The sequence below is a fragment of the Serinus canaria genome, chromosome 5 (assembly GCF_022539315.1).
Source record: "Serinus canaria isolate serCan28SL12 chromosome 5, serCan2020, whole genome shotgun sequence".
NCBI lineage: Eukaryota > Metazoa > Chordata > Aves > Passeriformes > Fringillidae > Serinus > Serinus canaria.
The window spans coordinates 58,873,474-59,157,217 of record NC_066319.1 but is presented as its reverse complement, the minus strand read 5'-3'; the positions used below and the strand labels follow the sequence as shown (position 1 = coordinate 59,157,217).

General features: G+C 46.7%; 8 protein-coding genes across 16 annotated transcripts; 4 read left to right on the top strand and 4 right to left on the bottom strand.

Annotated features, from left to right (window-relative positions):
• The first annotated feature begins 24,115 nt into the window (after window positions 1-24,115).
• CDKN3 (cyclin dependent kinase inhibitor 3) lies at window positions 24,116-33,914 on the top strand. Of its 3 annotated transcripts, none has more exons than XM_018907065.3 (7): window positions 24,116-24,365; window positions 25,034-25,089; window positions 25,718-25,762; window positions 26,552-26,774; window positions 27,827-27,858; window positions 28,399-28,502; window positions 29,200-29,490. In XM_018907065.3, exons 1-7 carry the CDS (start codon window positions 24,172-24,174, stop codon window positions 29,281-29,283), a joined length of 738 nt encoding a protein of 245 aa, XP_018762610.1. In that variant the 5' UTR covers window positions 24,116-24,171; the 3' UTR covers window positions 29,284-29,490. The 3 variants fall into 3 exon arrangements, with proteins under 3 accessions (XP_018762610.1, XP_050831288.1, XP_009099867.1); XM_050975331.1 differs by lacking the exon at window positions 29,200-29,490 and adding an exon at window positions 33,199-33,914 and having other exon boundaries at window positions 24,117-24,365; XM_009101619.4 differs by having other exon boundaries at window positions 24,117-24,365; window positions 29,197-29,490.
• On the bottom strand, window positions 32,223-39,469 carry CNIH1 (cornichon family AMPA receptor auxiliary protein 1). Of its 2 annotated transcripts, none has more exons than XM_009101618.3 (5): window positions 39,322-39,469; window positions 38,083-38,151; window positions 34,490-34,602; window positions 33,921-34,064; window positions 32,223-33,130 (listed from the first exon to the last, which is right to left on the bottom strand). In XM_009101618.3, exons 1-5 carry the CDS (start codon window positions 39,400-39,402, stop codon window positions 33,103-33,105), a joined length of 435 nt encoding a protein of 144 aa, XP_009099866.2. In that variant the 5' UTR covers window positions 39,403-39,469; the 3' UTR covers window positions 32,223-33,102. The 2 variants fall into 2 exon arrangements, with proteins under 2 accessions (XP_009099866.2, XP_050831289.1); XM_050975332.1 differs by lacking the exon at window positions 39,322-39,469 and adding an exon at window positions 39,015-39,171.
• A 9,740-nt stretch (window positions 39,470-49,209) lies between these two features.
• Window positions 49,210-61,812, bottom strand: GMFB (glia maturation factor beta). 2 transcript variants are annotated; one of them, XM_009101617.4, is made up of 7 exons: window positions 61,710-61,812; window positions 59,122-59,218; window positions 58,679-58,728; window positions 57,699-57,748; window positions 56,594-56,676; window positions 55,298-55,371; window positions 49,210-53,031 (listed from the first exon to the last, which is right to left on the bottom strand). In XM_009101617.4, the coding sequence occupies exons 1-7, from the start codon at window positions 61,710-61,712 to the stop codon at window positions 52,960-52,962; spliced, it is 429 nt and encodes a 142-aa protein (XP_009099865.1). In that variant the 5' UTR covers window positions 61,713-61,812; the 3' UTR covers window positions 49,210-52,959. The 2 variants fall into 2 exon arrangements, with proteins under 2 accessions (XP_009099865.1, XP_018762609.1); XM_018907064.3 differs by having other exon boundaries at window positions 61,727-61,790.
• A 12,375-nt stretch (window positions 61,813-74,187) lies between these two features.
• Window positions 74,188-84,170, top strand: CGRRF1 (cell growth regulator with ring finger domain 1). Its single transcript, XM_009101623.4, has 6 exons — window positions 74,188-74,438; window positions 77,289-77,428; window positions 79,208-79,385; window positions 79,579-79,726; window positions 82,387-82,494; window positions 83,356-84,170. Exons 1-6 carry the CDS (start codon window positions 74,335-74,337, stop codon window positions 83,704-83,706), a joined length of 1,029 nt encoding a protein of 342 aa, XP_009099871.1. The 5' UTR covers window positions 74,188-74,334; the 3' UTR covers window positions 83,707-84,170.
• Window positions 84,171-94,697: 10,527 nt separating this feature from the next.
• On the top strand, window positions 94,698-193,696 carry SAMD4A (sterile alpha motif domain containing 4A). 4 transcript variants are annotated; one of them, XR_007777661.1, is made up of 13 exons: window positions 94,700-94,859; window positions 95,120-95,704; window positions 155,726-156,271; window positions 172,445-172,708; window positions 177,173-177,282; window positions 177,921-178,007; window positions 180,322-180,634; window positions 182,102-182,187; window positions 183,701-183,819; window positions 185,854-186,055; window positions 186,655-186,781; window positions 188,281-189,353; window positions 190,368-193,696. XR_007777661.1 is itself a non-coding variant. In XM_050974983.1 (13 exons), the coding sequence occupies exons 2-13, from the start codon at window positions 95,509-95,511 to the stop codon at window positions 190,394-190,396; spliced, it is 2,163 nt and encodes a 720-aa protein (XP_050830940.1). In that variant the 5' UTR covers window positions 94,701-94,859; window positions 95,120-95,508; the 3' UTR covers window positions 190,397-193,696. The 4 variants fall into 4 exon arrangements, 2 of the variants coding, with proteins under 2 accessions (XP_050830941.1, XP_050830940.1); XM_050974983.1 differs by having other exon boundaries at window positions 94,701-94,859; window positions 188,281-188,364; XR_007777662.1 differs by lacking the exon at window positions 172,445-172,708 and having other exon boundaries at window positions 94,698-94,859.
• A 6,342-nt stretch (window positions 193,697-200,038) lies between these two features.
• Window positions 200,039-220,749, bottom strand: GCH1 (GTP cyclohydrolase 1). Its single transcript, XM_018907069.3, has 6 exons — window positions 220,378-220,749; window positions 209,479-209,588; window positions 207,278-207,333; window positions 204,285-204,316; window positions 203,308-203,392; window positions 200,039-202,316 (listed from the first exon to the last, which is right to left on the bottom strand). Exons 1-6 carry the CDS (start codon window positions 220,691-220,693, stop codon window positions 202,190-202,192), a joined length of 726 nt encoding a protein of 241 aa, XP_018762614.2. The 5' UTR covers window positions 220,694-220,749; the 3' UTR covers window positions 200,039-202,189.
• Window positions 220,750-228,742: 7,993 nt separating this feature from the next.
• On the bottom strand, window positions 228,743-256,229 carry WDHD1 (WD repeat and HMG-box DNA binding protein 1). The gene is made up of 26 exons (XM_030240793.2): window positions 256,179-256,229; window positions 255,228-255,320; window positions 254,160-254,271; window positions 252,010-252,161; window positions 249,965-250,076; window positions 249,382-249,432; window positions 248,185-248,280; window positions 246,698-246,790; window positions 245,700-245,806; window positions 244,596-244,731; window positions 244,249-244,441; window positions 243,869-244,059; window positions 243,073-243,257; window positions 241,019-241,260; window positions 240,386-240,523; window positions 239,303-239,459; window positions 237,539-237,653; window positions 236,060-236,191; window positions 235,364-235,584; window positions 233,674-233,804; window positions 232,987-233,046; window positions 232,179-232,222; window positions 231,885-232,043; window positions 231,360-231,499; window positions 230,219-230,354; window positions 228,743-229,631 (listed from the first exon to the last, which is right to left on the bottom strand). Exons 2-26 carry the CDS (start codon window positions 255,302-255,304, stop codon window positions 229,434-229,436), a joined length of 3,378 nt encoding a protein of 1,125 aa, XP_030096653.2. The 5' UTR covers window positions 255,305-255,320; window positions 256,179-256,229; the 3' UTR covers window positions 228,743-229,433.
• Window positions 256,230-256,287: 58 nt separating this feature from the next.
• Window positions 256,288-264,525, top strand: SOCS4 (suppressor of cytokine signaling 4). Of its 2 annotated transcripts, none has more exons than XM_030240812.2 (2): window positions 256,288-256,434; window positions 262,689-264,525. In XM_030240812.2, exon 2 carries the CDS (start codon window positions 262,788-262,790, stop codon window positions 264,096-264,098), a length of 1,311 nt encoding a protein of 436 aa, XP_030096672.1. In that variant the 5' UTR covers window positions 256,288-256,434; window positions 262,689-262,787; the 3' UTR covers window positions 264,099-264,525. The 2 variants fall into 2 exon arrangements, with proteins under 2 accessions (XP_030096672.1, XP_050831589.1); XM_050975632.1 differs by lacking the exon at window positions 256,288-256,434 and adding an exon at window positions 262,313-262,471.
• Window positions 264,526-283,744: the final 19,219 nt, after the last annotated feature.

Below are 283,744 nucleotides of genomic sequence, written 5' to 3'. Positions count from 1 at the left end.
CAGCATCTGGCTTGTTCCCTGGCTCGTTTGTCCTAAGACACCTGACATAACAGAGCCAGTATCACTCCCATTTTACAGATGGTTAAAGAAAGGCACAGCGGTGAAATAAATTCCTCAATATTACATATCAGATTTCTTTCAAAACCCAGGAAAAGAACCAAGTTTTCTCCTTGTTTTAGTAACCTCTGCTGTACAAAAACCAGATTTTAATCTTTTTCATTTTAAGGGTAAAAAGGCTCAATATGACCCAGGAGTTGAAATAACTCATCTGCTTCACAAAAGCCCTGGTTAAGTACAGAAGTGAAGAGCAAATTCTGAGATCACAGAAATTATTTTCTTCACAAAAATCTCGAGTTTTACACAAAGAGAGGAAGTTTGAACAAAAGAACAGTCTTTTTCTGCTAACATCATCAATGACTCTGACCGTCCCTCCCTGCTATCACCCTTTTCTGACATCCACCAGCTCCCCCAACGGGGAACCATTCTCCTAAAAACATTATTCTATATTCTCTGCATCAAAAGAAGGAAAACCAGTGGCTGTAACTACTCAAGCTGCTTTACTGATCCTTCTGCCACTATTCCTCTGCCTTTGTCCAACACACGTGTCTGAGCCTCGTCTGTGCTCAGGATATTTGGCAGACTGAGCACCCTTTGTCCCCCTCGCATGCCGAGCACTCCACAGAACTGCTCCCAACAGTGCACAGTGCTCACGCCACTGTTTGGATTGCAGAGCCTGGAGAGGACACGCGGCTCTGCCTATTGTTTACAGCCCAGGATAACACAACAGACACTCAGTTGTCCTAGTGTCTCGCCAAGATTAGCACGTGGAAGAGCAGGAGCTGGCCAGGGCTAAGGCTCAGCAGGACAGAGGTTAGGCTTGTGGGTAGAGGGAAAGGCTCCAAGGAGTGTTGCAGTTCCTTCAGAGTGAGGACACATGCTCACGGATTATCAGGAGAATCTGTGTCCTGGAAGGTTTCTTTCTCCTTACTGATACTGAGCTCTCTCACAGCAACATCTGAGAGCAGCACTTGCTATTATCTCTGATAAGCCAAAAGGCTGTGTTACATCCACGTGATGACCCAGCCTCAGAGATAAATGCTCTGCTCACTTCCCAGCTGCCTATGGCATTGTAGCCCATTTGGACTTGGAGCCTTGGCAACAAAGAACCTCCAGATGGTACCGAGGGCTGTAGCACAACTTCTTTCCCACAGCCAATGTGGGCAGGTTGTTTCCTTGCTATCACACCAGCTATCCACAAAATACTGTCTTAAATTCATGGAATCACAGACTGGTCTGGGTTGGAAGGGACCTTAAATACCATCTTGTTCCAAACCTTTGCCACAGGCAAGGACACCTTCCACTAGCTCAGGTTGCTCTAAGCCCCATCCAGCCTGGCTTTGAACACTTCCAGGTATCCAGGAGCAGCCACAGCTTCCCTGTGCAACCTGTGCCAGGGCATCACCAGCCTCACAGCCAATAATTCCTTCCCAGTATCTCATCTAACCCTGCCTTCTGTCAATAGGAAGCTATTCCCCCCTTAGCTCTGTCACCCCAGGCCCTTGTCCAAACTCTCTTTCCAGACCTTTCTTAAGTCTTCTTTATGTTCTGAAAGGGTGTAAAGGAGTTCTGGACTGGAAGAAAGCTCTCATCCTTATTTTCAAAGGACCAAACAGACTAAAGAAAACTGGTCCAGAAGCCTACTGCCACCTCCATAGTTCGTGTGTCAAGGATACTGCCACAGCTGATATTAAAATGAGGATAATTGCCCTGAAATAGAGCTGCCAAGCAGGTCTAGAACATTTTTGACTGTACCCAAGCCAACCACAAGCACTTTCACCTTCCTATTCAAGCCCATCTTAAACATTCCTTTCCATAGGAAAAATGCACTGCTCAACCCATCCAATGAACAGCAAACCAAAGGCAGTGCTGCCTCTTTTTCTTCCCACAGTTACACAATCCATGCACTGCCATGCTTTGAAACTGGAAACAAGTGTAGGGTTTTTGCAAATAATCACCAGAAGTGAAGCACTGAAGCAGCCAACAGAGTGTTAACCTGGCAGCTGACTGCACTAGGGAATGGCAAGTGGATGACTATTCCCAGAAGGAAAACTTAGCTCAGTAATCCCCAGCCTTCCTGGCACTGCCTGAAGAAGGTTGGCATCTCGGAGCTTGATAATATGGTATTAATCATGTTCTTGTCCTGTACAGTCATCATCAAAATCAAACAGCAAAACCAAGAGGAACAGGAAATGCTGAATTAAGGTAACACTTCCCCCACATAAACCACCACTCCAACCTAATCCTGTTCCTCAGCCATGCCAATCCCAGTAAATTAGACTTCTCAAGCTGTTTGAAGTCCTGAGCAGCCAGCTCCAAAGTGAGGAGTAAGTACATGGCTTCCAGCCACATTTGCGTTGCCTCCCTGCCAATTTCATCCTCCCCAGATGCAGGTTCATGAGCCATGACAAAATTTGGGGGCAAAGTGGAACAGATGCAGGGAATTGTTTCTCCTGGTTTGAGGTTTCAACAGGAATGCTCCAGACAGCTTTGGTGAGGGTTGAAGGGAACAGGCAGAGCTCAGCACCTGCCCTCACCCCACTCCACACTCTGTGGTTTCACTGTGTCATGGTGAGAAGGACAAACTTTCACTTGTGCAGCCTTGGGTCTTAAAGTTACAGAACTCCTTCTAAGTGATTCATAATATTGTAAAGTGGTTTGAATTAGTCAAAAATAGAGAGGCTAGATTTTTTTTTTTTTTTTTTTTTAGTGCTTCAATTGGTTTGGTTATTTGTTTCATTATAGGACATCAAAAACAATCTTGGTGTTCACAATGAGCAGTAAAGGCCATTCAAATATGTTGGAATAAGTTTAAAAGCAGGTGGTTACCTTATTAAGTGTTAAATATTCAGAGGTGAAATATGAGTCTGTTTCCATCTAGGGCATACAGTAAATGGCTTCCACATATGCATAACAGCCCATTAGCACAATAAAAAAAATTAGTTATCCAGCTGAAATTAGACCAAATATGTACTAAATGCAAGAATTTCAAAGGATCCATTTTATTTTAAGAGCCCTTGTTCAGCTGGATAACCCTGGGTCTCCTAATCTAAACAAATACAGCAGAATAGAAATTATTCTTTGGAATTATTTTACCAACAAAGTATTTGTGGGAGGGTAGGTGGGTGGACAGAGTGGTTTGAACTCATCAGGTACATGACAAAGAACCTTCAGATTTTCATTTCCTAAAGGGATTGGGAATTCCATGGGCAGGAAAGCAGTTTTTCAGGACAAGATACTTCCTTGAGTCTGCAACATCAATAAAATTCACTGCTGAAACTCAGCTTAGTGAAGCAAATTATGATTGCTCTCAACATTTTGATGGCATTTTTGCAGGTCTCATCACTGCATGACTTACCCACTACAAAATTAACTTGTTGAACTTTAACTGACTCTTTTGGAGCAAAATATTCTCTGGCAGGTGGGCTCCAAGGGGACAAGTATCCAAGCTTAATAAACATGCAGTCTATCAGCTTGTGTGTGTTTTAATAACCACAACAATTTTGTAGGTATTCAAAAAACCCAAAATAATTTTATTTTTACAACAACCTGTGGCAAGTCAAATCGGGAATAGGGCAGACTAAAGCCTAAATAAATGCCCATAAACTTTTACCCATATATGCAAAAAATAAAATTCTACAATAAAAGCTGTTTAGCAGTCCCCATGCCCACGTTTCAGCTGAAGGGAACTGTTTCAGTCACATGTGCTTTTTCTCTGGAGAGTTATGTTTGGTATTTTACACTCAACTCTGGCACTATTTTTCACTTGTTAATTGGAAACCACAATCACTTCTGCAGTGTTTTGCTCTGCTTTCTGTACTTGTGATCTGCACTCAACTGTCAAATATTTAAAGTCCAAAGCTGTCCTGACAAGGGAACAACATCTGTCCCAGCTCTCCTTGGAGCTGACCTTCCACAAAGTGAGTCCTGGCTTCCATCTGCAGCAAACGGGTTGTTACTGGTAAGACAAAAGCCAATTCTACAACCTGCATGAGAATGAGACTCCAGCATGTGTCTGTTCACCCCAGGGTGGAGTTCAGCAGTCAGAATCACCAAAATGTGTGCCTTTTGTACTGAAAGGGAGAAATTTTAGAAATAGATGCAAATCTTCTTCAACATTAGCTTTCCAGTTAATGAGGGGCTACTCATAGTCATGTCACACTATGTAAAATCTGCTGTATGATACAAATCTTTATTGTTGAGATTGTTGTCATGGACATTTTTAAAACAAACATCAGCCCCACTGATGGCAGGGTGTAGGTATATATCTCTCAGATATATACACATACACACACATACCTGTGTGTATATATATATATATATATATATATATATGTATGTATATTGTAGTTATTCTGATGTCTTAGCAATTAAACTCCAATTTTAAATAGCATTTTATGGTTACAGTAAAAATACTTTGCATTTTTTAATCACTGGGGAGGAGATTGAGTCACCAAGGCTTTGCCAAGCCAAGCTTGATTGCTTCAACCATTCCAGTAAGTAGCTCCTCAAAAGTTTTCATGAACAAATCTAATTTCATCCTGTATCTCCAGTAAAAATACATTCCAGCACTACATCTCCTACCATTTAAGTGTACAAAAAGATTAAAAATATCCCTAAACAGGACAGCTGCCAAAACCTGGGGACAGGGGTTAGTGGGGTCTTTGGACATGCTGGGTTAATTGCTGGACTCAATGATTTTAGAGGGCTTTTCCAGCCTAAATGATCCATGATTCCACACCCGCAAGGACTCTGCCCAGCCTTGGTTTCAGCTTCACCTGTTTCGTTTCCCAGGTACCTCACCCCTGGTTCCTCCCAGCGGGCAGGGACATCTAGCGACTAAAAAAGGACATTGCAAATAAACAATCACCTCTATTTCCTACACTGTTTTGTTAAAATCAAATCGATTTTGTTGCTGTGGCTGATGAGATATTTTCAGCACAGTAAATTATCCAATAACATGTCCACTCACCCATAATCTTTACCTGGTTTAACTCTTATCAGAGAAAATCAGAGGGTAAATAATTTACTTTTTAATTCCATTCTAGAAAAATACATTTTGTTGCAGTAATAGCTCAACAGGAAAAGCTGCCAAACAAAAATAATTTTCTTCTTTGCACAGATCACTAGAATCCTGAACTTCTTAAGAGGACATTCACAAGTTTTTTTTCATTATATGTATCTTATGCTTCAAATAAGACATAAAGAAACATTCTACATCACTATTATCTTTCTTTCTCCTCACATCTATAAATGCTCTCATGGAAAAGGCCCTGGTAAGTAAACCCATATTTCTGACCTGCTGCATGTCTAACATTTCTTCTTTAATAACTCCATGAGCATGGCAGGCTCTTCCTATTAACTACATTACATCATCATTATCAAAGACGAAAGGAAATTAATTTTGTTTTCCAAAGACTTGGCAATAAGTTGAGTCTTTACTTCATCAGACATCTGCTGTTTTTCTACGTATGTCATTTGTGAAGCAGAGTTTTCCTTATGACTTTATTCTCCTCACAGTTTATCATGCCACACTGTTTACCAGGGAAGTAAAGCGGAGCAGGATTTCTCATTTGCCCTCCAAAAGTGTAAAGCTAACTTAAAGCCAATATTACAATCTTTATTTCAGTTTCACATGCTTTTTCTGGTTTAAAATAAAGCTCAGCAAAGACTGTCATGCAAATATAACCTCTCATGGTCTTTGCCTGAAATTTATTACTTGTGCTGCAGGACTTTGTTTTAACAGATGGGACTTTATCAGCAAATTATATGGGCAGGCCACCAACTTCCCTCAGGAATGGAGGAGTGCTAGTATTTACTTGGGCTCTTATCTATGCACTTAGAGCCATATTCTAACCACAAACTTCTATTTCCATTGATTGATAGAAAAGACAAAACACAGAGAATCTTCTCTTCTAAACACTGCATCTCCAGCCCTTGTGTTCCCCATGTACGGCATCAGTAGCTGCTGTCAGATATTTCACATGAGGAAAACTTCTCTTTAAAACTTCTCCTCTTCCTTTTTAAAGTTGAAGAGATTTCCCAATGTGTTTTCACCTTCCCCATGTAACCCCATTAATGCTTAACAAAAGGGAACAATTGAGATCACTTTTCCAAATATTTATTTTGCTAAATAATTTGCTGTGGTTTGCTTGGAGTTTTTCTCCACTCAACAGCATCGTAATTTACGCCACAAATAATATTCTGTAAGAGAATTTTGCTTGTGGAAAGTCCTGAAGTACAGCCACCAGTGCATCAGGAACTGGATGGATACATTAGTGAATATATCCAGGGAGGAGTGACCCCAATTTCATCTCTTTACTACCTTAGCAGCACAGAAGGGCTCAAAAAAGTCATCCTGTTCTGAGCATCAGGAGAGGGTGCAGGACCACCAGGAGGAGAGGGAGGGAATCTGAGCCCCTAGGGCAGCCTGGCTCCCACCTGCTCCGTGGTGTAACCTGTGTGGGATATTGTGGGCGGAGTAAGAGGCAGGTGAGGGAGGAAAACTGAATAAATAATAACTCCAGGGAGAGAAAGAAATAGTGATAAGCACTGAGTGTCATGCTAGCTGCCAGCTGCTATGTCCCATTACAGAACCTGATATTTATGCTTACTGCTAATCAAGATCTAAAGATGTAATTTATAATTTATCTCTGAATTGCACACATCATCCTCAAACAAACACTTTTGGAAGGAATTTTGAAAATATGCATTCTACATCTAATGACTCCACTCATCAATGTGCTCTGAAAGAGAAGGAATTCTGAAAAATATGGCACATGGCTTATTTTAAGATTTTCCTACTGAAGCACAGTTTCAAAGCAATTTGGACTAGTAAAAAGGATGCCAGGTAAATTCTTTCAAATGGGAAAGAAAATCTTAATACAAAACCATGTAAAAACTTGCAAAAAACCACTGAAACATTTGAAGTGTTTTGTTCCAAATCATTGAAAATAGCATTAAAACTAAACTACGCTTTCCTGTTCAATGTAATTCTTTCAATATAGTTTCATTTGTATGTGTGTGATAGGATCCATACTACAGGACCCAGTCCTGTAACAACCCCCCTGGAATTCTCTCATGAAACCCATCTGGGAATATTTGAGCAATGCATTTAAGATTTGACATTCTGTCAGAAAAGATTCTTTGTTAGCAGAAAGATTCCAAATAAATTGTAAACTATAAAGTTCAGAACCCATCACAGAAACCACCTACATCATTGTGAGACACAGTTAAATGAACTGTTCAACTACAGCTAAATGCAAGTTGTCTTAATTTTTACTCTTGATGACTTGATTATCCTGTTCTTCAACCACATATAGAGCCCTGCTAAGCCATGAGATACCTCCATTGTACTCCATGAGTCTTGGATGAGACTTTGATGGCCAAAGTTGTCCTGTTTTATTCCCAGAATGAACAATTCCCAGTCCAAAAATGTGGTGTTACTACAAGAAAATGTATCAGAAACTGGACCTCAGAGGAAAGCTGTAATACAGAGTAAGTAATACAGAGAAAGTTTGAAAATTCATTACAAAAGTAAGAGGATTGTAAAGCAAACCTGTGAAAATCTGGCCATGGTTCTGGGCCAACAATCCATATCTGGATTTCAAATGTTTCAACCTTTACAGATAAGATATAAACCAAATGGTGTGATATGAACCACCACAAAGATAAGAGTTATTTTCTAAATAATCACCAAAGTCATGCTTAGAGGCAATAAACAATTGCCAGAGCTGTAACTCATGTGAGAGCAGTTAAGCAGAGGCAAATTCCAAGGTATTTTAGCTGAATATGGTGTTCAAATTCTGACATACAAGGATAGGAACTCATGTGAAATGGGGACCTGGATTTCAATTTTAAACTTCATGCCATTAAAGTTCAGGGTATGTTTGGGTCACACAGCTCAATATGGGTTTAGATCTCTACAGGATATCGGGATTTTTAAAGATACTTTTCATTTTCAGATGTGACAGTTAAAAAATCCTGGGTACAATAAACCATTTGACTTGGGGAAAAAAAGCTGAGCTATAAACTGAAACCAAAGTAGCTCAACTTGGGAGTGTCCCAGCTGCAGAAAACTCTTAATTTTAAAACATTTTGATTGATCCCCAATCTCTTAGAATTACACTGCAGAAAGAGCTGTGCACCCTTCTGAAATCAGGCTATGCCTCAATTACTTCATCTGTGGATAAATTTCATTGTTATTTGAAACATGTGCAAAAGGCAGATACCAGTATACCCTAAAATTGATTAAATATCTACCTCATTAAAATACAAGCCCTACAGTATAAGAGGCCCTGCTAGGAGGGTTCACTTTGCATTAAGAATGCTAAACCTTGCCAGGGAAATACCATTCTGGATCTGGATCACTCCAGTTTAGTTGGATAACATCTGTATTTTAGCAGCTGGACACTTACAGCACCAACAGCCTCATTAGGGCTTTCACAGAGTTTGTACTGACAGTAAACACAAACTGGCTCACCTGGTTGTCTCCAGCAATCCAAAGGAGAAAGGTAAACAGGAATCCTCCTCATATAAAACCTGGAGTGAAAAGCGTCATCCCACATGAATCTGACATTTTTGAGCACCAAGTTTGGATCAGAGTATTTCAGAGTGTTTTATGAATTCAAAAGTGACTCAAGGAAACGTGAAACCTGACAGGCTATTAGTCCATTCTGGGGGACTATTACCTTCCAGACAATTATTTTCAACATAAAATTCTGAGGTTTGGAGAACCCTTGTGCCACTTCCCGTGAGGATTCACAGTCTGCTGGCCAAATGTGTCTGTGCTTTGTGATACAGCACACACAGTAACACTGTGCTTGCTGTCCTTGGATTAACAGACAGGAGAAAAATTTCATACCTTTGTTCTGAGACACTATTTTAAAAGGACAATAATTATTTTAAAATTATTCAAAAAACTTACATAAACACAAAACTGACAGGAAAAAAGCCAGTCCCATCATGACAAGGAAGTAAACTAAGTGAATGGTATTCAGACTTTCTGGCGGGATGGATAATTTTTCCTGAAATTCCCCTATAAGATTTGGGATGCACAAATAGCAGGAATGGCACTTCCTGGAGTCTCTCAGTTTTCCATGCATGCAGAAAAGCCTCTAAGAATCACAGCATTACCTTGGGAGAAAAAAAAAAAAAAAAAGAGAAATCACAAATGTGTGCTGGATCTGTTTGATGAGATTGTCCTCAGTTGTTGCCTTGTTTTTAGGGAGAGTTGGGAAGATGCAGACTGCAAGCCAGAGGAACTGCCCCAGAGATGGTACCTACACCTTGCTGATATTCTTCTCTGGAGCTCACACCTGGCAGCATGCACCTCATGGAGTGCAGCTGCAGGAACCCCACAAGGATAGCAGGAATTCTGATCTTGGGTTTTCACTATCCTAACAACTCTGGCAGCCAACACTGCACACTTTCTGTGCTCCTGAGCTGCTACCTGAAAAGAAGGAGTAGGTTGCAAACTGGTTTAATCCTCTGGGTGAGCACTACTGCAGCCTGTGGATCACAGCTGAGCACCCTGGTGATCAAGAACCTCTGCAGGTGTTTTTTCAGCCATATTCTGCTACTACAGCTCTGGGAGAAGCAATTCAGCTCCACATTGCTGCTGCTCAAAGCCATGTCCACAAGGTGTACACCCACCCTGTAGTTAAGCAAGGAATTTGAAGGGGTGCTTGGTGAACAGGATGAGTTACAGAGTTGTATCAGGTTTAAATCAATCCCTTTTCAGCAGAGCACTTATGTATGTGATTACCTCTAAGGCTGTATGTTCCTCATTAAGTCGGTGGGGTTAAGTACGCCCTTAATGATATAACAACGATCAGAATATGCTTAACTCTTTTACAGATGGCAGCCCTGAGCCAGGACCCTCATTAGTGCTCCCTCTACACTGACAAAGGGACTGGGCCCTTTTACTACAAGGGAAATGGGATGTGGTCTTTCATAAGAGTTCAAGCATTAAATCCAAATGCAGTTTCCAGAAGAAAGCCACTCAAATCCACACGGACATCCCAGCTATGTTACTGTACATCTCACCTCCTGAGTTCTGCATGGAAATGTCTTCTGAATGTGGAAGCGACTGTCCCAAGCTCTTGGAGGATCATTTGTAAACTTGGCATGAGGTTTGTTTTCTAAAATGCTGCTGTGAACAATTTGTCACTGACTGCAAGTCTGACAAACAAGCCCCTCTAGGCTAATTCAGACAGTGATTAGGAATGCTTCTCTGAAGCTAAGGATGGAATAGAGGCTTTGAAAGTATTGCTTTTACTTATGACATCCAAACACTGCCTTAAAATAAAAATAACAAAGGCAATACAATGCCAAGAATCCAAAAGTTAGGAAATGCCACAAGCTTCATTCAGCCCTTTTTTGAGTCAGGTGTTCATTGCATGATCATGCACAATTCTTTTCCACCAGCCCACCACTTCATTCACTGTGAGGGAAGAATTAGGGCTGTCCAGGAGAGAACTGTCTGTAGAGATGCTCACTGATTTCAAAACTGTTATTCAACTTCTTTCTATTCTTCGATTCTACATACAGCCCCAGGCTTTATCCTGTACATGGCCTTAAACTCCACATTTAATATAGAATTATCCATTTCCTCACAGGCATTCCTAGGGTTCTTTTGACAAAACATCCAAGTACATCACAGTGGATAAAAAGTTTGTCTTCACAATAAATATGGGAGAACAGAATTAACAACTTCCATTCAGATCATTTGTTGTTTCCTGATACCTACACTTCCTACTTCCCTCCCATTTTCTCCATTGGAATTCCCATCAAGGGCTTCTTCCTACTATTTATCCTGAGTATGTACTTGAGAGACAGCACTAGAAGCAAAAAAAAAGAATTATGAAATGAAAACTTCAGAGAATTTGGCTGCCAGACCCTAAAAACCCCTATTAAACACCTGTGAACTAAAATCTTTTGAGAGCCATAGAGCTTGGCCAGATTTGGGAAAAATTCTATAGGGATGCCAAAAGATCTCAATTTGATATCAGAATAACTTTCATGCCAGATTTCAGGTGTTTGACCAAAGCCTGCTTGGGCTCACAATGAGAATGGACAAACCTTTGGTTTGCTTGTGGGCAATTTGTTTGTTTGTTTGACTTATACAGTGTCTTTTTCATTAAAGCATTTCTAGTAGATTGAAAGGAGTGTTGCTAATCAAAAACAGTTAAAAAGTTGTAGCAGAGATCAGTGCAATATGCACTCAAAGCATCTCAGTTCTTCTGGGGGATACCAATTGAGATTTAAAATTTTAAAAAAAAAATAGGAATAAGGTTCCTTGATTTTAAGGATAAGTAATACAGATTAGTACGCAAAGGTATGTTAGATCTTGCAGTGACTCCTGGTGGCCAGTTGTCCTGGAAAAGGAAGGGAATATCAGTGTAAAACCTATGGCACAAGGGTGCTGTTCACAGGCTGGCAGGATCCTGTGAGCTGCAGGCACTGCCCAGAAAGTTTCTTCCCACTGGGCATCTTCCAGGCCTGCTGTTTCTCTGGAGCACCAATGACATTCCTGGCTGCTGGGATTCAACTCCAGTCAGCAAGGGAAGCTTCCCAAAGGAAATCTTAAGAATGCTTTTTTTCCTGTTCTCTTCCCGCTATTTGAGTAACTAGCTCTCCCCTCATCCCCCAAATTCTGGGTCACAATGAAAATATAAAAGCCAAAAAGTACTGAATAGCAGGAAAATACTGGAAGTTTATTCAAGACGACAAAATAGTGTTTTTCCCCTTGCTGAAAATGTCAAGGAAAGGTAGATATTTCTGACAAATTTCTAGTAGAAAGTAATAAATTTCAACCAATAAAATCCTAAGAATATAAAAAAATAAATTTTCAGCATAAAACGTCTTTTGTGATTTAGTCAAAAATTTCCACAAATATAGATATTTTCAACATAAAACCCCAAAATCTACATGTTTTATAAGAAAAGAGTCAACAGCAAATTCTGATCACGAATACTCTGATGCATTTTAAGTTTCCTTATTGTTGTTTTTCTGAGTAAATCCTTGTGGGCTACAAAGAACAGCACCTTTGTGATTTCTTTCATAGAAACACAGAATGATCACAGAGGGCAGCCAGTGGGATCTAGGAAAGATGCTGTAATTCCTCCAGGCTCTGTGGCTTTATTTGTGGGGATTTAACTGGCCTCCAAAGGCTCTTCTTAAGTGTGACTCCTCCACCCAGGATGTGAAAACCTAATGCTTTAGGACAGATATGTGCAAAGGAAAAAAGGAAATCTGTTTTAAATGCAAAGGAAGACAAAGCAGATAAAGGAGTGATTTTAAGTTAAGCTAATGAGAAATCCATTTAAAAATTAATATATTTATTTCTTATAAATAATATAGAAATTACCTTTTAGAAATGAGCATTTTTGTGGAGGATGATGGCTAAGACACATGCAGTCAGTGAAGGCAGATGCTGCTACCTAAACATGTAAACCACTAAGTTGTACAAAGTGCCTCCCCACTTCTAAATTGACTGAAATGAATTTGGTTTTAATTTATAAGTCAGCTCAAGTAAGCACAAGATTCCTCCTTTTCTTCACGTTCACTACTCTAGGCAGGAATAAGGTCACCCCTGGCCACATGTGGGGAAGGATTTTCACTGAAGGCCCCAGCAGTGATCTGTGGAAGAGGCTTTGAGCAGCAGGAACAGCATCCAGGCTCTTGGCTTGCTCCTCACACAGTTGTACTGACAGGTCTGGAGCTGCCCTTCAGACTGTCACAGTCAGGCTGCTCATGTCCCCTTGTCCCCTCCTTGTCATTTTAATTCTTTGACTCATATTTAACAAAGCTCCACACCTCCATCCCTATGGACTGAAGGCCCCTATTCCTTCCCTGCATTCCCAGCAAGCTCAGCCAAACTTCCACGCTGAGGCAGCACCCAGGCATCCCCATATGGGATTTCCTTGAGCGGGTTCTGGGGCTCATCCAAAGCCCAACCCCATGGAGCAATGGGCTTTCCCCAACACTGTCCTATCAGAGGACTTCAGCTCCAGCCCAGTGTCACTGCCACCTCATCAAGCTGACAGGGGGGCGCCAAGAAAGTGCTGTCCTACCCTAGAACTCCAACTTGTCACCACCTCTATGTGAGCCAGTGACATTTCCTATTATTTCCACAGATCTCCAGGGTGTGAATCTGGGATATGGGCTGTAAACATAATTCACAAAGCAAGCTGAGGCTGCACTGATAAATAGTATTTCTTACCTCTTTAAACACTCAACACACCAAATACTGAATAAATCTTATTTATTAACTTCTTCCTGCATGGACAGACCCACTCCAGAGAATCAGGTGATTTTCTTTATGTCACATGAATGAAAATCAACATTGGATGACAATCTACTGTGGACCCATTTACGGTGATTTATTGAAGCTTTAGACACTGCTTTCTAAAACTATTTTGTGTAACCCACCTGAGAGTCTGACCATCTGGTTAAATAAGATTTTCTAATAGATTTCAAAATGTTGCTGCACTTGGCCTGAAGATACTAATGTTAAAAACCTCAGCAGTAAGGAAAATAGTCAAATTACACAAAGAATTCCTGATCAAAACTCTGCAGCAAATCCTGAACTGCTGCAAATTGGCATAAAACCACTTACAGGGGGCAGGAATCTGGTGAGCTATTTAGGCATGAATGGCTGCAATGAGGATCTCAAATTCTTTTTCTGGAAGAACTCAGGCAATCGGGGTTCACCAGATTGAAATGAGTATCTTACAGGCATGATGCTGTGAGATAAAATGCATGCTGGATGTTTTCCAGCAAGGAACTTTAGCATGTCCTTATCTTTAAGCTTATGAGCAGTCACACTGAAGTCTCATACTTTGGGCCTGAAATTAAACATTAACTCAAGGATTTGGGCCAATGCCAATAAAATTTTAAAAGTGAAAACTCCAAAATCCAGGATTGTTTTGGGAACAGTTACTCAGGTGTATCTGGTCTGAGCTCAGCTGACAGTCTCAGGGAGGGATGAAAGTGCTGTTGCCTTTCTGCTTTCCAGGTATTTCAGGCCCAACAGTCTCCCATTTAACCATAGGGAAATGTTTTCAAGTTAGTAAATAGCTATGGAGATAACTGAGAGGATTTAAAATAAACTTATATAATGCATTGCAAAATGTAGCACACAGATACCTCCTTCTCAGTCATCCAAAATACAAATAGAGGAAAATTTAAAATCCGTCACAAAGCTTTGAATTAACAGTTTTATCAATAGCTGAGTATTCTGCAGCATTAACCTGCAACTTCAGCTATTAAAGTAAGTCAAGGAGACAGGAAGTGAAGATGGAAATCAGAAAGAATAAAAGCTGCAAAATTAAGCTGTTCTCTTTCACATGTGAAATTCCATATAAAATACTTCCCTATAAATAGTTGTCAATAAACACAACTGCTGCAAATGTATTTGGTAAATGTTGAGGTCAAAGGCCTCAACTGTTTATTGCCTTGTAAACTCAAAGGCAAGTAAATTTATTGCCTGAACGAGTTTCAGAGTATTGGCCATCATAAAAACTCTGCATCCAAGGTACAAACCAGCCCATGGGCTGTATCACATCTATTCCACACACAACTCAGGACCACCACATGCAGCATAATTCCAAGTATCAGAAATACATCCGGAATATATTGCTGCCATGATGGATGTACACTGCACTTCACAGCTGAAGGAATGGATCTCACCATTTATGTGATCTAGGCCTCACAGAGAGAAGATTATTATTTTATAGAGCCTCTTTCTCCAATTTTAAAAAGACTGAATTTGTTCTAAATCTTTCTATAAACTGATTAGAACCAAGGTTAGTGTTTGGTGACAAATCCTATCCTTAGATCCATTATTCATGACCATACGTCCACCATTACTGTTTTGAGAACCTTGTTATCTTCCAGCTCCAAACATAAAAGGGCCACTTCAGAAAAAAAGTACATATATAAGTGTGTGTGTGTGTGTGTGTATACACATATATAATGTATGTACATATATGCTTTCTTGACCAGGGTTCTATTTAAGGAACATTATATTTCTGTCCTCTGAAGTCACAGCTCTAGAATTAAATGTGCTCGGTGCCTTTCTTCACGTGATCCTCTCTCAAGTATTGGATGATTATTAATTATTGTAAATTAGGAGAGAACAATCTGCACAAATTGGATCAAGAGAAAATTCTAGGCTCAAGCTAATATGGCATTTGGTATAAAATACTACAGTTAGTAATCTAGCCTGTAAACTCCTCAGGGATTTTCCCTCTAATGTTTTTCTCTGTACCATGGAATATGCAGTCAGTGCTAGGAACTTTGGGGTAATTCCAATTCTGGGGTAATTCCAATGTTTAATCCCCTTCAGTTATGTGATCAAAAGGAGCTGTCTGGCTGCCCAAACTGTGCTTTCCAATTTAACTGGAACTGCATCCTGCCTCCACTCTGTGAGTCCATTTGTGAGTAGCTGATGATATCTGCAGATAAAGCTTTGCAGGGTGTTATTTGAGAGTGAAGCTGCTGTCAGGGGATGGAGCAACTGAGTGCATCTGCCAGTCAGCAGCTCCAGCATCCCCACTTCAGCTGAGCACACACACATGTACACAGGCACAAGACAGTGCATGCACACAGACGGTGCCCCATAAGGACAGGAAATACATCAAACAACAAACAAAAAGCAGCAGATTTTAAAATCCACTTCCACAGATCTGCAAGCTCAAATAAGTCAGAGATCTAAATACAAAACACCCAGGAACAGGCATGGGTACTCCTCATTCCCTAGACAACTATGGCACAGGTACAGAATGTAGATTTTTGGTTTTACTCCAGACACATCTAACTGTTTTCTGATAGTTCCCATCAAAGAAAACTCAGCTTTCCTCCCACCCTTTCTTGGAAATGTTAAATGGTAAACATTGCTCCATCTGAGAAACTGCCCCAGCAAATTCCATGCACAAACACTTTGTCGATGTCAACAAAACAACATTTAAACTGAAAGGTGCTGTCATGCTGACCCTCCTTCTTCTATTTGCACCTTCTAAAAAACCACCATTAATCTAAACCACATATAGCATGTGACAAGCATAATACCAAAACACTGTGATGTATGAATGGGCAAATCAGAAAATTTAACACTTTTTCCCATGTTTCCAGAACAGCTTTATCCTGGGATGATAATACACAAATGCAGAACACTTGTGACTGAAGACTTCATTGGAGCAATGGACAGTATTTCCATCCAGGAAATTCAGCTCCTGCTTCTTTCCACACCAGAACCACTTAACACACCCACTGATGAGGATTTATCACTTATAGGCACTGACTGCTTGGGGGAAAGGCTAAGAAAGCAGTACCTCCTCCCTAGCCTGTGTTACCTGACACAGCATTACTCATGGTAGTAATACCACTGGGCTTAATGGGACTAATCAGTAGAATGGTTAAGGTGAAAGAGAAATAGACTCCAAATTAACACAGGGAGAAAATAAGCCAAATAATAACAATGCACAATATTAAACATCAAATCCTTCAGGTACTTCTGTCCTATAAGTCTGTTTAGCACAATTAATGGAATAACAAGTAAGTGTTGAACATTACCCACCCATTACACTGTCACTCAACAAACAACACAGCCATGAACTTTTCTTGGCATAACGTGGGATATAAATGGGGCACTGTTGCTTAATCATTCTCCATGATGTTTATAGGAGGGAAATAAGAGCTCAGTATAACTAGAGGCCACAGGAGGGACACTTTAAAGGCTGCACTGCCATGTGTGTCAATACCAAGAGCTCAGCACATCTGGCTTAATTCATTTTTTAGCTGTTTGCTAACTGGAGACCAGGTGTTATTTCCTCTTTGAGATGGGAAATGCCTTTAATTGCTGCCAGGGTATCTCCCTTGTGCCAAATGGGCACTCAGCAGACCCTGTGAAAACCAGTGGAGTTGTGGGAGAAGCTGGGGCTGGGATTTGCCCATGGTGCCTCTGCAGACCACAGGTCCTTGGAACAGAAGCTGTGTCTGACTGTGCTTTTAGTCTGACAGAGCCTGAGCCCGTGCAAAGCTTCTCAGTGTTTTTGAAACTGAAATGTAGAAGAAGATGGCTAATTCCAAAATCCCTGCCCTGCTCCAAACAAAGGAAGTGTATCTCTTTAGCATTATGCCTTCCAAGATTTCTTCCAGAACAAGTTACAGCCTTTAAGGGACTCTACCCAGCAATCCTTTCTAGAAAGGCAGTTTTTAAAAACAATCACCTGTTGCTACAGTCTTTTGGGGAGACCTTTTGACCAGTTGGACTCAGTTTGTCTTTCAAAACTCAGTTAAACATTACCAAAGCTGCTCATGAATAATTTTTCATAAGAAGCTTTTTTTTTTCACATCCATGTTTGGCAGAAAGCAGGAACAATTTGAGGCTGTTAGAGAAAAATCAAACTTGCCTCAGATGATCTGTATCCCCAAACAAGTTTAGAGCACAGCTGCAGATAGGTTTTGGAGATATGAGCTTTGTGCACTCACACAAACATCAAACCACATTACCGGCCACAGGAACATGCCAGAGAAATTCATTTGAAAATCATTATGCATTCATTTCTACAAGTAACACCTTGTGGTCCCTGCTGTGAGTGTGGTTGGGCTGCAGCTATTTCCCTTTTATGTCAGAAATGTTTTTTGGAAGTTTGGCAAGAGAAACACACTAATACTTTTGTTAAAAAAATTTTTGGGTTCCGCAGCAGGTCCTTGAGAACAGCAGCATAATGGAAGTACTCAGATTTTTATCATTTGTAACTCAATTTCAGCTTTGCCTTACATCAGAATGAAATTCCTTCAAAGCTAATTTCAGCCCTGCCCCAAGAGAGCATTTGTCCATATCATGAAAACAGGGATTTTATTTAACACGATTACATGCACATGCTGGTGCAGTCAGATGCCTGACTGGAATAGCGGAGTTAAGACAGGTCAGGATGAAGGTGCACTGGTGGAGCTTGGCAGGGAACCTGCTTTTAGTGTTTCTGGCTCTAACTGAGAACATCAGTTTCTCATTGGTGAGTTCTGAAAACAAAATTCTTTCCAAAGAAAAAAGAAAAGAAATAAATCCCTTCACAAATTCTACTTTGGGCAATTGTGTATTGGTGTCGTAACTTAAAATCAACAAACCATACAAAGGAGGTGAATCAAAGTTAAACACATCTGTGGACATGACATTCTTTGATTCTTTCTTACACCCACTTTTGAAAGCAGCCTTCTGATGCATCAGGCTCAGCTGGCAGAGGCATTTTATTCAAGTTCTCCCAGCCAGTGCTCCTCCACAGGTATTAAATCCCTCTGGGGAATGCAGGCACAGAGGTAATAAACATATTCATTTCATTACAACATCTTAAAAAATGTAAAAATTCTAAAAAACCAACTGTAAACTGACCTGCAGCCAAAGTACACATTAATTATACAGCTTAAGTCAGGCGGATGCTCAAGGAAAAGAGATATAATGTTACACCCAGCTGGATACTTTGTAGTTAGCACAAATGTAATATAAAGCGTACCAGAGTTTGTCAAGTGTCTGTCTGGATTTTCAGTTTTCATTAGTACTATAATTAAAACCACATTTTCAGCTATATTACCTATAACAAGAAAGGAATGAGAAATGAGGTTGTCAAGGTCAGTCTCTTTCTGCTCTTTATCCTGAGTATCTGCAGGCCACAAGCTGTTGAATTTGGTGTAAACCAGAGTAATAGGATGGAATGTCACGCTACAACCAAACCTTTGTGGTTGCAAAGACAAACTGATGAGGTCACTTCCTTTTAATCACCAGCGGAGGGTATTTATCAACAGCCACATAAGTCAGGGGGACAGGGAGGCAGATGACAGACAGACTGACAGATATATGGAAATACAAACACCCCAAACACAGATACCACAGAGCTGATGCACAGAACGTTCCTTTGCAGAGAGCTGCACTTGATCTTGTGCTGTCACGGTCCTTCCCATCTATAAAGGCACATAAATGCTTTTTATGCCCTTTCTATGGTTTGTCACAGAGGGCACAGCAAAGACTTGGAAAACAGCAACAATAGATGACCTGCACAAGAACAAGTTCAGAAGATTTAGACCCAGATTCATATTTTTAAAACTTTCAGAGAATTTAAAATTTTGCTTAAAGCCTCTAAGGCAAAGTGAGCAGATAGCGGAGAGCAGAATTCCCAGGAGAGGAACATGGTCTTACAATCACTATAGTGGATGCCTTAATAAGAGATGGGTGGTCAAAAGCAGCACAGCTTCATTAAACTCAGTAGAGCTCAACATTTACCAGGGATCTGACCCACAAATTCCAGTACCAAAAATGCAAATTTTTTTCATATTCAAGTGCAGGTAAGTACTTGAGGCAACTAAGGCACCAGTGAACGCAAATGGAATTCCCTAGCTGTGGTCTAGAAGGTAAATACGGGTTTAGCTTTCATGAAACTCAGAAAAAAAAAAGAATAAAAAAGCAAAGCAGCTGATCAGTCATGTTAAATATAAATGACAGTTTACTTGTGATACTAAAAGGGGATTTTAGCTTCATTAAAAACAAAAGTTAACTACTCTGAAGGAGATGAGTGAACTATTACAACACTGAAAGACTTAAAAATGATATCCCAGGAGATAACATTCTGAGAATAAAGTGAAAGAGCTCATATAAAATACAAAAGGTGTGTTGTAAAGAAGGATCAGAAGGGCAGACTTTGAGCTTCATCCAGTCATAAATCAAAAGCTTGTTCTCCATCATTCTTGTCTATGAGGTCAGCTTTGATTCCCAAGCCACAATTCCCAAAGGATGGAGGTATTTCTATTGGCAAGTGTGTGTCTTTCTTCCCCCCGGCTGGCTCTGCCAGCCCTGCTGTCACCATGGACTGTCATTATCTCAATCTCTTTACTGCCCAGGATTGTTCCATCCCGGAGCCATGGGAAACTATCACAGGGCTGCGAGAGGAAAACCCATTCAGAAGACTGAGGGCATTTGCAAAAGATTAATTGACAAAGAAGTTTATCAAGCCAGGCCATCTGCAATAGTTCAGTGATTCTCCCTCATGGGGACCAAATGCTTTAGCACTCCAGGTGACATGTCAGGGATACAAGCTGTTACACAAAATAAAAGTGTAAAAAAACAGTTCAAAAACTTTAACTCACCAAAGAATATAATATCACTTCTCTACCCAGACACGTGCTTCATATCTTTTGCATTTGAGTAACTGAAGCAATCTGTGAGCTTTAGCTCAGGCAGACTGTCCACACTCACAAGAAGAGTCTGTGTAAACAGGGCTTCTCACCTGAGCATTGGAGACTGCTTCAGCACCTCCATTTGCAGTCAGGCATCTCCATGTGTGCAGATGAAGGGCAGACACTTCCCAGACTGAAATAAACACAGAATACATTTAGTATGCTGTTTCCTCAACCTTCATGAAACATACTAAACCAGACAATTATTTTCTTAAATCTAAAAAAAAAAGATAATGTCAGAAGATTTCTTGAATATTAGTCAACACACCAGATTTCTACAGTGTTCTTGCACAGCGAGTTCTATTATTTTGTTCATTAGTATCATAAAGGTTTTACTTCAGTAATTCTCACTTACTATAGAGCAACGTTGCTGTGTGGTGTAAAACCTGATAGTTACTGCGAGTATCTCTAACAGAGATAACATTTACACAGAATAATACAGACACCTGATCCCGTATGTTTCTAGAGATAAAAACCTTCATTCTTTTGACAACAATTCGTAAGGGAAAGGCTTCGATGGGGCTGAAACCTAAATTTTTAATACAAGATCGCCCTCTACTGTTTAGAGAAGAGGAAAATGAGTGAGGATCGCAGAGCCTGGTTTGGCTGGAAGGGACCTTTAAGCCCATCTAGTTCCAACCCCTCTCACGGCAGGGACACCTCCCACTACGCTAGAGTGCTCCAAGCCCTGTCCAGCCTGGCTTTGAGCACTTCCAGGGATCTGTTCCACCTATTTTTGACCCTCCATAAACAACAACCTGGAAAAGTAAAATGATTCCTTGTGGGTTGGTGTCGTGCTTTGTCTGGGGGAGGACTCCCAAAAAGACCACATGAATTATTTAGGCTTACTAAAACTTGCAGAAACTGAGATATGAAATGAGAAGTGACATGTCTTTGGCATCACAAATGATTGTCTGGAGTTATCAGTAATCAATGTTCTTCAAATTATTTTGATGATTTGGACATTTCAGATCTGATTTTATATCTCCTTGCAGGGAAAGATCACAACTATAGAGTTTGTTTATTCAAGGTTTATCTTTACCTAAGAGGATGTACCTTCAATCTCCTCCGCTCCTTGTTTCACACCACTTCCCTGGCTCTCTCTGCCACACATTCACGTTCATTCCAAGCTTTTACCTAAGGTAAATCAATTATTTATTTTGTCCATGAAACCTGAGTGCTGAATGGCAGATAGAAGATGTCACATGTGTGCTGCCACCATTGTCCCCAGAGATTTGAGCTCGTCCCATGACCCAGGGACAGCAAAACCAGGTTAGGCTTAGCTGTACTTGTCTGGAATTTCAACACTTTACCAGTATGAAAAGTTATGAACTTGGGATATAAAGCTCTTCCCTTTGGTTGGTGCAGGCAGACACCAGAGCCAGGTGTACCCAGAGGAATATCTGCCTGCAGTTGCTGGCCCAACTCAATTAAAATTCTGATTACATCATACCTTTCACCAACTAAATCCTCCAAATTACATATTTCAACCTATGTCTGAGATTATTTTATCCACTTCACATGTCCCCAGTCCATAAACTGACAAAGACTTCCAGAATGTAAAGCCTTGTTGATGCTCTCCTTTTTATATGTCAAAAGGACACTTTCTGGCAGGAAACTAATCTTTCCTGCAAAATACACAACCAACATTTTGATGTGCTGGGCAACAGCTCAATTTAAGAAATAAACAGACCACCCTGACAGGTAATCAGCCAATAAACACAATATTTGTCATTTAATTCTGAAAGATGCCAAGGGTAATAAGGAAATTCACAGAACTTCCCCAAGTCTGGATTTGGGGTTCTTTTTCCCAACCTTTTTCCTAGATCTAGTTCAAATTTCACACCTACTAACCCTATTTATTTCTGCCACAGCCATTATCACCATTTTCTGTGCAATACCATTTTGATTTCCAACATGAAGGCATCCAAATTCCTGAGAATTCTTTTGATCTTTTCAAAGAACAACCAGGAGCATTACCATTGCTGCTCTTTTCATATTTATTTATCAGCCTCATGCTGCTGCTTCCATAAAGCTGCAATCCCCAGACTTCAAGTCTGCAATGACTTTCTCCTGAATAGGAAAAAATCAATTACAGGGGGGGAAAAAATACAGCAAATTTCACATTTTGATCAGAGTATAAGTGTTGCACATAATATCTAATGGGATCAGAGCTAAAAACAAAAGCAAACAACACACCTGCTCCTTTTTGCCTTTTTCTGAGTTATTAAAATCATGTTTGCAGCTACAGAGACTTGCTGTCCTCACGTTGCCTCAATCCTTAGGATGTATTTCTTCTCATAGTTCATCGTAGTCTGCAACATCTGGATTGTTTTAATTCCCCATTATGCTCAGTAATGTAATTTTTGTACCTCTGCTATCATATTCTGAGTTTTAATAAACTCGTCTTCTCCTTGATCCTCTCATCATCTGTTTCTTCATTCCCTGCACCCATACTAAATCCTGCCATTTGAAGCAATTTGCTCCTACAATCCTTCTCAGGCAGGTTTCAATAAAACTTCCAGCTGTGGAACCAAAGTTACTAATGTAGGACTAAAATTTAAAATCTCCACACCTGGAGATCTTGCACTGGTCCTACTGGGAATCCTACCAAGCTCAAACCACTTGTGCCCAGCCATTCCTTAGACTTGGAACATTTTTGGAAGCCTCCATGGCATTACACTCCAAACTGATGCCAAAACTCACTGTTTGTGTCTGGATCCTTCACAGTATATCTCCTATGTGTCTAAACACAGGCTGTAGAAATGCCTTAATACAATTTTAATAAACAAAATCCCACATTGGTAATTGATGTATTTCTTCTTCTTGATTAATGGCCAGAGTTACTCACAGAATAAACCAGAAATTCTGCAAAAAAAATATCTACTGGAATGCCCTAAGCACAGGCAGCAGCCCTGCTCTTAAAAAGAGGGAACCAAAAATATTTTTTCCTCCCTGGAGCAATCCTTCATGCTAGTTATGTTCAGATAAAAACTCCACACAAGACCCTTAAAAAACTGTTTTTACAGCACGATTGAAAGCAGTACCATGACAAGAATATTGGACTTCACACTGCTACACAAGTTCATGGCTTAAAAGAGCAGAAACAGCTCATTTTCTGCTACTGGAAAGTCTTATGGTCTCTGCATGTGGAATTGACCACCCAAAACCTCCACAAAGCACCCACTCAAGACTATCCCTGCTCTTGCATATTCTGTGAGTGAAGGCTCACATCCATCTCCATGTTTTATCATGGAATCACAGAATGTTTTGGATTGAAAGGGAATTTAAAGCCCATCCAGTTCCACCCTCTGCCATCAGCAGGCACCTTCCACTAGACCAGGTTGCTCCAAGCCGATCTTAGAACATTGCCAGGGATGGGGCAGCCACAGATTCTCTGGGTGCCAGGGCCTCACCACCCTCACAAGGGAGAGTTTTCTCTCTAATATCCCATCCCTGCTATATATGTGAATTCATTCCACCTTACCCTATCACTGTAAAGAACCACTAGGACTACCAGGAATAGGACAGTTATAAACACACCCCCAAGAGGGATTTTAAATTTAATTAGGGGCGGGGAATCTGCCCACGCCCCTCCCTCCATCCCTCACGGAGCTCGGAGCCCTCACGGAGCCCCGCCCCCGGCGCTCGAGACCGCCCTTTCCCGCCTCGCCCCCCACCCAATCAGCGCAGAGATCACCATACTATTTGCATATTAAAGCCCGCCCTCCTCTCTACTCACTAATCAGAGCGCTCCTCTCATGAAGTCGCGGGGAGAGTCCTGCTCGACTTTCCACGCCCACGCTGAGCCGCAGCTTCCCATTGGGCAATGGGCCCGGTGGGCGGGGCCAATTTGAACGGGCGGCGGCGGAGAGCGGCGCCATGGTGAAACCGCTGAGGGATCGGGATCTGGATCCGGATCGAGATCGGGATCCTGGTCCTGATGTCGTCGAGGGTCCCGGCCCCACGATGAGCCCCCCGCTCTCCTCGCAGCCCGCTGCGGCACCAGCTGACGGCTTCGCTTCCTCAGACGATGAGGCCGCCGAGGAGGACCCGAGCCCACTCCACATCTCCTGGTGAGACGGCACCCGCGAGGTCCTTCTCTGAGGAAATTGTATTAAATCGCTACCCTGAGAAACAAGAGGGTTTTCTCTCTGCAAGGAAAGCCCGAGCCGGGCTCTGGTGACCTTCCAGGCTGGGGATGGCCCGGTGGTGCTGGGGAAGTGTCAGTGGGCTGGGGTTGGAAGAGGCCTCTGGGGACCAGCTGGTCCAAGAGCCCTGCCCAAGGGCTCAGCCACAGCAGGGGCCAAGGATCACATCTAGATGGGTTTTAATGTTTCCAGGGAAGGAGACTGCACAGCTTCCCTGGCAGCCCGTTCCAGGCCTCTGTTCTTTACTCACAGGGTGGGGAGGCCCTGGCACAGAGAAGCTGTGGCTGCCCCTGGATCCCTGGAAGTGTCCCAGGCCAGGTTGGACAGGACTTGGAGCAGCCTGGGCTAGTGGAAATTGTCCCTGCCCATGGCAGGGGATTGGGACAAGATGATCTTTAAGGTCCCTTCCAACCCAAACGCTTTGTCACCTTCAAAGTAACATTTTTCCTCACTTCCCTTGTTTCATTTTGTGCCTGTTTGTCCTCATCAAAGGTCCCACCCTCTTGACACCCCCTCTCAAGACATTTATACATTTAAATAATTGAAATCTTCCCTTCTGGTTTTTATTTGTTTTACTTTTTATTTTCCAATAGGTTATCTTTGTCTCCTCTCTACTCTTCAGAGTTCCTGGGATTATGTTCCCTTCCAGGTAAGAAGCATTCACTGAAATTTGCAGGCAAATTTGAGAGCAGAAGAGGGGTAACACCTTGTACCCCAAATTTCTGTGTTGTGGGTGACTTCTTTTGTAATCTACCCCTGGAATAAGTGTTTTGGAAACACTACAGCTGATCTAGAGAATACCTTAATGCAAGATCACGTTTTTTAAATCAAAAATGTAAACATATAAACTTTGTATGCATTTTTAACTACCAAAACTGCAGCCATGGTGAATCTCCACTCAACTCTTAAGTGATATTTATTCAGCCCTTTTATTTGTTGGATGATTTTTTTTGTGTTTTGTGGGGGGATTTTATGCTGTATCCTGATTTAAAATATCCAAAACTTTTCATCTGGAAAATACAAAGCACCTTAAAACCTTGGGTAGATTTCTTTGGTTAATCCTATTACATTACAGTATTAAGCAGATAATGGTGTTTAAACTGTCTTCTGCACCAGGGATCTACTTGCAAAAACAAGAACTCTGTTTTATTCAGTGTGTGGCTTTGTTCCTTGCTTTGATTTTGGGGGGAGGCTGTCTGTGCTCTGTTCTGCTGCAGCAGCCATCCCATAAATGTCACTTACCTGCAGTGATAATTGTTGTTCATAACTTGTTCCAGGTTGCAAGTTTAAGGATATCAGAAGAAATCTTCAGAAAGATGTAGGTGAGTGTTCTTTGTGTCAAGGGCAATTCCATGAATATTCCATGACTTTGGAATAAATAGTCAGGATATTTCCAAGCAGGAGCTGCACAGTACCCAAGAGGCATCTTCAGAGCAGCTGGGATCAAGATGAATTACAAGCTTGTAGTCTTCCTTTTTCCCAGAGAAAAGTGAAATTGGGATAGGAAAGATGGAATTGTGTAAAGATTTGTGCTGAGTATTCAGCTGTAAGCACTAAAGAGCAGAGACTAATAGCAAATCCTCTCAGTGTTTGGGTAAGTCAAGCTTAGGTAGGAACTCCTGACTGCGAGGGTGGGAAGGCCCTGGCATAGAGAAGCTGTGGCTGCCCCTGGAAGTGTCCAAGGCCAGGCTGGATGGGGTTTGGAGCAGCCTGGGATAGTGGAAGGTGTCCCTGCCTGCCATGGCAGGGGTGGAATGAGATGAGCTTTAAGGTCCCTCCCAACCCAAACCATCCTGGGATTCTGTGATTTTAACTGGAGGTGGGACAGAAACATACTTAAGTGGATAGCAGGCTGTCCTGAGTGCTGCTGTGTTCTCCAGTGAGACTTCCCTCAAGAATCCCTCTGAACTGAGAAAATTCCTCTTCTGGATTACCTGAAAGGAAATGTGGGGGAGACTGAGGGGAAGAAAGAATGCTCAAACCAAAATTGCTCACTCCTATTGTCTTAGCTCCAAAGATTAAACTAGAGACTCAGGTCCAAGGTGCTTATCTGTTTATTCTTAAGCTTGATAGGCTTTTGTTTATCTGCAAGTGTCTTAATCCATTGGCAGGAGAACTAAAGAGCTGTGGGATCCAGGATGTCTTTGTGCTTTGTACCAGAGGAGAGCTCTCAAAATACCGAGTACCAAACCTGATTGACACCTACCAACAGCATGGGATGTGTGTGCACCACCACCCCATTCCTGATGGGAATGCTCCTGACATTGCCACCTGCTGCAAGATCCTGGAAGAGCTCAGAACCTGCCTGGAAAACAAGCAGAAAACAATGATACAGTAGGTTCTGCCTCCCTGTCACCCCACATTCCTGTAAAGGATGCCAGCTTCTCTCCAGGTGTATGAGCAGGGAAAATAACATGGTGTGAAAAGGCAGTTGCACTCTTTAGGGTTAGTTCATGCTGTGAAGTCTGCTTGTTCCTCCTCCTGCAGCTATTTGGAGAGATTTTCTCCTTTCAGAAGATCAAAATGTCCTGTTTCAAGATTAGACTGTCCCATTTCCCCTTGCTCTGTCCAGCAAGAGGTTTAAAGTGTGTTTTGAGTGGCACCACAGGGCTCCTTGCTCCCAACCTACCTGGACATCAGGTGTACAGAATGAGTTGGGAGCTAAAACACTTCTTTGTCAGAGGTTGTGTCTGCTGGGGCTTGGAACAACCTGATCCAGTGGATCATGCCCATGGCAGGGGGTGGAATTAAGTGACTCTGAGGTCCCTTCTAACCCAAACCACTCTATGAGTCTATAACACTTCCCTGGACTATTTATCAGGGACTCAGTGGGTTCCAGCAGTGTAAAATTCACTCCTAATTTCCATGAAGGAGTTTAAAGGAATTTATTTAGCTGAGCTCAGAAGAGAGGGGAAGAGCTTTCCAAATTCCATGTTCCCTGAGTGATCCCACTGACAGCTTCCTGTACAGAAATCCACTGAGTCCTTGGTCTTCCTGCTGACAGAGAACCCTGCTCTTCTCCTCACAACTGTCCTCAAACCCTTGATCCGGAGGAGGATTTAAAGAAATTTGAAATTGTCCATCCTCTTGCTGTTTCCTGCCCTCCTGTGCCTTTGGGACTATCAGCAGGAATGAAGGGAACTTTTTAAAATTGAAGTTTCCATTGAAAGACACAGAAGGTCTGGAGAATAAATAGGATAGATCACTGTAGGTATAGAAATAGAATATAGAAAATATGTAGAAATTTTTGTTCTTTTTTTTTGTACCACTGCTCCTCTTGATTATATTAAGTCAAGAACTGTGTCCATCTATTTATGTGCTGGGGGGTCCCTGGGTGCTGCAGTTTGCTACAGCTCATTCCAACCAGATGTTTTCTTTTCTCCCAGCTGTTATGGTGGCCTTGGACGCTCATGTCTTGGTAAGCATTTGTCTCCATGCCTGACTAACCCAACCCACAAACCCACAGAGCCAAATTCTGCTGGAAGCTTCTCTGTGGATGCAATTCAAACTGCCACTACCAGGAGCAGCCTGGTTAATAGAAAGGACATGAACCAATTCCTCTGTGTCTGATTCATCCCAGGGTTGCTCCTTAAAGCTTTCAGGAGCATTGCTTACTGTGTGTTCCCAGAAGGAAGGGGGGGATATGGCCAGAAGACACAAAGGGGAATTAACTGGGTGTACTGGCACTCATTCCTGAAAAGCCTAGGAACTGCATCCAGATGCTGCTGGGAAGGCAGGGGGAACATAGTGGGAGGGTTTTCACCTATTTCTAAAGCCCATAGGCTTAGGCAGGAGTGGCAGGGAGATGGGCCAGTGCCCAGAAATAGGATTCTGCAAGAGATCCAAGAGCTCTGGGACAATCCCAGATAGGTTTGCCAGGGTGGTTTTCATGGTACAAACCAGTGCCTGCAGTTAGAGGTGCTCAGCAGCAATCAGGTGTAAATACTTTCCCTTGCAGTGGCTGCCTGTCTCCTGCTCCAGCTTTCAGACACCCTGGCACCTCAGCAGGTGATAGAGAGCCTCAGGAATCTGAGAGGATCAGGGGCCATACAGACCATCAAGGTAATGGGGCTGCAGTAAGTAATACATGGGTTCAAACACCAGTGAGAGCTCAGCCAGTCCCCTCCTTCACTTCCCAGAGATACCTCTGCCTTTCCAACAGCTGCTCTCTGGGGTTTGAGCTGTTTCCTGCTTTCAAGAAACAGCTTCTCCCAAGGAAAAGGCCTCAAGTTGTGCTAGAAAAGGTTTAAGCTGGATAACAGAGAAAATTTCTTCACTGAAAGGATTGTCCAGCCCTGACACAGCTGCCCATGGCAGGGGTGGAGTCCCATCCCTGGAGGGATTTAAAAGCCATGTGGATGCACTCAGGGATGTGGGGTAGTGGTGGCCTTAGAGTGCTGGGTGAATGGTTGGGCTCAAAGACCTTAGAGAGATTTTCCAATCTAAATGAGTCCATGATTCAAGATTAAGCAACTATGAATTCTGACAACTCCCACCTCTGAGGACCACATTTTGCATTACCTTGGGGTAATGCATCACCTGTGGCCATTATGGGGAACCACAGGATCCAAGTCAACATACATGGAATCTGTGTCTGACAGTGAAAAATCCCAGAGGATGTGGAGTAAGCACATGAAGAACAAATGGACCAGAGGGTGCAGTTTTCATCCAGGGGTATCAAACAGCTTTTTAACACAGGTGGTGCCTCTTGCTAAAGCACAGAGCACTCACTGCAGACCTGGTTGTGCACTTCCAGCAGTACAATTTCCTCCATGACTTCCGGGAGAACCTGGCTGCACACCTGGCCACAAAGGACCCGGTGCTGAGATCGGCATCACGGTAGCTGATCCTGCCATGGCTATCTGTGCCTGTGTGGAAAACTCCTGGACAAGACACTTCTCTCCTGACCTTTCCTCAGTGCTACTGCCTGTGTGACAGAGCTGCTGCCTTCCAAATCTGTGTGTGAAGTATTGGGACGAGGAAGAAAGCCTAGAGAACATGTGGCATCTTCCCCTCTTTGGTGATTTTAATACTCACTGCCTGAAAAATACGTGTACAAGTGTGTTTGTGTCCTCTGTTCTGCTGGGAGAATGGAGCTGGATAGAAATTCCATCTCTGGAGCTATTTAAAACACTCTCACACCGTCAGCTCTGCTGAGCTCTCACCCCTTGTGAGCTTGTAACAACTCGTTCTAAAATGTCAGGGTTCTGCTCAATGTGTTGAGGGCTATTTGGGAAGGAGTCTCCTCATTCCAAAAGCAGGAGGTGTTGTACCACAAATCTGTGACAAACCCAGCAGGGGGGTTGTAGGTGACTGTGGCAGGAAGACACTGCTGCAGCTACGTGGGTGAGCTGGCACAGCCCTTCTGCCTGCTGCCACCACTGAGTAAACAAAGAATCAGCTGTGGGCTGCAGGATCTCACAGGAACAGTCCTCTAACAGTCCCCAGCTCTCCTGTTTCACTATATCCATTCAAAGCAAGATGAAACAGCTCCTGGCTTTTGCTCAAGTTCAGGATTTTGAGTAAGTTCAAGACCATCTCAAGTCCAAAGTTAGGACAAGATTCCACACAGCATCAGGGGAGTTGAACAAGTCCCTGCTTTGTGAACTTCAGAATTTATCTTTTAACATTTGAACTTTGAACACAGGTGATTTCTGCAGATTAATTAGTGTTTACTGCCATTCCCTTCCCCACTTACAGCAAACAGGAACTTTTCCAGTTTCCACAGCACAGAATAATTTACAGCAAGTACCCTGCCCCAAATGTGCTTCAGTACTTAATCCTTGCAACTAATGATTTTCAGATATTAAATATTTATCACATGACTCAGCAGGAAGCTTGCTGAGGGCAAGAGAAATGTTATCTTCTCCATACTCATTTTGCCTCCTAGAACTCCAAAACCAATGATCAGGTCCACATTTTGAATGCCAAAGGCCTGGTACTCCAGCAAGGCATCACACAAGGGCTACTCCAACACTCCTGGGACACGAGGCTGATGTTGCTGGACATGGATGGTGTTACCTACACCCCTGGGCAGCTGGGAATACTCATCTGCACCCCATGTCCACTTAAAGCTGCTCAGCAGCAGGACAGTGCAAACACTTTGGTAAATATTGCTGGGCCCTTGCAGCTGAAGGGGCTGCAGGAGCAGCAGTTGGGCTCAGTCAGGCCTGCATTGTTTATTCCAGTGTGGAATTTGGCTCAAACCAGCCCAAATGCCAAGGGAACAAGAGATTTGTTTAGAAGGTTGAGGAGAGCCAGGGGCTACGTCTTGTTTCCATAATGGAATAATAAATATACAAATATAAGAAAGGTTGAATGAGCTTTGCTTCTACAGGCTGAAGTCAGCTCTTACATCTTTGGAAGAGCCACGCAGCAGAAAAATAAAAATGGTCCAATAGGAACAATATTAATGAGTTTCCAAAAAAGCCTTTCAAAAATTCTTCTGTGAAAAGCTAAAAATTATGGTTGCACAAGGAAAAAAACAATCATGGAATTCTGAAGGCTTGAGCAGTAGGGGCATGGGAAATGCTCAATCAGTGCAAGGAAACACGAGAAAAACAATTTTATGTATAAAGCAATAAACTGTCAGGACTATTATTTCTTAAGGAAAGAGAATTTGAAATTATCACAGCCTGAATTCTCTTACCCCCACTATATTTATAAAAACTAGAAACTACCACTCTCCATCCCCTGGGAACCCAAACTTTGTGTGATAATAGCCTAGAGAAGGGGACGGTTGTGGGGGAGAAAGGACAGTCCCAAACCTGTGGAAGGACTTCCAACCAGAGCCCAAACAAATTTAGCCCCTGTGACAGGTGACCTGAGTAAAGTCTGTTCATTCCCACCCAGCACAAATAAGGGGGAAAGGGGGACATTTTCACCACATCCTAAAAAATAAAGAGTGTAGGGTCACTGAGTGAAGTCTGGCAGAACTGTTAAATGCCTGGTTTTTGCACACAGCAATTCCACTCCAGAACTCACTGCCAGGATTGCCCAGAGCTGCTGTGGCTGCTCCATTCCTGGAGTGTCCAAGGCCAGGCTGGACAGGGCTTGGAGCAGCCTGGGACAGAGGAAGGGGTCCCTGCCATGGCAGGGGCTGGAATGAGATGGGATTTAATTTAATGTCCCTTCCAACACAAACAACTCTGGGATTCTGTGGTCTTCCAGACCAGGCTACAAAAGTGCTCTAAAAGCAGCTGAACTGATGGCACCAAAGCCATTCAGAGCTTTTTAAAATGCCAAAGCCCACATCTGTAACACAGAAATTTCCACATTTCTCACTCTTCAGGCAGATACTCAACACCTGCCCTGTTTCATATTCCTTTCCTCAGCCGCTGCCACTGCCCAACAGACCAGTGTTGATTCCTGGTGGAACCCAGTGCAGCCATTCATACAATTTTTACTGCCCCTAATACCCAAGAGACCCAAAGTGAACCAATACACGGTTTATGCAAAAAAAAAGTTTTACTAGATGGGGAAACTGCATTGTTCTCCAGCACAGGTAAATGAAAAAGATCCCTAATTATTACTTGTAAATTAAGCAGCTGTTCACAGTCACAATTTTCAATGCAATATTTATCTGAAACATCTTCCCCTGCCCCATCTGCTATTTAACTTCAGGAAAAAAAGCAGGAAATCAGAGCTTCCCTTTTCCAGAGGTAATTTAATTCTGTGTTCTATTTTTAAAGGGAATACAATAATCCACTGTAGAACAACTGATGAACACAGTGAGGATCTGTTTAATTTATAAACAAAACAAAAGGCACCACATAAAAGAAATGTTGCTGAATTTGAGATTTGTTTTTTTTATTATCATTTATTGCACTAAGGAACAGCGGGGCAGTTTCACAATCTCACCTTCTGCTTTGAAAAAGTCTGTAGTATTTACTACTCTTAAACCCAAGAGTGTTTTCACCATTGGACTTGATAAACTTTGGAGGTTTGTCCATTTGTTAATCAGCACAGACATTAAAAAAAATAAATTTAAATTCATTCCTTCATGGACAATTCAGCTTCTCCTACCACAATGGCACAGGCTCAAGATTAAAGCAGGGTTAATGTCTGGAGAAGATACAGAAGGCTCTGGACCTACGGATGCACATACAGGGGAAGATTAACCAGATAATAAAAAAATTAAACCAAAATAGAACTATTTTTGCTTTTGTGTCCATGAAGTAATATCCTAAGACCAGCATCACCTATGGGCAAAACATAGAGCATTCCAGTTGTTCCCAAGCACTTGGAGCCAGGGCTGGTTTAGAGTAAAGAGTGGGATACACAAGTCCAAGTGAGCCACTACAAAGCCCATCCTACAGCAAATCCCTAGAGTACTAAGGCTAGTAGTAACCAACACCTACTTGAAGGTTATGGCTGTTCCTTATGGAGTGCAAAGTCAAAACTTTTCAAACCCCAGTCATCTTTATATTAATTTACACATAATTCATTAATTTCAGCGTCCCAGTAAAATATAAGAAAACAGTCTTTCCACAAGTATAAAATGTGGAAATATTTTAAAAATAGGGGAGTCATTGTTTTCTAACTCAATTGTGAACATCAGGTTCCGGATTTAATCTTGGTCAGAGGTTCTTGTTGTAAAGAATCCACGTTTTTTGTGGCTTTTGCATGCACTTAACTGGAACAAAGCTTGTTGAATGTCTTCTTAAGAGCTCACCAGAACATAAATCATGCTGTAGAAGGAAAAAAAAAATATTAAGATGCATCATTTTGATTAGTGTTACATATTTAATTATCACAGGGTCTAGCATAAGGAACAAGTCCACGTGGGATACATGGATTGTGACTGAAGATCTGCCAAAATTACTCTTCTACTTTTGACTTCAACAAAATCACATTTACATCAAACACTTACCTCTGAAAACAATGTTTTAGCTTCTTAATTAAAATACCCTGGGATTTATTGCATTATGCTTAACAGAACAAAAGTTTGGGGCTTTTTAGTTTACAGTCATGGAACAGAGATTCAAAATAGTAATTCTGACCAAATTAGGATTTGTGTTTTCAAGCAGAATCAGTGGTACATGTGGATTCTTTTGCAGGAAAGCTGGCACTGTAGATGATCATACAGATTCCCAGCATGTTTTGAGTTGGAAGGACTTTATAGATCATCTCACTCCAACCCCTGCAATGGGTTGGGAGACCTTTGGCTAGGCCAGAATACTCCAAGTCCCCTCCAACCTGGCCTGGAACACTTCCAAGGATCCAGGGGCAGCCACAGCTTCTCTGGGTACCCAGTGTCAGGGCCTCCCCACCCTCCCAGGGAACAATTCCCTCCCAATATCCCATCTAACCCTGCACTCTGGCAGTGGGAAGCCATTCCCTGTGTCCTGTTACTACACACCCTTGTCCAAAGTCCCTGTCCAGCTCTCACAAGCTCCCTACCAGCACAAGAAGGATCATATTCCTATGGACAGTATTTCTGCAATGAGCCATAGCTTCAGACTGAAGAGGAAAACTTACCCATATAGGTAGTAAAAAAAAGATAGAAGGTAGAATGCTAATTTGCACCATCCTTCTTTCTGGCAATAGGCTAAAATATCTGCATTCATGATGGTCGTAGGATCGTAGAGCCCCGGGCCGCTCATCACGGGTCTGCTCATGTACCTGGAACGAGGCACAGGCAGTGTGGGGTGACAGCCACAGGGAACCTGAGTCCTGCCCCCACCCACCAGGGAATGCCACAGCTGAGACACAAGTAACACCCTTCACAGAGAAGCAATTCAATTCCCATGTCTTAAGGAATGGCAGAGGAAATTGCAATTGCTGCTTCGACTGCCATTCCACACTGGGAATTGTCTCAGTGCACCTCTGGCATGTCAGCGACTTTAACACACACAACTCAATTCTCACACAGCACAAGAGAATAAAAACCACCCAAGAAAGCCAGCTGATGGTTCTTATTGTACAGCCATGACCTGAACTTTCCCAGAAAGCATCTGGGTTTTCCCAAGACACAGAACACTGGACAGAAGACAGCAACAGGAGAATGAGTAACAATTCACTGAGCACAAGAGACTCGCCAAAATTACCTCCAAATATGATAAGCCAACAAGGGCATATTGAGACCCAGTGTGAGCCACTCTGCTGCACAGAGAAACATGACACAGAAGAATGCATGGATGAGGTACTCTGGAAGTACAAGCTGGAAAAGAAAAAGGTGAGTTAGAAGTTTTGATTTCACAGAGCAAAACGTGGCATTTCAGCTACTTTGGAGACACATATTTGCTTTAAAATCTTATTCAAAACCAACACTAACAAGAACAAGACTTGGAATGTGAAGGCAGCAGCCAGCACTACGTGCCTTGCTGTTTTCACATGCTGTTCATGAACCAAGGAGAAAAATTTATCAGATTTAATGGTCAGATCAATATTCTTTTATTGCTTCTATTAAATTAACAGATTTCACGCTTTATGCATGACACTCAGAAGAGGTCACTGAGATATTTCTATTCATGCAACAGAGAAATATCAGTAGAAAACATGCTCTGCAGAACGGTTTATAGGCAAAAAGATGTTTGTGTTTTCCTGTTTTACAGCTCTGTTTTGGTCTTCACAGATCCAGAACTTTCCAAAGTTGAATTATTCCCCAAATGTAACACCCCAGGCAGAGCGTTACCCAACCAAACCAGCGGTGACGTGGTGGCACACAGGGGTCTGCACAGAGGAGCTGCTCTGCACAGACAGTTCTCCCTCACAGGTTCCCACCGTGCATGCTTTACAGCATCATGCTTCCAGCAGAAGCCCACAGAGCTCAGTACCAGGTACTATGGAGTCACAGGAAGCATGGAATGCTGCATAGATTAGTGTTGTTAATAGGAACAACATGGAGAGGTACAGAGAGTAAAGACATGCAAAGAGCTGCAAAATCTCACACCCAACACGAGTTAAGCTTTATACAAGTCACCCCAAAGTGTTGCTGTTTACTGCTTTATTACCAGGTTCAGAAGGAATCATACAAATCAGACTGGTTTGGGTTGGGAGGGACCTGAAAGTCCATCCAGTTCCACACCTCCTACTATCCCAGGCTGCTCCAAGCCCTGTCCAGCCTGGCCTTATACACTTCCAGGGATCCAGGGACAGCCACAGCTTCTCTGGGCACCCTGTGCCAGGGTCTCAGCACTCTCCTTATGAAGAATTCCTTCCCAATACCCTATCTATCCCTGCCCTATCTATCCCTGCCCTCTGGTAGTGGGAAACCATTCCCTGTGTCCTGTCACTCCAGACCCCTGTACCCCAATTCCTCTCCTGGAGCCCCTTCAGGCCCTGCAAGGGGCTCTGAGCTCTTCCTGGAGCCTTCCCTTCTCTAGTGAAGACCCCCAGCTCTCCCAGCCTAGCTCCAGAGCAGAAGCAGCAGATCTGTAAAGCTTTTGCCTTCTCAACTCAGGGCCTGCAAAACTCCTCATGGAAAACACCCCATTTTTACCCAAAAGTTTAAATTGTCTACATGTGTGTGCATGTACACACACAACACACTCTGCCCCCTTTCTGTGCAATATGATGAACATTGCATGGGATGATAACATCAAAGTTTCAGTGCTTTCCAATTTTTTTCTTCTTTTAAAACCCCAAAATATCTTCCTAGAAACCTAAAAGCTAGCAACAAACACACTCACCACCTACTTTGCTGACATTCTAATCTCTAAATGAAGAATATCAAACAAAGCAAACTTGCATCAACACCACCAAAATTCAACTGTTCTACACAAAATGTTTCAAGTAAATATTTTCATCCAGATCCTTTTTTGCATACTTACCATTTACACATGGAATTATTTATAGCAGAACAACCACCCTGTCCAACACACGATGCATTTGGCAGCCTGCTCAGACAGATTCACCAGGCCTGAAAAATCTGTATTTATTTACCTACATAGCTCAATATATGTTTTTCTTTTCTCTTGTTTATTATACGCTATTCCCACACCAGGATCCCTGCCTCTTTCTCATCTCCCCCACTTGATCCTCCCTGCCTGTCCTAAAGAAAAATGAATTACATCAGATCCTACCATATTTATCACAGAAGTGAGGGAGGATGGATCTGGTTGCTGAGAAAAGACACGACTATATCAGGAGCAGGGAAGAGAAGGAATCAGCAGTGTACTAAGGAGTTACTATTTTAGGCTAATCTTTCAACTGAGGTGTCTCAATTCCTACCTAGATCTTTGGTTCTTTGTACAGGAAAACAACACACCCGTGTGTTTGTAAAGCATCATGTACCAGATCCCCTCAAGAGCCTAAACTTCACTTTTGGGGACTAGCCTGCTTCCACAGGAACAGCAAATATGAGATTATTTCAGACTTTCAGTTGCAAAGCTGCCATGTAGGGACACTCCATGCACATGGGGCAGCAGAAGGTTAATATTCAGTTAAACATGCACATTTTTACACTACAAAGGTTGCAGTAAGGTCATAATGCATCAATGTAATGAGAGTTGGCCTCTCCCACACTGCAGCAGAGATGACTGGAACAGACCAAGCAAGGGAAACTGTTAGATGCACAGCTCTCCTAGCAGCAAACCTCCTCTCCTCCTCCCCTCCTCACACTGAAATATTCACTTTCATTTGTGTGCTGTACATATAACACACTCTCTGCCCCCTCTTCCACCCCCAATTACAGCAAATTTATTTTTTGTTGTGTATTTTACTTAAAACACACTAAAGCTACAGTTCAGGCCAGGCTGCTGTGCTGCCCCTGCATCCTCCCTCAGCCTGGGCACACACAAAGGAAAAGCCACAAGAAAGGCACAAAATGCTGCAGGATCAACCTCTGTGTTCTTTAACAAGCCCCCCTGATGTTGCTGGCCTGTCAGAGATGCAGGGAAATAGTTTGCCTCAAATTCTTTTCCTAAGCCAAGGAGTGTCTGAGTTGCATTCAAGAGAGGACACTGGGGCACACCCCTGATCCTGGAACACAGAACAGAGAAGTGAGGAGAGCACCTATCACCTTCCACTCATCCAAATCCTCAAAAAAAGATCAGAACTGACTTGATCAATGCTTAAAAAAAACCCCAAGTATTCTCCTCTAATCTGAATTCGGTAAATCTGACTTAAAAAACACAATTTATTTCTGCCTGAAGTTATTTTCTGACACCTAACAGGCATGTAACAGTTTTCCCCAAGTTGCTGGGTAAGCAAGCAGAATTGGTTTGGCACAAAATATGGAAATCCATGAGGTTGTTATAAACCCCAACGAACAAATAACGAGCAGATGAACAGGCAGACTTAACAAAACAGCTAAATAGTACTACAAATGTTCCTAACAAAATGAAAGGGAAGTTCAAAAACATGAAACTGAAAAGCAGTACACACCTTTAATGCAATTTTGACTCTTTTAATCTTTTTGACCTTTTCAACTGTCTTTGAGCCGAAAATGTGGAAAGCAGATTGAAAGAATGTTAGTATGACAGCTGACAAGATCACCATCAGATTAATAACAGTCAGAATATTCAACTTGAAACTAAAGAATCAGACAAAGAATTTCCCTACAACTTCTACCAACAGCAAGAGCTTCTCAACCCAGATGCAATTCTATTGCCCAGGCTGATTGCATCAAGATAACACCAAAAATAAGCATTTTACATAGATTTATTTAGCAAAACAAAATGTTTGGTGTGCTACTTACAGGATTGAGTGTATTACACTGGTCTATGGGGTTCTTGTAATCAGTCTTCAGTTCATCAAATGCTATAATCTAGAGGGAAAAAAATGAAAAGAGGTTTGATTCCCCAGGAGCAATTTTGGTTTTTTATCCATTAAAAGTAGCATTTTGGCACAGAGCTGCTACCTTTGTTCTCAGTAACATTTCACTTAAGTTCTGCCTACATCAACTCACAGGTAAGACAGATGTGGAACAGGTTTTACAAATACGAAAGTAGTCATTTCATCAGATATTCAAAAGCCTCTGACTACTCTCCAACTTTTTATGGTCTTACCTGCAATGAATTTCCTACATCCCCTCTATCAGTTTTCAGCCCCACTCACTGTGCAGACCCCAGCCTCACCCAGGACTCTCTTGGTGGCCAGCAAGAATCTGGCATGGGGTTCCTTACTCCAGAAAAGACAAGAGCAAGCTTAAAAGCCAACAGATATTTCTCCCCATTGTCACAGTAAATGCTGAACCCACCCACACACATCCCAGAATCACAGAGCTGTTAGGACTAGAAAGGAGCTCTGGAGACCATCCAGTCCAACTTCCCTGCCAAAGCAGGATCACACAGAGCAGGTTATATGTCCAAAAGGTGTTTCAATTAAAAAAAATAAAAAAAGTATGCTGGTCTTTTTCTTGTCATAAAACTAAATACAAAGATGCAGCATGAAGTGCAAGAGGCACTTGTACACCACAAATGTCCTGCTAAGCATCACATCCTCCCTCAGAGCAGCTCATCTCAGGCAGGGTCCTGTTGGCTGCTCTCCCAGTGCCAGCCTCGAGAAGCAAATCACAGAATCACGGAATGGTTTCGGCTGGAAAGGACCTGAAAGATTATCCAATTCCAAACCCCTCCCAAGGGCAGGGACACTTTCCATTGTCCCAGGCTGCTCCTAGCCCCATCCAACCTGGCCTTGGGCACTTTCAGGAATCCAGGGGCAGCCACAGCTTCTCTGGGCACCCTGTGCCAGGGCTTCATCACCCTCACAGAGAATTCCTTCCCAATATCCCATCTATCCCTGCCTTCTGTCAGCGGGAAGCCACTGCCCCATGCCCGTACAAAAACCCATTTTATCCGCAGAGAGGCCGATTCCCGCTCCTAGGGCGGTTCCGGATGCGGTTCCCCCGCTCCCTCGGCGGCCGTCCGGGGACGCCCTGGGGGCTCTCCGGGGCCGTTCCCCGGGCGGTCCCCACATCCACACTGCCCGTACTCACATGCCAGATGGCGAAGAAGATGAGCGCGGCCGTGAGCAGCAGCGCCAACATATAGCAGAAGGCGGCGAACGTGAAGGCCATGGCGGCGGGGCCGCGCGGGGGCTGCCGGGCGCCTCAGCAGCCGCCGCGCAGCCGCCATGGCCGCGCCCGCAGCGCCCCCTGCCGGCCCCGCCCGCCGCCGCCATTTCGTGAGGGGGGGCGTGAGGGGATGGAACAAAAAACCGGAGTTTTCACCTTAAAGTGTGGGAGGAGGGAGTGCGATCGCGCTATGCGGAGCGCGGTGTGAGAGAGGGTTGGCGTAGAATCATAGAATCACAGAGTCTAGTTTAGAAAAACCTACAAGAGCATCGACTCCAATGACTCCTGTGACTGTCAACACACCAGAGCCCTGAGTGTCATTTCCAGTCATTCCTTGAACACCGCAAGGGATGGGGACTCCAGACCTCCTTGGGCAGCCTTTTCCCAATGACTGACCAGCGTTTCCATGGACAATTTTTCCATAATATCCAATCCAAACCACCTCTGAGGTTTTCTGAGGCCATTCCCTCTCCTCCTGTCCCTGTTCCCTGGTAGCACAGCCCGACCCTCCGGCTGTCCCCTCCTGGCAGGAGCTGTGCAGAGCCACAAGGTCCCCCTGAGCCTCCTTTGCTCCAGGCTTGAGCCCCTTCCCAGCTCCCTCAGCCTCTCCTGGGGCTCCAGACCCTTCCCCAGCTTTATTCCCTTCTCTGGACATGCTCCAGCCCCTCAATGTCCTTCCTGAATTGAGGAGCCCAGAACTGGGCACAGCACATGGTGGCCTCACTGGAGCCCAGCACAGGGGGACAGTCACTGCCCTGGTCCTGCTGCCACACTATTGCTGCCACAGGCCAAGGGCCACCGACATGTTGCCCACCTGGCCAAACCTGGGCTCGCGTCCAGCCACTGTCAAACAGCATCCCCAGGTGCTTTCCTACTTTCAGACCCTCTGCCCCAGCCTGGAACGCTCCATGGCATTGTTGTGACCCAAGTGCAGGACCTGACACTTGGTCTTACTCAACCTTGGACTCTTGGTCTCAGTCCATTGATCCAGCCTGTCCATGGACTGTCCAGAAGGACTGTCCAGGTCATTCTCTAGGGCCTTCCTGCCCTCCAGCAGATCCATACTCCCACAGCTTGGCATTATCTGCAAATTTGTAGACTGAATCCCCTCAGTCAGATAATCAGTAAAGACATTAAACATGACTGGGCCCTACACTGACCCCTGGGGGACACCACCAGTGTGCAGCATCATTCCCCACTACTGTCTGGGCCCAGCCATCCAGCCAGTTCTTAACCCAGCCTAGGGTAAGCCTGTGCAAGCCATGGACTGACAGCTTTTCCAGGAGTTTGGGTTGAAAGGGAACTTAAAAACCATCGATTTTCAACCCAGTGCCATGGCCAGGTACACCTTCCACTAGACCAGTCCAACCTGGCCTTGAACACCTCCTGGGATGAGGCGGCCACAGCTTTTCTGTGCAAGTCATGCCAGGGCCTCACCACCCTCAAAAGGGAAGAATTTTTTCCTAATAGCTCATCTAAATCTTTCCTCTTTTAGTTTACATCCATTCCCCCGTGTCCTATCCCTTCCTGATCATGTAAAATTCCCTGCTCAGCACAAGCTACATCTGGAGAAAAGGGAGACGGCAAATTAAGGGAGAAATGCTGAAGAAGGCTGTGCTGTGAGAGCCCTGGAGAAGGGAGGGCTGCTCATACAATCCCCAATCAATACAAATTGGAGCCTGCCCAAAGGAAACAGCAAGATGAGAAAACACTTTGAGAAGATCACCCCACTCTCCTTTCAAAAGCTAATGTAAAAGTTGTTTCAGTATAAGCAGTGACACCTTGCAGTAAAGGCAAGCTGGGGTGACATTGCTGCAATCATTTCCTCCAGAGCAGAGTGAGGGATGATTTCCATAAAACCAACAGCTGCCAAACTAAATCATATTTTCCAGTGTTATCTGCTGGAAAGCTTTATACACAATTAATGGAGTGTCACAATGAGAGATGAGCAGAAACTTTATTTCCTTCACTAAAATACAGGAAAAGCTGTAGCAAATGAGCTGTCTTTAGGAAATAGCTGTTGCAAAGATAAAGTCGATGTTTCAGTATAAAATCACTCATCTCATCCACAAACTACTCCCAATAAAAGTACTCTGGCATCATTATGACCCATGAAACTTTGATGTGAAACCCAGAAAACAGATTTTAAAATAAATTTTAGTGAAGATGAGCCCTGAAAAATCTGTTCTAGTGGAAGGTGTCCCTACCTGTGGCAGGGGGTTGGAGCGAGATGGGGTTTGACGACCCCCAACCCAAACCAGTCTATGATTCTGTGACTCTGAGATTAATCAGAAGGTGAGAGAACACAATGCCAGGAAGTGTGAGGTGGGTACTGCAGCCCAGGCAGCTGCTCTGAGCCATTCCCAGCTCTGTCCCAGCAGCCTTCCCATCACCTTGCAAGAAGGATAGACAAGAAGACCACCGGGCAGTGAGAACATCAGGAAGGGCTGAGCCTGTTGTGGTTTCCTTCTAGCTCAGGGTGACAGGATGGGTTAGGAAGAGAGGCCCTGGCAGTGCATCACAGCCACCTTCCAACCATTCCTCATCCCTCACTCCTGAGGAGCCAGAAACAACAATTTCTGCAATCTCTCTGCAATAACAGCTTTCTCAATATCACTTGGTGCTTCTTTAGCCTTATTTATTTGCAAATTGTTTATTTCTTATTTGAAATACCCTTGAGCTGCACAGGCACACTTATTCCTACAGACATTGGACTGGCCTGGGCTGGAAAACTCCCTGGTGTAGGCTTTTCCAAAGCCACCCAAAGGCAGTTTGCCTCAGAAGAGCCGTGGGAGGTAGAGAAACAGGATGTGTGCAGAGATCCTGTTATACCTTGGGGCTGGGGAATGCAGGTTTTCCACTGCAGTTTGATCCATTCAAGGTAGATAATTCTGTATTTGATGGTTTCTTGTACCTGAAAATGTTGTGCAACAGGGATGTGCAGTCTCAGAAGTAAAAAGGTGTGTCAGCCACATACTTGCATTTGCAATTAATCCTGGTTCTGCCTCAAGGAATGCAATGTTTTATTCCCTTAGGTGCTGGCATACCATCCAACTGCAATTATCCTGTCAGGAAAAGAGGAAGGCAGCTGTAATCTTGCACAACAAAGATTTCTGCATTGAAAAATTTCTTTATCATAGGTTTGTTTTTTTTTTTTAAGATAACACAAAAGGAAATGAAAAGCAAATTCTGTAGAAAATGGTCTAATCAATTCTCATTTCACATCCATTTGGTATCTCAAATCAAACAATGACTGAGTATCTTCTCTGATTAAACTTTGAAAACAATGCCAGGAAGCCACAGAGGAGCTCTGGAGATGGCCCACAGCTCTTAATGCACTTTCCTGTTAGTCTGGACACACTGAGTTTAATCCTGATTGGAATCCCCAGGGAAAATGTCAGTGTCTGTTCCCTTCATCTTAAATCCCTCTCAAGTACTTGTCCCTATTGGAAAACAGCCGTATAATCAGTCATTATTCAGTGTGTCACAGGCTGTTCATGAGGAAGATTTTGGCAGAGAACTGTGAGGAAAGATTATGAAGCAATTTCTCTGAATTATGTGCAGGTTAACCACATCCTTCAACATTAAAAATTGTCATTTCAGTTATAGATATCAAGGAGAAATCTAATACTATTGAACCTGGTAATAAAAATCCCGCTGAGTTTAATAGACTTCACTTACTGGGTTTTCAGGAGAGGAAAAACTGAGTATATATCTACAATGTAAGGGGCTCATAAAAAGGAGTGGGAGGGACTTTTAATATAGGCATGGAGTGACAGGACAAGGAGGAACAGCTTCCAATTGATAGAGGGCAGGGTTGGATGGGATATTGGGAAGGAATTGTTCCCTGTGAGGGTGGTAAGGCCCTGGCACAGAGAAGCTGTGGCTGCCCCTGGATACCTGGAAGTGTTCCAGGCCAGGTTGGACAGGGCTTGGAGCAGCCTGGGATAGTGGAAGGTGTCACTGCCATGGCAGGGGTGGAATGAGGTGAGCTTTAAGGTCCTTCCCAACCCAAACAATCCTGTGATTCTGTGAATTTAGCAGAAACTCTCTGAGTATCTCTAACAGAGTCTAGCCAAGGTCACTTTCCTGCACCCCTATAAATAAATACACATTAGGAGTGGCCAGAGCACAGAACTCCTCACCCACTTACCCCCTTCATCCACTAACAGACATTGGTTCAGTCTTTCATCATCAGGGTAAACAGATCCCTGCACTTGCAAGTGCCCCAATTCCCCTTCCTCACTGGCAAATACCCTTTCCTATTGCACTAATTAACTCACTTCCAGAATCCCTGCTTAGGCTCTCCCATTTAGTAGTGATCACATAAACAAATTAAGATGATAAATTCCGTTGCACATGAAAGCCAGTCTCAAGAGAAACAATCACATTTAAAACCCAATTTCAGAACACGGGTGCTGTCAGGCATCTCACCAGGACTCATTACAGAATCCACCCGTGGCCTCAATCCCTCTAACATTCATGGTCAGATGGCAACAGTTTTCATTTAATAGGCTAAATACTGAATACTCAACCTGTCCTCATAAATAACAGGGTTTGTTTTTCTCATGCTGGGTAGAGCTCCTGCTATTGGCTTTCCGCACAATTCTGAGCATGATAACAGTGTGTGAACAGGAAAAGGGGCCAAGAGTTGTATTTTTTTAAAAAAAATAATAATGCATTTCAGGATTTGGCTGCTCATCAACAATGGAGGGGATTTTCCAAAACATTCGGCATTAGCCTGGCTGTAGCAGTGGTGGCTCCAAAAATGTCACCCTTAGTCCTTACCTCTTAGAATCCCAGAATGGCTTGGGTTGGAAGGAACCTTAAAATTGTCCAGTTCCACCCCCTGCCACTGGCAGGGACACTCTCCACTAGACCAGGTTGCTCCAAGTCCCATCCAGCCTGGCCTGGGACACTTCCAGGGATTAACAGCCTTTTTGTTTCTGCTCAAAAGGAGGCAAGATACACACAACTTCAGCTTTGTATCAGAAAAAAATAAGCTGTGGAGGGCTCTGACTTTAGTCTTCCTGCTCTCCCACAGACATTCCTTGTGGCTCTGAGTATGGCACCTTCAGGCCCAATGTGTATTTATACACTTAAATCACACTAAATAGGATTTCAAAAGCCTCCATCCACATCTAAATTCCTTCACAAAGCTTGCTTTTGATCTCTCCAGCTACATCCATATTACCAAATCAGCTCAAAGCTGGACCAGTGCTAGAAATCCACCCCACTGGTTGTTCTTCATATTTAAAGTCCAGCTCTGCTCTGGCTGCAGCTCCCACCAGTAACCTCAGGCACAGGGAGCTGGGTGGAGTGGCTGACTCACACTCCACATCCACAGCCCGTGTGCATGAGGGCACAGAGCCAGTACCTCCAAAGTTTTAGGACTAAACCACAGGAATGAGGCAGCAGCAGTAAAGATGCAAAAGTTCTCTGTAGATGAGAAAAGCTTTGTTCACCTCCCAGACAGGGAACTGGCTTGTATTAAACTGTACTTACAGACCTTGGAATGGGGCCATCCAAGGAAAGAAGGGCTCGTGAGTGGATGCTTCTATTTTTCTATTCTCCCAGTAATACAGCTATACAATTTGTTTTGTACTCCTGAACCAAACAATTGCACATTCACAGTTGGAGGTAGGGTATAAATATTGTCTCTGGCTGATCCCTTGATCCTGTCGTCCTAGCTGAATTAATCACACTCGCAGATCAATCCAGGATTTGTTGCTGGCAGAGCAGATGGCCAGGCAGAGTGCAGTTGTGAGCAAGGCAGGCACGTTCTCCTTCCAATTATCCAGCAGCATTTTCCAATAGTGGATATTTAAAATTAGACATTATTTTGAACAAATGTTAGATTTCTCTTGTTCCTTCTTCAGCTCCATAGGGACAATGATCACTGATTTTTGCTCTGCTTCCATGCTCTAAGGCTCAGCAAAACTACAGGATGGCTGGTGGCCCTTCCCCTTTCAACTGAATGTTTCCTGCCCCATTTTCTTCTGCTGTCTTCCCATTTTCCACAGCAATGAGGTGACAACACCAGCTGCTGTTTGGCACAGGGATTTCAAGGGTGCATTATATTACTTGCTGAGCCAAGGGCTCCAGGAGAGGGAAGAGAAGCTGCATTCATGGGGCTCATGGCATGGAACAGCAGGAATGGGGGTGACAGCGTGTGCCTTTCAGACAGCCTGGGCAGGACTTCCCTGTCACAGGAGTAAATTTGCCGTGAAAGACAGACGTGCTGTTCTCCCAGTGTTTACGTCTGTTCTGCATTCAGAGTCCCTCTGGATGATAATTGCTCCTGTCTCCCCTCTGTCCCCTGCTGAGGAGCTGTGAGAGCTGTCAGGGGAGTTTCAGCCCAGCTCCATCAGTTCTGTAGGAGACACCTCACGTTGCTCCAGAGGTGAACAGGGTTAACCCAGAGCATGTTTGCAGTCCCTGAAGGAATGAAACACGACAGGACAGTCCAGAGGAGACGATCCCCCCATGCTGGGACACAATGGGTCACTCTGATTAACCACATATCTGCAAAGGCATCAAAATAATCCCCTTGGTTCCATGGCTAGAGAAGAGACAGGGGGTTGCCCAGAGCACAGCGAGGCTGCACAGGATGCTGCACACACACACTGCATCAGACAGCCTCTTATCCACACAGGATCACAGCATCCAACAGCACCCAAAGGAACAGCAGACATGGAAAAAAGCCAGCAAAACCTGGGAGGGGAACAGTGCCCAAGTTTACATTGATGTGAACTCAGAACCATGGAACCCCTGAATGGGTTGGGTTGGAAGGGACCTTAAAGATCATCTGGTCCTAATCCCCCTGCCCTAGGTAGGAACTCCTTCCACTATATCCCAGGTTGCTCCAAGCCCAGTCCAACCTGGCTTTAAAACTTCCAAGGATGGGACATTCACAGCTTCTCTGGATAATCTGTGCCAGTGCCTCACCACCCTCACAGTCAAAAAGTTTTTCAGATATTCAATCTAAACATACTCTTTCAGTTTGAAGCCATTCTCCCTTGTCCTGGTACTCCAGGCTGTCGTAAATATTCCCTCTCCATCTTTCTTGTAGGCTCCTTTCAGGTGCTGTAAGCCTTCTCTTCACCAGGCTGAACAATCCCAATTCTCTCAGTCTTTCCTCACAGCAGAGATGCTCTATTCCTCTGATCAACTTGGTGGCTTCCTGAGGAGTCACTCCAACAGGTTCATGACATGCCAGCACTGTTCTAACCATCTACAGAGGATATTCACTTTAGTATTTCACCCTTTGCTACTTCCCACAAAATGAAAATAGAAAACTTGAGGTATGCAATTGCTCAGCCTTATGTTCAACCTTTCAATATAGAAACCAGATACAAATGTGTATTTATTTGAAAAGTTAAAAGCTAAAGCCAGGGGTCCTTGTACTTCAGAACTGTATTTATTAAAACCATGCTAGAATTGACATTTCCAATGCCTTGAACACAGCACAAACCAAGCCAGTGCACTCCCTTACTCTGCAGCCCAGAGAGAGGATGCCAATTCCCCAAGAGGTTGATCCCAGATACATACTTTGAGAACTACAACTCCTTTTCCCTGCTGTACTGTAGGAACCTACATGCCTGCATGTCTGGCAGTTCAAGGCTGCTCTTCAAGAACACCAGGGCTGCCTCTCAGATCCCAGAAAATCTCTCTCTTCCCTAGCAGTTATCATTTAAACTGTGTTCCCAGACCAGCCTCAAGGCCAGCTCAGCACACAGGGCCAATTCACTGGGATCAGTTCCCTTCTGGAGGAGGTGGGAACAAATGACACCATCTCCACAGCTCTGCTTTGCTGGCAGAGAGAAGCAGTTACCTACCCTAAGGGAAGCCCTGCAGAGGATGTAACCAAACTGGAGTTACACAGGTAGAAGCCAAATCCAACACCTCCAGCATTTATAAGTCCCTCTGTGCAGGCTTTCCCACAGGAAGCTGAGCTTAATTTCTTTAGACCTTGTAGTACATCACCAAAACTGCAGCTGACACAACTGTGCCAACTAACAAGTGCAGGAGATGACCCACCTGCTACATCTTCAGTTTTGCTCCAAGGGGTGAGGCCCACCTTAAATCCTCAGCCCTGCCATACAGGAGTGCAGCTGAACAAATTCCAGCCACTCTTACACCTACAGAGTACCTCATGTGCTTCCCACAGCCCCACCAGCCCTCCCATGTCAGTTCTGCCTCTCAGTGGCACTGTGTCAGAATTTCACTGCCTGTGCCTGGCTTCCCACCCTCACCTGCACCTAAACAGGAAATTGCAAGAACTTCACTGTGAGGAGCTTGGGAGAGCCAGCTTGTATTCCAGTCAATTCAACAACCCATGGAACAGCAGGCACAGGCATACTCACACACTGTCACACACAGACAGCAACTGCCCCAGCTTCCATCCCTGGAAGTGCCCAAGGCCAGGTTGGACAAGGCTTGGAGCAGCCTGGGATAGTGGAAGGTGTCCCTGCTCATGGCAGGAGTGGAACTGGGTGGGATTTAAGGTCCCTTCCAAACCATCCTGTGATTCTTCTTCCAGGTCCTCCAGAACAAACCTCATTTCTCCTCTTCTCTATATTATTCCCAGACACCTTGCCAAGCCACAGATCTCCTTAGCAAATTCCCAGCCCTGGGCAAGCTGTCTCCACACCCCTGGAAGGGAAAGCACCACTGTGAGATGCTCAGGCTGCAGGTACACTGCAGGCTGGTCCTGCTCTGCAGAGGTTTCCCATTTTGATTCCTACTCCCCCTTTGCTTTGACTTTAATCACCACTCAATTGACCTTTTCATCATAACTATTAGAAGCCAATGACCTTTCCTGAATGGAAGCAGCTGCCCTTCGTATCCCTGATCTCCTGGCAATTCTCTTTACTCTGCTGTTGTTTTTATGGCCTGTGATGTGGCAGTACCAATGAACTACTGCCCATTTCCTAGTGAAGCACACTCAGTGATGAGCAGAGAATGCCACAGAATAAATAAATGCTATTTATTCCTTTACATTTCAGTGACTGAGATGCCACCCAGGAGCCAGATGTGCTGAAGCAGCTGTGCATTTTCTTCTTCACAGAGTCCTCTCACCTGGGAGCAAAGGGGTTTATTTCTGTCATGTCTAATCAATGGCCTAGTAATGCTGTTCTTTGGTGTTCACAGAAACAATTATGTCAGGTACTGAAGCTGAATTCCTTGGGTTATACTTGGCAGTTTTTTCAACAAAAGAGGAACCAAAGTCTCCAAAGATCACAACAGGATGAAACAACAAGAATGCAGAAAAAAAGGGCTTAAATCAAATTAATGCAGGGGTCTCTTGGCAGGAAAGAGATGAGCCAATGACTGTGGGAAGGTAAAAAAACAAAGTTCCTTTGTCTCCTTCAAGCTTTGGTTTCCTTGACAGCTACTCTGACACTGTTCAGGGGGCACCTGCACTCTGTATTGTATTCCACAGCTCCAGGTTCTGCCAGGAGCCTCATGGGAGAGGTGGAACAGGGAAGTTTGTGTGACATTTCAGGCTGACACTAAGCCCCACGCTGCCTTGCACCTCATCTGGAGGCAGTGGGAGGTCTGTGACACAAAGGTGGAAAGCAGCAGAGCACAGGAGTTCCCTGTAATATTCCAACAGCTCCTCTCCTCCCCATCACAGCAGATGGAAACAGGAATTATTTTAGGTACAACAGCAAATGAGGGAGCAGTTGAGACTGAAGACACCTTACAAGTCCAACACAAACTCCAGGAAACTGAGAAAAGGAAGAATCACCAGATTTTCCCTGTCACACAGGGACTACTTTGCAATTAAAACAGGCCAACACAACCTCTTAATGAAACATTTTATTTAAACCAATACAAGCACCATGCTTAGCAAAAAAAGATTTGGTTTAAAGTAAACATGCAATGTGAAGTAGCAGAGACTAAACAGCATATGGAAGTTGTACTGGTTACTGGTATTTTCATGGAACTGCCAAATTCTCAAATCTGGCCGTGAACCTCTCACACCTTTTAAGACAAGTCTGGACCACAGAACAAACACAAGAGTTTCACTGAGCCCCTTCTCATGTTCCACCATAGCTCCACTTCACAGTCACTACATGTATGTATAAAAACAATGTTCATGATGTTTATTTTTGGAATGCTCTGAAGTAAGGAATTGAATTCTCTTGCTTCTGCCTGTTTGAGTCAGACCCATCATCAGTTTAACATTGCTTCTGGACCAGCTATGTTACAGTTAAAGATACAAAAATGGAATCCTGGTACAAATGCAAAGATTCTCCTTTGGAGACGTGAAAAAGGTATCAAGACCTACATTATTGCCTCCTTTAATAGATCAGAACAGTATTCATTAAACTAGAAATACACTTAAACCATCAAATACCAGCATTTACATTTTTTTGTTAAAAATATTCAGAACACTACAAGTCTATTTCATGGGCTGACATGCAAATTCATGCTTTAATTCAGCTTACCCTCAGTGAATAGGATTACAAGAGCTGTATCCCAGCCATCTAGTCAATATTTAAAGTAAACCTGATTAATTGTGGCAGAAGTCTCCCTTGGAGAGACCTTTAACTCCAGACCAAGGATTTTATGGCCAACTTACCAACTCCTGAAAAATAGGAGCTCCCAGTGGAAAATGCTGACTCTCAGACCTTTAGCTACAAAGGCTCCCCTAGGCTAATTTATGCTGTCCTTTAGATGTCTCTTTAGAGGTCTGAAAATTCAAGAGAAATGTGTGATTACAGATGGGCAACTCACCAGCAAAGCCCAGCAGGAACATACTGGCCTGAACATGGACTCATCTGCCTCCCACTGAGCCTAAGGGGGCAGCAGCACAGAACACACAGTTCTACAGATAAGGTGGGGAAAGATGTTATGAAAACAAGGATTATTTGTGCAGGAAAGACCTGGACATAATGATGTCTTTGTTTAATCAAGTGTTAGCACTACCTGCATCTCAAGAGCCCAGGACAATTAGCAGCAGCCAGTTGTGTCAAAACACTGCATTAAGACCAAAGAGAACACAAACAAGGCTGAACAGCAAACACCCTCTGCACACTCATCTTCCCAGAACCTGCAGCTGCTTCCACAGCTCAGCCAGGGAAGAAGGAACAGCTGCCAGGCAGGGCTGGCTGAAGAGCAATACTGGTGGGCTGAGCAGCATCAACAGCACCTTTCAGGAGAAACTGGGCTTTAACACTCTCATGAGGATCTGTCTGCTCCCTGCAAGGCTGGAGGGGCAGCACCCAAGGCAGAAAGTGCTTAAGTGAGGCACGAGAACATGTGAAGTGGAAGAACTCGGCTGAAGATTCAGCTCTAAGGAGAAATGATTTCTTGGCAGAAGGGGGAGCAATCCAGAGATGAAAGGTCAAATTTCATCATTTCATGCAGCAGCTCCTCCCTTCCCTCCTGATGCAGGCCTCTTGTACAGTTATTTTTTTGCAGACCTGCGCAGGCAGCAGTTGGCTGCTGGCAGCCCACCAGTGTACAAAGTACAACAGACATGATTAATCCAGTTTTTCCCCACTGCAAATCAAGCTGAACATTCCAAGCAGCAGCTTCCCTCTCGCCCACACTGTACTTTGACATGTCTCACCTTTAGTACAATCCCAAAAAAAACCTCAAAAGAGAGTCTTATTGTTTCCAGACTGATGCTTGGAATGACACTACCCTTTAAGCCGAAGTCTTATTTATACAATGTTTGTCACAAAAGACATGGTTTTTATTGATCTGCAGTACAGAATGATAAAGCAACAGTTTCATAATCAACATTTTTCGTCCAGGGAAATGAAATTGTTTTTCCAGTTCAGTACGTTAACACAGAAATTTAATTACAAGCACTTCTTTCCCACACCAAAAGATCAATTTAATTGGATCATTCCAACCTGTATTTTGAAAAGCTCCTCTCAAGTCAGATTTATATACAAATAAATGAGCAATAACATCAAAATAGGAAGAGATTTACCAAAACTGAAGACCTCTGCAAATGAATTCCTTTTGATCTTGCAGGAGTTAGTGTTTTAACACTAACACAACCTAAGTTGACAAATGAAAAATAACCCCACTTTCAGCAAAGGTTTCACAGCATGAAATACTGGCCTCCAAATTTAACACTGCATTCCTTCCCAGCGAGCAGATTGGTTGGGGCAGCTGTATTTTAAGGTATGTTATCAACAGGAAGCTGCTCTTACGCAGACACTTCTTCAGAAGCACAACAAACACTCACGAGCAAGATAGGGAGAGACTGTCCCATGAGTGCTCCTTCTGCCACAGCACGTGCTGAACGTGTCCCACATCACACAACTACTCTATTCAATATAAAACAGACCTGTAAAAAGACTGGTCATTTATAAAAGTTAAATACTATTTTCACATTAGATTTGCTGTTTCAAAGAGATGAACCGTTAAGTAGATGAAAATCAAATATCACTTATGCAAAAGCTTCATCTGGAATGTAATTTTGACCAAAAAGACATTAAGAAAGTTAGAGGTTGTAATAATTAAAGTACTCAAAAGCTATGTGTGGCCAACTTTTATAACAAAAGAGATATAAATCGTTCATTATCATGAAAAACTTTAACCTCCTGACTCCTACAAATGGAGCAGATGATTAGAATTTCAAAGAAAATGAGGTTGGCTTTTTGTTTTAACAGATGTCAACTGCAGCACGAGGCACTAGGAACAAATATTACTTGGATTCTTTAACAAAGTTTTTACCAAATTTGTAAGAAGTGGCAGTGTAAAATTCTCAAGTCCTTTTAAAGCTAACAAATGAAAGGCACACAGTATTCACCAGGTGTTCAGATAACAGGAAATGAGCAGAGGTAAACTTCTCAACAGTGTCAGAACAGAGATGCAAGAAGAAATCTGGTACAAGAGGAACCAGAGTTGTAGTTCAGCCCTTAGTTATCAGCTAGTTCCTGTGAGACTGTATTAGCATGAGAACTGGACAGTCAAAGCTTTGCCCTGAAATTTAAGAAGATTGACTCAGGCAACTGAGGAATTCCTGGAATGACAAAAATTAGTTCCAAGAATTTGAGACAGTTCACATGGACTCGATGGAAAGATAAATGGATGGATTTGCAGTACAAGGATTTTGACTTTTTAATACCAAACAAGTGCTTCCAGGGAGCTCCCAACATATGCCTCAAAATTGAGAAGACATTAAGTCAAAAAATCTGGTAAGTGACAGTACATAAATTCTGCATATAAATGGCTAATGTGTGTCATAAGGATGCATTTGTAGCTCAGAAAAAGTTAGCGTCAGCTTCCAAATGATGTTTGTACACGGTTATAAATCCAGAACTGAACTATTTTAGTTACAGAAATATTAGTCACAGGAGTGCAAAAGGAGTCCCTGCAGAGGAGTATTCCCTTTTAGCAGGTACAAATAAGGAAACACCTGCAAAGATTTGTTACTTCAAGGAGACAGACCTGCTATTCTTTGCACAAACTCTGCACAAGAGAGATACTGCAGGAGACAGCTGTGAATACAGTGCATTGCTTGGATGTAAGTATTCATGTCTGGTTCCAGTATCACCAGGATGGTACATAAATACTTAGAGATTTTCCTTAGTGGAAAAAGCCCAGTTTCTCACGCAGCCATTCTTCAGTTAGGTCTTCTGTATTTCTGATTTCGAATACCTAAACAAAATGGCATTGATCAATGAGGGATGGGACTGGAAAGGGACATGCACGCTATGCAGGCAGCACCTTTCCACACACATTGTCTGAGCTGCAATAAACCACTCGCCAACTACAATTTTCAGGTGCTTTCTTGAAAGCATCAGATCAGAGAAAAATACACAAGACTAAGTGGCAAAAAGCATCACTAACATGAACAAGAATCTTGTAATTGCTATTTCTAGGCTTTACTCTTATCCCTTAAGAATATGAGAAAAGCACATGTACTGCATTTTAAAATAACCCTGAAGTGGCCCCTTCTCACATGCATTATCTCAGCAAGATGGTATTTTGAAGAATACAAATAATTTAATATCTGGGTTGATCTAAGACCAAAGTTCAGCAATTTTACTCAGTCCAACACAGTTATTTTTCTTTCAACTGAAATAAATTCATAGTAGCCAGTAGCATATTGTTTTACCTGTAAAATATCTCAAAATAGAAAACTTGGGGGGAAAAACCAACAAAATCCTAAAAGCACAGAATGGTTTGGGTTGGAAGGGACCTTAAAGACCACCTAGTTCCAATCCCCTGCCATGGGCAAGAACACCTTCCACTATCCCAAGTTGCTCCAAGCCCCATCCAACCTGGCCTTGGGCACTTGCAGAGAGGGGGCAGCCACAGCATTTCTGGGCAAAACCCCCAAAACAATCTAAAAACTACTAACCCAAAGCTTTGTGAAGTCTTTAATGAAGCCTTGAATCAGAAAAACAAGGTCCAAAACACCAGTATACTCTTTACATTCCATCTGGGCAAGTAACTGGTTAGGGTTTGGGTTTTGTTTTTAATAGCCTGAAGAGAAACAGAGTTAATTATGCACTGATGACTGGAGTCCATAAGATGCCCAAAGACAAAAGTCAGGTAATTTTACAAAATCACAGGCCTTCAAAATGGAGAAACCCCAAAAATCAGTGTTACAAGAACAGAACAGCTTAACAGGAACCAAGCTAATATGCAAGTCTCTGGAGACTGACAAGAGAACTCAGCTGAGTCATGAGCAAAAATCACACCAGGAGGAAGTCACAGCAGGAGTTAAAATGAAACACAGCTCAGCAAGTGGCAAGAATAAAGTACATTTGAAGAGCAAGCAGGCAATCCCAACTGGAGACAGCCTGTGTTCTCTGCCTTCAGGAAAGATGAATGAACCCAGTCCTGGACTTGCATTCAAAAGCCATTCAGGCTGAATTTCTCCCATTTCAGAAGTGATAGGAACTCCAACTGAGCTACTTTGCAGGCTTTCACATTCTTCTCACCAGCCCCTTCTTCTTGCTTACTGAAAACTGTCTTTCTCCTTTCTATCACAGTTATCAGGCCTCCAACATGCAGTCTCAAGAAATGTAAAAAAAGATTTCTTGAGGCTGTGCTGATTGTTTCTGCCATCTTCTGCTGCCTTCCTATTGACTCCTGTCAACCTGAAGTCTAATTTAGAACAGAGGTGTCTTCTCTTACAAGGCACAGCTGGAAAAGGCTCAAGTTGGACAGAGCTTGGAGCAACCTGCTCTAGTGGGAAGTGTTTGAACAAGTGAACATTAAGGTCCCTTCCAACTCAAGCCACTCTGTGATTCATAGACATTTTTACTGGGATGTTAAAGGACTCAGCAGGATAAGGAAGACCTAAAGGGAACAGTGCAGTGGGAAGTGCCGAAGTCATTTCACATGGTATGAAAAACCTGAAGCAGCTACTGACTCTATTAAGCTTTACTGCTTGAGGCAAAAAGGAGTCTACGTGCCAATTAGGCAAAGATTTCAGAGATCTCCAAACTGAAAAACAGGTGACATTTCTTTTCTAAAACATACAGACAGCCAGACCTAGTGAATGCAGTGATTTCTTCTGGTGTCAGTACTGGAAGAACCCAACACAGGAAGAAAGTGTTCATCCCTTGGCACATGCTACTTACTCTGCAGGCTGTTCTGCAAGCATGCAGCCCCAGGAACCAGCTAAACTGATCTGTTCCACACCACACTGAGGCTTCAGTCTATTCTTCCCATCAGTAAATTCCTCCCCCACAGCAAAGATGTCCATCCTACTGAGGGATATTTTTGTTTTAGAGAACACTGTTCCTCCCAGTGTTTTAGGGTACAGAAATCTCCACACATTCTCCTCCTTCAGCTTCCCTAAACCAGACTCTGTTCACTGTAATCACAAACTCTCACAAAACCCTTCTTGCCATTGGTTCAAGCAAGACACAAAACAACAACCTGCAGTTATTTCAAAAGCCAGTTATACCTTAGTGAGTTCAGCTGTCTGTACAAGCTTATTCTTGCTTCCAGCATACATCATCTGCTGCTCAGGCTTACATCCTGAAATTATTGGGGGAAAAAAAAAAAAAGAGAGATTTTGTTTAATTATTTTGACTGCAACAATTCAAAAATAAGTTTGGGGGTTTTTTTAAGAATTCAACTGAAAGCTAAAGACATTCACAGGAAGAGTCTCAGGTAACTACAGAAGAATATGCTCAGTAGTTGCTAAACTCTTTTATATACAATGAAGGGTAAAACAATGCAATCAGTTTATCTTCTTCCAGGGGATAACAAAGATAATCCAGTAATACCAGCAAGATACACTACTACAACTCAGAACACAGATGGAAGCCCAGAAGCAGTTCAGCTCTGTAAGCCCAAACCAAGACCCAGGTTATTTGGCTTCTATTAAAATGACACAGTGCCCTGTGCAGGTAAGTTGATGGTGAGGGTTGCTGTGACAAGCAGAGAATGCTCTATACTGCTCTCTACAAACCTGGGATGATCCAGGATTAGAATCTATTTCTCCTGGAACAGTCTGTTCCCCCAGCACTTTCACATGCTCAGATCTGAGTTAGGGAGCCCTCTCTTCCTCCTTTTCCCCTACAGCTGTGACAGCTCTTTAGACTGTCCCCTCACAGTATCCTCTACTGCTGCCCATTACACCCAGGTCCCCTGAAAACTCCTCTCAAATGCCATCCTAACCTTCTTAAAGTCCTATTCCTTTCATGGTTAGAATGAAAGGAATAGCATTCCAAGATCCTCAGAAAGAAATGGGTTCCCATGTCCTTCTGAGATGAGAGGAATTTGCTCCCTCCCAGTCACTTATGGCTGAATAGCAAGAGACAGCTGAGCAGAATCACTCAGGAACACAGGCAGTGTCTTCCAGCCCTCTCTCCACTCACTTCCTGAGCCTTACAGGGTCATGTTTTGAGGCTTCCCCAAGATCTGAGGAGTAAACAGGTTAAATTAGGTTAAACCTCCAGGAGTAGATGCAGAGTGCTCCAGGCTCTGCCCTTCAAAGGAGAGCTGCTGAGCACACTGAGAACAGTCACATTTAGGCAGACACACCTTTTGGCCAGCTAAGCAGGAAACCAACACTCTAGTTCAGCCTTCAGAAGTGGAAAAAAGAGAATCTCTTCTATCACACATCTGAAGTGCCCTAAATGTGAACCTCAAAGGCAGGAAAACCTCATTGAGAGCACTAAGTACTCAGTTTTATCTTCCCTAGAAAAGAATATTCCCAAATTTACAACACACAGTAGCCTCAGAGTTCACTCACCAACTGGACTGGAGAAGATAAAGCACAATGGATAGGAAACTCTTCCATCTTCATGCTGGTACTTGTAACTATACACAATAAATGTTTTTTCTGAGGTTAAAGAAACTAAGAAATCAATTATTTTAGTAGGATATAATCCTCAGTTATCAGAGCCTGATGCAGGCAGAATTCAGTGTTGCATTTTAGATGATGTTTTAATTTGGCAATAAAAACCTCACTGTTTTGTTTTCACTTCCACATCTGACTTTCAGTACTGGCCCTGCCTCAATGTGAGGGCTGTCTCTGTAGCAATGTTTCACATCAGAGCTAAAAATCACCCTCTCATCATAAATATTCCTCTTCCAGCTTCATAAAAAGACCTCACACACCCACCAGTGTGGTTTTGGCTTTTAATGAAAGCCAAATTCTTTCTTTGCTGACCAAGAACTTCGTTGTTTCAGGTGTTCTACTCAATTTGAACTGCAGTTTTAGCCAGGACTTTTGTTTTACAACCTCCCACTGCACTGTAGGCATAAAAGGCAAGATTCAGAACAGCACAGGGAATGGTGCCAGCCAGCTCTTGAGGCTAATAGGGCAGGTATTTTCTTCACATGTAACTCAAGTACCCCTTTATTTCACTAGTTAGAGTAATTTACTTGACCCTCTTTTGTTCCTTTTTTTTTCAAAACAGGGATTCCTCCCTGGATCACATGCCCACAGCAATCCCAGAATCAGTAACTGCAGCAAAACAACAACAGCCACATCCTGAGAAAGTATCAAAACAGATCCAGTTACACAGGCAGAATCCTGTATTTAGAAATAGCCACTGACTGGTACATTTTACTCACTTCTTTACATTACCAGCAGCGTGGCTTTGCTTTACTTCCCCAAACATTATATAGTGTAAAAGGAAATAAAATGTCAGGAAAGGCTTAAATGAGTCATTGTTTCAGCAAGTGGTACAACAGTTCAGCGCAGCCTGAGAACTGATCCCTGGGTTATTTCACAAATAAAGGATCAGCAAGATCACACTACAGCAATTATTGGCCTAAAAAGGTGAAGTCCAACATTTTGAACAGCTTCCAGGAGTGAGTAAGTCCAAATGGCAGCAGCATAGGAAGGATATCGAGGTTGTCTCTCGGGCAGCTCATCCTTTAGCTCATCAGGAGAAATACCCTGGTGACATTAAACACAAGCAATATTTGAGCATGTACCTCACACTGGAAGGTTTAAGCAGGGTAATGGACACTGAAACACCTGTAGGGCAGATGCTGATCTACAGGTGAACTGATAAGAACCTCCCAAATTACTACAGCAGTTTAGGAACATCTGTGTGCCAATAGACTCCTATGACTAAACACAGAATTAATGTTAGCATGAATAATCACCCCTATTTTAGGCATAATAAGCGGAGCAAACATTTTTGGCTTTAGTTGGCTATGCTGGCAGTTACCATGCTTTGCCAACCCTAGTGCTAAGCTCAAATAAGTAAGCACACGCTATAAAGTAAGTTAAAATCAGCTACATAAATCAAAAGTTTGAAAAATTCAGTCCTTCCTTCTTCAACAAAGATTCCCCATTACATTTGAGTGTTACATTAACATCTACATTCTAGGGAACAGAGCTCTGGTTAATGCTCAAATCCCTGGGAAGGATTTAATTTTGCCCTATGGACCGTTAAGAAACACCACACACTGGGCTGACCTTATTATGCCACCCATCAAATTTAGAGTCTGCAGGGGATTAGCAATCCTGCTTCTAATTGATGGCAGACCAGTTCAGAGACAAATGTGCAGATCTACGTGGAAACGCAGCAGAAATCTCTTCAAAAAGCCAGCAGGTGCCAAAGATGCTTTTTACATCATTAAAACAGCTTTAAAATAACTTTTTTTTTTTGGTGCAATTAATTAGTCAACTCAATTGCTTCTGCATAGTTTCACTATTAATGGTGCTGTGCTTTACATGCAGAGTGACCATGCATTTAAATAAGCTCATGACCCAAATTAGATTAAGAGTTTGATAACAATTTGAAACTAAGGCAGTACCTTAGAGACAACAATACATTGCAGGCTGAAGATACTCTTATTTACAATTCATTTAACAAACCTCATGCTCCTCATCCAGCACCACCAACTGCTTATCCTTGTCGATTTTCACTATAAATCAAAATAAAACACAGATCAATGTTTTTTTCAATCGATTTACACAATGGATGCATGAAGCTTTTTAGCACTCAACAATTACAGTCCTTGTGATTCTGTTTTTCTTCTTCAGTGTATCCCATGACTTCCCAAAATCATTTTACAAACAGTGGTAGACTCTGAGCCATAATTAAATATAAATACTCTGCTAAGAGCAGATGGAGACTCGAATCCTAGGAACAGCACTGTTTCATTGTTAAAATTACAGGCAGAATTGAAAGTGCTGCAGCTCAGAGAACAAACACTGCCCTGGCTCATGTTTACCTGATACAGCAGCAATCTTACACAGGGAAGGAAAGAGGAGAGAGGATTTTCTGACAATTTTTGTCAGGCACATTTGGAACTTACTTATAATGGCAGCATTGTTGGTCTCTTTGCGAAATCGGAATTTTCTCAGTTTCTCCACCAGGTCTTCAGCAACATCACAAACCACCAGAGATTCACTCTGCAAAAAGGAAATGGCACAGGGGAGGGAGAGATAAATCCTTCCACAAAGTGAAACAGAAAAAAAAATCCCTGTGTCACACATCTGTGCATAAATACCGAAGAGGGCCTGCATGTAGCTTGTCCAAAGCTTCAGAGCATCACATAAAACAGAAAAAACATGGGTGAAAGGAAATAGTTTTTTTTTAAACCCACATTAACAGAACATTTATCCGTTTTAATTTCCCTCTTCAAAGCCACACAGTTAACTAGGAGTATTTAATAACTACTCCTGAAGTGGGATTATTCTCAAGCTCTCAGAAGTCAACTTTATACTTCAGAAGTGGATTTTACACTTTTACACTTAAAAAGTAAATTTTACACTTCATTTTCCAAGCCCTGAAATAAGGGAGTCCCTTAGAGCAACATCAAATGGGATCAAGTAATTTAAGCATTTAACATAGTAAGAGCTACTATTGGTATTTAAGAACAACATTGTCCTTGTTTATTTTTACCCACAAAAATACTGAATTCACACACACAGAAAGAGTTTCAGATGTTTTAACCCAAAAACATGCAGCCATTTCCCCCTGTGCACACCAAGCTCTCAGAGATGCTCAAGCAACATATTAGTCATCCCACTGAAGATGAGGAAGGAAATTATTGTTTCACAAGCAGCCATGCAGGTTATCTTCCCTTACACAAGCAATTTCTGAACTGCACCAAGTCAACCACTGCCATTTCCTGAGCAACATTTTATACACACAACTTCCATCACCAAGGGGTTCATACCAGCTTGATAAAGAAGTTACTTAAAATCTGCAGCTTGAACTGTATTTGTGAATTCCCAAGGCATCAAGAACTTTGTACCAAAGTAACTGTATTTCAAGGTTTCCTTAAAAAAATTCCTCAGATAAAAAAATTGTGCAAGATTACCAATCAAAAGCTCTAATAAAGAGCTCTTGCATTGACACAAATCACTGCTTTTAAACCAGAATGTCACCATTTAAGCTCCTAGTTCAGTCTCCTCATGTTCAACATTGTGAGATTTCCCCTAAAAAGCAGATGGGTGGCTCTGCTTCCCCACTTCCAATACCCCACGTTTGTTGTTGCACCTAAAAAGATTTCCACCTGGATCAGATTCTGGCACAAAGTTTCATCCCTGTGCTTCCCCTGGACAGCTGGAGAGGAAATCAGGCTCTGCTGTGACAGCAGAGCTCAGGCACTGCCTGTACAGTGTCCCTGATTTTGCTTGTTTCCCCTAAACGTCAAAGATCACCCTTGGCTCCCTCTGATCTGTGAGTGGGTCCCTCCGACCCAAACAGGCTGAACTCGATGATCTCAGAGGTCTTTTTCAACCCAACTCATTCTGGATTCTGTGAAACATCCCTATTATCCACTCTCACTCATACAGGGAAAAAACCTTTAAAACACAACAGAATTCTGGGCTGCATTCCATAGTTGAACTTGTATTTTGTATAAAATGTCACTTACACCCACTCTCATTCACCCAGGAGGTCTCAATTTAAAAATCCAACAGGACTCAGGGCTGCATTTCAAAGCTGAGGTTATATTTTATATAAAATACTCTTTTGTGAGGGAAGCTTTTCTCCCAGTCCTCTGGGCTCACCAGCTTCATCCAGCAGACAAGCCATGCTCCTGCTCACACCTGTGCAGCCACACAAACACAAATCCCTGAGGGGATCTGAAGGAAAACACTCGGTAACATCAGATTCAGACTGTTTATCGGGGCTAAGCCGGCTCACCAACGCTTGGCTTAACAAAAACTGAAGAAAGCCAAGGCAGGACTGCTGCACAGACACGGGCACACCTGCCAGCACCACCGAGGAGGTGCTGCTGCTCCTGGACCCTCCTGTGCAGATCCCCCTCGGGACACCCCCTCCCCTCACCATCAGACTGACAAGTAAACATCAATCTCCCAAAGTGCCTCAAGCACGGCTCTCACCAGAGAGGCAAACAGCAAAACAGCCCAAGATTTGATCAAATTTGCTTTGCAACTGCTCCTTCCACAGGAGGTTTACCTTCCCAAACCTTTACTAAAAGCAGCATGCATGACTCCTCATTTCTCCACAACCATTACTTTATCCATTAACCAATATTAATGCAAAGCACCCACAGCATTCATCCTCCAGTCCTTGTTTCTCTTGGTCTGTTCCAACCAGCAATCACAGCTCAAGTTCAAATTCACCACTCGGGCAAATGAGTTCAATGAGCAACAATCAGACGTTTGTCAGTGAATTAGCTCGAAACATTACAAGACAACCAACAACCAGGTGCGATCAAGCCCTTAGTCGTTTCACAGACATATAATCAGTTCCTCAGAGGTCAGATCACGCGTTTTTCCTGCTGATTATTCTATCATTTCCCTATCGTATCTTTCTCAATCAGCGAACAATCACTATTTCAGCGGGGTGAGCCCCCTCCCGGCCGGACCCCCCCTCACGATCCCCACGGGTCCCCCCCTGAGGGAGCGGCGCGCGCTCCCCCCTCACCATCTTGGCGCGCGCACCGACCACAGCCGCTCGCGCGCCGCCGCCGCCTCCTCCTCACTGGGTTGCGCCCCCTCCCTCACTGCGCCTGCGCAGTACAAGCCCCGCCCCCTCCCTCGCCCTCCGACCAACCAACTGCGCTCCCCCCGGGCGGGCGGGGCGGTATCACGAGCCTACGGGCAGCGGGGAGGTTCAAGGCCGCCGGGGGCGGGAAAACGCAAGATCACGTGATCCCGCAACACGAGGCCCCTCCCCGCTGCTCTGCAGCTCAGACCCCGCCCCCTCACTGTTGCCATGGCAACTCGCGGGCTCGCCCTCGAGCGCCATTTCGCTCTGAGGGGATCTGGGGGAAGCGGGATGGGATGGGGTGGGTTCGGCTTTACACCTGTTAATGTGCCTTCAAAAGGGCAAGGACTGAAGGTTTAAACCCTGGAATTGAAGCATGACATGAATAAGTTGTTGTGCTTGCTGTGCTTGTGTGTAGAAGTGGAGTTTAATTCTGGAAGTCATGCGGGGTCTCCAGCACACAAGGCACAAATAGGAGCAGCCACAGCTGGGCACACCCTGCTTGTCCATAATGGGGCCTTGGTGTGAAGCTCTCCTGATGCTGGAGTGAATATTTGGCCTTTTCTGTGCCGCTCACAATTTTAGATGCTGTTTGAGCAGAGAAAAATGCACTTCAAGGGATTCCATAACAGATTTAAGAATATAATTGCTTTCCTTAGAATGAAAGGACAGATGCGGCCTTTAGATCTCAGACACAGCTTCTAGTGAATTTTACTAATGATTTAAACACCAAATTTATAAGATAAAACTGCAGATTTTCACCAAGGGCTTAGCAAACACCACAGAAATGCGAGATTGCTGACCAGCTATTGAAGCCTCAGACAAAATCACAGAATATCCTGAGGTGGAAGGGACCCACAGGGATCATCAAGCCCAACTCCTGGCCCTGTACAGGAAAACCCCAAAAATCCCACACTGTGCCTGAGAGCATTGACCAAATGCTCATTGAGATCTGTCAGCCTTGGGGCCCTGACCGTTCCCTCAGGAGCCTGTTCAGTGCCTGACAGTCCTCTGGGGGAAGAACCTTTTCCTGATCACCTAATCACAGAATCACAGTCTGGTTCGAATGCACTCCAAAGATGAGCCAGTTCTTACCCCACTGCTCTGCGCTGGAACACCTTCCACTAGGCCAAGATGCTCCAAATCCCATCTAACTTGTCCTTGAACACTTGCAGGGGATGGGGCAGCCTCAGCTTTTCAGGGCAGCCTGTGCCAGGGCCTCACAGCCCTCACAGGCAGCAATTCCTTGCCAACAGCCCACCTAACTCCCATTCCAGCACAAGGAGGAAGCAAAGCACAGCTATGTGCTGCCGGGAACGCAGCTTTGGTCACCTCACAGCCACTGCCACCGCAGCTGTGACTGGCAATTGCCAGGGCCAAAGCTGAGGCACACTGAGCTTTCCAGCTTCCAGCAGGGTGGCAAAGCTGAATCCTGCCCTGAGTGCCACCACTGTGGCTCCAAGAGCTCTCTGTGCAAGCACACAACAGCAACAGCTCTCCTGGTGCTCTACAGACCTGGAAGGGCACCTGGAGCCCTAGCGCACTGCCAGGAGCCAGCACCTCTGCCAAGAACACAGGAGTGACAAGGGCCGATTTCCTCCAGAGGCATAAAGGCTCTGCATAGGGAGCAGGGCTGTGGGCTAGCAGGGCTGAGGGGAGAGGGGACTGGAATCGCAGTCCAGCTGCCCTGGGACAGGCCTGACAGATAGACAGGATGCAGGGCAGGCATGAGTCCCCTTCCTCTCTGTGCCCACCTGAACACAGGGACTTAAGGCACAGGTGTGGTATTTACTGGGTCCCCAAGACGAAGGAGGAATTGAGAATCTGACTCCATGTTCTTAGAAAGATAATTTATTGTTTAATGATATTATATTAAAGAATACTATACTAAAGAATAGGGAAAGGATACTTACAGAAGGCTTCACAAGATACTAATGAAAAACCCGTGACTCTCTCCAGAGTCCCGACACAGGTGGACCGGGATTGGTCATTAAATAAAAACAATTAATATGTTGGATAAACAATCTCCAACCACATTCCAAAGCAGCAAAACACAGGAGAAGCAAATCGGATAATTATTACTTTCATTTATCTCTGAGGCTTCTCAGCTTCCCAGGAGAAGAAATCCTCAAGAAGAAATTTTTCAGAAAATATGACAGTGACATACAGGGGGAGTGGTGGCAGAGCAGGCCCCTCTCCTCTAGGTTTCACAGAGTTCTCGGAAGGGTTAGGATGCAGAAAAGGTAGTTTGGGACTGGAGAATGAGAGGACATAGGGACAATAATCCTTCTCTTGCTTACTAAAGCCTTATCCAGTCCCCACAGCTGGAGGAAGGTGGTTGGTATGGATGCCACATTTCAGTGCATGGAGCAGCACTTTGATTACCTGGAGCAGAGGTGACTCAGCTGGTGCAGCACAGCTTGGGGAGAGTGCCAGGGCGTGGGGAGCCCTGCTCAGGACTGACTCGTAACAGTGGCACTTGTGGGCTGCTGCTGAAGTGCTGCTCCTGCTCTTGGGGTGGTAGCCACATCAGAAGGAGCTGTGAGGCACAGAGCAGTGACCAGATAGAGATCTCCAACAGCAGCTTGGAGAAGGAGGAGGAGACTGTTGTGATGCACCTCCTGAACACCCCTGCCACGGTGGCTCAGGAGGGATTTCCTGCTAGATATCTTCAAGAGCCTGTGCCGCTGCCTGGAGAAGACAGACGTTGACCACTTTGTTGTAGGCAACAAGAGGCTTCCTGTGGAGATTGGCTTGGGGCCAGATTTTGGAGTGGTTGAACCACCAAGGCTTTTCTGGCACCTGGTGCATGATCCAGGTGCCTGCACTGAGGCCATCCATGATTATGCTGGGCTGCAACATAGGTTCAATCAGCTCCTGTTCTGCAGCGCTTGAAAGGGATGCTGAGGCACAGGGCTGTCTGATGGCAGCTGAGCTGCCTGACTATAGTGTATATATGAATTGTATATAAATTACCTGTATCTATCTTTAACCAGCTTCATTATACATAAAAAGTTTTCATATGTATATATGTAAATCTTTAGTTTATATATATATATATATATATATATATATATATATATAGTTTTGCAATATTAGGTAAAAATCTCATATAAAGATTGGCTGAGGTTGTGTGGCAGCAGCATGTGGAGGACCTGGAGCTGGGCACCTATGAGCCAATTGACCCTGGCTGGGGAGCTCAACTCACAGTTTCCTTGGGGCAGCCCCTTCTGGGCTATTGCTGAACTGCTGCTCCTGCGTTTGGGGCTGTGGTTCAGGTGCAGAAGAGCAGCCATGAGCCAGAGAGCATCAGCATGCAGAGCTGAAGCAGAGACGAGAAGGCGCAAGATGGGAATCGAGCAGAGAAGTCTTCGCTTAAAGAAGTGATTCAAAGAGATAAAGGAAATATAGAGGACAATGAAAGTAATGCAGAAGCAAATGTCCAGTGAAGTTTAAATCAGCAAATATAACATTTCAAAGTCTGACGCATGCCGAGCTCAGCGTGTCCTGAGACAACGCTGTGGCAGAGACTGAGTTCTTCAGGCACATGGCAGGGCAGGCGCAGCAGCACAGAGCTGGCACTGCCAATGCAGGAGCTTCTCACCCACATCCTGGTGGGTGTAGGCTTTTCCACCTCAACCTTAAAGATGGTTGTGATGCACCTCCTGAATACCCCTGCCACGGTGGCTCAGGAGGGATATCCTGCTGGATATCTTGGAGCACCTGCAACTCTGCCTGGAGAAGACAGACCTTGACCACTTTGTTGTAGGCAACAAGAGGCTTCCTGTGGAGATCAGCTTGGGGCAGCCCTTTCTGGGCTGTTGCTGAACCGCTTCTCCTGACTTTGGGGCTGTGGTTCAAGCGCTGAAGAGCTGCCATGAGGCAGACAGCAGCAGCCTGCAGAGCTCAAAAAGAGGCTTTGAGGTGCAGGATGGAAATTGAACAGAGAAGGCTTCACTTAAAAAGCTTCAAGAAGGTGAAGGGAATGTGGAGGACAGCAAAAGTAATGCAGAAGCAAATGTCCAGTGAAGTTTAAATCAGCAAATATAACATTTCAAAGTCTGACCCATGCCAAGCACAGAGTGTCCTGAGACAACACTGTGGAAGAGACTGAGTTCTTCAGGCACATGGAAGAGCAGGCACAGCAGCACAGCCGGCACTGCCAATGCAGGAGCTCCTCACCCACATGCTAGTGGGTGTAGGCTTTTCCACCTCAACCTTAAAGATGGTTGTGATGCACCTCCTGAACACCCCTGCCACGGTGGCTCAGGAGGGATTTCCTGCTAGATATCTTCAAGAGCCTGTGCCGCTGCCTGGAGAAGACAGACATTGACCACTTTGTTGTAGGCAACAAGAGGCTTCCTGTGGAGATTGGCTTGGGGCCAGATTTTGGAGTGGTTGAACCACCAAGGCTTTTCTGGCACCTGGTGCATGATCCAGGTGCCTGCACTGAGGCCATCCATGATTATGCTGGGCTGCAACATAGGTTCAATCAGCTCCTGTTCTGCAGTGCTTGAAAGGGATGCTGAGGCACAGGGCTGTCTGATGGCAGCTGAGCTGCCTGACTATAGTGTATATATGAATTGTATATAAATTACCTGTATCTATCTTTAACCAGCTTCATTATACATAAAAAGTTTATATATATATTTATATATAGATAAATCTATGTGTATATTATAAATGTGTATATTTATAAAATATGTATATATGTAAATCTTTGTATAATATATATTTGCAATATTAGGTAAAAATCTCATATAAAGATTGGCTGAGGTTGTGTGGCAGCAGCTTGTGGAGGACCTGGAGCTGGGCACCCATGAGCCAATTGACCCTGGCTGGGGAGCTCAACTCACAGCTTCCTTGGGGCAGCCCCTTCTGGGCTGCTCCTGCCTTTGGGACTGTGGTTCAGGCACAGAAGAGCTGCCATGAGGCAGACAGCAGCAGCCTGCAGAGCTCAAAAAGAGGCTTTGAGGTGCAGGATGGAAATCAAGCAGGCTTTGCTTAAAGAAGAGCTTCAAGGAGATGAAGGAATTGTGGAGGACAGCAAAAGTAATGCAGAAGCAAATGTCCAGTGAAGTTTAAATCAGCAAATATAACATTTCAAAGTCTGACGCATGCCGAGCTCAGCGTGTCCTGAGACAACGCTGTGGCAGAGACTGAGTTCTTCAGGCACATGGCAGGGCAGGCGCAGCAGCACACAGCTGGCACTGCCAATGCAGGAGCTCCTCACCCACATCCTGGTGGGTGAAGGCTTTTCCACCTCGACCTTAAAGATGGTTGTGATGCACCTCCTGAACACCCCTGCCACGGTGGCTCAGGAGGGCACAGAGCTGTCTGATGACAGTATCTATCAATATGTATGAACTGTACATAAATTTAACTGCATTGAGATTTAATTGTATATAGGTAGCTATATATATTAACACTGCATTTAGGAAATTTATACTTCAGTATAATTTCCCTACTGTTCCAAAATCTATATTGTTCCAGTTCTTCATGCACCCAACACACCGGAGGAAGCTGTGGCCAGGAGGAGAGCTCCAGATGCAACTTGGAGGAAGAGGAGGAGAAGAAGGAGGAAGAAGAAATGAGGCAATGTTGCAAAGGAAGGAGTGAAATGTGACGGTGCAAATGTGGAGGAAAACAACATTGCTGGAAATGAAGAAGACAGTAGCAATATTGCTGCAAACAAGGAAGACTGATTTTGGAAATGAAGAAAAAGAAGGCAATGAGAACGCAAGTGAAGGCGTAAAGCATGATGTGACTGTGGAGGAATACAACAGCAATGTTGGAAATGAAGAAGAAAGTGGCAGAGTTGTTTCAAATGAAGAAGATGATGTTGGAAATTAAGGAAAGGACGGCAGTGATGATGCAAATGAAGAAGATGAAGAAGACACTGATGTTGAAAGTAAGCTCAGAAGACTTTTAGAGCAGGACATGTTTGTCTAAAAGACTGGCCTGTTCTGCAGTTGGACAGAGAATGGTCCATGATAATTGACCTGATGGACAACTTGTCACATGTATTTGGACTCAGCATGTAAAACAGTTTCTGTCCTCTGCTAAACAAGCCATTGGGGTGGGCAGTGACCTCCAAAGTTGGAGTCCATGTGGGGAGGATGTTGTGTGCTGTGTGCTCCTCCCCCTGAATCATCTGCCAGGGCACACCTTCTTCCTGGAAGCTGGACACTGCAGGGCAGATGGCTGGGAGGAAGTTCTGCATCTGTGTGGAAAGGGCTCATGTGGAGGGAACAGCTCAGGGGAGAATGTGCTGTGCTCCCTCCACCACTCTAATCTCCACTAATCTTGCAGGCAAAGGGGTCAGGGTCTTGGGAAGGAGAACATGAACTGAATGGTTGAATGCCTAGCTACTCAGGGGATACTCAAGGTTTTGCATTCCATATCTGTGCATTTACCAAGGAGCAGCTGAATTGGCAGCAGATGATATCCACCTGACCTCAGACCACAAAAAGACCTCAGACCAGGCAAAAAGATGGGCAGATGTGAGACTCAGCAGGGCAAGGGACACCCCTGCACAGCAGCACTCTGAAGAGAGCAGCAGTGGCCTCCTCTCACTGCCCTCCCCGGTGCAGCAGCTGCTGAAGACCATGGTGGCTACACAGATGCTTTTTGCTCTGCAATCCCTTTGTACTCAAAGGCCATGCTGGGCATTTCAGCTGGGCTGGAAGGTCTGGCTGGGCAGGGAGCAGGCAAGAGGCAATGCTCTTGGGACCTCCATGTGTTCACTGGGGATGCAATGAAGAATGAATGAATGAATTCATCCCAGACACTGCCCAGGGCCTTGGCACTGTGAACCTGAACATGTTGGACATGCAGGAGACTCTCTGTTGGCAGAGGGAATTGCCCACAGGGAAATTACCATGTGCAGATGTCTGAAAATGGGAAGATTTGTGAGAGGTCTTAGAGGGGCTGGATCTGGGAAGAGTTGAGCAGGAAAAACAGAGCCACCCTCACCCACTCCAGCTGTAGAAAAGCCAGTGCCATCCCAACAGAATCTCCGGTGCTTCTATAGAAAATATTATTGATTATAATCAGTAGGATTGATGATGTTTGTTTCCCCTTAACAAGAGCTTGGGGGTGCTTCTGCCTGCTTAATGAAGGGAGCCCCTGGGGCCCATTCCCTCCCAGAGGGGCTGCACTTGCTGGGTGCCGGGGCTTTTATTGCTGGGCCCACTCAGAGCCCCTGAGCTGGGGTGGGGACCAAGGGCAGGACTGGCCCAGCTGTGATGCCTCTGGCCCGTGTGACATCAGGGCGAGCGTGTCACAATGGGGGCAGCTGGAAAAGGCCCCCGCAGGTGACGCTGGCCCAGCACAGCCTGGGCAAGCGGTGAGTGCGCACGTGGCGGGGCTGGGCTGGGCCAGAGCTCGGGCACAAGTGCTGCAGCCAGGCCTGCATTGTCCCCCTGCATCCAGGGCCAGCCCCTCGGTCCGGCTCTTTGGCCAGGGCACGAGGCTGCTGCAGGCCCACTGGGACAGGCCCTGCTGCCTGCCAGCTGCCTGGGGCCCTCTGCTTCCTGCCCTTCCATCCCTGAGCCTCTGGGCCTCACTTCAGCCCCCACAAGCTCCCTGGGTAGCCCCAGTGAAACCCTTGTCTCTCTCCTCCTGCAGACCATGGCAGACAGACTGCTCCTGGCTGTGCTTGTGCTGCTCATCTTCCCATTCCCACAATGTGTGGTGAACAGATTTCGTGGGGATGTGCAGCACAGTGCAGAGGAGGTGACACCGGCCCTCCCAGAGCCACCTGAGCCCCCGCAGAGTCCCCCTGGCTGGGGACACTGGCTCCTGGCTGCCTTGCAGCAGCTGAAGATATTCTGGGAAATTGCTCAGCCACTGATCCCAGCTTTGGGTGGTGGCTGAGGCGCAGAAGGGCAGCCAGGAGGCAAAGAGCAGCAGCCCTGAGAGCTAAAGAAAAGGCCAGAAGGAGGATGACGGTTATTGTGCGGAGAAGGCGGCTCCTTTTAAAGAGATACCAGGAAATGGAGCAAATGCGCCGGACCATGAAAGAACTGGAAAAGCAAATGGCCTGGCTGGTTCGAATGAATAGGGATACAAACAGGGTGCTGAAGGTAGGCTGGGCAGGCTTTTGGAGGAGCACAGGCAGTGGCCTGGGTGAAGAAAAGCTTCCTGCTGGAGATGCTCCTTGGGCTGGCCAAGGCGAGCCGCACATCTTTGTGCGCTTGCTGCCCAGCACAGCCCTGCACTGGGGCAGAGGCTCAGGGCTCCTGCCACACCCTGCCCCTCTTCCCCCTGCCTCTAAACTGTACCTATATTAACTGTATCTAGATTAATGTCTCTCTTTCCTCTTTTCCATGCAGAAACTTTGCATTTACTCGAGGACACAGCCATTCGAAGGAGGATCCAGCTGAATGCCTCGAGATTGATTCAAATTGTTAAATAGTTTAGAAATATTTAGAATGTTTTATTTAAAAATATTTTTCAAAGTTTTAATAACTTTAATGTAGAATAATTTTAGATTAATATTGTAATAATAAGTAATAAGTAATGGCACTTATACTTTATATTATATAATTTCTGTCATTTATCAAAATTAGTACGAATTATAGGAATTAAACAAAATTTAATTATGCTGTATTTTTATCTTAAGCAGTGAATTTTACATCATCTTCATAATTAAAATACTTAAGTATTTTATTAATATTAATATATAACAGTATATAAAGTAGTTGCTTAGATAAGACTGAATATAATCACAAGTTGTTAATTTCAATGTTTAAAATATATTATTGGATTTGAAAATGACACTGACTGCCCTCCTGTCTTGGGAGAGTGACTTCCCTCTGGGAGCTGCAGTCAGTGCAAAGATCCAATAAAGGCAATGCCTGAACAAACACAGTGTCTGTGAGTGTCCACGTTGGACTCAGGTGTCAGCTGTGGGGAATTCCTGACAGAGGGGTACCACAGCACCCCTTGGCCATGCAGAGGCTCCTTTCCTCCCCTCCGGCAGCTGTTCCTTTGCTCCTGGGATCCACCCTCTGCTCTGTGGGATGCAAGAAAACCAGGAGTGCCACCACTCAGACTGTCACTTAGGTCCCTGCAGAGCTCAGGAGCCACCATGGCAGTGTAGGGTGTGGAACGCTGCAGCAGGCCATGACAGCAGGGACAGCGGGGACAGGGGGACACAGGACAGGAATCACAGCCTGGCTGCCCTGGGACAGGCCTGACTGGCAGACAGGACGCGGGGCAGGCAGGAGTCCCCATCCTCTCTGTGCCCTCCTGGACACAGGGACATAAGGGACAGGGGGAATGGGGACACAGCTGGCCCCTCTCCTCTGGGAATATCCCACCTGCCCAGGGGCCCTGACAGAACGCAGGGGCTGAGGCTCTGCAAGGGAAACCCAAGGATGAGGAGGATGATGCTGAGCTAATATCGGCCCACACTCTGCATGCAAACTGCTCCGTGGAGGAGAAAACCAAACCAGAGGGGTCCTTGCCACAGCAGATCCCTTCTGAGGGAAGTTGTTCTGTATTCCTGCACACAAATCCTGCACACGGAGCATACGAATGCACATGGAGCATACGAATGCACTTTGACACCAGATTCCTACCCCTGCTCGAGCGTTCTGGCCAAAGAGGAGCGGGCATTCCCTTATAACACATGGGTGCAACTCTTCTGCAAAGCAACTCGGATTGCCTGCCAGAACTGCTCCTCTGCTGCTGCTTGATCTGAACGAGGCAGGAGGTGGTGTGGCTAAAGTTCCTTATCTCTTTTGTCTGATAATGGGAAGGTTTCACAGAGGTCTTGGAGGGGCTGGATCCAGGAATAGTCAAGCAAGAAAAAACTGAGCAAGCCCAACTGTATCTCAGAGAAGCACCATGAGAAAAGGACCATATGAAACATTTTCAACATTATTGGTTATATTCTTTTCTCTTTGAGAATATGTCAGCAGGGGCTTCTTCCTTCTTTTTGAAGGGAGACCCTGGGGCCCATTCCCTCCCAGAGGGTCAGCACTTGCACCCATCTGGCTGGCGGGGCTTTTATTGCTGGGCCCACTCAGAGCCCCTGAGCTGGGGTGGGGACCAAGGGTGGGGCTGGCCTGGATGTGATGCCTCTGGCCCGTGTGACATCAGGGGGAGCGTGTCACAATGGGGGCAGCTGGAAAAGGCCCCCGCAGGTGACGCTGGCCCAGCACAGCCTGGGCAAGCAGTGAGTGCGCACGTGGCGGGGAGGGGCTGGGCCAGGGATGGGGCACAAGCGCCGCAGACGGGCCTGCATTGTCCCCTTGCATCCAGGGCCAGCCCCTCGGACTGGCGCCCTTGCCAGGGCATGGGGCTGCTGCTGGCCCACTGGGACAGGCCCTGCTGCCTGCCAGCTCTCTTGGGCCCTCTGCTTCCTGCCCACCCTTCCCTGCGCCTCTAGGCCTCACTTCAGTCCCCACCAGCTCCCTTGGTAGCCCCACTGAAACCCTTGTCTCTTTCCTGCAGACCATGGTGTTCAAATCAGTCCTTGCCCTGCTTGTGCTGCTCCTCTTTCTCTTCCCATGGCCCGTGGTGATCGGTTCAGATAAGAATGCAGAGCTGAGCGAAGAGGACCTGGAGCAGGCTACCCCAGAGCCACCCGAGCCTGGCTGGGGACCCCTGCTTTCGGCAGCTGTGCAGCAGGGGCCCTACTGGGCTGCTGCTGAGCTGCTGTTCCTGCCTTTCTTCCTCTGGCTCGGGCGCAGAATGGCGGCCATGAAGCAGAGAGCAGCGGCCCAGAGAGCAGCGGCCCAGAGAGCAGCGGCCCGGAGAGCTGAAGAAGAAGCCAGAAGGCGCAGGATGGAAATCGAGCAGAGAAGGCTTCGGTTCAAGAGGACATGCAGAGACTTGAAGGAGATGTGGAGGACCTTGAAAATGATCAAGAAGAAAATGACCAGGCTGATTTGAATGAGCAGGAAGGTGAGCGGGATGCTCTTTGGCTGGCCAAGGCGAGCCGCACATCTTTGTGAGCAGCCAGCGCACAGAGCTGCGCTTGCTGCCCTGCACAGCCCTGCGCTGGGGCAGAGGCTCTGGGCTCCTGCCACACCCTGCCCCAATTCACTCCATCTCTTTATTGTATTTCCAGTAACTGCGTCTGTTAATGCTTTTCCCTGCCATAACATTGCACTTGCTCCTGGATGGAGGTGTTTGAAGGAGAATTGCATCAGACTGATGTTCCTGGATTGCAACAGGGGAAAGTTTAGAAATAACTATATATATTTATTATATCTGGATAATTTTTTTTTGTTGAATAGTACAGTTGTACAATATATTAACTGTTATTATTTATAATAGTATTAAATTATAATATGTAAAATCTAGAAAAAATGTAGTACTAGAGTTTTGCTGGAGGGGAATGTAAATTTATTAGTCAGGAATGACACCTTTTTTTTATTTGTATTGCAAAAACATTACATCGCAGTGTATTATATGAAATATATTATATGTATTTTATATGTCCATTATATAAAATATGTATATGTATATCATATATAATATGGTAGAATTTAACAGTAATACATAAGAGTATATTTGAACCTGTATTTTATATATTGTAAATGGCATATTTCATGTAATAGATGTGACAGAATGTATAATGGCTATAAATATAGGAATTGATAGAAACGATCGATACAAATGATATGGATACAAATGATATTTTGATTTTTGTCATGAATTTCAATAAAGTTGTCATCAGCATATTATTTCATTTGTGACGTTTCATGTGTCTGTGCCAACCCTGGAACCCTGTAGCCGCCATGGTCCTGCCCCATCCCTGCCAGGCTGAGGGCAGCGCCTTCGCTCGGTTCCGCCATGGCTCCACCCCGTCCCTGGCACATTGAGGGCAGTGGCTACACTGGCAGGGTGAGGGCAGCGCCTTCACTCCGTGCCGCCATGGCCCCACCCCGTCCCGAGGGCAGTGGCTACACTCGGTGCCGCCATGGCCCCACCCCGTCCCTGGCAGGGTGAGGGCAGCGGCTTCACTCGATGTTGCCATGGCTCCACCCCGTCCCTGGCACACTGAGGGCAGTGACTACACTCGGTGCCGCCATGGCTCCACCCCGTTCCTGGCAGGGTGAGGGCAGTGGCTTCACTTGATGTTGCAATGGCTCCACCCCATCCCTGGCACATTGATGGCAGCGGCTTCACTCCGTGCCGCCATGGCTCCACCCCGTCCCTGGCAGGGTGAGGGCAGTGGCTACACTCGGTGCCGCCATGGCTCCACCCCGTCCCTGGCGCGTTGAGGGCAGCGGCTTCACTCGATGTTGCCATGGCTCCACCCCGTCCCTGGCGCGTTGAGGGCAGCGGCTTCACTCGATGTTGCCATGGCTCCACCCCGTCCCTGGCAGGGTGAGGGCAGTGGCTTCACTCGGTGCCGCCATGGCTCCACCCCGTCCCTGGCAGGGTGAGGGCAGTGGCTTCACTCGGTGCCGCCATGGCTCCACCCCGTCCTTGGCACATTGATGGCAGCGGCTTCACTCGATGTTGCCATGGCTCCACCCCGTCCCTGGCAGGGTGAAGGCAGCGGCTTCAGTCGCAGGCTGAGGGCGGCGCGGCCAGCCCGATGGCCGCCGTGTTCCTGGTTACGCTGTACGAGTATTCGCCGCTGTTTTACATCGCCCTGGTGTCCGTCTGCTTCCTCGTCACCAGCGCGCTCGTCCTCGGCTGGTCAGTGCTCGGGGGCCGGTGGGGCTCGGCCGAGGGGGCCTGGGCTGTGCTGAGCGGGGGCAAGGCCAGGCCCACGGTAGGGGCTTGAACGGTCCCTTCCAACCCAAACGCTCCTAGGCTTCTAAACGAGCAATAAAAATAATTTTTAAAATAAATTATACGTATTTCTGTTAAGCTCGTTTCTGTTTTAGTAACACTGAAGTGTTTTCTTAATGGTTTTCGTAATATCATTCATAATACTGGCAAACAATGCGTTTGTATGTACTGAGCTATGTGTGTGTGTCGAGGCAAGGGAGCAGAGCTGGGGAAGGTCTGGAGCGCCAGGAGCAGCTGAGGGAGCTGGAGGGGCTCAGCCTGGAGAAAAGGAGGCTCGGGGGAACCTTCTGGCTCTGCACAGCTCCCTGGGTGCAACCAGGGTTTTTTCCAACCTACATGATTCTGTGAATCTGTGTACTGATCTCCTGAAATGTCTCGAGGAGTGGTGAGTGAAAGGGCTTCTGCTTGTGTTTGAGAGGATGACGCAAAAACGCCGCTGTTGCGTTTTTCAGAAACAGCTCCTTGAATGTCCCTAACTCTCAGGAGTGGCTGTGTATGTAAATACTGATACTTGTCCAGAGCAGATCATTGATTGGCAATCAAAATCTTTCGTGTAGAAATTGTGGCTATGGCAGACTTGTGGGGCTTGTGGTAAAAATAAAACTGGAGTTGTTGAATTTCCTCTCATTGGTTCCACATTAATATCTGCAAAGTATCTTTTAAAAAATTATCATACTGAACCATGACTTAGATGAATCTTCATCATGTCTATCCCTATCCACTGATCCTTTCGCCAATTTAATCATTATTTACTACTTGTAGTAAATTCTGGCAGTCCCCTGCTCGAAAAGGTCTGAAACAGATGTGTGCTACAAGATCCTAACATGTATGCACTGGTGTCTTTTGGGTACAGGGTGTACAGAGTACTGTCCAAAGGCTTTTTTTTCCCCAGGATCAGAGATTCCAGTTGCACCTGCACTAGGTGTTATTGCAGTTTATGGAAATACATGCTTTTTTTTCTTTCAACCTGAAGTATTAAGGGCCTGTTAATCAAGGAGGAGCTGTAGCCAGGAGCTCAGCACATACCAGCAGGTGAATGTGTGGGCAGCTGCTCAGAGGTATTTGCTGCTCCCTTGGAATTCTCCTGTGCCATGGCCATATCCAGGAGCCTCCAAGGGATTTTCCCGTGCCTGCAGCTGCAGTTACAGCTCAAGTGCTCCTGAACTTGCTCAGGAAAACAACTCAAATCCTTCATTTGCCACACAGAGCACTGTAAATGCAAATGTTGTCACCAGAGCACAGAATACCCGATCTATTGCTGCAGTGGCATTTGGGCTCCCCCATAATTTTCAGCATTAATTTCTTTAATGATGTGTTTGTGTTGGTGTCAGTCAGCCTGAAAAACACCAACTGTTCAGGAATGTCCATGTTCTCATTTGTCAGGCCTTGCAGTGATGGGAGGAGCATCTGTTCCTGTGGCCAGCTCTGCATACCTGTGGCTCTGCTCACAGTCCAAGTAGGTTAATGCACAGGCAGCTTCCAGAGCCAGTCCCACAGGTGCCCTGGGCACAGGGGTGAAGTGGAATTTACATCACTTGATTACCTGGGCATTGTATTTTTAGCTGGAGGGGAATTCTCCTGTTTGGTGGAGCTGAAGGCTCAGCACCTGTTGGAAGTCTGCCTCTGCAGAAACTCTCATTCATTAACTAAACCCTTGGAAATTCCTGCTTTTCCTCAGCTAGCACTGTTCTGAAGAAATTAATGTTCTCTTCTACCAGCTAATGATCTGGATTGTTAGATCATAAAATAAAAACTGTATCTTTATTCATCCTTCCTACACTTCCTACACTTAAAATTTACAGAAAACCACAGCTGACTGTGGAAGAGAAAGGCCTCCATGCCTTCAGCTGCTCCTAAAACTGTGCCAGAGGCTATCTTGCTGTTTTTCATGAGGATAATCCTGTTGCTTTCATCCAGTGAAAAAAATTTCCAAGGAACGGGGATTTTTTGCCACAATCAGGCAGATTCTGGTATAAAACAGGACTGAAGAGATGGGCTCTGCTAAGGTTAGGGTATTGAAGAAGAGAAACAGCTGCTGCCTCTGGTTTCTTTGTGAGATGTTTAACTGGGATATTCTCTCCTCTATAGCCCCAGGGATGTCACTGTGGGTGTTTTCCCTCGTGGCAGAGAGAGCTGATTTGAGCTGTGCTCAAATCAAGGATGGCCAAGAGCCTTGGATGATGCCACTGATGAAGTGCAAATGTTTCCATGAAAGGAATGGCTTTAAATGGACAGAGAGCAGTTTGAGGTTGGATATTAGGAAGGAATTCTTGGCTGTGATGGAGATGAGGCCGTGGCATAGGGTGCCCAGAGAAGCTGTGGCTGTCCCATCCCTGGCATTGTTCAAGGCCACGTCGGATGGGGCTTGAAGCAATCTGGGCTAGTGCAGAGTGTCCCTGCTCAGGGGAGGAGGCCGGAATGGTGCTCAGTTCTGCGGGACTCAGATGGGAGGAAATTCTCGCCTAACCCTTTACCACTAGAGGGCATTGACAACTCTCATTAATTTTATTCCCTTTGTGGAAATCCAGAGTAAAATAAAGATTCCCTGCATTACTATGCAGACTCCTGCCTTCTGACAAAAAGCTGAAGTCCAAATGGCAGGATATATTATCAAAGTATCCTAGCAGATACTCTGGAAAGCCAAACTACCTCTGTTTGTTCTGCTGCTTGCTATTTAGAGCTGACAAAAAAAAAAATCAAATGTTTCAACACTATCACTGAACCCACTCGTTCTTCTTGTTCTGTGTCTCCTAGGTTTGGTTTGGGTGTTCCTGTTATTCTGAGGAACTCAGAAGAGACAGAATCCAGCACAAGGGTGTTGAAAAAGCGCATGAGACAAGTGAAGAATCCTTTTGGGTTGGAGATCACTAATCCTGCTGCAGCTTCAGTAACAAGTCAGTGGATTTCTTACGTGGGTTTTGTCAGTTTGCATTGCTGAACTTGGCACTTTCCATTTTCTGCCTAGAATCAAAGGATGGTTTGGGTTGGAAGGGACCTTAAAGATCATCTTTTTGCTCTCATCCTCTTTCTCTATCATAACTTCTCCGAAATACACTTCCATTCCAACAGAAATAAGCTTTTACACAGTTTATAAATGTGGTGTTTTGAAAAGTGAAATGTTTGGATATGGAGGGACAGTTTAATTCTCATTAATGGAACATTTCCTGCTATTACAGATCTTTAAGTAACTAAAACATTTGCAAATTATCAACCACTGTGGGCGTTTCTATAAGTTTCATGGAATTGTAGAATTGTACAGAATTCATTATGGAACATGTGCCACCCACTTAAATCTAAGCCCAGATCTTCAGCAGTGTTTGGAAGTGCACTGCTTTTAATAAATAGATAAATAAATCACCACTCTCTTTTTCTCTCTGTTCTCCAATGGAAACTGAATTTAAGTATCTGTTTGGATCAGAGTTCAAGCCACCCCTATCATTCCTGAAATCACCCACAGAAGAAGTGAGTTCATGGCCTTCTGCATCACTGGGGAGCAGTGAGCAAGGCTGAGCCTCTTCCACCCACACAGATGTGGGGCCTTCCAATGCATGAGGAAAGGCTGCAGCAGATTTTCCCCCTCCCTCAACATAACCCCCCAACACAACAAATCCAGCAATTCAGGTAACTGGGATTTTTCAGGAGCTTTGAGCACTCCTGCTCCTGTTTGTGCAGGAAGTGTTTAGAAGTAGACAGGTTTTTGAAAAAAGAATGGAGATCATAGAGGCCCTTTTACTCCTCCCTCTGCATGATCAAGAGCCTTGTTCTTTGAGAGCACAGAGAGTTTTGTAGATGAGTGATCTAATTGCTGCCATTATCTCAGGAGGGGATGGACTTTGGGCTAAGGTTGTGCTCTTGGATCTGCCAATGAGTGTGTAAAGTGTTACCAGAAGTTAAAATTTACCGTTCATAAAATGCATGTGATATTTTTGTGAGCTTAATCAGCCCTTTTATCTCCTCACACCCACCTCCTCATCCCCACTGACTTCCATAAACACTAAGCTGAATCTAAATCATCAGAAGATTTGTTTATAATGATAAATAGGTTTTGTTATTTTATAATGTTGTCATTTTAGGGGTGGCCTAATTGCAGCCTTTCAGTACCTGAAGGGAGCCTGGAAGAGACTTCAAGGGTCTGGAGGGACAGGACAAGGAGGAATGGCTTCCCACTGCCAGAGGGCAGGGATAGATGGGATAGTGGGAAGAAATCCTTCCCTGTGAGGGTGGTGAAACCCAAGCATTGGTTGCACAGAGAGGGACTTTGGGCAAGGGATGGTGGGACAGGACACAGGGAATGGCTCCCACTGCCAGAGGGCAGGGATGGATGGGAGTTTGGGAAGGGATTCCTGGCTGAGAGGGTGGGGAAGCCCTGGCACAGGTTGCCAGAGAAGCTGTGGCTGCCCCTGGATCCCTGGAAGTGTCCCAGGCCAGGTTGGACAGGGCTTGGAGCAACCTGGGCTAGTAGAAGGTGTCCCTGCCATGGCAGGGTGTAGAACAAGGTGAGATTTAAGGTCCCTTCCAGCCCAAACCATTCCATGATTTTATGGTTCTATGATAAAAATCTGAAGTGATACTGAAGTTGTATTCTGCTTGTAGCTCTTCAAGCATCTAGACTTAGCAATTCCAGGATTTCTGCACGTGATAAGTTAATGAAATCCCTCTCCTCTTTCTCCAAGGGGGTATAACACTGACACCTGACTGCCTGGAGGACTGTGTCCTTACCTGCTACTGGGGCTGCAATGTCCAGAAACTCCACGAAGCGCTGCAGAAACACGTCTACTGCTTCAGAATAAAAACTCCTCAGGCATTAGAGGATGCTCTCTACAACGAATACCTCTACAAACAGCAGTACTTGTATCCTTTTTTTGAATTGTTTTGACAAAATATGTTGATTTTTTTTGGCACGGGGAGCATTGAGGATGGTAAACGTGCTGCAGATTTTGGCACAACTCATTTACGAGCAAACACGATGAGAAATGTTCTTTATGCAAACGTCATGTTTGTCTGCAATTGCAGCCACTGATTGTTTTCCTTGACACAGACAAAGCATTAAAAGAAATGACAAGGCGGAGAAGTATTGTCAGTTACCAGAAGATGCTCAAGTTGTGGATTTTGGCCCCGTGCCTAGAGCTCGCTATCCCTTGGTAGCGCTGCTGACATTAGCAGATGAAGAAGACAGAGAAATATATGATATTGTAAGTAATATCAGAGTATATTTCAGGACCACTGTGTTTAAGGTCTGAATGTTTCAGGACAAAGGCTTGAAAAAAAGCAGCTTCACTTTCCTATTCCCTAGAATTTGGTCCCTCACTTTCTTATTTTCTAAAACAAAGCAGTTCAAAGCTTTAACTTCCAAACCTCAGTCTTTGAAGAGGCAGTGGAGAAACATTGCTTACTCTTTACTTCTTCACTACAGCATTTAAAAGATGGTTGTGATTTCCCCAAAGCTTCTGCCTGCCAGTGTCCTTGAAGAATGAGGATTGGGGCAGGTTAGAAACCTGTTGCTCTCATTTCTGGGCACAGGCATGTGGTGGAGCTCTTGCACTTAAACAGATTCTTGGATTCTGTTGGCAAGGCTGGAGGGTTTTTTTAATAAGTGTCTGGCACAGATATAGAGCTGATTGCTGACTTGGATATTAGAAACCTAGAAATTACCTTTCTGCCCCAGGTCTGTGTCATGGTTGTGTCTCACAGGAGCCAACTCCAGGGCACTTATAGGAAGGGGTGAAAGTCTAGCTTGAGGCTGATAGGAGATATTCAGCTCCTCAAAAAGAGTCTCCTCCTAATCTCTTGCTATTAAAGCACCTGCAGCCTGGCCACATGCTGTTCTATACTCTTTATAAACTCTAAATTGGTGAACTCTGAATGATTTGACACTTTTATCTCCCATCTTTTCATTGGATTGATAATCTGCTTGCACTATCTCCTTGAAAAGTAGCACAGCTGAATTCAGAAGCAAATTGCCTAAATCCACTGAACACTTTTCCATGCATTCTCCTGCAAGCTGTAATCACACCAGTGCCTAAGAAATCTGTCCCCTTTCCAGGTGATGGCTGTCCTTTGCTTCTTGTCACCTGACTTTAGGACAGCCCTCCTCCCTCCTGTCCCCACTTGAGATGTTTTAATGTTTTAATACCTTTTTATAGAGACTCTAAATGTAATATTTGAATGAATTTGACATTAGCACGGGCATGAATTTGTAACACCTCTCTTTTGAGCCCTAACATAGAAGAAAGGGATGGAAGGAGAGTGGTGGAGGTATTTTTCCTCTGATTTTGGAGGAAAGGAACACATCTGTAAATCCAGTCAGGAGTAACTCCACCTGAACTCCTTGCCAGACAAATGTCAGAATTGCGTCTGGTTTGTTGAAACAAACTTGTAAAATAGAAATGGAATGTGGAAATGGATCCTTGCCAGTGTGATATTACCATTTGGAATTATATTTGGGGGGTCTGTGTGGGTGTCCATCACTATGGATGGTGTTTCAGTGATTCTTTCCTGGAGGAGGTTTGTCTGATTTTTATCCTAATTGGTTTTGTGGCAAGATCATCCCTACTTGGTTTTGTGCCATCATTTTCCTCTAGATCCAGAAAATTAGCATGACCATATATAAAATGTACAGAAATTACTGGAAGACTGTCAGGGCTAAAGTGGAAGCTTAGATCTCAGGCACTGTGATTTAGAAAAAAAAGGACCCTTTTGCCAAGGAATAGTGAAATCAGTTCTTATAAATCCATATGTGTAGGTACATACACATTTGAACTCTGTATTTAATTAGCCATGTGTGGATTTTGAAGTGCAAGTCTAATTTGCCTTTAAATTTCTTTTAAAAGCAAAACAGCTTCTATATTTCATTTCTCTTTTGACAGCTTCTGGGAACTACAATAATATTGAATTTCACTTTCTTTTTTCCCAGCTTTTTAGAGGCTATTACATCATTTGGGCAGGGTGGGGGTTGTTAGGCACAGCATGCAAGCTTGGAGTGCTTGTATTTCCAGAGGAATTATCTGAAGTCAGCCCGTGGGGGTTCAGAATCCTTTCCAGTGAAATTTGTCTTTTGCCTGCTCAGATTACAAGCCAATCACTTCTTAGTGATTTTTGGAGTCTAAAAACTGCAGTCTGTGTGTTTCTGAGGGAAGGGGGAGAAAGTAGAGAAGATTGCACAGGTGCCTTTGCAGTGTGGGGTGTAATTCCATGAGGTGGGAGCAGCCAGGGCAGGTCTCTGCTATAAACTGGCCACAGAAGAGCTCCATGGGGAAGCAGGGTGGGAAGCTGAAGGAGCTCCAAGGGCTCTGTTATGCCACATCCTGTTTATACCTTGTCCACTGTCATTTTTTTTTTTTAAATCAGTGCTTCAAGTCAACATTGTTGAATTCCTGATTGTCTAAGGAATTAAGCAGGTCAGAAGCTGTATCAAAGCAGAGAATCAGGGAATAATATGGGTTGGAAGGGACCTTAAAGATCATATTTCACCCCCTGCCTGGGGCAGGGACACTTTCCACTAGCCCAGGTTGCTCCAAGCCCTGTCCAACCTGGCCTGGGACACTTCCAGGGATCCAGGGGCAGCCACAGCTTCTCTGGGCACCCTGTGCCAGGGCCTCCCCACCCTCCCAGCCAGGAATTCCTTCCCAATCTCCCATCTATCCCTGCCCTCTGGCAGTGGGAGCCATTCCATGTGTCCTGTCCCTCCATCCCTTGTCCCCAGTCCCTCTCCAGCTCTCCTGGAGCCCCTTTAGGCACTGGAGGGGGCTCTGAGGTTTCCCTGGAACCTTCTCTTCTCTGGGGTGAACGCCCCCAGTTCTCTCAGCCTGAGTGATAAGGTTATTAAACATAGAATTTTTTTTTTTGCTTGTAGATTGCAATGGCAGCTGTAATTCACATTCCTGATGAAAGCTACAGACTTTCCTGCCGAATTCTGTATCAGTATCTCCTCCTAGCTCAAGGTCAATACCATGACCTGAAGGTAAGCCACGCACGGAGTCTGGTTTCATGTGTACGACAGTATTAACTTTAGCTTGTGTAGGCTTTCAGGAGCCTAAATTAGTACAAGACTTCTATTGTCATGCAAAGAACTGGATGGTAGTTTAAATTATTTTATCAGTTAAGTAGTGCCACAGGAACTTATTGTACAGAAATATTTTCCATTGAAATATTCAAGATTTCCCAGAGAAATTAACTGCTTCTAATCTAGGAGTCCTAGTGTCCACTTAGTAAAGCAGTAGGAAAAAAATCACTGTTGAATGCTTCTTCTTTCCAGAATTGTTATTTCCTTTCTTCAAAATTTCCTTTTAATCAGGAAAGCCTTTGAAGAAACTTACTTTTTTAAAATTCCTTTTTCTTGTACTGTGCTCAGGAATCATGCCCAGAAGAATTTGCGTTTCACGTAAAATAAGACAAAAAAAGGAGTAGGGGATTGGAATATGAGCAAGAGCAGAATGGGTTGAGTGAAGCAGATTTGACAGCATGGTGGATATAATTTTGGTAGGAACAGATAGAGGATCCCTCTAGGCACAGAGACTGATGGACCAGAAACAAACCCGAGCTGCTCAAAACCTGAGCAGTTCTGTTAAATTTCATGCATGACATTGATTTGATAGAACCAAGGTCTGAGCACTTATCTTTAATATTTTCCCACTGTTTTATGTAATTTCATGTTTCTGAAATGCCTTTAACTGGAAGCCAGGCAGCTGCCAGGACCCACACAGAGTCTGGCACTGTTTGACCCAGTGAATGATCCAGTGGAACTTCCATTGCACCTGTGCATGTGCAGAGATTGGGGAAGAGTTTGTTCTCTCCTAAATATTTGTGTTTATGTGTATTTTAGCAACTCTTCATGTCTGCAAATAGTCCTGCACCCTCCTCCAGTGATACCTTCCCTGGAGAGAGCAGCCCTGACAGAGGGCTGCTGGAAAAGGCTGGGCTGGCTGGAGATGAACCAGAATTGCAGGAAGAAAACAGCAAAGACTGCGTTGTGTGCCAGAATGGCCCTGTGAACTGGGTCCTCCTGCCCTGCAGACACACGTGCCTGTGTGATGGCTGCATCAGGTATTTTCAGCAGTGCCCAATGTGCAGGCAGTTTGTGCAGGAGTCTTTTCCACTCTGCAGCAAAAAGGAGCAAGATGAGGATGAATCGACCCGTGTCTTGCAAGATGTTCTTCCTGGAAGAGTTTTTTAACAGGAGTTAAAAATAAAGACTTGGGTTATGTGCACTAAGATTAAATGTGGAAGCCAGACTATTTATGGGAGGATATGTAGTGTTAACTTGTAGGATTTTGCTTTTTTTTGTTGGGTAATTTTCAGCTTCCTTATTTTTCCTCGCTCCATATGCTCACAGGAGCTCTGCTTCCCTGTGCAATGTGGACAGGAGAAGTGCGTAGGATAGCTCTGAAGGATGTGAATTTATTTATAACTGCTTCCTAGATTTTCTTGGAGCACTATTGGAGGCTATTTTGACTACTAAATTTAGGCTGTCTACTAAAAAAAGAATAAAACTTGCAAGTGCAGTTGCCCAAGGCTCATTCTATATTTATTGTGTTTAAAATACTAGAGCTGTATATCATTTTAACTCGGTATAATTTAGGAACTTAGCACTTTACAGAATGTACCATATGAAGGAAAGTAAATATTCTTCATCGTTAATCCTGTGTGTGTTTATTTTGTAGCTGAAGGTTGGGCTGTGGCAGGAGCTGGGGGTTGAAGGTGGGGCTCAGGACACTGTTTCTGGCTGGTTTGAAGGATTTGTGTGTGAGGGACTTAAGCCAAAGCCCTTTGGAAAGATTTTGGTTGATTATTCTTGAACTGCATGTTGATGACACTTTCAAGCCTGAGCCCCTGCAATGACATCTTGTGACACAGACTTTCAGTCTGTAAGAACTTGTTCTCCATGCAAATGTTGGTTAATCACTCTCCAGAGTAGTGGCAGCTTTGTGGCGCTTTGAGGGATTTCCAACTCTTTTCACTTGCATGGTCAGCTTGGATGACCAGTAACAAGTTAACCAGTTACCCTTATCAATAGTCCCAGGAAATGTACCTGCTCTAACAAAGGAAGAAGCTAAAGAATAGCAAAAAATTATTTCCTTTCACTCCAGTGGTGTGTTGTCAAAAGCAATAAAAATGCCTGTTGAGAAAAGAAAGTGTTTTGTTTCTTTAAATAAAGACAAATTCTCCTAAGGACAAATGGGCTGAGTCTCACATCTGCTCATGTAAGGGAAAATGCTCCTTAGAACCTGTAGAAATGGGGAGTAGCTGCTTTCTGTCCTCCCTTTTGTTCCCTTGCAGCTTTTCTCCACATCCACTTCCAGGACAGCTGCTCAGGCTCAGGCAGGGAAAGCTATGCTCCACGATCCTCAGCTCTGCTCTCCTGCAGCTCCAGGGTACACACAAGGTGCTGCACATCTCCAAACCAGGGAAGGAATCTTCCCCCGCTCAAAGGTATTCCAAGCTCACCTTTCCATCCTTCTTTTTTATATTGTTTGCTGTGACCCTGCTTCTGAACTCCTGGCAATTACCTCTGAGGAAAAGATTTAGGTGGTGCTGTTGGGAAGAGTAATGGTTAGTTGTAAGGACAGATGGAAGTGGGGAATTGATGCCCATAGCCACAGATTTCCAGCCAGTGATCAGCAGGCTGGTTGTAAGATAATTTATCTGCTCTGCTCTAAGTGACCATCCTGGCCAGGGACAACTTGGGAATAAACTTCTGGACAAACCAGGCCGTTGTTTGCACTGTGTATCAACCAGGAATGTCTGTGGGGATGGAGCCGTGCCTGATGCATGGCAGCAGCTGCTTCCACACCAGCAGCTCACCCAGCATGTGGGACAGTGCTTGTTATTCCAGAGGAGCAGGTTAATGCTGTGCTGGTTCCAGCCTGGAGCTGGGCACTGATAATTAGCAGGCACTTGTTTGCCCACAGAGATGATGAAGGAGGTGTTGTTTACTGCTCGACTGCAGTAGTCACCGATATTTAATCAATTAATTAAAATCTCCCATCAAACAGCATGATCCAAACCTGTGGGCCTATTTAATCTCACATGAAATGGTATTCAAGTAACCCCACAGAGAGTTGCCTGGTCTGCCTCATCTTTCAATCGATGCCAGTATTAAATAATGGCAAGCAGGATGTAGCTGTGCTGAGCTGCCAGGCCATGTATTTACCATTAAGTCTGTCCCAGCTTTTCATTTGTTACTTGTTCTTTTAATAGCATTTTCCAGAGATGCTTAGTTGCTTTCTCTGCTCTAACAAGCTTCCTTGCTGGCCCAAATGAAAGACCTGATGAGAGTTATAAAAAGTACAGTAGCTGCCTCATTACATTTGCCCTTCTTCTGAGAAGCCATGCCAAAATACAGATCAGGTGAGAAGGAAAAGGAGCAGCTCTAAAGCTGCCCAGCGTGTCCCTTGGTTGTCTTAAAGCAGGGATGCAAGGCTGTAAGAGAGAAATAAAACCTTCCTGTGACCCACAAAAACACAGTGTATTGACAGAGGCTGTTCTGCTCTGTCACCCTGTTGTAATAGAGGTGATATAATATTCCTTTTCTGCTCATTATAGATGATGTTTACGGTTTTGGTGACATAAGGAACATTGGAAGACTTCTGGCAATGGGACTGGGTTCTTTTAAGCAGCACTGGGGTGTTTCAGATTCACAATGTTTTTTGCTGCAGGAGAGGTTGGTTTGCTTTGATTCATCAACCCTAATCAGAGCTGAGGTTTCCAAGTGGGTTGGTCAGACAAAATGGTGCTATTTAGGGATGTCCCAAGGTGTCTTTCCAAGTGCCAATGGACTGTGACATGGGCATCTTCCTTCTGTAGGGAAAGTTGCTGTGTTAGGATCTTCCTTCCTCCTTATCTACCTCCTAAGTAGAGGGGAAAATGGTTGTAGGGAAAATCCATGTCAGCTCAGGTGGCTGCTCCAGAACTCCCTGACAGGAGGGTGTAGCCAGCTGAGTGTTGGTTCTTCTCCCAAGAAACAAGGAATAGGACAAGAGAAAACAGCCTCAGGTTGCAGCAGGGGAGGTTTAGATTGGATATCAGGGAAAGTTTCTTCACTGAAAGGGTGGTGAGACTGTCCACAGGCTGCCCAGGTACATGTTTTGTTCAGCTTTAAGATGAGCTTCTGTGTGAATCTGATTTAAATGCCTCATTTACATGCTAACATCAAACTTCAGGTATGGTAACAGCAGACAGGAATTGGGTGAGTTTCTCCTGCTGATTTGCACCTTTCTGGGGCTCCCTGTGCCCTGAGGAAACTCTGCCAGGTGAGGGAGGTCTGGGGCTGACATTTGTAACTGGAGGTCTCTGCAGGCACCAGTCACCACTTGCTCAGCTGTCCTCACATCCAGAGTAAACAAGGACTGGCCTCTGTCACTGCAGCAGACGTGCAGCCCCTGCAGAGGCTGTCCCTGGTGTCCTGTGTGTGTGTAGCTGATGTAATTAATGCCAGGGAAAGCTGAATTCCATCTGCTACAGCAGAAGTCCTCTGAAGTGAGCTGGTAGAAAGGCTTGGTGTTGCCTTGCTGGAATATGCTGGGCAGGAAAAAAGAGAAAATTGGATTAGGGGTTCATTTCTGGGTAACTTTGGTATTACCACCATTTCTGATGGCACACAAGGATGCAGGTGCAAACCTGAGCACAGCTATGAGGCCACAGCTGAGCACTAGAGAGCCCCAGGTTTTGCAGGGTCTGCCACAACAGCCCCCAATACCACAGAGGGGGCCAGAAAGTGTCCTGAACACTTCAGAGTCACTTGAGGCAGCTCTGCAAATTGTTTCTGTGTTGCTTTTACCCACTCTGTGTGAGCAATGTGTGTAGAGAGACAAGAGCTTGTAGTGCAGTGTGGATATAGCTGTAAAAAGGGCCTGACACGGGTTGGGTTCCATAAATTACTGGGAATGTGCAACACCAACATAAAGGCACCTTTGTGTGGGTGCTGCTGCAGCTGAGCTGGAGAGGTCCTGCCTTAATTACCCCATCTCATAATGGGAACGATTTAAAAGAGTAAAATACTATATGTAGACACAGTCTTAAGACTAAATGAATCCATCAGCAGAGTCTGATGTCCAAAGTGAGGAGACTTTGTGTTTCTCCCACAGAATTTTGGAGATCAGTGACATTATAAATTCATGCTGAGGTTACTGAGCCTTCATCAGGCTTGGGAAACCCAAAAAACTCCTTTTGTTCCTTCTCCCTGCACATGCAGTCCTCAGGCATGGAAAGGGCAACACTGGGATGTTTGTCACAGTTGTGACATGAGGATTTGCATTTCTGTCACACCTCTGGAAGTGTTCAAGGCCAGACTGGGTGGAACTTGGAGCAACCTGCTCATGTGGAAGATGTCCCTGCCCATGGCAGGGTTGGAATGAGTTGATTTTTAAGGTCTCTTCCAACCCAAACCATTCTGGGATTCTCTGATTTCCATTCTTTAGAAAATACCTGCATTACCTGGATCCTCCTGTGATTTGACTGAATCCCAGAACTGCTTCTGTGGGACCAGCAGTAATTATCAGGACAATTAGTTGTTACCTGTGTTTTCTGTCCTCAGTCTGCAGTGACCTTTTATCAGCAGACTTGTACTTAAAAAGCTTTTCTAGGTTTTTAATGCTTCCTCCAGCTTTTTGTCTTCATCAGCTGAGGGGTTTTGGCAGTTCCTAATAATTTTTCCTCTCCCATTGCATAGCCACTTCACATCTAATATTTCCTGGCAGGTTTCTCAGTAGTAGCTGCAGTCAGGGGACTGGTGAGAGGTCTAATGCATCACTTCTCTCTCTCCACATGCTGTTAATTCCAGTGTCTATCAGCTCCTCGTGAACAATACTTTGACAAGCAGGCTGGAAGAGAGGATTGCTAACTTGTGAATTATTTTGATAATTACCCTCTTCTTTTTTTCCCTGTAACTCTGCAGATGCTGTTGAGTTTGGAGGCAGAACAGAGTTCTACCAGGGGTTATCAGGCATCAGTCTCCTGCCAGCAGAGCTGTGAGATACAGATGTTGTGTCTTCCCTGCTCACGTGCAGCACAGACACCACATTTGGTTTGTTCACTCCAATTCCTGAGGGTCCTCAATTTTAAGGATTTTCCCTGTAGGGAAAGACTGCCAGTTTGAAAAGCACCAGCTTGGAGAAGCCTGGGGTGGGATCTTGCTGGCAGCAAGGTTGGGGATGATTATGGCAAGTGAGGAGCCCTGAGGAAGTCAGACATGGCATTGTCTCAGCTTGCCAGGGTAAGCAGAGCCCTGTGGGCAGCACATTCCATTGATCCAAGTAAGAGCAGGGCAGTGATTTATGGCACAGCACAGCTTGAAAAGCAGTGATTTTCACTCACCAGATGCTGTCATACATGAGACAGGGTTGGTGACCCAGCTGCTGCCTTTCTTCTCCCAGGTGCTCTGTACCAAACCCTGGCTGGAGTGGCTGCAATATCATCCAAACCCTCCTCTACTGAGACAGCTTGAATGACACAAGAATTTACCTATACATTTTGCTATAGGACCATATAGGAGTATTTGCCAAGAGCTGGTGAAGTCCCATTAAAGAATGACTACAACTTTCCCAGTCTTTCCATCTCTAAGTGTCTTCCCAGAGACACAAAAACGTGTGAATGAGTCTGCCAGCTCCAGTTTTCCCTTTTGGCACCAACTTCTTAATGAAAAAGTCTCCATCAAATTTCACAGCATTCAACACTCTGTCATTAGGAGGGCTTGGGTAAGATGCAGAACAGCCCTCAGAGGTCTCAGTGGATCATCTCCATTTACATCTATTCCAGCTGTGCCCACACATGCTTGTTAGTCCATGCAGCCCTAGATGGCACTTCCCTGGATTTTGCTGAAGTTGTTTGGAGCCAAGAGCAGGAGGATCAATGAGGGTTGTTTTCTTCTGTGTTTATTTTTCACATTTGGATCCCTTTCCATTCCAGCAAGTATGAGCATTGAGGCTTTCCTCCAGCCCAGCATCCTGGCTAATCTAAACCCTCACCCAGCCTGGAAACTCCTCCTCTCTCCTCTAACGATTTTCTTAAATTACCCTAATTTTGTCAGCTGCTCCATTATTAATAACTAACGAGGGAAACTGCCACAGTGTCAGTGCTGCTGACACGTGTCTCAGGCTGGAACCAGGCTTTCAAAGAGAGTTGCTTGAGAGGGGTGGTTAGGGAAGCAATTTCCTCGATGGTGCGTGCTAATGCACATATCCAAGGCTGCCTTGGAGCTGCTGGAGCCGGGGAGTCGAGCAGCTCCGTTGCACGGTGCCTCCTTGGGGATCAGTGTCTTGTTTCATCAGGGCCATCTGCTTGCAACACAGCCTCAGTCAGCTCCAAGTCCTATAACAAGCTGCTCTCAGTGCTGGCTGGAAATGGTTGGAAAAATCCAAGTGTTGTAGGTAAACATGAGGCTGGCTACGGGATACAGCCATGCAGGGAGTTATTGTGCTGGCAGGCATTTAGGGGTGTTGGTGTGCATGAAGAGGGGCCCAGAGCTACTCAGGGGTGCAGATCCATGCCAGGTGTGAGTGGAGCTGTTCTCCATGCCAGTGGCTGGAAAGGATGGAATGGGACATGTCACGTGTGCCCCACAATCCAGCACTGATAACCAGGCTGCCCTGAAGGCCAACACACACAGAGATCTCAGTCCTGCAAAGGCACATTCTGCAAATACTCACTTGCTGTTGATCAGATGTTGCAATGTTTATATTCAAGGGGTTGTTTGAAACTGGCAGAGCCCAGTGAAACTTACGGGAAATCCTTCACAATGCTTTTTGCATCCCCTTCTCCCTCAGCTTCTCTTCATCACCGTTCTGTTGGCATCTCCAGGCACGAGAGCAGCCTGTGATACATTTGCCAGGGGTGGTTTTTTGAGCACCATTAGTTAAGCTGATTTATTTTGTTGGCTCTGTGTCCCTGGGGTCCCTGTGAGCCAGCTCATCAAGCGTGCAGGGCAGAGCTGACACTGCTAGAGAGGCAATGTCCGTGCACTCCCAGCATTTCAGAGAGGACATGGCATCATCTCACAGCACCCCCTTGACAATGGCTGAACAAATACAATGTGAGCAGCCTTTCCATGCTAACCAGTATTTCCCAGTGTTCCTTTCCCCAGGTGTTTGCACCCAGATGCTGCCACTCCTCTTTCCCTTTCGGATCAGCTCAATTTAACCCTCACATTTAACCAGAGGGTTAAATGTGCTTTTCCTGCAGCCCTCATCCTCCAGCAGCCAGTGATCACTGCCTCCAGCATCAGAGGAGTCAGCCCGTGCTGCTTTCACCAGGATTTGGGCTGTGAAACACTTCATTTGCTACTAACAGGGCTTAAGAAGCAGTGGTTGTACATCCACACTGAGAGCTGATCCATGTGGAAGGTCATGTTAGGGCTGGAAGATGGTCTTTAAGGTCCTTTCCAACCCAAATTCTTCAAGGATTCTGTGATTTTTTAATATGTGCCTCATCCAGTTTGGAAATACAGACCCACATAGGTTTTATTGCTTACTTTTTATTTTTAACTTTATTCTCTTTCTTTTTGGTGTGAGTTTGCTTTAGAAGGGTGTTTTTTGCTGTGAATTTTACAGCTCCACTTCACTACCCAAGGTAAGAGAAATGCTGCCATTCCAATGGCCAATTCCCACACTGTGTTTAGGAACAAATGGAAGTGATGTTGTGTTTAATTATCTCAGCCTGCTTACCATGGTATTTTCACTAATATTTGGGTTTAATGAGCTAGGAAATCTGGGCCATTGTGTGCTGGTGGATACACTCATCCTTTCTTCAGCTAAATATGCTATCAGATAGCTTCCACAGAGATGAGCAACTGCTTCCTTTGAACTCGGGAATCGTCAGGATTCACTAATTTGCTTAGACCACCTGCTTGGCTGATATTACCACAGGCCTCTTGTTTTCCCTCTGAAATGGTAAACACAAATCTAAATGTTGCTGTACTGACCCTGGAGAAGAGAAGGCTGAGGGGAGACCTCATGGAGGGTGCAGCTTGGATCTCTGCTCTCAGTGGCAGTGACAGGGAATGGCTGGAGCTGTCAGGGCAGGTTTAGGTTGGATATCAGGAAAAGTTCTTCCCCCAGAGGGTGGTGGGGCACTGAACAGGCTTCCCAGGGAATGGTCACAGCCCCAAGGCTGCCAGAGCTCCAGGATCATTTGGACAACGCCCTCAGGCACAGGGTGGGATTGTTGGGGTGTCTGTTGATTGTTGGGGTGATTGTTGCAGGGCCAGGAGTTGCACTGGATGATCCCTGGGGGTCCCTTCCAGCTCAGGATATTCTGGGATTCCATGACCCACCCCAGCCCAGCATCTGCTCTGCCCCAGCCCACAACAACATGCACAGCCCCACTAACAGCCTCTGCTTCCTACCCAGGCACTTGCAGCCCTGCAGAAATGCTCCAGCTGGATCCCTATGGTCCTACAGGAATTACCACAGAAAAAAGAATTACCCTGCTTCTCCACTCAATCTACATTGTGTTTTGCATGGGGTGTCTTTGCTCCCAGGACACGTGGTCTGCACTTTGGATTCTCCATCTGCAGGGAAGAGAGGTGGCCACGGGGGTGTTGGTGAGTGCCCCCACTGCAGTCAGGGAAGGAGATTGCTCCCAGCCAGCTTGAGGATCCTTCCATCACACGGATCTGCACGGGCACCCGCCCTGCAGAGCACGGAATGCAGCAAGGAATTTCTTCCACGGGTCACAGATCTGTTTTTTAATTACCATAGAAACCTCCAAACATCAGGCGTGTGCTGTTACGTCAGGGTCTCACTTCTCCACAGCTGCCTCCTTGGGACACTCTGGGGAACAGGAACTGGGGGGTCCTAAATGGTGGGTGATTATTTTTGGGTTAATTAGTAAGCATGGACTTGGTGTCTCCTGGAGCACAGGATAGAAACCGTGGCTTTGGTCCTTTTACTCCTTTCCTCCACAGCTTGCTGGAGTGGGGGGACACCATTTCCCACCACCCTTCCCAGCCTCACCGCGGGATGCATTTGCTGCTTCAGCCCTAAATATCCTTCCCATCGCCGCTATTCCCACTTTAGACATGCAAAATGCAAAACCTGGGAGGCGTTCTTGGCACAGCCAGCTTGGCAATCCTTAAATTAGCGGGGTGTGAGCGTTCCCACCCGGAGCTCCCGGTGCCGCCGGAGCCTCGCTCCGCGCTCCCGCGCCAGACGCGCACCCGGCGCGGCAGATGGTGCATCCTCACGGCTCCACGGCCATCCCAGAGCACACCCCGACAGCAGGAGGGCTCTCAGCACTTAGGTGAGGGGAAAGGGGCTCCTTGGTGGAGCATTGATTGGGATGGAGCTGGAGGGTTAGGCAGATGGCCGGGGTTTGTTGGTAGGGAAGTCCTGTTTGTTTAATTAGTCACTAGATAGACTGAGAGCTAAAAGCAAACTCCAAGTGTGGTGAGATGGACCATTTGCACTTGATGTCCACCTGGTGATCCTCATCTCGTCATCCTGCACTGGGACTGATGCTTCAGCACAGGGCACCAGGTGTTGCTGGTGATTTTGGGTGGCCTTTGTTTCCCCACTGCTGTTTTCCTCCCAAAAGGGTCAGATTCAGACACGTGCTGCTTTAAAGGCAACCAAAGGATGCACAAACATGGAGTTTTCCTTTCTCTAGCCCCCACCAGAGCACACAGGCACCTGTAGGGGATGGATTTCTAAAGGGGCTCCAAGAGAGCTGAAGAGGGACTTGGGACAAGGGCCTGGAGTGACCGGACAAGGGGGAATGGGTTCCACTGTCCGAGGGCAGGGTCAGATGGGATATTGGGAAGGAATTCTTCCCTGGGAGGGAGGGGAGGCCCTGGCACAGGGTGCCCAGAGAAGCTGGGGCTGCCCCTGGATCCCTGGAAGTGTCCAAGGCCAGGTTGGATGGGGTTTGGATCATCCTGGGATGGTGGAAGGTGTCCCTGCCCATGGTAGGTGTTTGGAATGAAATGAGCTTTAAGATCTGTGATTCTGTGGCTCACTGGTGGAGGGGTTCAGCCCCCCCATTTGCCATGATGCCATCATGTCTCCCTCCCAGACCATGTCCTGACTACCTGGGCATGTCTCTCAACTCTGAGCTTCCCTGTCTTCAAAGTGATGAGGAACAGGAGATGCTGCAAAGGTAGAATCCTGGAATCATAGAATTGTAAAGGTTGGAAAAGCCCTCTAAGATCATTGAGCCCAACCATTCCCCCAGCACTGCCAAGGCCACCACTGACCCCTGTCCCCAAGTGCCACATCCACACAACTTTTAAATCCCTCCAGGGATGGGGACTCCATCACTGTCCTGGGCAGAGGTACCAGTGTCACTGGTTCCTGAGCATGGATCAGGTATTTTGGGGACTCCTAAAGGGGCTCTGAGAGAGCTGGAGACACACTTTGGACAACAGCCTGGAGTGACAAGACAAGAAGAAATGGCTTAAAACTGACAGATACTCCCACAAATGAAAAGCCCACAGATAAAAGCACTTTACACCTTTATTTTTGCTTTATAAAATGTTTGATTATGTTCAGTATTTGATGCCTTCTTGCAAACACTTATGCTTAGGGTTTTTTCTCCCCCATTTCCGTTCTTGTATATACCTGTATCACTCACCCCTTGAAATGGGATGGAAATAAATTAAAAAAAAAAAAAGGAAAAAAAGAAAAGAAATAAATGAGAAATGGGAAAGGGAAATAAAATCTGCACAGGAAATGATAACCCAAACACAAATCCTGTCCCTGCACACTTGGCGCTTGACAGGGTTAAATCCATGTATATTTAACACGTATATCTAATATGCAAAACTACGGAAAAAAAAAAAAAGTTTTAAAAATGACCATTAGGGGACGAGGCCACATTTACCAGAGCCCAAAGCGGCGCTTTTTCCCCCCAAAACATCCCCCGCTGCCATTACCCCGCAGCCCACTAGAGGGTGGTTTCCTCCAGCGGGAGCTCCGCGGACCGGCAGCGACGCGGGGAGGGGATCCGGACTGTGTTTGCCAGCATTCCCCGGGCAGGAGGAGCGCCCAAAATTCCCGGGGGGAGTGGCAGAGAGGAGGGGGGGACAGAGGGGACACACGGGGGACGCGCGTCCCCCTCGGGCTCCCCCCTCCGGCGCGCGGCTCGGCCCCGCCCACCCTCCGATGACGTCACCCGTATGCAAATGAGCGACATGGGAGAGCGGGGGCCCGGCGCGCGGCCGGGCTCAGTCTCGCGCCGCGGAGCGCGCGCTCGCCCCCCCCCCTTCCCCTTTCCCTTTTCCCTTTTCCCGCCTCCTTCCCTCATTTCCCCCCCCTTCATCCCATGGACATGGCACGGCCACCTTAAAGCGCCGCGCCGCCCCCTCCTCCCCCGATCGCCGGGGCCGCTATGAGTCAGGTGAGTGTGTTTTTATACGGAGTGTGTGTGCGGGGGAGAACTTTTGGGGGGGGAGACTGTACTGCAGTTGTGGGGGGATTGTGCTGGGTGCTCCCCCCATCCCAAATGGCGGTGCTGGATGTGGGGGGATCGCGGTGACGGGGGGGGAATGCGCGGTGGGTGAGGAGTGGGAGGAAGGCAGCGGGTGACTGCGAGCCTTCCTCTCCATCCTCCTCGTCCTCCTGCAGCCCCCCTGACGCCCCCTCCTCTCTCTGTTCCAGGTGTGAAGCCCCCGCCGGGAGGAGGTCGTTCCCCTCTCTGGCTGCAGCCCTGACGCTGGGATTTTCCTTTTTTTGGCTTTTTTTTTTTTTTTTTTTTCCGGCCCCACCACCTCCCTCCTTCCCTCCCTCGCTCCCTCCCTCCAGGAATCCAGCGCTGCACCGAAGCCAGAAGAGAGGGAGCAAAACCCAGCCCAGGCCGAGAGCTGCGTCCAGAAACCAAACCCGCCCTTCGCGTCGCAAAGGAGGAATTTTTTTTTTAATCATTATTATTATTATTATTTTTATTTTTAATACCCCTGACCCGAGCACGGTGGCGGCAGCGGCGCCGGGGCAGGGAGGCTGTCCCGGTTATTTATTCTCTCCCCGCAGAGCTGTCCCTCCGGCTCACCATGATGTTCCGAGACCAGGTTGGCGTGCTGGCCGGGTGGTTCAAGGGCTGGAACGAGTGCGAGCAGACTGTTGCGCTGCTCTCCCTGCTCAAACGCGTCAGCCGGACCCAGGCTCGCTTCCTCCAGCTCTGCCTCGAGCATTCCCTGGCAGACTGCACCGAGCTCCACATCCTCGAAGGGGAGGCCAACAATCCCGGTGAGTGCTGGCGTTTGCTGCGAGCCTTCTCGGGCGGTGCTCTAATGCCGTCGAAATTAAAAAAAAAAATGCACCCGACAAACGGGTGCGGTTTGGGAGCCGGGGGGCTCCTCCAACTCGGTTGCGGGAACGGCTTCTCTGCTCGCGTTTTATTTTCCAAACGGGGTTTGGCTTATTTCAGTTTGGTTTTTCACAGCAAACTACTCCGCTCCATGGCGTGGTGTAACTACGGTAGCATGAATGATTGGTGGTTTTTTTTTTTCCTTTCCCCCCCGTGCCCCCCCCCTTCCTCCTTCCATGCAGTTTCCTGTGAAATAAGTAAGTCAGGTCACGTAGAGTCTGGATTTTCTAGGCTTCTTTTGGGCAACGTGGCTTGCTTTGCTCTCTGCAACATGCAGAAGCAGCCCATCGCTACCTCAGACGAACTGTTATTGTATAAAGGTCTGAGCAACTGGGTTATCCTATTTTTTTATTTTTTTTCCTGTTAAATGTGGCAATTCCTATTTCATCATTCAGATCCTGTTTGGACGCATTTTTTTCCTGCGGCTCTGAATACCCCCTTGTGTTTCAGCAGAGCTCTGAGAAAATATGAGTGGACTGTTTCATGTTACTGAGCGTGCAGGGTGCAGGACAGCAAATGTGCGTGGCTACCGAAAGTGTATTTTTCCTCTATTTATTTGCCATTACAAGTTGCTCAACTACCTCCAAAGTAAATGGGAGTTGGAGCAGGATGGGAATGGCACTGTGTGAATTGTGCCGTGTGTTCCCGTATTTATTTATGGGGGGTGTGTTACAGATGTGTGTATTCCTAAGTGTGGATGTACACAGGGATGCAAGTTGCTTAAAGTATAGAGTTTTTGTGACACAGAGGGTCAGCAGGGAAGGCAAATGTCATTTAGCTGCGCAGTTCTGTTTCTCCAAAACCTCTCAAAAAAAAAAAAAAAAAAATCCCAAACCAAAAAAATCCCGCAACCCATAAAAAGCAAAGCAAACCCCCCATTCCTAAGCACCAAAATCGCAGGGGGCTGGAAGCCCTTGGGTGTTGGGCTGTGCGTGGCAGAGCAGTGCCGGGGAGCGGCCGGCTGCGTTCCGTGATGGATGGAAATCCTGCGGCCGGATCCCGAACAGAGCCCCCGGTGTGGACGGGGCGGGAGGAATGCAGGGTCCTTCTCCAGCTGTTCCCTATTAAAGCACCGAGCCGGCAGGATTTGGCAGCTGCCTGTGCTGCCATTTGATGACAAGGTCCAGCGCAGCGCCGTGCTCCACCGAGGACGGATTTAAGTCCTTCTGCAGGAAACCGAGCCCGGAGCTGCTCCGGCGCAGAGGGATCGGGGCTGGCTACGGGGGAGCGAGGCTGGAATTGGCCGTTCCCTTATATAGCTCGCAGGAATGAGAGGGAGGAATGCTGCTGAGTGCGTCTGGGCGCAATACTGCTGCTTTTATAAACAGCTGAAGGGATGAACCTCATCCATCCCTTTGGGTGGGGAGGCCCCGGGGGGGCCGGGAGGGAACACATTCTCCAAACTCGGCTGCTGCTGGATAAATCTGCAGCTTCCAGTGCCAGCCTCAGCGCAGCTTTGCTGTGATTCCCTCTGCGAGTTGGTGTGAGCTATATATTTTTAATTTTAATTTTTTTATCAGCATCTCAGCTTTTCATTCTGGCTGTGGGTTTGGCAGTAGCCGTGTCCCCTCGCTCGGCCAGGGAATTGGAGGGGTTTGATTTGCCTCCTGCCATCAGGAAAGGCTAATTGTGAAGGAAAACAGGGCTCTGAAGTGGTCCTGGACACAGAGTCACGTAGGGCCGCCTGTGTGGTGGCATTTTCTCAGTGTAAGCCTGGGTGCAGACCAGGGTTGGGCCCTTCCCATCTCCACTCGTGCGAGCAATCCCTGCTTGCCCCTGTAATCCCGTTGACCTTGCTTGGCGCGAGGATTTCTCCTGCGTGCAGGGCTTGGCACCCAGCCTCCTGCCTGGCCCTTGCTGCGTTGGTGGAGCTGCCTGAGCTCTCCCTGGCCTGCCTTCCAAAAATGATCTCTTCCTCCAGGGCATTCACAGGTCTGATGCCAAAACCTGGATCTGTTGAGTTCCTCTTTCTCACGGAGCATCCCCTCTATATGGCTTTCCCATGGGATGGACGTATCCATGCATCCTGCAGAGCAGGACATGTACTCTTCCAGGCAATCCTGTTGCAGTGCAGGGAAGGTTAGCTGAGATTTGTAACCAGGCTCCGTTAGGAAATACCTTTTAGTCTCCTGTGTTAGTGCTGCTTTCCTAAAACCACCTGTATTCCTTAAATCACTCCTGTTCCACGCCTGTTTGGCAGTCTGGCACTTGTCACTTCCCTGGCAATGGAATCACACCAAGTCCTGAACAGCAGCATCGTCATCAAACCTTGCATTACTCGTTACTCTTCGAATCCTGGTGTTTGCATTACTGATTTGGGCTCAGTTCTTTCCCGGGCTGGGGCCTGAGGTGGCTCCTGGTACATTTTCCTGGTGTTTGCTGACTTGGAAATAGTGGCTCCCTGCCTGTAGGTGTCCCATTGGTATCCCTGGTGGGAGCTGTAGGGCAGGGGATATTCCCTTCCATGAAATCCACTGTCTGGGAAGGGGTGTCACCAGCTTAATGTAACTGCTGGGCTAATGTCTTGGAGCAGGTGTTGGAATTACACTGGGCCTTGTGAGAATTGAGTTGTTTTGTAAGTGCAGGATGTGTTGGTTGTCCCAACCCTTTGGGGAGGTGGGAAAACTGGAATGTTACTCCTAGGTGTGATGCTCCTTAGGAAGAGGTGGCAGCCCTTCTGTGGTCCGTGGTGGATGGGCACCATCCTTGGAAATGTTATCACCAAGAGCAGAAATCAGGAGGGTCCCAAAGGGAGACCAGAGCTCAGAGATCCCCTCTCACTGGTGGTGCTTGGCTCAGAGCCTTCAGGTGTGTGCACCAGGCCTGGAGGAAAACCCATTTCAGCAAAGGTGTCCAGGTTGTTTCTTGCCTGGTAGACTCAAGATGAGAGGTCTGATGAATGGCAACTGTGATGGGAAAACTCAAGGAAGAACATTTTTAAACTGGTTAATTGCCACAGAGAAGCAAGTATATTTAGTTTGGAGGACTTCTATCTTGGTGGGATTTTTTTTCCCAAGTGTGAGGGTATTTTCATAATGACAGCCAAGCTGTCCTCATCAGTACTGCAAACCCCACGTGGCTCTGCTGTGTACAGCTGTGTATGACCCTCAGGAAGCCCTGAGGATCCTCCTGATTCCATGGTTCCCTGTCTAAGCCTGGAGGGGTGGATATAACCTTGTTGCCAACCTCAGATGTCTTGCAGGAATCTGCATTGGTGTCTGGGCGCACACGGAGGTGTGGGGGCTGCAAGACCACCTGCAATCCATTGCTTGCTTATAAAGGGAAAATAGGAGTGGGAAGCAAACGTGGAAGGACATCTATAGATTCTTCATTAGGTGAAATGTACAGCTTGGGACTGTCCTACACAGTGGCTTCACTGAGCTTTAATGGTTTAAACTGGTGAGGAGTGTGGGTTGTTGTTAATTCAACTGGAGTGTGAGTGGCTTGGTCTGCTGAGAAGGAGGAGAAAATGGAAACCATATTATCTGTGCACAGAAATAGAAGTTTCAGGTATTGCACAGCACTATTTAAAAGCCTGCTATAACTTCCTTCCTTCCTTCCAGCCTGGCCTTGCTGGGCAGCTTCAGTCCCAGCTGCTCGGAGCTGTCAGGATGCAGCAACCTCCTCTAAGCTTCCAGGAAAGGTCAGGCAGGAGTGGGGTGGGAATGGGCCCTGTGCTCCTCCTGGGGCACCCAGGGATGCTGGGTATGGCTGCTCTGTGGGCTGCAGACCCAGTGAGGAGATGTGGGGGCTGTGTCCATGGAACATGGTCTGCAGGCTTGGAGCATTGAGTGCAGAATCTGCTTTCATCCACTCCAGCATCCCTCTGCAGTTTGTTCCCAAAGCAGTCCCAACATCCCATCACACCAGCCCTGGCTTCCTCATTCCTGCAAGATTGACACAAGTGCCCAAAGACTCCTGTAGGTGTTCCAGGTGTCCAAACAGCCACGTGCACTGGTGGAAGCAGTGACAGCTTTAAGCTCTTGGCCTTAAAGGACAACAAGCTTTCTTTGGCCTATGCACAAGACATTATCTGCTCCATGTGTTAGGGCCAAAATCTTCATTTCAGCAGGCTGTCAGGTATCACAAGGGGAGCATCAGGATGACCTAGATTCCTCATCCTGGGAAGGACTGGCCAAAGGAAGAGACAAGGGTTACAGGGAGCTGTAATGTCTTTTAATAGACCAAGTGATGCAGCTGGAAAAAATGGCCAGGCATGAAGGTGCACCAGCTCAAAGGAGGGCTTGTGTGCTTGTGGGTTTTTTTCCCAACTGTACCAGCTGGTCTATTAAAAGGTATTACATATTCCTGCAGACCTTGCTGCTTATATCCTTAGCTCCCTGTGACTCCAGCCCTGCATCTGTTGCTGCCACCCCAGCCACAAACAGTCTCCCATCAGGAAGCTGCTACCCCTGCACTGTGCAAATTCTGTAGTTCATCCTCAGTGACCCCCACTGATGGCAAATCATCCAGTGCCCAGTTGGAGGGTGTTTCCCATTAAAAAAAAAAAAAAAAATTCTTGGCTTGCAGTTGCATTGCAATGCTGAGCTCTGGCTTAAATGTCCTTGGGCTGTGTGAGGGCATTGCTGGGCTGTCACACAGTGGGACTGGAGGAGCTCAGGAGGAGGATGGGGGGGGGAGCTTAGCCTGTGCTTCCTGGATGTGATGGGGAATTCTAAGTGCAGGGCTGGACATTGGCATTGTGTGGTCATTCCACACACTTGTCTATGCCTGGAGAGGCGTGTGAGCAGCCCTGCTGGCTCTGCTCATTAAAAATTAGGAGCTGGGACTCCTAAATGGAGAGATCACAGAGGGGAGTCAAAGAAGGGTTGGAAGGGACCTGAAAGATCATCTTGGTGAAACCCCTCAGACAGGGACAGCTTCCACCAGACCAGGCTGCTCAGAGTTCCATCCAGCCTGGCCTTGAACACTCCCAGGGATGGGACAGCCCCATCTTCTCTGGGTGACCTGGCCAAGCCTCAGATCTGCTGAGCTGACACTTGCTTTTAACCTGCCTGCAGGTGCTTGACCTGCTGCCACACATCTTTTCCGGGTTTTGTTGGCAAACTTGAGTGCTAAAAGCTATCAGTGCTGGGATTTTGGGAAATACCAAGGGTAGGGGTACAGAAGTACAGAGTGCTGTTAGCCAGGGGCTTTGAGCCAGGCTACACACCCAGTGTTCTCTTGTGATTCAAAGCTATTTTTATTTTTAGGGATGCTTTCCAGAGTGGCTGTGGGAAGCATTGCAGGCTGCAGGAAGGTCTGTGGTGTGGCATTACAAAGGTTCCCCTTTGCTGTCCCCCTCACCCTGTGCTGGGACCTACAGGAGACCCTTCTGGGTTTGCACTTTGCTCTTCTGTATTTTGTTCTATTTGTTTAAAACCTCCCTCCCCTGTCGTTCCTGGCATGTGTCCCTTGCAGTAAGAGGAGTAAGGAGATACTCCTGTGCCTGCTCCCAGAATTTTGCCAGCATGAATGACAAAGTCTCCTCCACTGGCAGAGCTAATGAGGGCCAGGTATTCTGGAGGGAGGGTGACAGAGCTTGCCAGGGTGATAATTTTTAGGCAGTAATGCTTGAAATGGGAAGGAAAAAGTTAACTAATGGTAACAGCCTGTTTTGCTGCCTGGAGCACGGTGTGGTGCAAGAGGGTTGCTCATGGGTGGCCTGCTTTTCCCAGAGACCTTTCCATACTTTGCAGTGTCCTTTTAACCATTTTCTCAGGTAGTTCAGGGAGGGGCCTGATGCCAGGGTTAATTTCTTCACTGACTTCATTTGGGAAGAGTCCCACTGTTGAAGTGCATGTGAAAGAGGCAGGGAAGCATTTCCTGCATCATCAGGGACCTGAGCTGGAATTCTCTGCCCGGACCAGCTTGTTTCTTGATTCCTTCTATGTACATATCTTGTGTTTGTGCTTGGAAAAGCAGCAGAGCTGGAGTTCTTTTTCTCCTACCAGAGTGGGTGCAGGGAGGATGTTGGTGAAGGAGAGGAAGCACACAGAGCATCACTATCAGGATATAGATTGATGGGAGAGGTCGAGGACAGCTTTAGATCAAGAGCTGAATAGGAACCAGCTGTAGAGCCATCAATTAAAATAATCTAGTTTGTGAATACACTTATCTGCAAACGAGATTAAATGGATGAGTGGGGAAAGCGCTCTGCTCGCAGCTCACACTGCTGCTGCTGCATGATCCTCTGCACATTGCATCTTTTGGAGTGTTAGACCTCAAAATCTGAGCAAAGCTGCATGTCTATATCACCAATTATATATTTGCAATTAGGCCAGTTGATTTTAAAGCAGTTGATGCTCCAGTCAGCTGAATTTTCCCACAGAGTTCCCCTGAAGCAGTTGAAGGTTGTGGATCACGGTGGAAATTCCCATCTCCCTACAATTTCTCAAGCTTTGCCCTTTCTTTTTCTCATGCTCCATCAAAAAAGACCACCTTGGTTTCATTTGTGGCCTGTGAAAGCCACTTCTCTCTGAGCTGGGAGTTATGTTTGCAATCAGTGTAACTGAAATAGTAATTAGTGTGAGCTCCAGCTTTATTTTGGGATGCATCCATCAGTGCTTCAGCGCTCCAGTGTCGAGCTGGTGTCTAGTGTTACCACAGGTAACTGCTGGGGGAAAGGGCACCCCTGGCCCTGCCACTGCCCCCCAGCCCTGGGTTGGGCTCATCAGAGAGGGGACAAGCTGCTGTATTGCAGTGCTGTGTTTTGGGGCTCCCACCTGATGGCCCCAGTTTCCTCCTCACTCTTTGCAGGAGTGCAGGAGCCCACACAAGCACAGGTCGTTGTGTTTGAAGCCCTTTTTGCCTGCAGAAAGGCCCCAAGGGTGGTGGGATGAGCCCTCACGTGAACTGTGTGTGTGTGCAAATCTGCCTCTGAGTGTGCAGGTGCCCTTTGTATTTCCTATTTTCACCAAACAAACAAGACCATTACTATTTTACTAACTCCTGCTTACGTAAGAGCTGCTGAGGGATCTAAAAAGAGGCTGCAGGTCTGATGCAAGGGATCCCCAGGCTTGCATGTTCATCCCTTTTCCCTTCAAAAATGGTGTGTATATCTTTCCAGTGCTCTGGTCCTAGGAAGAGACACAGAGATTTGCAGAAGTCATCATGGAGTGCGAGTTGGGCAATGGCAAACAGCCAAGGCAGTGGCTTTCCATCTTGGCCCAGTAATTACAAATAAAGTTGAGGTTGGAGTGAGCAGATCCGTTCCCAGCTTCCTCTTCCGCAGCAGATGCATTAAGTGGAAGGGCAGGATCTCATCAAAACAGGCTGGGATTCTCTGGTGGAGAAGGTGTTGTTGGCTGTTCTCTGGGAGGGGTTTTGTGGGCAGAGGGAGTTGTGTTTCTGGCACTGGGGGATTGCAAGCTGGATTTTCCCTGATGGAGCAGACCATGGGATGGTCTCATCCATAGCAGGACAGCCCTGAAACTTGGTTTGCTCTGGTTTTAGGTGCTGAGTAGAAAATGAGCCTGGTCAGGGTGACTGGGCCAGCTGCAGAGACAGAAACCCAGTGTCACAGAATTCACAGAATCACTGGGTTGGAAGAGACTTTAAATAGATCATCGAGTCCAGCCCAGCCCCAGCACCTCAACTCAACCCTGGCACCCAGTGCCACATCCAGACTTTGTTAAATACAGCCAGGGATGGGGACTCCACCACCTTCCTGGGCAGAACATTCCAGAACTTTATCACTCTTTCTAGAAAAAGCTTTTTCCTGATATCTAATCTGTATTTCCCTTGATGCAGCTGGAGACAGTACTTTATTTTGTACCTGGCAGGAGCTGGCTGTGTTTGGAAGTGCATGGGCTTCTCCTGGCTCTCCATGCAGGAGGCAAGCACACCTGGCTAAAGCAGGAGGAGCTGTAGGTGAAGGTTTTTCCAGCACAGGCTCATCCATCACACCCCTTTCACAGTAAGGAGTTTTACTGATGTGTTTTTACACAGTGACTCCAGGGCCTGGCTCTATCAGGGCTTTTGGTGAAGGTGTCTGAATTTCAGCCTGGTTTCTCTGATGTGCTCTGTGCAGGTGTGTGCTGCAGCACCTCAGCTGAGGCTTCCTGGGCTCAGCACTCCTGTCTGGAGCTTGCTGGGGATGCCTGTAGAGTTCTGCTCTCTGAGTTGAACCCAGGGTGTAAATCATGAATTTCTCTACCATTAACCCTGGTTGCTGCCCTTGGCAGACTTCTCAGGGTGTTTGCAGTGCTTGAGCTGCAGTGCAAACACTTTCTTGTATTCTGTCTGAATAATCCACAGGGCAGAGAAAGGTGCTACCACAAATTCAGGGTCATTTTATGTTGTGGGCAAGGGACTGTCCAAGGCGGAAAACACAGATGGATGATACTGTGATAGCTCTGTTGCACAAGGACTGAGCCAGTTCCTGCCTCAACCCCTGCAAGCCTTCCCTGTTACTTGCAGGAGCTGGATGTGGCCCAGCTTGTTGAGCTATCATGCCTGGAGATGTTATTTTACTTAAAATAATGTTAATATTGTGACTGTCCTCTGCAGGATTCAGCAGCTCTGCTCCACTCTTTGCTCTCAACCAAGGCTGCCCTGCTTTAGAAGCATGGGGTGCTTCAAAAAGCTTCTCTTCTGTTACTGATCCTCACAAATAATTAATTCCAGATTGCCTTTTTTTTTTTTTTTTAAATACAACTTGTTTCAGGCAAGCCACAAACCTGCCTTTCTTTTAACCAGTTAGTTCTCCTGCTCCTTGGCTGTGCTGTTGCCTGGTGGGGAATGGGCATGTGCTGTGTTTGGAGTTTTAATTGTTGCTACAAGAAGAAATTGAGTGGGTGGATAAAACAGGGTTTAACCTGGTTTAGCCTGGAGCATCTTGAAACCCACTTTCCATGCTGCTTGCTGCATTTCATTTTTTTTTTTTTTTTTTTTTTCCCTGTGGTTTTAACCCTGAACATCACAGATCATTTCTTCTTGTCATTGGGTTTTTCCTGTTGTCCCCTTTTCTCTGTCCCCCATCAGCAATGGGAATTGAAGAAGGAAGAAATTGGGGAGAGAAATGTGGAGGGAAAACCCCACAACTTTTATTGTGGTGAAATTTGGCTGGTCTGACATTTACAGGCAGAACATGTGTGTTTCTGCAGCAGCTGCAGTCTGTGTCCATACATTTTCCTGCCTTTCAGTTTTCCTGTTGGGATATTCCTCTTGTTGCTCATGCAGAAAGCATCAATGTGATTTTTCTACCTTTTTTCTGGCTGTTCCCCAGCGTGCTCAAGTTGCCACAGGGTCAGCTTGGTTCTGGGTAGGGTTTTTCTAAAATCTTACAGTTGCAAAGAAGTGGATTATTAAAAAAAATACAAAGTCCCCTGGCTGTTTCCCTCCAGATAATGCAAACATAGATGAAATGTTGAGTTATAACTACCTGAGTGACCTTTTAAGATAAGAATTGTTATTGACTGGTGGTATTATGTTAAACTGATAAGAATTCTTTTTAGAAGAGGAGGGAAAAAAGCCCAACAAACCCTTCAGTAACCATAACAACTTACTCTGCAGTGCAGGGACAGCACACAGCTCCTTCCTGACACTGCTGCTGGGGGCTTGAGGGTGGCACCACAGGGATCCCATCCAGCAGCTCCTTGGGGAAACCTGCCAGAGCTCCAGGTTGTGCTGTGAGGGATGCCCGAGGTCACTTGGCTGCTCCTGCTGCTCTCAGCTCTCTACTTTTCATCATCTGTAGGGAATTTTAGCTGGGAAGTTGTGCTGAGGCTCAGTCTGGTGCTGGGGTTTGGCTGCAGTGGGAGGGAGGGATGGGTGCTGGGAGCAGGAAGGATCACAGACTTCCAGAATGGTTTGGGCTGGAAAGGATCCTTAATGATCATCTCATTCCACCCCCTGCCATGGGCAGGGACACCTTCCACTGTCCCAGGCTGCTCCAAGCCCTGTCCAGCCTGGCCTTGGACACTTCCAGGGATCCAGGGGCAGCCACAGCTTCTCTGGGCACCTCTCACCACCCTCACAGCCAGGCATTCCTTCCCAAAATCCCATCCATCCCTGCCCTCTGGCAGTGGGAAGCCATTGTCCTGTCACTTCATCCCTTGTCCCTCCTTGTCCTGTCACTTCATCCCTTAGCAAGGGATCCAAAACCCCTCTCCAGCTCTCTCATAACTTTTGTAGGCACTGGAAAGGTCCCTGAGGTCTCCCTGGAGCCTTCTCTTCTCCAGCTGAACAAGGATGCTTTTGGAAGTGAAAGGAGGATGCTTTCAATGGTTCTTGCTTAAGAAATGAGGAATGAGGCAAGGAAATCCCTTCTTAGCAGTGGCTGTGCTGGCAGGGTCAGGGCAGCCCTTGGAGCCCTGTTGGGAACTGGACCCAATCTCTGTGTCCTGGCAGAGGTGCCAGCTCCTGTTTCAGGTTATTGCAGTGGATCCAGGAGTGTGATGGGTACTTTGAGCCTTCCTTGGCCCAGCTGTACCCCCTGGGCTGTGTTTGCATGTGCTGCTCCTGGGAATTCTGTCAGTTTAAAGCAGAATTCACACTTTGGTCATCTTCTGCTATCAGGGGTTGTTAGTGAGACTGTTAGAGCTAAAGAAAATGTGCCAAGAGCAACTGGGATTTTTTTTATCACCTTCTTCCTTCTCATCTCCTTGCCTTTGTATTACCTGTCAAGGTTCCCAGTTTTCATGGAAAATGAGCTCACAGCTCAAAGGTGAGGGTGAGCCCAAAGGTGAACAAACAACAAACAGCATCTTGGAAAGTGCAGAGACCCTAAAAAAGAGAGAGGATAGGCCTGATAAAATACCCCAAATATTTTAGAATTAGGGATGAGGGGAAAACAATGCATTTAAATCCATAGCAGAAAAGGCAAAGGTGTGCAACTTTGTGTGTCTGCTCAGGAAATCAATTACTTAAACCTGCTGGGTTAGGAGTCATGGCAGCAGCAGGGAAGCTGTGCAAAGGTGTCTGCTTAGCCCCTGCTTGCCAACCTCTCCTCACATTCTTCTGGAGCAGCCAGTTGGATGCTGAGTGCTTTTTGTAGCCGATGTCAAATCTCGGTCAGCCGAAGAGCCTTTATAAATAAAGGTGTCTGCTGGTATTCAGGCATATGTGGATAATAGCTGCTGTAATTCAGCTGTCCAGCCTGGCTTCCCAGCTTTTATAAATGACTGATCAGAGATTCCACTGAGAATGAGGATTTAAAGGGATGGAGCTGCTGGAAGTGGTCTCTGCTGATAAGTTTAGTGAGTCTCTACCCCCGGGACAGGTGGCCAACATTGCACTCCCTCCACTGATGTCCCGGGTTTATATTTCACACAAAGCAAATGTTGTATTAATAAAACTTGTGTTGTGGTTAGATGGCAGGGCTCTGCAGTCCTTTTTTTGCAAGCTGCACTCGAATCTTTGAGTTTGTAATTTTTTTCTATTTTTTTTTCCCCTGTTATTTATGGGAGCCGGTAAACACTCAGAGATCTCTCTGGACAAGCCACAGCAGCTGGAGGATACTGGTTTCTCTATGGAGTGGAGGAGTTTCATCAGAGGAGCTATTGTTCCTCTGTGTTCTCAGCATTTTGGCAACTGTTCTTTAGATTAACCCTTCAGAAAGGGGAGGGTGCTCTCTGCTGGGTCTGAAATAATTACAAAAATGTGCACAGATGCTTTTGCATTGTTAGGAATGGATCCTGCTTGGTAGTGGGGAATGGTGTGGGATTAGGGAATGAAGAAGCCCGAGTTCTTTAAATCCCTCCTGAAGCCACACTGGATGTCAGCATTGATGTTCAGTTGGTTTCTGATTTTAAAGTGGGAGTAGTTGGTGTCTTCAGCCACTGCCCTGAGCAGTCAGTAATCTCAGTGTGTGATAGCTGGGGTCCATCCCACACCCTACTGAGCTACAGCAGAATCCTCACTGGCTGGAACATCCATTTCCCTGGGCTGTGTTGGGTTTGCCTGGCAAGGTTTTGGTAGCAGAGTGGCTTCTGTGAGAAGATACCTGAAAGGCATCCTCAGCTTCTCCGGGAAATCTGTGCCAGGGCCTCATCACCCTCACAGCCAAGAATTTATTCCCAATATTCCATCTAACCTGCTGATAGCAAAGAGCCCGTGTAATGAGTTACAGGGGTGGCTTGAGACAGCCAGAGCAGTGTCAGTTTGGAGGGATGAGCAACCTGGATGGAGCTTGGAGCTCCCTGGGATAGTGGAAGGTGTCCTTGCCTTTGGCAGTGGGTGGATCTGGATGGTCTTTAAGGACCCTTCCAACCCAAACCATGCTGTGGTTGCTCATCCAGGAGCTGGTGTTGTCCCTGCATGGAACCCAGAGGAGAAACAAGCCCATGACTTATGGTCAAGGGATGATGAAGCTCCTCACTCACCCTGCAGCAGCTTTTCCCTCTGCCAGTGCCTGCAGGGCTGATTCAGCTCCCAGCTCTGTTAGTTGCCAGATCTGCAAAACATAACCAAATTCAGGGGTTTTTTAATCTTATGTGCCTGTTTTGATTCAGTTTACCCATACAATCACACTAATTTGCTTTATTACACACAAAAAGATTAAAAATACATCTGGCAGAGAGGATTAAAAGCTGGTAATCTGGCTGCTAAGAAGCACAGGATGCTTTAGGATTTCCTTTCGAGGTGTGTGGAGCTCTGGAACAAGAGCAAATGTGATCCTTTGTAGTTGGAGTTTTCATAGGGAGAGCTCATTAAAGCTGGTGTGATTGTTTGAGTGAACGAGAAATGAATGAATTTAAAATATAATACTAAATCCTACCACATTAAAGGGGTAGTTGTGATTTAAGAGCTCGTTTTTGGTTTGGGTTTGAGTTTTTTGTGTGTGTAAACCTGGAGCAATAGGGTTGTTTTACCTTTTAAGGGATTTAACAAGTCTCTCTTAATTTTCTTTTAATGTTGCAGAGCTTAAAAATAATGCAAGGTCAGGCTGAGCGTAACTAATTCCAGTGTGAAAGCAGAGGAAAGCCTGTTTCTCCAGAGACTTACAATTAGTGCAGCAATCCTCCTCAGTACAGCCTTTGAGAGGGATGTAGCAGGAAAAGAGGCTGCTGGAATCTTGATAAATAAAAATAATGTGCTTGGGAATTTTTTATTTTTCCTTTCTTTGTCCAAGGAGAAGGGGAAGCCCTATACAAGCCAAGGTTTAATTTAGTTTTGCTTGCTTTCATGTGTGCCCCAAGAGGGCTTGTGGCAGGTCAAGGTGTGGTGAAGGTGCCCTTGGATCTTTTGGGGGCCGGCAAAACCCTCTGGGGGTTTTGAATCCCTATCAGTTGGTTTATCTGAGTTTACCCATGGCAGGGTCCCAAGGATGCAGAGAGCTTTTCTCTGAGCTCTGCTGATTGGTCCCAGTTTGGTGCTGGGATTTTGGGGGGGTGCCCTTAGTGCTTCACAAAATCTTTTTGTTGCACTATTAAGACTTGCTGTGGCAAGTGTTATCTTCATCTTCTTGATGTCAAAATCCCCAGAGTTGGCTATTTTCACACAGCTCTGGGTGTGCTGCCTGTTCTGGCCTCCTGTGTAACAAGAAGCCCAAAGCATTTTCCTGCTTTTCCTGCAGCAAGCCCACAGCATTCATGTGACAAAAACACACCTGGCTTTGGTCAGGCCACCCTTGGGGACCCACAGTGTGTCCTGGCAGCTGTGCTGCTGTGACAACAGCAAAGAGGTATCACTGTGTCACCTCAGTGCTGCAGGGGATGCCCTGGGCCCCACTGCCATCACCAGAGAGCTGTTTCCCTCCTTGTCCTTTCCCACATGTGTTAATTTTGCTTTCCAAGTCTGGACTGCTGCCACAGCCTGTGTGTGTCCCTTCTTTCCGTACATTGTGGTCTCCTGCTGCTGCTGGGGGTGCCTGGGAGCTGGTGACACTGCCAGGACACGTGGGGGAAGGGGAGTTCCCATGTCCTTGCTCCCATTTCCCTTCCCTTGGCCACAGTCTGTGTGCGTGGTGCTGAGGTCAGTGGTGGTGACATCAGTGTTTTATGCTGGGAGCCCCCCAGGACACTGAGGTCCCATTTCGTGCCAGCCTTTGGCTCTCAGGGAGTCCTGGGCTTGCCCCATCAGTGCCAGGGATGCAGGTGCTGGTCCCTGTGAGTGTTCCTGTGTGGGATGCAGCCAGCAGCCTCCCATGCCCTCAGTGCCAGCTGGAGCCCTGCCCGCAGCACCAGCCCTCCCTGGGCATCACCTTCCCGCTGGCACAGCCACAGCCAAATAAAAAGGGTTTTCCTCTCTCCATCTCCTACCTGCTGCACCCCTGCCTGGCCCTGGGCAGGGCCATGGGGCTCTGGGGATCTCTCCAGAGCCATGATTTGGGCTGTTTTCCTCTCCCTCAAAATATCTACACCCCCTGGTTTCCAAACACTGCCTCGCTCCATTGAGGTTTGGGGTTTTTTGTTAACTCCTCATGTGCCCCTGGTTGATAAAATTTGGCCTGTTATAGTAGAAATCCCAGCATGTGCTGCCTTTTTTTTTTCTTTCTTTCCCCCAACAGAATCCATATGTTGCAACTTTCAGGAGAGAGGAAAGCAGCATTAACTTTTCATGTCTAGCATCGCTAATTTAAGGGGTGAGAAATTGGCCTGGGTCTGTTTTTTAAAGAACTGAGCATACACTGATAGTACCAGTGTTGGTACTGAATAACTTGCTAAGCTGAAGAGTGCAGCAATATCTAAAATTAAATCTGTTCTTAATTGCTGGGTTATAAATGGCAGCTTTTTTTTCCAAATGGAATTAATTTATTATTTTTCATTTGCCATCACGAGTCTCGGCAGCACAAACCCAACATTTTGCATTAATACAATAATAAGGCACTTCCAAAAGGTGTGTTTGGCATTTGTAGCACACAGCACAATCTAACAAACCATAAACTATGTCAAAATACTCCTAAAGTGGTAATTAAAACTTTTTTTAAAATGTAGAATAGATTAATACATTCCAAATTGTGACTTTTCAATGAAGCTCTTTCATAAAAAACATTGTTTCTTGCCAAAACAAATTCAAAGGCATTTTTGTAATTTCTGCTGGGGAAAGGAGGAGTGTTTATCCAGCCTTTCATGTTGGCTGGGCTTTTTGACTTTTATTTAAAACTTTAAAAAAGGCAGTGTAAAAAAAGAAGTATTTTTGTCTGAATGTGCATTAAGAAGTCTCACTCCTGTCCTCTCTGGAGCAACATGCAATGAAGGCTGGAGTAGAGTGTGCCTTGGGGTGCAAGGCTGTCTGTAGCATCCCATCTGGAATTCAGTGGTGATGGGACCCCATGGTACATTGTATTTGGGGCAGACACAGATCCCAAAGTGGTTCCTGAGCTTGGGGATTCCATCAGGCTCTGCCTTTGGAGGGTGGAACCCCTGTGGGTGCTGGGCATGGGAATGGGGTTCCCCTGGCATCCAACCAGTGCACAAAGCAAAACTGCTGGAGGTATTTATAGCTTTTCCTCCTGATTTTTATTTTATAATTTGAACTTTGGATGTGTTTTTGACAGCTTTTACCTGCTGAGTCACCATTCATCCTCATGCACGGGAGCTGCTCCTGATGTACTGAATCCCCGAGTAGGTTTGAGCAGCCATCATTTAAAAATAAATCCTCTCAAGGAACTGGGCTTTTTTCCCCTCTTTTTTCCCCTCATGTCACCAGCTGCTTTTCCCACTGTGTTTGCTCTGTTACACGAGGCTGGTGTTTTATAGATGTGATGCCTTCACGTTGCTAAGGATGGCTTTACCATTTATCACATCCCACCACCAGGTATCCTATGGGGGAGCTGTGTGTGCACCCAGATAACAGTGCAGCTTGTGGAGGTAACTGCATCTGATCCTGCCCTGAGCACTCTGCTGCTCCTGAGATGGGTCCTTTTGGTGGTGAACCACAACTTGAGCACAAACTCATTCTTGTAGCTTGACTTTATAGATACAAAGCCTTGCTTGTGCTGCAGCATGTTGCTGTTACTTCTGGTGGATGGGAAGGGACGGTTGGTCTTTCCAAGAGTAATCTCAATATCCAGGTCAGTTTTCTTTCCCATTTACCAGGTTCATGTGGCAAGTGTATTTGTAGCTGGTTTTGCAGTGCTGCTGAGTGCTTGATCTGCATCACTTGCTTGCAGACAGCCAGACTGCAGCAGCCACCTCTCCAGAAACTGCTTGGGAAGACTTTGGATGTGTGCAAGGACACTCATTTAGGGTATTGAAGCACCTGCCTTCTGGTCCCTTCTGTCCCAAAAATGCATCTCAGATTTGCTTTGCTTTATTATCTCTAATTTTGTGCATTGGGTGATAAATGACAAGAACATTGTTAGCTCCTTCCTGTTTCTGTATCCTCACGCTCCTCCAGCGTTGTTGCTGCAGATGGAGAATCTCAGGAATGGTTTAGTGGAAGGGACCTGAAAAATCATCTCATTCCCACCCTCTGCCATAGGCAGGGACACCTTCCACCATCCCAGGTTGCTCCAAGCCCTATCCAGTCTGGCCTGGAACACTGCCAGGGATCCAGGGGCAGCCACAGCCTCTCTGGGCACCCTGTGCCAGGGCCTCCCCACCCTCACACAGAGGAATTTCTTCCTGATGCTTCATGGTGTGCACAGCTGTTCTGCCTGGATGGTGTATTCCTTATTTTGTGGGTGCTCCCACCTTCCTTCTTCCTGGGGAATTTGCTGCAGAAATGAAGTGTTCAGTCTATTTATAAATTTCAGTCTCTGTATTAATCCATCTGTATATTTATTAACCCTCCAGGTGGTTGCATTTCACTGTAATACAGCTGCTAGTGGGACATTAATCTTAGTGAGAGTCTATTTTAGTTTTCTCCTGGTAGTTCAGCCTGCTGTCATCCTGTGGGGTAAATCCTCCCCTAGGAAGGAGGAATGGAGACTATTTAAGGAGGAGCAATTTGTGAGGGAACAGCTGGAGCTGAAACTGAAGCCAGGTTTGGGAGGAGGAGGCTGGGAAGGAGCTATTTCAGGGGATGGTTTGTCTGGCCACGTTTTCTTGGGCATGGAGGTGTCCACCCACTCCTTTGTGTTTGATCAGCACTAGTTTTGGCAGTTGTTTAATATGTGGCCCATTTTTTCCATAATTAAGCTTCTCCTGCCCTGGGGATATGCTGTATTGGTCAGCCAGTAAATCCACATTCAGCAGGGCAGCCCAGGTTCCTGTGGAACCCATCCCTGGAGGTTTTCAACATCCCTGGGAGGTGCTCACCATCCTTGGAAGTGTTCATTCCCATCATGACTGGATGGGGGCTCAGTGCTGTGCTCTGCTTGAGAAGGAGGTGACAGTCACAGGTGGGGCTCAGTAATCTCAGAGGTCTTTTCCAACCATTCTGTGATTCTGGGAGTGAATCCCATGGGAAATATTTGCCTCTTGTCCTTCCCCCTGTAGTTTGTCAAGAGGACACGGAAGATGAGGAGCTTTGTACTTGTGCTGCTGTTAAATCTGAATGAGTAATTCAATAATGAGTAGCTATCAGTTTATTGCTTTCATATTAGGGAGAAATCCTGTGCTTTTAAAGCCTTTTTATAAAGATTGGGTTGTGAGGTAATTTCTGATCTTGCACCACTAACGGGTACTTGAACATAAGGCTTCCTTTTATCATTGCAGTCTCTTTTGTTAGAGCAATCATCAGCATATGGTTTTGGAGGATTTAACATCTCAGACACATGGTGACACTCTCCTAGTCTTCTCTGCACATGCAAGTCTAAAAATGGCCTTTTTTTTTTTTTTTTTTTTTTTTTTTTTGTAAGTCTCCAGGATGCTTGTGAGTACTTGGAACTGGAAAAGAAAACAAAAGGCCCACCAACACCAGCAGGTTTTGCAAAAGAAGGTTTCTAAAAATGCAACTTATTGAGGAGAACACGTGTGTCTGGGCTATAGCATAGAACTTGTTGACATGTTTTGCTAAATTTGCTCAGGGCTTTTTTATTTTAGCAGTTAGGAAAAGCTTGTAAAACTGGGGAATGTGTGCAGTGGTTTTCCCTCCTTTCTTAGCACTGCTGCTTCTTGTTGTGTCCTCCTGAGGCTGACTTGTGGGTGGGTCCCCAGTCATCTTCTTGGCATCTTGTGGGGTTCCTGTGCACCCAGCCTGGGCACAGCCTCTTCCATCCTCCATCTCTCTGCTTGTTTAGGGTGGAGATTTGGTAACTGTGGATTTTCCTTTGCTCCCTGTCAACCAGAGGACAAGTGGCTTGCTGTGTCCTGCATGCCAGGGAGGGAGCAGAGAGGCTGCAGCCCCTCTTCTCTCAGGCCTTAGGTGCTTTTGGTAGGGTGGAAACACAAAATCTCATTAGGGGTGTGTTTAGGGAAATAAGGGCTATGGTGGCATGGGCTGTGCATCCTCACTCCTGAGCAAAAAGGGTTTGTGGTTTTAGGAAAAACCTTCAGGGTTGTGGGATGGAAGTGGACAGCTGGAGCTGGAGCTGCTGCAGTTCTTCTCTCTCTGTCCAAAGGATTTTGGTTTCCTCTTAACTCTCAAATAAAGGATGAATTGGGCTGTGTGATATTCCAACTGCTTTTGAAATAACAGCTTTTTTACAAAAAAAAAAAGGCTGGGTTTTTTTGTAAAAAAAAAAAAAAAAATTTAAAAAATGTGGCTTCCTCTCAGATGTTCCTGTGGCTGGTGATGTCTGGAAATGAGGAAAAAGGAGAGGAAATCCTACTTGGGGCTGAAGGACAGTGTTGTGTCCCTAGTGCCAGAGCCAGGCAGTGGAGCATGGCAAGGGCTCACTCAGGGCTCACTGTGGCCACTCATTTCTCAGCTCTGGCCATTTTCCCATCAAGGTAGAAGCCACAGCAATATCTCATTTTATTGTGTTGCCATGAGAGAGGAAGCATTTTCTGTCTGAAATAACAGCTGGAGCTTGGACTTGGAGCAACCTGGTGTAGAGAAAGGTGTCCCCTGCCCAAGGCAGGGGAATTGGAGATGGTCATGCCAGTGTTGGGTCTCAGGTCTTTCCCAAGCTAATCTGTTGCATAGTTCCAGTCTGGAAGTGGGATGGGTGGGAATTGTGGGTGTGTTGGGTGAGAAGGTGCCTGCCCACCCAGGCTTGCTGTGAGATGGCTCCAAGGGGACCCTTTGCTCATTGTGGGATCCCTCATACCCCAGACTAGGAGCTGATGCCCCTAATCCAGACCTCTTGGAGCTGCTGCTGTGCTGTTTTCAGCAGGAAAATGGGAATGTAGGCACTGTGGTGGAAAATGGGAATCCAGGACTGTGAGAGAAACTGAAGGAAAGAGTGGGGATGTGTTCCCTTCCTCCTCTGGCACACACATATCCCAGAGGCTTGGCTGTTGTTTCAAAGCTGCTCTCTGGCTGTTTTAAATTTAGGAGCTGGCTCCTGCAGGCACAGGAGAAGTGGCTGTGCCCTGGGGCAGGAATGGCACAGGGCATGTGCAGCGACTGGAGCTCCTCTTGCTCCTCTTCCCACCATATCTGCTGCTCTGTGTATTTCCACCTCACCTGTGACATCTCTGCTCCTGCTTCTGAGTCAAGTCATCAGGAATTGCAGGACCTGGGGGGAGATATTCTGATACTGGAGGAGGAGAAAAAGTGGTGAGAGCAGCTCTTGCAGGGTCTCAAGATCTGTGACCCACATCTCTGCATCCCAGATACCCAACCTTGTCCGGTACTTGCATTCAGATGGTAAAACCTGATATTCTGGGCTCAGAAATCACATTGCTATGGGCTTGGACAGCACCCAGCCCCTGCCTGGGCAGGCACAGGTTGAAGTCAGAGCATCAGCATCTGACTTGATGTTTGACCTTTTGTGTGCTCCCTGTTGCAAACACGCTTCTCTGCAGGTCTGGGGGAAAGAAACTGAAAAGTACAGAGGGTCTGTGCTGAAGGCAGTCCTACTGGGATGGTTTCATCTTTAGCCCAGGGTTGCTTCTTGGTCCTCTCCTCCCTCTGTAAGAGGAGCTGGGAGGATGAATGGATTCACTCTGAGGTCTTTGGATGGAAAATGCTGCAGTAAGCACAAAACATGGTGTGAGCACAGTGCTGCACAGCATTGGGATGGTGCCTCTTGACCTGCATGGAGAAATGTGCTGGTGTCTTTCAGTGTGGCTTTAAAAGACACCTGTACAGCTGGGGGGGGGGGGGGTAAATGTAGGAAAGAGATTCAATCTCCAGCTTTCAAAGCAAAGCCTTGTCTTTTCCATCCTTCTGTATCAGAGTCCTTATCATGGACTAGACCATCCAGTCATTTTAAACTGACTGGGCAGGTTTCAGTGAGATGTTAGGAGTAAATTCTTTGCTCAGAGGGTGGTGAGGCCCTGGCACAGGGTGCCCAGAGAAGCTGTGGCTGCCCTTGGATCCCTGAAAGTGCCCAAGGCCAGGTTGTGCAAGGCTTGGAGCAGCCTGGGATGGTGGAAGATGTCCCTGCCCATGGCAGGAGCTGGAATGAGATGATCATTAAGGTCCCTTCCAACCCAAAGCACCCTGGGGTTCTGTGGTCACACATTACAGATCCCTGCTCAGGAAATGCATTTGAAGACTCTTTATTTTTCCTTATCTGACTGTCAGAGAGGATTGCAGCTCTTCATCAGGAGCCCTGACTCCCCTCCTGTCATCAGGCAGGTTTAAGTAGAAGGAAAGTTTCTTTGGTTAGAAAAAAAATCAATAAAGCTCCACCTGAATTTTTATGAGTTATTTTCTTTTTGGTCAAGAATAGCTTGGAAACAAGAGCTGAGGTGTCTGAACTGAGTACAGTAATTTATTTGGACTGACTGTAATAATTTATTTTGAGCACACTGCAGAAGCAGGAGGCTGCAGTGGCTTTGCCCCCCTTCATGTGAGTAAGGGAGGGAGAGATGGGAGTGGGGTTTCTGCTTTGGGGGATGCCTGGACATGGCCATCTTGGCCAAAAACTGTGAGCCCCCCATTCATCCTGCATGCAGGGAGCATTTGCCTCACCCATGCAAATGTGGGTAAAGGGGGAGATGCTCTGCAGACCCCTCTGCCCTGAGGTTTCATTGCAAAAGGCTTGGAACAGCTTTTTGGCAGAGGTGGGAATTTGTTCCTGTAGGAACAGGGCTCTCCTTAACAGGAGATCTTTGAAAATAAATGTGTATGTTTTGGGTCTGGAAAATACTTTTGTATCCTTAGATCCTCCAGCCAGAAGGGAGCATGCTGATTCTCTGCTCTGGCCAGACAATTACTCTCCCTCATTCTTGTAGCTGAGCTCCTGCTTTCTGGGTGAGCTGGATTTGATTTTGGCATTTTCCATCAACTCCCTGAAATGGGGTCAGCTCTTGCCTGCTGCTCTTTCCAGTGGGTGATGTGCTCCCATGGCTGGAAATCCTCTCTCCCGTGCCTAACCTGATGCATGTCAGTGTCATTGCTGGGATTTTATGCACAGGTGAAGGCAGATGCTCAGCCCTGAGTGGGAGGATGCTTCCAACAGGTTTTGCTCTTACCTTCCCTTCTCCACTCCCATGAAGGGACAGTGATGGGTGGCAGCATCCCCTCTCCCTGCCTGTTTCCAGTGGGTCCCATCTGCATCACGAGGAAGGAGAATCAGTGGCTGGAGCTGGGGGTATCCCCAGCCTGCAGCCCATGGAAAACACCAGTGGCCCGGACTCCAGTGCCAGGTTGAGTGATAAAGGCCCCCTTGTTAATGCACATTGCCTTGAGCTGTGTTTCCACAGCTTTGCCTCTGTTTACTGAGAGTTTTCAGACGTGTAATTCCACCGGATCTGGCTGCTTACGGAGAAGGCTGGATTATTTGTGTTTCACAAATAAGGCCAGAAAACACAAGGGCTGGAGCACTGAAAGGCAGCTCTGCATCACTCCTGGTCGAGTTTCTTTTTCAGTCCCACTCTCCTGCCTTTTCCTGTTTAAAATTTATTTCTAGCCACAGACCCCCTTTTCTCTGGCTTACACGTTCCCTGCTATCCATGTTCTCTCCTGTTCCTTTAAACTGTTCATGTCTCTATAGCTGGATTATTTTCTTCTGGAAGAGAGTCTTACCTGGACTCCCTACTCCCCTTTCACCTGGAGGGTCCTTTTTCCTAGTGCTTTTTTTAAATTATTTTTTTCTTTCATATGGCAAAACTTTATTTTTAAAGAAGAGCTGGGATTATATATAATGAGACCTGCCCTTGAGGAAAGAAGTGATCTGTTGTGAGCCTGGTATGCAGGAGCATCCTTTGGCAAACCCTTTCTTGGTGTGGTTGTGAGATTGGTAAACCTGTTCTTGTCTTAGTAGACTTCTGTGTTCTCAACTCTCCTTTTTGTCCTGCTGGCCATAAAACCACTGGAGGGGCTGGCACCTGTGTGAGCTGAGAGCTCTGCATCCATCTGTCCTCACAGGGCCCAGCATCTCTCCCTCATCTCCAGTGGAGCCCTTGGGAAAAGCAGCTCTGTAGGTAAACAAGCAGTTTAGTTAATTAGAGCTCTCTGGACCTTTTCCAGCTGGATTCCCAGGGAAGCAGGGGACAGCTTGTGTCCTCAAGCCAGGCACCTGGACCACAGCTCCAAGGCTCATACCCAGACACTGCAGGGATGGTCAGGCTCTGCAGGGGGATAAAAAATAAACACTAGAGGCTATTTTTTCATAAAGAGGTTTGTAATGATCCCCTTGTGGTCCAGCCTGTCCTTAAAGCACCTTGCAGGAACAATTAAAGCAGTGCTGTTACAGCCATATGTTCATGTGAACACGGAGGTGTCATTTCCATCAGCAGAAGTGTTTGGAGGAACATCTGTGAAGGGGTGGGAGGGATTTCCCAGACCATCAGCACAGCAAGTCCTGTTCCTGTCAGACCCATTCCTGGTCTGCAGAGCTCCTCCCATGGGACCACCTCAGTGAGGTGCTGCTCCAAAGGATTTAAAAAAGAGATTTTTGCCATCTGCACGGCTGCTCGGGGCAGTCTGCAGGACAGCCAGCGTGCACAAAGCAGCAGGGCCTGTCCCTCAGCCAGGGAGCCTTGGTTTTCCTGAGCTGGAAAGAATTGCTCTGGATAAACTCTGTAAAGTCTGGGTTTGTGTTGTGCTGGAGTTGGTGAACAGATGCCCGTTGTTTTATGGAGCTGTGGATGAAAACCTGACAGCTTCCCTTTGGTTCTACTGGATGGGGCTGATGGCAGGGGATGCCCCAGGGATGTGGGCAGCATGGAGCTGGTGTTATTTTAGGGACAGGAAGGTGATAAAAGGGCTGGAGAACATCTCCTGATAGGAAAGACAGAGGTTTAGGACTGTTCAGCCTGGAGAAGAAAAGATTCCAGGCAGACCTTGGAGCCCCTTCCAGAGCCTAAAGGGGCTCCAGGAGAGCTGGAGAGGGACTTTGGAAAAGGGCCTGGAGTGACAGAACACAGGGAATGGCTTCCCACTGCCAGAGGGCAGGGATAGATGGGATATTGGGAAGGAATTCCTGGCTGTGTGGGTGGGAAGGCCCTGGCACAGGGTGCCCAGAGCGGCTGTGGCTGCCCCTGGATCCCTGGAAGTGCCCAAGGCCGGGCTGGATGGGGTTTGGAACACCTGGGACTGTGGAAGGTGTCCATGCCCGTGGCAGGAGTAGAATGAGAAAGCATCAGGTCCCTTCCAACCCAAACCATTCCAGGATCCTCTGATTGTATTTGCCTGCTCTGTGTCCTGAGTCTCTGGGACACTGGGTGCTAAAATTGGGGAGCTAAAGGTGGGCTCGGTGTGTGCCTCGTCCAACTGCTCCCATTCCCATGTGCTTGCTGTATCCCTTAACCTACAGGATGGCACGTCCTCAGCCTGATAGAGAATTTGTGCTGGGATCATTGCAAGGGGATGTGTGGGAAATCCTCTCAGCAACAAGGCCTAAAAGTGATGCTTCATAAACTCATTTCCCAAAAGCCCAGCATTTTTGGGGACTTCCTTGAGTTCCATCCAGACCCACTGTGCTGAGATGTAAGTTTGGGAAACTGACCCCAGAAAGCAGGAGAACAATGGGAATCTCTTTGGGCTACTTCTTTTCTAATGGAAAACAGACTTAAGGACTTTGTGTCTTGTTCTGGGGGAATTAAATAAATCTTTGAAGCTGTGCTTGCTCTCTGTCTGACTTTTCAGCAGAGCAATTAATATCACCCCCCATTTTAAATGTATCCTTGGAGAAGAGCATCCACAGTGCTGAACTGTGGATTTAGGGATGGTGGATCATCACAGCCATGGTGCTTTGAGTTGATGCACTTGGCAACTCTGCCTTTGTTGGTCAGGGTTGAGGCAGGGTGGGGATAGGACTGATCCCACAAAATAAAGAGTTCTGAGCTTTGTATTGTCAAACCATCACACAGCTGTGAACTGGTCAGTGCCAGACTTTTATCTGCTGGGTCACAAAATTGTCAGAAAATTGTGGGCCAAATTGAGAACCACGAGAGAGGAGCACAAACCCCAAACCTTGCCCTGGCTTGCTCCTGCCCTGGCTGGATGCACAGCTGGATGTCAGATCACATCCCAAATGCATGGAAATGTTCAAGTCCATAAAATGTTTGGCACCAGAGATGTGTTCAGGGAGATGTGAACCCCCAGGTGAAGGTTTGGTGCTGGTTTAAATCGTGTAGAGCAGCACATGAGCTGTGTAACCAGCACAATCTTCAAGCTGCTTACATCCAAGAGACTCCAGATGCTGATAATAAGCAAATGAGACTCTTAGAGTGTTTTTTTTTAATGGCCCATGGTGTTTCCAATGGCATTTTGTGTTTCAGACTTCCTTGGTAGGGCAGTGGTAGGATCTAGAAATATCTGAGGCATCAACAGTGTCTCTGTCTGTCTCCCTTTTCCCATCCAAAGATAATAAGAGCTGCAGGGCTGGCCCTTCCCCCAAAGCTGCAGGGCTTGTGTTGCTTTTCCTTGCATATTTTGGCAGGGAAAAAATAGCCTTGAAGTGTTGTAAAAGACAGAAATATGCTGGAGCATCAGGAATCCAACCAGCCTCTTTGAGGATGGAGAAAAAGAACAGAAAGATTTTTTTTTTCTTCCTTTCTAAAGGCGTTACGAGCAAAGCTGTTGGGTTTGGGGATGGAGGATCATAAAGCACTTTCCTGATCCGGAAAAATGATTCAAACTGACAGATTTCAAGAGGAAAACAAAACTGGAGAAAAGCTGATTTTTTTTTTTTTTTTAAACTGCTGCTTGCACAGCTTAAAAACAAAAACCTGCATTTGCTTTGCAGTTTTGCTGACATTATTTCTCAGGCTGTGCATGAGAGATCTGAAGGAAGTGCTAACTTCTTGACTATTTCACTGGTTTTTAGACCTGTTTTTGCTGCATGGGATGGTTGGATTTTTTTCCCTTTTGTGACCATTTACAGCAGGGTGGTTGCTGTGCTGATGGGGAGAACTGGCTGTGCCCTAAGGGAGGGGGACCAGGAGCCTGGTTTTTGGCTGTCAGGGTGTCCCAGGAGTTGAAAAGCCCTTGGGGGCAAGAAATGCAGGATTGTGGCATGTGCTGGTGCCAGGAATCTTTCAGCTTCTTGCACTGAAGGTAGAGGCAAATCTAAACTCTGTGTAAGCGATTCTGGAGCTGATAGTGTCACTCAGCTGTGCTCAGGGAGGGTGTGGAGACACCATTCATTCCCTGAGGTGGCTGCTCCTGGTGTGCCTGGTTTGGGCTCAGTGTGGGTGTTTTACTGGCTGTCTGCAGCCTCCAGTGCCCCTGCCTGCTCCTGGGTAAGTCACTGATGCTCTGCCCCGGCTCCTGCAGCTCCCTGTGAGCCTGGCTCAGCTCCAGCAGGAGCCCTGGGCTCCAGCCTGGTGCAGCAGCACAGAGCTCAGCCTGGGGCAATATGGAATGGACTGGCATGGTGGAGTCACTTGGTGTTGTTTATTGGATATTCTGGAGTTTTTTCTACAACTGCATCTGTCCCTGTGGCCCGGAGTGGCTCCACTCAAGCAGTGAGTGCAGGGATGGACGTCAGATCTTGTGACCAGGAACTCCCTGTTCTCAACAGAAGCAGCTCTGATGTAAACCAGTGCTCTGTTGGGGGTTTATTTTTGGGGGGGGAAAGAGGCAGAGGAGGAATACACAATGTGTCAGTGATGTGTTAATGGGAAAAAAATCATTTCCAATTGCAAAGTGGAAGGAATGCTGTGCAGAGTGTTCTGGGGCACTTCTTGCCCCTTCTCTCTCTCTCTCTCTTAGTTTCCCTGCAAATATTCCTGGTCCAGGTTTTCTCCCAGGCAGCCCTGAATTGCGCCTGTCTGCCATTTGTCTTTCTGCACAGGGATGTTTTTGCCAATTTTAAACCAGATCTTCAGTCTCTCAAAGCTGAGGTGGCTTCAGACGCCCACAGGTTTTGTTGGATTCTTTTTTTTCCCCCCTGGCATGCATGCTTCCAAAAATGAGTGGGAATCCTTCCAGAGATGAGCACTGTAACTCCAACTTTTGGAGAGCTTTTTTTTTCCTACTTTTATACATATTTTCTCTCATTAGTGGTGGCAGAGAGCCTACAGGTATTTATCACAGCATCAGCCATCAGCTTTCTCTGCAGCAGCTCCCAGCCTTTGCACAATGCTGGGAAACTCAGGCAAAGTGTAGGATGTAAATACAGAACAGGGTAGATTAAATAAATCAAAATTAAGAAATCCCTATTGTTTAAGCTTTTTTTTTTTTTTTTTTTTTGGTAAGAAAAGAATGAAAATGAGACTTCACATGATGACAACCTGTGTTAGTATAAAAACATATCACGATGAGTTGCTTTGCTTCATATTAAATATTCAGGTGCTGCTTGTTTGCTGCCAGAGTGTTCAGGTCATGCTCTTGGGGGATGGAGTTTATAGCAAAGTATCTGTAAAGAGTTATTGAAGTGCTAAGTTTTCCTCCTTTTGGGTTGAGTTGACCAGTTCTGTTCCATGGCTGATCCCTTAAAAACAGAGAAAGTCATCAGGGCTGAGACAGGGACAGGGATCCCCCCCAGGCTGCTTCTAAACTCAATTATAACCAGAAAATAATAATAATAATAAAATTAATAAATTTAAAAATTAAAAAGCACAATACAAGCAAAATAAGCTTTGATCCCCTTTTTTTCCTCCATAAATATTCCACAGTGCTGAAGCCACCTTGTCATTCCACTCTTCAGTTTCCACTTGAGCAAAGTTTAACACGTTGCTGCAGAAAATGAGCCTGTAGTAAATATAATGATTCATCATTCCTACTATAGTGGAAAAAGGAGGTGGGGAATGTCTGTCAAGTTCTCCTGAAGTCCTTGAATCAAATGTGTAGGGATTTTTGAATAACCTCGGAGTTACCAAATAAAAACATTAATTTGTGTGTCAAGATGATATTTAATTGAAAAGCAACCAAAGGGACAGATTCATTTTAGGCAACTAGCAAAAAAAAAAAAAAAAAAGAAGTATAAATACAAAATAAGTTTAAACTAAAGTAATTGGAAATTAATTGAAATTTAATTTTAATTAGGTGCCTGAAATTGGATCGTCTGGATCCCTGGGGTTCCTATCTCTGTCTCTTCCCTTTTTTTTCCCCTCTGTAAGGCAAATGTCAATTAATATTTTAAAAGTGCTTTAAATAACTTCATGTCTGCAAAATACTGCAAGTCAGTGAGACTCAGGGGCTGAAAGGTGTGGGAACCAGTGGGCAGTTGTAGTTACAGAATAGCTGCATGGGGAGGAAGCACTCAGGCTTTTGTGTGTCTGTGATGTCTGGTTTTTCTTAAAAGCAGAAGGGAAAAGATCCTGATTTTGCCATTCTGCTTTGAAATATCACCTGGGCTGGTTCTCTCCTGGCTGCAGAGAAGAGGATACGGGTCAGACCTCTTAGAGAAGATCTTGTGTGTTTTTCTCTGAAGCTCTGGATGTCTGGAGCTCCCATGGCTCACTTTCCCTGACATCTCCAGCTGCTATAGCACCTTCAGGCTGGGCAGTGGTGCAGGATCCATCCTTTGCTCTTGGGGGCTTGGTTTATTGGAGTCACAGACTGATTTGGGTGGGAAGGGACCCTAAAGACCATCTCATCCCACCCCCTGCCACGGGCAGGGGCAATTTCCACTAGACCATGTCACTCAAAGCCCCATCCAGCCTTGCCTTGAGCACTTCCAGGGATGTTTCCACCCTAGCAAGGGTCCTCTTGGGCACCTTGACAGGCTTTGGCTCTCTCAGGTGTTTTGTCAGGTGCTGCCTCTCCATGAAGAGCTCCTGGGGCTGGAGGAGATGCCTGAGTATTCTATTGAATCCTTCCTGGTCCAGGGAATCCAGGTGCCAAAACACCTCTTGAGGTGTTGTTGACTTTCCTGGGAGGATGAGGATTCTGCCCTGGGGGATTTCACCATGGATCCTGCCCCTGACAAGTGAGGACACAGCTCATACCAGGCACTGGGCTGAAGGAGGGCTGAGGAATGTCCTCAGTCTAGACAGATGGCTCTGGCTCAGGAAGGAGGAGGTTTTTGGGAACAGCTCCCTCGGGGCAGGGCTCAGGTGCACCCAACCTCTGCTGTTTTCACACCCACACCTGTGGGAGGCTCGTGGCTCCTTCAGGCAGCCCAGCAGCAAGATGGACCAAGATGCTCCAAAAACAAGAGGACCCAGGAAAGGACCTGCACCTTTCCCACCCTCTGTTGCATCCTTCCTGCTTGGGAATGCTGGCAGCAAATCCTGGCTGCTGGCCGAGGATGTGTCTTGGTGCTTTTTGACTCCAAGGTGCCTTTGCTGTGCTCGGCCAGAGGAGCGGTGCCTCAAAGATGCATCTTTAATGTGAGGAGCTGTCACTGGATGCCTTGAGCTGCAAACCTTCTTGTTGTGGCATAAAAAGCAGGAAGGGGTCAGGAAAGAAGGAAAACAAGTTTTTTTGTCTGTGGGGTGCTCTGCGTGGCAGCTGTGTGTGTGTCACACGTGCTGGCTGGGGCACGTGTGGCACACAGAGGGACGGGAACAGCGTGTGGAGGAGCTGGTCTGTGATCCCCTCCCATGAATTCTGTGGAGTTCCTCCTCCTGCCACGAGCTCCCAAGCTGATGCCATTTCCTTCCACCTCCGGGAGCTCCAGAGGAGAAGGGTTTTGCTCAGGAAGTCAGAGCAGCCGTGTTATTTATAGCAGAATTATTTGTTTGGACGTGAATAACCTCGGCGTTCGCTGGCAGCGAGCTGGAGGTCAGCTTCCCTGCCTGCTGCATTCCTGCACCTTTGCTGCCTGGGGAGACCCTCTTGGATCCCAGGGTGTTTTCCTGGGCTGGATCCCTTGCTCCCCATACCTCTGCCCATCCTGGGGCACCCCTGCACCCTCCTGGGGGTGTCTCCTCCATTCTGGCTGTCTCACACACTTCATCCCTGATGATCCCTGATGCTGGTGCATTAGCTGGCACACAGCTCAGAAATCCTCTTTAAAAGCATCTCTCATTTGTGTTTTGGGTATTTTGTACCCTTAAAAACATGGATAAACCCCCATTTTTCAGCACAGGCTTATGACAAAGACCCCAGCATACATTTAGTCACATCTTACTCATTTTGCTGGTTTCCCCATTTCAGCTCTGAAGTGAAATCATCCCTCAGCCTTTCACTAATGGAAACTTGGTTTTGGTGCCAAGATAGAGGCAGCAGAACCTGAAACTATTTTTCCAAAGCGCTGGAAACATTGTGCAGCTCCAGCCACTGCAGGGGAGGCAGGATGGAAACAGCCACATCAGGTTGGTTACCTCTGATCCTGGTTTTCCAGAGATAAGGTTTGAGTTCCCTGCATTATTCTGCAACAAAACAGGTTTGGTTGTCTCTTTGCTATAAGGATTTTTGTGTTTAAGCTGAAACATCTTATTTTGGCTGACTGAAGGACCCTCAAAAGATGAATGGGTTTCTTCTGCACACTTCCCCACACTCTTTTTCATTGTCAGAGCAATGTAAAGACTCCTTGGAGTAATGAGGAATCTAACTCTTCATTTTCCTTTTTTTTTTGTTTTTCCTTTTAAAATCAGGAGAGAGGGCTCATTCCTCCTATTCAGCTGAGAGTCCAGTGAAATAAAATCTCCCAGAGTGCAGTGTGGGGTTGGGTAATGTCACGTGTAACACGGACTTAAGCATCCTCTAACAGGCAAATGGAGAACAAAACATTTTTTTTTTGTCTTTTTTCTTTAAGAGATGTGTGGTTTGTTTGTGGAGGTTTTGGAAAACCCTCTGGAGCTGCTTTGCATGTATATGCAATCCTCAGGCATACTTGTCTGACTGTCCTAGCTGCTCAGTTAAAGGTCAAACTCTTGGAGGTTTCCCAGCGTATATCGTCTACCGCGATTATTTTTTCCATATTAAAAAAATACAAAATTTCTCAGTAATGTTTAATTATTTTCCAGTTTGTTTAAGCTCTTGTGGAAAGATCTGTGTTTGCACTGGTGAGCCAAAGCAGCGTGTCCCACTGGAGCTGCCTCCAGCACTGGGGAAGGGCTATTTTTTTTTTTTTTTTTTGAAATTCCTTAAACACGATTTGAATCTCAAGTGTGACGGTCTGACGAGGGGAAATACTGCACCAGAACATTTGCTTGTGGTTTTTGCTCTGCTCTCCCTCCCTTTCCCTGTGCGTGCCTGCAAGAGAGGGTTTGTGTGGAGGGAGGGGGAGGCACCAACCAAAATTTTCCAGCGGGGAGCTGCTGGGGCTTGGCACGCCCGATGTGCTGGCTCTGTGTTGGATGTTTAGAGGGAGGTGGAATAGCTCAAACTGGGTTAATTGGGGATTCTCAACAGCAACAGCTCTCTCTGCTTCTCTTTCTGTGGCTTTTCCTCTGACCCTCTCTCCCCCCATCACCTCCAGCCAATGTAGAGCTTTCCTTGATCCCGAGTGTGTTTGGGACAGATGGTGAGGAAAAGGGTTGTCACTGTGGGATGGGGATGGAGGTTCCTGTAGGGAAGGGGAGCACCAGCTCTGGGTGACCACCCCAAGGTGGATGGTACCACATGCAGTTTGGCTTGGGCAAGATTAAAGGAAGGGCTGCTGATCTCATCATCCCAAAGATTAATTAGAGCAAGGAGCAGAAGTTGAAGGAATGAACTTTCTAGGACTGACTCATCCACTTTGCTCCTCTCTGGCAGGGCAGGGTGGGTGGGGATGTCCCCAGAGATGCTCCCAGAGCGTGACGGTGTCCTTGGACATGCAGCAGTGGCTTCACCCCAGCTGTTTGGGTTTCCAGAGCTACGGGATCTGTAGTCAAGCACTCTGCCCTTTGGCTCCAGCAAATTTTGAGGGGCACAGCACTTATGCTGGGCTGTGTTTGTGATTGGAATTGATGATCTCAAAGGTCTTTTTCAACCTGAATAATTCTGTGACTCTTGTTGTACAGATCTAGGAGAATCCAGGAAAGTTCTGTTCTGCTTTGAGACATCAGTTTGGGTTTGGTGTCCAAGGAGAGGTAGAGTTTGCTGTCATGACCCTTTGGGTAGTGCAGGGTCACACATCTCCCCTTGGCAGTTCCATGCCTGCTGCCTGCTCGAATTGGGCCATCTGTACCTAATTAGGGCAGGGTATTCTTCCAAGAAGCTCATTCTTGAATGAATGCTGTTGAAAAGTGTGTTCCTTATAGAAGTACTCACTGTAGGTCCTCCCAGGCCATTCCTGGGAAGAGCCTCCAATGAGAGATACCCCATCACCCATCTATTTATTTAATCCTCATTTTCATTCACTTACCCACTGGCCTACCCCAGCTCTCCCAGCCCCCCTCCTTAAATACCAAAAGAATGAAAACCTCAGCTCTCCCCCCTGCCCACCCCAGCCTGATTTCCGTGGCTGTGCTGTGTAACAGGACAGCAGTGATGTACCCGCCAAGGAATGCCGGGAACCGCTGCCGTCCGTCCGTCCGTTCGGGATCTTCTCCCGGCCCACGGAAACTCCGCATTCTTGGGCCAGCTTGCGGCACGCCAGCGCATTCCTGCTCCATGAGGTGGAAGCAATACTGGTAGTGTGAGCTGTGATTTCTGCGGCTGGGGTGGGGAAGCGCCGCTTTAAAAAGCCTCTTAATTATATTCTTTCTCGGCAACGCAGCAGCGCCGTTTTTAGCCCATTACGAACGCCGCGATTTCTCTCTTAAATCAGCCCGTTTGCTGATTGACCCAGTTCTGCTTCTTTACTTCTTTTGCCATTACAAAATGTTCTATTTTCAGGCACTTGAAGGAGAAGGAGGGGGGGAGAAGGAGCCCAGCCCTGCTTCATCCCCGTCTCCTCGCTCGCCTGTGGATGGCGGCGTTCAGTTTTTCACCTGTAAACTCAGATCCAAAGCAAGTCCCTGCACAGCCTGGTTGTAGCTGCTGCTTTGGACTTCTCCCTGATTCCCTAATTCCCTGTGCTGGCAGGACATGCCCTAAACTGTTCTGGTGCTGCATCCATCCCTTGCTAGCACCCAGGGTCACAACTGAAGGGTTGTGGTGGTTTTGCATGGGAGGCAAAACCTCACCCACTGGGCAGGACAAAACAGGGAGCCCGGGATGGGGAGGAGATTTGGGGGTGCTCGTGAGGCCACGAGGGACTATGCAAAACCCTCCATCAAAGGAGAGGAGATAAATTGAATTTGCCACATGGGTGTGGAGGTGGGAGCGAGGTTTTCACCTCTCTTTGTGAATTTCTCTGCAAACATTTTTTATTGGCAAGTATTTGAATGGGCTGCCCATGGCAGTGGTGGAGTCCCCATCCCTGGAGGGATTTAAAAGCTGTGTAGATGTGGCACTTGGGGACATGGGTGAGTGGTGGGCTTGGCAATTCGAGGGGAATGGTTTCCCTCAGTCTTAGAGGGCTTTTCCAAACTAAATGATTCTGTTAATCATCATGCCCTCAGCAGGGAAGGATGGGAGTGCTCTTCCTTCCACATCTTGTAATAAATCCCCCTGCAGCAAACCCAGGCTTAGGAAAGATGTGGCTGCAAGTTAGGAGAGGACCAGCTGCTGGAGAGAGTAATCTGGAGAGTGACAGACCTGCTGGGTTTATGATCAATACGATGGGTGTTATCATAATTCCTCCCCTTACCCTTAGACCTGTGAGTCCCAGCCCTGCTGTGCACAGCAGCTACTCACCCTCATTTAAATGCTGATGAATTTGAATGGGAAGTTGCTTGGTCTGGTTTGCATATCAAGCAGCAGTTCCTTGGAGGAAGATGTAAGATGTGGCCTTTACCAAAGATGTGGGAGGTCCAGGTCTCTTTGGACAGGGATAACACAGTGAATAAAAGATGTGCTGTCTGGGGGATAAATCTCTGTTAGTCCCTGTCAGCAGGTAGTGCTCTGGGAGAAGTGCTTGTGGCAGCCTGTGTTCAGAGGAATGATTAAGGAAACTCAGTCATTTGGTTTATCCAGGAGGACACAAGGAATTGATCCATCCATGTATAAATAACCACATGGGCGCTCTCAGCACGGGGTGGTAGCTGGTTTTGGAAACTCAGAGGGCTGGAAATGGATGCTGGAGGTGTTCAGGCTGGAGATGGGGTTTGGGTTTTTAGTTTGTGGTGTGATTAACCCTTGCAGCAGCTTATGAGGGACTCGGGTGAACTCTGCATGGGGTTTAATTTGGGAAGTCAGCTTCCACAGGGTCCCTGGTGGAGATGCTGCAGGCCAGGGTACAGGGCTCCCCAAATGTAAAATTCTCTTTCCTCCTCTTATTCAGTCAGTCAGAGTAAATGTCCACAGTCCAGCCCCTCCTGAGCCTGGCACTGATGGATCTGTGAATAGTCTCCTAGTGGGGGTTTTGGTGGGTTTATTTTCATATCTCTGTCTCTCCCCACACCTGCTGTGTTTCTTCCCTGGGCTCCAGCCTTGTCCCAGAATGCACATTCTGAAAATACCGATCCATTTTCAGGGGGAAGACAGGATGTTCCAACCTCCTGGCAGGCCCTTGGGTTACCTGGCAGTGGCTGTGATCTCTCTTCACTTCCTCCCTATGAAGTTCCCTTTATGCAGAGCCTGAGGGACCTTTCTTGGCTCTCTGAACTCAGCTGTGTGTGTTCCAGACAGGTCACACTGTTTACCCAAGCAGATCAATAACTGGGCTTCCAATAGGGGTTTTGATCCCTTCAGCCAGGGAAGACACTCAGAGTAAAAAAAGTGTCACGAGAATCATCAAATCACTGAATTGTTTAGTTTGGAAAAACCCTCAAAGATCATCAAGTCCAACCATTCCCTCAGCACTGCCAACACCACCACTAAATCTTGTCCCCAACTGCCACAGCCACACAGCAGTGATGCCCAAGGAGCCTGTTCCAGTGATGGTCCTGGCAGAAGCAGGCTCACCTGGTGCTGCTGGCACCACCATCATTCCCCTGGGATTGCCATTCCCTAGGGATTGCCCCATGTGGGTGATGGTTGGAGCCAAGCACACAGACTCCTCTCACAGGGTTAATCTTTCAAAGTTGCAGCCTTTGGGAGGTGTGATAAGATAAAACAAAGAAAATCCTGTCAGGATGGCTCCATCCATCCCCCCTTCCTGGGCTATTCCTGGCCTTGTGATACCAGGGTGTATTTTTAGGGCTGTGGTCATGTGTTTGCTGTATCTGATGTGCTCCTGTCCCTCCTGCCTGCCTGGGCACAGGGGTGTGGGCTTCACTGGCAGGTTCCTGTCCCTGGTCGTGCATGGCTGGTTTAAAGAAAGTTTGGAAATAAAACCTTAAAGGCCTCTTAGCATCCTGTTGGGTTTTTGAGTGGCCTATGAAGACAGAAAAATCCCATTTGTAGTAATGCATCCTGCAGTAATATCATGTAACCGTACAGTGCAATACCTCTTCTTGGTCTTCAGAACAATCTTTTCCTCCAAAACCAGTGTATTTATTCAAATACATACCTGTAGATTCATAGTTTAGGTTGGAAAAGACCTTAAAGATCATCAAGTCCAACTGGTGCCTTAGGCAACCAACACTCTGTAAAATACTCACCTTGAGGTCACAAGTTGTCAACTATTTCCTGTGCATATGTGGGTTTAGAAAACTGGAAAATGGGTCTTTCAGCTATTGAGAGGAATCTAAACAGTTCAGCTTTCCCAGTTCAGAAAGTATCTTGGTACCTGAGTTTGAATAGGCCAATTATCCAAAAGGATAACATTCTAAAATATTATATATATATAAATATATATATGTATGTGTATGTGTATGTATATGTGCATATATGTATGCCCTGATTCTTCTCTTATGGAATGCTTTTAATCACTGGCATGGACACCCTTTTTTCTCCATTCAGAGTCTTACCTGTGCACACATGAAGATCTTTAGGGCCAGGGCAGTGAGATACAGTGAGCATGTCTATCCAATGGCTATAAACCAGAATAAATCTACTCAGAGTGAGGGAAAATCATTCTCAAATCACTTGGGGGATCATACATTGCTGCCCTAGACAGGCTTCCTATGTGACAGACAGACAGGAGTAGGACATTTGCTCAGGAATAAGAAATGGACAGACAGCACCCCAGCCTTTGAGTTCTAGCTCCTCTAAATCACATTCATATTGACTTGTTTAAAATATGATGCAGGCAAAATCTGTTTCTCAAGAGTGACTTATGCTGGAGTTAAAAAACAGAAAGCAAATTTTGTCTGCCAGCCAAGGAAAACTTGGATTGGCTATTAAACCCAGGATTTTGTTGGCTAGAATTGGATCTGGTTATATGAAAGTGAGGGAGCTAATGCTTTTTAAAGCTATTTTTCCAGCCTTTCAGGTGCTCAGTTGTGTCACCTACTGTAGCTGTTGAGCAAGACTCCTCTCCCCACCAGCCCTGCCCCTTCCAGTCAAACCCTCGTGCCTTGAGGAGCTCAGGAAAAGCACTTTTTGTCCTACTTGTTTGTTTTTAAGTAAATATTGCTGTCTGTGTTGTTCTAGACAAAAGCTCTTTAAAACAATTTCACTGAACTGCAGAGCAGGGGGAGAAGCCTGTTGACTGTAAACTTCCAACTGGCTTCATCTGCCAGAGGTGAGAAAGTGTCCCAGCAGGTGGGAATGATCCTGGTTTTGTTAAACAATAGGGAGCTGGAGTCACAGTCCAGCTCAGCCAAGGAGGATCTCTGCACCTCTGTGTGGAGTGGAGCTCCACAGAGAAAATCCATGGGAAGGTGATCAGGGATTGCTTTGCTTGGAGAAGAAAAGGTTCCAGGGAGACCTTGGGGCCACTTGCAATGCCTAAAGAAGCTCCAAGAGAGCTGGAAAGGGACTTGGGACAAGGAGTGGAGTGACAGGACAAGAGGGAATGGCTTCCCACTGACAGATGGCAGGAATAGATGGGATTTTGGGAAGAAATTCTTCCCTGTGAGGATGGGGAGGCCCTGGCACAGGGTGGCCAGAGAAGCTGCTCCATCCCTGGAACTGTTTCAAGCCAGGTTGAACAGTGCTTGGAGCACCCTGGGCTGGTGGAAGGTGTCCCTGCCATGGCAGGGGTTGGAATGAAATGCTCTTTAAGATCCCTTCCATCCAAGCCCTTCTGTGATTCTGTGGTACAGCCCTTCCCTGCTTTGGAGGGGCAGCATGAGTTGTGTGCAGGAGCCTCAGGAAGAATAAATGATGGATATATCGCTTGGACTGGTTAACTCTCAGTTTTCTGAATGAGTGTTTTTATCTTTATATTGTTTATAAAGGTACTGAAAATATCTCCTATAGAGACCCCTGCAAGGAGCATTGAGGTGACCTCTCTCTTTCTGCACTGGTGGTGTTGGGCCTGTCTGGACACATTTGTCTTCTCTGCTCTTAAACTTGTCCTCTGAAAAAAATTGTCCTGCCTCCCTGGTCCAGAGCTTTGGTGCCCTTGTTGCAAATAAATTTCCCCTGATGTATAAAAATCATGCTCCTTCCACCACTTTGCCCTCATTTTCTGGAATCCAACTTGCCACTGCAAGAGCAGGGAAATCCCTGAGAGCCCTGGATTGTGCAGGACACCTGGGACTGTGGGTGGGAGAGTGAGGGAGCTGCACTTCCCTGCCTGAATTGGAAATAATTCTGTGGGAGCTCTGAATTTCACTCCCATAGTGAAACAGCTGCCTTGCTCTCCTGTGTGACAACACACCTGGCATCAGGGCGGTCTGGGCTGAAGCACAGCTTTTGTTTTGCTGCAGTCTTGCAGGGATGATGATGAAGATCAGTGACACACTCTGCTGGAAGTCACCAGTGTTCAGGTGGCTGAGATGGTGATAGCTGGGAGGATTAGCAAAGTTTGGGTTGATACTATGAACATGCTGTTTATTTTGGGAAATTCAGCAACAAGCTGAAATGTTTGATTATCTAGTTTATCCCCTGGGCTAGGCTTTGTTGATGGAATACAGGTTTCATCAAGGAGATGCTACAGGCAAAACCTGAGATCAAAAGTGAGTTCCTGAATGCTGTTTGCTGAGCATCTGTGTTTTCATACAATGACAGAGGTATTTGCTGCCTTCTTCCCTGCCTGTCCTCTGCCAGCACTGAGGTTTCCTGGAGTTCTGAGTGTGCAGGTGATGAGATTCTCTGAGATGGAGTGGGGCTGGTGGTGGGTTTCTCTTGGTATGGTGTGTGTGGCCAGTGTTGAACCAGAGTCTGGTTTTGGGCAATGCAAGGCAGCGTTGGCCAGCTCCAGATCTCCAGAGCTCTGTGATCAGGAGGGATCTGGGTGTTCTGCCCAGCTCCAGAGCTCTGTGATCAGGAGGGATCTGGGTGTTCTGCCCAGCTCCAGATCTCTGGAGCTCTGTGTTCAGGGTGGAGTTTGTGTGTTCTGCCCAGCTTCAGAGCTCTGTGATCAGGATGGGAGTCTCTGCCCAGCTCCAGATCTCCAGACCTCTGTGATCAGGGTGGAGTTTGTGTGTTCTGCCCAGCTTCAGAGCTCTGTGATCAGGATGGGGGTTTCTTCCCAGCTCCAGATCTCCAGAGCTCTCTGGTCAGGGTGGGGTTTATGTGTTCTGCACTGAGAGGGAAGCACTGACCTGGTGGTCTTGGCTTGGCCATTCCTAAAACAATGGTCAGTCACATGGGTCCTGCCTCCCCACCTCAGCTCAAAGGGCACCACACTATCAAAAAATAAATGGTTTTTAGGGTGTAGAGGATTGAGGCTCTGATTCAAATGTGCAGTGAGGTTTTCTTTCCTGTTTTTGACTGTTGGGTGAGGTCTGGATGCTTCTTGGTGTTGCAGTTTCGTGGGAGTTGTTGCCCACAGCTTTGATCCCTGAACCCAGCTGCAGTCACCTCCCCAGAGCTTGGGGTTTTTTTCCTTTCCCTTTAAGGCCTCACCCCATGTACTGTGAAGGTGCCTGGGGCATGACAGTAGCCACAAAGCTTGTGAAACAGGCCAAGGAGAAATGACAAACATGTCCTTACTCAGCATCACACGTTGGCTGATCAGATGCTACTGCTCGTGTCAGCAACCTCAGCTTCTCATAGAACTTTGGGGAAATTTGCCTGGCAAGATACCCAGAGAGTCCCCAGCATCAGACTGGAGCAAAGGTCAGACATTGGAATAGGATGCCCAGGGAAGTGGTAGAGTCCCCATCCCTGGAGGGATTTGAAAGATGTGTGGATGTGGCACTTGAGGACAGGGTTTAATGGTGGCCTTGTCAGTGCTGGGTTAATGGCTGAACTGAATCTTAAGGATCTTTTCTAATCTAAATGATCCTTTAGGAGGAGGCTGGAAGATAAACCCTAATGTGAAAGGCTGGGAGGCTTCTGGGGAGAAACAGTGTGCAGAAGTCACAACCCCATTCATCTGAATAATCCTAGAGGTTTATTCAAATATTATTAAACTGCCCTGTTTAGGAAAAGGTGAGTCTGGGTCTCCTCATCCCACCTGGAGCAGCGCACTTTGGAGGGCACTGCTATGGGAAAGGCACTGCAAGAGTGCTCTGATGTTACCAATGAATAATGCAGGAATGCTGAGCAAGCAGCACATGTATGGGAAGGATTTGGAAAGATGTTTTATCTTTAGAAGCAAGGACACTTCATTAATCTCCCTGAATAATGCCAAGCCATAAATTATATTGATGATAGACACATCTATGTAATGAAAAGTACCTTCACTTGGACTTTACATGAAAAGAGGTTGGAAGCAGCTGTGGTTTCAGGCAGCCCCATCATCTGTTAGGAACTGCTTGCTGAGAGTCAGGGATGGAAGGACCCAGCTGTGTCCAGAGCCACCTTTGTGTCCTGCCACATCATGGCTTGTGTGTCTTCCACAGCATCATGGAAAAGGAAAACCAAAGCAAAAAAAGGTTAAGAAAATGGCTGGGGTTTGCAGGGAACTTGCCTTGCTTCCAGCATCCAAAAATATTAAAACCAGCAGGCTGTGAAGTCCAGACCACAACAGAATTTAGAGGCTGTGGTGCAAGTATCCAGGAAACTGGGTTTGTATGGAAAGGCCATGGGTCTGTAACCCAGTAATCCCCAGCACTGGGAGAGCTGGGAGTGGGTTTGCACTGCAGTGTGGTGAAGTGGCTTGGCCAGGCTGGAGAAACAGACTTTTTATTTTAAGAGCTGGGGAGAAGAAAAACCTCCTTGAATGCAAGTTTTGCACAGGACACAGCAGCTGCTGGGGCTTTGGGTACTTCTGATTCAATGGATTTACCCAGAAAGTGCCTCAAACAAAATAAAAGGAGCAGTGTTTTCAGAGGTTGTTTTGTTTTCATCCAACATTTGAATGTTGTTTTCCTCTCTCAAATCCCAAACCACGCTGCTTTTGCATTCTTCTCCTCGGGTAGGTGGTTTTTGGTCATGGCTGGAAGGCATGAGTTGCTGCAGGAGCAATTTTGGCTGATGAGCACCTGTGTTAACCTGAGCAGGGAGGCTCCCAATCCCATCAGCAGTGAATTCCAGTGAAACAGCAATCCAGGGGAACTCCTGGATGTCACCCACCTGGAGGCAGCTGAGTCACATGGAGATGATTCTGCACTGCCTCATTCCTTGCACTAGTGATAGTTGGGCTGATTTGGGGTCAGGGATGGTTTTTTAAACCCAATTCTAATTTGTTTGGTGCAGTAGAAAATCACTGGGATATGGAGCAGTGGGAGATGTCACCTTGATGTCAAGGAGGACAGCAGGGCTGGATGAGCTCTGACTTTGCCACTCTTCTTCCACTAACAAGGTGTCCTGCCACACCCCCTAAAGGTGCAGGAAGCTTTAAACTCCTGTCAAAATCACTTGAAAGAGAGGAAAGGCCAGGCTGAGGATGAAGGGAAGGCTGGTGAGCTCCAGCCTTGCAGCTCCATGGCTTTTCCAATGGGATTTATCTCTCTGTCTATCTCAAGGAGGAATCCTCACTGCTTGTGCTGAGCTCTTGGTGTGGTGCAGGAGAAAAGACACTTGGAAGTCATGCAGGGAGGGAGTGAAAGTCCTCTGGGAGAAAATAAATTCTATTCTGTTGTGTTCTGCTTCCCTCTGTCTCGTGTTCAGCACCAGCCTGATCCCATCCAGGTCGGTGACAGTGGCACAGTCAGGCACAGTGTGACACAGAGGGGCAGGAGAGGGACAGCAGGGAGTGCCAGCACTGAGGTTCAGGCAGCTCCCTGGCAGCTGCAGCCCAGGGAGAGCAGTGAGATGCTTCTCCCAGCCTTTGTGCTGCTGCCCTGGGAGCTGATCAGGTTTCACCCCAAAATAATTTCCTTCTGCAAACAGTGGTGGCTGTTATAAGGCCTGAAAGCTGAGCATGGCCACACATTGGTTGCTTTATCAAGCCAGGAATTTTCTGCATCTCTGATCTCTCCCCAAAAACTGTTTTCCAAGTTTTTCCCAGGGGTATGTGGTGTGAGTGGGAAGCCAGGGCTTCTCACCACCTTTGCCAGCTCCTCCCTGTGCTGCTGGGAGCTGGTCCTGCTGAAGCTGGGACACTTTCATGCTCTGAACCAGTTGTCAGCTTCTGATGGAGAAGTGTTATTCTCTGGAAATAACACTCCTTCCTGCTGTGTTTCCCTATAAACCCCTCAGTGTTTACTTTGCAGCTTTCCTTGTCACACACTGAGAGCTGCAGTTGCTGTCCTTTGTCTGTGTGTGCATATTCCACAGCAGCAAAAGGGCTGTGCAGGGTGGCAGGGCAGGGAATTTGTTCATGGTACCCAATTTTCTGCCTTTAACAAGTCCCTTGCTGTGTTGCTGCTTGTGAAGTGGCCCAGAAGAGGAGCAGAGGCTTTGCAAGCATTGCCTGTGTGAGTGCCTGTCTTTAACAGATTGCCACAGAGCTGCAGCCTCAAATTCCCCTCTGCTTGAGACATTTCCCTTCCAAATACCAGGAGGAGACACAGTGGGGAAGTGGAGGTGGCAGAGGATAACTCAGAGTTGTGTAAAACCCCAAATCCTGAATTTTCCCTTCACACCACACAAAGAGAGTTGGAAACCTGGAGTGTTTGAGGAGTTGCAGGAATCCCTTGAGGTGGGGGTTTCACTTTTCCTGGGGGGAGCTGGGATGTAAACCTCCCCCTGCCACAGAGCTTGCAGATGTAGTGTTGAGAGGGATGGATGATGCTGTTGCTGCAACAAGACATAGAAAAGCCTTGCCCAGGCTCTGCACTGTTGGGTGGGTGCAGCCTGCACCTCTCCAGACAGGGTCTGAATTGCTGGAGGTATTCAGCAATCAGGTCTTTCTGCAGGATTTGCTGCAGCAGAGCCCAGCTGCATGGAATTGCATGGGGATGGGATGGAGTGGAGTGGAATGGAATGGAATGGAATATTTCACTTGGAAGGACAAGAAGTAATGGCTTTAAAGTAAAAGGGGTTTGGATTAGATATTAGGAAGAATTTCCTTCTAGTGAGGGTGATGAGGCAATGGGACAGCTTGAGAAGCTGTGGCTGCCCTGTCCCTGCAAGTGTTCCAGGCCAGGTTGGACAGGGCTTGGAGCACCCTGGGCTGGTGGAAGGTGTCCCTGCCCATGGCAGGGGTGGAACTGGATGTCATTAATGTTCCTTCCAACCCAAACCAGTCTGTGGATCTGTGATTTCTTTACCAAGTCTGTGGTCAAACACTGGGACAGCCTTCCAGAGAGGTGACTGATGCCCCAAACCTGTCAGTGTTGAAAAGGCAGTGGGACAATGCCCTGACCAATATTCTTTTAATTTTTATCATCCCTGAATGGATCAGGCTGTTGGACCCCAGCCAGCGTTGTGTATCTCTCTGCATTTAGTGGATTTCTGCACGTTTATTGCTGTGTTGCTGTCAGCTGGCTCAGAGCCACTTGAGGCTCCAATTAGCTGGAATCAGTAGCCTGGAGGGTGAGAGAGGGGTCGTCAGCTTCCAGAAATCCTGTCATGCCTGCTGTTCATCTCTTCTGAGTTGTGGAGGTTGAATCCTTCCCTGTGAGGAAAACAGGATGCAGGGAAGGGAATTTTCTTCTGCAGGGAGGTCTCTGCCTCCCCCTTCCTGCACAAAAATACAAGATTTTCATTTTGTTGGAAGTTTCTTCCCAAATATTATGGAATTTGGTCAAGAAAATGAAATCTCAAATTTTCCTTGTGGGTTTTCTGTTAGCTGAAAACAGACATTTTAGCCAGACAAGGGGAGCAGGATGATTTTGGTTTAGTGAAAACTTGAATTAGTTGGGAAAGCTTTTCATGTTTCAAGCACTAACAAGTGTCAAACTCATTATTGCTCAGAGCTGGGACAGGAGTTGAGTTCCTCAGCATATTTGTGGTGCCTTTGGTGGGCATCAGCAATTATGGGAGAGGAACCAGGCAGTGGGAATGTGTAATTGCCAGGACCTGTGTTCTTTGTCCTTTGAGTTCAGTGTCCACATTTACCCATTTCATGTGTTCTCAGTGGAAAGGGATCATGGAAAAAAAGCTGTGACTGGGACACATCACTTTAGCACCCCCCCCAATGAATCTTTGCAGCTTCTGGGATGTTTTTGTGAAATATCAATAAAAACTGGGCCAACAGTGGTTTTATTCTGAAGGAACAATGTCACTCTTTGTTTTGAGATCCTGTAGCACTTCGTGGGTACATGAGAAACAAAATGTGAGGCTGGTAATAAAGGAAGGACCAGGCAGCTGCTGCAGGCAGCAGTGCAGCACAGTGAATTCCACAGGGAAAGGTGAATTACCCAGGGAAAAGAGTATTTTAACCTCATGAGTGCTTGTACAGCTGGGAAAGACACAGGGAGTCAGCTGAGTGCTGCTGCTCTGGTACAAGCTGGGGAGAGTCAGCTCTTTGTGTCCCTTTTTCATGGGGGTTTCCTCAAAAAAGAGGAGTTTCACTTTGCTTTGAAGGTCTCTGTTGTAGATGCAGAGATTTTCCCGTCCTCCCTGAGTCAGCCCCAGCTCTCCCCTCCCTCCTCTTTGACGTTGGCACTTCAGGGCAGGATCAAAGTGGGTGAAATTAGAAAGTCTCCTCCTCACAGTGACTCATCACTGGCTTTGGTCAAGTGCTTTGCTCTGGGTGATGTGAGCAGCAGAAAGGGGAGGGGAGGGGAGGGAGGGATGTCTGCATCCCCTAATTCCTCCTGGGAATTCACCCCAGCGTGGGGGTGAAGTTGCTTGTCCTCACTTCACAGCGAGGAGTTTTCTGTTCATCGTACCTTCAAGGCAAAGCAAAATGGGTCAGTTCTTACCCAGGCAGGAAATCCTGTCAAATCTGAGATCTGATCAGATCCATTAAGTTGATTTTTCCTTCATTTACTGCAGAGAATTTGAAGCAATGAACAGCCAGGTGTTTCCCCAGGCTCCTGCAGGGCAGAGAGTTATGGCCAGCCAGAGCCAAGGCTTGATTTTAACACCTCAAATATTGCACAGAAATTTTCTTCTTTGAAGCCCTGGGTATGTTTTCCCTGTGAGGGGCTTGGCAGCATAGCAGGCTCTTCTCTTCAGCCTTTGGGGTTCATACAGTGAGGGGGGTTCCCCTGTATTGATGTCCTCTGGTGTCTAACACTGATTTCCAGCAGTAGGCTCCATGTCCTGTAGCTCCTGGAGGTTCATAACAGAGCTGAGAACTGGCTCAAACATCAGACTGAGCCACAACCTTCCTCATCTTTAAGAAAAACCCAACAAATTCTGGTAGAGCTGCACAAGCTTTGCACAATCTGGATTTGTACTGATTGGCTCTGGAAGGGGTGACCTGGAACCATTCTTCCCACCTGTCTCAGACACTTGTCAAACTCTTAAAAAGAAGGGAAATCAGTGATTTTGTCCCTGGTAGATGCACATATTCAGCCTGTTAGCTCACCCTGCCTGCATCCCCCCAAGCAGGCTGGGACATGTAGGAGGACACACATTTATCCCAAAATATGAACACCCATCCCAAGAGATGGGCTGAGCCCCTGCCATGGTGGGGTTGCCCATGGCCTTGCTGTGCTCTCAGGGCTTATCCATGTGCAGCTTTGGCTGGGAGCACCCATATGGTCACCCTAGCCAGAAGCATTTCTTTCAGCATTTTTGTGCAGTATTTTGCTAATTACTGTTTTCCATAATTGTGACAGTGACTTTCATTCATAGCACTTAGATGTGTATAAAAGCAGAACTTTCCTCAAAACTCCCTTTTTGTGCAGGCATCATTTAATACGTGGAAACTGCACTATTGGCTGCTGTGGTTCCAGCATTTATTTTTATTTTTACCATTTCCATGTCTGCTGTGGGAAAGGAAGCAAGGGTAGCAGTCCTCAGCATCCAAAGATAGGAGCCACTTTGTTTTAGCTTTACTTTGGCCATGTTGAATTTTGCTGAGCACGTCTTGGCCGTGCTCCAGGATGCTGGACCAAGCCCACCATATTCAGAGAGAAGTGAATAATTACTACTTTGTGGTGGCAACACGGGGAGGAAGGAAAAAAGTGTTTGCAAAGTGCTTTGAAGATAATGACACCCCCAATTTGACGAGTGACAGCAGGGCAGAACATCCTTAGATAGCTCGTTAATGCCTGGTGATTAGAGGAGCAGACAAGGAGCACTGTTCCCAACAGTGCCTGGTTTGGACTTCCTTTAAGGAGGGAGTGGTGAAAGGGAGGGCTCAGCCAAAAATAAATGAGCATCTCAAAGGCAGATGGTCCTATTCACAGACCTAAAATTACACCAGTGGAGGGCCAGGCAGGATGAAAGGAATTAGCATCTGGTGGTGAGGGGAGGGCAGTGTCACTGAGGGTGGGTGACCAGATGGCCCAGGCACAGTCGGGTGTCCTCCTGCAGGCACTTGCAGCCTTTCCCCACTTGTAGACCTCAATATATTATTTTTATAGTTTGTTGTTTGGTTGTTTTTTTTTTTTCCCAGGGAGGTACAGATTCCTCCAGAGCAAATGTAGGCTTTACTGGCAGGAGGCTCAAGTCTCCCAGTTCCCTTTTATGGACCTGTTCACACCCTGCAGCCACTGCAGGCTGGGGTGAGCAGTGCTGAGAAGCCTTCAGCTCGGGCTGGAATCTTCCAAAAGCACAGCTCTGGGGATGATCCCAGGGACAGGCACATCCTGCCTGAAGGGAAGTCCAGAAAGGCTGAAGCATCCAGTTTCCAAATCAATGTGAAGGTAATCACCTGATTTCCTCTTGTGAGAGAGGATTCACTTTGTAGCTGAAGTGAGGTACAGTGGCCTCTCTCAATACTTGTGGCCAGTCTTGGATGCTTGGGGTACTGTCCTCCTGCTTCCCAGATGGATCATACAATCACCAGGTTCCTCCAACCCTGTCCAACCTGGCCTTGGACACTTCCAGGGATCCAGGGGCAGCCACAGCTTCTCTGGGCACCCTGTGCTAGGGCCTCCCTACCCTCACAGCCAGGAATTCCTTCCCAATATCCTATCTACTAGCCCTGCTCCTGGCAGTGGGAAGTTGTTCCCTGTTGTCTTGTCCCTCCATCCCTTGTCCCCAGTCCCTCTCCAGCTCTCCTGGAGCCCCTTTAGGCCCTGGAAGAGGCTCTAAGCTCTCCCTGGAGCCTTCTCTTCTCCCCTTGAGCATCTCCAGCTCTCCCAGCCTGGCTCCAGAGCAGAGGGCTCCAGCCCTGAGAGGATCTCTGGCCTCCTCTGGACTCATTTCAGCAGCTCCACGTCCTTCCTGTGTTGGGGGTCCCTGAGTTGGATGCCAAACTCCAGGTGGGATCCCACCAGAGCAGATCAGAGCAGCACTTTGGAGGGTGCCAGCTCTTGTTCTCAGGTTTGTTTTCCCTTCTTAGCTGGAGCAACAAAAGCCTTTTGAAAACTGTGCTGTGACTCCCAATCCGGGTTAAAATGACCTTTTTTAGTTTATTCTTCCCCCTCACATTGTTACTTTGGGTTTGAAAGAAGGCAGTGACCTGGTGCATGGCACAGCCCACGGAGGGTTGTGTTGGAGGGGTAGGATGCAGAGCCTGGTGCTCATCCTGGCAGAAGGGGAAACCCTGGCACCCCATTCCCTGTGAGTGCATTCCTATAATGTGACTTCAGACAGTATTTGAGAGCTCACAAGGTTGAAAGCACTGTTGCAATGCAAGAGCAAACCTGAGAACTGAGATTTAAATTTGGGGGGGCATTTGGGGAGGGACTGGATTTGGTCCAGGGTTTCTCAATGTTAACTCTCCAATATCTCCAAACCATTGTGCAAAGATCAGGACAGAAATCTCTGGAAGAAGCCACTGGCTGATTGTGGGGGGGTGCCTTGCTACGTAGCCACATTTATTTTTATTTCACTCTTGAGCTGGTATTCCAGGAAAGCCCATTAAAATCTGGCAGCAGGCTGCTGGGGAGCAGCTTGCTGGAGCCGAGCACGGACGTGTGATGCTGGAGGAGCCACTCTGAGGGCTGGGGATGACTGATGGTGCGAGGTGTCAGTGGGGAGGAGGGGAAAAGGGGGATGTTCTCACTCCACTGAACTTCCTTCCTTTGTGTTTCCTATTAAGCTGAGGGAGCAGCGCTGATGCTGCTGCTTTTGCAGCCTTCCAAGCTCCCATTTAATTGTGGATGATTTCATCCCGGCCCTTTTCATGCTGAAGCCAGTGGCCTGCGTCATGCAACAGTGAATTTAGGCAGATTTTATTTGCATGTGAGTCATTGAGCTTTTCCAGCTGAATGTCACCAACTTGGAATTTTTGTCTGATTTTGTTGTTGTTTTTGTCTCTTGGTGTTTTTCCACCGGTCTTTTTTTCCCTGCCCTTTGCTGCCTGCACCCCCTCGTCCCTCCACAACCACCCCCCCCCACCCAGAAAAAATAGGAAAAGACTAAATGGGAGTTTGAGTTGGCAGTGCAAAAGGACAGGATTAGGAATGTTCGGGGAGAGGGGGGGAAAAAGGATGCTTTATGTTGCTGGGAGGGAAGGACCAGAGCCAAGTCAAATTGAGGGCTCTAATTTGGGAGCGGTGTTATTACAGGTCAGAGGGAGTCAGTTACTGGCTAAATTGGGAGAGCTGTCACATGCCAGGGCTGGAAATGCTGCTCTCATGGCTGGGGCACACAGGCTCCTGGGCAACTCGGTTTGATTTTGTTGACAATGTTTTTTAAAAATAAAAAAAACCTTGTTTATTTTCCCTCAAATATAGGCTCCGTAGCAGCGTCCCTCTGCCTCCACTGCTGGCTCATCCTGGCCCTCGCTGCCCTTTGCACAGAGAAGTTTATAAATAGAGCAACTCCTCCATTATGTGCAGCTTCAGTCTCTTTATTTTTATACTGGAATCTGTTCAATGATTAACAGTTTAAACCATGTGCTGTATATCAATACCTTGCATACCCTTCATAACTTATTTTTAGTATTATTTTTCCCCCTTCTAAATCCTTTATCCATTTTAGGCAACACCGTTATGGCATTCGGATAATTTTTTATATATTTATTTTAGCCTTTGAAGGAACTTATCTGCATTTCAATTAAGCTTTTGGTAAAAGGCTTTTTGCAATTGAAATTAAGAAGTCAGAGGAGTATTTCCTCCATGCCTGTGGTTGTGCCTGTAGTCTCCTCACTGAAAGTCAGGAAGATTTGGGTGTTTTTGTGGATTAAGCTCAAAAAAGAGATACAGAAATTGCATGTTTTATTTCTTTGGCTTCCTGCATCCTAGGAAATTCCACTGAAAATCTGGATTTGAGGGCGTGTGGAGGCATGTGAGCAATATAACCCTGGTGTAAGTGAAAGCAGGCAGTGAACTCATTTCCCACCTGTACCCCAGGTCCCAGAAGCAGCAGAACCAGCAGCGTTTTCCCGTGGCTGAGCTCACGGGCTCCAGGGAGTGGTGGGGCTTCTGGAAGCAATCTGCAGCTCCTGTTTAATTATGCTTTTAATCCTTGCTGACCCATGCCATTGCCATGGGCTGGCTGGGCTCAGCTGGCTTTGCACAGAGCCAGCAAAAGCCACTTGAGCCAGGATCTCGCTGGGGTATCTGTCCATCAGACCTGGCACGGCTGCTCTGATATTCCTGTCTCCTCACTGCATGCACAGGGGCTGATGGATTCCCCTCTGCTCTCCACAAGGGACGTGGTTTCAGTGTCATTTCTGCCGTGAGAGCCTTCTCAACCCACCCATGGATGGTGCTCCTGCTTTCTCCTGCTTTTCTGCTCCAGCTGGCAGAGGTGGAGCAACACCTCACCTGAAAGTGTCCACAGTGCTGGTGGAGCTGTTGCACCTTTGCAAGCTCTCTGTGGTCAGGTGGGATCCTGGCAGTATTTTCCTGGCCTTCCCAAAGTCCATCCTCCCCATCTGAGGTTTGGGAACAGGATCCCCGTGATGCTCAGGGGCTTGAGTGCTCCAGTGAATGAAGGGAAACTGGCACTGGGCATTCTTGTCCTATGTCAGGTTGGCTTCACTCTTCAGGACAGCTTTTGTAGGAGGTTGGTTGGTTTGTCTGCCAAGCATCTGTCCTCCTCCTGACCTTGGGGTGAGAAGCAGGAGGTGGCACCTTGTCCTGCTTGATGTCCCTCCTGGCTCTGAGCTCTCATTTGTGACACTGAACCATTCCCCACCTTTCTCTGTCAGAGCACTGAGCACTTGTTGGATTTTCACTCTTACCTCCCACCCGTTGGCACTGCTGCCATCAGTGTAGACATCACTCCAGGCTGGCTGGACTGTGGACTGTGAAATCAGTGAAGCAAATTCCTCTTTCCCAAGGTGTTCCCTGTGCCAGGGCTGGCCACGTTGTGTTGAGAAGCTCGAATGCCATCATTCATGTGGTGTAGATTCCCTTGGCACCCGTGGGGCTTTTGATAAGGTTTCCCAGCGTGTCATCTTTGCTCTGAGTCAGTGAAATGCTCTCAGCATTGGAAATCTCTGCACTAAATTAAAGTCCTGTTGCTAGGGAGTGTTGTGATAATACAGGGTATTATGCTCTGTAGCAAAAGTGTGCAACAGTACAGCCTAGAAAACAAATCCATAAAACCTCCCGTTGGATGCACAGTGTGAAAATCGAGTGTACTTCAGCTCAGTATTAAATATGTCATGGAAAAAGGCTCCCTCTCCTCCTGAATTTCCTGAAAGTCTGCTTTGGGCTGAAAACTGTAGTGGCTGGAGCCAATTTAGAGAAGGAAAAATCCCTGCTCTTGTTGCTGTCTGCAGAAGCTCCTTAATGATCGTGCCATGCAATTCTCCAGTGCTAAAAATACATCACTTCTGGGTTTGTACAAACAGCCTCCTAATGACTGGAGCTCTGGCAAGCTCAGGAGGCAGAGGGGGAAAATAGTGGCAAAAATATGAAAATCTTACTCATTTCTACTCACACTGGAGCTGGGCTCTTCTGTCCTTGTGGATCTCAGTGGGAGTTAAGGGATGTTTTGGTGAGAAATATTCCAGTTTGCTCTGCATCTGACCAAAATATTGGGCATTCTGCTCCCATTTGGAGTTTACAAATTGGAGGGTGCTCTGTCTGCTGCTGGAGTTTCATCAGCCTGTTTAGGGTGGCAGGATGGGAAGATCTGATCAAGGCTTGTCCTGGAGCCTGGCTTCAGTGCTGAAATTCCCAACTCCTGCTAACACTTGGTGAGGTTGCTGTTGCTTTGGAGAGCATAATGGACAGGGGAGCTGCCAGTGACAGACAGCTGAACTCTCTGCCCAAGGAGAGCTGCTTTTAAAAGGGCAACAAGCCAAGTAGGGCTCATGTCTTATCCCACACAGGGCTTTTGGAGGTGGGGTAGGGGTTGTTTTCTTTTTGTTTCCCCAGAACTTACATGTCACCTGCCCCTTGCCTGGTGTCCCAAGAAGAATTGTGAGAAATTGTTGAAAGAGTTGCCCAGAGGAGCTGTGGCTGCCCCATCCCTGAAGTGTTTAAGGCCAAGTTGGATGGGGTTTGGAGCAACCTGATCTAGTGGAAGCTGTCCTTGCCCATGGCAGGGGGTTGGAACTAGGTGGTCTTAAAGGTCCCTTCCAACCCAAACCATTCCAGAATTCCATGAAACTGGCTGTTCTTCCAAAATGAAGTGCAGCAGCCCATGTGCTTCTTGCCACCCAGCTGTGCTGACAAACCCATCCCTCCTGCCTCGGCCCTGGGTGGTGAAGGACTCACCTGTTGCACACAAGGGAACGTTGGGAGCCATTGCAGGAAGATTATCTCTTTGGAACATAATTGGGTTTGGTGGTTAAATATTCACTGCTGCATTTAATAAGGAATATTGTGTAATTAATTTACATGGAGCTTCTTAATCTTGGTAATTAGGAATGGAGGAGATGCTCCTTCATGAATTCTTCTGTGTTCTTGTCAGTGCTGAGCCACAGAATCACAGATTGGTTTGGGCTGGAAGGCACCTTTAAAGATCAGCTCATTCCAACCCCTTGCCATGGACAGGGACACCTCCCACTAGACCAGGTTGCTCCAAGTCCTGTCCAGCCTGGCCTTAAATCCTCTCTGTATACAGAAACACTTTGCTTTTCATGGTTATGTGGCTCTTGCCTTTGTTTTTCCAAGGAGCCAGTGTTGCCTGCAGTGGGGATTTGCCAGGCCACCACCTTTTGTGGGATGTGCTGGCCCACATTGCTCCATTTTTTTGCCTCCCTCCCCTGCATCTGCTCTGGTCTGTTCACCTCCCCTCCCCCTTGGAGCTTCTCTGCAGCAGCCACTGGGGTGGAAAAGAAACATTAAGTACTTTCCTAATGTATTTTTAGCCTCTTTGAGTGTGATGTAGCTGCTGGAAACACGGAGGGGAGCCAGCACCATGTGAACCCAGAGGTTGCTGTGCATCACTGGCAGATTTTCCATCGCGCTCTGGTGCTCCCTGGCACCAGAGGTGGGGATGTGGCTGCATGTGCCTTGTGTGATGTCTGTCTGTCCTCTCCTTGTGGGTGCTGGTGGACAAAAGGTCCACCTGTCCTTCAGAGAGGTTGTCCACCCTTGAATCTGCCCAGGAGAGGAAAGTGGCCAGTCAGGAAAAGGGGAATTGTGTGGTTGCCTTTTTATATCTCATTATAGACCAAAGATGCTGGGGTAGCACTGAGTGTGTTGGAACTGGAGGTTCAAAGGTGTGGGATTGGGTGCTGTGGGAGGAGAAGTGCAGAGCCCTTAATCCCACACACAGCAGTCCCCAAGCCCTCCTGGTATCCAGGGCTTTTTTGCAGGCTGTTCCCAGCTCCTAGCAGAGACTTGTTCCAAGGCAAGAGCATCACCAGTTCTCCTCAAGTTGGGCTGTTAGACTTGAATGTAAGGGAATGACTGCAAAAAGCCACCCACGGGGGTTTATGGGCTTTTCCTCTGTCAGATCCCACATTATCCACTGGGGTGAGTGGTTTTAGTGACCTGTGGGGAAGCTGTGCCCAGGATGCAGAGCTGGCCTCCCCTGGGAGGTGCCAGGCAGCCGTGGGTCCAGCTGGCACAATGCTGCTTGGCACTTGGCACAGCTCCTGCTGTCTCCAGACGTGTGGCATTAGGTCCTCCCACCCCACTGAGGTCAGCACTGGCTCAGGCATAAATCCAGACCTGGAGCAGGGGGAGCTCAGAGCAGGCTCTGAGCTCTCCCTGGAGCCTTCTCCTCTCCAGGTGAGCACCCCCAGCTCTCCCAGCCTGCCTCCAGCCCTTGCAGCAGCTCCATGGCCTCCTCTGGACACTTCACTTGGATTGTGCTTCACTGTGAAACAAGCTGGATATAGTAACAGGAGGAGAATCCAATTTCTGCTTCCAAAATGAAATGGTTTATCTTGGATGGGTTTGGTTGTTTTTTGGGTTCCTTGTTGGGATTTACGCCACAGCCTTGGTGCATCATGGATGTCTTCTCCCCTGTGTTGGCATCAGTTTTGGGGAGATGAGGAGCAGGATTCAGGTTCAGCAGTGTTTCAGTCACAGCCTCTCTGCCTGCTGCACTTGGCAGGTCAGCAGTAATGTTTATCATTGAGATGTTTTTCCTTTTAATTAGCACCGGTTGCAATAACGAGGAGGCACATGCTGAAATTCTGATTATTTGGCCTCTGGTGGAGGGAGAAGGTTGCCAGGTTTAACAGTGAAGGTATTGATGTGCTCTGGATGGGGTACAGAGTGTTTCCAGTGGGGTTCTCGCTTTGTTTTTCTTCATGTTGGCCTTTTGAGTGAGGCTGATTTACGAAGGGAATGATGTAAAATTGCCCAAACAAAGTATTGTGACCGGGTCAGCGTGCAGGTGCTAATTACTGCAAATAATAATTTAAATCCCTTCAGCTGGAAACACTTTGTGCTTAACCTTCAATTGAGCTGCTGCAGCAGGAGCCAGGACAGAGGTTTGTGTCTGCAGTACTGTTGGAGAGTGGATTTCTGTGATGGGTGGTGGGGAGGTGGACCATCTCACAGACCAGTAAACCCAGTTGTGGGGAGGCTGGGACTGGCAGCAGCCTGCCCTTGGTTGATACACTTGGTGCAGATTCAGACTTGTGGGTGAAATATCTTGATTTTTTTGCTCCCCTGCTTTATCTTTGCAGCAAACTGCCCTGTGTGAGGGGGAGTGTGGTTTCTCCACCCCACTCATAGAATCACTGAATGCTTTGGGTTGGGAGGAACCTTAAAGATCATCTAGTTCAGAATCTGAAGCAGATGAATTCAGGCATAATACCAGATAAATTCAACTGGAAATGAAGCAAACAGAAGTGCTTGGGAGAAACTGGAACAACTAGACATAGAATTCAGGTTTGTCTGATGATGGTCACTCACTGGGAGATGATGTTGTGGCCAAGCTCAGGTTGTTGGGCTGTGTTCATATGCAGGGTCAGGTTTCTTGACCCCTTTTGCTCTTGTGAAGGCATCCAGGCAGCTGGAATAGGTGTGAGATCCCAAGGCTGACTGGAGATGACCTCGTTTACCACAGATTTGGGGGATCTTGATGGAAGTGCAGCATCTGCCATGGATGTGTGGAGAAGCTGGTGGGTGGTGATGTGCTCCTGGGTCTTTGCACAGCAGAATGAGTCCAGGTGCTGATTTTTCTGCCTCTGACAATAAGAAGTGGGTGCCCTCCACACAATTCTGCCATCACCCAGATTCAGTTTCACATTCATAATCCAGGAAACAGCAAACAATGGGAGCCTCTTCTGGGAGCTGCTGAGGAAACCTCTTGAAAACCTTCCTGCAAACCCAGAAATAGCCATCTCTTGCTCTGTGGCCACTGATTCCAGGTTCACTGGAAGCAGTTGCCAGCTGCCTAAGCATGGATTGGATTTTTCTTTTGCTGTTGGCCATCCAAGACATGAAAACCTTGGTATTGTCCATGCCCAGAAAGGTTTGATTGCCATCCAGGAGCACCCAGTTCCTCTCTCCAGTCCCTAATGCTGCAGTATGTCACTTTACAAGATCAAGGATCCCAACCTAAACTTTTAGTACAAATTCTGGTTTTTCTCCCCAAATACATCTGAGAGTACAATTCATTTCAACTCTTCTGGGAAGATGCTTGGAGGGTGCCCTTCAGATTTGAGCATCTGGTTAATGGTTGGACTCAATGATCTTAGAGGTCTTTTCCAACCTTAATGATCCTATGAATCCCTCTCTTAGTCATTTCTTGCTTGGGCAAATTATCTGAATGGGCTTTTGAGAACTTTTTATGGAAAACTGAAAACAAGGGCATAATAAAACAGTAATTTAAGAGCAGTTTGCTGACAACTGGAGCCCTGAAGTGCACTGACTTAGCATTGAGGGGCAATGATACCAAACCTCCTGTGTCAGTGTCCTCTTTGTTACTTTGAAGATCCTTGGGCAGTTTTGAAAACACTTCTAGTCTTTAAATTGGTGTCCTTGTTGCTCAGGATAAGCTGTTGTCTGTTTCATAAGTTACACATCACTCGTCTCACTCACTTCACCAACATCACAATCAGCAAATTCATGGAATCCTGGAATCCTTTGGATTGGAAGGGACCTTGAAGACCACCTCATTCCACCCCCTGCCCTGGGCAGCCACCATCCCAGGCTGCTCCAAGCCCTGTCCAACCTGGCCTTAAACACTTCAGGGATCCAGGGGCAGCCACAGCTTCTCTGGGCATCCTGTGCCAGGGCCTGCCCACCATCACATCAGGAATTCCCAGTTCCCAATATCCCATCCATCCCTGCCCTCTGGCACTGGGAGCCATTCCCTGGGTCCTGTCCCTCCATGCCTTGTCCCCAGTCCCTCTCCAGCTCTCCTGGAGCCCTTTTAGGCACTGAGCTCTCCCTGGAGCCTTCTCCTCTCCAGGTGAGCACCCCCAGCTCTCCCATCCTGTCTCCAGCCCTTGGAGCAGCTCTGTGGCCTCCTCTGGACACTTCACTTGGGTTGTGCTTCACTGTGAAACAAGCTGGATATAGTAACAGGAGGAGAATCCAATTTCTGCTTCCAAAATGAAAATGGTTTATCTTGGATGGGTTTGGTTGTTTTTTGGGTTCCTTCAAGTGCTTGAGGGCACTTGGCATTATTGTTCCTTGAAGACAAGTCACCTGGTGAGACCCACACCTTCTTCTCCTGTGCTGACAGCTGCTCTTGGCCATCCCTCTCAGCAGGGGTCGTGTTTTTAAACTGGAATCCTCTGACCCAGAAGTCTGTTCACAAAAGCCAAAACTAGAATTAAACCCCTGCAGTTTGGTCCTTCAGGGTTTGTAAATGCAGGCTCCAGTGTGCTACTCATGTTTTTTGCAGGGACTGTGTCTGTCCTGCCTTTGTCCATCTGGTCTGGCTTTACACTTGGAAAACTGTGACTGTTCCCAGGACATCATAACCATGAGCATTGCTGGTGGTTGAAATAACCCCTTCATCCCTCAGGTTCAGAGCAAAGGCAGGAAGGTCCCTCATGCAGTGCAGCATTAGGGGTGGATCCATCACCACTGGACTTGGTGGCAATTAACAGTTTGCAGCAGTGATTGAGCAGATTTGTGACAGAGAAATCCCTTAATAGCTTAATAAATTTACAAACTTCACCTCGTTTTGCAGCCAGAAGCCCCAGTTTTGGGGATGGTGTTGGTCCTATTCATAGCACAAGCACAGGTTGCAGTCTTGGAAGCAGGACCCAGCTATATTTGGAGCTGGATTTATCCAGGCATGCTGCACATGCATCAGCTGGGCTGTCTAGCAGCAAAATCCTGTCAGTTAAGTAATCCTTCAGTAGAAGGTAGTTTCACATCCCACCTTCATTCAGCTTCTCATCCAAGAAAATGTCCCGTAATAAAAACTGGGATTTTCTGCTTTGGGAGTACCAGCAGCTCTCATCCCTTCCCAGTGCAGGGCTGGTCAGTTGTTATCTTACCTCAGCTCCAAAAGGAGATGGCAGTTCAATGGCAGCAGTGGGCAGGACAGGGATTTTGGGGGATTTCAAGGCAGCAAGTGGGGGACTCTTAACTTTGGGGCTCTCTCTGTGCTCAGATTTGCCAGTAGCTGTGACATTCCACAGAGCAGTGAAACCCTTGTGATGGGAAGCACCAGGCATCCCTGAAGCAGCATCCAGGGGAAATAATGAGGCTGTCATGAGATTAGTGCCTGTGACCCACCACAGGTATCGTGTCAGGACCCTGGGATGTGGCATTCCAAAACACATCCTAATCTCAGCTGCCCCAGTGTTTGTTCTGGCAATGAAGGATGAGATATCCCAGATGGCCAGGAGTGCATGGGAGCAGGTGAGGGGCTGAAGGGGAGCTGCAGTGTTCAGGGAGAGCCTGGAGAGGGGCTCTGGGTTGTTGCCAGCCCCACTCCCCCTGCCCACAGGCAGCTCCAGCTTTCCTCTCCTGCACTGCCCTCTCCAGATCCCTCTATTTTCTGGCAGATAGGATTAAGCCTGACCTTCTGCCCCATCTTAGAGAGAGCCAAACCTCTTTCAGATCTAATTATTTTCCATTTTTGTTTAATTGTGCACATCCTGCTGCTGGCTGAGAAGGAGACCAGCTCCTGCCTGGGCCGGGGCACCCAGCCCTTCATCACCCACAGGCTTCTGGGTCAGTGCTCCATCTTTTTGGTGCTGTGGTTTAAACCCCCAGATCTCTTGGAGGTCCTAGGCAAAGTTCCCAAGAAGCAGCTCTGGCGCCATCCTGTGTTTCCCCAGTGGGGACCTTCATGCTCAGCTCTCCCCCATGTGAGGAGGAGGAGCCCAGCCGTGGCCACCTGCCTTCCTCCTCCTCCTCCTCCTCTCCTGCACCCAGTTTACACCAGACTTGGCTTTTTCTACGTGTATTTTGCTCCTGTTTTAAGTGGCACCAACTTCTTTGAGGAGTGCACTGCAGGCCTTTTTTTTAATGATCTTTGATTTCTCAGTTTATCTGAGCTGCTACAGAATCCCAGCTGGTGCCAGGCTGGGACTTGGCTGTGCCAGCCTGAAAGTGCTGCTGAACCACCACGAGAGCGATGATAAAATATCGGGGTGTGACATCCCTCTCTGCAGGAGGATGAGAGAAAATAAGACATGTTTTCAACTCACCAGGCAGCTGACTAAGAGAGAGGGGACAGATAAATCAGATTCATCCCAACAGGGAGCCTTGCCTGGAGCAGGGACATCTGCATATGGAAAATATGGATATGCACTGGTGAGCCTTGAGTCCCGCTACACTCATGTATCCTTTAAAGCATCATTTATGCTGAATGTTGCTCTCCCAAATCCCATTTTTTTAGCACCACAACAACCTCACAGTATCCCCACGGGCACAGGAGCACACCCAGACTACCAGAAGTCCCCTCTGCTGAAATACAGCAGTTCCTTCTCCACCAGAGCTGTGCCACGTTGTGTCCCTTGCTCCTTTCTGCACAGGATGGCTTGGGCACGCTCTGGCTGGCTCAGGAAGTGGCTCTGGAGGAGGGGGAGCTCTGTGAAGAAGTAAATACCAGTGCAGAAAGTTCCAGGGAGAGTCTCCAGTGTTTCCAGCAAGCCATCTAGTGGCTTCCTATTAAAACAGTTGCATGCCTTGGAGCTGGGAGGGTGAATGTGGAGGGGTGAGTGCTGCTCACTGCCGCAGTCGTGTCAGGAAACTGATGGACAGAGTTTGGCCCTAAATGGGAGAAGTTGCTGCTCTAACGGCTCTCTTCTGGGTCAGGGGTGGTGGGAGGGATGGGTTAGCTGCTGGCTGGCAGCGTGGGTCATGCAGAATCATAGAATCATGGAATATCCTGAGTGGGAGGGGACCCACATGGATTGTAGAGTCCAGTTCCTGAGTCACAGAATATCCTGAGCTGGATATAGATTTGCTCTTGTGCCTTCCCAAGAGCAAACATGAATGATCCTACAGATGGAGATCTGGATAATAAAGCTCAAAAAGATACAGAGGCTGTAGGGATAATCAGTGATTAAGAGCAGCTTCCTGTATAGAATGGGTTGAAGATGGCAGACAAGGAGAGAGAACATAAAGTTTTGGGGGATTTTTTCAGCATTTCACCTGATGAAGCTTTGGGCAGTGTGTTTAAAGCAAGCAAGAGGGAGTGTTCTCCACCACACAGTTCAGTTGTGGCTCCTGTAGCACAGCCTAAGACAGGGCTGAAGATTTGAAGGCTTTACAGAGGGGTTTGGTCAGCACTGGAGGAGAGACTGCCCTGGGGCTGGGAAGTGTCTGTTGGCTGGTCTGGGTAGATTTGGTAGGTGTTTGGAGTTGGTATCAGCTCTTCAGAGAAACCTCTGGTGATGGAGATCTGCACTTTCATCATGTCCAACCTCATTCATCTTCGCTGCAGTTCAAGTCAGAGAATCGTAGAATTGTTTAGGTTGGAAAAGCCCTCCAAGATCACCGAGTTCAGCCATTCCCCCAGTGCTGCCAAGGCCACCACTGACCCATGTCCCCAAGGGCCAATCCTCACAGCTGTTAAATCCCTCCAGAGATGGTGACTCCACCATTTCCCTGGGCAGCAGCAGCAGTGGAGAGCAGCTTGTCCATGCCAGTGTTCACCTCTCAGCCAGGGTCAGGCTGCCTGGTGCAGCTTTTCTGTGCAGCAGGGTGTCTGACTGAGGAGGTGCTTCCCAAGCCAGGCTCTTGCCCACCTCGTGCTGCACGGCCCTTTGTTCCCACCTGCATGCAGATGTTCTTTCACATCTCTCCAAGTCTCATAGAATGTCTTGAGTTGGAAGGGGACCCACAAGGATCATCCAGTCCAGCTCCTGACCCTGCACAGGACACTCCAACGATCTCATCCTGTGCTTGAGAGCATTGTCCAAATTCTCCTGGAGTTCTGGCAGGCTGGTGCTGTGACCAATCCCTGGGGAGCCTGCTCAGTCCCCTACCACCCTCTGGGGGAAGAACCTTTTCCTGATCTCCAGCCTAAACCTCCCCTGACCCAGCTTCATGCTGCCCCTTCGAATCCTCAACACAGTTTGACCTCTCATCCAGTTTCCTGGAGTGTTTTCCTTTCTCTTAGCACAATACCTACATGCTGATCACATTTATCACACCACCCTTATCACCAGTGACATTCTGGGTGGTGCCAGGCCCAGGACAGGTCTCCTTGCCCAGCACATCCTCCCAGTCTCACAGTGAATCAGCAACACCAGCTCCCTCCATATGTTTTTCAGATGAGTTATGTGCCCACATTAGAGCAGTTTCTCTCTGCTGTGCTGCTGAGGGAGCCATGTGCAGCAGCACCTAATGAATATCAAGATATACAGCACTGCCTGTTCCTCCAGCTATTCACAGGCCAGTTGCTCTGTCGCAGAAGAAAATCAAATTGCTCTTGACAAATGGGTGTCGGCAGTCACTTATCATCTTGTTATCTTCTAAGTGCTTACAAATAGGTTGTTTCATTATTTGTTCCATCAGTTTTCCAGGAGTTCCAGTTAAGTGACCAGTTTGTAATTCCCTGACTTTTCCTTCTGCATATTTAAATCTAACCCCTAGGTTTTTTGGTTTTTTTTTCCCCTTGTTTTCTGAAATCTCTCCTATTTGCTGTGATCTAACAGAGGAACAGGAGCTCTGGGGCTGCTTCCCTCCTTTCCTTTGGGGCTGCTGGATGCACCAACACCCTGAATGGATGATTGTGTTTCCTCTGGGGTTCTCTCCTGTGTTATCTCCTTTGAATCTTGACCTTTTCAATTTTCCAGCCAAGTTTGTTTGAAAGGTTAGCTTTATCCACTGAGTATTTTTGTGCAGTATTTTCTGTAATCTGCAACAATATGAAAAATTTGGGCCAAATTGTGATTTTGATTAAAATAAGAGCTACAGCAGTAGAGTTGGAAAATGGCTATAAATGCATTTCCCACATAGAGATGGGTGTAGTTTGCTTTTTTCAGTGATTTTCAGAGGCATCTGGTAACTTTTGGCGTCCAGTTTGGCAAGCTGACGATGGTTTTGGAGGGTGGTGACCTGTAAGAATCCGTGTCTGGATAAGTATTTAGTGCAATACAACAGTGACCCCCTTGCCAGGGAGGTGTTCATGCTGTGCTGCCACACATGGTGGTGTTCACAGGGGTCCCAGGACCAGGGAAGAGATGAGAATGTTGACTCCATGTTTAGAAGGCTTGATTTATTATTTTATGATATATATTATATTAAAACTACACTAAAAGAATAGAAGAAAGGATTTCATCAGAAGCAAGCAAAAAGAAGAATAAAAACAAAAGCTCCTGACTCTCAGAGTCTGAGCCAGCTGACTGTGATTGGCCATTAATTAGAAACAACCAACATGGATCAATCCCAGATCCACCTGTTGCATTCCACAGCAGCAGATAATCATTGTTTACATTTTGTTCCTGAGGCCTCTCAGCTCCTCAGGAGAAAAAATCCTAAGGAAAGGATTTTTCATAAAACATGGCTGTGACAACCACATATGTGCAAATCCCTTTGGCGTGTCACATTTACCCTGCCAGGACCCCGTTATTTCCTTATTACCTCTGTTTATCAATTTCTCATTAATCTCCTTTTTTCCCCCCCTCCCTATTCCTTCAACAGGAATCATTAACCAGTGGCAGCAAGAATCCAAGGACAAAGTGATCTCCCTCTTGTTAACCCACCTGCCTTTACTGAAGCCTGGCAACATCGAGGCGAAAGTCGAGTACATGAAACTCTTGCCCAAAATCCTGGCGCACTCCATCGAGCACAACCAGCACATCGAGGAGAGCAGGCAGCTGCTCTCCTATGCCTTGATACACCCTGCCACCTCCCTGGAGGACAGGAGCGCCCTGGCCATGTGGCTCAACCACCTGGAGGACCGCACGTCGTCGTCGTCATCGTCGTCGTCGTCGGGGGGCTTTGGCGGGCAGGGCCGGGGCCGCTCGGACTCGCTGGACTACGGGCAGGCTCACTACTATCACCAAAGACAGAACTCGGATGACAAACTCAACAATGGCTGGCAGAACTCCAGGGACTCCGGCATCAGCGTCAGCGCCTCCAGCTGGCAGGACAAAAACCTGGCCTGTGAGAACGGCCACCTGCCCCTCTACTCCTCCTCCTCCGTCCCCACCACCATCAACACCATCGGCACTAGCACAAGCACCAGTGAGTACTCACGGGAGCATCTGGGGACAGTCCCCCCCATCCCACTAGGAATTGCTGTTTGGCGTGGTTAGCAGAGGGGCTGAACTCATCTGGGCCATAGAAAACTTTTTTTTTTTTCTTTTTCCTTTCCTCACCTGCTTTTTTTATTTCTTGCTTGCCTTGTTGGGGCCTTTTCTTCTAGTTTTGCCTTTTCTTCTAGTGCTGTGGGGTTCTAAAGATCTGGGGGCTGGAGAGGAGGGAAAAACAGCAAAGAGTAAGAAAAAGTTAGAGTAAAAAGATGTGCCTTACTGAAGGGAACCCCTTGTGTTTCATGCAGCTTTGTGTAGATTTACAGTTCATGTTTCAAGAGTGCCTAAAGCAAGCAGGAAACTGATGCTTCATGTCCAAAAGTAAGCTGGATGCCTTGTGGCAAGTCCAAAACTGTGCTGAGGACTAACAGAGAAAAAAATGGGATTGGGACCCTGAGTGCAGGCAAAAGTTTTGGAAGCAGAACTGGAATCCCCCAGCTTCAGGATATCTGAAAAGGTTTCCTTGTATTTGCAGTGCAGAGGTGTGAAGCTGGTGGTGATTGAGGAGTTTATTGGACAGCTCTCAGTGTTTTCCAGGAGAGCTGAGTGGTTCTTCCCCCATGGAGACCTTGCCAGGCTTTGCTGGATGGTGCAGAGTCCAACCCAAGGCTTGGACACTTGGAGAACTCTGTGGCTGGAGATCTGTCCAACTGTGGGTTTGGTGTGAAGCTGTAGTGCAGCTACAGCTGGTGTTCAAAGCAGCCACTGATTCCTGTGAGCCTTCTTTGGGACAGCAGGAATGCAGCATCTTCTCAGTGTGGGGTTCAGAAGCTCCCCTGCCCACCCACTCACTGTCACACCTTTGGGTGACTGCCACCATGTCACCTGCAGAGCTGCGTGTCCTCCTTCACTCTGGGATATTCAGAACTCTCTCCAAGATGCTTTATCAGCATCTCCTAGAAATCAGGGATGCAGAGAGCACTTTGGGGAGGAGAGGCTTCTTGTGGCAGCAGCCCTGGTTTCTTTATCAGAGTGTGGAAAGCCACAATTAAATAGCTAAAAGCTTTAAAATGGTCACTTAAGTCTTCTGGGCTTTTCTCTCTCCTGTAAGAATTGCTTTTTTTTTTTTTTTTTAAAGTGTTTCAAATCAACAGCAATATAAAACACAGCTCTGGGTTTATTGCTGTAGCACCCTGGTCCCTGCCTCTCCTGTGTCCACCCTTGCAGGCAGGTGAGGATTTAGCAGAAGGGTCTCAGCTTCTCCACAGACTCCAAACCATCATTCCCACCCAGTCCCCTGTCTGTGAAGCCCCCAGCTCCTGCTGCTGTGGGATTGTGTCATGTCCAGCTTCTCTGAGAGCCAGACTCTGTGCTGGGAAGCTGTTCCTGGGTGACTGAGCTACATGAGAAGGGTCTAACAAGGAGGCAGAGTGAGAAAAACCCCATGAATCTACTTGCAGTCAGGCTGTTAAACCTCTCCAAGGATTATTTTCCATGTGGCTTTTGTATGCCTGGTGGTTCAGAGGCTTTGCACACCATGGAAGGGGTCTGGCTCCTTGGGTCAGAATGTGGAAGCAGGGAGGTGTGGTGGGTGCAGCAGGTTGAGCACTGACAGTGGCTGGAACTTTGCAAGATGCCTTAGGTCTTGAAGGACTCTTTCCACAAACCTCTTGGTGGATTTTTGAGCCTTTCTGTGCTCAGACTTAGCTCTCAGCAGAAGCATTGACCCACCCTTGCCCATTGTGGTCCTCAGGTGTTGGCACAAGATGCCAAAACTGAGGCAACAGCTGAACTACTGCAGTGCCTGAGCTGCTGCAGTGCTGTGGTTTTTCTAAATTCTCTCAGAATTCAGTGTGTTCACAGCAGCTGGGACAGGAACACCTCTGGGTCTGCCAACAGCCCTACACTTTACCCAGTCTTCTGCTTGAATTCCTCCTCAATCTCTGCCACTTGCTTGGCTGCATCATCCTCTGCTGGTGATAGTCTGGGCCCACGTGTTAAGCTGTTATAACTCCTGCAGACATATTTTGGTGGCACCATGCTCAGACAACCGTGGGCTGAGCTGGAGGTGACCCAACCACACTTCATGTGTCAGTTCATAACACAATATTTGGCTTGGGCAAAAGCCTGGTTAGTCCACAGATAGATGCTAAAAAATAAACACGGCTGTCAGCCTTTGTCCCAGCCCCTTGACTCAATCAATATGTTTATTAATCTTTTATTCCAAAGCAAAGCTCTGGACTCCTTAGTGTTTGTTTAGGTTTTAGTGTTGTTATTAGTTTTAAGTTCTTCCTCTTACTCAGAGGTGTTTATCTGTGCAGAGGCTTTAATCCAGCAACACCCTGCTGGGCTCAACCTTCCCTGACCCATCCCTGCAAAGGCACTGCCTGTTCCTGACACCACAATGGGGCAAAGTCTTTCCCAGAGCAGTGATGTGGTGGTGTTGCCTGAGCTCTGTTCTTCTGGAGCTGTGGCACAGTGAGATTTAATGCTGTCATGGCACAGGGCTGAAATATGGGTGGCTGAAGCTCATGTGGTGTTTTGCTTTGTGCTGTCCTTGACTTTGGCTCAACCTAGACTCCAGTTTTGAGATTTGGTTCAGGATTGGTTCATCTCCACAACTGCACTGACTGGGGTTAGCAAAGGTTTAGCCAAGGCTTGAGGAGATGTTGCAGGAGACAAGTCTGGAATGTTCTGAAGGAGTCACTCTGGATTTACCACAGAAATGGTGTTCCAGGAGTGGGACTAATGTTGTAAGTGATGAATTTGAGTCTGGAGTGATCAGAGGAGATGGACTCACCCCAGGCAATGGAAGTTGGCCCAGAGAAGCTGTGGCTGCCTCATTCTTGGAAGTGTTCAAGGCCAGGCTGGATGAGTCTTCAGTCTGGTCTAATGGAAGGTGTCTGGCCCATGGCAGGGGAGTGGAACCAGATGGGCTTTAAGGTCCCTTCCAACCCAAACCATTCTGAGATTCTGTGATGTTCATGTGCTCCTTCCCACCCACTGCATCAGCAATTCCTGCAAAGCTTGAGATGCAACTTTAAACCAAGCTTTAACACTCTAGAAGTACAGACAACCTTGGCATGGGGTTGGGAGCACAGGCAGGGAGGAGGCTGGAGCTGGAGCTGGAGCTGGAGCTGCTCTCTTGGGGCATGGGGTAAAGCCCGGAGTCCTGCCTCTGTGGCCAGGTCAGGCAGCAGTTGCAAAATGTTGGGCTTGCACAACGTCTTTGTGATGGAGACACGGCCTGGAAACTCTGAAAGGACAGAGGAAAGCAGCTTGTTTGCAAGGCTGCCAGCAGCTGCTCGTGTGGGGGCTCCAGCCCCTTCCCTGCCCCCGTTACTGCTCCCCCCGAGCACTGATGGCACAGCAGGATTTGCTGTCAGATGGAAGCACAGCTTAGCCCTGTGTTTTCCACCCTCTTGGGAGGGAATCTGTGCAGAGGCAAAGGGGGATGTGTCATTAGTGTGCTGAGGAGGAGGATTGCAGATACATTGGTCTCATCTGGGCCATAAAGTCACAGGTCAGTGAGGGACAGATGCAGTCAGAGACCTTGTCAGGGATTATCCCACAGAGCAGGAATCTCAGGCCTTGGCACTGTGTTCACACTGGAGGGATGTTGCACTCTTTGGTGTTCCAGTGTCACTGCACTGCCTGGGTTCCCCTGAGAGGGAGCAGAGAGGTCCTGGGACCAGCAAAGCCCTTGCCAGTCTGGAGCCACCCTTCCCCTCCTGCAGAAATGGGAAAAGTGCCGGGTGCTCAGGCCTGCTACACCCTTCCCATGGGAGTCTCTGCCAGAAAACTGGTGGTGTTTGTCTGCAAGGAGGAGAGCAAGCAGAGCAAGGGAGGAGAAATACTCACCTGTACAAATTTCTTATCTTGAAAAGGAAAAATCTCCGGATTGTCCTAGAGCTGAAGAGAAGTAAATCAGGGTTCTTCCTTCTATGCACCCCAGCCCAGGTTCAGACTGACAGAGGGCAGGGTTAAACAGGATATATTGGGAAGAATTCTTCCCTGTGAGGATGGCAAGGCACTGGTTGCCCAGAGAAGCTGTGGCTGTCCCTGGAAGTGTCCAAGACCAGATTGGGCAGGAGTTGGAGCAGCCTGGGATAGTAGAAGATGTCCCTGCCCATGGCAAGGGATGGTCCTAGATGATCTCTAAGGTCCCTTCCAACCCAAACAATTCTGGGTTTCTGTGATCCTGCCCTACAGGCAGATCTGCAGCTGCTGTGTCACACACACATGTTCTGTGTCAGAACATGTGTGTGTGACATGGCCTGCAGGATTTTGCCAACATTTGCTCCAGTTATGGAATCCCCACTGAGAGGGCAGATTGAACGTGCTGGAGCTCTCCCCAAAGTCATCAGGGAATTGAGGTGGAACAAACCCCAAAAATGCTCTTGCCATGAACAGTGTGTGGGTTTCCTGACTCTTCCTCCCCTGCCCTGCTGTGCAGCAGCTCTCTGCCTCTCTGCCACTGGAGACAGCCCTGTGACCATACCTGGTACCCAAACTGAGCTGGTAATGGGACACCTGCATGCTTTAACCCGCAGGACCACCCTGATCTTGTTGGGTTGATTTGGAGCTTCAAAGTTGTTGTCCTCTGTGTAGATTTCAGCAGCAACTGAAGGGAGGGAATTGTGTGTCCTCAGCCTGTGTTTGCCTCACACAGAGGAACACATTTCCTCCCATGCAGACTTAGCAAAACATGTCATGAGAAAATGAAAAAGTCTTAGTGAGGTTACAGCAGTGAAGCAAACAAATGTCCTGTTCTTGCTGGGGGTGGATTAGCTTTTGGAATTGCCTTCAGAAAATTGTTGCTCAGTTGGCCTTGCTGAGACTTGGCACCCTGGCACTCATCCTGCCAGCTGGGGACACCTCTCATGTCTGCTTGTCTTCTCTTCTACTGATAGACTGAGAAGAGCTCGTTGGCCTTTACTACACTTGAGCTTCTCAGTGGTGGCAGACAAGGGCATTTGTTGTCTTGCTCATGCCCTCTAGTGTCACACACAACGGGCAGGGAACACTTCCAGAAGTCTCTCACTTTGTCAGGTTCCCAGTGCTACGAAATCTTGCTAATCCTCTAGCTTGAAATCAGAATTGTTGGCTGAGGAGAGCAGGTGTGAGCAGAGTTATTTGCTGAAATCCACGTACATCAATACAGCAGCAGACAGGACTGTGAGTGAGAACAACATAGAATCACTTAGATTGGGAAAGACCTTTTAGATCCTCGAGTCCATCTGTAATCTTCTACTCCAGCACTGAACAGCAGACACAGATTTTCTGTCCCCTCTATAAATTCAAAGCTCTTTGTCCCTGGGAGACACAGCCCACAGCTCTGCAGACCATCACTCAGCCAGTGAGATGGGTGGTCACCCACCTCACCCTGCAGGCCATCAAGCACTGGAGATGGAAGTGGTGGTGGAGAACAAGAGCAGTGTCCTTTTGAGGTGTCAGCAATACTGGGAAGGATCTGGCCCTGCTCCTGAGTGTGTTTTGCAGCCAGTGTCCCTTCCTGTTCTAACCTTTGAACTTCAGGTTAGCTGCCCCTGCCCATTTGGATCCTCCTCTGAGCCTCTGTTGCACATTCCCTTCATTTCTTTGCTCCCAAAGGATCTCTTTTCTCACTGTGCCTTTGGCTGATGTCCATGTCACTGAGGTCCCACCTTCAGTCATCTCCACAGGGTTCCCAGCCTGACACCCAAGCTCATCAGCCCATTTCTTGTCTTCCAAACATCCTAACCTGCACTGGGAGGGAAGAAAAGACAGATTCACAGAGTAACCCATCAACCACTGGAGAGCACTCAGCTCAGGATATCTGGAAGAGGGATTCTCCTGTTTTGTTCATGTGGAACTTGCAGATCACAGGTAGCTTTGCTCATAGGGATGTCCATCCTTGCAGCCATGGGACAGGAGTCTCTTACCAGCAGCTGTTGGCACTCAGAGCATGCAGGTGGCCCTGGGGGATGGGGATGGCTCTGGGGAAATGTGGATGGTTCTGGGGGGATGGGGTTTGCAAGGCAGAGCTGATGTTACCTGAGGCAACAGACAGCACAGAGACAGAGCAGGGTCCTCACTGCTGTGCCTGCTGTGCTCTCCCGTGGGGACAAGTGACAACCCAGGGCATATGTGCAGCCTACAGCTCTTGGGATGTGCTGGTCCTGCTGTAGCAGGGTGTGGAGCAGGTGAGGGATCCCTGCTTGCCGTGCAGTGAAGGGAGCACGTTTCCCATGGGTGTGCTCTGGCCAAGTGGATTTTCAGATGGGCAGCAGGATAGATCTTGTGGCTGTGCCTCTGCTTGACCCCTCAGTCACAATGCTTGAAGGCAGAGATGTCACCAAAAGGCAGAAGGGTCTCCAGAAGAGGAGAGCAGACCCTAAGGCTGAGCTCTGTGGTGACTTGCACCAGGTGATGATGCCATGGGTGGCTCATAACCATGTGTGGTCAATGCAGACACCTGTGAGTGCTCCTAAACCAGCCCTCGTGACACCAGATGGTGCTTCCAGGCACTTCAGCACTCCATGTCCTCTGGGTTGCCTTAGCCCTTGCAGACCCTGGGTTTGGGTAAGCCCTGGGTTGGGTAAGCCTTGGAACAGGTGGTGGTTGGTCTGCATGGATGGAGAGGAGGAGAGGGAGCACTGGGTGCCAGCCAGAGACATGTGGCTGTCCCCAGAGTGGGCATGTCACACATGTGTCCTCTGGGCTCACACAGTTCCTTCCTCCAGACCTTCTTTATGCCAGGTTTGGTCTGTACTCACACATGGAAACAGCATGAAGCTGTGTCAAGGGAGGTTTAGGTTGGGTAGCAGGGCAAGGCTGTGCCCTCAGAGGGTGGCTGGGCACTAGAATAGGCTTCCCAAGAAAGTGGTCACAGCCCCAGGCCTGACAGAGTTCAAGGAGTATTTGAACACTTTCAGGCACAGAGTGGGATTCTTGGGATGTCCTGTGCAAGGCCAGAACCTGGATTTGATGATCCTTTTGGGTCCCTTCCAACTGTGCATCTTCTGTGACTCTGTGCTCTTACACTGCTCCCAAATTCACACACAGAGCAGCTCTGCAGCTTCCTGGCTGGAATGAGGCCACCTCATTTGGGAATCTCTATTCCAGTAGCACCCAGGGATGTTCCCACCCTCTCAGCTTGTGAAATCCCAGTGCAATCACTGCTCAGGGCAGGGAATGCCTGCCATGGTTTGCTGTTGTGTTGCCTGTCCCTTGACAGGAGGGTAGGACTCTATCCTTGACAGGCAATTTGGGATGGGGGAGATTGAAGCTTGTGGCTCTGATGCCACCTCCACTTTCCTTACAGCAGTCTGGGTGTCTCAGGGATGGATGCTAGGAAGCAGCAGCAATGGTTTTGAGTGTATCCTACAGTCTCTGGGATTCCTGTCACCAGTGAATGCTGCTCCTGACCTGGAGATGGTGCAGAAGCTGCCAGGGCAGCTGATTGATGCTCTCTGGGTTGTGGAGCAGTCAGACAGCCCCAGTAATTCTCTCAGACCCCTGGGCAGTCTCCTCTCTCTGGGTTGATGGATGGACCCTCCTGTGTTTTTCCAGCTGCCCTGGTGCCTGTTGGATGCAGGCACAGAGCACAGCAAGCTGTGGTCACTCCGTGCATGGGAGCTTGGTGCTCTCCCGAGGGAACCTTTGCTTTTGTCATCACCCCATGAGCACCTGTGGGTTCCTCTCTGCACCCCTGGAGCCATCAGCAGGGGACTGAGGGCTGTGTCTGGGAGCCAGGGATGTTCCTCAGCACCTCCACTATTAACTTACATCTGTTAAGGGCCTTAGGAGTAATTCCCTCCTCAAATCTTTCTTGCTTCTCCGTGACCTCATCCCAACACCACCATCCCCCAGCCTTCTCTCAAAGCATCACTAAAATCACATTTGGGATGTTTTCCTGAGCATCTTCATGCAGCAAGAAACCCCTGGAGAGAATCCCCTTCCTGTTGCTCATCCTTTGAATCTGTGCAACCCCAGGCTTTGCAAGCAGAAGAGTAGAAAGAGATGAGCTCTCCTTCCCCCCACCATCACACAGCATCTGCAGAGAAGTGGCAGGAGGGCACAGAGGAGGGATGGAAGTGCTGTGGTTTGGATTCATCTGGAGTGTCTCCAGTCTCCTTCCCCACTGCACTGGGACTTGCAGTGTTCTCCTGACTCAGTAACATGCTGCTATTTAATTAACTTTTGACTTCTGGTTTAAAGGAGCAGTGCACAAAATAGTTATTTACTTCATTTGGAAATTCTTTTATTCGTTACCATAATTATAGCTTCCTCCCCCTTTTTTTCTTTTCTTTCTTTTTTTTTTTTTCTTTTTTTTTTTTTTTTGATATTTTAATTAGCAGGGGAAGGGAGGGAAGGAGGGGGAATATTTGCTGCTCTCCTTGTGGTTATCACATCCTTCAAATTACTAAAAGAGGCTGGGATAATAGGTCTGGTGATTATATATAGGCACCATCTGCTCTGTGGCTGCTTCCTATCAAAGTGCAGTTAGGAGAGTGCAAGGAGGATATTTTCTCTCCAGCTATATTAAGACTGTTTCCATCTCAGCTCCAAAGCAAAGCTCTCTGCATGCAAATGGATCAAATGCTCTGTAATCAATGGCTCAGTTTTGGCAGCGTTGAAGCTGGTTTTTTTTTTTTTTTCAAATTTTGTTTTATTTTCCCCTCAAGTTTTGCTGTTCCCATCCGTTATGCAATTTTATTTCAGGCTGGTGGCTCTGATTTGATGTTTTCTTGTAACCATGGTCCCCCCTGTTTGCTGAGCAATGCGGTCTCGTGTTAGCTGGCGCAGGGATCTGTGCCATAACTCCACTGCGAGGCAATATCTGAGCAATCAGGAATGTTTTGGAGGATGATGAAGGCAGATTTTTAGGATGCATCTGCTGTGGGTATGTAGAGGAGGTGGAAAGCTGAGCTGAGCTAATTTGGAGCAGTAATGGGAAAGAATTATTACTTGGTTTATGATACCAGCCGTGGTTGTGCTGTAGCTGCTGGGGATTGTTGGGGGAGCATTGCAGGGCTCAGGATTTGGGAGTCAGAGAATTTTAGAATTCCAGACTGATTTGTGTTGGGAGAGACCTTAAAGAACATCCAGTTCCACACCCTGCCACAGGCAGGGACACCTTCCACTATCCCAGGTTGCTCCAAGCCCCGTCCAGCCTAGACTGGAATACTTCCAGTGATCCAAGGGCAGCCACAGCTTCTCTGGGCACCCTGTGCCAGGGCCTCCCCACCCTCCCTGGGAAGAATTCCTTCCCAATATCCAATCTGACCCTGCCCTCTGGCAGTGGAAGCCATTGCCCCTGTCATGGGGTGTCCCATCTTTTGCATTTTCTCATGGTGGGAGCTGGATACTGTGTTTGCCCCTTGGTGCCCGTGGAGACCCAGCAGGCTTCTCTTTTCTCCTGGAGCTGGTAAGATTTTATGCTTTTGAAAGAGGAGAAGGAATAAGACATGGCCAGCCCCGATGGAAGGGGAAGGTGCTGAGGATGGAGGATGGGGTGTGTGAGTTCCCAAGAGGTAGAGGCCAGAGGAAGGTTGAAACACTGAGGAATTTGTCTTGGAAAATTTGTGCCATGGTGCCTACAAGAGAGGGGGAATAGGTGGCTTTTTTTTTTTTTTTTTTTTTTTTTTTTTAATGAGTGAAAGTGGCTAAAAAGAGGTAAGGGAGGAGAAAATCCAAAATGAGTTGGCAAGGATGGCAAAGGCTACAGGTGTGTTTCAGTCTGTGGGATGCACATCACATGAGACACTCCTTGTCCTCATGTATTTTGTCACTGCTAAAGCCACTCTGCCTCCCTGCTCTCACTCCACAGCTTTTTAGTGACTCTGGGGATTATTGGATCCCAATTTCTTGGGGCAATCCCAGAGGTTTGGCATTCACCCCTTTCACATGACTGGTTGAGGGCCCTTTGTTCTCACTCCCAGTTTTCCACAGGTTGCACATTGCTGTGTAAAGGATGCACATCCTCCAGGCTGGCCCCCTGAAATGGTTGTAAGTGGTGGAGAGGTTTCCCCATGGGTAATGTGTGATGGAATCTGATGCTGTTGCAACTCTCAGCAGGGAGATGCTCCTCAGACCAGGGATGGAGGCAGTGGGGAGCCCTGGCTGCTGCTTGAGCAATGAAAATGTTCTTGGACATCCCTTTTGGGTGGAAAAGGACATTGGGAAGGAGAGTTTCTGCATCCCAGTGCTGTTTATCTGAGCAGAGGAGGAATTTCTCCCAGGAGCCCATAGCAAAAGCTATTTTCTGGGATAATTAGGGAGGCTTGCTTCAGCACAGCAGCATTTGATATTAATGGACCAGGATTCCCCAGGGACAAACCGTGATTTTCTGTGGTTTGTGTATAGGTTTAGAAGAAAAAAATGCATTTATTGGCCTGGACATTGGGGCATTGTGTTTACCCCAAGAGATTTGTGGTTTAGGGCAGCACCTCCTTGTTACATACCCCTAATCCTCCATCCCCCACCCATTCCCACCTCCCTGAGCCACCATTCCATGCATTCCTTTGTCTGTCAGTTAAATCCTGGTTGGATTCACATCTGTTCTGTCTTGCTCCCACCTTGCTGGATGCTCTAGTGGGAAGCAAGGACCTGTCAGAACTTAGAAGGGGCTCATAAAGAAGAGGAAAAGAGGGGAGATTTAGTTTAATTTAAAGAACAAATTCTTGGCTGTGAGGATGGTGAGGCCCTGGCACAGGGTGCCCAGAGAAGTTCTGGCTGCCTCATCCCTGGAAATGTTCCAGGCCAGATTGGATGGGGCTTGGAGCAACCTGGAATAGTGGAAGGTGTCCTTGCCCATGACAGGGGTGGAACTGGATGTTCTTTAAGGTCTTTCCCAACCCAAACCATCCCAGAATTCTGTGAAGGAGCTTGAAAGCAGCTCCTGAGCTCCTGCTGCTTGCTGAGACAGGCTGGGCTTCCTTCCAGAAACGCATCCCGTCGGATTGCCGGAGCCACCAGGGGCTGAATTTACACATCTTTAGATGCAGCCCCGCTCCTGCTGCCACACAAATGAGTAAATAACAGCCACAGCAGTTCCTGCTGGAGCCAAACAGCAGCTCCACGTGTGTTTGTGCCATGCAGGGAATTTCAAAAGCCCCTGTGAGGGTTCCTTCCCTGCTGAGCCTGGATGGGGCCTCACATGCGCTGCTCGGAGGGAGCAGCAACAAACGGGTTATTGTTTCTCTGTCCAGTTTCTTCAACAGGAAACTGTGTTTAAAAACACCATTTCTTTAAAAAGGTTTGCTTGACAGTCTTTTCTGCAGTCTGTGCTTCTTCCCTGCTAGAGGCAGCACTCTGCTTGTATGGGGTTTTTCCCTGATGCAGAGGTTAACACCACTAATTTCCTAATACCACAATTTTCCTTTCCCTCAGTGGCTTCTTGCATTTAGGACCCTGAATTTCAGCCCTTCATGGGTTAGATCAGCTCGTGGTTCAGAGGTCAGCACATGGATTCTCCAGCTCCTGCAAACACAGTTTGTGTAGAAGTCACAGCCACAGAACACAGGGAGATTAAAGGAAAAAAGGCACAAAGAGGCTCCAAGGGTTAGGGGATGTTGAGCTGAAAAATGTTCCATCAGGTTCTGCTCTGGCCATGCTGGAGCTGCCTGGGGCAGCCTGGGGAGAGGGTGAATGAGGTGCCCAGGAAGGAGGCTGGGTGCCAGCTGGGCAGTGTGACCCACTGGCAGCCTTTTCCAAGGGTTCTGGGCAAAGGAAAGCTGGAAAAGCCCTGGGCATTGGTGTGCCAGCACGGGGAAGCCTTCCTGGAGGAGAGGATGTGTCGTGACTGGGATGGCAAGGAGGAGGCAGAGGGGAGGACTGGGTTGAACTTGGGGTTTGCTTTGTGAGAGGGGTGCTCAGTGTTCCCTCTCCATGGGGGAGCTTCCAGGCTGCACAAAACCTCGTGTGGATTAAAAACATCCCCATTTTCTGGGGTCAGGCTGCTGTTCCAGGTACCGAGAGACCAGGAAAGGAGCTGTGTGTGATCAGAAGCTGCCTGAGGACTCACCATAAACAGCTTTGCAGCCAAGAAAGTGCCATTTTTAAACTAAAAACACAAAAGAAGGTCCCAAAGAGTTTAGTATGCACCTTTTAGTGCTTTTTCCTCTCTGCAAGCACAGGCAAGATGTTCCAAAGAATTGTAACCTGAGATATGGACCCACAGCTGGTCCTTTGGGTACCAGGGGCATGGTGGGGACTGGACACATCCTGAATCCTCCCAGTGGTGGGTTTGGTTCTCACTGGAAGCTCTCACATGTGTGTTCTGTCAAGGACTTTTGCAGCACTCTAAGCCAGATTTCATGAAAGGCAGAGGGAGAGTGAGCACCTTGTCAGCTGTGTGGAGCGAGCTCTGCCTGCAGAGCCCAATTTCTCAGCTCTAATTACAGGAATGGGTGGCTTTTCCCTTCTCAGGCTGAAAAAAATTGGCCCAAAACCCTGAGAAACCACAACACAAATGTCTGACGCTGTTCCACATGGTCCTCAGTGAACAAAAACCCTCTTGAAATCAGCCCTTGCCTCCCAAAATAGGCAGCACCACTTCAAAAGGGAAAAGGGGGGGAGGGAAAAATCCCAAAGCCAAGGCTTCAGGGGGTGAGAGCACTTGCAGCCTCAGAGTTTCTATAAGTGTGTTGTGGTGCCTGCCAGCCCAGGCAGGGTTTGGTCTGAGATAAATCCAGATTTGCCTGGGGAGGGGGTGGTCCCACAGGGGTGCTCCCAGCGTGGTCAGCAGCTGCCTCCTGTCATGGGGAGCTTTGTTGCCATCATTCCTTCTCCGTCCTCTGTTTGTTTTTTTTTTAACCTGGGAATATTGCCCTGAGCTTGATCCCAGTCTGGAAATCATGGAGAGGTTTCTTGCAATGAAACCTGGTCTGGTGTAGGCTGAGCACAACCCTGTCTGCTCAGAGCAAAGAGGCAACAGCAGCCCACTGATTCCAGGGAAAACCATGATCTGCTCCAGCCCCTGTCCCACTGGACACCAGCTTGGAAGGAGCTGGACCAGGCAGTGCCTGAGTAGAGTCTTGCAGCACCTAAAGGGCAGGAAAACACTTCTAAACCAGAAGTGGGGCATGCCTACAGGCTGCAGGGGATCCTTGTGCCAGTGTGGGATGCCCTTTGGAGCCGTGGTTTCCCCTCTTTGTTTGCCCAGCTTGCAGCACTCAGAGAGGCAGCTGTGCCCACTCACCTCCTGCGAGCTTATCTTGGCCCAGAATAACATTGTAGATTTCCTTTTTAAATTAAAGCTTAATATTTTTGTAGTAAAAGAAGAGAAGACATGAGCGTAAGGTGATAAACTCACATTTGGTTTTCTTCTGCTGAAGTTAAAGCCCACGGGGACCATTTATTTTAGCCAGGAGCAGCCCTGGACTCACCTTGGACCATCCAAAAAGCACACAAAATGGTCAAATTCAGGTCAGGACCTACAATAAACTGATGCTTTGGAAATAATTAGCTACATCCTCTTACTTTAAAAGACTGAGAGTGTGACCACAAGCAGAAAAATTAATAAATATTATTAATAGGTATTATTAATATATATTATTCATAAACATTATTAATAAATATAATAAAAATATGGGCCTTTATGAATCCCCTGGGAATTAGAGAGTAAAAGAGGGGTGCCATCCCAGGATTCTCAGCAATTTTAGGGCTGATGGAAATGGATAAGAGGGGTTGCAAGAAGCCACATTATCACCAATAAAAAGCAGACCCTAAAGTTAGGCCAGTGCTAAGAGCCCTTAAATCATCTCAGTTTGGTCCCCAGAGTAGCTGGGCTGGTTTCAAAGGGCTGGGGACTTGCAGCATCCTTTGCAGAGGGAATATCCCTGCTGCAGCTCAGGTGTTGTGGGAACTGACTCACACTTCAGTAAAAGATTGGCTTAGTAAAATGTGTTCTCTTGGATCCAGTGTTGCATTATCTCAGGGAAAGAAGTGGAACTGATTTTTGTCTGGTGCACTGGGTGGTTTCTAATTGTCCCTGGCCATCCTTTGGAGTTCATTATTTCTCCTTCAGCTGACACCAGCTTCTAATTAGGGGACATGAAATTAAGATGGAAGAGCAGCAGTTTGCAGGGGTATTGCTGCTCGTGAAGGAATCTGGGCTGGATTTCTGCCAAAGATCCCCTCTTGTGTGCAGGGTGGTGCAAGCACTGCTGGGTACCAGTGTCTGCACACACCCTGTAAGAGCTGGATTAGCAGAGCAGCCCTTGGCCTCCTGAAAGGGGACAATTAACCTCAGTCCTCCTTCCCCCTTCTCCTGCATCTCTCCTTCATCTAAGAGGCACAAATATTTCCTAAACCAGAGTTTTTCCTACAACAAATTCAGGGTGAATTCTCTCCCCGTGGCAGAGTGACCATGGCTGGGGGCAGCAGGCACAGAGGGGCTCTGGGTGATGTGGAGCCAATGTTCAGCCCTATTGATGCATTTTAACCAATTTATTCTTTTTTCCCCCCTATATTTTGGGGGGTTTTAAGTCCTAAATGTATTTTTCTCCTGAGAGGGTGGTGTGGCATCTACAGATGCTGTTTTGGGGGTACAATTGCAAAGCCAAGAGCTGAAAAAACTTGCCCAGGACCTTCTGAAATCCATCTATTTCCCCATTGGGATGCATCATATCAGAGCTTTGGGAATCATAACACTGCTCTGGAAGCAATCTCGGGATCTCATTGACAACCTTTTCTGCCAAGAGCCTTCTGGAAGATGTTTGTACAGTTTTTAAAAGGGAAGGGAATAAATTCTTCCCCCTAAGCCACCCCAGTGCTTCCCTGCAGAGCGTGGTGTTAGTGTTGTGTGTTGGCACAAGAAAACCCTTTCAGAAGTAGGAATTATTTAAACATTACAGAAATCCACAGGTTTTTTGGCCTCATCCAGCAGCTGCCTGTGGTACCAGCTGCTTATTGCAGGTGGTTAATAAATGCAAATGTGCTCTGGTGTTTCTCTCTCCCCTCCTTTTGTAACCCCACTAGTGCCTCATTTTCATGCCTCTCCTGGTCAGCAAGATGCCTTTGATGGTGGGTTTTCCCCCAGGCCTGAGCTGGGAATTAAGCCTGGCTTAACCTTTGCAGCAGGGTGCACCTGGCTGGGGGTTTTCCACCAAGACTCATTTATATTAAATAATAACATGGAGAGGAGTCTGAGTGGTTTTGGTGAACTGCTGTAAATGCAAAAAGGGGATTAAGGAGCTTTAGGGCTTTGGTGCTTTGGATGGAGAAGCCATGAAAACAATGAATTTCCCCCAGGTTTTGTACAGTTTAAAAATTTGGTTTGGAAAGAAAAATTGAAAAGTTTTCGCTTCTGTTTCTTCTAAGCTGAAAGGTCATTCTAATCCCTCTGCCCTCAGGTTTTCCTGGAGCAGGGAAATTTTCCCTGGTTTGCAACCTAAATCTGTACATTAAATTCCATACACTCTGTTTATGGTTAGACAAGTACGTTAGTGACTCTCAGTGATGGAATTTGAATTTTGTTAAGCAAGCAGAACAATCTTTTAATGGTTTTTTTTCAGTACTGATAACATAGATAGTCCTTGGAAGTATTTAAGGGCAGCTTGGACAGGGCTTGGAGCAACCTGGTCTAGTGGAATGTGTCCCTGCTCATGGCAGGGGGTTAGAATGAGATCTCTAAGGTCCCTTCCAACACCAACCATCCCATGATCCTGTGATTTTAGTAGGACTCAACAAGGCTCAGACATTCCTATGGATGAGAAGTGCCTTTGCAGTGATTTTGGGAGATGTGTAAGTGCTCCTGCTTCAGGGCACAAGCCAGGTCCTAACCCAAAGGGAGAGACAGAGATGCTTCCCTTGGATCTCTGTGGGACATCCCCATCCTGGGGATTTTGATGCTCCAGAGCTGCTTGATTGATGTTTTTTCCCTAGAGCTGGAATCCACTCAGCACCTTCCCTTGAGCAGCCCAGCATAGCTCGTGTGACCCTGTCTCCTTACAGGTACTCCCATCCTTTTTGCTTCCCAGGAGGCAAAGCAGAGAGCTCAGGGTAGGGCTCAGGGGTGCTGCAAAGCCATCAGCCAGGCACCATGGCCAACCACCACCACACATTTTATAATTTCATTTGATTTTTTTTTTTAATTTGATTTTTTTTTCGGGGGACTCTGCTGCATCCCGGGCCGCGAGGGGGGAATAACCTCTTTGATTTTATTTTTTTTTTTCAGTTCTCTCAGGCCAGACACACCACAGCCCTTTGAAACGCTCTGTGTCCCTTACCCCACCCATGAATGTGCCAAACCAACCTCTAGGACATGGATGGATGTCTCATGAGGACTTACGAGCTAGAGGACCCCAGTGCATCCCTTCTGATCATGCCCCCCTGTCTCCACAAAGCAGTGTAGCCTCTTCAGGAAGTGGTGGGAGTGAACATTTAGAAGATCAGCCTTCTGCTCGTAACACATTCCAGGAGGAAGGGAGTGGGATGAAAGGTGAGTGACAAACCAGACCCCATCCCCCAGCACCCAGAGGCAGGAGGGGAAGAGCTGCCCCTCACTCAATGCTTTGGGGTGAGGATCCCCATGGCCAAACGGGGCCTCCCAGCCTCTTCTCCCCACCTTAGGAATTCAGGGTTAGGGGAATGCCTTGGGTTTTCTTTTAAGTAGCAGCTGGTCCTGATCTGACGTCTTACACTTGGGTGCCAGTGGGCTGGTTTTGCCCCAAAATCCTGTGAGCTGCCAGCTTTGCAAAAAGCTGGATTTTTTCCATTGCCTGTGGCTTTTGGCTGTGAGTGGTGCTCTTTTTTCTCTTTCTTTTTTTTTTTTTTTATGACAGTGAAAAATAGCTTAGAGCAAGCTTAGCAAGCCACGTGTGATTTGGCATTGCAGTGTTTGATACCCACCAAGTACCTGGGGAAGTTTTGACTTGGGATATTTGTTTGCAGTGAATTTAACCTGTGTGTTTCGGTTGGTTTTCCCATTATACCTACATTTCACAGAGATTTTGGCAATAAATGTATGTGGTTCTGGTGGTAAACAAGGCAGAAATGAACCCCACTTGCTGCAGTCAAAGATGCAGAGCAAACTTCATGCTGAGGAGGAATAAACAGCTAAAAACTGAGCAAACACACAAACTGTGTGTTCCTGGGAACAGACTGAAAATGACCCTGCAGCTCTCAGACTGATTTAAACAGCTCCAATTTGTATTAATGCAAAGCAGCTCGATTGTGTGCAAACCAGTGGTGTGTCAGAATAGGGAAATAATTGTATTTTTTAACAGTCACAAGGTCTGATTTTAGTCTAATTACAGACAAATTGCGATGTGAATAAATCTGTGTGATGTGGGACTGCATTTGGCTTGGCTCTGGATGGCTTTGATGTGCATGAAATAAGTGCATGAAAAACCCCTCATGGTTCTAGGAAATGTAATAGAGGCAGGTCGGGTCCTGCAGTCTGTCTGGCCAGGGAGAACTTCTTGGAAGCAAGTGTTTCTAGGGGGGGCTGTTAAACACTACATTTCTCCAGGTTTCTGCAGAAGGAGCTTGGGAGGAGACCATGGAGGAGCTTGGCTCCCTGTGATCCACAGCTGCAGCTCTGGGATCTGCATGGATAGAAACTTCCCAGTGCTGTACAATCAACCTGTGTGGCCAAATCCACAAAACCCAGAGGCTGTCCACTAGCAATGATCAATTAAATAACCCCCACATATTAACACATCCCCTTGCTGCTGCCTGCAGCTGGGATATGTCCACCCTTCCTCGGGCTGTCCCTTTCCAGACTTCCAAACATGATTCCCCCATTGCTGACTCAGCCAAATGGCTTCTGTCCCCCTGTCCAGGGACGTGCAGAACAGATGTTCACAACCTCTGGTGTCTGTGCCTGCCCTGTCCTCCCCCCTCAGCTGGGTTTTCTTCAGGCTGAACCATTCCACTGCCTTCCCAGATGATGTTTTCTAAACTTGGGGTTGTTCCTGCTTCCCTCCACCAGGATTTTTTCCAAAAAGTCCTCGTTTTATTGAAGGTGTGCTGCCCAAAACTGGACTTGGAAGCAGAGCAGAGGCTTGTTTGCCTCCAGACAGCATTCCTGTGGCTGTGTGGCTCATCGTCCTCAAATAACAAAGCACTGTGAGCTGCATATGACCCATTGTATCCCCACAGCTTTCCTGAAATAAAAAAAAAAAAGAGAGAAGAGAGGACTGCCCGTTCCCTGCACTCCGATCGTGCCGTTTCTGGTTCCTGCAGAAACAAACGCACAACTCGTGCATTTTTATGGGGCTGCCTCGTTCTCCATCCAGGCTGGCTGCTCCTGCTGCCAAGTCCTGAATTGCAGCCACGTCTCCCTGAGTGCCTGCAGGCTCTTGTGGCTGGGTGTCCCCCCTGCTCCTGCTCAGCTGGTTCCTTCTTTACCACCCTCAGGGGCATCCAGGAGGATCCAGACCCACGGGATCTGGAATGTTGTGACGGATCCCTCACCAGTTTATCTCCCCCAGTGTCATCTGTTTCTTTCCTTTCAGTTTATCTTTATGCTCCCATTTCTTTTCTTTCCATCTATCTTCAAGCTGAAGGGAAGATGCCCTTTGGCTTTCTCCTGGCTCTTGGTTTCTCCAGGGGAAGATATGGACACTTAGTTTTCCATGGATCCCAGTCTGTCTGTCTGTCCCTTCCCATGTCCCTACCCATGGAGGGGGGTTGGAATGAAATAATCTTTGAGGTCCCTTCCAACCCAAACCATTCCAGGATTCTGTGATTCCTGGGGCACAACCTGGGGAGCACCAGGAGGAAGCTCTGGGTAGAGCCAGGGTTTTCTGCTGGGAGTATATCCAACGTGTCCTGTGTGCAAATATTGCAGAGTGAGTTGTTTTCCTTCTACATTTCCTGACAGCCATGCCATGACTTTGCAATTAGCTCCTGGTAATTGCTGATTAAAGAGTAGCTCTGCAGGCAGGTGGTTCACCCATCCATGGAGAGCATTGGGAAGTTTGACTTTCCAAGGACCAGGAAATCACCTTGGATGTCCTTGCACCTCCTGGTTGCCTGTTCCCTGTGGGAAGGGGGAAACCTTCACCACACACAACACACTCTCTCTGTCCTGGGGTGGCTCCTTCTCCCCAGCCTGCTTCCAGGATTGCCATCTCTGCTGGCAGGGGGGCTCTGGGACCACCACTCTTCCCCAAAATTGATCCAGACAGGCTGATGCAAAGGCAAAGAGAAAGGTTTCCTGCAGGGTTCAATGTCTGTGTGAAGTTGAATCTCTCTTCTGGAAGTGTCCCTGTGGGCTTTGCCATTGGCATGGGCGTGTGCCAAAGGCAGGTGTTCCATGGGGATGTGGGATCAGGGAGACTTTTAAGGTGCTGTCACTAGAATGGTGTGGTTTTGTGTTAAAATTTGAGTCTCTGCTGGAAATGGGGCTTTTTGCTGAGAGGTTTTCATTTATTTTAAACAGAAATCAGTTTTAGAGGGAGCTGGTAGCAGACTTTGGGACTGTTGTATGTCAGAACTTTTGGAAAACAGTGAATTTCAGCCCATCTGTGCTCAGTCATTGCTTTGCCCCACGTTTAGTGTGGGGTTGATCTCCTGTGCAGCACTTGAGGAATTTCACTGACATGTGAATCTTTATGTGTGTCTGGGATTTGGAGAGTGTGAGCAAGACACAGCATGCTGGGATGGTTTGCATCCTCTGCTTGGGTGCAGGGTGGGTTTGGGATCAGCCTGGGCAGCAGGAGACTCTGGCAGATGTATGGATTGCCTTAGGGAGCCAAACCAAGGTCCTTCCTGCCCTGTCCCTTCCAGAGATGAGGCCTTGCATCAGGAAGAGGTCATGGACAATCCTTGGCTTGCAGGTGGGGCTCAACAGTGTGGGACTTTCTGGGCCCACACCATGAGATGGATGTCCCAGCAGTGGGAATGAGCTCCCAAGTGTCTCCCTGGTAGGGAAGGGGACAAGGACTATGATGGACAAGGTATTGCTGGGAACAGAGCACATCAGCTGGGAAGGCTGTGGCAGAGCTCCTGTGGGGTTGTAGGTGCTGAATAAAGCAGGTCTCAGTTTGGCAAAGCATCTGCAAACTAAAAACCTCGTCACAGGCCCAGTGCTGTGCTGCAGCACAGACACCTGCAGGGCCCCCCTCCTTTGTGGGGTGTCACCACAGACCCCCAAACCTGCAAAGCCCTGCATAGCTGCTTGTTGTCACATTGCCTTCTCCATGGAGGACACCTCATCATGGAGTCCACGGGGTTTTGAATGTCCCAGAGGAAGGATTCCCCTTGCAGGTTCCTCACTGTGAAACCATGTTGAAGTCAGGAGGATAAATGTATTTTTGGGTACCCCTCCAGCTAGGAATAGAGGTGCTACACTGCAGGTAACAAGTGGGGAAGGAAGAAGTCATTTCAGTCGGTGCATTTTAGGTCCCAAGTCACCCTTTGAAGTAGGGTGTGGGGCCAAATGATGTGTGGCACATCATTTTTCCATCCCAAACCCATCTCTCTAGTTCTGTTTAAGCAGCCAGCTCCATTTTCAGCACGTGCCACTACCCCTCATGCCATAAATCAGTGTCTGCCATCCACAAAGCAGCCCTTTGCTTGTCCTGAGCTCAGCCACTCCATGAGCTTCAGCAGTTCCCATGTTCTGGGAAAACAGCAGTGAGGAGCTTGATGTGCAGTGGCAGAATGCCAGCTCCCCATGGGCTAATTCCCAGTGGCTTTCCACAGAAACCCAACTTCTGAGGATGTGTCCTCCTCCAGGGACTGGTTCCTCCTCCCATCCACATCCACAGCCCTGTGTCCCCATCCAGGGGCTGGTTCCTCCTCCCATCCACAGCCCTGTGTCCTCCCAGAGGTCCATGAAGCTCAGTGAGGTGTCCCTTGGGATGCCCCTCGTGTCGGTGCTGATGCTGTTGCTCGTGCTCGTGCTGTTCCATGAATTCAGCAGAGCTCTCCTGTCCTTGCCTTTGTGCTGCAGATGTCCCAGCCTGGCTGAAGAGCCTCCGGCTGCACAAGTACGCCGCCCTCTTCTCCCAGATGACCTACGAGGAGATGATGGCCCTCACTGAATGCCAGCTCGAGGCACAAGTACGTCCCACCTCACCTGGGGGGTGACAGCTTCCAAAGTCCCTTTGTGTGTCTTCCCATGGTTGGAAGAAAAAGGGAAATTCGGTCTTGGGGAGTGAAATCTCGCACTGTATCTGAAAAAAAACTTGTCTCTGTGTCCTTGCTGGAGTCCCAGCATGGAAGTCCCATCACTGGGAGCTGTGCTTGGGGTTTTTTTCCTAGCTGCGATTAAGTTTAGGAGTTTCAGGGGTGCAGCCTGTGGTAGCCAACTCCCTTAAAGGCAGTGAGGTTTTGATGACTGACTGCCTTTGAAAATGTTATAGAATCACAGACTATTGCTGGTTGGAGTTGGAAGTGACCTTAAAGATTATCTGGTTCCGACCCCACTGCTCTCAGGTTCACCTCTGCATTATCCTTGGAATAAAGAGGAATGGGAACACCATTGTCATTGTGTGAGAGGTGCACCAGGGAGGGACAGGCTAGCTGGAAATCTCTATCCTCAGCAAGTCTCTGGGTGGTTTTCTATGTCCCCCACAAATCCCTGCACTCCAAAATGTGATTGATTCCTAGCAGCCCTTTCTGTTTGGGAGAGGAAGGGTTTGGGTTGGGCCAGCTGCCCTGTGGAAGTGTTAACATCAAATTTTATCCTGTTTTTGCAGAACGTTACCAAAGGCGCGAGACACAAAATTGTCATCAGTATCCAAAAGCTAAAAGAGAGACAAAACCTGCTCAAATCTCTAGAAGGGGTAAGTAGTCACAAACATTTCTGTATTTCTTGTGTTTTCAAGAAGCCAGGAATTAATTCTGGGGTGAAGTACTCTTTGCTTACACATATTGTGGGGATCTGATGCAGGTTTTATTTCACAGAATTCCAGAATGGTTTGGGCTGGCAGGGACCTTAAAGTCCCAGCCCTCTGCCATGGTGTGGGAGACACCTTCCCCTAGACCACATTGCTCAAAGCTGTGTTTTGCAGAGTGGGTCCTAATGCATCTCCCACACCTCACACAGCTGGCATTGGATGTACCCTGTAACCCTGGCCAGCTCCAGGGTGCTCAGAAAGACTTGAGCTTTCCTGGAACATCATATGGGCACCCTGTCCTCAGATAAAACACCAGACACCCACATCAGTGCCTGAACACCAGCTTGAATTTCCAAGGAGAGTAAATAGAAACTTCTTTATCACTTCAACAAAAGCTTAAACCCTGCAGGAAGGGCTTTTGGGGAAGTAGCAGCACCACAGCCTAGCTGGGAGCAGCTCACCCAACCTCTCCCTATTTATTATCACTGTATTATATTATACTTAATTGCACCATCTTCAAACAGCAACTTGCAGAGCCTCCCACTAGGGGCTTTTAAATACTTCTGTGGTGTGTTGCTATTTATTGGTGTTTTCCTTAGCTCACTGCTTCACTATTTATTTATAATATGGGCTTGTGCTCAGAGTATGGCAGGAGCTAATAAAGCCATATTTACCTCAGTTATTAATAATAACTATTAAATCCAAGAGCTGGATGGAGCTGGCTGCAGCCCTGTGTTTTCCAGGCTATTGCACAGCCTCTTCCTCCACTCCTCCACTGGGATTTGGGAATCTGGTATTGATTGAGTGGTGCTGTGCAGGAGCTGGAGCCCAGCTCAGCTGGCACAGCCAGCCAGGCACGCTGTAAAATACAGGAGGAGAGTGGCAGGGACTGGTTTGGAGCCCTCTGGGGTGGGTTTGGGTTGTGGCACTGTGACCCTGTCCTGCTCTGCTGGGGCTCAGAGCTGCCTGTGAGCTGCTTTCCCTGGGAGGAAACATCTCTGCTTTTCCAGGCTTCCCATCCAGTTTTTGCTAAACAAGAGCATGTGTGGGACTTGATGTTTTTGGGCAGTGTCTCGCTGCTAAATACTGCTGCTTTCTTGGAAAGAACTGCTCCACCCCTCCCCTTAGTTAGCAGGGCAGTATTTTCTCCCAGAAAAATAGTGCCCAGCAGACTGACACCAGATCTTTGTGAGAAATGGAGCTGAGACGTCCAAGAGTGAGCTGGGAATGCAGCAGGAATTAGAATCAACAACTGTTTCAGGGCTTGCAGACATCCCGTGTGCCCACTTAGTGTCCCTTCCTTCAGCACATCAGGATTCACTCCAAAAGTTGCCTCTTTCCAAGCAGTGTCCCATGAGCCAGACTGTGCAGGAGCCTGCAGTGAGCTGTTCTGGTCCAGGCCACATTAAAAACAAAATGCAGCTATTTCCCATCAGTGGGATGAGGATCTGACCATAGAAATGGAGTTCTTGATCCACACCAGGAGCAAAGCTGGGATGCACCCAAATTCTCTCCTTCCTAGATGGATCTGCCCCAGGATCTCCAAGCTGAATGGTTTTGCTGTGGGAGTATCAGTTCTCTTCTGTGTCTGACCACAAATCACCTGCTCCCCTTGAAACCCTCCCAGTGCCCTCTGCATCCACTCCCCCAGCCCATCCCAGAGTGGACAGGGATGTCCCCACAGCTGCCACAGGACAGGCTCCTGCATCCCAGCGTGGTCCTGGGCTCTGAGATGATCCCAGAGCATGAGGATGCCATGGCAAGCAGTTTTGGGGCAGAGCAGTTAATGGGAGCCAGGCTTGAAGGTGGTGCTGGAAACAGGAAAGGAGCCCATGGTAATATAACTCCAGTGAAATAGAGCTGAAATGTTGGGATTGCTGGGGAACCAGCAAGATATTTGCTGCTCTAGGCATTGAAATCTCCCAGGCTCACTCATTTTCATGGGCTTGCCATTTCCCTGGTGGAAATGTGGAAACGTTGTTGGGTTTGGGTCCTAGTGGTTGATGGGGGTACATTGGTCTGTGGGGATTCAGGTGTGAACACATCCATGGATAATCAGACCCAGTCCCTGCAGCACTCCCCTGATAAAAAGAAAAGACTTAGTGGATGAAACCTGGCTGTTGACTGTGGAAGGCAGCAGGATCCTGAAGCAGAAGCAAAGCTGGGAATTCTCAGGAGGTCACAGGAGGGGTCTGGTGCACAGCTGATGTCCCGTTGTCCCTGCAAAGACAAACCCTCCTCTCTCCACTTCCATCCACAGGACATCCTGGAAGGTGGCAACTTGCGTGTCCCGCTGCAGGAACTGCACCAAATGATCCTCACCCCCATCAAAGCCTACTCCTCCCAAAACTCCAGCACGGAGGAGCACGGCCGAGACGTGGACTCGCACCACCCCCACCCCTCCTCCCTGCTGGGCTCGGACAGGGACAGGGACAGCCAAGGCTCGGAGTGCAAGGACTCCGCGGCCGCCGGGATGCAGCAGCACCATCTGCCGGGATGCGAGGGCGAGTCGGGAGGGGCCCCTTTGCCCGAGGGCGACCTGCCCGGGCAGTTCACCCGAGTGATGGGGAAAGGTGAGCAGCTGCCACTTGTGCTCTGTGACCTGGGCACTGGTCACTAGGGAGGAGTTTCCCTGAGCTTTTCCCTTCCTGCCTTTCCCTGAGCTCCTGCAGGTCCCAGTCGGAGGGGTGATGGGTTTTTGAGGTCCTGTCATGCTGGGGTTAGAGGTAAGAAGGTAGGGCAGGTGGGTTGTGATTTTGAATGGCAGCAATGGCTCAAGCTGCCTGACTGAGGTCCAAGGTGGATAGCATGCATTACAAACTCCAGGTCCAAGGTGGAACATCCTCTTGCATCCTCTCCCTGCCCCAGATCAGAGGCAGAAATCAAAATTTCCTGAGGTCAGGAGAGGAAGATGTCCTCTCTCTTCCTATCCAGAGCCCTGGGGTCATCCCACTGATCCAGAGGTGTTTTGAGCAGCATCCCTTGGACTTACCCTGCTTGGAGCAGGGTAGCAGTGGTGCATGGGCTGGACATGAGCCATTTGGAGTGCAAGTCAGTGGGTCCAAGCCCCTTTTTATGCCCCAGTTTTGAATGCAGGACATCCACAATACTCCGGTGCCGTTCCATGTTGAGTGCAGGGTGTGCAGCCTCATGCATCAGGGATAACACAACAGCTGAGGTGGGGACCGACCTCCTGTGCAATATTCAGGGCTCTTAGAGCAAATCTGTGTGAGCTTGGATGTGCCCTAACCTTGCTGGTGGCACCTGAGGTGTCAGTGCTGGCTGCATGGAGGGAGATCTCCCTCAGGGAAGAGGAAGGGGGTGGGGGGGGGTCGTCTCATCTGCTGGAGACTGGGAACAGGAAGAACCTCATTGGAGTGCCACAAAGAAATATCAGCCTTGTCTCTATTTCCAACCTTTCTTGCAAAGAAATAGCTGAGATTTTTTCTACACAAGAACTTGGTGCAGAATTTGTCCCCTGCAGAAACAGCCACATGTGGGGCTCTGGCCCCATTTTATTCCTGTGACAAATGTCAGAGTGTGGCACAATTCCTGCCAAGATGTGGTGTCCTCCTGGACCCCCAGGCATCCCTGCCCAGGGGTTTGCAACAGGAGAAACTCATTCCTCTGTGAGCTCATTCCCACTTCCTTCAATGACATTCATTCCAAAAGAGGTTAAAATTCATCAGGGAAGGTGGGAATTTACCACTCTGCAGTGGGGTCAGATTTGGCCATGGGAGAAGGAGCTCTCTTGCCTATGAATAGGGATTAACCCTGTGCCCCCGAGCTGCTTAGGTCTAATTTTGGGGACTCCAATGGAGTTACTCTGGATTTACACCATCATAACAGAGAACAAAATCTGGCCCTAAATATAGGAAGGTATGGCAGGGATTGGGGAAGGGCGTTTTTTCTCACTGATGAAAAACCTACTTGTGGTTACAAGGGAAACAGGATGTCCAAGGTGTTTGTGGGACCCCTCCTGGGCCCCATCCTGGTGTCCCCATGCCCATTTCCCTTCTCTTCTTCTTTTTTTTTTCCAGTCTGCACACAACTTTTAGTTTCCCGACCTGATGAAGAGAATATAAGTTCCTATTTACAGCTCATAGACAAATGTCTAATCCACGAGGTGAGTCGTGTCAGATCATCTAAAACTGTTGTTCTCATCACTTGGAAACTGTTTCCAAAGTGTCTGTTTATGTAAACCTTTGGGTTTCTAACACAAATATTTTTGGGGGGTATTAATAGTAATTCTGACAGAACGGGCTTGGAGCAGGCGGTAGCTCCAACGTGGTGCATGGAAATGTTGCTTCCCCCCCACGCTGGTTTAATTGCCAAGGCCTGGAGCTGGGAAATTCATCTGGCTCGTGACAGTCCCATCAGCAGCTGGATGAAAGCAAGAATCAGTCCCATCAGCAGCTGGATGAAAGCAAGAACCCTGGGATGAACGTGCAGGCGGTTCCCATCAGACAGACCCGGCGATCGCTCAGCGTTGCCTCCTCCCGTTTTGCTCCACGTGGTCTTGGGATTTTGCAACAGGGTTTTACATCTGTTCCTGCTCCCAGAGGATCTGCCTTGGCTGGGTGATGGCTTGGGATGGCCCAGGCTGTGCCACAGGGCTCTGGCATGCTCCTGCTGGTGGCAGGGAGGGATGGCTAGTGTCCCTGGTGTCCTGCAGTGTCTCCTACCTGCTCTGGCAGTACCTGGAAGAAGCTGCTTCCATCACCTGCCTGTATGGGAGCAAAAGTGGTGGAAGCTGAGGACCAGAGAGCAAAGCCAGGAGAACATGGAACTTTTCCCAAAGTGCCTGCACTTTTCCCAGCAGAGCCCCCCACGTCCCAGGACCACCCTCTGAGCTGCTCCGGCGTAATCAGCACCAGGAGAGAGCATCTCCTCCTGAGTGGTTCAGAGCAATCAAGTCAGGCACTAATGAGCCTCCAGATTGTCCTTTGGAGACTTCTGCTGCTCTCCAACAGAGACCTAGGGTGTCTAAAGTTAGCAGTGGTGGCACGTGGGTGTCCCTGTCACCCACGCCTCCTGCCTGGAGCTCTGGGATCAGGTCTGTCACTGCCAGGTCTGTCACAGCCAGGGTGACCTTTGCAGGGAGCCTGGGTGGGTGACAGGCTCACCCTGGGTGACCTCCCCAGAGTCTGTCAGTGCCAGGATCACAGCCAAGCTCTGCCCAGCCCCGAGAAGGGGGATAGGATGCAGGATACCACAGGGCAGCTCAGCTTTCCAAATCCCAGCTTTGCTCACCCTGGGCAAAGCTGGGATTTGGAAAGCTGAGCTGCCCTGCCAGCATTTCTAGAGCCACATTCAGGTGACAAGTGTCACCACTCGTCAGGACCCACCATCAAACCCTCGCTCTGCCAAAAGGAGTTGGCAGCCTTGAGGCAGAGCTGGGCTGTCACTCTGGGACACAGGGAATGCTGCCAGAGCATTTTCTCCACCTCAGATGAGTAAATCCTGAGGAAAGACCAGTGTTTCCCCTTGGACTTTCTGATGGGGCTCAACTCACCCCATCACCTTCTCCAGCTGCTTTTCTTTACCCACACTCCCACATGCACAATCCCTACTGGATTTGTCCAGAAGAATATTATTCATCCATTTCCTCTTTTTTTTTTTTTTTTTTTGTTGGGCAGGCGTTTACAGAGATCCAGAAGAAGCGGCTGCTGTCATGGAAACAGCAGGTGCAGAAACTCTTTCGGTCTTTCCCTCGGAAATCCCTCCTGGAGCTGTCGGGCTATCGGCAGCAGAGGAGGTACGTGGGAATATGAGCCAGCAGTGGGAATATGAGCCAGCAGTGTGCCTTGGTGGCCAAGAAGGGCAGTGGCATCCTGGCCTGCATTAGGAATGGTGTGGCCAGCAGGAGCAGGGAGGTGATTCCTCCCCTGTACTCGGCGCTGGTGAGGCCACACCTCGAGTGCTGTGTGCAGTTCTGGCCCCTCAGTTTGGGAAGGATGTTGAGATGTCTGAGGCTGGAGAGGGGGATGGAACACAAGCCCTTTGAAGGAGCTGGGGCTGTTTAGCCTGGAGGAGGCTCAGAGGTGACCTCATTGTTCTCTACACCTTCCTGAAGGGAGGCTGCAGACAGGTGGGGTCGGTCTCTGACAGACACAGAGGACACAGTCTCCAGCTATGGCAGGGAAGGGACAGGTTGGATATTAGGAAGAAATTTTTCACCTAAAGAATAATAAAGCACTGGAATGCTCTTCCTAGGGAGGTGTTGGAATCACCATCTCTGGATGTGTGAAAAAAACACTGGCCATGGCACTGGGTGCTATAGTCTGGTTGAGGTGTCAGGGCACAGGTTGGACTCCATGAGGTCTCTTCCAACCTCATTATTCTGTGATTCTGTGATTTCAGGAGGGGGGAATGGATGCAGTGGCCAGAGCAAGAGCATTCCAGGTGGGAACATCCCCCCAGAGGGAGGGATAGGTCCTGCTGTGTTCAGAGCTTTGTTTAGGGAAGGGGAAGGGTTGGAAAAGCTTCAGCAGTGGAATCCCAGGTGTTGGCTGGGAAGGGGGCACAGCAGGCAGTGTCCTTGTGTGTGTGGTCGCTGCCTTTCCCTCCCATCCCACCCCGTCTCCATGGCTCCAAACCCAGCACTTCCCAGCTGTGCAGGGTATCCCCAATACTGGGCCCTTTCCCTGCTGCCCTTTGGTGATGGCATCAGCATTGGAGTTTCCTCCAAAAGCTGACAAGTGGCAGAAAAAAACACTGGAAGCTTTGCAGAGCCAGGGGTGCAGTCAGAGAGCCAGGCAGGGCTGTGTTGGGAACACCATGTTTGCTCACTTCCAGGGTGATGCTGGATTTCAGGTGATCCTGGAAAGCATAGGGATTGTGCCAAGAAAAAAGATTTTTAAATCACTTTTAACAGCATCACGACTTTGTTTCATTCAAACCTGGTTTGTTGCAAGTTTTTATTCCCAAAACTGACAGTGTTCTGGAGATAACTTGAGAGTATAGGAACTTCCAGGATGAGATTTCAGCTCCTTTAGCTCAGCCTTTCTTAATAAACCTTGGATTTATTAGGTCATTCTAACCAAATTTTACAGAACTTGAGAAGTCTCAGAGGTGACCATATTTGTAAAAACAAACCTCCTTGAAGGGGAGAAAGAAAATGCAGCGGCAAAAGCTGAACTTAAATTAGACACTGGAGAATCCACTCATGAGAATTCTCAAAGAAATCAAGTTCCTGGGGCATTACCTGGATTATTTTAGATTGTATTTAAGAGCAGACCCATTTTGCAGGAGTAAAATAAGCTTTAGAGAAAACCAGTGTAGATCTGAGATCTGCAGAAGGGCGGGAAGGTGAGAGCAGATGAAAAGAAGAGAGGATGCTGCACACCCAGACTGCCTGTGCAGGGTGGAGGGACCACCTCAGTGGGGTGGGAGGGTCAGGATTCCCTGACAGGGGTCAGTGTCTCACCCTCAGTGGGGTGGAAGGGTCAGAACCCCCTTGGAGGGGTCAGTGTCTCACCCCTGGGGGAATGGAAGGGTCAGGACCCCCTGCCAGGGGGACTCAGTGTCTCACCCTCAGTGGGGTGGGAGTGTCAAGGCTCAGTGTCTAACCCCTGGTGGGATGGGAGGGTCAGGACCCTCTCCCAGGGGGAGTCAGTGTCTCACCCTGGTGGGATGGGAGGGTCAGGACCCTCTCCCAGGGGGAGTCAGTGTCTCACCCCTGGTGGGATGGCAGGGTCAGGACCCTCTCCCAGGGGGGCTCAGTGTCTCACCCCTGGTGGGATGGCAGGGTCAGGGCTCTGTCTCACCCCCACTCTCTCTCTCTCTGCAGCCGAGGTTTTGGCCAGTCCAACTCGCTCCCGACCGCCGGATCCGCGGGGGCGGGGCTGGCCCGGAGGAACCCCCGGCAGTTCCAGATCCCCTCCCGCAACCTCCCCACGGCCCGGCTGGGGCTGCTGGGCCCCACGGGGCTGCTGGGCACCCCCCAGCGCAGTCCTGCTGCCAGCCCTGCCATCCTCAAGCAAGGCAGACAGGTTGGTCGGCGTTCCTGGCATTTCTGGCTCTTCCATCCCTTTCCCACAAGCTTCGTTGGTTTTTCCTTCTCTGACTCGTCCAGATCATCCCCAGTTTTTTCCCTCTCTTCCAGCAGTTTGCAGGCATTTGGGTCCCTCTGTGCAGTGGGATGTGGAGGTGGGAGAAGCAGGAGGGGGACAAACCAAGCAGCAGAAGGGGAACAGCTGAGTCCTTGAAGTGGCTTATCAAATAGGGAGAGGGCATTTTGACAAGAGCAGATAGTGGTAGGAGAAAGGGGAGGGTTCTAAATTGGCAGAGCGGAGATTTTGTTGAGATACTGCAAAGGAATTCTCCCCTGTCTGGGTGGGGAGGCCCTGCCCAGAGAAGCTGTGGCTGCCCCTGGATCCCTGGAAGTGTCCAAGGCCAGGTTGGACAGGGCTTGGAGCAGCCTGGGCTAGTGCAAGGTGTCCCTGCCCATGACAAGGGGTTGTAACAAGATTATCTGTAAGGTCCCTTCCAACCCAAACCGTCCTGTGATTCTACAAGCCCAAAGTGGTCATAAACCCACAGCACAGAGGGCTTTGCTTTGCATCCCACCCCCTGTGTTTGCTCCCCACAGAACCTGTGGTTTGCCAACCCTGGGGGCAGTAACAGCATGCCCAGCCGGAGCCACAGCTCGGTGCAGAGGACGCGCTCGCTGCCGGTCCACACGTCCCCGCAGACCATGCTGATGTTTCAGCAGCCAGGTAGGCAGCAGAGGTGCTTTTCCACTCACCCACAGCCAGGTGAGATGAGGGGAGGTGAGAGGAGCTGTGCTGGTGAGCCTCCCCACAGGCACATGGCCCACTGGGGTATCTCTGAATTCCTGGGTAAACCACAGACATCCCTGGAGGCATTTCTGACCCTGTATGTGCCACCTTGACTCTGTGTGTTACAGTGCTGGTGCCTTGCCTAGCTCATTTCTGAGGGGCTCCTGTCAGGAGGGAAGGTGGTGGCTCATCCATCACTTTTTCCTCACGGATGGCCACAGCCCCGGTGCGGAAGGACTGCCTTCATGCACTCAGGGGAAATTCTTTCCACAGTGCGTGTGAAGGGAAATGGTGCTGTGTCAGTGCTTCCTTCCCCAGCACTGCCAAAGTGCTCCTGTGTATAGGAGCATCCTCTGATTCAGGGAGGATCCCTCTGACCTTGGACCCTGGACCTGGAGCATCCTGGCCCTGAGGAAGCCTCTTTGTGTATCCCTTCCTTAGCTTTGAGCATGCCTTTTCTCACCAACACCCCATAACCATTTACACCTCAGGACAGGGAATCTATCCCCCAGTGAGCTCACCCTCATCCCTACATGCCTGCTGCTTTGGGCTGGCAGCCAGTGGTGTTAAACTGCAGCATTTGGGCAGCAAATGTTCCCTACAGCAGGAGCAGCAGCTGTTCCCAGGTATTGATTAAACACTGGGACAAGGGCACATTTCTCAGGCGCTGCCGGAGAATAAATGGGTTTCTCTTCGTGTCAGCCTGCGGTGGATGAGGGCGTAGGAGGATTGGGGAGCCAAAGCTGTGGATTAAGTCTCAAGGAAAATAAGCAATGATGTGATGCTGGGCTCACAAACCACTGTTTGCCAGGCTGTGGGGAGAACTTCAACCCTCCTGGATCTCATCCCACTTTCCTGTGAGCCAGTGGAAAGTGGGAGATGCCATCCAGCACAGTAGCACTAGTGGTATTTGCAGGTTCTGCTGCAGGGTGGGGAAAGTTTGCCACTGTTTAGATTAGGACAGGGGTGTTGGAATGCTCCAAACTTCATGTGTGTGTCCCTTTTTTTGTGCTCACCCCCCAGGATGTGGCAATGATGACGTGGGCGGCTGAGTGGGAGCCAGGCTGGTCCCAGAGAAGGCAGACAGTGGCTGTGCTGGTCTGTGCTGCCATCCCATGTCCAAGCACTAACTCTGCCTGCACGGACAGCATCCATCCCCAGATGGCCAGGGCTGCCCCTCCCTGGGTGGGCTTCTGCTCTTGCTCCAGCTGTCCCTTAGATCTCTTATCAGCACCTGAACCCCCTCAGAGTCATCCTTTATGGATAACAGGGGGTGATGACTGCTTCTGTGAGTGTCTCTTGCTGAAGCTGATTTTTCTGGGAGTCCTGTCAGACTCTACTGGGGCATTTTTTGGATGGCTTTCCCACCAGAGCAGGCAGGCAGGGTCCCTGCCAGGTCCCTGACCCAGGATCTCTTATTCCCTTTCTCCCTGCAGAGTTCCAGGTACCGGTGACTGAACCTGACATCAACAACAGGCTGGAGTCCCTGTGCCTGAGCATGACGGAGCACGCACTCAGCGGTGAGCATTCCCTCCTCCTGGGGCTCTTCCAGCACGTCCACGCCTCCTCTGCTGAGCCCCCCAGCACCTGCCCCTGCCCCGTGCCCCCCAAAAGCTGGGACAGGCTGTGGCTGTGAGAGCGGGACGGAGCTGGATGCAGGGATGCTCCCAGGGGTGCTCCCATGGGAACGTTGGCTTCTCTCGGCGAGGCGGCCGGGGCAGGGGGCAAAGCAAAGGGATTGCACCAGCTCTAGTGGAGTCTGTGCTAATTAGCCACTCTTCAGCTTGCTAATGATAATTAGTGTTAGCTCGCTACTCTAGTTAGCTCTCGATAAAGCCCCCACCGCCAGCGCGCTCGGATGGGTCACGGCTTTGGAGCGTTGTGCCCTCCTGCCACCGGATCCCTCCTCTGGCCGGGGGTGCCCCACAGCTGGGGGCTGAATCCCTGCCAGGCTGTGCCAGGGGCTGTGCCGGGCGCCGTGCCCTGGTGCTGGCAGTCCTCACACAGCCAGGGGTGCCAGCGGATAACGGGCACGGGGAGGGAGGAGGACAGGGCAAAAACAAGCAGGGAAGATGAAAAGGCGGCAGCAGCAGCAGCAGCAGAGCAGTGGAGAGCCCGGTGCAGCACAGAGCCCCGGCTGTCACCAGAAGCTCCCGGTGTCCCTTGCTGACGCTCTGGAGCCCCAGGCACAAGGGATGGCCCTGGCGATGGGACGAGCGCGGCCGCCGGCGTCGCCCGGAGCCCCCAGTGACCAGCTCTGGTCTCGCTGCGGAAATCCTGGACCGTGACCCATGGTTGAGAACAGGAGCCCTCGGAGAGGACGAGTGCCACCAGGCTCCCTGCAGATGCAGCAGCCCTTCCTGGGGAGAGGAACGGGAGAACAAGGACTGTGGGAAGCAGCAGGGCCCTGGCAGCATCCCTGGCTGGGAAAACAAGGACACTTCTGTCACCCGAAGCGTTTCTCCGGCGTGTGCCCAGCCGAGGCTTAGCTGTCTTGTTCCTCTGCAGGGTACTGTTCCTCCAAGTTATTTTTTCCAGGTCGCATTCCCCGAGCCTCTCCAAACCAGTTGTGCTATAAATAGCTCTTAAAAAAAATAAACCTTTCAGGGGAGAAAAAAAAAAAAAAAAAAAGGCGTAACAAACCTGTTTGTTTTTAGTGTCGAGGAAGGAGGTGGCTGTGGTGCCCCAAGTGGTAACAGGGAATTCTCTGTTCCACAGCCACTCTGGGAGCTGCCTCCTGCCACTCTCCATCCTGGGGATGGGGTTTGGGGTGGGGGATGGGGGGTGGGATCAGGGCTGGAGGGTTGGAAGTGCTGTTGGGTGCTGATTTCTGCCCCTTTGGGTGGGGACAGGGGGCTGCTGGTACCGGGGTCAGTTGTGAGGCTTTGGGGTGGGTCATGGACCCCTCGCTCCTGGGATTGGGCTGTGGCTGGATGCATCCCTGCTGTCACAGGGGCTGGGAACAGGGACTCTGGGGAGACAGAAAGGATACCTGGGGGCTTTCTGTCCTTCCACGATCCTCAGGTGGTGGAAAATTTTGCGTCCTCTGCGGTGCAGCTGTTGCAGGGTTGGGTGAACGGTGGGCAAGGCAGCCCCTGGGACCAGCTCTGTCCCTGTCCCCTGACTCCTGGTCAGGAACACATAAACTTGTCATGCTGTAGGAGAGTCCCAGACTGTCACCTGCCTTATGACAACTCCAGGCTGCTCAGAAACCCCCTCTGCTCCTGGGAAAGCGGTTGTGGGGTTGTGGCAGAAGGCCTGGGCTGGTGTTGGGACAGCAACTGGGGAAACTGCTGTGGGGTGGGGACAGTTGATGGCACAGAGGGGACCAGCAGAGCACTGACACCCCAAAATCCTTCTGCACCCCTTGGGGAGATGGGAGGTGGTGGGGGTGGCCCCAGCACCACCTCGCTGTAGGAGCTGTGGGTTGGGGATGCTCTGGGGGGTCCATCTCCTAAATCCCCAGCCTGGGGGGTACCAGTGCTCACTGGGGCTGCTCCTAATTCTCCCTTCCCACTTGCAGATGGTGTCGACAGAACCTCCACGATCTAGAAGGCGTCGCCACGGGGACGCTGGGCGGGACAACAACTGCTGCGGGTCCAGCGGCGAGGTCGGGGCTTGAGGGAGCCTCAGCGATAGCTTGCATCCTTTCTCCTCTCTCCTCTCCTCTCCTCTCTCTCTCTCTCTTCTCCTGTTTTAATTTTGTGAATGTGTAGATTGTCCTTGTGAACATATCATTAGACTTGGAATTTGTGTTGTCATTTATTACATCCATGCTAAGGGGGGGAAAAAGATGGCAAAGAAACAAAAATCTCAGCGACGACGATGAAGCAGCGTGGGGAGGTTGGGGCAGACATGGAGGAGGAGGAGGAGAAGGAGAGTGCTGACAATGGAGGGTTCACCGTGGGCAAACCCTGCTCCTGGAGGAGGATACCAAGGAGCACGGAACACCACGTGGGGGTGTGTGACCAAAAACCCTCTGGGGAGGATTCACTGCCCTGCCAGGGGCTCCGGGGCCGGCAGTCCCGTCTCTCGAGTTTCGCCGCTTTTGGGTGTGGGCAGACCTGGCGAGCCCAGATTGAAACAGAAATAATAAAATAACCCCAAAAGTTCCTTTCAGTGTAGCCAAGAGATCTGCAGTGTGGAGGCAGCGTTGTGCTCAGGGCAGTGCAGGGTCAGGGGGTGCCCGTCCCTGCACCCCAGTTGGATTGGGATGTGGGATGGAGCGGGGGCATCTCGCCCAGAGGAGGGTCCCAGGGGGAGTCTGTGAACTGGGGGACACTGGGAGAGTTTCCTGCATCCTGGCTCCACACATCTGGCCCAGCCTGCCCAAATCCAGCTGTAAAGGGCTTTTCCAGCATGGCCAATGAGGGATGAAGGAGCCCCCATATAAAACCTAAGTCATAAAGGGCACCAAAAGGCAGCTTCACAGCCTTGTTTTCTTGGCATTAACCGTGGGGCTGGCAGGGGCTAGGCTGCCCCTCACCCACTGCTGCTTTTTATAACAGGAGCTAAGTTTGGTGTTAAATTGGTACATCTGACCCAGCACTGCTTTGAGCTGCAGTGATGCTCCCCCCGGTCCCAATGCTGCTCCGATGGAACTCCTCCAATGGAATATTATTCTTATTATTATTATTCCTGTTATTATTCCTCCGATGGAATAATAACAAATATAAAATCAATTATTTGAGCTGATGGGTTGCAGCAATATTTCCAAAATAAGCTGTGAGGGCATGGGCAGCATTGTGTGCCAGGATTAGAGGGTGCAGGGCTCAGGGGGAGCCAGAGCATGGGCAGGGCTGGGAAATGTGTGAATCCTTTTGTCATGCAGCGTTTTTAAGTTGTTTTTCTAAAAAAAAAAAAAAAAAGAATTATATCTATATATATATATATGTATACAAAAACCCAAGTGCCAAATGCAATGTTTTATGTTTGCTGTTCCTTGGTGTCCTGCTTCCCGGCAGACAGGAGGTTGAGGGGGGAGATGGGGAGGGTGGAGAAGGGAAAACCTGAAGGCCAGGGAGGTTGGGAAGAGGTGTGAGGAGGTGAAGGCAAAGCAGGGTTGGCGCTGGGGACCTGGGTCACCCCCAAGCACCCCCAGCTTGTGAGGTGTGAGCAGAGCCACCGTGGCAGGAGCCTCCCTCAGGGAGACTCCAGTGTATTTACAGAGCTGAAATTCTATTTATTCTTTCGCTGACTATGGACACGGAGGTTTTCTGATTGTTCAGAGAGATTATTTTGGATATTTTACCTATTAACTTGCTGTGGCTGGGAACCATGATAATGTCTGTTATTAACAACCACCAAATAATTCAATTGTTTTATCCTTTTGATGTTAAAAAAAAAAGAAAAATAGCTTATTTTCCATTGACAGTCTAGAGGTCAATAACGACTTAGTTGTGTTTGCTGTTTCTTGTTTTGTTTTTTGAGTAAAAACAACAAAAAAGTGGCTTCAGTTGTGTTCGGGAAGTGCTGCCTGGCTCTGCCTGCCGGTGCTAAGTGCGGGTGGCAGAGCTCCAGGGAAAGAAGCTTAAAAGGGGTGGGGGGGAATAAAAAAAGCTTGAATCCTAAAAGAAATAATAAAAGTTATTTATAGAAAGAAAAAAAAAAAAGCAAAACCTCCTCCGACAGTTGCATGAGCGAGGCTGTGAAGTCAAATCTTCAGTAATAAAGCGGCAGTGCCTTTCTTTTTGTATCTGCGCTCTCCCCGCTGCGACTGTCCCCTCCCGTCCTGTCGGAGATGTCGCCGCCGCGGGGTCCCGGGGGTCGGGCGGGCAAATCCCCCCCGTCCCGCTGCCCCCCAGCGCCGCCGGGACCTTCTCCTGGTGCTGTTCCCCGGCCAGCCCAGCGCACACGAGTGGCCTTGGGCCCGGCGGATGCGACACCCGCGGGGACACAACCCTGTCCCTTCAGTGTCCCCATGGCCAGGGACACTCCGAGCTCGGCTGCGCTGGAGTTGAGCTCAGCTCAGCAAAACCCTCCAAGGGGTTTAGGGGTGGCCGAGCCCGGGTCGGGCTCCAGCAGGAAAATCCCACGAGCTGGGTCAGCACTTAGGGAAGTTGATTTGTGTTGTCACCTTTTCTCCATGTCGGGTTTGGCTTTCGGAATGTGCCTGGTGGAAAGTGGGTGGGTCCCGCAGACGTCTATAATTTGCACACAGCGACGATAACACTAAAGTTGATTTTATACGAGTCATCAGAGTTTGCAAAGTGAGTTTTATTTTTTGTATTCCTTTATCTTTACTTAAAGGTGAATGTGTATTCCTCTGGGAGGAATAGGAAGAAAAAAAAAAAAGAAAAATACATTAAAAAAACAGGAATGTTAATAATGTTAAACAGAATACTTCCTCCCTTATTAATATATATAACCCTGATGTATTTATGCCTATTGTAAGCTGACTTTAAAGAGCTTTGACCTCTCTTCTGTTGCATGCCGTTCCCGGGCAGCCTCTCCTTGTCCATGCATGCCTTTTGTCCTGGTTTTTCTGTACAAAGTTAGTGCACAAAAGAACTATTTTTGCCTAGTTAATGTTGCCGAGCAATGCCTATTTTTAAAATTTTAATTTCTTTTTTTTTCTTGGTTTTTTTTTTTTTTTTTGGTCATATAAGGCAATAGCATGTTTGTTACATGTAAAAGCTTCCCGATATAAAGAAGTACTAATGTTTGGAGATGCCAGTCTTTGCAAGTGTACAGTTTTCCAATGTTGTTCCCAGTGAAACACCCTCGTGATTTCCACTTGCTCCGATGTATTTATTACTCATTTCCTCCCGTGTAACTAGGAACCATGGCTATATTTCATATCTGCTCTATATTGAAAGTGAAGGGAGATGATTAATACAAGGTTTTGTAACACTGGGGTGTGGCGCCTCCTTATTTATCCCCTTTTTGGCAGCTGGCTTCGGACTCCTTGACACAAAAAAAAAATCAGAATTCAAGAGATGTTCATCCCGTGGGCAAGAGGGGAGGAGCCCTCCACAGCTCCACAGAGGGTTGGGGATCTTTATTTACAGCCTGTGGCAGAGCTTCCAAATCCTTGGCATTCCCCACACAGCTGCCTCGCTGTCCCTTTGGGGACATCCGTGCCCATGCCCCAGGAGCTGTTCAGATGCAGGATTTTCCTTGGAAATCAGCAGGATTGGAGCAGCTCGGAGGCTGCAGAGGCACACAGAGGCTTGGCCCAATGCCTCAGCATGTGTGTGGAGATTTCTGGGGTGGGAATTTAAGGCTGGGCTCTTTCTGGGCTTAAAACCTGCACATTTCAGACTCTCCTGGGGCTGGATCAAGCAGGGAAGGATGCTCAGAGCTGGTGCTGTCACTTCCCGTGGATGCTCTGCTGTGGGAAGTGCCAAGGGCAGGATCTTCTGCCCCTGGTTTTTCCATATTTTCTCAAACTGAGCCTCCACATCTCCAGGCTGATCAAACCCAACTCTGCAGGTTCTTCTCTGCCTCATCAGCCTGGCCATTCCTGCATCCAGGTCCAGGGATGTGCTCCAGAGACCTCCTGGGTGTCCTGACCCTGCTCACTGTCCCTTCCACAGCCTGGCTGGCTCAGGTCCCCCATGAGGAGCAGAATTTGCAGACACATTCAGGGTTTATTCAGGTTGTTTGAACTCTTCATCTGCTGCTTCTTCCAGGATGAGGCTCCTGGTGAGCTCTCCAAATGCTGATGGTGCCAAGACCCCAAAACCATGCCCTCAAGCTCCTTTCTATCTGGGATACTCCCAAGCATCCTGGGCCAGGCCTCCCCAGAAGGGAAATATTTGCCATGATGCTCAGTCCCACCTGAATTTCCCTGTCCATCCACATCCACAGCCCACTGGCCACGGCTCCCTGCACTTGTTGGGAGTCCAACACAGCTCAGACAAACCTAAATCCCAAAAAAAAGCCATTTCCTTCCAAACAATTTGCCTTTCCAGGCTCCTGTGCTGCTGTCTGGCTCTCACAGCACAGGGCTGTTGCACTGACAGAGAATGGAAAGAAAAAGGAAAAGGCAGAAACACCTGGCTTGGAAAAGTGGAGTTGGAAGGGCCAGAAAGGCTCCAAGGAAAGTCCATGGCAGCCCTGGGTAAGGGAGAGCCTGTGGGCCCTGCTGCCTGGCAAAGGGAAAGAGCCTTAAAAAAGGAAATGCAGGAGCTGAAAAAAAACCATTTCCATGCTGCCAGGAGCTGCTGGGTGAATCCATCCCAGACACTGAAGGCTTTACCTGCCAGTGCACCTGGATTCCACCACACCTGAGCCCCCTCCAGCCTGGGGAAATCTGATCCCCTTCTCCTGCTGGGAGGAGGCTGGATGCAAGCCCCTGCCCAGCTGGGAGCAGAGTCAGGAGCTGGTGGCTGCTGTTCCAGCAGCTGCTGGGCTGTTGTGATCCCAGCAGGAGCTGGATAACCCCACATTTGTTACCATGGTCTCTTATTCCATGTTTACCTATTCCAAAAGGTGGTGGAGAAGCAGCCCCAGCCCTGGAGCCAGGCAGGTGCCCCTTCCAAGGGGATGCTCCTGCCCCTCCTCCCTGACCTGGTTCCTGGTGTGGGTACAAATTCCTCATTTTTAACACTGACTGGAATATCCCAGGGAACAACCTACCAGCAGCAGGCAGGGATTTCCCACTCCAGGGAAGTTTTTATGCAAGATGGAGAGGGCTTTTCCAGCACAGCTCCTTGGGATCAAGGAATAATGAATTCCCTACTCTGCTGGCTGTGCCAGAGGCAGGGTGATGCTGCTGGCCTGGCTGCCAGCCAGGAATGCTCCCAGGATATACAAACACCCAGCTGCTCCTGGCAGCCCAGGCCAGCAGAGTGGCCACTTCACCCAGCCTGGCCTCTGCCACCAGCAGGGAGCTGCTTTAGCTGGGTCAGCAAAGGGATTGGGAATGCACACCTGGAATGGGCACCCTGGGGAAGGGAGGGGGGGGTCCTGGCATGGGATCAGCTTGGGCACCCACAGAGCTCCCCATGGCTGCTCCCAGAGCCCAGCACAGGCAGAGCAGGTGCCTGGAGGAGCAGAACAGCAGGGGAACAGTTTTAAACTAAAAGAGGAGAGATTTAAATGAGGGGTTAGGAAGGAATTCATTACAGGTTGCTCCCAGAATCTGAGGCTGCCCCATCCCTGGAAGTGTTCAAAGCCAGGTTAAACAGGGCTTGGAACAACCTGGGATAGTGGACAATGTCCCTGCCCATGGCAGGGGACTGGACAGAAGATGATCCCTTTTTTTTGCATCAAAAACCATTCTGTGTTTCTGTGATTTTTCCCTCTTTATGGAAACACCCCACTGACAGAGCCTGGTCAGAGGAGATGTGGTCCAGCTCAGCCAAAATCCCCCCTTTTCTAAAGAAAATCGATTTTTGGGCTAATTGTAAATAATACATTTTTTGGTACCTCATCCTGGCATGCAGCCTCACCAGCTCCATCCCCAGCCCTGTCCAGAGGCAGCACAGGGGGAGTTTGCAGCATCACCAGCAGTGGATGCAGTGCAGGGGCTGCGTGCCCCTCTGGGGCATTCGGGTGATCCCTGGGCTTCCCAAAAGCGCCTTTCCAGCCCCAAGGAAGCTCCGGCTCCTCCCGCGGCCAGCGGAGCTCGGGCCGGGCTCGGCAGAGGGAGCCACAGACTGCGCGTCCCGGGCGGGCGCTGCGAGCCGGCACCGCTCACCGGGGGAGAGCTGAAACATCCCTTCGCCAGGATTTCTCCTCCTGGGGAGCTGAGAGGCCTCAGAAAAGAATGAAAACAAAAATTATCTGATTGCTTGAGAATGTGGTCTGGAGATCCTTTACCAACAGGAGCATCTTTGATTGGTTCCATGGGAATTGTTTTTAATTAATGACCAATCTCCATCAGCTGGGTCGGACTCTGAGGAGTCAGTCAGGAGCTTTCATTGCCATTCTTGTGAAGCCTTCTGATGGATCCTTTCTCTTTCTTTAGGATAGTTTTAGTAGATAATGTTAAAATATAAATATAATATAATATAATATAATAGAATAATATAATATAATATAATATAATATAATATAAGATAATATAATATAATATAATATAATATAAGATAATATAATATAATATAATATAATATATCTTGTATTAATATTATACAGTTATATATATATATTATACAGTTATATATATAATAATATATAATATTATACTATATTATACTATAGTACCTTGTATTAATATAATACAGAGATTATATCATATTGTATTGAATAATATATATTATATTGACTAATATATCTTGTATTATTATAATACAGTTATATAATAATATGTAATATTATACTATATTATAATAATATATCTTGTATTAATATAATACAGATTTGTTATATTGAATAATATATCTTATTAATATAATACAGTTATATAATAATATATAATATTATACTATATTATACTATAGTACCTTGTATTAATACAGAGATTATATCATATTGTATTGAATAATGTATATTATATTGACTAATATATCTTGTATTATTATAATACAGTTATATAATAATATATAATATTATACTATATTATAATATAGTATCTTGTATTAATATAATACAGATTTGTTATATTGAATAATAGATATTATATTGACTAATAAATCTTGTATTAATATAATACAGATATTATTTATGAATTATATATATTATATTATATTATATTATATTATATTATATTATATTATATTATATTATTATATTATATTATATTATATTATATATATTATATTATATTATATTATATTATATTAATCCTGAAATTTTGCCTTTTTCCTACACACTGATGCAGCTCAGGCTGCAGCAGTGACTGTCACCTCCTCCAGACATTCCTGCAGCCCTCCAGCAGCTCCATTCCTTGTTCCAGGACAAGGGGGCTGAAGAGATGCCAGCTGTGGGATGGGCTGTGCTGGAAGCAGGGGATGCTCAGAGGGATCAGAGGCACCCTCAGCCAGGGCAGGAGGCAGCTGAAGCACAGACACCTGGCCAGGGGGCCCAGCAATTATTCCCTCCATGGCATCCACACATCCAAGGCCAAAGCAGCACCTCTGTGCTTTGCCTTGGCACTTTTAAAATCATTTTCAGGCCTTTGCAGTGGAGTTGATCCCTCCTAGAGTGGGTTTTTCACCTTTGCTTCACTGTCCCAATCCTGGTGGGGAGAAGAGCAAAGAGAGGGAAGGTGGTACAGCTCACCTCCCAAAACCAGCCCTGCAACACCCCAACACCAAAAACACAACAGAAACTTGTTAAAAACCACAAATAAATTCCCTGTGACTGTATTCTTTGTGTATTTTAGCAATACTTTCTTGATTATGGGATTTATTTTCTGTCCCTCCCAATCCAAGACCTGCTAACAAGGGCTTTAATTTTTAGTGCCCCCTCAACTCCTAAATCATGAGTGTAGCTTCCAAAACAACTGGAAGGCAAAGCTTTTCCTAGAAGTTATTATTCCAGAAGGGCTCAGCCAAGGCTCAAAGGGCACAGCTCATTTCAGGCTCTTCCCCAGCTCCAGAAACAGGAGCAGGAACCAGGGGCAGCTGAGGAGCTGCTGGAGCTCTTTGAGCAGCTCCAAGGTGTGGAAGGTGGTGGAGGCTGCACGAAGACTCTGGGATGATCCCAGCCCTTGCCTGCAGCCACTCAGTCACTGGAAGGCAGATTTTTGTCTAAAAAGAGCCTAATTTGGAGTCCAGAGCTGGAGGAATTTGCCTGAACTGAGCATCCTGGTGGGCTTGGCAGTGCTGGGGTAATTTGGGCTTGGTGGCCAGGAAGGGCTCTCCCAAATTTCACGATTCCATGGTAAAACCTGCACCTAGAAGTGGAACACGGGTGGTGAGGACCAAAGAGCCCAGGTCCTGGCTGGACATGGCACTGGGATTTATGGACTGGTCACAGTCCAGGGGCAGGAGGTGATGGGAAACACCCAAAATAACCAAAGGGAGAGGAAAAATCCTCAAAGAAGCTGCTCAGATGGGGGACTCTTGAGAAAACAAAATTGATAAGCAGCACATAGCTCTGGAGAGCATCAGGAAAGGAATGGAGCACGTGATAAATCAGGTGGAGTCCTGGGAAATGGGGCAGGTCAGGCCTGGGAGGATGTCCCCTTGTTTAGCAGGTTTTGGTTCTTCTCTTTTAGCCTGTTGTTGCAGGTTTTTGGAGTTTTTTGGTGGTTTTACTTTTGGGGCTTTTTTAGCTATAAAGCAAAATATTGGGAGCAAAATACTTTGAAGTGAAATATTTTTTTCACCCCAGTGAAAGCAGATTTTCCCATGATGGCAAAACCAGTGAGGCTCCTTCCCAATCCCACACCTTAAAAAAAAAAAAAAAAAAAGAAAGCAAAGGCAGGGAATAGATAATTCCTTGCAGAAGTGCTTGTTTTCCCAAACAGACCATTTCCCACCACAAGCAGCAGCTTGAATGCACAGCTGTGGGAAAGACAGAACTCAGCCTCACCACAAGGATGGGGCTTGCCAATGCTCCTGGGGCTTCCCAGGGGCTTTATTTCCACACAGTTCAGAGCATTTGGATCAAAAGGACAGAAAGGGCTGGAGGAGGCTTCATTCCTCACCCCTTCTCCCTTCCTGGCCACCAGAGTAGACACAGACCCTGTGACCCCCCTCCCTCTGCACTGGGGCTGCCCTGCTCCTCACAACTCTGGGATCCAAGCATTTTATATTTTTTCCCCCTGAATCCCAGCAATATCTGCTTCCTGGGAGGCTGCAGGACAGTAGGAATGGCTTTAAGCCCATCTGCCCTCCCTGGGGGCAACCTTGGGGCAACCCAACCCACCCTGGTTTCACCTTGGAGGTCCCTTGTCACAGATGCTGATGGGATTTATTTGTTCAGGTAACTTCAGCCTCTGGCCAGGAACCAGGAATTTCCTCAGGCCAGTGTGAGGTCCAGGACAGCTCAAGAAGGGCTCAAGAAGAGTGTGAAACCCCTCCAAGCACTGCCCCTCACCACCCCTGCTCCAGTGTCTCTGCTCTTGATTCCCCTGGCTCCAAGCAGCAGTAAGAAGAAGGTGACAGCAAATCCTGGAGGATTTGTGGCTTCCCAGTCACCAGCTGGGGACTCACCTGTGGATAACAGCACCCAGCACTCAGAGGAGCAAGCCAGCACCTCATCCATGAGTGAAAACCACCTCCCCCTGTGGGAGGGAGCTCTGGCCCCTCTCCTGTGCAGGGCCATCACCTCCAGGTGCCCCAAGGATGCTCCCACTCCAAAGGATAACATTTTGCTTTAATGTTTCAGAGACAATGCACTGGTGAGCAGTACAACAGGGGCTGTACATCCTTTACATATTTACACACGGGGTCTGGTTAAAGCTCCTGTGTTTGAACAATGCTGACATTCCAAAAAACTCACTGAGATTGACAACAGCAAAAATGGGAACAAAATCCAAGGCCACGAGTAGAGAGAGGTGTGTGTTAAGGACTACAGGTCACATGGAAATAAAGAACAGAGGTGGTGCAACGTGAACTTTATCCTGAATAGAGATAAGTGGTTAAAACACAACTTTTTTGGTGCCTCAGGACCAAGAGAGTGTTTTACAGAGACTTAATTCCCAAACTGAAGCAAGGAAAGAGAAGTAAGTGTACTGGTGTGTGCCCCTTTGGTCCCCAAAATCTCCTTCCAGCTGAGCTAAAAGGAGAGGGTTTACTGCCAAGCTCAGGCAAGAAAGGTTTAAGGCTTTTCAGCTGGAAATTTGTAACACACTGAACTGAAAACTGGCAATTTCAGGAAAACAAATGCCATGGGGTTGGTGTGGCTTTGCAATGTGCAGCACAGCTTGTTCACAGCAGAGACAAACACTGTTACAGCACCTAATCCTCCAGAACCCAGGGCAGAGGATGCCAGAAAAGATTCTTCCAATAATGCTGTGAGCATCCTCAAAGTGAAATGAGTGTAATTAAACACATGAGCTTGTTCTCCTTGAAAAAGTTCTTTGGGCCCCATCTGACCAGACATGATTTTCATTTTGTTGGCAGCAAGAGGGAGGAATGTTGGTGAGATGGAGCTGGAAGTGCCCCTGAGGTTCAGGGATCTTGGGTTGATGTCCAGCAAAGCAGAGAGGGCCCTGGGAACCTGTGGGCACCCACCCCCCTGGCTGACATCTGGTCTGCAAGCTCAGTGTGAGGAGGGTGGTTCTCATTTGCTCCTCATCTTTTCCCAATTAAGAGTTACAAAACACCCATTAAAATGGTAACAAAGCAGAAGTTCAGCCAAGTCCAGCTGGACTGAAACTTTTTGTACCAATTCTGCCACTTACAGAGGTTGCCACATACACAGGGGAGGGGTGGGAAATGTGGTTTGATTCATCCTGGTGGCCCTGGAAATGCTTTTGTCAGCTGCTCTTATGAAATGAGAGCTGTTGTCATTCCAGGTTGCTCTGCCCTGAAATAACCCAACCTGTGGGCAGGGAGGGGAGGCACCACGTGCTGTGCTCAGGATTTCATGCTCACCTTTGGTCCAACACTGGAAATGGAAACCTTGGAATGCTTGCAAATCTTCATTTTCACATTATCAGACTAATTTTAGCTTCTCAGTCTAACCCATGGAAATCCAAGAAGGAAAGCTCAGGATATAAATATCATTAAAAACCTCTTTGGATACCTCAGTACTCTGCAGACAGACCCTGCAGGGTTTTTCCTCTCCTCTGTTAAAGTTTCCTTAAAAGCAGTAAGGAACTGACAGTTCAAGTGGTCAGACCTTCTGAGGCACAGAGAAAAAGGTGCATAAACCCCTTTGTACTGAGAGAGGGCTGTGCCCCAAATAATTCAGAAGTTAATTCCCTGCCTGTTAAGAGGATAGGAAAAATGGAATTTACACATTTCTTAAACAAAACCAAAAAAAAAAAAACCACAGAAAAGGAAGGTTAATACTAGCAAGAATATAAAACACACCAGAGGTAACAATTCAGAGGTATAACACACATATCCAGGTACTGAAACAGCCACGGCAGGACTTGCAACAAAACATGGTCCAATAACTCAGGACAATCCCAGTCCTACAAAGATCCACATCCTTTCAGGTGTTTCCTGTGCTGCTCCACATTTATTCTAATGAACACAACTATTTCATACATATCCACTTCACTCCTGAGCCCCACTTCTCTCCTGACTGCTGGATATTCTGCATTATGGATGGAAAAACATTTCCAAGCTCCCATTTGTGGCTTGTAGCCCTGTGACATCAGCATCAGTGGAAATCCAGGAGGAGCCTCCCTCATCCCACCTTCCCCAGGTGCCACCAGGAGCCTTTCACTGCACAAAGACCATGACAACAACTCACAACGATTTAGTTTAGAACAGGGACAGACAGTGACACAGGACAGGACAATCCAGAGTGCATCCAGAGGGTGACACAGTTTCAGCTCCTGATGAGGGTCAGGAATTCCTCCCGGGTCTTTGGGTCCTCCCGGAACACGCCCAGCATTGTGCTGGTCACAGTTTTACTGTTCATTTTCTGCACCCCACGCATCACCATGCACATGTGCCTAGGAGAAAGCAGAGAGGAGTCAGAGCCTCAGGAACACTCCTGGGGAAGGGAATCCCACAGGGAGAGACGTTTCTTACACGGGTGACGTTCGGCTCTGGGAAGGTGACAAAAACTCCACAGCCAGAAATGGCATCTGCAGCTCCTCAGCTGTGGGAGAGTCACATCCTCAGCCACTGAGCTCTGCCTTCTCTCCTCTGATGCCAGGAAAATCCCACCCTCCCAAGGTGCACTCTGACCACAGGACATGCCTGCTGCTGCTCCCAGGCTCTGCCCTGCTCCAGGAGGCAGAAGGAGCACAGGGCACGGCCCTGGTGCAGGGGGGACAGCTCCTCACTGCCACATCTCCACAGAGGATCAGGCAGTGCCCACTTTGAATGGCTCCAGCACATCAGGATCACTAATTTCTTTATTACTACTAGTAATATGTTATTATTAATGGGATTGTTATTATTATATTGTAATTACTAATCCCTCTGCCTGATAACCAAGCACAGCACAGAGCTACCATGCACCAGCCCTGCAGCACAGGGATCCCACAGAGCCATGATCCCACCCCTGGAACACCTGGGATCACACAGAGCTTGGATCCCACCCCTGGAACTCCTGGATCCCATCCCTGGAACTCCTGAATCCCACCCCTGGAACACCTGGGATCACACAGAGCTTGGATCCCACCCCTGGAACTCCTGGGATCCCATCCCTGGAACTCCTGGATCCCACCCCTGGAACACCTGGGATCACACAGAGCTGGGATCCCATCTCTGGAACTTCTGGATCCCAGCCCTGAAACTCCTGGGATCCCACTCTGGAACTCCTGGGATTGCTCAGAGCCAGGATGCCACCCCTGGAAGTCCTGGGATCACCCCCTTGGACCTCCTGGATCCCACCCTGGAGCTCCTGAGATCCCACCCTGGACCTCCTAGATCCCCCCTGGAGCTCTGGGATCACACAGAGCCAGGATCCCTCCCTGGAGCTCTGGGATCACTCACGTGGCTTCCACGACGACGCCGACCCCGGCGGGCTGTAAGGCTTCTGTGATGGCGATTGCAATTTGTTTGGTAAGGCGTTCCTGGACTGAGGGAACAACAGGGAATTCAGGCTCCCAGGATCCCAGAATGGTTTGGGTTGGGAGGGACACTAAGGCTCATCTCATTCCAAACCCCCCACCATGGGCAAGGATCCCACCCCAGACCAGGTTGCTCCAAGCCCTGTCCATCCTCTTTTCCATTTGTATCCCGGAACAGACCTTTTATTTCCTTGTTTATCCTTGGAGCCATTTTGCATTCCATCCCTCCAACCACAATTTGTTCTAACAGCTCCTCCATTTCCTATTTTGCAAGAGGATTTTCTTGCCTCTCTGTTCTGTTTCAGTTTTTCATCTGTTTGTTCCCAATGCTCCTCCTGCACCATTTATTCCCCACGCCCGATTTCTCTTCTTAGGGAAAGGAAAATGAGATCAAAAATGAGCTTTGTCCTGCAAAGCTTTACTTCCTGCAGCTCCAGCACCCTCTGTTCACCAGCCTGGTGGGCACTGAGACTTCTCCTGCCAAGACCAGGCCAAAGGCAGCAGGATCAGCCCAACCCAAGGTTTGGACCCTGCAGCTTCCCCTCCTTCTCAGGGGCAGGAGGCAGCTCTTGCTCCATTGCCTCAGACAAGGATTCCTGAAGGCATCTCTCCAAATCTCTGCAGGAGAGCTCATCCCCAGCAGCATCCAACTGGTTCAGTTATTCCTGGCAGCTCTACCTGGAGCACATTCATCCCTGGAATCAGTTCCAGCCTCCATTGAGTTTCCTAGGCAGAAGTTACCTTCCCTGGGAATGCAGGGGCTAAGAACAGTAACATAACCCCTTCAAGAAGAGTTTTTCTCCCCTCTTAAACTCCACATCTCCAGTCCACCCCCAGTTTCCAGCCCCCTACACTGACTAGGAGAGGAGAGCACACAACAAACACCAGATTTGTGTTTACCTTGTAATCTTCTACTGTAAATTTCCACGATCCTGAAGGAGAAAGGAAAAAGACAAGATTACAGTCATTTCCAGCAGGCCACTGACTGATCTTCACAATTAATTTGGGGCTGTCAAAAGAGCCTCCTGTGCTGATCTGTGTGAATCCATGGCTGGGAGGAATATCTCAGACTGCCCTTGGCACATCACTGTGTGCAGTGACAGGTTCCCCTCCCCTGCAGCACCAGGGACTCTTTTAGGGCAAACCAGCCACTCCTCTGGTCTCCTTCTGCTGGTTTGGAATTCCTTGTATCCCACACACCTGCATCCCACAGCTGTGGGGGAATTCATGTCCAAAGTCCCCCTGAATCCTAATTCCTGAACATTTCCCTGTGCTTCAGGCTAGACCAAACGCTGCCTTAAGGTCAGCTCAGATAATGGATGCCCAGAATGCTGAAATTGAGCAAGAGATGTTTTGGATTCTTGCATTTGACCACAAATTTAGCTGAGAACAATGAGACAGAATTGGTCTTATTTAAAACAGGACCTCTCCACCCACTCATATCTCACCCCATCCTTCACATTTCAGAGCAGGGATCACCTTAATGGTCCCCTCCAGGACAACTCCAAATTTCAGCCATTGGTGGCAGTGGAAGTGACACTCAATGACAGCTTTAGAGTCCACACATTTAAGAAAATCCATATAATTGCTCTGTGACTGCAGGGGTTGCTCATGCCAACCTCAAATGCTTAATTACACTTCAAGTGGCCACAAAAAGGAGTTGCTATAGCAAGCTTTGATACCTGTCTGGTCACACCAGACAAAAGCCAGACACTGGCTGGCAGCCTCAAGCATCACTTACAAGAATCATCCCTGACAATGAGACTCTCCTGGTGTTTTTGAGAGAGAATTAAATGCACAAAGTCCCCTCCAGCAATGAAATGGTTGTGTTACAGCATAAAACAAAGCAACACAATATTTAGATTAACCATATGGATAGGAAACATGCTCAGATATTGCACAGAAGGAGTCCTAACAAGGTGTTTATGTAAAAACAGTGACTTGAAAGAGCATTTTCAAGCCTGAGCTTAAAACCCAGGGAAAGATGTTTGTTTACTGAATACAGGACATCCACAACTACAGAAACTCCCCACATCAAACTAATCCTATTATGAAAGATTAGGCCTAGAGCACCCACAGCCTGACAAATCTTTGCCTGAACACTGGTTGCATTATACAGGGCACCAAAGGCAGGCACCAACCCCTTCATGGCCAGCACTCCAAAGTGAGAACATTTTGTTCTACAAGGATCTAATCTTCTCATTATTGCAGAATATGGGAGTTTCACCCTCACTTTAGAAAGAGGCAACATTTGAGCTTTGAGCACAGCTCAGGAAGCTTTGCACACATTCCTGCAGGTTTCCATTCTGAGGATAAACAGGAGGAAAATTGTATCTTTCCAGCACCAAGTTCCTACTTGCATTAAAAATAAAAAAATAATGAAAAGCATTTTGGGCTCCTTTGTACAGCTGCAGCCAAGAGAGAAATGGAGACCAGAGCAAGCAGAAAGCAGTGGATGCACATTTCAAATGTGATCCTTGATCCTGCACTGGAGCCCTGCAGAAATGAAACCACGTGCTGAGGACAGACTCTTCAGGAGGAATGGATTCTCTTCAGAAACCCAACAACAACAATAACAAACCCCCCAGCCCTGCACCACTTAGAGACCCACCCAAAACTCAACACCAGCCATGGGATGCCACACACATCCCCAAACATGAGCAGCCAACAGGAGATGAGGACTTTTGCCCAGCAGCTGCAGGTCTGACAGCTCAGAAACTCACCCTACAATTCCAGCAGCTCCTACAGCCACAAAAAAAAAACCCATGCAGGAGAAAATCTACCCATTGGAAAACCTCTTTGCAGCCTTTTAACCAGAGCAGAGCCCACTCCTAAAAGCACTGCTGGGGGTAGGGAGATGCCTCCCTGCAGTATGAGGTGACACAGCAGAGATGTGACCTCCAAGGATCCTTCCACCTCCAAACCCAACTCCCTGCTGTGCAAGCAGAGCCCAGAACAGACCTGGCTCACTTCAGGACATTTTGCTGTCATATCCTACACATTTCTTACCAGCTAAGAAAACCCAGCAGGCAGGCAGATTTGCAGGGCTAATTTCTCATTAGTGTTACTGGAACTACAGCAGGATTAACAGACCCATCAGGGAAAGCAAAACCTATGTGGTCTTTCTGAGCTGCAGCCAAATTTTTAGATTTATTTCTCAAAAAGGGATTCTCTCCACTCTGATCCCAAATAATCTACTTATTGAAGGGATCTACCATCCTCTTCCTCACCAGCATGAGCAAGTGTGACTTAATAACAAGTCAGTGCAACAACTGACCCAAGGGCACTTGCTGAGGAAAAAAGCTATTTTACATAATAAATGGATTTCTCAAGTGCATCACAATTGCTTTGTTTCTTAGGCTGAACGTTATCTATAAAATCTACCCCACAGCACTCTCAGCAATTTTCAGTGAAAGAAAGAAATGTCACATTTTTTCTGAAGAGTCAGCTAAGAGATGAAAGCTTTAGATTGAATTTATATCCATAGAATGTGCTCATTTACAGATTTTTGTTCTTACTAGTCAATTTACACCCAAGTGGTAGAGAGCTGGAAATTCCCACTGGTTTTTGTGGCCTGCCTTAGAACAGAACAAAATTCTTCTGTTCTTTGCCTCAGAGCTCCCTGCAGACCCCAGTGCTCTGGGGGAACCTACAAAAGCACCAGAGCTCTGCTGCAGCAACTACTGAGAATTAACACATAGCTCCAAGACTTATCTTGGAGCTGTGACACACAAGACACACAGATAAAATAATGCTGAGGATTGGTCTAAATCCAAATCCAGGACACAAAGTGGGCTGAGCTTTAGAGGGAGAGGAGATTAAAAAGATTAGCACAGCTAGCACAGCCTGGAATCCTTTTTACAAATTAGCATCACTTTCATTAGAACACTTACCTAGCAAGCTTGCTGAGGCCAAGCACTTGCTTGTTGGGCAGATAACCAATGTGTACCTGGGCAGGGGAGAAGAACCATTAGGAACAGCAAATCCACCCTTCCAGGAGCATGTGAAACTCATGCACAGACAATGGGATGTGCCTTTGGCCCAGAATTAAACCTGGGATAGCCCAGGAGTCTCAGCATGTGGGAGGAACGTGGCACCATGCAAGCCTGGGGAATTGTGGAGCTGAGGCTGGGAATATCTCATGAGGTCCTGGTGAAGAACAGGGGAGTTCTTCTGAGGGGCAGAGAAGTCACAGCTCTTCAAGAGCCAAGGCTCATGTTCCAAGTCTCAGGAATGCTGCAGAACACTGCTGCATTTGGGTACAAAGGCAGCCTATTACTCAGCACAGCACTATTTGTCTAAAATAAACAAGCTTTTCTTTCAAGACCTTAAATGGATTTAGGGAGAGGAAGGAAGAGGGACTGGGCTTTACTTCCAGTGAAAGTTCTGGTGGCAAGAAGCACTTTGCCACCAAAAATCAGGCTGCACTTCCTGATTTGATTATTTTTCTTGTTTTAGTATGAGAGATCTCTGGTGATTAACTCAGCTTCCATCCTGCTCAAATATGGATTTGCTGAATGTGTACTTGAAGTAAATTAGAAGAAGTTTAGCAGAAAAATGCTCAGCTATGAAGGGAAGGACATTTAGCTCCTTGCTTTTAGAAACCCACTGAATTCCAGTGGGTTTAGAGTTATAACAGATATAAACCAGTCCTTGTGCCACTGTACCAGAGACTTGGAAAATTAGCCAGGATAGAGCAGGGGAGTGTCAGTGGGGGATTCTGGCTTTGCCTGGAGGCCCCATCTCAGAATCCTGTGCTGCTGTACCTGCAGTAGAGGTACCACAGTGCACCTGATTACCTGGCTAACTTGCTCAATCCTACCCCTCCTGTCAGGCAATCAACCCACTGACACCTGAAAAGACATGAAACATTTCAGACAAAGTGAGAGACACCACTTAGAAATGAGCTTTGAATCCTGTTCCCCGTATTTTTGCAGATTTCTTGATTTCCTGTAAGGTAGAACTGCAAGTGCAAGACCTGCAGGTCAGTGTTTGCAGCCTGTTTGGTGCACCCAGCAGGGCAGTGCTTACTCTGAATATTTAGAGCCATACCAAGTCATTTTGTAGGATGAGTTGGAGTTTGTGAGGAGATTTCTCCAAACCACACAGGCTAAACAGCTGGATGTAAACAAAATGCACACATTGCCACAGGAGTAGCAGGGAGAACATACAACCAAGAGTAACAGGCACACAGAAAGCTTGCACAGAAGAAGAGGTTATCCTGTTCTCCAGTATAAAACACCAACAGCAAGGAAAGAAAGCAGACAAACCTGAATTGACCCAACTAAATAAACAGCTGGTTTCTGTTCCTGTATTTTAATACTGGGAGACAATTTGATTGGAACATCTGTGGCACTGATTGAATTTTATAGACAACACAAGCACGTGCTGCTCTTGGACCTGTGAGCCCTTCACGGGAACAGATGGCTCAGGCTGAGCTCCATCCTTCTGTGCTGATAAGGGACTGAAGAGGCTGAGATGTGCAGCTCCCACTCAGAACTCTACATCACCTCCACAGTGGTTAACTGGAGAAATTTTATTTTCCTGAAGTTGTTGGCACTACAATTCCAGCACCCTCTGAAGCACCAGCCCTGCTCACAGGACTCCCCAGTCAAGCACAGCCAGTTTTGGCCACCCTCTCCCTGACCTGGCTCACATAATTAAGGCAGGGCTGCTAATGAGTTTGTTCCACTCTCAGGGGGTTTCAGAGAGATGAATGTGCTCTGGAGAGCTCTGAGCCAGGAGCTAAATCCATGACAGAGCCAGTGTGCAGGGCGAGCTGGTTTAATATCGAGATGTCTGCCCTCAAGGCTTGCTGCTGCCTCATGGAGAAGAGCTTTGATATGAAATGTCAGAAACCATTAGATTACTTAGACTAGGAAAGGTTGAGCATTATATTTCAGGAGCTTAAATTCAAATCAAACCTCACATTAAGGAGACCTTCCTTATTTGTATTCTGAAGATTAAACTTCTAGAACTGTAGCCATAAGCAGCAAGTACTTAGAGCCTTAAAAAGCTTTGTAGCTACAGCTTTTACATGTACTTAAGGTCTTTTACTGTGCATTCCCACGTTTGTTCTGTGAGGGAGAGTTACCTTTCCAACAAATGGAACGAGGTGATGCTCACACAATGAGAACATGTCTATGTCCTTCACAATTACCATCTCATCATGGTCTTCGTCGAAGATGGCGTCGTTCAGGACATCTGAAATCAAACATTTGCATTAAAAATAAACCCCAAAAGCATGGCAGGCTCTTCCAGCCAGGGCCTGAGAAAGCTTGCAGCAGAACTCTCTAGGGCTATAGATTTTAGGGTTAAGGGGTGGGAGGGCAGTGAGGAGTGACATCACAAGTGACATCACGTTTTGGTCGTGTATGATCCCGCATGTGTCCCGGCGTCACACTGCCTACGTGCTGCACCACAAGTCAGCCTGGAGGGTTTTTATTTAATTAACAGCTTGAGCACGGGTTAGAACAGGTCTGGTCTCTGCAGAATTACTGACATCTCAAGAGCAATTAACAGCTGACACTGTGGGCTTCCATCCGCGCTTCCACCAAGCAAAGCCAGCCCGAGGTCAGGGAAAACCTAAACCATCACAGTGGGTCCTGCAAACTCTTTAACACAGCACTGCTGTCTCCAAGAAGGATTTGCATTCAGATTTCATCCTGCAGCACGCCTGGCAGCAGCTGTGCAGGTACACACAGGAGTCAGAGACACATCTGGGGAGAGATTTGCTGTCCTGATCTGAAATGGGCAGGCACATCCACACTCCAGCCTAATTCTGCACCTCAGAGTTAGCAGAAGAGTGAGGTGCAGAAACCCCCACTGAGACAGAAGGGAGAAGAGACAGCTCAGTGAGAAAAGGAACACATTATATGACACCTGGCTAGTCTCAGAGCTCAGGAGAATGGATCCTCAGTAGATTTCCCACTTTCAGCAGTCCCTTGACAAATTCCCAAACAATCCTGGCACATCAGTCTCCACAGAGATTGCAGGCACCTGAACCATGCTCAGAGATCCTAAAAGTAGACTAGCCCCAAGTCAAGAAACCAGGTCTTTTGAAGAATAAGAGAGAAGAGAGAAAAGTTGTGTGTGAAGGAAACTTGCAGGAGAGAACCAGCTGTACAGGAGGGCTGATAACAAGGACAAGGAACTCTGCAAACAAGTCCAGCTGGAAGCCACACTGGCTCCTTGGAGTCACTTCCAGGAAAGCAGAGTCCCACACACCACAGCCAGACCAGGGCACTCAGGGACTGCCCTGAAAGCACCAGGGAGCACCTGCAGGGGTGGTGACACAAACCCAGCAGGAGTGGTGACACAAACCCAATGGTGGTGGTGACACAAACACAGTGGTGGTGGTGACACAAATCCAATGGTGGTGACACAAACCCAAAGGTGGTGGTGACACAAACCTAATGGTGGTGGTGACACAAACCCAATGGTGGTGACACAAACCCAACAGTGGTGGTGGTGACACAAACCCAGTGGTGGTGGTAACACAAACCCAGTGGTGGTGACACAAATCCAATGGTGGTGGTGACACAAACCCAAGAGTGGTGGTGACACAAACCCAACAGTGGTGGTGGTGACACAAACCCAGTGGTGGTGACACAAAGACACAAACCTAATGGTGGTGGTGACACAAATCCAATGGTGGTGGTGACACAAACCCAACAGTGGTGGTGACACAAACCCAGCAGTGATGTCTGCTCTGCTTGCCTTGGTGCCTTCCCCTGACAAGCACATCTAGCTAATGGCCACCATCTGCTGTGGATAAGGGATCATCCTCATGGAGCATTTTAATTTCCTGCCTGCTATCAGCCCTGCACAGGTAACCCTGGAAACTGCGCGCGAGCGTTCCGCCTGCCACACGGGATCTTTCCTGAGAAGGGCTGGCAAGCTCCAAGGCAGCCAGGATGAATCCCAGGAAGGTTTGGATCAGGTCAGAGGGCAGGAATAGGGGCATGAAAAAGGCCAGGGAACGGCTCTGTGAAGGCACAGGATTGTGTTCTTTGAATTTCTGGGGCTGGTTTACACCAGGCACTGCTGGGGAGGGTTTTGAGTGCACGGGCAGCAGCATGCAGCTGTGTAATTGTGAATTCAGGCAGGCAAAGAGAGAACCAAAAAGAGAGGATCTGAACAGGCTCACAGGAGAGGGAAGGGGAGGCAGAGCAGCAGTCTGGGTTCAGAGCTCCCTCCTGCAGCACTCTGCAGCAGTGCCATTTCCACAGCAGAAAGGCAAACAGTGCTTGCACAAAACCTGCTGCCGTGGCCAGAGTTATTAAAACAAAATCCAAACAGATCCACGAAGCATCTCCAGAGTGGCTGCTGCTGTTATTAGACCCCCAGCTCAGGTCACACCAGCCTCACCAGGAGCATATCAGAGCCTGATGTCAGATATGGATTTACGTCAGCGCACGAGCAAAGCAGATTGTTCAGAACAGCCAGAAATGGCCAATTTCTCATTAAGAGTCCTGGTGTGTGACACAGAGCAGGGCCAGAGCTACAACAGAAGGTGCTTCACTCATGGAGCCTCATATCCACGTGTATAGGGATGGATATACACTAATTAACACACAAAATATATATTAGTGGGTGCTCACAAACTTTCTCTCCCAGCTGTGCTGTATCATGGACACAGCTCAGCCAAAGAGAAGCTTTAGTGACCTCAGAAGAACCACACAGGCAGCTCCAGGAACAAAAGGCATCCTGTAACCTTCTCATGGCCAAAGCAATCAAACAGGAGCACAAAGAGCATCCACCCTTCTGGCACATCCCCTCTAAGGCCACAGTCTCAGCAGTGTGGGCAATGCCCCAGCACAACCAGGGGAGTTTTAGAGGTAAGAAAAGAGATCTGCACATCAAGAATTGCAGCCACAGAGCTGTGGGGTGCTTCACTCTTCTTATTTATAGTGGTCTTGCCATTTTTGCACATTTTACTTATTTATTTAATATTAGCAGCAAGTAGCAGCCAGGTCACAGACAACGCCTGCAGCTGTGCCTGCAGGGAGATGTGCTGATTTTGTCAGCACCAGCTACTCCCACAAAGGGAGAAGGGCCCACAAAGGAAGAAACCAGCTCAGTGTTAGGCCCTCCAAAAACTCCTGCACAAGTGCCAGGTGATACAAGGACACAAAGGTAAAACCAAGTGTGAGGCTGAAGGCCACCACCTGAGTAAATGGCCACGGTCTTGAGTGGTCATTCACCCCTCCTCTGCTCCAGTCTCTACTTCACAAGTCTCTCTTGTCTCTCTGGAAGCCCATCCCTACACCTCCCCTTTGGAGCCCAAGCCCTGTGTTGACAAAAGCAGAGTGAGCAGAGCATCTTTTCCCAGCTGCTTCCACCTGTGTCCCACTGCAGCAGTTGTTTGCAGTGATTGCACAGGAGACACTTCTCTGGCACAGACTTGTGCAGGGAGGCAACACCATTTTATCTAAATTTGTCAGGGGTTTTTTAGGGGTTTTTGAATTTTTTCCTATTTTTTTTCCATTTGCAATAGCATCAAACAGGGCTCTGACAAGCTCAGCCTGTGTGCTGCAGCTCAGGTTCTGGAAAATTTAACAGAGCTGAAAGGACAGAAGGGGAAAAAGCCTCAGACTAACCAGGCCAGAAGCAAAGCTGGGGACAAATTTTTGCCCCTTTTCCTGTTCTTTCACTCTACCTACCAGACCATGCTGCCTGCTTCACTAGTTTGACTTCATGCTTTGTACAGTCAGGGTGCTCTCCAAATTATTCCAGCTGAATTTTCCTTCAGCCAACGTTCAGTTCCTGGTGCAAAAACTTCAGTGGGCTGTTGAAACTAAACAGTCACCTGGGCTGCAAGTTAACTCCTGAAACAGAGCAGAATTAATTTGCCCTTTATCTTCAAAAAGAGTTGATAAAATAAAAAATCAGAACTCATATGAAGACAGAATGAGAAAGACCTTTCAGGATTTTGCGTCAGAGCTCAGCAAAGATACCTGTTGCTATAGAAACTATTTGCATGGCTTTAATGTGACACAGGAAAGCAAAAGCACCTCTGGCAACCAGAGAAGGCAGAGCCCACCCAGAATGGGCTCAGGAGGTGAAGGGGAGGAAGGATGGCAGCACTGCAGCAGCCTCACAGCACTCCAGAGCTGCCTTTCCTACTGTGCTGGGAGTGAAGTGATGCAGGCTGCTCTCCCCAGGAGTTTAAGCACTTCCCTCTGGTGTTAAGCTGCCTCACAGCTCCAATTTAAGTGCAGGTTGCTCAGTGCCAGCAGGATCAAGGCAGCCTCAGGAGCTCCCTGACACTGCTGCTGGAGCTCATCCATCCTGGCAGAGACAGAAGGCACAAGGTTCTCCTGACCCCCTGTCACAGGTCCTGGCTGTCCCCACTGCCCCTGGCCCTCCACAGTGACCCTCAAGTGCCACAGGGCAGGGGTGGGCTCAGGCCAAGGCAGGATGACATCCTGTGGGACAATTCACACCCTGGCTGAGCTCAGACACCTCCAGAACACAGAGTTACACCCAAAGCAGAGGCAGGGAGCTCACCTGAGCCAGGGATGGTTTAGAGGGTGCTCCAGAAGAGCAGTGCCAGGAGCCAGACAAGGCTCACTGGTCTTTAAGGCAGAAGCACCTGGGGGATGCTGGCAGACATTTCTGGTTGTCCTTCTCAGAGTTCCTGCCCAGCTGAGGACAGATGTGACTGGCAGCAGGAGACACCAGTTAACAGCTGGATGTGTGGCAGGGAAACCAGCAGGATGCAGGGTCAGGATGAAATGTGGAAGGGAACTGCTGGAAAAACCTCTCAGTAAAATGTAAAGTCAAACCTGACTTTGTTTCTCATTATTGATGTGATGACATTACAGGTAACTATAGTTGGGGAAAAGATTCCAGACAAGCAAGAAGAAAATTATTGCAGCCTTTGAGTATAAAAAAGGCACCAGGAATTTGTTATGCATTCAGAGAGCCAGGCTATAAAAACATTAATGTAAAGGGCTGGTGCTGCTGCAGAAAGTTAATGACTTCAGGTTGCTAAGAAAAGGAGGCTCTGGGTGTGTCATTTGCTTCAAGAAGTCTTGAAGAGCTCCAGAAAGAGGCACAGCCTGAGATGCCACATGACTGTTTAAATAGGCATAGAGGCCAAAAGATGCTGAGAAATGAACACTTGTGAAAACACACCTTCCCTGCAGGGACCAGGAGAAACCTTAGACACAAAAGAATTTACAACTTTCTGGCTACTATTTCAGATTTCATCACCAAACTTCTCAAAACAGACACTCAGCTTCAGACAGGAGCATTTGCTTCAGAAGCAAAGCTCAGTCCCTCAGTTACCAGAAGGGAGGTGAACCAGACATGGGATTCAAGGGACATTTCATGGAAGCAAAGATAAAGGAGCAGCATTATTGCTGTTCAGCTAATTCTGGCTGTGATTTGTACAGATTTGTTTATTTTCCTGTGAGATACCCTCCCTGTTGTAGTGAGACTGGAGTCTATTCATAACAGACCAGCTACTGCAGACAGATGAAGCCAAGATTAGGTTCTAGAAGTTGTCCTCTGCCAGCAGGTTTATTAATGTGAGGGAAAGCAGCATTATGGAGATGCTCATTAAAATGTATCAGGATTTTTCAATAACCATTTCAATGTCCCATGTCACAGAAGGTGCTCAGCCACATTTCTTTCTGAAACTGAAACAAAGGAAAAATCAAAGACAAAACACTTCAGAGGAGGAATATGAAAGATCAGAAGCCTGCAACAGTTCAGACCCGAGAGGTTACAATATTTAATAAATTCCTGACAGAACCCAACCAAGCTCAGTGTTACTTGAGCATTAACAGGAAGGGCAGAGAAGTCCCAGTTCCCAGAAGTTTCACTGCATTTAATGTGTGTTCCAGCATGGTAGGCTTCCCTTCTGTGGGGGCAGAGGTTGAAGACACCCCAAGAACCCTCTCTCTGAACAATCCTGTATTTCCCACCCTCTGGTTTAGCCTGCCTGGAGCACAGCAGTGCTGAGCTTTTAACAGATCACAGTGCTGCATCCATGTCCTCATGGATGAGCCAGCAGCACCTCAATTCCAGGAAAACACAGCAGCTCCCCAGCTCCAGCAAAGGGCAGTGCTGCTGATCAAACAGCCTTGTTTGCTTAAGGCACTGTGTGTTTTGCACCTCAGCACAGCTAACCAAGCAGGCTGGAAAAATCTAGGAGCTTACACCATTGTTGTCCTCTATAAAAATACCAAATCCACACAGGCTAGAAGAAAAGATTATTAAGGTTGAATTTTTTCACCCCTCAGTGTAGGAAAAGCATAGAAACTGATGAGTGAGGAAATGACCTAACTAGTTTTTATTTGAAATAAAAGCTGCCCAGCAGACTCACTTGCCTTGCAGGCAGCTAACACACAGCCTTTCAAACCACAGAGGTCCAGGAAGCAAAGCCATCCCCTCCCAGAATTTCTGATTTTCATTTCCCTGTTAAACACACTGAAAGGATGGGTGAACCTGCCCACATGCCTGAGAGCTGCTCACATGAACAAAGGCTGGGAGAGTCCCCTGGCAGCAGCTCCCACCACCAGCAGCATGCCCAGACTGGTGAACAAGTTTTGCTTTGAGAGTTTGTGGCTGATGAGAACAACTTAACTTCCTCCTGCAGATGCAGGCAGCTCGTCCAGCCCTGTGCCTAATGTTTCCTGCAGGATTACACAATCCAAACCAGCTCATTTATGATTCATCTTTCAAAGGCAGGATCATTGACACTTTCTGTAACTTACCAGTGGCTTGGATCTGAAACCTTCAGCTTCAGTTGAGAGGTAGTGCTGTCTGCAACCTTGTATTTCCATTTATTCATTCATTTACTGCCTTTGCACACACTTGTGCTTTGCAGTATTTACTGTTAGACCCTCAGGCAGCACCTCTGAGCATGCCATGAAGCCTTTAGTGAAAGGAGGGACAAGGTTTGACCTTTGTGTGGCAGGTAGCTGCCTGACCAGCTCTCAAAAAGCTAAAGGCACCTGGCTCCCCCAGCCCTGCTGTTAGCCCTCAGCAGCCAAGGGGGCTATTCTGAAATACAATTTACACCCAGAAATAGGAAGCTGATAGATCTGACCCTGGAAAAGAACAGATGTTCCTGGATGCTGGCACAGAAGCACTGCATGAAATTGGGAGTTGCTTTTTTGGTGACTTTCCTACTCTGCCATCCTTACCAACACATTGAGAGGTTTCTGGTGCAGCAGCTGCCAGTCTACACCAGTGCTTGAGTGTCTGCACTGAGCTGTCAGGATTTTTAATCTGGTCCCCAGGTGGATTTTATTTGAAATCACTAGAGGGATTCTTGCCAAGTGTGATGGCTGGTACCACAGAAGTGGGAACAGCACATTTGAATACATCCCGTCAATGAAAGAGGTTGAGGCCTTTGGTAAAGCCAGGATTAATAAATGACAATCTGGAATTAACAGAAAGAGCCAGATACAGATATTTAACAAGTAAACTCTACTAATGGCTCTGACACACAACCCTGAGCAGCTGCAGAACACAGATAGCAGAGATGAATGGAGGGTAAGGCAGGAACAGTCCCTCTGCACTGCTGAAAACAAGGCAGGAAATGCACAGAGCAGAAGCTGGAAAGCAGAATCAGCTTCTCTGCTGCTCACAAATCTGAATGGAGAGACAGAATTGAGGTGTTCTCTTCCCTACAATACCACGAAGTTAAGCTCTGGGAAATATAAACATACAAATACAAGCAGGTGTCATGGAAGCAAAGGGACAACACCCAGCACAGGAGATCAAATGACAGCACATTTACCCATGCTCCAAGTTGTTATTATTATGTTCTCAGACACACAGAAACCAAAAAGCTCATGGAATGGTTTGGGCTGGAAGGGATCCCTAAAGGCCATCGAGTCCAAGCCCTGCAATAACAGAGAGGGAGGTGAAAGTCAAGCCCAGCAAACACAGACCTGGCAGTGCACAGCAACTTTACACTCTCAGGAGAGAACAGAGCTGGGGAAGGGGCTGGAGCCCCAGGAACAGCTGAGGGAGCTGGGAAGGGGCTCAGCCTGGAGCAAAGGAGGCTCAGGGGGAACCTTGTGGCTCTGCACAGCTCCTGCCAGGAGGGGACAGCTGGGGGGTCGGGCTGTGCTCCAGGGAACAGGGACAGGACAGGGGGAAATGGCCTCAAGTTGTGCCAAGGGAGGTTTAGATTGGATATTGGGGAAAAATTCTTCACTGAAAGTGTGATTAGGCACTGGCACAGCTGCCCAGGGCAGGGGTGGAGTGCCCTTCCCTGGAGGGATTTAAAGCTGTATGGATGTGGCACTTGGGGACAGAGATCAGTGGTGGCCTTGGCAGTGCTGGGGGAATGGTTGGACTCGATCTTAGAGGGCTTCTCCAACGTTTACAATTCCATAATTTGGGTGTATATCTATCACATCTTCCTTTGTGTTCCTTTATGGAAAATGAAACCTCCATCAGACATTAATTGTTTCCCCCCTGCCTCCCCAGGGCAGATGCTGCAGCAGACAAGGTGCCAGGGCTGATTTTAAAGCCTGTCCCTGTCCTGACACTCACTGCCCTGGTTCACCTGTGTCACTCCCTCCTGGCTGTACCTCTGGCAGCACCTCCATGCCCTGGCAGGGTCTGTGAGCTCAGCAGGGACCTCTTGCAACACACACACAACCTTTGCCTCTGGCCATGTGGCTGTACCACCACCACCACCACCACCACAGAGCTTTTACCTGAGGAACCTTCCTGGGGAGGATGGAACTTGCAGCTATTGTAAGAGCCCCTCATCTTCTGCCTGTTGCAGGGATAAAGTGGAAACACTCCTCAAAACACACCCTGCAAATCACTGTTTTAACCTCTGTCTACCCAGACAGCTCCACAGAAGCTGCAAAAAAAGCCTGGGGAAACAAGAGGTCAGGGCTGCTTCTTGTCAGGTTTTGGGGGAGGGTTTGGGCTTGTTTTGGTTCATTTTCTTTTTCACTTGCTGGTCCAGTTCCCAGCCTGGCTAGGCAGAGCTGGATTAGTATAACCAAGGGAACAGCAGAGGATGCTGCTGCAGAGACAGCAGTCCCAAAGCTACTCTTGTGCCCAAATATTCTGTAGTTGTTGGCTCTAGTGTTCATCAGGTGTTTAAAGCTCTCTAAAAAGAGTTTACATATATTGATTCTCCTAACAAACTCTTCATCCACCACTTTGCTTTGCTATCTGCTGTGGGCTTGTCCTTCAGCTGCAGCTCTTCCTTCTGTTTGGCTGGGAAAAGTGGAAGCTGAGCATCCTGCAAGAAGGGGTGGGTGGCTGGAAAGTAAAAGTATTCCCCACCTGACACAGGAAGGAATGTCAGTGTCACAGCTTCACATGATTTCCTAAAAATAAAAAAGCAGTCCCAGAGTAGAGCACGAGCAGTGACATTTTCTGTCCTTGGATATAATACAGCTCTCTGCCATGGATAATCAGAGAAGGGGAGTGTCAGAAATACTCTGCTTAATTAAATGAATGTGAGAGATTGGAAGACCCCAGAGATCCCAGAGAACCCACCTTGGAGCAGAAAAAAGTTTTTAAAATTACTTCAGGTAACGTGAGCACACAAAACTGGCAGCAAGATAAGAGAGGACTTAAGAAGGGCAGCAACCTCATCCAGGCTGAGCACAGAAATTTGTGCTCAAATTATCACTGGAAACATCCCCTCTGTTAGAGCCTGGCAGGATGACTGAGAGACCTCCTGTGTTTTACACAGCAGTAAAATGAGGAAAGTGAATCCCAGCAAACAAAAGATGAAACCTCACCTCAACCACACCGTGCAGCAGGACTAAGAGAGGAACAAGGATGGCCACTGCAGCCCAGCCTGCTCCCAGATGTGAGCCAAAAACCTGGCTTGATCTGGAAGGCAGAACAAGCCAGGACAGAAATGCTGTTCCTGGGACACAACAGTGGCACAAGAGTTTAAGTGAATGCTGGAAGTTGTAGAAGTCTGATTACAAAAGAGCCAACAGCAGAAAAATAAAAAAGAGAAACTAAACACAACCTCCAGCCTTTAAGTTGAAGCACAGGGCACTTAGAAAAGGACTCAGATGTGCCAGCAGGAGCTCCCTGATGCCATCAATCAGCACAAGGCAGCTTTTGCTTTTGGCTAACGCATCCTGATGGAGCCCAGGGGCAGGCTCAGCACACCAGGGCTGCATTCCAGAGAGCAGGGCAGGAGCAGCCCTTCCTCAGCCACACTCAGAGATCATTGCTGACTCTCTTTGCATCCCTCCCTGACAGGAACTCGCCTTTTACTGTAAGAAGGAGCAGAAAGGGGAATTCCCGTGCTCTCCAGGCTCTTTTTTACTGTTTGTACTGGGTACAGTCCTTAGCCAAGAGGCTGAGAAGAGGAAAAGTGATGTAAAAAACCAAATTTTCAAGTATTTGCCCTGTATCGGAGCTGTGAGTTGTTGATGAGAACATTTCCCAGCCAGTTCCTTCCCTCACACCCTCACCCAGCTGGGGCAGGGATGTGAACCTGGGGTTCCTCTCCACACCTGCACTTGCTGCTGGGACCCTGAGATGGGGAAGGGATCTCCCTGTCCTCCTCCTTTCTCCTCACCTCGCTTCCTTATAGTTTCATTCCCACCTTTGAAAAACCTCACTGGATTAAAGCACCGGCAGAACAGGGCTTTTGCTGAGAAAATTCAACCCCGTTCTGTCTGCTAATGGAAACAAACATTCCCACCCTGCCCGAGCACAGCCTCCCTCGGCCGGGGAGGGAGGAAGGAGGGAACCCATTAGTTCCTACGCCAGGGCTGGAAAAGTTTCAGAAGAGAGAAAGCAAAAGCACTCGCTCTGCTCGCCCAAACGAGAGGTTTACGACAGAATGGAAACTTTACCTGCACAGAGTTTAATAAAAGAAAACCCGAGACATTTGGGGAGGGTGGGGACAGCGAGACATACAGGTGATAACGAGCTGGGTGACGCGGTGACAGGGCAAAGATGTTTTACGAAATTCATTAATCCATCAATTCCAACTCCCCCCCCCCGCAGCCCCGGGAGCGCTCCCTACCCGCGATGGTCTCCTGGTAGCCCTTGGTGAAGAACTGCATGGCCGTGGCCGCTCTCCAGGGCGTCTTGAGCAGCCCCTGTCTCTGCGGGTCCTCGCCCAGCGCCCGCAGGATGGAGGTGTAGGCGGCGGCCAGGCTGGGCAGGCTCAGCTCGTTGTCCTCCTCGCTGCGGGGCCGCTCTCCCCGCCACCCTTCGCTGCCGCTGCCGCTGCCGGTGCCGGTGCCCGCGGGGCCGCGCGGTTTCTCGGCGGCCGCGGGCGGGGAGGGCGGCGGCCGCTGCTGCCGAGCGTACCCGTTCCAGCCCCGCGCCGCCTCCATGGGCAGCGCCGGAGCGGGGCCGTGCGGGCCGCGCTGTGCCCGAGCTGCGCTGCCCCCGGGCCGTCCCTGCCCGGCCCCAGCCGTCCCGGCCGCCGCCGCTTTTATCCCGCCCGCGCCGCCCCCATTGGCCGCCGCAGCCGCGGTGTCACCGCCGCTGCCCGGAGCCCGCCGCGCTCGGCGGGAGGGGCCGGGCTGCCCGGGATGCGGGCACGGTACAGGGGGGATCCCTGGGTGACAACTGGGTGGGGGTAGCGGAGATCCGAGGGGACCCCCGGGCTGCGGTGAGCGCTAGGGGTGGAGGGGGTACCCCGATCTGGGGCTATCCCCGGGGCTGAGAGCCTGGCTGGGGGTGCGGGGGGTCCCTGGGCTGAGGCGTGGGCCGGGGGTACGGGGGATCCCAGGGGATCCCCGGGGCTGGGGGTACCGGCTATCCCCGGGCTGGGAGTGCAGGGGGATCCGGGGGGATCCATGGGCTGAGGGGTGTGCTGGGGGTACGGGGGGGCTCCTGGATCACAGGGGATCCCCCCGAGCTGAGAGCCGGGCTGGGAGGGCAGGGGGGATCTCTGGGCTCAGGCATGGCCAGGGGCTGTGGGGGTATCCCAAGAGATCTCCAAGATATGGGATTCTCTAGGATGAGGTGTGCGAGCAGGGGGAGAATGCCCTGGGCTGGGGCTGTGGGAGGATCCAGAGGGATCCCTGGGCTCAGACCTGGGCTGGGGGTCCAGAAGTTCCAGGAGGGAATCCCACAGACTGAGGTGTGCTGGGGGTGTGGAGGCATCACTGGGACTGAGGATGTGGGGCACCCCCAAGGCTGAGGTGTGGGCTGGGGTACAGGGGGACCCCTCAGGCACAGTGGGAATCCCTGAGGCGTGGAAGGAGGGTAGAGGGAGATCCCTCAGGCTGGGGGAATTTGGGTTCTTCAGGCTGAGGTGTGGGCTGGGGTTATGGGGGGGGATTCACTGCACTGAGGGGGAGCTGGGGATTCAGCCCCAAGCTGCTGTAGGGTGCCTCCTTCCATCCCCCACCATGGGGGAGGGCTCTGGAGAGCCCAGGGAGAGCAGCAAAGGAATGGGAATGGATGGGGCAGGTCCTGCTGGGATGCTTTGTGCCCTTCACAGCAGCTCCCAGCATCATTCTCCATGTTCTCCCCATCCCTTCAAACTCCTAGAGCTGGTCCCTTTCCCACCAGGGTGGTGTGGGCACATCCCACCCAATCACTCCCTGGCACTGCTGGAATGCCACCACCACCATTATGAGGCCTCTGGGGTTGGGATGCAGTCACCAGAATGATCCCAGACACAGACTGACCCTCCTTGGTGACCATTCCCACCTCCTCATCCCAGCTGGGCTTCCATCCCTCCAAACCCCTGCTCTCTGCAGACACCTTCCTGCTGCAGGGCTGGCGTGTCCCAATGTTTCCATATTCCCACCCAAGAAATGTGCTAACTCTCGCTACCAAGACCAAATATTTTGAAGTTTCTGTGGGGAACTTACTGGTGTGTCACCCTAAAAGGTGGTTTGAGCATTCTGCATCCTCCTGGGCACTTCTGGGGCAAACCCAGCAGACAGAGCACAGCTTGGGTTCAAGAGTTGGTGAACAAATAAATGCTGGGGCAGATTTTTGGAACACAGGTCCCCTCCAGCTGGAGCTATTCTGGGATTTTATGAGCTGGAAACTGAGTCTAAAGGCTCAGCTGAGCATAGGGTGAATGCTCCATCACCCAAGCACGAGTAGGAGCACTCATATTTTCTGGATTGCAATCAAATAAATGGCCAGGATCTAAAGGAACCACAAACCCTTCTCTTCACACCACTGGTCCTTAAGGCAGCAGGGACAAATTGTGCCTAGGAAATGGTAAATTTCTGGGAAGATAAGGAGGGGAAGGAGCTGTCAGAGGGTGGGGTGTGACTCACTGGCTTTCCTCCTCCTCCTGACACAAGAGCTGCATTTAACTAAGACAAGCAAAAGAAAAGAAAAAAAAAAATACCCCAGCAGCTGTAACATGCTCCACATTTCCACATTTATCATTTGGTTTCTGGTCACAGGTTTTAGCAGAAGAGTCAGGATGACTCAGGTGAAATCCAGAGCCCTGCAGCCAGCCAGGCTTTACTTGGTTTTATTGCCCCAGGCTCTGATCAGGAACAGGAACTGCTGCACCAGAAGGATTTGGAGCCCTGAACTGCATCCCTGCTCCTCCCCAGACACCCAGCTCATTTCCCAACCCTCTGAGGGTGTTCAGATCCTCTCTTTGAACCAGACAAGCTCCCTCACTGAAAACATCCCTGGGCCTCGTGCTTCCCTTCGGATCCTGGTGCAGCAGGCTCAGTTCAGAGGGCTGGGTAAAGCTCCTGAGGAGCTCCAAACCACTGACACCTAACCAGCCCTACAGAAAAGGGGTCAGCAATGGGCATCTGAGCATCTTGGCCCTCCCTAGTCTCTGCTCTCTTTGTTTCCTTGGAAAAGAAGATAAGCTCCCTCTGGAGTCAGCCCTGACTTTGGAACCACCTGAGCTTAGCTGCTGTGGGAGCTGGTTGTAATTTTTCTCCATTTATGGGGCAAGAAGGGCAGTTTCCAGCTTATTTACCAGCGTGATCACTGCCTGGCTGTGCAGAAAATCACTTTTTCTGAGGGTGTTTGAGCAGGGGTTGCACACACAGGAGCTGATGCCAGCAGTTCTGTTAATGGCCTTTGCCAACATGGAATTAGTAGGTTCAGGTAGTTGGGATTTGTGCCAGGATGTGGAAGGACACAGCCCAATTTCCAGCCACGGTGGAGTCCTCTCCCTCTGAAACAAAACCCCACATCAGCTGGGTAAGAGGAAGCACTAAGACTTTTGGGGTTTTGAAATATGTTACGATGAGATTTTATTGATAGCTCCCTGTTATTTACACCCCATGTTCTCATTAAGCCTTCTCAAATAAGTTTTTCTTTGCTATTTCTGAATACACACCAAAAAAAGTGAAATACAGACTATAAACCAGAGGGATCAATGAATATTTAAGCTTGGAAATGACCTCTAAGACCACCGAGTCCAACCATTCTCCCAGCACTGCCAAAGGCACCACTAACCCATGTCCCCAAGTGCCCCATCCACATGGTTTTTGACCACTTCAAGGGATGGGGACTCCACCACTTCCATTGGAAGCCTTTTCCAGTGCTTAGTCACAGTTTCAGTGAAGAAATTTTCCCCAATATCCAAACTAAACATCATCTGGCACAACTTGAGGCCATTTCCCCTTGTCCTGTCCCTGTTCCCTGGAGCACAGCCCGACCCCCCAGCTGTCCCCTCCTGGCAGGAGCTGTGCAGAGCCACAAGGTCCCCCTGAGCCTCCTTTGCTCCAGGCTGAGCCCCTTCCCAGCTCCCTCAGCTGCTCCTCACAGGACTTGTGCTCCAGACCCTCTCCAGAAGGAATGTGCCCTGGTTTTCTCTCCTCTGCTTGCTTAGAGCTTGGAGGGTATTTTCACACTTTAGAGAGAAGAAATTCTTAAAGCTCAACAAAACAACAACTTGGATTATTGTCAAATGTAGAATAAGGTTTAGAGGAGGTGAAAACCCTGTGCAGCCACTGAAGGGCACTGGGGGTCCCTGAGAGAGCCAGGGGATGCTGCTGGGGGCCAAGGTCCATGGGAAAGCCCTTCAGAGGCCTCTCTTGTCTTTGAAAATGGGGAAAATATCAAAAAGGGACAGGATGGAGCAGGTCTGTGTTCAGGCTCCACTCCTTGGCCTGTTTTAGTCTGTTGAGCTTCCTCATGGCTTTGGTGAGACCCTGCTGGGAAGGGCAGGATCATCATTCCCTGTGTGTGAAATGTGCTTCTGGTTGGAAGAGTGGAGTCCCCAAAAGAAACCTCTCCATGCCAAGGCTAAGGATGAAATACCCTGGGCAGTCCTCACTGGGGCAGGTGAATCCATCAAGAAGGTGTTTCAAAGGGAATCTCTGCACCAACAGCTGCTAAAAAGCTGTCAGAATAAATAGAAATCATGCACAGAAGACACCTGCTTTTCTTCTGTTAGCTACAAAATGGGATCATTCAGGACTGGGCTCAGAGCTTAAAGTTAGAGATGATAAATTCCACTCTCTCAATCCCTCTGTGCCAACCCAGCCCCTCAGCAACAGCTCAAGCAGCAAAAGAGCAAAGCAGATCAATGCTGCTGTTAACAGCAAGCCAGGACCTGGCCCCAGTGTGATCCTGGAATAATAGCTGAGCCCACAGAGGCCATGGATGGCAACATCCCAGCCTACAGACATCCTTCCTATGCTCTGGAAACAGCCTGAGATTTATCAGCCCCTGGAATCACAGTGATTCAGTTGAAAGAGTGAATCACAAGCAGTTTAATTCTATTACCCAGAATAACGAGCAAAATTGATTACAGGCCCCTAAAATTCTAATTTGTTACAGGAGGATTTGTTGCTCCATGAGGACAGAGGATCCCCAGGGTCTGAGGGGTTTTCTGCAGATGGGATCTGCACTTTAACTTCCTCAGTGCGGGTCTCACATTTTAGGGATGAGGCTGGAGGTGGAGGCAGCAGTTTTGCCCTGCCCCAGATTTCCTTTCCTGCCCTCAGAGAGCAAGGACACAGGGTCTCTTGTCAGTGGGCCTCTCCTCCCCAAAATATGGAAAACTTCAGAAGGACTGGGCTGGGTAGGCTGTAGCAGGTGAATTCATATTTGTGAATGTGGAACCAGACATATGACACAAGTCTCCTGGCTCTCATGGACCTATTCCCAACAGAAGACACCTGACAACAGCCAGGATGATCCTTAGGTCCCTCCATTCCAACACCAAGGGTGGCTTTGGACTCACAGCAGCCGTGTCCCTGCATGGCTCCCCTCAATTGCTCCTCACTGTTTATTACCCCAAGATATCAATAATGTGATTTGGAGACCAGACTGTTCCCTGGCAACACATGGCTTGAAACTATTCCTGCAAATTTTCCCTGCCATTTGTGTCCAATTGAGTCAGGATCAAGTGGCTCTTTTCACAGCCTGGGTTGGTATTTGTGTTTTGCCTGCCTTTAAGTAAATTATTTACTATTAGATTTGTTTGGCAGCATTCAGCTGAGCACGTTCAGTGCAACAACCAGGCAGAGGGAGAAGCCAGATCTGCTGCTCTCTGTCAAAGAGCTCCTTGAGGCACCCAACTTCCTCACAGGCAGCTCTCACAGCCCATCTCCTCCCTGGATTATCCAGCCAGGACCACCAGGTCGCTCCATGACCAGCACAGTTAGGTTTTTGGGAAGGAAGCTGAGGTGGATCTCATGGCCAGAGGACCTCTGAGAGGGGAAATCTTGTCCAAATACAGGTTCTCCCTTGCCCAGCTCTACCCTGAGAATCCAAGAGTGATGGATCCATCCTGAGTCTCCCATGCCACAGAATCATTTGGCTTGGAAAAGACCTCTAAGATCACCAAGTCCAAACATCAAACCCAATCACTGGGATTCCTAGCACAGCCAAAAAAAAAAAAAAAAAAAAAAAAGACAACTATCAGGCAGATTCCTTGGCACAGTTTCCAAGTTCCTGGTTTTCCAGCAGAAAGGGGGCAAATTCAGGACAAACAAACATTTCTGTAGACTTCAGTGAAATTCTGTTGAATTATATAGCAGTGTTGTTAAAAAATATTAAAACAAACAATCAAACAAACAAAAAAATGAAAACCAGGTAGTAGAGATTTACCTGTTTTCACTTGAAAATCCATTCCACATTTTCTGTTTCTTGGTCTGGCATTTCATTTCCACTTGAATTAGGATTTATACTTTTGCCTGTCCTGCTGTTGCTGGATGAGTGCACCCCGTTCCTGGCCAGCTCAGCACAGCTCCCTGGAAGGCTCCAGGTGATGGAGGGTGTATTTGTAGCTCTGCCTGGAGCTGTGTAATAAAGCAAAACCCATCTCTGATGATAGAAATGTAACAGCAGCCTCATGGGAGCTGATCCTCCCAGCAGTAAAGCAGCTGGAATATTCACTGCCATGGTCCCAAGAGCCTGTTTGGGGTTTGTTTTAGGGCCATGGACTGCAATCACCAGGGAACAAATCCTGGGAGGAGCAGCTGGGGAGGCTCAGCCTGGAGCAAAGGCAGCTCAGAGGGGACCTTGTGGCTCTGCACAGCTCCTGACAGGAGGGGACAGCCAGGGGGATTGGGCTCTGCTCCCAGGGAACAGGGACAGGAGGAGAGGGAATGGCCTCAAGTTGTACCAGGGAATTTAGATTGGATATTAGAAAAAAAATTATTCATGGGAAGGGTTCTCAGGCACTGGAGCTGCTCAGGGCAGGGATAGAGTTCCCATCCCTGGAGGGATTTAAAAACCACGTGGATGTGGCACTTGGGGACAAGGGTGAGTGGTGGCCTTGGCAGTGCTGGGGGAATGGTTGGGCTCAATGGCCTTGGAAGACTTTTGCAACCTTAAAAATTCTAACTCTAGAATTCTGATTCTACCCACACACAGCTCTGATGCAAATTTTCAAATCTGCTGTTGGAAACAGCTCTGCCAGCTCTAACCTGCCCTGAGAGCCAGACTGTGACCCCAAGGCTGGGGACACTGGGTCTGATGAAACCCACAAATGTTGCACTGCAAACACTGTTATGCAGGGAGAAAAAACCACTTGGAAATCAGGGCCCTGCAGGATGGTGCCCAAAACCCCCAGTGATTTCCATGAAACCACCCCTAAACCCAGGAGCCTCCTTTAAACTGACCTTTGGTGGGTTTGTTCAGAAGAACTGTGTGATTGCAAACATCCAGCTCCCAGAAAACTCCTCTGGAAGTTTATTTTGGCTCTTTTCCTCCCTCCACTGGGAGCCAAAAGGACTTTGGATGCTCTCTAGGACCAGTTGTTTGCAGCAGTGGATGCCTCCCCAGATCCCTTGGAAGTTTTCCCTGCCCACTTCCAACACCAGGTCTGTAGAAGGGACTCTGGACAGGCAGCCCAAACATGGATTTTGGATGTGGATGACAAGAATTACCTGGAAAATCTCCCAGCACCACACTCAAGATGCTCAAGTCACCCTCAGAACAGCCTAGTCTAGGAGAAAGAAAACATTTCAGTTCACCAAGCCCAGTGATTTTTCATCAGGATGTTTTCCTTACCACTGCAACCCCATCTTTTCCACAATACATCCAAATAGGCTTTACTAACAAAAATAAATCCCAGTCTGATACAGTAATTTCTTCCCAAAGAATGCAGAAAAATCAGAATGCTTCCTGCATTGTGTCAGTGCAAAAATTATTATGTATGTTAAATATTATTTGCTGTCCACTGTCAGCTTAAACAAATAAAATGTGAAATGATAGATAAGAACTGTGGATATATTGAAGTTGTCAGGTCTTTAGGATTTTCTGTTGGTATTTCCCATCCCTGGTTGACATCACAAGCCTCTTCTTTTTGTTTTCTCCAAAATTACCTACAGCCATTGATAAAATAGTCTAACAAAACACTTCTTATGGTAAATTCTAATGGTTTTTAATGAAATCTCACTCAATCTTCAATCCACAGATTTCAAGGTTTAAAGTGTGTTTTGAATTGAAAGGCATTTGCCTTTTACAGAACCAAAGAATTGTTAAGGTTGTAAAAGATCTTCAAGATCAAGTCCAACTGATGTATTTTCAGTAATAATCACAGAGTGGTTTGGGTGGGAAGGAACCTGAAAGCTCATCCATTTCCCACCCCCTGCTATGGGCAGGGACACCTTCCACCATCCCAGGGTGCTCCAAGCCCTGTCCAGCCTGGCCTTGGGCACTTCCAGGGGCAGGCACAGCTGCTCTGGGCACCCTGTGCCAGTATGAAGAGGAATGAAAAAAGAAAACAATGAAAAGCTGTTCAAACACAGAGGGGAAAAAAGAATTTGAGAACTCTTCAGTCTCAGCTGTTATGTTAAAAAGTTCCATTATTTTAACTGATCTTAGAAAACATTTCTAAATTTGAGTTTGCTTCAAATATATTTATTAGACATTATAGTGCTCTGTCTCCAGAGCAGGGTAAAACCAACTGACTGCCTTAGGGCTGGCTGGTAGAAATCTGTTTAATTACAACTGCAAAGAAGACTTTAGCACCTTAAACAAAGAAACAGCCATTTTATTTAAAGAAACAAACATTACAGACACAAATGTTAGAAACATCACAAGTTCTGAGCAGTTTCTGGATCCTGCTGAGGCAGGGATTGGGAAAGCACCTTAGCACAGTCTGGAATGGTTTGGCTTTGCACACCTGACCTCCCTAACTCAGCTTCTGCTCTGGTTTTCCATCCCTGCCCATATCAAGCTCTCTCAATGCCACAGGTGTTGAAGATGCAGCTGAACACGTTGCTGGTGTTCAGCTTTCTGCCCCTCACACCCATTTCCTGGAGTGCCTTACTCTCAAGGCAGTAGGGATGGTAGGAAGCCATTATTTTGCCTCTCTAAAACCACAGGGCAGATTTTGGACACAGTTTACCCTCCCCAGAAGGATTAATCTGCATTTAGCACCCAATATCACTGGTCTGAGGGTACACAGGGTGTCCCACAGCTACACAGCTCTGCTCAGGGTGTGCTGCCAGTGACAGGCCCATGAGCAGGAACTTGTCAAAGACTGTGGGAGGGGATTCAACATTCCTCTCAAAAATTGATCATAAACCACTTTCTAACAGACTATTTGGAGCCAGGCACTCTTTTTGCCAGTGCTCTTCAAGCATGGCAGCCAACTCCTCAACACAGAGGAATTTCTTCCATGAATTCTTTCAGAACACAGACACTGAGAAGGCACCACTTCATCTAGCTCTGCTTGAAGGCAAAAGCTGACAATCTGTTTGTGGATGGATCTAAAGGCTTGGATTTTTTGGTTGCATTTGTGTCCTCAGATTTCTGCTCCTGGCTCTTTTTCACTTCATCTTCCTCAGCTGGAGAACGCTTCCTCTTTTTGTCTTCTGCTGAGTCACTGACTCTTCCTCCTCTTGCTTTCTCAGTCCACATCTTTGAAGGAAAACAGAAAAGTACAAATTAGGTCACAAAACTCACCACTTTTGTTTTATACACATCATTACTCTGATTTTAAGGTACTGAAATAATTCCTGTGATGAACTAATAGGGATTAGGTAAGGAACTATTTCCTCAATTTTCTTTCTTCTAACAACATTCTCCTTCAAAACTGGACTTCTTTTGATATTGTGTATGAAATTGAAACTCTTAATTGTCTTTCTGGAGAAATGAGAAACCCAAAAGGCCCAACAAGTTAAATGAGAACAAATTTAATCCCCAGTGAACTAGGCCTGGCTATGTGACTTTGAACTCATTCCTTTTGTTATTTGTTCATTGATTATTCTCCTCTCACAAGCCTCACTTTGGAAAAGCTGCTGTCTGATATTGCTTATAATTCAGTTTATATTTTCATAAATTATATGTTATAGATCATGGCACAGTTCAAAATTGAAATCCATAAAGATGGGTAAGAGTGGAATCTTAAAAAAAAAAAAGAAAAAAATCCTAACTGAAAATAACCCAGGGATTCACTGGAGAGAAAAAAATTTTCAAACCCACAGAATCAGAGAATGTTTTCTTACCATCCTTTCCTCTGATGTCAGCATTCTAAATCGACTCATTCCTTCTTTTATTACTTCTGCTTCATTCAGATCAGGATTATCTGTCAAAATGTTTGCTCTGTTCTCTTCTAGCCACATCTGGAAACCTGTCTTAGGTCTAAAGCAAGCACATAAAAATTGTCTGGTTAAGAAGATTATAGGAAAACCACATCCTCCCAAAACAACATTTCTGAGCAGCACCAAACTGGGTATTTTTGCTCAGAAGACCTCTCAGAGCAGCAGCCTCCTCTCTCCACTGCAGGATGCTCTGAGAACATGCTGACAAGGCAAGACTAAGTCAAGCATTTTTATTAAAACTGTGATATATATATATATATATATATATATATATATATATATATATATATATATATATATGGAGATTAACATTTTTGGAATGACAAAGCATAATGGTTCTCTTCCTTTCTGACAGGGTCCCATCAAGCTAAAAATAGAGCACATTCATTAGCTGAGCTCATCCTTCTCACAGCTCTCCTTGCCACTTGTTGTAGAACATCATCTGTAAAGGTTAACTGAAAGAATGCCTGTCCAAATGAGCAATAATTACCTTCATCTTCCTCAGCTAAATGAAACATGATTGCAATAATGCAGGTTTCATGAGGATTGGGGTTGTAAGGAAATACATCTGCTTCCCAGGAACAAGACAGATTAGAGCCTCAACTAGGAAGAGATGAGCTCCTCAGGTGACTGAAGATTTTGTTGACCTTCTCTTTAAAAAAACCCACCAAAATAAAGCTTTTACTCTTTCACATAAGACCCTTAGCTTTGAGACTTTGTGATTTTCTAGAGCTGTTGAAATGTTCACTATTTCCTATGCTTGGGACTGTCACAGCAGCATGGTTTCATTTATCAAAGGTCATTACAAGCAGTATCAAGGCAAAAATTGTTGCTTAGAGCCTCAAAATTATATTTTGAACTGCTCATTTATTATTCCCTCCCAGATTTTTCAAGTGGGTTCATGCATGTGGCAACTTGTGAACTAAACTTTAATTTTCATGCTATATTTCTTTGGCAAGTCCAACATCTTCAGAAATAAAACAGATTTTGGGCTTGCATTTCTATCAAAATTGGAATAGGGCACTGAGATGCAAGTGTCTCTCACCTTCTGTTTTCAGTGTTTTCCTGTGCAGTGACTTTGGCTTCTTGGGACTCACTTCCTGCTTTTTCTTCTCTTTCTTCCACTGTCTTTTCACCAGGATTAGTTGCAGGTGTGCGGGGCTGGAAGAAGGAGGCTGCTGAAGCCTACAGAAATGGAGAACAAGAAACAAAAATGTAAAATCACCTCACTCTCAAACAACATGTACCATGTAGTCTAACAAACCCCAAGTCTTTCCTAAAGACATAATAATCACTTGCATTAAAAGAGTATCTAGTCCATCCAATTTCAGCAGAGCAGATGTTTACTTATTTAAAATAAAAGCACAAGGATCAGTACAGAAATTAATTTCTACAATTTATTCTTTTTTCTGCTGTTTTATGAGCTATCATAGTCTTTGCACTGTGCTTAAATGAATTCTGCCATCTAAGCTGCTTTACTCACAGGGTTTCATACTTAGTAAAAGCTGGTAAAATTCCAGTTTTTGTTCTTTCCTCACTGAAATGATGCAAGAAAGACTACAAACATTACCTGCTTGGTCTTGGGTTTGGGGGTCAGAGGCTTTATAACTGGAGGGTTCTGCTTGTCTGCAGCTCGACTGCCAGATGAAGATGTTTTCTTTGAGAATTTGGTCATATTGTCTAAAACATTTCCTGAGGGGACTGCTGGGTCCTTTTTGCTGGATGACACCTAGCAAAACAAAGAAATAGGTGTTTTATTTCTTTTCTGTCATGTTCCCCTCCAAGGTATCAGTTATATTGGAAACTCCAGACAGAATCTGTTGTGGTTTTCAGAGCATCACAACCAAAGCTGCAAAATTCTTACCTTAAATGGATTCACTCGTCCTCTGCTGCTGGATACAACCAGAGCTGTTTCAGAGGAGAGAAAAAAGAATGTAAAAATGTGTGCACTAACACATATATCCAAATCTTTGAGGAAATGTGCACATTTTAGATGAGTAGAAAGACACTTTAATAACCCTGTGAAGGTTATGCTGTACGTGCTCAGCTATTCTTAGTTATCAGAAATTCCACACAGGACCAACAGCTTAAAATACAAACCCAGAGGAAGACCCAGTACTTCCTCCACTCCCAAATCCGTTTCCACTCCTATTATTCTTGCTCAAGGGTTGGCAGGTTGCTGGAGGTCACATTCTGCTCCTGCCTGCCCACACTCACAGCTCTGCCCAAGGATTTCTCACTCTGCTTTGCAATAAATGTGCACGTGAGTAGTGAAACAAATCCATTGATCACTGCTCTCATTTGTCCCTTCATGGCACAGCCAGGCAGGCACTGATTCAGCAACAGTGTTGTGAACACCATTAGGTAGTGAAGACAGGAATGGGGAACCTCTTAAAAAACAATCTGTGTGAGCAGGCCAGGTTGGACAGGGCTTGGAGCAGCCTGGGATAGTGGAAGGTGTCCCTGTCCATGGCAGGGGGGTGGAATGAGGTGAGCTTTAAGGTCCCTTCCAATCTAAGCCCTCCCATGATTCTGTGAATTTACCATTTGACAACACTGTTATGCAGTAAATTTAAGTAGTAATGGGAGAACAAAGGATAAAAAACAGGAGCAGATTTGTGAAGAATGACAAAGGTGTCATTCTTTTATCCTGGAATAAATGATTTCCTCACCAGGCTTTGGAGTAGTCACCTCTGCTGAAGTGACACCTTTGGAGAAACCACTTGGCTCTTCTGAAAAAAGAAAGGAGAATATATTTAAATGCAATAAAATGTTGTAGCATAAATTCTTTTAAAAAATCAAACCAAACAGACAAGTAAGAAAGGATGGGGCTTGAGCAACCTGGTCTAGAGGAAGGTGTCCCTGCTCTTGGCAGCAGGGCTGCAACTGGATGATCTTTAAGGTCCCTTCCAACCCAAACCAGTCTGTGATTCCATGACTACAGTAAAATTATCAGAGAGTACAAACACTTTTACAAAACCATCTGGCATCTCTACTAGATTAAGAGTTGTAAATTTATTTCTTAAACCTTAAGTTTATTCCTTAAAGTGTGCTCAAACTACTCATCTATCAATCTACCTCCTGCAAGATTGGAGCTGAAATCAAAGTAACTGATTAGAAGGTGAGCCAGTCCTTTAGGAATAAAATCAGGCAACAGGAAAAAATCCCCCAGGGCCCCTCTAATGGATACTGAGCACAAAGCACACACAGCTGTGACACAGCAGATGACACACAGTGAACTTGTTTCTCTGCAGTGTCTGCAGGCACAAGCTGGAATATGGAGCCACTTAATTCCTTATTAAGTCTGCAAAAGCTATCTGGATAACTCCCAGTCTATTCAGAGAATATATTTTTCTTACTCTCTTTATGCACTTCTGGGGTTTCTTCTGCTTCCTCACAGGCATCAGTTTCTTCTTCATCTTCCACTTCTTGGTCCTGCTGAACATTCCTGCCTGGCAGCTGCCCCCACTTGGTGGCAGAGCTGCTGGAACTAAAGGAAGGAATTCAGCACAAAGGAAGTGGTCACCAAGTCAGAAGGAAAACTGAAACAACAGATGGCAAGCTCACTTACCTAATTTAGGCAATAAGAACAATAACATTTGGCATTTATGTGCATTATACCTTGATTAAACTGTGATGATTAAAGATTCATTAACCACTCCATAATTTTACTGCCAGAACACTTTGCAACAAATAAAAATGGAAATATTAAAGATCTTCTCTAATCTCCATGTAAACACATATTCCTCCAGTATCATCAGATTACTTTTTGTGCATCCATAAATATACACACAGTATATTCATATATACTATATATATGTATTTTTACATTTATGCATATATATGTGTGTATATATATATGTGTGTGTGTATATATATATGTGTGTGTATGTATATATATATATATATATATATATATATATAAATAAAACATGGATATATAATTTCATTTTGAAGGCATCAAGTTTGAACATTTAATCTGATTATTCTCTAAATTCCCAATACACTAGGATGTACAATTCTTGCATTTTCCTCCTAAAATTTGTCAATTACCAAAATCTGTATAATATACATAAACAAAAGGCCCATTTCTTTCAACCAAAACAATCAGTATTAGATTAGTCTGGCACTAAGAACAACATAATATTTGTGATGGATTTTAGCCCTCAGAGTGGTTGAAGTTGCAGACATGGGATTACAGCTTCCACACAGGATCCAGAAGAACAAGCCAGAATATTTAGAAATTAGTTTTGACTGTGCAGTTTAACACAGAAGAATGAGGGAAAGGCTACAGATAAATTCAGGGACTTATCACTTCCTGTTGCTTAAATAAGTCCCAAACTTCACACATAAAATTGCTATAGGAAGACATTGCTTTCAACAATATTACATAAATGAATATAAATATATGTCATTATTATTATTATAAATTTAAATATGTTAATAAGCAACCCCATAACAATTTTAAAATACCTATCAAAACACAAACACAGACCTTTTGCTTCATCATTTTATACAAAGCAGATGCAGGTAGGAGAGGAAACATTGATAGCAGAAAGAGAAAAAGAATGCAAAGGCAATCTGTAATATGTTCCATAGCTTTGAAGAGCTGGGATTAGTTAGGAGGGAATAAGACCAAATAAACTGAGATGGGATATTCTAAAAAAGGGATGGCTGGAGAAAGATAGGATTTTAAGACAGGTGTGGAATGAATTGAGGTTGAGAGACTGAGACAAAGAGAAAAAAAAAATAGGTGGGAGTCAAACAAAATGTGGGAAGAGAAAATTCCTGAGTCTGAGCAAGGTAGCATTGAGCCTGCTTTGGCTCTGAGGCTGCTGGACACAGGCACACAGGAAGTGAGGAGGGGAGATATTTCCCTCTGGACTAAGGAATCCTCACGAGACACCAGCAAGGATGTGTCATTCACAAGTATCATTTCCAAGCAGAGCAACTCGAGCTGTCACTTCAGCCACAAATACCCTGCAAACTGTGGGCTACAGAAGTGCAGCAAAACCCATCGCAGTTTTTAGCTGCGGAAATTCGCCTTACCCGGCGCTCGAGCGCTTTCGGAAATCCTCTTCCTCCTCCTCATCATCTTCCTGTGCTGCTGCCAGCTCTGAAGCTTTTTCAACAGCCACCTCACTGAGGAGCTGGGCCAGGTTCAGCCTGCGGGAGCGGGAGGCGTATTTGATGGCCAAGTTCAGCACGCTGGGGGTCATGAGGCCAGCGAGCTCCACGCAGCGGGACTCGCGCTCCAGCTTACAGGAGAGCTGCAAGAGAAGGAGCCTGGGGAGTCACACACCTCAATTTCACAGCTCCCTCAAGACTCCAGGAGTAGGATATCATGGTCTTGCTGGAGTGAATGAATAAAGATAGGACACCAATAATCATGAGCTACAAATCAAAGAAAAGCTTTGTTGTTTCCTTCTTTCCCCCACCCTTCACACTGCAGCCCACCTTTTATCAGAGTCTGAACCAGCCGGATTGCCAATCACTAGCCAGACTCCTAAGAAGAGGAATCACATCAGTATTTACATCAGATGCCATCTACAAATAAATTAGAGAGTCATAAAATGGTTTGGGTTGAAAGGGACCTTAAAGCTCATCTCATTCCAACCCTCTGCCACGGGCAGGGACACCTTCAACTATCCCAGGCTGCTCTAAGCCCTGGCCATCCTGGCCCTAAGCACCTCTAGTCTCAGGGATAAATCTTAGGGATTCTTTCTGTTATGTATTTGTACTTACAGCAAACAGCTTCATTAGGAGTTCTTGCTGTTCTTTCACTGCCTGATTTTTAGCATTTTCATCAAATTCATATCCATTTTTTGACAAGTAATCCATGTGGCTGTGAAATAAAACAGAACGCCAGTACTGCTCCTGAAAAAAGGGAGAAGGATGAGTGTTGGAATTCAGAGGGGAAAAACAGTCCATAACATAATGTCTAATCATTTACAATGGATTTTATCCACTTATTCTGAAACATTCCTTTCCTCTGATAATGAGGGTGATGGGCAAACAATTCTCCTTCAAGTCAATGCTACCAAGGAAAAGATGGATAACAACCACACTTACACAAACTGATCCAAACAGTTGCCATATATTTTGAATTCCATTTATATGACAGGCTTGCAGCAGGATGAAACCTGCATGTTCACCAATAAACTATCAGCACAGACAATTCTAGAACAAGTTATTTTATCTGCTGTCCCACAGCAAACTAGAAGTATTCCAGAATAACTCAGTAACCTTAGGAGTTGACCTGAGAAAAACATAAACAGAAACTATAATGCAAGTATGGCTATTAGACTAGGCTAGCCTTGTTCAAAATGATGATAAACTTATTCAAAACCAGTATGTTTTCATCAGATGTATTAGAATAATTTTTCTTTACCTACACATATTCTCTCAAGGCAAATCAACAGTTCCTGGCATTCTCATCCCATTATTTTGGGGAGAGGGAGGAATGGCAAACTATCAGATAAATAAACAAAACACTTAACCAAATGAAGGAGAATTCATTAAAAATGTCTGGGTGTTCATTATTGAAACTTTTTATCTACACTTCTATCAAAGAGAATAAATTTCAAATAGCATTGAACTGTTCAAAGGCTGAGATTAGAATTTATGTTCATTTCTCTTTTGTGCATTACAGCTGAGCATCACAAGTTTGAAATACTTAAACCAATAAAACCTGAAGAATAAAGACAATTATTTGTCTAGAAGTGGTCCACAGGCACATCTTGCTCCAACCAGCCTCTAAATAAGCCAAGCCAGAAGACCTGTGTTTTCAGTGATTATGAATTTGGATACTTAGTACATCTTTCAAAAATTTTGTTATGCCTAAAATAGTAAAATCCAGACATGATCAAGGGCACCTTGACTGTAATCCCCAAATCTGAAATCAAAACCCACTAAAAAACCAAGAGTGAGAAGGATTTCAGTGGTCAGAAACAGATCACGTGTTTCAGCTGACAGCTGAAACATGTTTCTGACAGCTTTGCATCAGCTCTGCCAGTTTGGTTTTGTGCTCTCCTAGGAACAGTTGGGAACCAAACCAGAAAAGCTCCACAAAGACTGAACCCAAATCATCCCCTTGGCCACGTGTTTTACTCAGGGTTTGCACTGTTCCTCTTTCACAGCAGAGGGGATTAACAGGGGTCTTGTATCATCCCCACTCCAGGGCCACCTGAGCCTCCCAGCTGTGGACTCCACCCCATTCCATACCTCCATCTGTCCCTTCTCTGTTTCCACTTGACAATAAGGAAGTTTAAAAGGCAGGATTGCTACAGCAGGTCGTGGCAGGGTGGGAGGGAACCGAGCTCCTTTACAGGGGATACACCTGAGCACAGAAACAGAACACAGCCACACTCAGCACATGTTCCACATCCAAACCAGGTCTCCTAAGCAGCAGGATACTTGAAGAGGATCTGTCCTTTCGAAAGTAGCAATTAAATGACTGGCTTAAATACAGCAATGTGTAAGATTGCATGAAAAAGGGTTATCTTTACATGGCAAGCAAGAAAAGAGTTCAAAACCAGCCAGGCACACACTGCTCTTGTTCACACTTTAAACTCCACATGTGGCACATAACACACTCTGATCTTGATCTCACAGAATGTTTGATTTAACAGCTGTCACAAAGAGTAAATGCATGATATTAAAATCAGAAGCCACTGAACAACTGAAGGGACAGACTTATTGCTTGATTATATTTAAAGGAATAATTTCTGGTAACAATCACTTAAGCAAACCATGGACTGGGGAAGAGCTGTGTTTCCTGCAGCACCAATGCAGCATTGACAAAAACATCTGAGTTTCTAAGCTGCTGTTCCAGAGACTTGAAAAAAAAAGAACAGGAAGCATCAGTGTTCTGGCTATCTCTTAATTAAGGCATGTGGTGTTTCTACCACAACCCTCCCCCCTCCTTATCTTCATTATGCTGCTGGCTTTGAGTAAAATGTTCTTAACAATTCAGAGAACAGCACCCTCTTTCTTGGAGTAGAAGGAAAAACTCAGGATGAAAGACACACAGTTGACCATCTTATCAATCTGATGTGACCTGCATATTTTTGGTGAATTTTCTGGAGGCCAACATAATGATTTGGAGGGAGAAACAGTCAGGGAAGTAACATTTTAACAAAGGTATCAAATTATTTCCCCTATTCCAAAAAAGCAGAGTATTATGAAGAATGCCACATGAGTTTAAATAAAATTCATCCTCCCACCAAACTCTACAATTGTCCACAATTAGTGAAGTAAGACAGTCTAAATTTCAGCAAAATATGGGAGTTGACGGATTCTGCCCTGATAGGAAAAGGACACAGATCACTGAATAAAAAAGGCTACAAATAAAGCTCAGCAACAAAATGTCCAGCATGCATGTCACACTAAAAAGAAACAGTTATTTAGACACACCAGTATAACATTTTATAAAGAAATGGTTAGCTTTCAGCTGAATATTTGAGCAATTTTACATCCAAAATGGTTCTTCAAGGCCACAGTTTAAATATTAATGTAATAACAGATAGCTCTGATTTATCTATGTCTGATGATGTAGATGAGTTATAGGATTGGATTCTTTTCAAAGTCAAAAAAGGGGAAAGCATTTGGGAGGGGGGGTAAAGATACCAAGAACCCCAAGAACTTGGAAAAAAAAGAAAAAACAACCAAAGCCATCAAAAGCAGAAGTAGATTTCTAACAGCCACCCTAACTTTAGAAAGTTTCTCTAGCAAAATGCAGTTTTATGAATGTGTCAATAAAGGGCACACACACCTCTGAGCCAATTAATCAGTCACAAATTAGAAAACTCTAATGAGTTACTCAAAGCCAGTTTAATAAAGAATCCTCCATGCAGAATTCTATTTGGGAGTTACCATTTGCTGTGAATATTTACCAGGCACCTGTTTCAGCACCTGTTTTGTAAAAAGGGATTGGAAAGGATTCTCTAGGATTGAAAACCAAGACAAATAAAGCATGAATTATCTGACCTGAGCTGCTGGGGATTTTCATGGATGCCAACGACCCAATAATGATCATATTTCCCTTTGCAATGCTCTCTGGTGTTGCACACTGGAATCCAAGTGTTCCCAAGCCCTCGGTTCAGCATCCGCACGGTTCCCTCGGAATCCACGTAGCAAGGGGTGCCTGTTTGGTACAAATGAGAGCAGTTCCTCATAAAGACAGCAAATTACAGCCCAGCAAGGTGGGAGTGGTGGGTACAGCTGGGAAATGATGGTTTACATATTTCAGACAGACGTCCTCTCTCCCAAACTCAGCAGAAATCCGTTTGGAAAAGGCAGTTTCCTTGGAGAGATGCGCCACCTTCTGTCAGCCAGCAGCACTGCTGGTCAACTGGCAGGTTCCAAAATAAAACATTTTATGGAAAAATCGAGTTTATACTGCTTGGGCAGATTCCCAAAGGAAACCAGCTATCATACAATTAATTTTATGTTTATTATAAAAGGTCCTCCCAAGCTAGAAACTTTAGGGGATTGGGGTGCTCTTATGGTGTATTAACAGAGTTTGTTTCTATTGGCTGAGCAGGAAAAGCAATCAGGAGAACAAGTTCTGATAACATTTGAATGGGAAAATACTGAAGATTTCTGACAAATATATTGAAAGAATAGAAAAATAGAATTTTGCTGTTGAGGAGATTGGCAGAAAAAGATCCAATTCTTAAGATCTACATTATTGAAAGGTCATTAATTAGCCAAACCTGTCCATAAAATAGCAGGATGGTTTGGGTTGGAAGGGATGTTAAAAACCATCTTGGTCTACCCCCTCCCATGGTCAGGGACACCTTGCACTATCCCAGGCTGCTCCAAGCCCCATCCAGCCTGGCCTTGGACACCTCCAGGGATCCAGGGACAGCCACAGCTTCTCTGGGCAACCTGTGCCAGGGCCTCCCATCCTCACAGCCAGGAAATCCTTCCCAAAATCCCATCTAACCCTGCCCTCTGGCAGTTTGAAGCCATTCCTCCTTGTCTTGCCCAAAGTCCCTCTCCAGCTTTGCTGTAATCCCCCCAGCAGTGTCAGTGTTTCCCATCACCTCTCATGCAGGTGTTTCATACCTTCTGCAGAGAATCCAACCCACACCAAATAGGATTTCCTTGTCAGAGAAAGAGGGTCTCCGTGCAAAATTTGTCTTTTCTTCATTCCTAGCTCCATCAGCTGTACCCCAAGGCACTGGTCACCATCAAACCCAGTACCTAGGAAGAAGTTGTTCAATGATTGTGTTAGAAAACAGAAGAATTGGCTAAATTAGTTTTGAATCAAAAATTAATTCTAATGCAGCATTACCCATGGATGCCACTGTCAGACACACAACTATTTGATACTTTGGACACACGAGATGTGCATAACAACAACTTCCTTAATTTCCTGTAGTAATTCCTTCTGGCACATCTGAAACCCAAATTTAATTTATTCATTTCACTGTTGCAAAATTCTCCCCTTCCCCACAGTTTAATCTCAGCATCCCAATATCAAACACAGGCTCTGCTGTCAGAAGTCACAGGTCTGTGGGTTGTGATGGATGAGCTTGTAAAAGCATCACCCAGAAGAGGAAAAGGACAAACACCATGAAGAAAAGAAGAAGAAAACACTCTGGTGTTTACAAACAAATTAACCAGAGTGTGAAGCCAGTGAGAGGTGAAGACTGAAAAAAATCCCAGTTCAAAAAAAGGCAAAAGGGAGAAAACTACCTCTGTGATAAACAAGCATCAGCTGCTCTCCATGTCCTGCCATGGACACCACTGGGCCTGGGAGACTGAAGATCTCCTTCTGGACTCCTCCAGCTGTGAACACACGGACCAGCAGGGCACTGGTGGCACAGGCAGCCCAGCCCTGACCCAGACAGATGGCCTCAATCTCTTCATCCTTTGGCATATCCACAGTCCACTCCTTGTTGGCATCCCAGGAGCCAAAATGGATGCAGTGGAGCTTGCTAAGGCAGAGACAAAGAACCAGCAAACATCTCAACATGAAGTACAACATCTGAAAATACACCAGTATAATAAATTTCTGTCAGGGATCTCTGATGGAACTACAGGTGGCACTACAAATTTCAAGTGGTCATTTGCAAAAGTGTTGCTCTTATTATTCAAAAACTGAAGAGCCAGCTTGACCTCCAACACTGCAGATTTAAAGTCTCTAAAGCCTGAAGCAGAGAGAGTTGAAAAGTCTGAGAAGAGATTTTTTAGATGGAAGTAGGTAAATGTCCTTCTTGGCACCCTGAATATCAGCCTCATTAGAAGTCAGTCATGTTATGCTATCTTTCAAAGGGAAAAAAAAAATTAGAAACTTCAGTCCTTAATAACTGAAAACTGCCTATGACCAACCCAGAGACATCATGCCTTTTGAGAGGTTACCCATTTCCACTGAGGAAAACACTGATACATTCAAAATGAGACAACCAATATATAACAAATAATACTTTTAAAGAATGCTCTTCAACTTACCACAAGGCTGTATGTGTAAAAATAAGAAGAAAGCTCTTTCTTCAAGATATTTCCACAGAAACCAACAATAAAATACTGCTGAAATTGTTCTTAAATGCAAGAACAGAGTTTAGCTGGCCCAGCTGCTTAAATCTTTCTGTGGTTTTCATAAACTTGTCTTCTTCACACTTGAAATTCTTATGGGTATCTCCAAACATCTCCTTAGCAACAGTGTGAAAAGAAATAGCTGAACCCTTATGATTGATCTTTGGTCTGAGCAGACTGAAAAATTGTTGTTCATGTTTACAATTTCCTTTAAGCCTGCATTGTGTGAAGTTTCCAGTATACATACATTTGAAAAAGGAATTAAAAAGAAATTCTTAAGAAAAAAAATACATTTTTCAATACTCTTGAAGTCTCCAAGTAAGTGGAAGCTAAAATCCTCCTGGAGAGGGGAACCATTGTCTCAGGTTTAGCTGGGTGTGTATTCAATTACCATCTGTCAGAGGTGGGGCAGTTATCCTCTGTTAATTGGGCAGTTTTCTTCATCTCTGCCACAGCCAACCCTCCCTCCAGGAGATCTCTGCTGTCCATGGACACTGAGTGTCCCTGCAGGGCTGATCAAATTCCACCATCCCATGGGGAGATGCTCTGCCCAGGGGAGGAGCCAAGCATTCCTACCTGGATACAATCTGAGATTTTGGGACACCAAGGCAGCCTTTCTACTGCATTCCCAGAGGAGCAGCTTTCTTCTCCACTGTATTCCCAGAGGAAGATCAGGCCCATCTCCAGCAGCCCTGGAGCTCCAGAGGAAAACTCCCCCCTTGTGCAGGATCCCTGCTCCAGCAGAACCACAGCTGGCACTGCAGGAGGGCTGCAGTCACCATTCAATGGGACTCCTGCTAACACCCTGACCCAGAGGGTGTCAGCTCCTATTCTGACTCTCTCAGTGTATTTTTGGCTTGGGTTTTTTTTGTTTGTTTTTTTTTTTTTTTTTTTTTTTTGTTTGCACTATTTCATTTGTATTTTTAATTTTCCTAGTAAAGAACTGTTATTCCTACTCCCATATCTTTGCCTGAAAGCCCTTTGATTTCAAAATTACAATAATTCAGAGGGAGGGGGTTTACATTTTCCATTTCAAGGAAGGCTCCTGCCTTTCTCAGCAGACACCTGGCTTTTCAAGCAAGACACCAATAAATAAAGTGCATGATCAAAAGCCAAAAAGCTCAGAATCGACTGAAGCCGATAACAAAAGCCAAAATATTTGAAACAAAAGCACCTCCCTATTATGGGTTGTGCAGAGCAAGGCCATGACTTACCTTGCAAGCTCCTCTGTACTCTCACAGGCCAGCAGGATGGCTTCAGTGGAGAGGTCAGCCATGGTGTGGCCCAGGGAGTTGGGGAGGTGAGTGGCATGGTGCACAGAGGTGTCATGGAACTCGATGTCTATGGCATTGTCCTGCTCGTCGTTGTAGCAGCGAATGATTCCAACTGAGTTCCACACCTGGCAGAAGGAACCACACACACCCAAAGAAACCCATCAACTCAAATGTCCTAATATACTGCCCTAAACCAGCCTGTTGTAATCATTTTATCTGGAACCAGAGTGAGTGGCAGGCTGGATAAAGATTGGAGACCTGTGTAATCAGGACTTGTGGTTCCTAAAACAGCTGAATTAGGTAGAAAGTAGTTTCACTCTCACTGCTCAGCCACCTTTCTCCCGACCAAATTAAGTGTAAAGAACTTGCAGACAGAAAGAAATAGTGAATGTTTAACATACAAGTCTTAGCAGCACAAAATTATCCACAGTTCTGTCACAGAAAGGAATTTTAAAATGGATTTGCTAGAATTGGGTAGCACGGGTACAAACTGCATTGCTTGATTTTGTCTTAAAGCAAAGTATTTACTTCTAAAGCAACTGGGATGTAAACCAAAACATTATGGAGCCCTTGCATGAAAACAAAGCTACTTTCCATTACTTAGCTTTACACTGTAAAGTATTAAAAAATATTGGACTAGATTAAAACATGACACAAAATGGACAATAATAAATACAAAATTAATATTTTACATCTAAATAACCAGCACTAAATCTAAATAACCACACAGATTTACCATGAATCGATGCATCAGATGCACAGGAGTGGAGCCAGACTGGAAGGGCTTTTGCCTGGGGGTTGGCATTGGCCCATCATAGAAAGGCTGTTGTGTAGATGATGGTGGCAAAGCTGAAAAGCCACCAGGCTGATCATCACCATCATCCTCCTTCTCAAGAAGACCAGAACTAGCTTTTATCAACCCAATATCTAGAAGTAAAAAAAACCCAAAAAACCAAATAAAAAGAAACTCACACACAGTATTATGACAGAATATAGGTTAAAAAAATTTAAAACAGTCAAGATTTCTCTGGAAAAACAAAGCAGAATATATCTGAGTACAAGATGCTAAAAGATCATCTCAGTAAAAGAGCTCTGGAAAATCAGTTCATTGTGTACCTAGTGAGTTATCATCATCATCATCAATCACTGCCCGTCTCATGTGGCCTGGGGGTTGCATAAGGTCATCAGCATCATCCTCATTATCTCCAGTTTTTGGGGAAGAAGGAGGTTCAATCACATCCCCATTTAAATAATCATCATCATCTCCATCAAACAGATCGTTGTAGTCTTTGGCCACTGCACTGGCAACCTACAACCAGATTAGCCATCAGCAAAGAAGTTCCTTTGGACATGCAACTCAAGAAATAAATTAACACCAAGATGGAACTTGCAAAGCACAAAACAGAGTGTTCCACATAACCTAAATAATGAAATTCATTCCAGAAGTCATTGGTACTGAGCACCTTGTCATTTGGCTTCTCTGCATCACCAATATTTTCCAACAGCCCCAGATTTCCTTCATTGTCTGTGTAAGCAATTTGCTTATATTTAGGGTGCCATGCCAATCCACAAATTGAGTATTTTTTCTCATGCTTCATCCTAAAAAGAATATGAAAATAATTGATTTTAGTAAAGTCCTCAGGGCAGAACCTTCCCCTCCAAGAGTTATTTCAAAAAAGTTGTAATTTTTATTTAGTACAAGAAAATTATATTACACATAATAAGATAATTGATAGGCCACCTTCAGAGTAAACAGCTGCTACAAAAATAGAGCAAGTCTTCCTTTTCTATGAAGAAAATAATTTAAGGTTTGAAAATCAATCAGAATCATATTCTTAAAACAACAGCTTCCTGATACACATTTAGAAGACAAAAGAACTCCTCAGCACTCATTTATTCCAGAACCATCCAGCTATAGAAAGAACATTATTTGTTTCTCTTGAATAAACTGATAAATTAATCCTCTATCTTTTCCACCCTTTATCCTTACAAAAATCATCCCATTAATTATTTATATTATCTGTATCTATAATTCTTAACACAGAGATTGTAGTTACATTCATGTTTCTTACACAGAATATTCAGATAATTCTCTTCTTCTCTACCTCATTTAATAATACCTTTGATTTTAACTGGGGGGATATTTAGGGGTTTTTTAAGAGCTTTAATTAACCAATTTGTGTTTGCACTTTTTGGCTTACAGGTGAGGATGGCTGACTGAGCTGTGTTTCCCTTTCCCTCTAGAAAACTTGTTACTGGGGTCTGGGATGAGAGGAAAATTGGTTTCCATCAAAGCTGTCCTTTAATCAATCAATCAATCAATCAATCATCAGTTCCAAAAATAATAACATACACAAAAAGAAAGATTCTGGGATTTGAACAAAATCCACATTCAAGTCCCTTCTCTAAGGTGCCTGACAGGTTAAAGGAGAAAACCCTGTAAATCTCAGAGTTTTCCAAGAGGCAGAGTTCTATATTTGCACAAAAAAGTTTTACAGAAAAGACCTTTAAGTTCTATTTTGAGAAAAAGAGAAGAATTTGGGGATTTATGGAACAACACTGAATACCTCTCTATGCACTGCTGGGTTTCCACATTCCACACCACTAAATTCCCATCCACACTTCCAGCTGCCAGGAACTGCCCACAAGGAGACCAGACCACAACATTCAAGGGCTAAGGAAAAAAATAAAATAAATTATAATAAAAATTAACAAATGAATCCACAGCATTCCTATTCTGAAGCTTTAAACAGACAGATATTCTGGAATTAAAAAAATCTATAATCATCTTTAACAGACCATATCCAGCCTCCTGTATATGGGCTGGGGTTAAGTAACTCTTTAAAAACTATTATAAAAATGGTTGGTTTAAAAACACACTCTTTGAGAAAGCACATATATTTTTGTTTTAGAATATGCATCTTCTGTCATTAAACAGTGCCATGAGGCCAAACAAAACCCAATTCTAGACCTGCAGAAAGAAGCAGAGTGTATTTTGCAAACTCAGCACTAAACCTTTATTTATTTTGACCTTTATGCAGTCCCACAAATGAAAATCTAAAGCTGTGTGTTCTGCATCTTAATAACACTAGAAGGTGATTCTCTTCAACCCAAAAAATCCCAATACACAGTGAGGCCAAAAGAAAGAAGGTGGCACAGTCAGGTCTACTAAACTTCAGCTCAATAAAATAGAAAGTGAACAAGTGACATCTCTGCTCCACACAGAAATAATACTCCTGACATTTTCTCTAAAAAGCTCTGTATTTAGAGCAGTTTGTGGAAACAGATGTTCTTCAGCTGCAGTGGGTGAGTCACCAGGAGACTTCAGAGACCTGGTGGGTTACTATAAATGAAGGAGGGGAATCACATGGAGGTGTTTGACACCACTCAGCATCTCTGCCCTGTTTTCCAACAGAAAGCAACAGGATGAGAAATTAAACAGAAAATGTGAACAATCATTACCAAGAGAAGGGGGCCAGGGAGAGGTACTGTGCAGAAGACAATTTCTTGCAGAATAACATTTAAATTGCAGAGTATTTAACAAGCCCCTGGTTTCTGCACCTACCTGTGTGATGGAGGCATCTGACAGATTAAATTGACTATCCCAGGTCTCTCTTCTGAACAGTTCAACAACTTTATCTACAGGAACTGCCAGCAGCTGCTCAAAGGAAAAATATTACACCATTTAGAACAAGTTACCTGTCAAACAGAACACTCAGGCAGCACATTTCCCTCATTCAGAAGCCTCACAGATGTGACTGCCTCAGGATTTAACAGCTCTCTAACATCCCAACCATGCCAACTGAGAGAGCAAGCTGAAGTAATTTAAATTACAAGGTTCTTTAATGCCTTCCACAGGCAACAGAGCAAAACAAGCCTGTTTTTACTGTAATCTTCATTTCCTTCTGGCAGAAAACTGCACCATAAGGTTATAGGTTCTTATTTATCAAATCATGACACACACACACATAATTTTCAATGCCCTGAGCACATGGCTTAGGTGATCCTTTACCCTCCCTCCCCAAACTCCTTTTGATCAGGTTACAATTTCTCAATAAATCTGATTGGAATAGCTGATTCCTAAACCAGCACATTTCATTTTCCATAAAACTACATTGATGTTACTGGCTGGTTATTTCTTTAGGATCTGTTTTTGTTAGGATTCCAACAATTTGCTTTGTAAGAGAAGCAAGACAACTGGTTACATTTTGAATACATGTGTGTGTGAAGAATTAAAAAATGGAAAGTATCTGGTTTTATGCAATATGGAGATTAAAACAATTTGTACTGAGGGTGACATTCACTCTTCCATGGAAAATTTATACATAACACTGTCATAGCAGCCAGAGATTTTGAAGAATCGTGGAATCACTTAGGTAGGAAAAGCCCTCTAAGGTCATCAAGTCAAACCATTACTGTGACAGTGTCATCTTCACCACTGACCCGTCCCCAGGTGCCACATCCACACAGCTTTTAAACCCCTCCAGGGATGGGCACTCCATCACTGCCCAGGGCAGCTGTGCCAGGTCTGACAACCCTTTTGGTGAGGAAATTTTCCCTAATATCCAACCTAAACCTCCCGTGATGCAAACTGAGGCCATTACCTCTTGTCCTGATGTTTGTGACCTGGGAGAAGACACCAACCCCACCTGGCTGCAACTTTGATCTTCAGGCAAAAAGAAAGGGAGGAACTTACTGAGGAAATATTTACTGACTAGAGCAAAATTGACTCAAAGCAGAGAAGGACAGGAGTCCTTTATTGCTCTGTTGTGAACAATTTGATGACTTCCCTCGTGTACCATGTTCCTTCCTATTCAAGCACACCAAGACTGCTGAATGCTGGTTAGGGCTGACAGCTGGACTCCTGCCAAACTCAGTCTGGAGCTTAAACAAGAAGCCATTTCCAGCTTTTCATGTTTCCTAAAAGGGAACTTCACCCCAAATATTTTCCTTACTCCCAGGAGGTGCAATTTGGGTTTGCCTAGATTGAATTCTACCATAGTACTCAGAGGCAAAAGAAGGATTAAGATGTGATAAAAGAATGTCAATTACCTTGCCAGTGCCAGGTTGCCAGGCAAGCCTGCAGATTGATTTAGCATTTATCACATCATTACATTTCTGCAGCAGCAGCCAGCTTGTCGTGCATGTCTGAAAACAAAATTTAAAAAAAATAAGCTTTTTAGCTCGGCAAAAATCTGCTGTTTAGGACAAATTCTTCAAAGAAATGGGTGGGGGGAAAAAACTAAAAGGAAGAAATATATCTGAACTAAAATAATCTCTTTCATAAAAATACAGTAGTACTTACTGCCTTAAAAATAATTTGTCAATGTAGCCCTGAAACTATTTTAATGACAATAAAACTACTTGTAACAGAAATAAGATCACAGAACATGTATTTTTAACCAAGTACAGAACAAATGAGCCCATCTATTCTTAGGTTATAGAGAAATGTGGCCAAAAAGCATTTGTCAAAACCAGATCAACTGCAGCAAGGTGACACACCACAGCCTGAATATGGTCCCAGCTGTATAAAGAATGAATGGCTGTAATCTCAAATCACAGCACAGATTCATGCATCAAACTGCCCCAACCCTGGAACATTCTCAATATCATTTCCCCAGAAGGCAACCACTGTTCGTCTGGAACATGAGATTTCACACAACTATGTTTGTGTCATAAAAAATTAGCAAGCCACGAGTGTGGGGGGGATATTTTCAACTGCACTTACAGGAATAATTCCACAGGGATTCTTATTCCAGTCAGTGGCATTTAGCAAAACTAATGCCATACCCATATGCATGACTGCCTTATTAAAGCCTTCACCTGAAATTCTCAAGTTCCTTAGAGTTCTAAGAGCAGAGGCTAAATGTGTTTACTACAGTTAATAAACTGTTTATTATAATCAAAATTCCTCAGTGCTGAAATTCTGAAATGAGGACTCTGATGTCAGTTGCTATCCTCATTTTGTCCTTGGCACTTACAGTGTTGGCCAATTAGGAGAGATGAACAGAAGGAATCAGGGATTTCACAGGCAGGAAGAACAAAACACAGCTACCCAGGCAACATTTCATAATCAGGTTTTGGAATTTCTCCCAGAAGCAGAGAGAAGTATTCTGTGAAGTGTAGCTAGATTTCATCCCCAAAAGGAAAATCCTACTCCAGGAGGGTTATTTCAGTCCAGCTCTTCTTGCTGTCTGTGAAATCCTGGATTGCTTAGGAAAGATTTCACGTGGAGAGGGCAGCCTTTACCTGATCTGCAATGCTCCAGACTCTGACAGAACCGTCACAGCTCGCCGAGGCCTCGGTGAGAGAATGGAGTAAACAAATTAATAATTAAAGACATGGAGAAATTAATGCTACAGAACTGAAAAATCCCTATAACCAATGGCACACATACAGGATACACAGGCAGTTTTAAGAAAAAACCTCCCTGTTTAAACCACTGTAAGAGTTAAAACTTTCCAATGCTGTCATCTTGGAGCTGTACTCAGCTCCAAGCTGCTGTAATTACAACCCCTCATACTTCAAGTGAGCTATTTATTTGCAAAAAAGGCTCAAGACTAATATTAAATTTAGTGAAGCACCTTTTCTCCTCTAAATTAAATTCCAGAAGAACACAGACAGTAACTGATTAGTAAAGCAAAGACTGAGTTCTCCTGGGAGGGAACAAGTTGTGACAGACTCCCATCACCAGCAAGGTCAGATGAAATGAAATCGTCTCATCTGCCCAGTCACTGGTTGGTTTTTTTGGTAAAAAAAAAAATTATTTTTTTTTCCCCCCAAGAAAAATGAGATTCAAAGCAGAAAGCAAATAAGAAAAGTTTCTTTTTACCAGGTAAACATCCTTGGGGTCAAAAGAAAGGCTTAAAACAGGAGCATCATGTCCTCGGAATGTTTTCTGCTTGCTGCTATCAGTCACCTCCACAACTTTGATCATAAAGTCACTGCAGATCACAATGATATAAAATTGTTATCATTGCTATTAACAATGGCAAACTATGGTTTTATGGCAATAAAAATTGGGCATTAAATATTTTTTGGGGAAGTTACAGCTCTCAACACTATATGATGTAATGGAAAATGAGAATCTTGAGGATTGTTACAATAGGAGTCAGGCCAGACTGGTTTTAGCAAAAAATTATTTTTGTACATGTCAAAATTCCTAAAATCTGGTTGTTTTTTGAAAAAGATATTATGCACACACAGACCATATATCTCTTCAATATAATATTCTACATGATGTAATAAAAAATCTCTGCTCAGATACTAGAGAGCTGATGACATCTACTGAGTGGGATCAATATTCATTACTATAATTATTTGGCCAAGTGGCTTTAAAAAAAAAGATGGTGCAAGTGGTTTATTTTGTGTGATTTTTTAAACAGGATTTTTAAGACTATTTGGTGTATCAGATGCAATAAGAGAATTTTAACAATTTAATCCCCTCTTTCAAAATTGCAGCCAATGCTGCAGTTTAACTCAAAATATCAATCCTAACTCCTAAGACGAAGAGCTCCTGTCATGAACTTGCAGTACCACTCCCTCTGAGAGGTCATTACAACACCCTCAGAAATTTCAGTTTAGGATCTAATTCTATAGGGTTAACCATTACTTTTAACCTTTTTCATGTAGCTCATGCTAACTTTGGCAGCCACTTGGATGTTAAATTTATATACAACTGAAGTTTGAAGATTTCATGTCAAAATGGAGAAATCTGGGACAAATAAAAGCAATTCTTCTCAGCTGCACTCCCACACTTCATGGCTTTCACCATTCTCCCTTAGTATGACACAAAGACCTCACTGAGGGGTGGCCTGAGAGTCTTGTGAGCTCTTTTTCCTAAAAATGTGGGAGCCCCAGCCAGGCTGCAGGAGTTCTGGGGTGTTATAAAAGTTTTAGAAACAGCAAAGAGTTTGCTGTCTGCCTAATCTCTCTAATCAAAGCTGGATCCTGGGGCAGAGCTGTTCTCTCAGAAACAAGCACTGGCAGAGGGCCCAAAGCCATGATCCCTGTCAGATTTGGAGATTACAGTGGTTACTGCCCAGCCTCCCAGTTTTGGTGGAACTGCTGCCAGAGTTCACAGTCCAGCACGTTCATCCAAAATGCTTTTCTGGTTCAATTCACACTTTGAGGAGTCAGGAAGCAGATCTCTGCCATCTCCCCTGTGGAGCAAAATTCCAGGAGAGGCAAGCAGGCAGTTTGAATTAGCTATGACTGCCCAAAGAATTCATCAAATCCAATTAAGAATCACCTGAGCCTTAAAAAAAAACCACAAAACCCATTGCCTGTTGGCTATTTTGCCTCCTCTGTTAAAGGACTAGAGTACATTCTGTAAAAACACACGTGTTGCCCTAAGAAAAGAACTAAAGTACATATTAAATTCCCCTCAGGCAAGTCTTGAAAGTGTCATCTGTTATCATTTGGCAGATCAGTGATGCTTATGCCAGAGAATGACTCAAAGCTCTCACACAAATCAGAGCCAATCTAACTTTTAGATGTGCACATTCATCTGCAACCCCACGATCCTGAGCAGCTGGGACATCATCCTCAGCTCCCAGTGACAAAACCCTCACTGAGAGGAGCCATCCACAAGGGTGAACACTTGTGCTTCAGCCTGAGAGCTGAAAACACTCAAGGCTCCAAAGAAAAGAATCTATTTCACACCACCAGGCTTGTACATAAAACTACTTGGTGGATCAAGTATCTCCCAAAGCATTGTTTCCTAAACTCCTCTTCATTCCTTTCTTCCCCTCCACCCCCCTGAAGGCATTTTCCAGCCCTCAGAGGTTTGTGGGTTCATGACCTTGTTGGTAACAAGCAGCCTGGGAGGAAGCTTGCAGATTCTGAAGGGCAGCAGAGCTTTTCCTCACACATTACCTGGATCCAGCAGCAACTTTGGTGCCATCAGGACTAAAGGTGACGTGGTTGACAGGCATGGTGAAACGAGTGAGGATCCCATCTGGAGCTCCCTCAGGAAATGTGTGGATCTGGACAGTGTTGTTGGAGACTGCTGTGATCAGCCTTCCATTCTGACAACAAAATCAGCCACAAAATCTGTCAGTTAAAACACATTTATGCCACAGAGAGAAAAATCCCACTCTCTTTTTTTTTTTTTTTTGTGTGTCCCAAATATTTTGACAAATTATTCATTTTTTTATTCATTTCATTCATTTATTCATTCTTTTTTCTTTCAAGAAGGTCTGACAGTAAGAGTAGTACAAGAAATACTCTTTTTTTTTTTCTGCCCAAAACTACAGACAAGCATAGTAACTTTAATAATTTATCACTTTAACCAAACTAACTTGCATGCTATTTAGATTCATCTGCTGCAGCATCAGGAGAGGGCACCCTTGGACTGGAATTCTCAGTTAAATGCCATCCTCATCAGGATGAGAAGTTCATTAACTATAGCTCAGTTCTTTGAAGAAAACAGAAGGTAGATGCTCACTAAAAATTAATCCAGATCTTAAAAAGTGCAAATAAAAGAAATAATTATACCATTCTTGGAAAATAATACCTCTTTGAGTAACAATATTATTCCTCAGTTGAACACAGCAGTAAAACTTTAAAATTAATATAAAGAAATGCTTGTTTTCTTTTTTATTGTGTGTATTTTTTTGGGGGGGGGAGGCAGTATTGTGGTTGGGTTTTTTTGTTAAGGTGTATAAAATTACAGTAAAAGTCCTGAAGATAAAGGAAGCAGCAGTCAGCAGTGAATAACCTAAAAAAATAAGAGACTAGATTTATACCCTAGATTACATCAACATCTCAGAACAGCCCCTCATGGCATTTCATTAATGAAGGGTAATTTTTTAAAAAGGATTTCCTGACATTTAAGCCTCCCACTGCTTAAAAATTAAACATCCCTCAAAACTAGGAGTACCTTTTCAATTTTTCCCAGGATTTTTCCACATCTATTCTTTAACAGGTTTAGCAATTTCTGGCTCTGCTACTGATTTGCTAAGAGAACCCATTCAAGTCATGTGGTTTGTTTGTGAAACAATAATTAATGTGAGGGAAATCTACAGCAAAATACCCTTAAAATCAATGATGAAAATAGATTTAACAGGCATTGAGGAATAGATACATGGGGTATGTTAAAAAGGACATAAGAAAGAGGATTCAATTAAGGCGGTAATTCTGAACACAACTTCAAATGATAATTCTAATAATGCAATACAAATATGTTAATACCCATTTATTTCCTCCTTCATACTCCTCTACAAAATCACAAGTAGTTGAAAAACAATCTTAAAATTTCTCTTTATCATTGCCAGGTGTAATACACAATATTTGTAGAACTGATGTAGCCTTCTGGAAGACTTCTAAAATTGCCACAAAGACAATATTTTAGACCCACTACGATTATTGTCATATAAAAAATTGGGCATGAAGGAAATAAGGTGACAATTCTCAAGCTACATACATGAACATGCATAGTAAAAATAATGATTTTCTATTATATAAATCCTCTTCTCACTTCAGGGACACTGGGTCAGAGGCATCTTTAGGCCAAGCAACAATTTTGAGAGTGAAACATCAACGAATTTTTTTAAAAAACAGTGTTACCAAACCATTACTCACTTTGTGAAAGCAAGTTTTGATTAATACAGATTATAATTCCTTGGACTTTAACACAGGCCCACACTAAACAACCTCTTGGCTTTCTTCCTAATACTTGATGATCACATCCTATGCTGGGAAAATTCTTGCAACTCACATGGTGAGAAAACACTGAAACAGCCTAAAAAGTTCACTGCATAATTAGCTTAATCTGCTGGGTTTGTTTCTCAGAAAGGAGATCAGAGTCAGAAATTAATATAACTCAATGTGAAGGAAGAGGAGGGGAAAAAAACATTACAAAATTAGTGTAAGTTATAATTCCTCTACAGCTGTGTATGGGGCAGAAAGAATTGCCAGAGGTAATTCCTGTTTATCGTTACCCACAGAGGCAGCATCCCTGAGCTGGCAGATCCACAGTCTGGAGGAAGATCCACAACTGTGAGGAGCTGTGTTAACAACCCTACCTTTAGAGCACATGAGTAGGCCTTTTCTCCCACATTAATGGACTTTGGATCATCATCATCCAGGTTTTCCCAGATCCTAACATCTCCATCACTGCCACAAGTCACAATGCAGCTGTGGAAAGACACAGGATTTGTTAACATCCAGGAATCTGCATCCTTTTTCAAGCATTTGGTAGGAATGTCAAATGAGGCTTTTTGTGGTTTCAAGGGATTGTTACCAGATCATCTCTTATGAACAGTCTTTGCAATGATAATTAACTTTAGAAAGGAATAAAATAATATGGACTTTAACCATAACCAGTATATAAGGTAGATCCTGTGAGTTTGTTTTGGCTTGGGGTTTTTTTAGTTTACTTTTTAGTCTATAAAAAGGTAATACTAAATATATAGTTTGTATTTATACATTTAAGAACTAGCACAAGGAAGAGATGAAAATATAGCAATCCCAATATTGCATTCCTTCAACTATATTTTTAATTTCTTAGTGCATACATAAACGTATTTACTCCCACACTACACTGATTTCTGCTAAAATCTATGAAGTCACTCATAAAATGTGCATATAGAGTTTATATATATATATATATAATACTTACTATATATATATACATGGGGATATATATATATATATGCTTACACTTAAGTTATAAATCAATCACTTCTAAAATCAGAGCACCTAAATATGTCACCCATCCAGTTCTCAGCACAGGCAAAACCCAAAGGATTTCTTGGACCATGCCAGGCCATAAATCCATCCCAGTATCTCACACAGCAGTGGCTGATATAGAAACTGACAGAATCATTTAAATTGAAAAAGCCCTCTAAGATCATCGAGTCCAACCATTGCCCCAGCAACGCTGAGGTCACCACCAACCCGTGTCCCCAAGTGCCACATCCACAGAGCTTTTAAATCCCCCCAGGGATGGGGACTCCACCACTGCCCTGGGCAGCTGTGCCAATGGCTAACCACTCTTTTAGAGAGGAAATTTTTCCTATTACCAAACTGCAGGGAAAGCATCAGACAGGAACAAGCCCAGCCCTCTCTTGGCTCTGGAACGGGGCGGTTACCTGCCGGTGTCATCGAAGCAGACATCAGTGTGTCCCTCGGTGTGGCCATATCGCATTGGCTTCTGCTTTGATGGCATCTTTGCTCCCACCTGTCTGCTCATGGAGAGGAAAAAAGAGAAATAACATCAATTAAAGGGAAACACTTCGGGAAGAGCATCAGATGGGGGGACAAGGTGAGAGCTGCTGGGACACCCACCTGCAGGGATGGGGACATTAGCTGGGGACACAGGATGGGAGATGAGGACACTGTGGGGATGAGGACATGGGAATGAGGACATTGCTGGGAGGGGAGCAGGGGACACTGCAGGGATGGTGACATCACAGTGATGGGGGCACGGGAATGGGAGATGAGGACACACCGATGAGGTCACGGAGACAGAAGATAGGGACACTGTAGGGATGATAGGGATGTAGGATGACAGGGACACTGACATTGCAGTGATAGGAACACGGGGTTAGGGGGAGCCACAGGGATGGGGGCATCGGGAAATAGGTATGGCGACAGGAGATGGGAAGATTGGATATTGCAGGGATGAGGGACCTGCCGATGAGGTCACGGGGTGGGAGATGGGGAGACATTTCAGGGATGGGGATATCGCAGGAATGGGAGATGGGAACACGGGGATAGGGGGTGTGAGGATGGGGACACCGCGGGGATGGGGACACAGGGATAGGGAGCGTGAGGATGGGGACACGGCGGGGATGGGGACACAGGGATAGGGAGCGTGAGGATGGGGACACCGCGGGGATGCGGGCCCGGGTTACCGAGGCCCGGAGGGGCCTGCCATGCCGGGGCCTCTCCCTCGGCCGTCCCAGGGCAGGCCGGACAAGCCGCCCACCGGACCCCGGCAGGGGCCCCCATTCCCCGCGGCTGCCCCCGCTCCGGAAAGGTCCCGCGGGGTCCCGGTAGGGCCACACCCGCCATCTCTCCCTGTCCCTCCCGCCGCTCACCGCCGGCCCCGCCGCCCGTTCGAGCCTTCCCGCGCCCGCCGCCGCCGCTCCGCCCTCGGGGGGCCGGGCCCGAGCCGTCAGCGTCGGGGCGGGGCCGGGGCGGGCGCGGGGCGGCCCCGGCAGCGGGGATGGCGGCGGCGGCGGCCGGGTGAGGGGCCGCGGCTGCCAGCGCCGAGCCCGCCGAGCCGCCGGCACCCGGCTGGGGACAGAGCCGGCGGAGAGCGCCGGCCCCGCGGGCAGGGCCCGCCGCACCACCGTGAGTTGGGGTCGGGCCGGAGGGACGGGGCTGAGGGGCGGCAGGCGGGGGTGAGCTGGGGAAATCGGGGTCTCCTGTCACCGGCGGGGCTCGGGGGCTGCGCCCTGTCAGTCACCGGGGGGCCCGGACCGGGTCTCCTGTCACCGGTGGGGGTTGGCCGGGGGTCCGCCCTCTGTCACCGCGGTGCTCGGACCAGGGTCAGCGCTGCCTGCCGGGGGGACTCGGTCCAGGCTCTGCTGTCGCCGGGGTAACTCAACCCGGGGGCCGAGCCTTGTCCCCGGGGGAGACTCGGTCCGGGGTCTGCCGTCCGCGGGGGGCTTGGCCCGCTGTCAGTGCCCGGGGGGCTCGGCGTCTCCTGGCACCGAGGGCGCTCAGCCCGGGGTCGCCATTCACCGCGGGGGGATCCGGTCCAGGGTCTGCGCTCTGTCACCGGGGGGTTCGGTCCCTTTGCTTCCCCTCTGAAAAACCCCGTGCCCGACGTATGTACCCGAACACAAATAGGGCACATAGATTCCCAGCTTATCCTTTTGTGGATGGATTTAATGGCAGCTCCTCCAGAGGCACAGGAGCGGCGGGGAAAGCCCGAATGAGGGGCTGTGCCCTTCGCGCCCCTTGGGCAGCCCCCCCATGACAGCGGGGGCTGCGCTCACCCAGCCGCAGGACCTGTCCCTTTGGAGATCATTATGGTCATTATGGAATTACTCTGGAATTCCAGCCATCCTAATGCCTGTGCGAGGTGGAGTTGACAGCAGTGGTAGTCAGGCAGGTAGTGATTGCACTGCAAAAATCATTCAGCTTTTTTTTTTTTTTTTTAGCTGAAAAATAGGAAGAAAGTATCCTGGCTGATCTCTTGGAGGGTTAAAAAATGCTAGAATTGAACATATCTGAATTAAAGAGGGAAAAACAGCATTATCTGTTTTCCCTTTATGTAGCCTTAATGATCTGACCCAGTTTATTCCTGTTTCTAAGAAAAAATTGCTTCCAGGAAAAGCCCTTTTATCTTCAGTTTTGCTCTGCAGTGGGGTTATTGGTTGTTGGGGTGAGCAGAGTGATTTATTTGTATTGGAAATGTGTTTCTCTCTAACACTCACATTGCTGGTAGTTTCATGAATGAATCAGTGGCAAGATTACAAAGCAGGCACATTTCTTTAAAAAAATTTTAGAAATATGGCCAGATTTCATTATTAAACCTCGTGGAAGCTGTGTAGAGACATGTTTTCCATGGGTGTATCCTACATATTTCAGTAAATCATGATTTCTGGCGAGGATAATGTGTTCTAGAGAAATGATTTGGAGCTGAACTGCTTATCAGATGAGTGGGAAGACCAAGCTATTCCTGCTGCAAGCCGCTGCCTGGGATGGAGACAAATGCCTGTCAAATGTGTTTATTTTTCTTAATGACTTTAATTTTCAGAGTCTCCGATAGAAACTGCACCTAAAGTGTTTTGCAGTACAAAAGCCATTTTACATTCGCTTCTATGTAACAACGAATTTCCTTGCCTGGAGGTGCTGCCTGCTGAGATCACCCTTTGAACAGCAGAGGAAAACTGGGGGAGGTTTTTCAGGGGTGGTCACTTGTCCAGGGCACTGCAGGCGCTGTGGCTTTGCCCGAAGTGACACGGCACCAAATGCAAAGTTAAGACTTTAAATCCGGTTGGGAACTCGGGCTGCTGCTGCCTTGATTATTAGGTGTGAGTGGCTGCGAGCCGGGAATCGCTGCTCCCCTCGGTTTCTGGGTGGAGCACGGAGTGTTGGTCATGGACCATAAAGCTTTCACTGATTTAGTGCTGGAGAGGCAGCCTGCATCTCTCCTGCCACACTTAATGAGCAGAGCTTCATAAAGGCAGGAGATAGGAGCAGCCCTCACCTCTGGCACCTGCTGCCAGCTCAGTTCCACCTCCTGGGAGTGAATAAAATATCCCCCGTGTTGGGATTAGCTGGGCATGGCCCCCCCTTCCTCCTGCAGTTCTGGGGATAAATCAAAGGTATTTCCAAGGAAGAAATATTTAGGTTGCCAATGGTACCTTTAGAAAGTCTTTTTCTTTTGTATGTGTGATAATTGCTTGAATTTGCTGTAAAGGCCTCTGGAGTCAAGCTTAGGTATTTTTAGATGGTATCATAAATCAAAGTAATGCCAAAACTGAAGAAAAATAATTTAAGACAAAGGAATTGAGATTTATTGTTATGCTTAGTAGGTTGGGAAGGTCAGGTTTTAAAATGTGGTCTTGTGGCCAAAATCTAATTGGGTGAAATTAATGAAAGCAGCTCGTGACCAGTGAGATTTTATTTTAAAATAACTTTTATGTAAGTTATGAAAGAAAAGGTACTCCAGTTTATTGCAGCTTGCTCTTCTCTCTCAAGATTTTATCAGCTCTACAAAATCAACTTCCATAACAATTCCAAAATTGATTCATTGTTCTTTGTGAGCCTTCTTTTGTTGTTTAATTAGAGGAACAATACAGCAACACTTCATGTGCTTGAACAGAAAACTTTCCTGGTACTTCCTGCACTGGGAGGGTTGTGCAGTTTGGGAGCACCAGAGAGGTGGTGGGACCTTTATGCTGGGAGCTTTTCAGGACATGGCCAGGCTGTCCCATGGCTCCCCTGAGCCCACGCTGGCAGCAATCCCACTCCAAGTGGGAGGTTGGGCTGGAGACCCCCCACCATCTGCTCCTTCCTTATACAGACAGGGAAGCAGCTTGATGAAGGGGACTGTTGGGCTAGAGGCAAGGATCCAGCAGCTCAGGACAGAAAAATCTGGTTAAAGCAGTTCAGTGTTCAAGTATTTATTGAATAAATGAAAAAAAAAAATCTGTCTACATGTATGGTATTGGCGTTATTGATTAGACATATGGTGAGGCTGTCACTGTCTTATCACAGCTGTGGGTTGCAGCTTACCCCTGGCAAGGAGGGAATATTGTTATCCCTCCAAACAGTAACTGGATGTTGGTTTTACTCTGGGCTTGAAGTCTCAGGGTAGGGGTATCAGCTTCTGAAAGAAAAAGCACTTTGTCTGCAGACAAGAGAGAGGAACCTCTGAAGAAGGGAGCACAAAACTAACAGCAAAAGTCACCCAGCTCTCTGCATGTCCTCAGGGACTGTATGTGACAGTGTTGGGTAACCTTGGACTACCAGCAGGGTCCTGTGGCCTGAACTGAACTCTGTTCATCCCCCATGTGTTTTTATCTTTGCTGTTTCCTTAGGGGAAAGGGTTTCCAGCATAAGGGTTTTGTCAAATCTGCCATCATCAGAGATGCCTGAGGTGTCCCCATGAGGACAAGGCTTTTGCAGGCAGGGCACTCATTATTTCTCCCAAAAAGAGCTCAGACCTGATGTGTGTGAGCTGCACAGTGCTGGAGTCCTCCATTTAACCTTCCCCTCTAGGGAAAAGTACACTCTGTGTTCCTTCTCTTTTATCCTTGCCCTCCTGTCCTGCTCTTCCAGCAGCTCTCTGGCCATTAATGGAGGTACGTGGCATTTCCCTTGGATGCTGCAGTGAAAGGAAAAGCTGCTTTAGATGGATGGCCCCAAGTGGTAATAGAGCACTGAATGCCTTCCCTGCCCTTTATGCCTTTTTCTTCCCGACACTTTAATTATTTTTTGCTCCCCATTTTATTGTTGGGGCTGTGAATCACTGATCCAGAAGGGTGTGAAGGTGTGATCCCTGGCTGTAATGCCAAACCCTAGGATTTGGGAGGCAGCTCTCCCACAGCACACAGCTTGTAACACACGGTCAGGTTCAAACCTGGCTTTAGTAGGATGACATCCCTTTTTTCTTCATTTGTTCCCTGCTCTTTTCACAGCTCTAGTGCTCTGTCTGATTAGCAATTCCTGCTCTGACGTGGCAGAAGGGCTCCAGCAGCCCTTCAAACCCCAGGGAAGCAGCTCTGGCTAATGGTGCATGGCTTTGCAGCATCACGTGCTGCTTCCCCAGCTTCTCTTTCAGGGTTCAGGTACCACTAATGATTCACGACAGGAGAAAGGTACAAAGGGGAAGGTGGCTTTACAGCTCAATACAACAGCAGCCCAGAAATTCCATAAAACCCAAGCTTCTTTCAGTTGGAAGGCTGAAGTTAGGAGATAACAGGCACTTCTGGGCTTTGTATGTTTTGCAGTTTTTAATTAAAAGCCCAAAATCTGCATGTTCTTATTCCTTATATGGGCTGGATGAGCAGAATGAGATAATTGAAGGTTTCAAAAGCAATTACAAACTGTCATATCCTAATTTTTAAGTACTTGACTTTGCAACCTCAGTGATATCTCTCTGTCCAATTAAAAATCCCATATATAGACAATTAATGTATTTTACTACAGGCTGAATCTAAAAACTTTTTGTCTTCAGTGACTTCAGGCTATCACCAGGGTAAATGAGATTGCTTTTTTTCCCTCTTTTTTTTTGAATTGTGGAGAAAATTCAGTGCTTCACTCTAGGTATTGCTGGATGAAAAATATCAAGGTTCCAAAAGCAATCAATGAATCAATCCTGGTCTAAATAAAGATGTTTTGAGTCTCATGCATGTTTCATTTCTCCTGTCTTCATTGTGTCTCATCACGCTTTCACTGAAAAGCAATTTGTAAAACCCCGAGAGAAGAAAAATAAATCTCTAGTTTAATCTTTGATTTGTAATTGCTGAAATATGGACCCTTTCCTGTGATTCCTCTTGGTACCAGTGAGGTGATATTCATCTGCACTGCTCTGATGCCATTTTTCTTCCTAGCTTATTTCCCATATTGAACCTATCTTACCTTCCTTCTACATTTCTTCATCTCCTCCCTTCTTCTGCATTTTCCTTTCCCCCACAGCTCTCAGGTCTGTGGGTTTTAAATAAGGAATGCAATGTGAAAAATTCCTGGGTGAAAGTTCCATCTGGGATGCATTTGGCCCACAGATTGCATGTGAGCCTTTTGGCAAGGCTGTCTTGTTCTTTTACTGAAAGCAGAGGCTCGAACTCAGCCTGCGCAGAGCAGCCCCGGGGGACTGCAGAGAGGTTGTGTCATGCTGGCTAATCCTGATGATGAGAATGGATTGAATGGAGAGAGGAAGTGGATGCCCTTTTCTTTTCCTGCTTAGTATTTACCATGTCAATTAGTTGTAAAAAAAGTCCAAAACCCCAAAACAACACAGAAAAACCCACAGCTGAAAAAAAGCCCCAGTGCAACTGAGGAGCTGTGCATGGTTTTGGTGCAGAAGCATTACAGAATCATAGAATATCCTGATTATGATAAGTGGTGGGAAATATTTCTACATCCTGCCATGCCTCAGGGGGTACAGCATCCATACCATATTGCTATCTATGTATCTTGAAAAAATCCTGCTCCACTTTCAACTGAGTAATCAAAAGAGGATTTTTTTCATCTTTTTTTCAAAGTGCAGCAGTCAAAAGGAAACCTCTTATCTATTTGAGAATTCAATATAACTTTGGAAACAAAAGAAAATGAAATCAGCAACTGTAGGTCTCAAAGCAACACTGATTTTAATAATGTAAACTTCCTTCTCTAATGAGTAATAAGCAGTTCCATCTTTCACGGCCTTTTAAAATTGCTTTTAGTAAGGGGCTGGATTGTTTTAATCCTTTTCAGTATGTAAAGCCCCAGATATTTCAATCCCCTAGGGCCTCAGTATTTCCTAGCTCCCTTCCTTTGAAAAGGCAGAGGAAAACAGCTTTCAGAAACTGACAGAATCTGTGACTGATAAAATTTAGGTTTGTTTTTTTTTTTTATCCCGAAAGTGACCCAAAAGTGTCAGTTAAGAAAAAGATCTCTGGCATCCCATCCTGTGGATTAGTAGCAAACAGGCATATCATCTAGGTACAGTAGCTCTTTGTACTCTGACCTACTTGTTTCTGTTCTGGTTTGTTCCTTCTTGAAAGGTTATTTGGAAGAGATGCAGGATTTGCTCCATAACCAGCTAAAGCAGTATCACCTGCCCCAGGAAGGGTTTTCTTCTAAAATGGACCCTGGCACAATGGGGTTGCCAACGCCTAAAACGTTCTGCTCTGCTGCATAATCAGAATGAGAACTCAACAAATATGTTAAGGTAGTTTTTTTCTGGAGGATGCTTTTCAGGAAAGGTGAAGGGAGCTTTTTCTGGGATCAGGCTGGTATTTGTGGGTTGTGCTACTGAATTCACCTCAATCACATAATTTTTATGTGGTCAGCAATTAATTGTCATTGTTGTCCTGTATCCACCAGCACGGCTGTTGCATTGTGTGTGTGCATAGCAGCTAACTGAGCTGTGTTTTCTTTTTCCTTAGATATTTCCAGAAAGTGCCTCGAGGAAGCTTCCTTATGTAGAAAAACCCCACAAGAAACGCAGTGTGCTTCCTGGCAAGTCGTGAAGCAAAGCTGTCACAATGGCAGAAAACAAGGACGGCAGTGTGAAAAATGCAGATGTGAGGCCCAAAAGCAGCCGGAGCAGGAGCGCAGACAGAAAGGATGGCTATGTCTGGAGTGGGAAAAAGCTCTCCTGGTCCAAGAAAAGTGAGCATTGTCCTGATGCCGAAACAGCAAGTGCTGCAGGAAGGTCGGGGACTAATTTGAGGAGCCAAGAGAGGAAGTACAGCTGCTCGTCCATCGAGCTGGATCTAGACCGGTCCTGTGGCCACAGGTTTTTAGGGCGGTCTCTCAAACAGAAGCTGCAGGATGCTGTGGGTCAGTGCTTTCCCATAAAGAACTGCAGCAGCCGGCACACCTCCGGACTGCCATCCAAAAGGAAGATCCATATCAGTGAGCTGATGCTGGATAAGTGTCCTTTCCCTCCACGCTCAGAGCTGGCTTTCCGGTGGCACTTGATCAAAAGGCACACGGCCCCTATAAGCCCAAAGGCAGAAGAATGGATAATTGCTGATTTATCCCAGCACGAGGAAAGGGAGGATCAGCTGCGAGGCGAGGAGATTGCCAATGCGGGGATGGATTCTCCCTCCCAGTCCTGTGACTTCACTGACAGCAGTTCTTCTCGGGGTGATCCGAGGCCCGAGCTGGTGACAGGTAAGGTGGCAAGGAGCAGTAGAGATGAGAGCGACATGGACTCTGATGATGAAGTCATAACCCTGTGCACGAGTTCTCGGAAACGAAACAAACCCAAGTGGGAAACGGATGACGAGCTGCTACGGATGGAAACGCCCCCAAAATACCACACCCAGATTGATTATGTCCACTGCCTAGTGCCAGACCTCCTCCAGATCAATAACAATCCCTGCTACTGGGGAGTCATGGATAAATACGCAGCCGAGGCGCTGCTGGAAGGGAAGCCAGAGGGAACGTTTCTGTTGCGAGACTCTGCCCAGGAGGACTATTTGTTTTCCGTGAGCTTCCGCCGCTACAGTCGCTCCCTCCACGCCCGGATAGAGCAGTGGAATCACAACTTCAGCTTTGATGCCCACGATCCCTGTGTCTTCCATTCTCCTGACATCACGGGACTCCTAGAACACTACAAAGATCCAAGTTCCTGTATGTTCTTTGAACCACTTTTATCCACTCCTCTGAACAGGACCTTTCCCTTCTCTCTCCAGCATATATGTAGAACAGTCATTTGCAACTGTACAACTTATGATGGTATTGATGCACTTCCCATTCCTCCCTCGGTGAAGCTGTATCTGAAGGAATATCATTATAAGTCAAAAGTTAGAGTGCTCAGGATTGATGTACCAGAGCAGCAAAGCTAGAAAATATTTTTGTGAAAGAAATTTTCTCCGAACAGACAATAGTATGTTCAATCTCTTTTCCTCTAGGTTTTTTTTTAATAGCGACTTGATTATTTTTTTCGTTTTCTGCATATTATTTACCACCCAAACTAGTCTCTGTTTAAATGTACTTTTGAGTCTGCACAGCTCTCTTTTTTAGAAATTATATTCATTGTGGGCTTTTGGTACTGTCCCTAGGCTAGAGTTTTATGGAATTCCAGGTAGGCTTTCTGGTATTTCTATAGATGGATAGACGTTAGATCTAAAATCCCCTGAAAATCAGTTTTGAACTTGATCTGTCTTTTCTATTGTAGTTGACACGTGTTGCTGACATGATTGAAATAATGCACTGTTAACTAAAGATTGACTCATCTGTATTTTCTGCATTTCTTTTAAAATGAGTGCTCTAGCCTCTGTGTGTGTGTGTGTCTGTCCATCCCTATCCATTGCAGTAAATTCATCAGTCTATTTCTAACATTACTATTCCAAGCAAAATGAAGTTTGAAAGAGGATATGATCTTTCTATAAATATATCAGGGGACTAAATACCAGGGAGAGGAAAAACAATTCAAGTTAAGGACAACACTCAGTGCAGGAACAAACATGTATAAACTGGTCCTGGAAAGGTTTTGGTTGGAGAGGAGGAAGACTCATCATCGTCAGAGCAGCAGGGTTCTGGAAGAGCTTTTCATTTTGTGTAATAGCAGTAAAAAGCAAACTGCTCATAAGCTGGGATTTGATCAGTGTCTGGAAGAGATAATCATGTAGTTACTTATGATAGATGGGGCTTGGACTTGGGAACTCTGTTTCTGTGTTACTGTTCCATTATATGAAATACCCAGGTTTTGCTGTAGGAGCTGCCGCTGCTTAAATGATAAAGCACAGGGTGGGAGGGTGGGAAGGAAGATATTTCCTTTAAAATCTGCATATTTAACCATCTGATTCTGCATGGTTGAGCCTGAGGTGATGGTGAATAACTTTCCTACTTTGTTAGTAGGGGGGTTGTATTTTTAATAAGTATAATTTAAAAAGAAAACAAGTCTGCTGATTTTCTTGCAATGTGAAGCATTCGGTCACAATGGCTTCCTGCCAAATTCCATGTACGGGAAAACCATGCATGGATAATGCTCCTAAAAGCATTACTTACATTACATGGACAGGCAGATCTGCTGCTGAGTTGTTGGTGGAATCCCATGAGGCTCAGTGGATGTGGGTTCAGGCAGGAAACTCCAGGCTGGCCTCGGGGTACAGCTGCAGGAGGGGCAGCAGTGAACTGCAGTTCTGTTCCCTGTTCCTGCTTTGTCTCCTCTCCCAAACTGGGCCCGGAACTCCTCTGCCAAAAGAATGTGAGATGGTGTAATTGTAACTCCAACAACCACATTGTTTCCTCTCCTTTGACTACAGGGAGCCTTTGTATCCTCTCAAAATGCTTTTGAAACTGAACCCCAAGCCTGTCGAATTACAAATGTGTTGAATTTCATGCATGTGAAGGATCCTATCAGAAAATCAGCAGTGACCTGTGGGTGAGGTTATCACTGAGTGGTTGGGGTTGGAAGGGAGCTCTGGAGACGATCTCATCCAAGCCCCCTGCTCAAGCATAGGATCACATCCAGGTGGGTTTTGGACACCTCCAGACTCCAAAAGAGACTCCACAACCTCTCTGCATAGCCTGTACTAGGCCTCCATCACCTGCACAGTAGAGAGGTTTTTCCTCATAATCAGATGGAATTTCCTGTGTTTCAGTTTGTGCCTGTTGCTCAGGGCACCACTGGAAAGAGACTATTCCCATCCTCCTGACACCTGCCCTTAAGGTATTTGTATGGATTGATTTGTTCCCCTTTCAGCTGTCACTTCTCCAGAGTTGATGCCCAGCTCCCTCAGCCTTTCCTCACAGGAGAGATGTTCCAGTCTCCTCAACACTTCACAGCCACTGGCCCTCTCCAGTAATTCCTTGTATTTTTTGTACTGAGCAGCCCAGAACTGGACACAGCAGTCCCAGCTGAGCCCTCACCAGGGCTGAGGAGAGGGGCAGGATCACCTGCTGGCCATAGTTTCCCTCATGCAGCCCAGGATTCCATTGGCCTTCTTGGCCACAGGGACACAGTGCTGGCTCACCCCAGGTTCTTCTCCACAACTCTGCTTTCCAGCAGCTCAGCCCCAGCCTGGACTGGTGCATGGGGTCATTCTTCCCCAGGATAGGGACACCCTGCTTGAACTTCCTTGGGTTCCTCCCTGCCCATGTCTCCAGCCTGTTCTGGGTCTGGCTGAGTGTCAGCACAGCCTGTTGGTGTGTCAGCCACTCCTCCCAGTTCTGTATCACCAGCAAACCTGCTGAGGGAACACTCTGTCCCTTCATCCAGGGTGGTGAATAAGCTGAACAAGACTGGACCCATCACTGATCCCTTGGGAATCTGTGTGCAGGCAAGGAGCAGTAGAGCACAGTGCTGTAGAGTTTGGCTCTAAGATTGTAGACTCAGACTAAGCAATATTTCTATTTGAATCTTTTAATTTCACCCTGTATGGATTCCAATAGATTTGTGGACATCAAATCCATCCTGCAAGGTGGCTGCTCAGGAATTACCAAGGGAGCTTTGCCATGCAACTCCACCACACCCTGCCCTTACCCCCAACCTGAGCAGATAAAACCCTTTCCACTGAGCTGCTGCCACTGTGATGATGTAAACAGATTTCCAGGGACATCTGCCTAGAGACCAGCCCGTTTGTTTTCCCTGGGTTTTAAATAGGTTTGGAACCAAAGTCTCCAGGAAGGAAATGCTAACACATCAATCCGTGGCATCGCACACGGGTGAACGCGCTCCAGGACGAATTCTCAGCTGCTATAAATCAGCGTGGCTTCATTGATACACTTAGAGTGGCTCATCCCAGCTGAGATCCTCCCTCCTCCATATCCAAATGGAATTGTGGGACTGATGGCAGAAAAATCACCCTGGTTTTTTCCTGTAATTTTTATCTTGTGCTGCTTCCATTCTTTGCCTTTTGCATAAACTGTATTTTATCAAGGACAGCTTTATATTGCTAAGTCTATTTTACCCTGTCACTGCCATTTTCCAGATGCAACATAGGGATCATCATTGCTCTGCTCTTGTCCACTGTGCCCAGCGTGGTGGGATGGTGGGCTGGGATTTGGGGGGGTGCAGTAGGAAAGAAGAGTTTCTGGTTCAAGATCTGGAGTGACGTCAGAGATATTTGCAGTCTGCTTGATTAAAATTCTCTTTCAGAAACTCCTAATTAGGGAAAAAAGCTCATCATTTTAGATAGGGATTAGCATTATTTTTATGGCAGGAGTACAAAAATTAGATTTTGACCAAAAGTTGTGCTTCAGAAATTAGTGAAGGCCGCTGACATTGTCAAAATCAGCAAAGATTTTGTCCCTTCAAAATGAAAGGCCAGGAGAGAACCTTTTTTGGGGTATCATTCCCCAACACACTGTGTTTCAGTGTCATTCTGGATTCAGCCTACATTGTTTTGACATGAGTTGATGCATCACTTACCCCAAAAACATCTTGAGCACTCCAAATTTAGGAGACCTATATAATACAGCAGTTGGGGGAAGAAGGTGTGGCTCATAAAAATAGTGCCTTTGGACTGTGGGGCAGCTAATTGCATTAGTTTAGAGAAATCATATGTAGAAAGTATTGATAAATGGGATTTTGTGAAAGTTCCCACTATTTTTTCCTGATTTTTGTCCACCTGTGAGACATTTGTCCCTAACAATACTTGAGTTGTGTCACACATGCAGTCTGTGCAAGATCCATGCCATGAACTTTACCTGTTTTATGAAAGAGAAGAACTCAAAAGGTCTATTTTGTTTCAATCCATTTACTTTTTTTATCTTCTTTCCCTCTCTGTTTTAAATAAACCTGGCAGGACTGGTTTTACAATATGCCAAGAATTGTCACCCTAAAGTTTTCCTCCCACTTCTGTCATTATAAGTCCAACCAGTGCTGCTCCAGTACCACCTTAGAACGCCTTGGCCCAAAGACAAGCAAGTCTTGAGTTCAGTTTTGAAACCCTCTTGGAGATTAGCCTCAAAAACAGGGTAAGAACTTCTATTTTCTAGAATCCCAGAATGGTTTGGGTTGGAAGGCACCTCACAGATCATGCAGTTCCACCCCCTGCCATGGGCAGAGACACCTTCCACTAGCCCAGGTTGCTCCAAGCTCCATCCAACCTGGCTTTGAACACTTCCAGGATGAGGAGTCCACAACCTCTCTTCTCAGCCCAAATCCTGCCAAGATAGAGATCTCCCATTCTTCAGGATGAAGATTTAAAGTGGAACAAGGGAAGGTGCAGAGATGTGCCCAAAGCTGTATGTTCAAGGTTATGCAGCAGGCCAGTGGATGAGCAAGGTCATAAATCCAGAGGTGACTCTGGTCACAGCTCCCCAACTAGCTTTGCATCAGGTATTGTATCTGCAAGATGTGCTTTGAACTGTTTTGAAGGTTGTCCCACAGCAGCACAGTGGAAACAGAGTGTATTGAATTGGAGTGAACAGCTTCTGGTTAAAAAAGATCTGATTTTCCTAAATTATTTTGATATAAGAGGGAGGGAAATGGTCAGGCTCTTGATGCACACTGGGCAAATTACATATACAAGTTTTTTTTACGGGATGGTTTAGGAAAAAATTAAACACTCTTTCCATTAATTGTGTCCTCTGGAGTTTGCTGTTGCCTGGAATGACTTTTTGCAGGTCTGTACCAATGTCACTCGTTGGCCCGGGGCCATCGATACAGAGCAACTTCAGCTGCAGCAGAGTCATTGATGGGCTTGGGATGGTTTTTGTGTCTGAGAATTGGGAATACACATTTCTTCTCCATTTTCCTATTCTAGCATTTGTCTTCATGAATCCAGTGTATTTCATCAAGAAATTTGTGTGTTTAGAGAAGGAAATGTGTATCTATAGCAGCACATCCAACTTTAAAAAAAACAAACCAACAAATTATCATGATTTAAATGCTTTCCTTTTAAAGATGCTGGTGGGCTTCCAGTATAAAGAAGAAATCCTTGTATGATGCAGTCATACAGGGCCTTACTATAAAATTGACATGCTCTTAAATAATTAAAAACGGGGATACTTTAATTTTGAAAAAGGATGCTGGAGGAAGGAGGTTAAAGGAAGCTTTTAGTCAGATCCAAGGTTAGATTTATTGATCTAGTGATCAATCTTTTTCTCTTTCCTGAATTTAAAGCTAATGGGAGACTGTGGTCAGAGATGAGTGGCTTTTAGTTAAGGTTTTTGACTCTTATAAATAATACAACAAATGTCCTAGTAAGTAATAAGAAATAAGATACTCGCTCATTCTTTTTAAATAGAACAAACGTGGCAAACAAGACTCAGCTGTAATTTTTGAAGTCATTTATTAGACAAATTGCTCTTCTCTACTTCTTTTACAAGAGAGACATAAACCATTATATTATTTATTCATGAATCATAGCCATTAAGATGATAAATCAAATTATCAGCTTCCTGTCTCTCTTCAGTTTTAATCATTTTTTATAGTTCATGCACCATAAGGACAGCTTCCTTCCTATGAAACAAGAGACCTTCAGAGACCTTTTTATTGTAAACGTACATTTCCTTCCCATTTTTAAGTATATCCTAGTGATTTTCCCTGTCAATTTTATCTGCAATAAAAATCCAATAAGGAACTTGTTCATTGATTCAATATAGCAAAGTTAGCCATGAAGTAAGTGATTTTGGTTAACCTCTGAAACGGTGGAGCACTGGAAAATGCAGTTAGAAGACTTCTTTTTTCTGCCACCCCTAAATGTGCATGGTGGCATCATATATTTAATAGAGAGAAATATTTAATAGAGAGAAATGTTTGATAGAGAGAAATCTTGACCCTTCACAGAGGGTTTAACGTGATCTCTGCAGTAGTATCACTTCTAAAATGCATTCAAGCTCCTTTTTCCTGCTCTATTCACACAGCCTGTGCCTGGGAGAGTCGAGGCTGCTGTGTGAGCTGAGATGGTTTCACACATCCTCCCTACCCTCGCTTTGTGCCCGCCTCTGTCTGGCCCCGCATCCCGGGGAGCCACACGTGATGAGGCGTGGGTGGAGAAGTGTCCATTGAGAAGGAAATGCACATTGATTTCCATTCCCAACAGCAGCAGCCAGCTGGTTTTAAACTTGGTCATCCTCGGCAAAGGATGCTCCTTGCTCAGGAAGCACCAATGAGGTCAGAGGTACCCAGGGTGAAAGAGGAGCCTCTGCATCACTGCAAATACTCATCTGTGCTACAGTGTAAAAATCGATACTTGTTTACTCAACTCTATGAATAATAGAGTTTTGAACGTAAATATATAATTTATGCATCTAAAATCTATAGCATGGGGCTGGCAGGAGGTGCAATAACTTCCCTGTATCCATTTTAAAAATCCCCTGGGTGTCTGGGGGATTTGTTATCTGGACGAAACACATCCTCAGCTCGGCCTCCCAACGGGCAGGTCATTGCAAGCATCTTCCTGTGGGGATCCTTTAGGAATGGCTGCCACAGGCCCCCTGGATGGCCCTGTGGAGGCATCCCAGATATTTTATGGCTGTGGAGAATCCCTAGAACAGAGTGGGTTTGGGAGCAGCCTGAGGGATGCCCGTGGCAACCACAGCTCCTGTGGTTGCCACAAGGTGATCAAAGGGCTGGAGCAGCTCTCCTGTGAGGAAAGGCTGAGAGAATTGGAATTGTTCAGCCTGGAGAAGAGAAGGTTTCAGGGTGACCTAATTGTGGCCTTGCAGTACCTGAAGGGAGCCTACAAGAAGCATGGAAAGGAACTTTTTACAAGAGTGTGGAGTGACAGGGTAAGGGGGAATGGATTCAAACTGACAGAGAATAGGTTTGGATGGGATATTAGGGTGAAATTCTTCCCTGTGAGGAGTTTGAGATCCTGGTGCAGGGTGCCCAGAGAAGCTGTGGCTGCCCCATCCCTGGACATATCCAAGGCCAGGTTGGACAGGGCTTGAAGCAGCCTGGGACAGTGGAAGGTATCCCTGCCCATGGCAGGAGATGGAATGTATGGGGTTGGGCTCTCCGTCTCTGCTCCCACACACGCTTAGGATGGTTCTTGCATGCTGGGCCTCAAAAGATGAGTCTGGACTCTGGGTTTTTTCGGTCTCCAGAATTGTTTATTGTTTCTTATCTACAAAGTCCTTTCTCTGCCCGACCTGGATCTGACCAGCATGGCAGCCAAAGGCACTCTGACCACCCCCAAGGTGGTCGCATCTTTTATAACAAAAACTACATATATCATATTTACTTTTTATCCCCAATACCCGTCACCCTCGTCACCAAGTATACCCTCACCCCAGACCAATCCCCAAGTGCCAACACCACAACAGAAGATGGACGACAAGAAGAAGAAAAGAGTCTTGTGACATGCCCTGATTCCTCCATCTTGTCTCCACAACCCCCCTGTACCAAAACCCCAAAATCTGTGATTTACCCTATAAATATGTTTTCCCTTCACCATTCACACCTGAGTGATTCTCGCAGGTTCCATCTCCTCATACATTGGTGGCACATCCCTAGATGGATCAAAATCAAGCCACCAAGTGCTTTTGGCAACATTCCAAGGCTCCCGAGCCCCCCCCAAGGGTTCTCTCGGTAGCTCTGGACATCAGGAGTGATGTGCTGAGTTCCCACAGAATGTGATGGTCTTTAAGGTCCCTTCCAGCCCTAACCATTCCGTGATCCTGTGAGGAACATTCCCAGAACATAATGAATTGCAGGAAAGGAAACAAACTCTACAACTTCTGTGCAAGTTGTAAAGCTGGTATGTTTATTACAGCACTGGACACATGTGGGGATTGCTCTCTTCAAAAAGACAGGTGTACCTCTGGGAATTCTAGATCATTTTTAATTTTTTTTACTAATTCATATGCATGTAATTTCACAAAAGGTTAATACATATTCATTTCACTGATTTGGCATTACACTTGCAGCTATATTTTTTATCAGAAAGTACAGAAAGAACTTTTGGGTCATCTTGCTTTGTCTTTTGCAGCTTCTCTGTCTCTTTCAGAGTTCAAGGGGCCCTTCTTTATCTCTGTTTTTTGGCTGAAGCAGTTTCTTAGAGCATAGGTTTTTTTGTGAGAACAGGCAGTCAGACTAAACAGCTACATTTACAAGCTACAGACTTAATTTAAAGATGTACATTTTACCTAAATTGAAATTAATTTCTACTCTGGAAAATTTCAACTCTGTCTCAATAATTACTATCATTTCCCAGGAAGGATGTCTGGCCTGTGCAGAGGGCCAAAGTCTCTCTGCTGAAGATGGGCCTTGGGAATATGCATCCCTCTTCCCTGTCCTCTTGTTATTCCTGTGGTTCTTGCACATCAAAATGATGCAGCATGAAAAACTCTGGGCCCATGTTACGTCCTATAATCCAGCATTGCTGGGAAATGCCAACACAAAGATTTGAATCCAAATTGAAGGTGGGAGATCATTTGGCTATCTAGAAGCTCTTCCATCTTATTTTCCTTTCTTTTATTTTTAATTCTCTGGGGAAAAAAAGTTTTAGTTATTTCTTAAGTCTGATGTTGAGCCAGTAGCTCAGACCATCTCTTGAGTTTGTTTCAGATGAGCAAATTGCCAGACATTTTATTTTTAATGTGTGTCAGTTGGATTAGACCACAGTCCATGGCTTGTGCTAACGTGGGAATTTTTTTTGTTCAGGAGAAGGCTGGGTTTGTCCTTCCTAGCTGTCACATGATTGTATTTCTAGGTCAGGTCTTTATGTGTAGCGAAATGAAGTTCCAAATTGGACAAAACACCTAGTAAGGGTCTTGATGCTTGATGCTGTTATGATTAGAAAGTTGTCTGATCAAATTTTGTTTCCAATTAAAAAAAATTGAATTAGCTTTCAGATTGAGACCTTCACTGTTATTTTTAGTCTACAACTAATGAAGCCCTGAAAATAGAGTGTATAATGAAAATACAGTGATTGGTTCTGCTGGGATGGTTGAGAAAATACATTAGCAGATCAGAACGGGTAATAAATCTTCCGTCACAACCTTCCTCATTAAACTAGATAATTTGAAATTGCCTCTGGTGTATTAAACAGTTCATTATTTTGAGGGGAGCAACACACAAGACAAAAGAGTTGTGTTCTTTTAATTGATATCCAAAGCCTGAAAATGAAAAAAAAATTAAGCAAATTTAGTCAAGAATAATCAATCTGAGCACTGGCTGTGTTGTTTGGAGCCATCCAAAACTTCTCATGCCCTGACTCAGGGGAAGGAGGAAAGGTCTCTATGAACACTGGGGCAGTGTAAAAGGAGTAGTTCTATTAAATATGACATTTGCACTGTTGCAAATTGAGGTAATTTCAGGTTTGTGGCTATTTGTTGGACGATTTTAGCACATTATAAATTAATCCACCCACACTCCCTCAAACTTCATTTCTTTATCAGCATTGTAGTGTTATTCCAGAAGCCTCTCATGCAACAAACACACAAAGGGTGCTGTCAGCCTGAGGGAAGGGTGTCTGCAGGAGCAGGAAGGAAAACCAGACTGGGATAAAGAGGAGCAAGAGAGGGGAACTGGGTTAACAGCTGGAGCAAGGCAAAAAGCCAGTGCTGGGGTCAGCAGAGCCTCCTCTCTGTGGGGCTGGCTATGACCTCAGCAGTGGGAATGGGAACCCCCACCCTGGTTTTTTGACATCTTTGACCTGGCAAGCTGGAAGCTGAGGACAAGCTGAAGGCTGGTTCTGTCCCTCTCTCCCCAGCAGAACCTCTGGCATCAGACTGGGAGCTGCCTGAGATGTCGCTGCTGCCATGGTACCACAGGGCTGGCCATGGGGACATCCTGTCATCTCTGCACTCCTGTCATTTTTATCCTCTCCAAGACAAATTATATCCCAGTGTGGTGCTGCTGGATCTAGTGTGCTTGTACACCAGCAATCTGGGTGCTGTGCCCAAGGAGGGGGCACACATGAAGGGGAAATAAGAGAATATTTTATTGGGGAAGATATGGCCAAGGGGGATGCTGAGTGGGAGGGTGTGAGTTTGAGCACTCAGCAGATGAGGCACTTCATCATCTCACTAGGAACACACACATTTATTAAGGTAAGATAAAAAAAGTTCCCTGCTTGAGCAAAAGCCTCTTCCCAAGTTTTCACCTTCTCCAAAGGATTTGAAAAAAAAAAAAAATCAGCTCTCCTCCCCTTTCCAGCCAGCCTTCCTCACACATGAGCAATGCCTGCTTTCTGCTGGATATTCCCTCCTGACAGGATCTTCTGCTACCACAGGTATGATCTGTTGGTACAAATTACCTGAGTGGGTGGCAGATACTTGGCTAGACAAAAGACCAGCCAAGGAATAAAAGGATCCTTTATTTCACAAGGAGCTGGGAGGATTCATGGAATACTTTGATATTGTGCCTCGTATAATAGCAAAAGCACAAGGAAATAATCCCTTGCCTTATCTGATGTGCTCCTTTTATTGATTCCAGACAGGCAGGATTATCGAGGGGGAAAGGAAGGGGAGGAAGGAGGCAGAAGGAGGAGGCAGGGAAACTGAGGAACCGGAGTCACCTCTTTCCAAGGGCTTCCCAAGCTATGAGCTGTGTCCCTGCTCTGTAATCTTCTGTCCTCCTTCCCCCAGCCTGCACTCCTAATTATTTCGATACCCACACACTGTCATCAAATACAACTCCCAAAAGCTCACTTTGGAACTTTGTTTGCCAAATGTTTGGCCACGTTAGGGTGGAAATTATCCCAGATAAATTCATTCAGCACTTTACGAGCTAAAAATGGCACATTTGTTAGCACACAAATAACATATGGCATTAGCAAATGAAATTTAATACTGTAACAGCTGAAATCACAAGTGGGTCTTATTCACCTTAACCTGAAATGCTCAGTGGGAGGGAGTAAAGCAAAAAACCCATGTACACTTTCCTCCATCTCCTGCTGGCTGGAGCACTGTCATGGGCATCCAAAATTCCCTTTTGTACTCTAATACAAGACTCACTTGGTTTTCTCTAAAAGCAAAACATGTCCATGGCCATGCCAAGCTGGGCCAAAGTCCATATGGACGAGTCCTCTGTATCCCACAGTGGCCACAAGTGAAGGTTCAAGGAAGAGGAGCTCAGGCAGTGGCCAGCCCAATTTATCAATGTGTGCCTTGCTCATCTCAAAATAAAAATAAGCATTATTCTATGAAGTTGCTTCAAATGAAACACTGAATTTTTGCACTGGACAAGTCTCAGACACATGTTGGGATTCTTGGGCTGTCCTGTGCAGGGCCAGGACTTGGACTCAATGATCCTTTTGTGTCTCTGCCAACACTTCTGCAATTCTGTGATTCTACATTTATGGGCTAAATGTTATAAAGTGTCTGAATTTCTGTCAGTAGGGAGAGTCATTGCAAACAACTGACGGCAAATCAGTGAGTGAATGAGAGTGGATCTCCAAAAAAAGTGCACTTAGTTAATTTGCTAATTACAGCTCGTTTTTAACTATGAAAATACCTTTTAGCACACTTGTAATGTATACGTTGCCTAAAAGAAAGCCATGAAATCTTTGCTGAGGGAAAGAGTCTTTTGATTTTTTTACTGCACTTCAGCATAATGGTTTCGCTGGAGTCTCATCCTGCAATCCTTGCTCCTACCTACGTGTTCTTCAGAGACAATGTGTGTGATTAGGTGCTACTCAGAAGTTTAAAGAGCACTGCACTGGTTGTTTTTATCTCCTGTTACTTCATTAAACCCGCGGTTCAAGCTCGGGGGAGGCCTCCTGTTTGGGGAGTTGGTCCTCTCTGCTATTTTGGCAGCATATCTTGTTGTTTTCCCAGAATGTGTTGAGCTGCAGTAGCGCCGAGGGAAGGGAGGAGTGTGCCACGGTCCCGACCCAGACTGGTTTGCTCAGGTCACCGGCCGGCCCGAGCGCTGTCACACCGGGCTGCGATATCACCGGGTGTTGTTCACTTTATTTGTGTTGCAACAGGCGCTCGGTGCTGCAGACCTCGAAACCAAACCCAGCCAAGGAGATGCTCCACGTCGCGAAGAAATTCCGAGTGGGAAAGAGGAGATGGCTCCAGGAGCGGTGCTGGAGGCGGGCGGGCTCGGCAGTGTTAACCAGGGCCGGGGCTGCAGGCACGGCACGGGGAACCAAAGCACGGGAATTTCCCAGAGGAGGAGGAGGAGGAGGAGGAGGAGGAAAACGAGCTCCTGCCAAACGGAGCAAAGGCAAAGAGGGATCTGGGAAAGCATGCAGCGGGGAGCGGAGTTTGCTGGAGGCACTTTTTAAATGCCCGTTCTGCTAAAGTGCCTCCAGCACAGCCCTGGGGAGCACGGAAGTAACAAGGCAATTATGTCCTCGGGTCCCTGCGATGCTGTTAGAGCTCAGCCCGGGATGTTTTGCCGTGCACTTTAGCACAACAGTCAGTCCCTTTGCTTTCCAAACTGCTGCAGAGAGGAGTATTCCCGCTAATTAATTAGGATGCCTTCGCCGCTGGCGGTGGGGAAAGAGCTGACGGTGGGGATTTGGAATCTGTTTCTTCAGCCAATATTGCAAACATTCACAGGAGGAGGAGTGCCGGCCCCCAGGCAGGGAGAGCTGAGGTAAGGGATGATGCTCACTCCCAGCCTGGGGCTGTAAGGCTCTGCTCCGGCGGGGGAAGAGCAGCCTGGCTGCTGGGAAGGCTCGGGATGAATTCTAGATGGAGGATTTCCATGCAGAAAAATCCAGTGCTGAGCTGACATTATTTCGCCCTGCTTCAACGAGAACTTGACAGTGTAAGCCTGCACAGACACAAACCTGCCACTCAAACTCAGCAGGGTTGAGACTTTCTCGTCTCAAACCTCACCCAAAAAGCCCTGAAATCATTGAGGAAGCTTGGAAATGAAGTTCGGATCAGGCTCATTCCCAACCTTCCGTTATCTCACTTGCAATTTATCACTGAAATGGCTGTAATTCTCCCCAGGGAGAATTTCTAGTATTTAAACAGCTACTACCCTGCATAATTTCTTCCTGTTTTCATAAGAGAAAGAGGAACTGAGAACATTATGCTAAATGCCTCAAGAGTCCAAAGAATGGAGATTTTCATGGAATTTTCTGAATTTATTACCATTGTGAGAGATGTGGCTGGAAACAAGCCCAAGGTTAAAAAGTTCAAATTATTGTTTTCTTTTTTTTTTTTTTTTTTAATGACTCTGGAAATTATCTTGACTTTAGTTAATTCCAGCTCTATCTGCACTTTAAAGGATCTCTGTTAGGCAGATATTAAAAATATATAAGTCTCATTTATTTATAGGACTTCTTCATAGTTGGGCGACTATTGACTTGACAAATCCATTTGACCTAAAATGTGACTAAGAAGTGTATTTGTGGTTTGTTTATTAGTTGAGAAGTCTGTCCCGGGCTAATCTGTTTTCTGGCTGTACTCTTCCAGCAGGCTGATGGAAAAATAAGACCCAAAGAAGGAAGCGGATTCTTAACAGTGATCATGAAAACGGCTTTATTCTCAGGGCATTTTTGCATGGCATTAGCAACTAAAAGGCACCACTTCAGCCTGGCACTTAAGCTATTTGCTTAATCAGGGCCTGAAAGCGGAGGAGAAGGAGGAGGAATAGCATGGGTGTTATTCCCACAGAATTTCTTGGAGTATTAAATGGCTAATAGGGACAAGATTTAACTGTATGAAGTTGCAGTGGGTGAAATTCGGGTTCTTTTGATGAGGTAGACCAAAACTGGCAAAGGAATTGCAGCCATCAAATCCCTGCCCCGAGCAGGGAGGGTAGAGGTAAGATACAAAACTCAGTCCTGGAACGGAATAAACTCTCTTAGCTGCACCAGGTACTTGGTAAATGCTCACCCCACTTTAGCGAAGAAATGTTGGGGGGAAATTCTCCCCCCCTGAAAGATTCCTAAAACTACTGAAATTACCAGAAGCACACCAGGAAAGCAGAGAATGCAGCTCAGCCCACGCTGCCACCCCCTCCCCTGGATCAGCTCTGGATGTAACACTTTGCACAGAATGTTTTTTACTCAATACTCTTGTCGATAATTCATCCCATGCCCTTCAGCAGCACCTTTGTCACATCAATGACTTAGAGATCTTTCAGGAGCTCAAACGATCCTTCCGTGCCTCATTCCCTGCATTACTACAAGCCATTTGCCTGTAAATGTGTTCTTTGGCACCCATCAGCGGATCATTGACCTTGCCAGTAAGGCCACAGCATCAATACACATCGGAACCAGAGAGAACAACTTGGGATCGAGCATTTAATGTCATGTACAAAATCTTAGACTCATTTAGGTTGGAAAAGTCCTCTAAGATCATCGAGTCCAACTGTTACCCCACCACTGCCATATTCACCACTAAACCATGTCCCCGGGGCTCGTGTCAGTGGCTGTGTTAAGCCAGAGACCTCAGAGGTTTGCAGAGAAAAGTGCCTGAGCAGGGAAGCCTCTCCCAGTGAGCAAATGGATCCCAACACAGAAAGATAAAAACGAGACACAACGGCACAGCCACAACTGGTGTCACGGGGAAGTGCTGAAAAACTGAGTGACTGAGATTTTAGCAATCCAGGCACATCCTTCCTGCTGGAAGCTGCTCCCAGGATAGTAGGGATCACCAGCAGCCGTCCCATGGCACAAATGCCACTGTCCCACTGCCTTGCCTTGGGTGGGTCTCCCACGGCTGCTGCTGCAGATGTAACCCCAGTGTGCCAATTGCCAGGGGCCTGGAGGTTTGGCAAGGGGAGGATCACTCCACATTCCTTGTCCTTCTCCTTTTCCTGAGGACCTGGTGTTGTCCACAGTCAAGAGGCCAGCTGGAGCTCGGGGCTGTCCCACTGTGACTATTCTAAAATCTCTCCCCCAGGGATGTGTGAATGTGCCTATGTGTTTGTATCTGCCAGAGCATCTGGGCCACGGGGAAAATCAACTCTGCCCTCACTGTCAGGGCAAAGCCTCCACAGCCAGTTATCCCTCACCTCCTCCTCCTCCCTCTCAAAAAAAAAAAAAAAAAAAAAAAAAAAAAAAAAAAAAAAAAGCTCTTTGTTTACAATTGCAACATCGGAGTGAAATAAAATAAGAGGTCCTTTTATCTTCTTTTCAAGGTTTTGGATAAAAAAATTTTCCAGCTTTTTCTCCACAGCACTGAGCATTTGAAAACATGATCCTTCAGAGAACGAAGGGCCATAATTCTATATTATCATCTGCCTGTTGGAGCCATGGCTGCCAGCCAGCCAGCAAATGTCACACACTCATTGAGAGGATTGCAACACCATGCTGGGAGCCACGCTCTGGGACTGGGCATGTGGAGCAAAGGAGAAGGGCAAGAAGGGATCAGAAGGAGGAATCAGAAGGAATTTTGGATATCAGAAGGAATTCCTTCATGGAAAGGGTAGTTTAACACTGGAAAGGGCTGCCTAGGGAGGTGATGAAGTCACTGTGCCTCAAGGTGTTCAGAGAATGACTGGATGTGGCACTCAGTGCTCTGGTCTGGTGGTGACAGGTTGGACTCAATGACCTTGGAGGTCCTTTCCAACCTAAATGATTCTGTGGTTGCATGACAGAGAGTAGTGACAAAGGTTTGGATCATTTCAGGAAACTGTGGTTCTCAATTTGGGGGTGAGGAGAAGGTGAGCACCTCTCTGAGAGGACAGATGACGGGGTGGCTTCCATTGCTGTCACCCACAGAGGAGTTTCCTACTTCTTATTCACTAAAAAAGAATAAAAAAAAGTGAAGAGAGCTCTATTTTCTGCTGCCAGACATAATCACTAACTCCAAAACCTGAAAAGAAACTCATACAGTAACTTGACACATGATCAGGGCTTTACATATCCACCAATGTGAGAAGAAAATGTACCCAAAAAATTCACTCGTTGTCACAGAGAGCCCATGTGTTAGTACCAAAGTGACTGTCAGAGTGCCTTTAATGACAGTTCACCTGCTCAGAATTTCACAACAAGCAGACAGCTATGCTTCCTTTCCAGTTCAATCCAGTTTATCTCCTCTCCTCAATAGGGTGAATTTGCCATCCCCATGCACTTTGAACCAGTTTTATGATTTTATCTTCATGGCAACAAGCCTCTGCTTTGAGGAAGAGCACTTATTAACTAGAGACAGCGTCGTTTTCAAAGTGATTTATTTTATGAGAGTTTTGAAATAAATGATCAGTCAGTGATTGGCCATAGGGGAAAAGCATATAAAAGCTTACCACATGCACTGAACATACCATCTGGTATCCTTTAAAATCTAGCTTCAGGGTGGCTCAGCTAATTCTTCAGAGTGCTTGATGTTCACAGAGCACACTGAGGCACGAATTGAAAAGCGAGTGACATCGCCCTGTAAGAATCAACACTGGAACTAAAGATTAATATCTTATATCTCACTGTTCCAGCCCATCAGCAAGAGGCTGGCATTTTCTTAATGAAAGCTGACGTTACATTCCAGAATTTTAAGCTTGATTTAAAAAAAAAACCCTTTTTTTCCCGAGTTGGATAGCAAAGTGATGCCTGCACTGTGTGTGCTGTTCCTCCTGACTGGCTGATGTAAAAGGGAGGTACAACAAAGATATTGTTATTGTTCCTTTGAATTTACTGTTCACAGCATGAACAGCCCTCCGGGTGTGATAAAGTTCCCTGCCTCTGATGCCTGTCACAGTTCAAGATCTGTGCTATTGTCCCTGAAAAGTACCGAATCAGACAATTTAAGTATTGTCTGTTGGTCTTTTACCCCAAAACAAAGGGTGAGGCAGGCAATTATGCCCAATTTTGTCACTGAAAGACAAGAGAGATGCTCAAACCGGAGGGAGTTCAGCAGGGGCCACTGGCACAGCTGGGGGCCAGAGCATGAAGAAAGGCTGTGGAAATTGTATTTTTGAGTTGGGAGAGAGGCTAGGAAGGAGATCACGACAGCCTCCAGCCATCCAGGCGGGTGGTATTGAGTGGGCAGAGGTACATGCCAGGAGGACAAACCACAAATCCAGCAAGGGAAAGTCTGACGGGATGCAGGGAATAATGGCAGCACTCACAGGGGCTGTTTCCAGGGATGGAACATCCAGAGAGGTTGAGCAATCTCTGACTTTGGAGACACTCAGAACTCGGGCAGACAAGGTTCACAGCTATCCCTTTTTTGAGACAGAGGTTAGACCAGAGCTTCCTTCCAACCCAAATATTTACATGAAGCTGAGCTAAAACCAGAGTGGCCAACACTTGTAGCACACAGGCACGGTGCAAGCCCTGCAATGCAGGCCTGCAATGAAGAACTGCCCTCACATTATTACACCAAACAGCCTTTCGGAATAATTTCAATTCACCATTTCATCCCAATGTTTGTTTCATTACACAATTTAACGTGCAAAGTAACATCTTGCAATAGGATGTGGCCAGGGCTTGGTGTTAGCCCTTCCCAAGACCTATTCCTGGCATTGAGATGAATCAATTGAATGTAAATTCCACACTGGCATAGACTGCCCAAAGAAGCTGTGGTTGCCTCAGTCCTGGCAGTGTTCCAGGCCAGGTTGGACAGGGCTTGGAGCAACCTGGTCTAGTGGAAGGTGTCCCTGCCTGTGGCATGGACTTGGAACAAGATGAGCTTTAAGGTCCCTCCCAACCCAAACCGTTCTGGGATTAATTTTACAGCCCTCAGCATACACACACACAGCTGAAGAGCTGCATTTGCCCAAGGGAGGGGAAAAAGTAAAAAAATTCATAATTTTTTACTTCTACACATTGTGTGATCCTAATGTGAAGCTCTGTGAGGTTGGCTGGGGAGATTATTGATTAAAAGTGCTTTTGCAGTCCCAGTCTGATATTTAAAGTGAGACATTGCCACTGTTGTCAGCTGCATGTTTGCTCATTAATTAGGGTTTCTAACTACCAGATTGCTCGGGAAGAAACGTCAGGCTCTGGGGACTCCTGCTGTCACCACTGGCAGCCCAGGACATGGCAGCAGCCACCCACAGTGCTGCCCTTTGAAATGTGGAAAAGCAAAGGTGCCCTGAACACAGCTGGAGGAGGATTGATTTCATTCTTATTTGCTCATTTCTCCCAACAAGGCCATGCCGAAAGGGCTGCTCCTACAGGAACTCCCAGTGATCCCTGGACTCAGAAAGGCAATTGTGAAAGAGCTGTGAAGTCACCCCAAAACTTCCATGGCTTTTATTTAAATTCAGAAGGCAGGTTGTCGTGTCCTTATAGGATGGGGTCTATAGCAAATGCCCATTTTGTTTTGGTAGCAATTATTTATGAAAATTAGTCAGTAAAAACTTCGTAGTTTCATGCCTGTTACGGTTACCACAGAATTTCAGAATGGTTTGGGTTGGAAGAGACTTTAAAGCTCATCTTGTTCCACTCCCTGCCATGGTAGAGACAACTTCCATCATCCCAAGTTGCTCCAAACCCCGTCCAACCTGGCCTGGAACACTTCCAGGGATCCAGGGTCAGCCACGGGTGCTCTGGCCAACCTGTGCCAGGGCCTGCCCAAACCCACAGGGAAGAATTCTTCTCAATATCCCATCCATCCCTGCCCTCTGGCACTGGGAGCCATTCCCTGTGTCCTGTCCCTCCATCCCTTGTCCCCAGTCCCTCTCCAGCTCTCCTGGAGCCCCTTCACGCCCTGCCAGGGGCTCTGAGCTCTCCCTGGAGCCTTCTCCTCTCCAGGTGAGCACCCCCAGCTCTCCCAGTCTGCCTCCAGCCCTTGCAGCATCTCCATCATTTCCTCTGGACCTGCTCCAGCAGCTCCACCTCCTGATTTTGGGGGCCCCAGAGCTGGACACAACACTCCAGTGGGGTCTCAGGAAACTGGAGCAGAGGGGCAGATCCCCTCCCCTTTTCATGCTGCTCACTCTCCAGGGAACACAGCCCAGGACATGGGCGGTTTCTGGGCTGCCAGTGCCCCGCTCCTGCTCCTGACACTGAATTTTCCCTGTTCCTTCAGAAAGGGCAGAATAATGACCTTGAAAAGCACAAACAGATGCTCCCTCCCAAGGGAAGGGCGCCAGCAGCATGTGCTGGGCATCGCCCGTGCCCGCGTTTCTGCTGAGTTTAACGGAATTCTCCGGGCATGGAAAGGCTCGGGATTAGTGCCATAGCTGGGAAGGGCAGGGCAGGTGTGAAAAACGCCAATCACTTGTTTTTAAAATTTTAAAAGTTTAATGGTAATAAAATGGTTATAAAAATAGTGATATAATTAGAGTAATAAAAATTTGAACAATTTGGATTAGGACAATATGAGACAATAAAAAATCAGAGTTAAGGACAGTCTGGGCACCTTTCCTGGGCAAAATAAGCCCCAAAAAGGACCCACGTTAACAGAGGATTAACCTTTAAAAACAACAGCCCGTTGTATATTCATACACCTCATACATGATGCATAAATTCCATTCAAACACAGGATTCTGTCTGGGCAGTGTCAGCTTCTTCCTCTGAATCCTGATGGCATCTTCAGGCCTGAGCGAGGCAGGAAGAAGTTCATTTCTTCTGACAAATTCTCTGAAATATTTAGGTGTCCTGTGGCTGCTATCTGGTGCGAGTACCTCATTCCTTTCTTAAAAAAATATCCCACATACATAATTTCTATTTTAACTTTATGTTATATCCTAAAACTATATTTAACACACTACTTAAGAGAATGAATACAGCATTATTTTCTA

Excerpts from the sequence above, each read along its gene's own strand:
- WDHD1 (XM_030240793.2), bottom strand. The coding sequence starts at position 255,304 with ATGCCATCAAAGCAGAAGCCAATGCGATATGGCCACACCGAGGGACAC. Across the intron at positions 244,732-245,699 it reads ACCCAGCAGTGCATAGAGAG|GATGAAGCATGAGAAAAAAT; the intron begins GTATTCAGTGTT and ends TATTCTTTTTAG. Across the intron at positions 235,585-236,059 it reads TCCTAATGAAGCTGTTTGCT|CTCTCCTGTAAGCTGGAGCG; the intron begins GTAAGTACAAAT and ends CTTCTCTTGCAG.
- SAMD4A (XM_050974983.1), top strand. The coding sequence starts at position 95,509 with ATGATGTTCCGAGACCAGGTTGGCGTGCTGGCCGGGTGGTTCAAGGGC. Across the intron at positions 180,635-182,101 it reads CACCCGAGTGATGGGGAAAG|TCTGCACACAACTTTTAGTT; the intron begins GTGAGCAGCTGC and ends TTTTTTTTCCAG. Across the intron at positions 186,782-188,280 it reads GCTGATGTTTCAGCAGCCAG|AGTTCCAGGTACCGGTGACT; the intron begins GTAGGCAGCAGA and ends TTCTCCCTGCAG.
- GCH1 (XM_018907069.3), bottom strand. The coding sequence starts at position 220,693 with ATGGAGGCGGCGCGGGGCTGGAACGGGTACGCTCGGCAGCAGCGGCCG. Across the intron at positions 209,589-220,377 it reads CTACCAGGAGACCATCGCGG|ATGTCCTGAACGACGCCATC; the intron begins GTAGGGAGCGCT and ends GTTTGATTTCAG. Across the intron at positions 204,317-207,277 it reads GGCCTCAGCAAGCTTGCTAG|GATCGTGGAAATTTACAGTA; the intron begins GTAAGTGTTCTA and ends TTTCTCCTTCAG.
- GMFB (XM_009101617.4), bottom strand. Across the intron at positions 58,729-59,121 it reads CAACAATGCTGCCATTATAA|TGAAAATCGACAAGGATAAG; the intron begins GTAAGTTCCAAA and ends TTTGATTTATAG. Across the intron at positions 56,677-57,698 it reads CTGCCCGAGAGACAACCTCG|ATTTATTGTGTATAGTTACA; the intron begins ATATCCTTCCTA and ends CTCAGAAAAAAC.
- CGRRF1 (XM_009101623.4), top strand. The coding sequence starts at position 74,335 with ATGGCCGCCGTGTTCCTGGTTACGCTGTACGAGTATTCGCCGCTGTTT. Across the intron at positions 74,439-77,288 it reads AGCGCGCTCGTCCTCGGCTG|GTTTGGTTTGGGTGTTCCTG; the intron begins GTCAGTGCTCGG and ends TGTGTCTCCTAG. Across the intron at positions 77,429-79,207 it reads TGCTGCAGCTTCAGTAACAA|GGGGTATAACACTGACACCT; the intron begins GTCAGTGGATTT and ends TCTTTCTCCAAG.
- CNIH1 (XM_050975332.1), bottom strand. The coding sequence starts at position 39,119 with ATGGGATATTGGGAAGGAATTCTCTGTGAGGGTGATGAAGCCCTGGCA. Across the intron at positions 38,152-39,014 it reads CTGAAAGTGCCCAAGGCCAG|ATTATAGCATTTGATGAACT; the intron begins GTTGGATGGGGC and ends TTTTCCCTCTAG. Across the intron at positions 34,065-34,489 it reads TTGGCTTATCATATTTGGAG|GTACATGAGCAGACCCGTGA; the intron begins GTAATTTTGGCG and ends GCCTCGTTCCAG.
- CDKN3 (XM_009101619.4), top strand. The coding sequence starts at position 24,172 with ATGGTGAAACCGCTGAGGGATCGGGATCTGGATCCGGATCGAGATCGG. Across the intron at positions 24,366-25,033 it reads AGCCCACTCCACATCTCCTG|GTTATCTTTGTCTCCTCTCT; the intron begins GTGAGACGGCAC and ends ATTTTCCAATAG. Across the intron at positions 25,763-26,551 it reads AAATCTTCAGAAAGATGTAG|GAGAACTAAAGAGCTGTGGG; the intron begins GTGAGTGTTCTT and ends ATCCATTGGCAG.
- SOCS4 (XM_030240812.2), top strand. The coding sequence starts at position 262,788 with ATGGCAGAAAACAAGGACGGCAGTGTGAAAAATGCAGATGTGAGGCCC.